The 278,547-nt window shown below is 40.7% G+C and overlaps 1 protein-coding gene across 16 annotated transcripts; it reads left to right on the top strand.

The window, feature by feature from the left end:
• Positions 1–86,785: 86,785 nt before the first annotated feature.
• LYST (lysosomal trafficking regulator) lies at positions 86,786–278,321 on the top strand. Of its 16 annotated transcripts, XM_089897455.1 has the most exons (53): positions 126,539–126,628; positions 130,428–130,626; positions 144,780–144,870; positions 146,582–148,661; positions 150,052–151,075; positions 152,836–152,997; positions 154,487–154,643; positions 156,769–156,995; positions 157,496–157,562; positions 161,351–161,460; positions 163,584–164,016; positions 167,070–167,214; positions 168,050–168,223; positions 171,668–171,828; positions 172,685–172,875; positions 175,320–175,565; positions 179,078–179,251; positions 180,537–180,686; positions 184,242–184,379; positions 185,156–185,354; positions 187,551–187,682; positions 190,133–190,760; positions 191,484–191,661; positions 193,452–193,621; positions 194,883–195,113; positions 196,762–196,928; positions 198,040–198,192; positions 203,681–203,842; positions 204,529–204,720; positions 206,425–206,600; positions 208,332–208,538; positions 214,784–214,960; positions 215,528–215,604; positions 215,746–215,934; positions 217,797–217,942; positions 218,033–218,129; positions 219,282–219,343; positions 220,797–220,852; positions 222,891–223,043; positions 227,515–227,759; positions 232,285–232,351; positions 233,731–233,887; positions 243,613–243,753; positions 246,495–246,712; positions 253,630–253,860; positions 255,862–256,051; positions 259,185–259,321; positions 263,178–263,276; positions 268,869–269,008; positions 269,284–269,381; positions 274,706–274,862; positions 275,268–275,339; positions 276,274–278,321. In XM_089897455.1, exons 2-53 carry the CDS (start codon positions 130,435–130,437, stop codon positions 276,410–276,412), a joined length of 11,565 nt encoding a protein of 3,854 aa, XP_089753581.1. In that variant the 5' UTR covers positions 126,539–126,628; positions 130,428–130,434; the 3' UTR covers positions 276,413–278,321. The 16 variants fall into 16 exon arrangements, 14 of the variants coding, with proteins under 14 accessions (XP_089753572.1, XP_089753571.1, XP_089753581.1 ...); XM_089897446.1 differs by lacking the exons at positions 130,428–130,626; positions 203,681–203,842 and adding an exon at positions 86,786–87,306 and having other exon boundaries at positions 218,030–218,129; positions 274,688–274,862; XM_089897445.1 differs by lacking the exons at positions 130,428–130,626; positions 203,681–203,842 and adding an exon at positions 102,204–102,309 and having other exon boundaries at positions 218,030–218,129; positions 274,688–274,862.
• The last annotated feature ends 226 nt before the right edge of the window (positions 278,322–278,547 follow it).

Here is a 278,547-nt window from a genome sequence, read left to right as displayed (position 1 = left end):
ACTGTTAATTAAAGAACTAAGGAAAACCAGACATCGCAAGTTAATGAATTCAGCGCTTTTCCATGTATGGAAAGATGCAAGAATCTGGGCTTCTTGAAATTTTTCATTTGATATGCACCTTAGTATTTAGGGCCAGTGTTCTGGTTTTCTCCGTCCTGAATCCCCTCAGGGTGCATGGTCCAGGGTGGCTGCAGTGACTGATGGCAGCAAAACCCTTTGTTTACTGATATGGCAGGTGACATTCTTCGAGCACAAACCCTAACTGACACGTAAGTTCATAACTCTATGATCTCCTTTTGAGTATGTTTTTAAATGTTTGTAGTTTAGTTAAAAAAAAAAAATTAAAAAGCTTTTTTATAACCACACCTCACATGTACTTGTGTCCAGTTAGGATACACGTTAGTTACAGTGTAACAAGCAGGTATGAATTATACAGATGTACAGAAAAACGTACCAAAAAGTCCTATTTATTTTGTAGCTCATTTTGACTTTCAGGTGCAGAGCCTGCAACGGCAGAAAACTTAATTTCCTCACTCTGGGGAATTCTAGTTCACTACAGTAATTGCTCAGCCACTCTGGGGTCAAACTCAGTTATATTAAGGAGCATCGTTGCCCCATCCTTCCTCAGGTTCTCCCCCAGAGCCAAATCTAAGCTCCCTGTGAAACTGAGCAGGACCCCATGGGGTCCTCTTGGGCACAGAAACCTTTTTGTCCCGTTTCTTATTTATAGGATAAAGACTTCAGCCGCCTAGACCTTCCTGAGTATCACAGGGCAGATTCAAACAGTTACTAATCAGGGAAGGGAAGGAATGCAAAAACAGAAGAGGACCAGTCAAGAAACTATAGTGTAGCCATTAAAGTAGGATCCTGGTTCCTCCTCAAGGGATATACATAATATCTTTGAGTTCTTCTGCGGGAATTAAGGCCCCCATCCAGGTGGAGGATGGTAACTTCAGACTGAGCACAAGATTCCTGGAACATTACCCTGATACCTCACGACCAACCAATCAGAACACACACCCTGCAGCCCTCACCCCAAATTTTGCCTGTAAAAACTTCACTCCCAAAACCATCGGGGAGTTCGGGGTTTTTGAGCACAAGCCATTTGTTCTCCTTGGCCCTACAATAAACCTTTCTCTGCTCCAAACTCCTGAAACCTCACAGCTCAGATGGGATTCTAACCCACTGCCTTTTAATTGAGATCGCACACCTGGTGTCAGGACTTAATGAAGCTCAGGTTCTTTATGTCTCAGCTCAGAAGGAATTCAGCAAGAGGCAAAGTGAGACGTAAGAAGTGGATTTATTTAGAGAGATACACATTCCATAGACAGAACGCGATCCATCTCAAAAGACGAGGGCGGCTCCGAAATATGGAGTGGTTTGTTTTTATGGGCTGGGTAATTTCATAGGCTAACAAGTGGGAGGATTATTCCAATTGTTTTGGGAAAGGGGCAGGGATTTCCGGGAAATTGGGCCACTGCCCACTTTTTGGCCTTTTATGGTCAGCCTCGGAACTATCATGGCGCGCGCGCGCGCGCGCGCGTGTGTGTGTGAGATTATCATATGCTAATATATTACAATGAGTGCATAATGAGGCTCGAGGTCTACCGGAAGTCGAATCTTCCACCATCTTGGGCCTAATCGTTTTTAACCAGTTTTTGTCGTGTCCTCAATGGCTATGTCATCCTTTTAAAGGTTGTGCCCTGCCCCCTTCCCTCCTGTTTCACTTCAAGGGTTCGGTTTATTTAGCCTCACTATGCATGGGGCACACGAACTTGTGTTTGGTTAACACCTGGAGCTTGTGGATGTGCTACTTTAGGATGCCTCCAGCCTTTCCCTCCGAGTGGCCCTCCGGGGGTGCTGCTGTGCTCTGAGGCTCTCTTGCCCCAGGGTCTCCCTCCGTGGGTGTCTTTGGTCCCCTGATCCTCGGGGGTCACTCTGCAGCCTCCTCATGCCGACTGCCTGGACCGCTGCGGCTCCCCGGCCCTTCTGCAGACCGGGTAAGTTGCGCTGTTCTCCCCTCTCCGAGGGAGACAAGGCAGTCGGTGGGCTGCCCTCCTCCCTCACTGCCCTTTCTCGGGGGCCACTCCCCTACTCCCGCCGGCTCGGCTCCCGGGTCAGGAGTGCCCTGACCTCCCTTCCCCCAGCCCCTGCTCTGAGTTCTTCTGGGGGCGGTGAGAGTGGGGACTCCTCTGCCCTCAGGCATGGCCTTGCCAGTCTTTTCGGTCTCACACCTTGTTCACCATCATTCCAACAACAGCCCTCCTGGGACCAATGTAGTCCCAGTGGTGTAGTCCCAGAGGGTCGGGGTGTAGAGAGAAAGGACACCCCATAGCTTGATGCTTCCAATGATTGATTTACCTGCGTGTGTGCGCGCGCGCGCACACACACACACACACACACACACACACACAGTTTAAGAGGCCAATAAAAATGGGACTTCCCTGGTGGTCCAGTGGTTAAGACTGTGCTTCCACTGCAGGGGGGCACGGGTTCATTCCCTGGTTGGGGAACTGAGGTCCCACATGCAGCACGGTGCGGCCAGAAAAAAAAAAAAAAAGAAATAATAAGGGTAAAACTGATCCAGAAAGGCTTTTCATTGGGAATAAGATGTTGGGTCTTAAAAGACAGACACACTGTGCAAATATAGTTGCTTTGATCAGCAATCTCAAAGCCAATTGAATCTCCTTCTCTATTAAGCCATTTCATTTTAATACTTATAGCAGCTAACTTTTCTTACCTGAGGAATAAATGTTGAGGGTCTGATTACTAAGCCCAAGAGGGCTTCCACTATTTCATTTATCCACTCATGGCTTTAGTTTAAAAACTACCACCACGCATTGAGTATCTGTTATGTGCACATATGGTGTTGGGCCTCAGAAAATAGAAATGTTAACATTTAGAATTTCTTTTTTTCTTTTTTTTTTTTCTGGCCGCGCCTTGTGGCATATGGAACCTTAGTTACCTGACCAGGGATCGAACTCGTGCCCCCTGCACTGGAAGCACAGAGTCTAACCACTGGACCAGCAAGGGAAGTCCCAACATTTAGAATTTCTGACACTACAGAAGGCATGAAATGAATGGTCTCGTAACAGAAGTAGGTGAGGGGCTTTCAGGCACATTCCCTCAGGAGCTGATCTCTCTCTGGCCAGGGATTGTACTGGGAAGGGGCTGCAATCAGGACCTATACCTCCTGCCTCTGGCATTTCCAGCTGTCTTACGTCTTTTGCCCTCCAGCTGCTGAGCCTGTGGGTCTGTGTTCCTCTCTGCTCCGTGGGGACCTCTGGTGTCCTTGGCGCTGATGCCCATGTGCCCCCTGCAGCCTCCCAGGCCCATTACTGCCGTCTTCCTTCTCAAAGGCCTCCGAGGAGAGGGCAGTGCACGGAGCAGACCCCGCCTCCCCATACCCCTCAGCTCCTTCCACAGTACTGCCCCAGCTACTGCGCTGAGGGTGACAGACCCTCCGGAAGCAAGCAAGGGAATTGAGGACGATAGAAAATAGTCTGAGGAGGATGCAGCCCTGCACATCTCTCAGCCTTGCTCCTTGGCCCTGGAGCCCTGTCTGCTCCCTGCTATGTGGGTCTGCACCACCTGACAGGCTGCCCTGCCCTTCCCTGTGGGGTGCCTCACTCCGGCATCCTTTCCTTTCCCTCTGGTCTGGGTTATTCAGTTCAAGGTAGTCAATAAAAGACTTTCCAGGACAAAAACACATCACATTACAATAACGTTTTATGGGGAATGGGAAGGACGTTCTAAAGGGCTTACTCACAGCTCTTTTCAGCAGCTGAGGGTAGACTGGAAATGCTCTTGTATTGGGGTTCACGGGATACATTTGTAGAGTGGTTGTAACAGTTTTATTTTTTTAAATACCAACGTGGACAATACACCTGAAGTTATATCTCTTTATAACTGAGCGAACCTATGATGAAAAATGTTCTGAATAAAAATATAAGAGGAAACATGGTTTTGCAAAATTCTTTTCTCAGATCCTGGAGCAAGCAGGTTGAGGAGGGCTGGAAGGAGGTGGAGGCAGGGCCCCAGCCCCCCTGGCGGAGCGGTCACTGCCCAGCTATGGCTCTGAGGTCCAGCACTGCCGGCTCCCTCACCTCTTGAGCCAGGATGCCTAAAGCAGAGCCCCTTACTTTGGAGAAGAACCCTTACAAGGGGCCCTTGTTAAAACAAGACGCAATTAAGAGATGGAAGGGCCAAAAAGCCTTGAAAAACAGGCTCTGAGAATGACGCCCTGGTTGCTTGAAGCACAGGCGAAGGTAGACGGGCCCAGACGACAGCGTGAGAGCTCTCCAGCCCCATTGCGTCAAGGTTTCTCCTTGGAGGCAATTCCAGAAGAGACCACTAGAGGGCAGGATACACCTCTCAATGCCTGCTGGGCATGGGGGCGGGGTGTTGAGGTTCCCAGGTCTGGCCGCTCACGTAACTTACCCCGAAAGAAGAGGGGTTCAAGCTTTCCCACCGTCCTGCTAACGAACTTTCTTAAAAGTCAGTTGCCTGACCTGCTACCAAAGGAAGTCTAAATGTTAGTGTCCCAAATGTGTTCAAGCCTCTACATTTTATTGCAAATTTCCCCCAAACAGCCCAGCATTTCCTCCCAGAGTCTTTTTTTTTTAAATTGAAGTAGACTTGATTTACAATGTTGTGCTAATTTCTGCTGTACAGCAGAGTGACTCAGTTATATACATATAGACATCCTTTTTTTCATATTCTTTTCCATTATGGTTTATCCCAGGAGATTGGATATTGTTCCTTGTGCTCTACAGTAGGACCTTGTTATCTATCCATCCTATATATAATAGTTTGCATCTACTAATCCCAAACCTCCAGTCCATCCCTCTCCCTCCCCCCCGCCTCTTGGCAACCACAAGTCTGTTCTCTATGTCTGTGAGTCTGTCATCGCTATTCAGTAAGCATTTATAGACATCTATACATGACATGAGGAACACACAGTGACGAGGAACACACAGAAGTATTCCTAAGTGTGCCTCTGTGTACACGTGAGTGTACCCTTCTCTTCAGGGACCAGGTTCCCGGTGTACCTCAGTGGAGAATGACACAGAATACAAGGCAAATTCCAGACAAAGCAGGCCCCTCGCAAACAAGACGTTGTCCTCACCCACAAGTGTGTCTCGTTGCTTAGTCAACATGGGTACCAAGTGGTGCTGAGTGATGAGTTCCAACATTCAGGCCTTTAAGAGATGAAAGAAGGGAGAGTGCTCAGCAGGGATCCTGGAGTGAGAAGATTTCCTTTACTGAATGTAATGGGAAATGGGGTCCCTCTTCATTAGAACCTTGTGAAGTAGAATTTACTGCACCCATTGGTCATCTTGGGAAACTGAGGCCCAAAGTGAAGTAAACGTGGCAAAGATCATGCACTTTGTATCAGAGCAGAGTCCTGCTCCAGATCTGGTTTGCTCTAAAGGCCATGCTTTCACATCCTTCCCACCTTTCCCTTACAAAATATTTTAAGTGGAAATTTATTTTTACTTTATTTTACTTTATTATTTTTTCATATTTAATGCATTTGCATTTAGAAAACTGGAAAATAAACATAAGGTACAAGAAAAAGAAATCACCAGAAATCTCATTATTCAGCAATCATCTCATTCATACATTGGTATCTTATCCCAGAAATGTTCTAAAAATTGTTATATATATTTTGTAAAAATTACATAAGAAAAGTGGGATCCTGCTAAATATACTTTTAGATATTTTTGTTTTCCACTTAAATGTCCACATGAACAGCACTTTTTTTTAAACCTTTTTTTAATTGAAGTATAGTTGATTTACAATGTTGTATTAGTTTCAGGTGTACCAAAGTGTCCTTATTCATTTCTCTAGGATAAATTCCAACTCACTATTATTTGAAGTTTTATGGCTTTTAATAAATACTGCCCAGCTGCCCCTCAGAAAGTTTGTACCAACTTACACCCACCAGCAGGAGTGTTTGGAAGGGCCCATTCCCTATATTTTTGCCTTTGGGTGGTTCTTTTTTTTTCCTTCTCTCTTTTTTTTTTTTAATCTTTGACAATTAGAAGATACCCACGGGGGTGTTGTTTATTAAAACCTAATTCTTTTAGTTGAGTTGAACTTTTTAAATGTATACTCCTATTTTAATTTCTTTTGTAAATTGAGTCTTCAAGTCCTTAGTTTTTAAAAATATTGGGACAATCTTACTGATTTATAAGGGCCCTATACATTTTTAAGTTAATTAGCCTTTTGTCATAGATATTGCAAATAATATATCCCAGGGATTTTTGGGTTTTGTTTTTGTGGTTTCTTTACCATATAGAAGGGTTTGATCTATAGGTAGTCAATTTTACTACCCCACATACCTCCCAAAGCAGCATGAACTACAGTTAAAGCACTGACCTAGAAATCATGAGGCCAAGCGTGTCCAGGTTCTACCCTGTAGATAATATTTTCCGAGACGGCCTCAGCACCATCTCCCATCCCACATGTTCTTAAAGAGTTGTGTTGATGTGATGTTGTGTTGATGTGATGTTGACATTCCTCCCTTTGAGAAGCAGGACCATGTTCCCTCTCTGAATTGGGGGGGCGGGGGGGTCTGTGACTACAGAGGGGCTACGGTGTGATTTCTGAGGCCAGGCCTGCAAGGTGGAACAGCTTCTATCTGGTCCTCTTGGATTCTCTCTCTAGGAACCCAGCCTCCATGATGCGAGGAAGCTCAGGCCACACAGGGTGGCCACGTGTCTGGGCTGGCAGCCCATCCTGAGGTCCCAGCCGACAGCAGGCATCAGCTACCAGACATGCAGGTAAGAAGACCCCCCCAGACGAGTGCAGCCCAAGCCACTGGCTGACAGCAATCCCACAAGCACAGCCCAGGTGACCCCAGTCCACACCTATGACCATGAGAGATAATAATAAAATGATTATTGTTTTCAGCCCAGTGTTGGGGAGAACTCGTTACAGAGCAATGGATAACTGGCATTTGCTGGGGATGACTGATAGTAAAAGCCCTGAAACCATGCACTGCCCTGGCCCTTACCCAGTTTTGTTATTTGGAAAATGTGAATTGTCACAAAGCAAGCAGGATCCCGTTCTCTGGGCAGCACATCACAGCCGCAGAACTTGAACCCTTGATTGACCCTGCCGTGCATGGCTGACACACAGAGTGGATCTTCAACACAACCTGTAAGCAACAGGCAGGCTCTCCTCTCTCGAGAAACAACTGGTTCCTTCCACTCAAAGGGAAAAACAAGAAGAGGAAGAGCGGCTGCCTGGTCTCTGCCAGTCATGGAATACATCTTAGCAAATGATCAGATTTGAAACTGCTTTGTGTCCTGGTTCACTTGGTCCTACCGGGAAATAACCTGATTTGAGTGGGAAACACCCCTGTGCCATTGAGATGCAAGTGGGATCCTTCGGGAGAGGAAAAACATAACCTGATAATGAAGTTTGAGATAAACAGCAGCGTTTAGTGCGTTTAAACATTCACTGGGGTTTCGGGTTTGGGCTTGAATAATTCATAAGTGAGGGATGGTTTGCTGGCCCTTCGGCTATAACCAGTTGGAGATGAGCTCTTTGGGGTCCTTGTTTCCAGATATGCCCCTTCCTGCGGTACATCAAGCAGATGTGCGTTCCAGGAGTGGGAGGGGTCTGGGTGAAGCCTGGGTCCGCCACGTGTTGGGACAAGTCCCTGCACCTGTCTGAAATTAGGGTATGAATATCCATCTCATAGTCACGGTGCGGCTCCCTGGGGTAGGAGGTGAGAGTGCCTGGTGTGCAACAAGAACACCGGAAGTGTTGGTTATTTCTGACCTTGGCAAAGCACTTTAAAAATTCACGTAATGCTTTCGCCTTAGCTAAACTGTGGGAAATGCAGTGTAAATACTTCTGTTTCCTGTGTGATTACACTGAGGCACAGGAAGGCTAAGTCTCTTGTTTAAGGTCTCACCATTAGTGCATTTCAGGTATGACATGCAAATGGACCTCTCTCCAGTGCCAGAACCCATGTTGTCTCCATAATCCAACCGTCTTGCCTGAAAGTTCATTCATCCTGTGCATTCCTTGAGCACCTACTTTGTGCCAGATGTTGGGGATAGAAGCAGGATTCAGAGATAAACAGGAGGATTGGGAGGGCCAGGCCTGAGCTGCGTCTTGAAGGGAAAGAGGAGTTTGCGAAGCAGATAAAGGAAGAGAGGGCATTCCAGACAACAAGAAAAGGATGTGCAAAGGTCAGGGGACTCTGAGGAATCTCAGACAGGGTTGTCAACAACGGGCCACTCTTTAAGGGGGACAGGAAAGCGTGGGACTCCTAGAACTCCATCCCTGAGGCCTTGAATGAGCATTAATTATGAACTATACCCCTGCCTACCCTGCAGGAAGGCTAAAGGGCAGGACTGGCCCATGATTTCCTCCCAGAATGACTGGTACCCACTCACGGCTCTCATCCTGCCCTCTCCTGCCCTCGGAGGGCACAGCTCTGAGACATTCTCCGCATGGAGCTAGTAGCCTCTCTTGGCTTTCTTGAGTTCCTCCCCTCCTTTCCTCGTCCCCATGCCCAGGTGTGTAGTCTGGCCCCTGCCTCAAGGGTCCAGGAGAAAAAACAACAAAAGTAAAACTGAAGTAACAGGCAGGCTCTGACATGTATCATCACCCCCATTACCATCAATGATGCCAGAGCCTTTTTGAAAACTGAAAAAAGAGACAAAGAATTCTAAGTCCTGTTTCCATAGATAATCAACTGAAATCTACATGCTAGCAAGGATTCGTGGAAAGCAAAATAAAACACATTCGTTTTCTTAAGTCATTGTAAATCTTGGACTATGAAATCATATCAGCCAATTGGAGTAGAAAGATTTAGACAGGCGTACCTCAGAGATATTGTGGGTTCAGTTCCAGACCACCCCAATAAAGCGAATATCTCACTAAAGCAATTTTTTGGTTTCCTAGTGCATATGAAGTCTTGTTTACACTATGCTGTAGTCTATCAAGTGTGCAATCATATTATGTCTAAAAAACAATGTACATACCTTAGTTAAAAAATACTTTACTGGGCTTCCCTGCACCCAACTGGTGCAGTTGTTAAGGGTCCGCCTGCCAGTGCAGGGGACACGGGTTCGATCCCTGGTCCGGGAAGATCCCACGTGCCACGGAGCATCTAAGCCCGTGGGCCACAACTACTGAAGGCTGCGGTCCTAGAGCCCATGCGCTGCAGGAAGAGAAGCCACCGCAGTGAGATGCCCACGCTCCTCAACGAAGAGTAGCCCCCGCTCACCACAGCTAGAGAAAGCCCACGCGCAGCAACAAAGACCCAATGCAGCCAAAAATAAATAAATTAAAAAAAAAAAAAACCTTTACTGCTAAAAAATGGTACTCATCATCTGAGCCTTCAGCGAGTTACAGCAACATCAAAGATCACTAATCACAGATCATAACAAATATAATAATAATGAAAAATTTTGAAATACTGTGAGAACTACCAAAGTGTGACACAGAGACTCAAAGAACAAATGCTGTCGGAAAAATGGCACCGATAGACTTGCTTGATGCAGAGTTGCCCCACACCTTCAATTTGTAAAAAAACACAACAAGACAGTATCTTTGAAGTGCAGTAAAATGAAGGACAATAAAAGAGGTGTGTCTGTGTATCATTAGATAATATCTTAAAGTAAAACCTTTCCCCTGATTTTCAAATATGTGCCACATCTGTGACAAGCTGTGGACAGAGGTGGAAATGGGTATTTCCATCTAGGATAAGTTATTCCAATTTTTAATACAAGTTATTTCATGATATTACAGAACACTTGAAGAATAGACACAAGAAAAAAGTTACCACTAACCCTGGTATTCTAAAATAATGACCATCCTTTGGTCTTCAGTGGTGATCATGGTTTATCTGTCTTTATAAAGTTGTTTTTTAAGTAAACGTTCTCTCGAGGAATCACATATGTACCAAAAACATGCAGATCACAAGGGTCCAGCTCAGTGAGTTTTTCCCAGTTGAAGACGATTGCAGTGTTCACTTTTGACAGTGAACAAGAATTGTGCGGAGGAAACAGTTTGTTAGCAGTGAAGTTACGTCTAAATCATCGGGCTTTTCCGCGTGTGATTAACCAGGGCAGCAGTGTCCACCGGACCCTCCACGAAGCCGTCACTGAGGGGCTCAAAGGACCCAACTGCACAGGAGTCTTTGGGGACGCGGCACCAGACACACTTGGTAGCATCAGATAACTACAACTTTGCTTTTAGGGTGGGCCTTAATCCAGTATGAGCAGGTGTCTTTATTAAAAAGAGAAATTTGGACCCAGCGATAGACACACATACAGGGAGAACGCCACGTGAAAGGGAGGCCAACACTGAAGTGAGGTATCTACTGAGGTGATACATCTGCAAGAAAATACCATAGATGACCACCAAGGCACCAGAAGCTAGAAGCAGATTCCCCCTCTGCCCTCAGAAGGAACCAACCCTGTCGACACCCTGACCGTGGACTTCTGGCCTCCAGAACTATGAGACCATAAATCCCATTTAGTTTGTTGCAGCAGCCCTAGGAAACTAATTACATGTGTGAGATGCGCCACCTCGATTCCTACCAGTGTGAGAGTTCCTGGGAATCAAAGGGCACGTGGGGTCCAGAAAGGCCACCAACACCAGCTGCAAATCCGCAGGGCCCCCAGCTAGGAGCCTCCACATCCCTCAGCTCTTTCAGAACTCAGTGATTCCAATTTGCAGGGTGAGAACCATTGCAGGTTTTCTGGGGAAAAAAAAAAAAGGCCCTGATGGGATTTTGATGGGGATGGAGTTGCATCTGTAGATCAATTTGGAGAGAATTGCTTAATTCTTTTTTTTTTTTTTTTTTTTGGTTCCTCCATGCAGCTTTTGGGGGACTAGTTACCTGACCAGGGACTGAACCCGGGCCCTTGGCAGTGAAAGCGTGGAGTCCCAACCACTGGACCACCAGGGAATTCCCGAGAATTGCTTAATTCTTAACAGCATTGAGGCTTCCAATCTATCAACATGGGATGTCTCTCCATGTATTTAAGAAGAGCTACAATTCTTATTTATTTATTTATTTATTTATTTTTGGCTGCGTTGGGTCTTCGTTGCTACGCGTGGACTTTCTCTAGTTGCGGCGAGCGGGGGTTCTTTTCGTTTTGGTGTGCAGGCTTCTCGTTGCGGTGGCTTGTTGCGGAGCAGGGCGCGCGGGCCCTAGGGCACATGGGCTTCAGTAGTTGTGGCTCGCGGGCTTCGTTGCTCCACGGCCTATGGGATCTTCCTGGACCAGGGCTTGAGCCCGTGTCCCCTGCATTGGCAGGTGGATTCTCAACCACTGTGCCACCAGGGAAGCCCCGAGAAGAGCTACAATTCTTGAGCAACTGTTACACTCTGACCCTTAGCCTAAATCAAGCGTAACCTGCATTTTATTGCTGTGGCACGGGAGCCCAAAGAGGTAAAGAAATCTACAAAGTTGACACAGCATGCCTGCTGGAATTTCCGGCTGGATCTGTCTAATGCTCTTTCCACTTCACTCTGTGGGCTCTTCTTGCTACTAAGGTGGCTGACAGCCCCCAGCCAGTTCTACTTTACGGCCTTTCATTGGCATAGCACTTGCCTTAAAAAACAGACAAGGGATTGATAAAAACAAAAGGTGAATCGGGTTATCGGTAGTCACACGGGAAAATGTCCAAAATGGAGAGATAAGTGAATAAGGAGGTCACAGAACACTCTGTATCTGACTGCCTGTTTCCCTGCAACTAGAGACGTGTGTTTTGCACTTAGGGAAGGTCTGAAAGGAGACGAGAAATTGATAACCATGGTCCTCTCTGGGGCGAGTGGTGTGGTGGGCTAGTGAGAATGGTTTTCACTTTTCAGCATAGACTGTGCTCTACTGTCACTGAATGTTTTACCAGAAGCATGCATTGCCTTTACGACTAAAAGAACTTCTAGTTGAGAGAAAGATGGGGAAAGGTTTCCCCCATATTGCTGATTGCAGAACCTTGCAAATGGGAAGTTCCTTGGTTCCCCTTCACAGCTGTACTAACTGTGCGGTAATTTCACCCTCCTGAGGACCGCCTTGTGGGGAGGGGGTGGGGGAGGAAGATGCGCTCACCTGAGGGAACGCACCTGTCCCTCCCTGCCCCAGGGTCCTCTGCTCGACTGACCATGAGGGTAGCCGTAGCTGCTGCCCTAAAGCTTGAGCTGTCGGTTGTCCCCCCTGGGGTGTGAAAGCCCCTTACCCATCTCCAGGGCAGCTTCACCCGCAGCTACTCAGGGCTTTGAAGCAGTTCCTGTTTGGGGACCACGTGAAAGTGACAAAGAGGAAGCTGCGGCGGTGACAGAGTGCAGGGTGGAGAGGCCTGCTGTTTGCCCTTTGGGGATGGAAAGCTCCTGGACGCGCCCGCAAAAGGCTCAGCTGGCAGGGGATGCTCCCTCATGCTGCCCTGGGCGTCCCTGGAGACAGCAGAGTAGGCGAGACCTTCACCCTGATTCTCCTTCTGCCTCTGTCATTGCCGTCCCCCAACAGCCTTCTCCACCTCCACTGCACCCACCTTTCCCTCTGTGGGGCACTTCTCATCCTGCACTGAAGTGACCTATTTCTTTGTCCACTTTCCAGACCAGCCTGTGTAGTTTTTGAAGGCGAGGGCTCTGTTTTTACTCATCTTTGCTTTCCTAATGCCTAGAATCATGCAGGGTATAAAACAGGCACACCTTACATATCAGGTGGATGGCAGATGGATGGACGGAGCTAGTGCAGTGGAATCTGACATACTCCCACCCAAAATACATGTTCCTCCAGCCCAAACTCTCTCCCACTGCCTAGATGTGGCCCCATACATCAGCCTGCTGTCCAGTGAGTGTGGGCACACACAGTGCACCCTGGAGATACTGGGTGTCTGTCCTCATTAGCCCTCCTGAACGTCTGAAAAGAGAGCAGACTCACAAGAATGAGAAGACAAGTCACAGACTGGGAGAAGGTATTTGCAAAACACGTATCTGATAAAGGACTAGTATCTGAAATACACAGAGAACTCTTAAAACTCAACAGTAAGAAAGTGAATGATCTAAACAGATACCTCACCAAAGAAGATATACAGGTGGCACACATCATGTGAAAAGATGCTCAGCAGTATATATAATTAGGGAATTATTAATTTAAAAAAAGATGAGACACCACTATATATCTGTTAGAATGGCCAAAATCCAGAACACGGACAGCACCAAATGGTGGCAAAGAGGTGGAAACAGGAACTATTACTAATCGCTGTGGGAATGCAAAAATGGAACAGATACCTTGGAAGACAGCTTGGTCATTTCTTACACAACTAAATATACTCTTACCATACGATACAGCAATCATGCTCCTTGGTATTTATCCAAAGAAGTTGAAAACTTATGTCCACCCAAAAACCTGCACATGAATATTTATAGCAGCTTTATTTATAACTGACAAAACTTGGGAACAATGAAGATGTCCTTCAGTGCATGAATGGATCAATAACTTTGGTATATCCAGACAATGGAATATTAGTACTAAAAAGATATGAGCTATCGGCCAGGAAAAGACATGAAGGAAACTTAAATGCATGTTACTAAGTAAAAGAAGCTCATCTGACAGGCTACATACTATACGACTCCAGCTATATGACATTCTGGAAAAGGAAAAAATATGGAGCAGTAGAAAGATCAGTGGTTTCAGGGTGGGGAGGGAGGGAAGGCTGACTAGGTAGAGTGCAGAGGGGTTTTAGAGCTATGAAACTATTGTGTGTGATATTGTGTTGGTGAATACCTGTCTATACACTGGACAAAACCCATAGAATGTACAGCACCAGGAGTGAACGTTAACGTAAATTATGGACTTTATTTAAGAACAGTGTGTCAATATTGGCTCAGCCATTGTAACAAGTGTACCACACTTACGAATGCAAGATGTTAATAACAGGGGAAACTGTGTGTGTGTTTGTGTGTGTGCGCGTGTGCATGTGTGTGTGAAGGGTATATGGGAGTTATGCACTTTCTACTCAGTTTTTCCTGTAAATGCAAAATAGCTAAAAAAATAAAGTCTGTTTAAAAAAAAGAGCAAGAGAGCTTCCCTGGTGGTGCAGTGGTTAAGAATCCACCTGCCAATGCAGGGGACACGGGTTCGATCCCTGGTCTGGGAAGATCCCACGTGCTGCGGAGTAACTAAGCCCGTGTGCCACAACTACTGAGTCTGCACTCTAGAGCTGGAGAGCCACAACTACTGAAGCCCGCGAACCACAACTACTGAAGCCCACGCACCTAGAGCCCGTGCTCCACAACAAGAGAAGCCACTGCAACGAGAAGCCCGCGCACCGCAACGAAGAGTAGCCCCCGCTCGCCGCAACTGGAGAAAGCCCGCACACAGCAACGAAGACCCAACGCAGCCAAAAATAAAATAAATAAATTTATATTAAAAAAAAGAGCAAGAGCAGCCCCTGCCAACTAATTACTAGACACATAGAAGCATCAGGTAACTTCTCCCTGCAACAACCATTAGCATCAGATATTTACAAGTCAAGGGTCTTCTCTGAGCCAGGGACCGCGCTGGGGGAGGGGCACAGAGGTGCTGGTAGGACAGATGGTCACGATCTCCAGTCTGGCCAGCTCAGGGTCTGCTCTGGGTCCTGTCCTTGCTCTGTGACAGGAGCCACAGGAGCTCTGGGGACTGAGCGTCCCCTTCTGAAGCGCCTGACTCCCATTAGCAAGCCAGCAGACTATTTACGGCAGTCCTGCTTCTGCACAAAGACATCTCCTTTCGCCTTCTCTGGCATTTTCCAAGGGATGCTCTCAGCGAGGGAACTCCTGGAACAGAGAACAAGTCAGCACTCTGCTCAGACATGCCGGCCCCCGACAGCTAATTACTGGAACGATTAGAGCCCTTTGACTCTGGGCAGTGGAACAGATCTGGGAAGGCAAGGGGGCAGGAGCCTCTGCCTTTTAATAGAAAACTATTTTTACGAACTTTTAAAACTGCACATACAGTCGTCCCAAAATGTTTAAAACAAAATAAAATAAAACACGAAAGCAAAGGTTTCATTTTGGGACCAGAGATTAAAGGGCTGGAATTGAAGTGGTTGCAGATGTGGGACTGTGCTGGTTTTAGGGCCCCTGGGCCAGGCAGAGGACCCTACCGGCTGTGTCAGTGTCCTGGGGCTGCCAGAGCAGAGCACACAGAATGGCTGGTTTAAACAACAGACATTTATTGTCTCGCAGTTCTGGAGTCTAGAAGTCTGAGATGGAGGGGTGTGGGCAGGGCTGGTCCTCCTGAGGGCTTTGGGGAAGAGTCCATTCCAGGCCTCCCTCTCTGGCTTGTAGACGGCCGTCTCCACGTTCACATGGCATTCGTTCTGTGTGTGTGTCCACATTCCCCCTTTTTATGAGGACACCAGTCAAACTGGATTAGGATCCACCCTAATGACCTCATTTTGACTTGATGGCCTCTATGAAGACCGTACCTTCAAATAAGGTCCCATTCTGAGGGTTAGGACTTCAGCGGACGATTTTAGGGGGACACAATTCAGCCCTTAACACCAGAGCATCCAACAGCTACGGAGGAGGTTCTTACAGTAATGAATTTCCAGTTCCCCAGTGTCCTGGGAGATGCAGAGGACACAGAGATGCTTCAGTCTCCTCAGGACAATGGCTACCAGCGCAGGTGCTCAAGGGAAGCTGGGTCAGCAGTGCCCAGAGCGGATGGGCTCAGAAAGCCCTTGGCTCTCCGCCAAGCTTGCTCTGTCTGCTGCCCCCTGGCTCTCCCTTCTCCTCTCTTACAGCTGCTGCTGTGGCTCTCACTCGGTTGCTTTCCCCATCATTGCTGTCTTATACCCTTGGGCCAGCTGTCCCCCACCCCTGCTCTGATCAGAATGGCTGGGGTCGGGAACGAAATATGGCAGCTCTGGGCACCGAGGCCATGACAGGTGGCTGGACGATCTGCTGGCGTGGCCGTGTCCCTGACAGCTCTCTGAAGCTTCTCCCGGTGGCAGCTCTGGGGAGTCCGGTAATCGGTGTGACCACTGTAAGTGAGTTGTTGGAAGTAGTTAACTGAGTTGTACGTGGGTGGGACTTGTTGGAGCATTTGAACGCACGGATTTAATTCTTTAGATGAGTGGAATAGGTGCAAATGTCCCTCTCTGGACCCACACCTGCCACCCAAGGGCATCGTAAGAGAGGCCACTTTGCCTTTGTAGGGCCAGGAGCAGGTTTCTAAGAAGACCCCTGTCCCTGCCTCTGCAGTGGGTGCTGACTATGCAAACCCGGAGGGAACGGCCTGCCCAGTCCTGCCAAGGGCCGGTTTGCGGATGCAGGGTGGAGGCTGGACCACTGCCGTGAGCGCTATTGGCCGCTGTGCTGGTAGCATGGGTGTCACTAAATGGAAAACACATGGGCCACAGGTCTAGGCAGAATCCGACTTGTGCAGTTGATCCACCGTGTTGCCGGCAGCCTCCTGGACCACATCCAATCTTCACCCAACAGAGCTAGAGAGTCAATGCAACAGGAGACCTAAAAGCAAGCCTGGGGAGACCCTTGGCAGTTGAGAACTTTCTTCTGGTGACTGGACCTAGTGAGGGAACAGCGTGTTGTTCACCGAGGGGGTTATTTTTCTTGGCAGAGACCGTGGCCCTACGTGTAAACAGGTGGGCGTGCCTGTCTGCACATGAGGCTTTCTGCCCAGAGGTAGGTCGACTTATGTTATTTTAGGACAAATAATTCTATTTAGGGAATATAAATATTTTATACCTCACCTTATTCCAAAAAGGATTTGAGACAGCTGCCCTTATCTTAAGGGAAATTGGTATTTTGTATGGTGTGAGTTCTGCTCTGGAATTCACTGAAAGGCTTTGTAACAGTTTTCATATTGGGTTCCCTTGACTCTGACCTGAAAGGGAAAATGGAAAATGAAACAAAGTAGGCTTGAACAAAGCAAACTGTCTCAGGGAGGACTCTGGGGTGTCTGAGGACTTGGGGAGGAAGAGGCTACCTTGGGCCTCGCTCACCAGCAGCCCTGTGGCTCTGCAGAGAAGGTCAGATCATTGACTTGCCCCCTTCAAAGGCCAGAAGCTGCCCTCCAGTTTAAGTCCGTATTTTAGCAGTTTTCACCTGGGTTTTACGGTCATCCCAGCTCTGAGCTTAGTCCTTTAATATTTTGATTTCCTAAGCTTTACCTGCTGCTGAGAAACTCCAGTGTTAAACTGAGGAATAATTCCTCTTTTGAAAAGCTAGAGGTTGTTGGTCGCTCATTTAGTTTTTAAAGAATTTACTTTCTCATCCAGAGTTTCAGCAGAGATGAAACTGACCTCCTGCCCTGGGGCAATGTATTACCAGCTCATTATAACAAGTCCTTAGAAAATGTAAGGGATTTAGGAATTTTAGCAGGGGTTTTATTAGTGATTAGACTCCCTTTGCCGTATTATTTTCTTCATTTACTGCTCAAAGATCCACCCAGTGCTTGTATATTATTACTGACAAGACTTCAGAGCTATTTTAAAAAATTTTTATTGAGATATAATTGACATATAACATCATATTGGTTTCAGATGTACAACATGATGATTCAGTGTTTGCATATATTGCGAAACGCTCACCACAGTAAGTCTAGTTAACATCTGTCGCCACACGCTGTTACAAATTTTGTTTCCTCTTGTGAAGAGGACTTTTGAGGTCTACTTGGCAACTTTCAAATACACAATACAGTATTATTAACTGTAGTCGCTATGCCGTATGTTACAGTCCCAGGACTTATTTATCTTATAACTGGTAGTTTGTACCTTTTGACCCCCTTCACCCCTTCACAGTAAAGGTACTGTCACAATAAAATGTGTTGTTTGCTTCACAAGGATATAAGAAGGTATCTGCCTGGCTGTGCTGAGTGGGAGGAACCCAACACCTGTGATCTTACTCGCTCTGCACGGAGCCTCAGTGGGAACCTCAGCTGGCATCAATCACCCCTAATCCAGGAACACAACACGAGCGGGAGGGTTGCTCACGAGGCTGGATCACACAGGCCACGCAGCTTCCAGGACCGGGTAAACCCATCGCAGGGGCCATTTTTCTTCTCCAGGATTGAATTCCAGTGAAGTCTTTGTCCAGGAACCGTGCTCGTCATTTATAACTGGGGCTTTATGGCAGGGTAAAAGGAACACAGACCTGGAGCCACAAGACACAAGCTGGAGCCCTGGCTTGCCCTCTTGGTGGCCGTGTCGCTCCATCTTTCCGAGCCTCAGTCTCCTCCTGACAGGCCCTGAGGGACCTGCCCATGGTGGCATGACGGCTTGCGGTGTGTCTACTTGTCACACACGAGGTTAATGCTGCAAAGGAGCTGCTCGGCTTCGTGTGCAGTGCCCTTCGGTCTGGGAGGTGCTCTCTGTAGCCCTTTCCAGGTCCTAGAAGGCAGCAGTGGCCCACCTATTCCAAGTTCCAGACCGTCCAAGAAGACTACAGTGGCTGCAGGGAAACAGACGAGCCAGGCCCATTCAGCTGAGGGCTGGGCCTCGGTTCCTGCAATTACCTGGGTTCACCAGATGATCCATCAAGACGGAGGTGCCAAGCCCAGGGGAAGAGAAGGAGTTGCGGGTAGCAGGACTTGGTCTTAACCTGGACTTAGAAGGCGTGGGGTCCCCAGCCTGGTCACGTTGCAAGGACATCTTGTGCAAGACACCCCGGGTGTAAGATTATGCAGAATGTTTCCCTGAATGAAAAGCTTCGTCCACAAACAGTAAGTGAGACCAAACCTAGCGTCACTTAGGGTGAAAGTCCAGCCCACAAAACCCCCCTCGATGCACCTCTAGATCCCGCCAGATTTGCCCTGCCCTGCCCACAAGGCAACCCGACGGCTGGGTCTGAGTCCAGACTGTCAGCAAAGTTCACAGGCGTGGGACCATCTCTGGTCTCATCAGTGACCCTTCTGTACTCAACACAAATGATCATTTTTGTAAGCAGACCTCAAGCATGATCAGCTCTCAGGCCCAACTTCCAATTTGTGATTCTTTTCATTTAGCCTCGGCTCAGTTTTTTTTTTTTTTTTTTCTAACATCTTTATTGGAGTGTAATTGCTTTACAATGGTGTGTTAGTTTCTGCTGTATAACAAAGTGAATCAGCTATACATATACATATATCCCCATATCTCCTCCCTCTTGCGTCTCCCTCCCTCCCACCGTCTCTATCCCACCCCTCTAGGTGGTCACAAAGCACTGAGCTGATCTCCCTGTGCTATGTGGCTGCTTCCCACTAGCTATCTATTTTACGTTTGGCAGTGTATATATGTCCATGCCACTCTCTCACTTTGTCCCAGCTTACCCTTCCCCCTCCCCGTGTCCTCAAGTCCATTCTCTAGTAGGTCTGAGTCTTTATTCCCATACTGCCCCTAGGTTTTTCATGACCTTTTTTTTTTTTTTTAGATTCCATTTATATGTGTTAGCATACGGTATTTGTTTTTCTCTTTCTGACTTACTTCACTTTGTATGACAGACACTAGGTCCATCCACCTCACTACAAATAGCCCAAATTCGTTTCCTTTTATGGCTGAGTAATATTCCATTGTATATATGTGCCACATCTTCTTTATCCATTCATCTGTCGATGGACACTTAGGTTGCTTCCATGTCCTGGCTATTGTAAATAGTGCTGCAGTGAACATTGTGGTACATGACTCTTTTTTTTTTTTTTTTTTTGTGGATATTAACTGTTTATTTAAATTACAAATATTTCCTCTCAAACTTTGGCTTGTATTTTTTTTATATTATTATTATTTTTTTAACATCTTTATTGGGGTATAATTGCTTTACAATGGTGTGTTAGTTTCTGCTTTATAACAAAGTGAATCAGTTATACATATACATATGTTCCCATTTGTCTTCCCTCTTGTGTCTCCCTCCCTCCCACCCTCCCTATCCCACCCCTCCAGGCCGTCACAAAGCACCGAGCTAATATTCCTGTGCCATGCGGCTGCTTCCCACTAGCTATCTACCTTACTACGTTTGCTAGTGTGTATATGTCCATGACTCTCTCTCGCCCTGTCAAAGCTCACCCTTCCCCCTCCCCATATCCTCAAGTCCGTTCTCCAGTAGGTCTGCGTCTTTATTCCTGTCTTACCCCTAGGTTCTTCATGACATTTTTTTTCCCTTAAATTCCATATATATGTGTTAGCAGACGGTATTTGTCTTTTTCTTTCTGACTTACTTCACTCTGTATGACAGACTCTAGGTCTATCCATCTCATTACAAATAGCTCAATTTCGTTTCTTTTTATGGCTGAGTAATATTCCATTGTATATATGTGCCACATCTTCTTTATCCATTCATCCGATGATGGGCGCTTAGGTTGTTTCCATCTCCGGGCTGTTGTAAATAGAGCTGCAATGAACATTTTGGTACATGACTCTTTTTGAATTTTGGTTTTCTCAGGGTATATGCCCAGTAGTGGGATTGCTGGGTCATATAGTAATTCTATTTGTAGTTTTTTAAGGAACCTCCATACTGTTCTCTATAGTGGCTGAACCAATTCACATTCCCACCAGCAGTGCAAGAGTGTTCCCTTTTCTCCACACCCTCTCCAGCATTTATTGTTTCTAGATTTTTTGATGATGGCCATTCTGACTGGTGTGAGATGATATCTCATTGTAGTTTTGATTTGCATTTCTCTAATGATTAATGATGTTGAGCATTCTTTCATGTGTTTGTTGACATTCTGTATATCTTCTTTGGAGAAATGTCTATTTAGGTCTTCTGCCCATTTTTGGATTGGGTTGTTTGTTTTTTTGTTATGGAGCTGCATGAGCTGCTTGTAAATTTTGGAGATTAATCCTTTGTCAGTTGCTTCATTTGCAAATATTTTCTCCCATTCTGAGGGTTGTCTTTTGGTCTTGTTTATGGTTTCCTTTGCTGTGCAAAAGCTTTGAAGTTTCATTAGGTCCCAGTTGTTTATTTTTGTTTTTATTTCCATTACTCTAGGAGGTGGGTCAGAAAGGATCTTGCTGAGATTTATGTCATAGAGTGTTCTGCCTATGTTTTCCTCTAAGAGTTTGATAGTGTCTGGCCTTACATTTAGGTTTTTAATCCATTTTGAATTTATTTTTGTGTATGGTGTTAGGGAGTGTTCTAATTTCATTCTTTTACATGTAGCTGTCCAGTTTTCCCAGCACCACTTGTTGAAGAGGCTGTATTTTCTCCATTCGTATATTCTTACCTCCTTTATCAAAGATGAGGTGACCATATGTGCGTAGGTTTATCTCTGGGATTTCTATCCTGTTCCATTGATCTATATTTCTGTTTTTGTGCCAGTACCATATTGTCTTGATTACTGTAGCTTTGTAGTATAGTCTGAAGTCCAGGAGTCTGATTCCTCCAGCTCCATTTTTCTTTCTCAAGATTGCTTTGGCTATTCGGGGTCTTTTGTGCTTCCATACAAATTGTGAAATTTTTTGTTCTAGTTCTGTGAAAAATGCCATTGGTAGTTTGATTGGGATTGCATTGAATCTGTAGATTGCTTTGGGTAGTAAAGTCATTTTCACAGTGTTGATTCTTCCAATCCAAGAACGTGGTATATCTCTCCATCTATTTGTATCATGTTTAATTTCTTTCATCAGTGTCTTATAATTTTCTGCATACAGGTCTTTTGTCTCCTTAGGTAGGTTTATTCCTAGGTGTTTTATTCTTTTTGTTGCAATGGTAAATGGGAGTGTTTCCTTAATTTCTCTTTCAGATTTTTTCATCATTAAGGTATAGGAATGCAAGAGATTACTGTGCATTAATTTTGTATCCTGCTACTTTACCAAATTCATTGGTTAGCTCTAGGAGTTTTCTGGTAGCATCTTTAGGATTCTCTATGTATAGTATCATGTCATCTGTAAACAGTGACAGCTTTACTTCTTCTTTTCTGATTTGGATTCCGTTTATTTCTTTTTCTTCTCTAATTGCTGTGGCTAAAAATTCCAAAACTATGTTGAATAATAGTGGTGAGAGTGGACAACCTTGTCTTGTTCCTGACCTTAGAGGAAATGCTTTTAATTTTTCACCACTGAGAACGATGTTGGCTGTGAGTTTGTCATATAGGGCCTTTATTATGTTGAGGTAAGTTCCTTCTATGCCTACTTTCTGGAGGGTTTTTATCATAAATGGGTGTTGAATTTTGTCAAAAGCTTTTTCTGCATCTATTGAGATGATCATATGGTTTTTCTCCTTCAATTTCTTTTTTTTTTTTTTTTTTTGCAGTACGTGGGCCTGTCACTGTTGTGGCCTCTCCCGTTGCGGAGCACAGGCTCTGGACGCGCAGGCTCAGCGGCCATAGCTCACGGGCCCAGCCGCTCCGTGGCATGTGGGATCTTCCCAGACCGGGGCATGAACTCGTATCCCCTGCATCGGCAGGTGGACTCTCATCCACTGTGCCACCAGGGAAGCCCTCTCCTTCAATTTCTTAACATGGTGTATCACAATGATTGTTTTGCATATACTGAAGAATCCTTGCATTCCTGGGATAAACCCCACTTGAACATGGTGTATGATCCTTTTAATGTGCTGTTGGATTCTCTTTGCTAGTGAGGATTTTTGCATCTATGTTCATCAGTGATATTGGCCTGCAGTTTTCTTTCTTTGTGACATCTTTGTCTGGTTTGGGTATCAGGGTGATGGTGGCCTCATAGAATGAGTTTAGGAGTGTTTCTCCCTCTGCTATATTTGGAAGAGTTTGAGAAGGATAGGTGTTAGCTCTTCTCTAAATGTTTGATAGAATTCTCCTGTGAAGCCATCTGGTGCTAGGCTTTTGTTTGTTGGAAGATTTTTAATCACAGTCTCAATTTCAGTACTTGTGACTGGTTTGTTTATAGCTTCTATTTCTTCCTGGTTCAGTCTCAGAAGGTTGTGATTTTCTAAGAATTTGTCCATTTCTTCCAGGTTGTCCATTTTATTGACATAGAGTTGCTTGTAGTAATCTCTCATGATCCTTTGTATTTCTGCACTCTCAGTTGTTACTTCTCCTTTTTCATTTCTAATTCTGTTGGTTTTGAGTCTTCTCCCTTTTTTTCTTGATGAGTCTGGCTAATGGTTTATCAATTTTGTTTATCTTCTCAAAGAACCAGCTTTTAGTCTTACTGATATTTGCTATAATTTCCTTCATTTGTTTTTCATTTAGTTTCTGATCTGATCTTTATGATTTCTTTCCTTTGGCTAACTTTGGGGGTTTTTTTCTTCTTCTTTCCCTAATTGCTTTAGGTGTAAGTTTAGGTTGTTTACTTGAGATGTTTCTTGTTTCTTGAAGTAGGATTGTCTTGCTATAAACTTCCCTATTAGAACTGCTTTTGCTACATCCCATAGGTTTTGGGTCATCGTGTTTTCATTGTCATTTGTTTCTACATATTTTTTGATTTCCTCTTTGATTTCTTCAGTAATCTCTTGGTTATTTAGTAGTGTATTGTCTAGCCTCCATGTGTTTGTATTTTTTACAGATTTTTCCGTGTAATTGATATCTAGTATCATAGCATTGTGGTCGGAAAAGATACTTGATATGATTTCAATTTTCTGAAATTTACCAAGGCTTGATTTGTGACCCAAGATATGATCTATCCTGGAGAGTGTTCCATGAGCACTTGAGAAGAAAGTGTATTCTGTTGTTTTTGGATGGAATGTCCTATAAATATCAATTAAGTCCATCTTGTTTAATGTATCATTTAAAGCTTGTGTTTCCTTATTTATTTTCATTTTGGATGATCTGTCCATTGGTGAAAGTGGTGTGTTAAAGTCCCCATCTATGATTGTGTTACTGTCGATTTCCCCTTTTATGGCTGTTAGCATTTGCCTTATGTATTGAAGTGCTCCTATGTTGGGTGCATAAATATTTACAATTGTTATATCTTCTTCTTGGATCGATCCCTTGATCATTACGTAGTGTCCTTCTTTGTCTCTTGTAATAGTCTTTATTTTAAAGTCTATTTTGTGTGATACGAGAATTGCTACTCCAGCTTTCTTTTGATTTCCATATGCATGGAATATCTTTTTCCATCCCCTCACTTTCAGTCTGTATGTGTCCCTAGGTCTGAAGTGGGTCTCTTGTGGACAGTATATATACAGATCTTGTTTTTGTATCCATTCAGCGAGTCGGTGTCTTTTGGTGGGAGCATTTAATCCATTTACATTTAAGATAATTATCAATGTGTATGTTCCTATTACCGTTTTCTTAATTGTTTGGGATTTGTTATTGTAGGTCTTTTCCTTCTCTTGTCCTGCCTACAGAAGTTCTTTTAACAATTTGTTGTAAAGCTGGCTTGGTGGTGCTGAATTCTCTTAGCTTTTGCTTGTCTGTAAAGGTTTTAAGTTCTCCGTCAAATCTGAATGAGATCCTTGCTGGGTAGAGTAATCTTGGTTGTAGGTTTTTCCTTTTCATCACTTTAAATATGTCCTGCCACTCTCTTCTGGCTTGCAGAGTTTCTGCTGAAAGATCAGCTGTTCATCTTATGGGGATTCCCTTGTATGTTATTTGTTGTTTTTCCCTTGCTGCTTTTAATATTTTTTCTTTGTATTTAATTTTTAATAGTTTGATTAATATGTGTCTTGGCATGTTTCTCCTTGGATTTATCCTATATGGGACTCTCTGTGCTTCCTGGACTTGACTGACTCTTTCCTTTCCCATATTAAGGAAGTTTTCAACTTTAATCTCTTCAAATGTTTTCTCAGTCCCTTTCTTTTTCTCTTCTTCTTCTGGGAATCCTATAATTCTAATGTTGGTGTGTTTAATATTGTCCCAGAGGTCTCTGAGACTGTCCTCAATTCTTTACATTCTTTTTTCTTTATTATGCTCTGCAGTAATTTCTACTATTTTATCTTCCAGGTCACTTATCCATTCTTTTGCCTCAGTTATTCTGCTATTGATCCCTTCTAGAAAATTCTGTTTCATATATTGTGCTGTTCATCATTGTTTGTTTGATCTTTAGTTCTTCTAGGTCCTTGTTAAACGTTTCTTGTATTTTCTCCATTTTATTTCCAAGATTTTGGATCATTTTTATTATCATTATTCTGAATTTTTTTTTCAGGTAGACAGCCTATTTCCTCTTCATTTGTTTGGTCTGGTGGGTTTTTACCTGCTCCGTCATCTGCTGTGTGTTTCTCTGTCTTCTCATTTTGCTTATCTTACTGTGTTTGGGGTCTCCTTTTCGCAGGCTGCAGGTTCGTAGTTCCTGCTGTTTTTGGTGTCTGCCCCTAGTGGCCACGGTTGGTTCAGTGGGTTGTGTAGCCTTCCTGGTGGAGGGGACTAGTGCCTGTGTTCTGGTGCATGAGGCTGGATCTTGTCTTCTGTGGGGCAGGACTGCATCCGGTGCTGTGTTTTGGGGTGTCTCTGACCTTATTATGATTTTAGGCAGCCTCTCTGCTAATGGGTGGTGTTGTGTTCCTGTCTTGCTAGTTGTTTGGCCTAGGGTGTCCAGCACTGTAGCTTGCTGGTCATTGAGTGGAGCTGGGTCTTAGCGTTCAGATGGAGATCTCTGGGAGAGCTTTTGCCATTTGACATTACATGGAGCTGGGAGGTCTCTGGTGAACCAGTGTCCTGAAGTTGGCTCTCCCACCTAAGAGGCACAGCACTGACATCCGGCTGGAGCACCAAGACCCTGCCAGCCACACGGCTGAGAAGAAAAGGGAGAAAAAAAGAAAGAAGAAAGAAAAAATAATAAAAAGAAATGAAGTTATAAAAAAGTTTAAAATTATTAAAAATAAAAATATTAAAAAGTAATTTAAAAAAAGAGAAAGAAAAAAGGGAGCAACAAGACCAAAAAATTAATCCACCAATGATAACAAGAGCTAAAAACTATATTAAAAAAAAAAAAAGGGCAGACAGAACTCTAGGAAAAATGGTAAAAGCAATGCTATACAGACAAAATCACACAAATAAGCATACATATACACACTCACAAAAAGAAAAAGGAAAAAAATATATATATATCTATATATTAAAAAAAAGGAAGAGAGCAACCAAATCAGTAAACAAATCTACCAGTGATAATAAGCTCTAAATATTAAACTAAGATAAACATAAAACCAGAAACAAATTAGATGCAGAAAGCAAACCTCAAGTCTACAGTTGCTCCCAGAGCCCACCACCTCAGTTTTGGGATGATTCATTGTGTATTCACGTGTTCCAGAGATGCAGGCACATCAAGTTGATTGTGGAGATTTAATCCGCTGCTCCTGAGGCTGCTGGGAGAGATTTCCCTTTCTCTTCTTTGTTCGCACAGCTCCCGGGGCTCAGCTTTGGATTTGGATCCGCCTCTGCGCGTAGGTCGCCAGAGGGCGTCTGTTCTTCGCTCAGACAGGACGGGTTAAAGGAGCAGCTGATTCGGGGGCTCTGGCTCACTCAGCCCTGGTGGGGGGGAGGGTTGCAGATGCGGGGCGGGCCTGCGGCGGCAGAGGCCAGCAAGACGTTGCACCAGCCTGAGGCGCGCCGTGTGTTCTCCAGGGGAAGTTGTCCCTGGATCCCGGGACCCTGGCAGAGGCGGGCTGCACAGTCTCCCGGGAGGGGAGGTGTGGATAGTGATCTGTGCTCACACACAGGCTTCTTGGTGGCTGTAGCAGCAGCCTTAGTGTTTCATGTCCATCTCTTGTGTCTGCACTGATAGCCGCGGCTCGCACCCGTCTCTAGCGCTCATTTAGGTGGTACTCTTGAATCCCCTCTCCTCGCGCATCCCGAAACAATGGTCTCTTGCCTCTTCGGCAGCTCCAGACTTTCCCGGACTCCCTCCCGGCTAGCTGGGGTGCACTAGCCCCCTTCAGGCTGTGTACACGCCGCCAACCCCGGTCCTCTCCCTGGGATCCAACCTCCGAAGGCAGAGCCTCAGCTCCCAGCCCCGCCCACGCCAGCGGGTGAGCAAAGCCTCTCGGGCTGGTGAGTGCCGGTCGGCACGGATCCTCTGTGCGGGAATCTCTCCGCTTTGCCCTCCGCATCCCTGTTAATGTGCTCTCCTCCGCGGCTCCGAAGCTTCCCCCCTCCGCCACCCGCAGTCTCTGCCCGCGAAGGGGCTTCCTAGTGTGTGGAAACCTTTCCTCCTTCACGGCTCCCTCCCACTGGTGCAGGTCCCGTCCCTATTCTTTTGTCTCTGTTTATTCTTTTTTCTTTTGCCCTACCCAGGTACATGGGGAGTTTCTTGCCTTTTGGGAGGTCTGAGGTCTTCTGCCAGCGTCCAGTAGGTGTTCTGTAGGAGTTGTTCCACATGTAGATGTATTTCTGATGTATCTGTGGGGAGGAAGGTGATCTCCGTGTCTTACTCCTCTGCCATCTTGAAGGTCTCCCCCTTGCTTTGTTTTAATATTTATTTATTTGGTTGAGCTGGGTCTTAGTTGCAGCAGGTGGGCTCCTTAGTTGTGGCTTGAAGACTCCTTAGTTGTGGCATGTGAACTCTTAGTTGCAGCATGCATGTGGGATCTCGTCCCCTGACAAGTGATCATGCCCAGGCCCCCTGCGTTGGGAGCACAGAGTCTTAACCGCGGCTCCCCCAGGGAAGCCTCTGGGTTTTGCTTTTACTGGCCTCAGCTGTGCAGCAGTCCGTTCCCACCCACTCTGTCCCTCTGTGCTTTCTTCCTGCTCCGCACCAGCCTCCCCTGCCCGGCTGCCCTGTCCTGCTTCCTGACTCTCTGCTCCCCTTGGCGTCTCCAGCAGCCCCGGAGCGTGAGGACATGTGTGTGCGTGTACACGCGTGTATACAAAGCTGCACTGATGTAAACTCTGGTAGATAGAACAAGAATCCATTCATTCAGTCAACAAATATTGACTCGGCTCTTCCTATATGTAAAAACTAAGCATAGAGCAGTGCAGACAGACAAGACGTCTGTCCTCCTCGTGGGGCGCAGCCTGGCCATGCACTGCTCAGGCGACCAGGGTGATGGTGTTAGGGGACCAGGCAGGGCGGCCTCGGGGCGGCCAGGCTTCCCTGCTCACACCAGTCCCGTGGGGGGCCCTGCTTCTGTTCAGTGCCCACGTGCCCCAGGCCTCACCTATGGAAACACTAGGGAAACCTTGTTTCTCCCACAGGCTTTTGCACTGTGTGAGCATCAAGGCCTTGGGAGTCTCAACATTGCCTGCAGGAGGTTTTTCTGTTGGGGGAAGTTGTGCGGGGAGAGGCTGTGTTTTCTCAGGCCATCACAGGTCTTGAACTTAGGCCTGGCCTCTTTCCTTCAGGAGCCAAGCTGATTCCAACAATGGTGCCAACCCGTGGAACGGTTGTGATGCCCTGCCAGCCACTGCCTTGGAAAGAGAAGGAAGGCAGGGCTCAGTGTTGGACAGGGGATGGGAGGTGGGGGAGAGCCCCAAGGTACCGTAACAGGTAGAGCGGTGAGGGAGGCTGGCAACGTTGGTTAAGGTGGGAAGAGCAGGTCATAGGTCATAGGACCCCCAGAAAGTGAGTGACCTCCACTGAGAACTGACAGCAGGCCAGGTACTTGTCACTGTGGTAGCCCAGGTGGAGTAGTGGGGACCACACAGTGAGGGAGCCCTGGTGCAACTCCTCCTCTGGCTCACCTCCAGCTGTGTGTCCCTTGGTTAGTTACTTAACCTCTCTGGCCCTCATTTCACTCATCTCGAAAATATGTTTAATGACATCTATTTTAGAGGGTTGTTGTAGAGTTAATGTTTGCACAGGGCTGGGCACACTGAAGGCGTTTCATAAATACTACCCATCATAATGACCACACTTAATGCTTAGTCTGGGAGGTTTATTCCCTAGCAGGAATTTTAAAGATCGCCCAGTTCAGTGGTTCTCAAACCTTAGCTTGCACCAGAACTGCCCAAAGGACGTGTTAAAACTCAGACTTCTGGGCTCCACCCACCCGAAGGCTCTGATGAGTAGGTCCAGGTGGGGCCTGAGAGTGTGCGTTCCTAGCAAGTTCCCAGTGGTCCTGATGTTGCTGGTCTGGGGGCCACGCTTTGAGAACTGCTGTGCTAGCGTAAACGCTGATTTTGGAGATGAGAATCCTGAGGTTCCGAATGTTTGCTCCTTGCCTGTGCTCATCGGAGTCTAGGCCTCCCAGCTCCTGGTGCAGGCCAAGGCCAGGACAGGAGAGCACATTGCCAGGCACCAGGGAGGGTCAGTATGCAGGAAGTCAGAGTCCAGGCAAAGGGCCCGGGATGAGAGGAGTGAGCTTGATGGAGAGCAAAGCCCACTATTCGAGGAAGGGAACCGGCCTTGGTGTGGGCCTGAGCCATGCAGTCTGAGTCTCTGGCCTCAGGCAGCGTGTGTGAGTGTGTGAAGGGAGCGGAGTTGTGTAGATGGTGTGGGGTTGGGAGGTGAGGATTTGTGAGTGTGTCTGTGCAGATGGTGGGTAAGTGTGCGGGTCTGTGTGAGCCTGTGTACACGTGTGTGAGTGATTTTTGTATGAGAGTGTGTGTGTGTGTGTGTGTGAATTTGTGGGAAGGGTGTGGTAGTCTGCTCAGGCTGCCATAACACAGCACCACAGACTGAACAGCTTAAACAGCCAACATCTGTTGTCTCACAGATTTGGAGGCTGGAAGTTCGAGATCAAGGTGTCGACAGGGTTGGCTTCTCCTGAGGCCTCTCTCCTTGGCTTGTAGACGGCCGTCTTCCCGCTGTGTCCACATGGTTTCCCTCTGTCTGTCTGTGTAATGACACCAGTCATACTGGATTAGGGCCCAGCCTAATGACCTCATTTTACCTAAATCATCTCTTTAAAGGTCCTGTCTGCAAATACAGTCACATTCTGAGGTTTTGGGGGTGAGGACTTCAACACATGAGTATCGGGGGACTCAGCTTAGCCCACAACAGTGTGTGTGTGTGTGTGTGTGTGTGTGTGTGTGTGTGTCCACATGCATACAGAAAGCCCACAGTTCTGGAGGACACCCTGCTCAGCCACCCTCCCTGTAAGAGTGCTGGTGAATGAGAAGTGTGACTTTCTTTCCTGCCTCATCCTAGGTTCATGAGTTTATGGGGAGGCCAAAGTGCCCCCCACCCCATCACAGGGGAGCATGGTTCTTTAGGTCTCAGGATTGGAGATGAATTCCTCCTCAGTTGGTGTAGCATTTCGCCTCCACCCAAGCAATCCCTTCCTCTGAGCCCCGTGCAGCGGCAGCTTGGCCTTCCCGAGCCTACCCTCCCAGACATTCCCTGCAGCAGAAGTTTGGGAACGGTGGTTTCCCACCCGGGACGAGGGCCCCTCTGGCTCAACCCCACTCCCTGGAGCTCCCCTCACACAGTGTCATCTTTTGTCTCCCTGAGGCTAGAGTCCCTGTTTTCTTTAAAGCTAGAAAAGACATTTTGGAGACTCCCTGTAGTTGGTCAACCTCGTTGTTTCAGAGGGAGAGGACTGTGGGCTTGAAGGGGGATGAGGCAAGAGTTCATTTCAGGCCTTACAGAAGGCATGTTTTCCACTTGGGATGGATTGTTACCTAATAGGCTGTCCTTTATAGAAACAGAACAGAGGCCTGCTGACACAATCTCAACTGTGGGTTTTCTCGGGGCAGCTGGACAATTCTGTTTCTGCAGCTCACACAAAAGAAGGGGCCTGGGTGCACCTGGACTCCTAGTTGGGAGCTGGATAAGTCCTGAATAACAAGCCACTGATCCAGGGTCTCGAGGGAGCAGTGGGGCTGCAGGCAGTCAACCCCCGCCCACACACCTGGCACTGAGCGCAGGGCCCAGCCGGGGGCCCGCTCTGCAGTCGGCACTTGTGTTTGTTGACTAAATGACTGATTGAAGGAATAAAAATAAGATTCAAAGGGAGGGAATTCCCTGGCGGTCCAGTGGTTAGGACTCTGCGCTTTCACTGCGGAGGGCCTGGGTTCCATCCCTGGTGAGGGAACTGAGATCCCACAAGCTGGAAAAAAAAAAAAAAGATTTAAAGGGAAAAAGTGGGTTTGAGGTAGGAAAGAGAAGGCTGGAAGTGATGAGAGATGTTCTCACTAGCTTCCTTCTGGAAGAGTCACGCCAGGGTGACACTGCCTCTGAGAAAAGCGTTTACTCAAGATACGTGCCAGTCTGCCTCAAATGACTTATTAAGCACCCATCGTGTGCAGAGCAGTGGGAAGCAAATCAAAGACATCTTCTCAGGAATTTTGACTTTGCTTACCTATTGGGTTGGCCACAAAAGTTCATTCGGGTTTTTCTGTAAGATGTTATGGAAAAATCCAAACGAACTTTTTGGGCCAACCCAATATTATATTTAAAAAAACGATAACTGCAATGATAGACATGTATCAGTCAGAGGTCTCCAGAGAAAAAGAATTGATAGGCTGTGTATAGATATATGGAAAGAGATTTTCCTCCAGCTTTATTGAGATATAAGTGACATATGACATCGTTTAAGTTGTACAACTTGTTGATTTGAGGAAGAGATTTATTATGAGGGATTGGCTCCTGGGATTATGGATGCTGCGAAGTCCCACAGTCTGCCATCTGCAAGGCCCGGAAAGGCTGGTGGTGTGGTTCAGTCCAAATCGGAGGGCCTGAGAACCAGGGAGGGTCAATGGTGTGAGCCTCAGCCTGAGTCTGAAGGCCTGATGTCCAAGGGCAGAAGCTGATGTCCCAGCTCAAGGGGAGAGAGAGAGAGAGAGAGAGAGAATTCACCCTTCCTGTGCCTTCTTGTTCTATCAAGGTTGGTCCTCAATGGATTGGATGATGCCCTCCCACGAGGGTGAGAAAGATCTTTACTCAGTCTACTGACTTAAATGTTAATCTCCTTCAAAACACCCTCACAGACTCACCCAGGGTAATGTTTCACCAGTTCATCCCTTGGCCCTGTCACGACGATGCCTAAAACTAACCATCACAAGACATAAGGGAGAAGACTGGAAGGGAAAGTGAAAAATAAGAGTAATTGACTGGGGCTTCCCTGGTGACGCAGTAGTTAAGAATCCGCCTGCCAATGCAGGGGACACGGGTTCGAGCCCTGGTCCGGGAATATCCCAGATGCCACGGAGCAACTAAGCCCCGTGCACCACAACTACTGAGCCTGCGCTCTAGAGCCTGCAAGCCACAACTACTGAGCCCACGTGCCACAACTACTGAAGCCCGCGTGCCTAGAGCCCATGCTCCACAACAAGAGAAGCCACCGCAGTGAGAAGCCCGCCCACTGCAACAAAGATCCAACGCAGCCAAAAGTAAATAAGTAAAAATAAACTTAAAAAAGAATTTAAAAGAGTGATTGTATTGAGGTCATGGGATTATGGCTAAATTTATTTTTTCTTTCTGATTTACTGTGTTATGTTTGGGCTTTTAGCATCAAAATATCTTCTTAAAGTATGTTAGACCTCCACTGTTGTGATCACTGAAGTTAGCTTGGGGCCGGAGATACCCCTCCTGGACCCCTAATCCCAGCCTTAGAGAGTGGAGGTGTCAGTAACAGAGGGGGTGGCCCCAGCAAGGCAAACCCGAGCCTTTTGTGGTACCACATCTGTCCATGGTGTATTCTACTCATTTAACCCCAATAACCTGAAAATCTGCCTTCGTTTCTTTACCCCTCTCTCATACTCCTCCACTTATTCATTCATTCACCAGACATTTATTAAGCAGTTTTCTGTGAACCGTGATCCACATCAGGCCCTGGGCAGAACAGAATGAGAATCAGCCCTGGGTTCCCAGCTCTGCCTTGTAGAGGTAGATATTTAAACAAATGGGGACAGGGACTTCCCTTGTGGTCCAGTGGTTAAGACTCTGTGCTTCCACTGCAGGGGGCATGGGTTCGATCTCTGGTAAGGGAACTAAGATCCTGCATGCCGCACAGCGAGGCCAAAAAAGGAAAAGCAAAAAACAAACAAACAAAAAACAAATGGGGACAGAATAGGCCCAACGATGTGCTATTGGAGCTCAGGGCCAGGAACCTGAGCATCAAGCAAGGGAGGCTTCCTGGAGGAGGTGATGCATTTGAGGTGAGTTTCAAAGAAAAGTTAGAAGATAATCAAAGACTAGCTACAAAATAAGGTACTATGCCAGAAAGGCATGGAGGATTCAGAGAGTTGTGCAGGGTGTTGCATGTGGTTTACAGGAAGGGGCTGTAAGGACATCAGCCTGGGGCCAAGGGTACAAGAGGGAAGAGGCCATAAAGTAGGTGTGGTCAGACTATGAAGGGGCTGGTCTGCCCTGCAAAGGAGTGTGGCCTTATCCTACAGACAGTGGGTTCCTTGGGTCTTAAAGCAGAGTGAGGACATGGTAGCATTGGCTTTTTTTTTTTTTTTTTTTTTTTGTTGCGGTACGCGGGCCTCTCACTGTTGTGGCCTCTCCCGTTGCGGAGCACAGGCTCCGGACGCGCAGGCTCAGCGGCCATGGCTCACGGGCCCAGCCGCTCCGCGGCACGTGGGATCTTCCCGGACCGAGGCACGAACCTGTGTCCACAGCATCGGCAGGCGGACTCTCAACCACTGCGCCACCAGGGAAGCCCAGCATTGGCTTTTTAGCAAGAGAATTCTGGGGCCCATTAGAAGGGGCCAGAGCAGCAGTGAGAGGACCAGGAGCAGGTGGGGTGATAAAAGTCTGATCTAAGGACCCAGCCGTGGCCGTCGACGGGATGCTGCCTTACTGTGACTCGCAGATCAGTGGGTGGGAGGGTAGAGGACGGAGAAGCCGATGGGTCCAGGCAGCTCTGAGCAACGTCTCTCCTCATCTTCCCTCTGTCTGCCGGCACCGAGTTCTGGGTGCGCATCAACCCCCTGGCTCCTGCCTCTTTGCCTTCTCTCTCGGTATTTCCTAGTGTGAACAAATCCCAGTGCCAGGATACTCCCTTATATCCTCATGACCCCTCCATTTCTGCAGCTGACACTGTCCTCACGGGGTCCCCAGGGCTGCGCTCCTCCAAGGCTCAGCGCCAGGCTCACCTCCCCCAGGGAGCCTCCCCACTGGGCTTCCTCTAAGAGCGCTCTCCCTCTTCTGATTCCCACGGCGGTGATTTCCGCGCTCCACCATCCTGGATTTGCACTGATATTTACATGTTTTGAACATCTGTCACATCTCTGCAAATACAGAGTAAGCTCCTTGTGGAAAAGATGATATGACTTAAACCCTTTTCTGTGCCTCGCAGAAGTCGGCACAGTGCTGCCTGTGCAGTAGGAATTGATAGAGGATTGATCAGTGGATCCCCTGTCAATCTGCCCGTCAGGAGACTTATCCACAGCCCCTGTCACTGGTCTGTCCTTGGTGTTACTGGGTGGTGTGCAGTAGGGAGAAAGGGCCCTGGACGTGAAGTCAGAAGCCTTGGCCATTTCCTGTAACTCACAACCTTAGGCCAGCCACTTAACCGCCCTGGACTTTCATTTCCTCATCCGTGAAATGGCAAAGACTAATCCATGGTTGTTAATTACCTTTTATCGACATTGGAACCCCTTTGGAATGTGGACCTGTTAACCTGCGACAGAGAGAAGTGACCCTGCTATGAACCAAACTCTCATCTTTCTCCTCTTCCCCCTCCCCCATTCTCCTCCCCTCCCTTCCCTTCCATCCATAGTAGGCTTAGAAAAAATTTTGATTTTCTTTTTTTTCTTTCTTCTTTTTTATTGAGGTAAAGTTGATTTACAATGTTGTGTTAATTTCTGCTGTACAGCAAAGTGATTCAGTTATACGTATATATTCTTTTTCATATTCTTTTCCATTATGGTTTATCACAGGGTATTGAATATAGTTCCCTGTGCTCTACAGTAGGACCTTGTTCTTTATCCATTCTATATATAATAGTTTGTATCTGCTAACCCCAAACTCCCAATCCAGCCCCCCCTACCCCGACTTAGAAAAAAATCTGAAAACCCCCCAGACTGGGTGGTTCCTTCCAAGACTCAAACACGTCCATGGCTATAGGATGGCAAAGATGACCGGTGTGATGTCCCCAGCCTGTGTACTGCTCATGTCTACACATGCTAGGCGGGGTCTAGGTGACGGCTTTGGTCAAACCCATGCTCACTAATTATAGAGAAGCAGTTACTGCAAAATTTCCCGAGGAAACAAAAGCCATGGTTTGGTTTTCACTTAGATTGAGCAACTTCCTTCCAGGGCACTCAGCCCCCTCAACAAAACATTCTCTTTCAACACAGGCAGGTCAATAACACACAAGGGTTGTTATTGTACGTTTCATATAAATATATAATCGCACCTCCGGAAGGTGGGCCTGCGGTTACTCACTCTGGTCGGGATGTTTATATGAGTTTGTCCACCTTAATGATCTTAAGAACTTGGGCTGGGTTGAGGTCACAGTTAATGGGCAGTGTGGAGGCAAAGGACAGCAAGGATATAATGTGAGATTTAAACTAAAGAGAATTACATCAAGTCCCAGAGGACATTTAACATTTCACTGGCAGCCACCTAAAAATAATTTAAACCTTCTTTTAAACCGTGGACTGGGAGTTTGGGGTTAGTAGATACAAACTATTACATATAGAATGAATAAACAACAGGGTCCTACTGTGTAGCACAGGGAACTATATTCAATTTCCTGGGATAAACCATAATGGAAAAGAACATAAAAAAGAATACATCTGTGTAACTGAGTCACTTTGCTGTATAGCAGAAATTAACACAACATTGTAAATCAACTATACTTCAATAAAAAAACAGAGAGAGAGAGAAATATTTAAACCTGCATTCATGTGCTTTGAAACTTTCATTACCTGAAGCCTCCCTTCCAAAATTTTGTCGTCTCTGCAGGATATATGAGCCCCTTTGCTCCCCTCAGCCAGGCCCATCCAGCTTGGCCCCTGTGCTGCACCAGCAGGCTGGGTGGGAAACTCACCACCTTCAGCCTAGCCAGGCTCCAAGGGGAAACAGGAACCAGTTCCAGTTAGCTAAGTCGGTTGCCTCCAAAAGGCCCAAATTCCTGAGTCCATTTCCTTTGACCTGTTCCTCGTCATGTTTGGACTAGTTTTGGTTGATGGGCCACAAGAAACTGTTTTCAGATTTTCCAACTCTTTCCTCTGTCAAGGTGTGGATATCTTGATCTAATTTCCCCAGCCGCGAGCTATTGGTCATCACTTTCGCCAAGCTTTGACTTTCAGATTGCTGATTCACTTTTGGGTTGTTAATATTCTCTCTCTATAAATAACCTCCAACTTAAGCTTTTTCTATCCCTCAAGGAACAACTGTGGTCAAAGATAGCCCTTTGAGCCTATCGGCCTTGAAACAGCAGAGTTCCTGTTCTCACCTCTGGGGTGGTTGTCACAGGGACCTGTGGGAACTGTATCATTCCCAACAGAAGAGCTTCTCAGGGTAGCGGGTGGTTAGCGTGTCAGGCAGAGCACCGTGCTGTTATATCTGTGCCTATGGGGATTCAGACCAGGAGAACCCTGGATGATGTGACGGTGTGACGGTGTGATGGTGTGTGTGTGTGTGTGTGTGTGTGTGGAGAGAGAGAGACAGACAGACAGACAGGCAGAGTCAAGCACTCTTACCTCTCACCCAGTGGCTTCTGTCAGTACAGACAGGACCCGAAAGTGAATGAGCCGTCTATTTTGCTTGTTGGATAATTGTCTCCCTTTGGGATTCCATGTCGGTGATGGTTCTGGCTGTGGATATTTACTGTGAAATCCAGGAAAGGACCTAGAAATGGAAGGAGGTTAGAAGCACTCCAGAATGTTCTGTAGTGGTTTCTGGTCTTCCTAGGGAATGTGCATCGCGCTCTGTGTGGGTTTTGCACTTAATGACTTCCCTGCCCCAAACCTGCTTTCTCTTCTGTAGTCATTCATTTCTGTTTAATCGCTCTCAGCCACCTACACAGTTAGTGGATTTTAAGAGCAACCACCTTATGGGTTCTACAAGATACTGTTTTTTTTCCCTCTATTATTAGCTTTTTTATTCTTTATTATTGTTACTTTTTTATTTTTTAGCACTGATAGGAAGAGCAAAAGACAAAAACATAAGCCAATTTCACCCTTAAAGTTTTGGTGTATTTTTCTTTTTTTTTTAAGTTACTACAAAATAATGGCTGTATTTCCCTATGCTGTACAATATACCCTTGTTGCTTATCTATTTTATACATAGTAGTTTATATCCCTTAATCCCCTACCTCTATCTTGCCCCTCCCCACTTCCCTCTCCCCGCTGGTAACCACTAGTTTGTTTTCTCCATCTGTAAGTCTGATTTTGTTATAATTATTCATTTGTTTTATTTTTTAGTTTCCATATATGTGGTAACATAGAGTATTTGTCTTTCTCTGTCTGACTTAAGCATAATACCCTCTAGTTTCATCCATCTTGTTGCAAATGGCACAGATCCACTGATGGTTAATATTTTGCCACATTTGCTTTATCTTTTTGTTTCTCTCTATCTATACATGCTATCATTATTGTTATTGTTCCTAAATTATCTGAGAGTTAAATCGTATTCGTTTGCCCTTTGCCTCTGAGAACAAGGACATTCTCTTATATAACCACAATACAATCGTCGCAGTCAGGAAATTTATCGTTAATACAATATAGGATCTAATGTACACGCCATATTCAAATTTCACCAACTGACCCAGTAATGGCCTTTAGAGAAATTGCTCTTCCCTGTTCCAGAATCCAGCGATGCTTGCGGTGGCCGGGTCACCTTACAGCCCCTCAGCCTGGCTCTGTCTCTCCTGTCGTTTCCTGCAGAGTTTGTAGAGTGCCCCTCATTTGGGCCTGTCTCATTTGTTCCTCGTGCTTAGGTTCAGATGATGTGTTTTGGCAGAAATGCTTCATAACCATATCTCAGTGCATCACACCAAGAGGCACATGATGTTAGCCTTAATCTGTGGGGAGATACTATGAAACTATAAATACCCTGTTCCTCTCAAACTTGCACCCAGGAACGGAGGGGTAGGGTTATCTCAGCTGAATGCACCCGATGTCCGAAAAGAATGGGGAAGGGAGATTTTGTTGCCAAGTACAAAGACGTGAATGCACTTTGCCCTCCTCCTTGCACGCCGGAGCCAGGGCTCTCTGGGCGGGGCTAGGCCTTTCTGGGCAGGGCTAGGACCCTCTGGGAGGTCTGTGCTTCACCCTCTGACACTTCAGGGGAACAGCAGGGGCAATCCTGCTGGCAGGAGGAGGTGGGCAAGCACGAGGCAGGGATACGTGACGTTTAGGCAAAGGGCTTAACCTTGCTAAAGCTCGGTTTCCCCTTCTGTGAAATGGAAATGTTAACAGTAATCACTTCAGAAGGTGGTGGTGAGGATTCCATGAGACAATGCACGGAAAGCCCTCATGGCAAGGCCTGGACCACCAGGCATTCTGGGAAGTTCTTAGTTACCAGCCTCCTTCTCTTTTGCTACCCTAAAATGATTGCCAAACTAGCTTAGTTTCAGAACATCTCTCTGTGTGTTTGGAACACAGCTGATATAAGACGGGCTGGGTTCCAGTAATTTCTGCCAAATGATGCCTGCAGTTTTCACTTTCTAAACATTTTCCCAGTCAGCTCCCAGGATCAGGGGCTGGAGGTCACTCTTGTACCAACTCCAGCTGGGCGTGTTCCTGTGCAAGAACCAGAGGAAAGCCAGCCCTGCCCTGTTGATCTCCTCTTTGCAAAGCTATTGAATTGCTCATGTTTATTTTTCAAAGCACTGCGTTCAGCACTGCTTCCTCCTTCTAGAAGTTGGGGATGGAATCACATAAGTGCTTGGGTCAACGCACCGGGGAGAGGGCGTGCGGGTGCCAGTGTGCATGTGAGTGCGTGTCATCTTGTTCTAGGTGGCAGCTGAGTTCTCGCCTCCACTTTTCATTTTACGGCTCCTGCACACGATGCTCAGCCCAGACCGAGTAGGTTGGCCGATGTTCGTGCCTGATGCTGGCAGGAATTGTGAGCGCTGTTTTGAATCCTGTCCTTATCAGATGGCACCGGGTTGCAGTGTGGCCATAGTTACAGGTCAACCTAGAGTTTCACCGGGACAAAGGGTGGGGCTGCTCTTTGTGGCTGAGATTACAGAGCTGTGCAAACTGTTCCACCCTCAGTGTGGTGGGGAACAGAGGACAGAGGGGGACCCTGGGACTGTGGGGTGGCAGCCTGCTGTGCTTCTCTCCTCAAAAGCACAAGTCAGCAAGTACAACACTCGGGGTTGACCCCTCAGAGGTCTGCAGGAGATGCTAGATTTGAACTCCTTGTGGTCAGGGACTGTGCCTAATTCATCCTGTTCTCCCAGAAGCTGGCACAGGACTTGTTTCAGATTAGCTGTTCAGTAAGTGTTGGCAAAATCGAAACAAGGGTGGAAGGAATATGATTGAAGCTTAAAACAAAAAGTAGCTCTCACATCTTTTTGTAGTGCAGCCGGCTGAAATGAATACCAGCTCTTATGCACATAACAGGATCTCATTGCCACCTTGTTGGCTTCTGATCTTTTTTTTTCACTTTAGAAATGCAAACCGCAGGGTCCCCCTGGATGTTATTCACACCAACATTCTTGTCACCTTAGCGGTATATTCCTGTTTGCATCCGGGTAGCATTTCTGCACCTGCAAAATGCCTCTGACGATTCATTCTCTGCTTCACTGTCCCAGGCAAGGCCCTGGGGCGTCTCAGTCTCCGCTGCAGGTGCCAGGTGGGAACAGGGTGGGAGGGGAGGAGGTGCTGTTAACCAGGGAGGAGACACCTGCGGGGCCAGCCTGTCTTTAACCTGCTGAGTCAACCCCCCTGACGCTTCCAGAAACAAGAAACAAAGTTTCCTTCTGCGCGCTGGCATTTTGCATCTGGTCTTCCCCATCATTCCAAGGCGTGTGGTTCTTCCAAGGAGCTGCTGACAAGCTGCAATCCATTTTAGGCAGACACGAGTCTCAGGAACCCATTGTGCTGAGCTGGTGCCCTCAGCGAACTTTTTTTTTTTTTTTTTTTAATAAAGCGTTGCGGTGAGCGGGCTTCTCGTTGGGTGGCTTCTCTTGTTGCAGAGCACAGGCTCTAGGCGCTCCGGCTTCAGTAGCTGTGGCGCGTGGGTTCAGTAGTTGTGGCTCGCGGGCTCTAGAGCACAGGCTCAGTAGTTGTGGCGCATGGGCTTTGTTGCTCCGCGGCATGTGGGATCTTCCCGGACCGGGGCTCGAACCTGTGTCCCCTGCGTTGGCAGGTGGATTCTTAACCACTGTGCCACCAGGGACGTCCCATACACAGAAAATTTCCCTCGAAGATTCCTTCAGCCTTCTTAGCCTGTTTGGAGCCAAAGAAGTTCTCTGTCTCTGGATAACCTTCATCTATCAGAGAAAGTTGGTCTTCTTGTAGTCATTGTCTTATGTACAACAGTAACAGAGTTGATATTCTTCTTTTTCTCCTTCAGCAAATCAATCTCGGTTCTGAAAAGATCTGGTTGAAAAGCCAGTATTCCAATTCAGATCAGGAAGGTCAACCTGATCAGAAAAAGGACAGGTTTTCACTTTATTACCAGTCAAGTTCTGCTTTAAGAAGAGTACCGCGACGGCTGTCCCCATTGCTAGGCATCGGAAGAGGAGATTTAGAATCGTAAAACGTAGTGGTCTCTTGACAAACGAAGGCCGTTTTCTGGTTTCCCATGTCTTGGGTTACGATCAGTTAAGAAGCGGTAGAAAGAACTGAAATGCCACCTGCTCTGCTGTTACCATCTGTGTTTCCTTAGCAAAATCCAGAACCTCTTGGCACTTTTGCAGTGGCAAACGGCCCAGCTGAACGGTTCAGGCCCTAGCTCCATGCCAGGGTACCTGGGTCCAAATCCTGACCCTGTGTTTTCTTTTTGAGCGACTCTGGGCAAATTACTTAATATACCTTGACCTCAATGATCTCAGTTGTAAAATGAGTATAATACTTGTACTTATATGTAGAGTTGTTCTGAGGATGAAATGATTTAATTTATATACAGCTCATAGAATAATGCCAGGGACCATGGCAATCACTCAGGAAAAAAAAGGGCGGGGATAGTAGCTAATATTATTTACAAAGTGGGGCTAATAATGCCCACTTTCTAGGAGAGTTGTGGGGAAGATTCAAAGAGCTAATATTTAAATATTGGGCACCAACTAGGTCCTCAGCTATGCTTCCATCCCTCCTCCTCCTAAGGCTGCTATACCTGGGATGTTGACTATCACACATGTACAGAAGCTTTGAAAGGGAAGAAAGCAGGAAGCAGATAATGTGGGTGAGGGTGTGGGAATTCCCTGGCAGTCCAGTGGTTAGGACTTGGTGCTTTCATTGCCATGGCCCCAGGTTCAATCCCCGGTCGGGGAACTAAGATCCTGAAATCTGCACAGTGCACCAAAAAAACAAAAAAAGAAAAGAAAAAAAAAAGTGCATGCAGCAACATGGATGGACCTAGAGATTATCATACTAAGTGAAGTAAGCCAGACAGAGAAAGACAAATACCATGATATGACTTATACGTGGAATCTAATATATGGCACAAATGAATCTATCTATGAAAAAAAAAAACAGACTCACAGACATAGAGAAAAGACTTGTGGGAGGGGAAGAGGGAGAGGGATGGATTGGGAGTTTGGGATTAGCAGATGCAAACTATTATCTGTAGGATGGATAAACAGCAAGGTCCTACTGTATAGCACAGGGAACTATATGCAATATCCTGTGATAAACCATAATGGAAAAGAATATAAAAAACTGTATATATGTGTATAACTGGATCACTTTGTACAGCAGAAATTAACACAACATTGTAAGTCAACTTGACTTCAAAAAAAAAAAAGAAATGCAGGTGAGGGTGTGTTGGAGCACAGGGCAGGTGAGGCTGTTGATACCACAGTGGCCCCATCCTCCCGAGCATCCGCTATGCCTCTGGCCTTGCAGCCCCATGGAGCAGGCCCTTCTAGGGTGCTGAACTGGATTCCCCCTTTTGATGAACATTTCTCTGCAGGGTGGCTTTTTTAAGAAGGGGTCCCCCAGTCTGGCCCTGAGGTGGGTCCCCTCCGGGTTGGCCCACCTTCATCTAGAAGTACTGTCCACCTTCCAGAGCAAGGGCCGGCAAATGGCTCAAAGGGTCATGTAGAAAATATTTTTGGCTTTACAGGCCATATGGTCTCTGTCGCCATTACTGAAATCTGCCATTACGGCTCGAAAGCACCATGTACAGTACCTAAAGGAATGGTGGGGGGTTGGCCTGTGTTCCAGTAAAGGTTTATTTAGGGGCACTGAAATGTGTATTTCATTTCATGCTCATGTGTCATGAAACAGTACTCTTCTCTTGCTTTTTTTCTCAACCACTGGAAAATGTGAAAACCATTCTTAACTCCCAGGCAACACCAAAACAGGCAATGGGACTTGATTCAGCCCAGGGGCCACGGGTTTGCCAACCCCTACAGATCCCTTTGCCAGTCTAGGGGATTTCCTTTTGATAATGTCTCGTCATTGTTTTCGATATTTTATTCTAATTTGATGTCAGATGTAATGCCAGCCTGATAGGCTCACCACGATGTATGCGGCCGTTCTTTCTCCTTGAGTAGATGTGATTTTGCTCATAACATTTGTGTATCTATGAACTACGGTACAGACTCATGTGATAATGGACTTGGGCAGCTTTGAGCTTTTGATTCTTTTTTCATTTCTGAATTTTCATTTCTGAATCAGTGTCTGATGGATGTGCATTGATTACTTTTTTATTATGAGAAAATACACACAAGATAAAAAAGACCACTGTAACCGTTTGAAGGTGTGCAATTCAGCGGCATTAAGTACATTCACAGTGTTGTGCAACTGTCAGCATTCTCTTGTTCCAGCACTTACCGCCCCATCATTAATTTATTCTTCCATCCCTTTGGAGGTCATCTGTTACAGGCTCTTAGAGAACAGGGCCCCATTTTGCAAGCAACAGTCACCACTTTACAAACATGGAAACAACACTGCCTTCTTCATTGAGTTCAGAGTCGAAGAGTGAAATGAAAACAGCTAGACTGATTTTCAGGAAAAACAATTATTAAGTTTAATGTGTCTTCATATTTTTTTCTGTCTTGATTTTCTCTTATTCTAGCATCATTTTAAACATGCAGTTATGCATACCATGACTTTGTAGGCTTTGCTTTTTAAGACTATCTAGAAAAAGAATTATTTTCTCCTAAAATAGCTGTAACTTCAGTCCCTCTTTCTTGGTAAAGAGTGGCACCTGTAAACTGTGGCCACAAGGACCAAACCAAATGGTGTCCAGTTGGTGTGAAGTAAAATAAATGTGTGTGCAGTTTCCTCAGTCTTTCTCTTTTCACATCGACATCTTTGACAAATTGTTAAAGTAAAAATAATAAATGGCCTGAAATACTGCTGCTATATCTGTGAAAACCATTAATACTGCTATCTGTAGAGTAACCCTCTGTTTTTTTTTTATTTTTGGCTGCGTTGGGTCTTCGTTGCTGCACGCAGGCTTTCTCTAGTTGCAGTGAGCGGGGGCTGCTCTTCGTTGCAGTGCGTGGGCTTCTCATTGCGGTGGCTCCTCTTGCTGCGGAGCACAGGCTCTAGGTGCGCAGGCTTGAGAGGTTGCGGCACGCGGGCTCAGTAGTTGTGGCTCGCGGGCTCTAGAGCGCAGGCTCAGTAGTTGTGGCACACGGGCTTAGTTGCTCCGTGGTATGTGGGATCTTCCCGGACCAGGGCTCGAACCCGTGTCCCCTGCATTGGCAGGCGGATTCTTAACCACTACGCCACCAGGGAAGTCCCAACCCTCTGTTTAATACAAGGAAACCCCTGGAAGATCCCTTTCATGCTCTTCAGCTTTCTGTTTCAGTATCTGATTTGTCTAAACCGTGCATCATCAGACCTATGCAGAAAATGGACTGTGAAGACACCCGGTCCTTATTCTGGAGTCAAAATACCACCAGAGCATAAATAAAACTAAGTTATAACTCTGTCGGTGCAGGGCTTCGAGACAGCTTGGCCTCGAAAATCTTTTGAGGTGGTTTTTCACCAGTTGGTGGTCTTCCACCTAACCTCCGAGATCCTGGCTCTTTGCATGAGAAAGAAACATGCTTTACGAACCCCATGGCTTGGCAAATCCAGGCGGCAGGGAGTAAGCTTGAGACCTGCACTTAGGTGATTTCAACCCCAGCTGCTGGCAGACATGGGAGAAATCAGTTTTCCCCATATAAGTGAGAATTTTCTCAGAACTGGGTTTATAGCATCTTTAATATATTATTTTTCCCTGAAATACATATTACTGACTGAAGCTGTTTCATAGCCATACCTCTTGTCACTGTTTCATATATGAAATATAAATATATGTTTACATGTATATATTTATAAATATATATACATGCATCTACATGTGTACAGACATATACCCATATATACATGTATACATATGCATAAACACATACATGCAGATATATATATATATATACACATATGTGTGTATATACACATATATACACACATGGCTACACACATATGGCTAAAAGACTGACTTCTAAGTGTGACCTCTAAGTTATATCTGCGGGCTGCTAACCTCAACATTTCAGATCTTTTTTCCTCCAGGAGGAGAAGGGATAATAGTTTGCTTAGATTCCCGAGTGTGATTGAACATTGAATGTACTTTCCCCCATGATCTGTGCTCAGGCAGGAGTGTTACAACATCAGAGCGTGAATCCAATTACCTCATTGTCACTTTTGCTCTTCCCACCTGTCAGCATCACTGTGCGTGACAGAAAGGAAATAGACCCTTCAAAAGAGATGAGAGGCCTTTGATCTCTGGCACCAAGAATTTATTGAAAACATTAGGAAAGTCATGACTGCGGTGAGCTGAACCCAACCTGCCCAGGGCTATTTGAACCGTTGCTACTGTACTTGTTCTCCTGTTTCAATTACAGCCGAGTTGTAGTCTTTGACTGGGACAGGCTGCAGAAAATGACATGGGGAGGAGCCTGCAATTGGATTGTTAGACATGGGCCTTGAGGGACCTTGGCTTTGCCTTTTTGGCTGACTTGTCTGGACCACATGACACCATCTACAGACTCCCAGGGTGTTTTTACCCGGTAGGATGAGACTGTTAGCATTGGAATGGCTTTAGTGGGCATTCTCTGGGCTGCTTTGTCCAGCACAGGCATTGCCACTGCAGGCTCAGCTGCAACACGCACAGCCAGGGGCTCGTTGCCTTCCTTCCACACCTAACCCGCGCCCAGGGCCAGTTTCATGGGTGAGCGGCCTGTACAGTTGCACAGGACCCGCACTCAGAAGGGCCCTGCACTTGGTTTAATGCTCTGCTCTTGCTGTCTTGAAATTCTTGGTTTTTCAGCAAGGAGACCCTGCATTTTCTTTTTTTTAATGGTTTAAAATTTTATTTATTTATTTATGGCTGTGTTGGGTCTTCGTTTCTGTGCGTGGGCTTTCTCTAGTTGTGGTGAGCGGGGGCCACTCTTCATCGCGGTGCGTGGGCCTCTCACTGTCGCAGCCTCTCTTGTTGCGGAGCACAGGCTCCAGACGCGCGGGCTCAGTAGTTGTGGCTCATGGGCCCAGTTGCTCCGCGGCATGTGGGATCTTCCCGGACCAGGGCTCGAACCCGTGTCCCCTGCATCAGCAGGCGGATCCTTAACCACTGTGCCGCCAGGGAAGCCCAACCCTGCATTTTCATTTCACACTGGGCCTCACAAGCTATGTAGCCATCCTGCCAGGACACGTAAGCTTCTTTTACCCACCAATCACACACAGCACGTGTGCAGCCGGCGATTACCTGGGACCTTCTGCCTTGAATCTTGCTCTGCTCCAGGCTCAGGTCGGCTTCCACCTCTGGGCTTTCCCACCTGGTTCCAGTGCTGCTTTGACCTGACCCGCCTTGAACCCTAGGACTTGAAGTCTGAACCTTGCTTCCGTCGTCTGACATTTCAAGGTTAAATGCTCCAGAGGTTACAGGCTCTGTTCACATCTTGGTTTTTCTCACTTGGATGACTTAGAGTAGATTCACTGCCCAGCCCAGCTCTGCTCCCCAGACTCCTAACCTAGGCAGGCCCCAGCCAGAAGGGATCAGTCAGCTGGTTCTATTTATAAAGAGTTATTTTGGAGTATATTTTCGTTCGATATCCTTTATATTGAGCCCCAAATCTACTTTCCTGTAACTCCTATACGTTACTTGGTAAATGCGATAGACTGCTAGTGATCGAGTTAGCAAGTCAGTTAACGCCCAAACAAGCTTATTTAGTTTTCTTTCTTTTTTGGCCACGCCGTGCAGCATGTGGGATCTTAGTTCCCCGACTTGGGATCGCGCCCCCTGCAGTGGAAGCTCGGAGTCTTAACCCCTGGACCAGCAGGGAAGTCCCAGAACAAGCTTCTTTAAATTAAGTGTGTCTGTTGTATCTGACAATATTAAACACTCCTTCCCCTTGATTAAAACTTCAGAATGTTTCTTCCAGTCCCTGTTAACACATCCCTATACAACCAGCCCAGCCTCAGACTCCGACTTCTAGGTCAACACTCTCCACCGCACCATCCCCAATCACCCAGTCTCCCCATTTACCTGCCTCAGGTCTCCCCGGCCCCCATTCAGATGCGCCTCCGCAGGGCTCCTTATCAGACCCTCTTCTCTGACCCCGTGACTCCCCTCAAGTAGCCACCAGGCCTGGCATGTCATTTCATGGTGACAAAAGTCTTCCTAAACATCTTTCACTGGTTTCTGCTTTTGTAGCCCTCACACTGCTAGCATCCCCAGGCCCTGAATTTTCCCTGGCTCTGGTACAGCAATGTTTATTTTAACTCATGCTCTGGGTGTGGATCCTGCAGTTACAGCCCAGCCCTTTCCCACCTCCCCACCCACCCCGGCAGAGCCCTCATCATCTCCCCAGACCTGCTCATGGTAACTCTCAGATTCCTTTGTAGCACGGCCCTTCGAATGCACAAGGTATGTATGCATGTGTATGTATATATATATACACGTGTTTGTGCACGTGTGCGTGTTTGGGTACACACACAAGGATCATTTCACTCCTACCGAGAGCGTTCATTTCCTCATGAGGAGCTAGCCTTGGACATCACCACGCACTTGACATTTGTGTTCCCATGTCAACTTTAGCTCAGTACTGTACAGGTTAGATGACAGCATCTCCAAATGCCTCGTCTCATATCTGAACCCAAACCCTTGGCTGGCCCCGTTTTACACAGCAGTGTTCACTAACCCAGTGGTGCCCACAGCTGGCAGCCCACTGGGATCGTGTGGAGAGCATTTGTTTCGTGTATATTCTGTGGTAGTACCTCTGAATCGGAGGCTCTGGGAGAGGGAGCCTGGAATCTGTATAGTTCCCCAGGCTGAACCAAGTTTGGGAACCACTGCCCTACTCGCAGGCCACCCTCTCCCAGACATAAACCTCATAAGTGGACCTTAAGTGGGCATCTGGTCCATTAGGGTAGGAAGGTATGATGTTCTCAGTTTTATAGCTGGAATAACCAAGGCCCTGGAGACTATGTGGCTTGTCCAAAGACAGAACGGAGCTAGAACACTGTGTGTTTGCCTCCTAGAGGCCTCTCTTTCCACTGTCCATGGGACCGCTCACCCATGTGTGTATGGTGAGATCCATGAGCCCTCAACGTGTGCTTGCTGCGCGGCATTCTAGATCATAGCCCTGGAACTGACACAGGCCACATCTGGACTCCACCTGCTGGAAGTTGCCTCTAAAACCCCTGCCTCCCATCCCCACATGCCTACCCTGTGCTCCCGTGGGCTTTGCACAGAGCTGTCATAGAACTGCCGGGTGTTTTTGCTCACGTCTGTCCCCGCTACACTCCGGCCTCCTTGAGTTGGTCATGCACACTCTAGTCAGATGTGGAGAGACCCAGGTTTGCCTCTCTTTGGAGTATTAGTTTGCTGGGGCTGCCATACAAAAGACCATAGCCGGGGCTTCCCTGGTGGCACAGTGGTTAAGAATCCGCCTGCCAATGCAGGGGACACGGGTTCGAGCCCTGGTCCGGGAAGATCCCACATGCCGTGGAGCAACTAAGCCCGTGCGCCACAACTACTGAGCCCGCGAGCCACAACTGCTGAGCCTACGTGCCGCAACTACTGAAGCCCGCGCGCCTAGAGCTCGAGCTCCGCAACAAGAGAAGCCACCGCAATGAGAAGCCCGCGCACCGCAAGGAAGAGTAGCCCCTGCTTGCCGCAACTAGAGAAAGCCCGTGCGCAGCAACCAAGACCCAACGCAGCCAAAATAAATAAATAAAATAAAATAAAATTACAAAAAAAAAAAAACAATTAAAAAAAAAGATCACAGCCTGGGTGGCTTAAAACAATAGAAACATATTGTCTCACCATTCTGAGGGTAGAAGTCCAAGATCAAGCTGTTGTGAGGGTTAGCTCCTTCTCGGCTGTGAGCAACAGTCTGTCCCAGGCTGTGCCTTAGCTTCCGGTGGCTTGCTGGCAATCTTTGGCATTCTTTGGCTTGTAGACACATCACCCTGATGTCTGCCTTCACCTTCGTGTGGTGTTCTCCCTGTGTGGGTATCTGTGTCTAAGTTTCCCCACTTTATAAGACCCTAATGACCTCATTTTAACTTGACTACTTCTGTAAAGACCCTGTCTCCAAATAAGATCACCTTCTGAGCTACTGGGTGTTAGGACACCCACATAACCTTTGAGGGTGGGGAGGCACAGTTGAACCAGTAACTGGTTTCGTGACTTTAAGCAAGTAACTGAGACCTGTAGAATCTCAGTTTCTTCATCTGTGAAACCAGCATTTAAAAACCTACTACGCAGGATTTTTCTCAGTAATTATTATCAGATTTAGATGAGGGACTTAAAGTTTTGTTTTCAAAGCAAGGTACGGAGCAGTGAGGTTAGTTGTTATAATCTGGGTTAAAAGAGGTGGGGTAACCCTCCATCCATTCTGTGTGTGTGTGTGAGTGTGCACGCGTGTACACGTGTGTGTGTGCCCGTGCGCGCATGCTGTAGACTGACTAAACTGTCAGACCATCCATTCTGTGTGTGTGTGTGTGTGTGTCTGAGTGTCCACACGTGTGCACGCGTGTGTGTGCCCGTGCGCGCATGCCGTAGACTGACTAAACGTCAGACCATCAGAGCCTAAGGCAGACTCGAACAGAAACCACACGTCAAATATAATAACTTTCAATTTTCACTCAGACGCAAGGCGATATCAACACGAAAATCACAAACTAGGCACTTTTGGTGCTGCTAAATCGGCCTTATCGTTTTATTTACAGTTGGTGACGTGTTCCCCAAACTTCCTGATCAGAACCATTAAAAGCACAGATCTCCTTCTGAGAGAGCCAGGTCCAGTTGGTCTGGGCGGGACTGAGGGATCTGCATTTTCCAACCTCCTCATCTTGCGTCGTGGGACAAGCCCGGGAACCCTGGCAAAGTGAACCGGGGCTGCTCTCACTGTGGAGGGCCTGACTTCTCATCCCCTGCCGCTGACTGGCCGGGTGTAAGTCCATGAACCTGGGGGGTGTTGGGGGACAGGGCTCAGTCTCCTCAACTCCAGCCTTGTGCCTGACTTTGAGTTGAGATCTCACAGTCCTTGCCAGCTCTAAAACGCCGTCCCTTGTCTTGTCAGTTCAGACTTGTCTGCATTATCATATGCTCCTTGAATACCTCCGGCATCTTTTCCCATGTGTCTTCCCGCCAGCTGGCGAGGTGAGTGTTCCCTGCTCAGTGGGCGTCCAGCTAAGCTGACCTGCTGATGGGCCAGAATAAAACGTGGAGAAGAGCAGCTGACCGGGGAGCCGGCGCGCGAGAGAACAACTTGTGCGCAGTCTTTTCCCTCTAAAGCATCTTGTTCTGCCTTTCAGGGAAAGCTGTGGACCAGCTGGGTGAATTTGTTTCAGGCTTACCTTTCCACACTCGGTGAGTCATTGCAAAAGGTGGTTGGTTATTTAAATGTCCTTAGCGGACTCAGTGTTTTACGATGAGCAAATTGTTTTAATTTTGTTTTGTTTCATCAGATGAAAGAGTTACCCTCCTGTTCTGCTCGTGGGAATGCAAACGGGTGCAGCCGCTTTGGAAAACAGTTTTGCAGTTTCTTAAAATGTTAAGCATGGCGTTATATGACCCCGCAATTCTACTCCTAGGTGTACACCCCAGAGAAAGGAAAGCATGTCTACACGGACACTTGTGCACGAATGTTTATAGCAGCATTATTCATAATAGGGAAAAGGTGGAAACCACCCAAATGCCCATCAATAGACGACTAGATAAACAAGTTGTGACATATCCACACAATGGAATGTTATTCAGTCACAGAAAGGAATGAAGTACTGTTATATTGGACAACTTGGATGAACCTGGAACATAGAAAATTAAGTGAAAGATACCAGACAAAAAAGGGTCCCATATTGTATGCTTCCTTTTATATGAAATGTCCAGAAAGCAGGTTAGTGGTTTCTGCCAGGGCCTGGGGGAAGGGGAAACAGGAGTGACCCCTCACTGCCTGTGGGGCGCTCTGGGGTGATGAAAAGGGTTTGAAACCAGAGAAGAATGATGGTCACACAGCAGTGAATGCACGAAATGCCCCTGAGTCATACCCTTTAAAATGGTTCGTTGCGTGTTATGTGAATTTCACATCCGTAAAAATAGAGGAGAGGGTAGAGGAGCATGTCGGGGAGCGAAGGAAAGCAGAATGGGAAAGAGAGGGAGGGAGGTGATATGATTACGCCTGATGTGAATTTTCTCAGTTTAAAGGAAAATGTGACCCTGTGTCACTGAAATAGAACAGAGTATTACTCTGATTACAGCGACCGCAGATCTCCTCTGAGGGCTGGAAGCGTCATCATTTCCTCTCTCTAAGAGCAGCCTCTGGTACTGTGAGTCACAAGATGCGGTGGTCAGTGTGAAGTCTTCCCCAGCGCAGAGGACTCTGCTCAGACTCTGAGCCAAACAAGGTTCTTCCAGCCCTGGGGTCTGGTCTCCCACCTCGGGGCTCAGTGGGCACGTGGGAGACCCAGGGGAGTGTGAGCCCTTCTGGGCTGCAGGGTCACAAGCCCACATGTAGGGACTCCTTCTTGTCAGCTCTTAACTGGGTGAATCCTACTTTTCCTAGTGCTTGGCAGGGTAAAGACTTGGATTAAAAAACAAACAACAAACCCCAATGGGGATTCAAGGTGGATGACAGAGAAGATGTGCTGGTGGTCAGTGTAGAGGTCACACTTGGAAGGGTTTCAGCACAAGTCCTTTGCTGCCCCCATGTCAGGTCCCTTTCAGATGAGCCTGGGTGAAGTTCTCAGGCAGGGTTGACAGTGTAACAAAACCCATTCAGTATGAGAATGGAGTTCTGCACAATTCATTAGCTCAGCCGTCAGACCCACGCAGGCTATCGGAATGACTGACCTTGGCTGCTGGCCTAGACTGCCGCCTCCGGGACCCTCCTGCTGGGGACTGGTGTCCACTGGTGGGCTTCAGCCACCGCCCCCAACATCACCCATAACCAATGGCTGCTTCCCAAACCTCGGACTACACCTGTGTCCCGCTCATGGGCACTCAGTTCTGACTCTGACCATTCCCGGATTCAGGGTCTGGGCTGACAGCTGTGCAGCATCCCAGCTGAGAAGTCATTTGAAAAGAGCCCGTTGTATTATATGTGGAATCTAAATTACAACGCAAATGAACGTATCTACGAAACAGAAACAGAGTTACAGACACAGAGGATGGATTTGTGGTTGCCAAGGGGGCGGAGGGGTGGGGGAGGGAAGGATTGGGAGTTTGGGATGAGCAGAGGCAAACTATTGTATATGGGATGGATAAAGAACAAGGTCCAGCTGTAGGGCACAGGGAACTATATTCAATACCCTGTGATAAACCACAATGGGAAAGAGTATATATGCGTGTAACTGAGTCACTGTGCTGTACAGCAGAGATGAACACAACCGTGAAAATCAACTACACTTGCGTAACACTGAAAAAAGAAAAGGGGCCACCATGACTCCCAGCCTAGGCCTTGCCACAGTCAGGGTGAGGGTCCTGGGTGCGTCCCAGGCTTCTCAAAGGACACACTCTCGGGAGGCTGAGCCTGGACAGACCCAGAGCTCCACTGTCTCCAGGACAGCCAGTCAGCTCCCTCCAGCAGTTCAGGCAGTGCTTTGTGGTTCCAGATCAATGCTCAGAATGTAATAGGGAAGAACCTTCTGTATTCTGTTACAAGTTAATCGTTAAAGGAATGTTGCCTATAAGCTTGAATTATACATAGTGACCCATCTCTGGGAGCCCTAACCCTAACCCTAACCCTAACCCTGCTCCCCAGATAATGAGCATTAAGCTAAGATACCTTTGGTTAGCTCACAGGAAATATCCTGACCAGGCCCACCTGTGAATGACTGCAGGGAGGAAGAAGTTAACACCTCCCCTCAGGAGGCTGATGGGAACACGCAGATGTTTGACTTTACTCCCTCCCTTTTTAATATAAAAGAAGCCTGAATTCTAACCCAGGCAAGACGGTTCTTTGGGACACGAGTCCACCGGCTTCCTGGCCTCCTGGCTTTCCAAATCAAGTTGCTATTCCTTACCCCAACACCTCACCTCTCGATATATTGGCCTGCCGTCGTGCGGTGAGCAGTACGAGCTTGGGCTCGGTAACAAGGTGGTGACCTTCTCAGCTTCACAGCCCCCTGGTAGGTCCCTGCTGGAGTCCCCTACTCAGTGGGAGAAGACGAGGTGGTCCTTGAAGGGACGATCTCCCTTTAGAAGTCCTCACTGCCCTGAGCCTGTTCTGATGTAAAACGCACGATTCCCTTAGATTCCTGTTACGATGGCTAGTTTCTTCTTTCTTTTTCTTTTTTAAATTAATCGATTTATTTTTATTTATTTTTGGCAGTGTTTGGTCTTTGTTGCTGCGTGCGGGCTTTCTCTAGTTGCGGCGAGCAGGGCTACTCTTCATTGTGGTGTGTGGGCTTCTCATTGTGGTGGCTTCTCTCGTTGCGGAGCACGGGCTCTAGGTGTGGGGTAGTTGTGGCACACAGGCTCAGTAGTTGTGGTGCACAGGCTTAGTTGCTCTGCAGCATGTGGGATCTTCCCAGACCAGGGCTTGAACCCGTGTCCCCTGCATTGGCAGGCAGATTCTTAACCACTACACCACCAGGGAAGTCCACTAGTTTTTTCTTATTTGAGTATTTTGGCAAAGAACTTCATTGTTCTCAGGGCTAAGACTTTCAGTAATGCACCCAGTCTTTTAATCAGATCATTAAAATTAAATGAAAAATTTAGTTTTTATTTGAAAAATTTAAATTTCATTGAAAATTAAGTGAAAACTGAAGAAGAGTATTTACAACAATGCAGCACAGTTGTGAGACTGGAGTTCTGAACTGCTCCCCCCTCCTCCCATCCCCCCAAACATAATCCTACCTGAATACCACCCTCCAGTGATGGAATCTGTGCCAGGTCATGTCTCCAGGGCCGGAGCTTACGGCCGCCCCATCACATGGTGTGGCAACTCATGCTTCTTAATCAGAGCATCAGGTGATTTAGTCGGTGCAGTCGTGCTTTTATTTTTACAGAGCTTTTCCCCAGCCAGGCCTGCTCTGAGCTCAAGGGCCTTTCCTTCGCTGCACTTCAATAACTCGACTAATTTCCTGTGCCGGGGGCCCTTTCTCCAAGATTTCTTCTCACATGAGCCACCCCGTTACAGCCCAAACCGACTTCAGAGTGTGCTGTGAAAAAAGAGCCCTGGAATCAGAGACTGAATGAAGCGTGGGCTTGAATTCTGCCTTTGCCCTCGGTAGCTGTGCGACTTTGAACAAGTTAGTTAACTTCTCTGGGCTTCCACTTCTACATCTGTGAAACAGGACACAGAGAAAGGAGCTCAGGCCCCAGAGTGGGACAGAGATGCATTTAAACCCCAGCTCTGGGGCTTGCCCAGTTCACATCCCTGGCAGTCCCCTGACCTCCCAAAGCCTCCAATGTCACCCGCTGTGAAGGGGAGAGACTCCACCTGCCTCTGGGAGTTCTTTGGGAAATTAAAAGAGAAAATGCATGTGCCATGCCTGGCATGTGGTTAGGTGCTGAAGAAATGTTTTCATTGACTATAAAATAAAGATAAAACACACCATATATCTACCTCCATGGACTTTTGAAAGGATCAGATTCACAATATATATGAAAATATGCCATAAACTGTAAAGAATGTAAAATGTCATTATCATTATTGGAATCTATTTTTTCCCTTAGGCCTGTCAAAGCTTGGAAAGGTTGGGAAAAACAGTACCATAAACATCTGAATATCCTTTCCCTAGATTCACCAATTATTAACATTTGCTCCCTCCCTCTATATATCAATATCTATCTCAACCTCTATTTATTGACTTACCACCTATTTATAATTTGTTGAACCATTTGAAAGTAAGTTGCAGACATCATACTTGACACCCAAGTACTTTAGCATTTATCTCCTAAGAATAATGTAATTCTCTTTATATAAGTACTATTATTACCAAGAACTTTACCATATATACAATAATATTATCTAATATACATTCTACCCTTAAATTTCCCCAATTATTCCCACAGTTTTCTTTATAGCTATTTTTTTTTGTTCCAGTACAGGATCCTAATTTCATTTGGTTGTTATGTCCGTTTAGCCATCTTTAGTCTAGAGCTGTGCCTTTCAATACAGAACCCCCCAGTCCTATGTGGTTCTTGAGCCCTTGAAATATGGCTGGTCCAAATTGAGTGTACTCAAGACTTAACGGACACACACAAAATGTAAATTATCTCATCAGTAATTCTGTATATTGATTGCATATTGAAATGATAATACACTGAATGTATTGGGCTAAAAATACATTATTAAAATTAGTTTTACCTATTTGTCTATTAAAAAAGTTTAAATTGCATGTATAGCTCACATTATAGTTCTGTTGGACAGCACTGTTCTAGAATATTCTCGCGGCTTTTTTTTCTCTCGTGACATGGACATTTTTTGAAGAGTCCAAGCCAATTGTCTTGTAGAAGGCCCTACAATCTGAATTTGTTTCCTTTTGGCTAGATCTGGTTTAATCTTTCTGACAAGGATACGACCTAGGTGGTATCGGTACTTTACAAGGCATCACATCAGGAGGTTCCCAGCGTCTCGTTGGGATTGCAAAGTCTGATCACTTGGTTAAGGTGGCATTTGCCAGATATAAAGTATATAGTCCTCCGACTCCCTTGTAATCAGTAAATAACCTTAGGGGTGATCCTTTGAGATCACGTGCATATCCTGCTCCTGCAATCTTTTATCCAATGGTTTTAGCGTCTAGTGATGATCTTTGTTTCTATCAATTATTATACATCAAAGGTTGCAAAAAGCACAGGTGTCTTAACTTTTTAACTCAGTGGCTCGACTAATTTCCTATTTGTGTCATTTATGCACAGTTTCCTGTTAGTGTGAACAATTCACTAACTTATAAATCTCACCGATTGCTGGTTGCATAGCTTTTCCTTGCATAGAATCCAGACCTAGGATACAACATATTTTATATAATCTTTATAAACGGTTATTTAGGTCTGTTTTTTTGCTATTAAAAATGTTGATTCCATGAACATCCTTTTAAACTGTCCATGCAAACATTTCCTTCTTTGAGATATATTCCTAGAAGTGGTATTGCCGAGTATGTTTAGTGAAATTTTTGATACATGTAGTCAGATTGCCCTCCAGAAATACTGCACAGTTCACACTTCAGTGAATCATCCGGGATGCTTTCAGCTGCAAAGGAACAACAATCCCAATACAAGTTGGCTTAAAGAATAAAGACATTTATTTTCTCACACGAACCAGAACTCCAGATGAAAGGTACAATACACTCTATTTTTACTCGACTTCAGTTTTTCGAAAGACACTGGTTGGGACCCAACAAACAAACTTCATGTTTATAGCTTGAAAAATAGTGGCTTAAAATGCTTGGATTCCATTCTGGACCTGGAGACAGGAGGCTACCTGAACAAATTCTGACTTAGGAAAGGAGGAGTAGAAGTCCATCATCTTTATCTACAAGCGGTAGCAAAGCACACCTTTCCCCAGGCCCTCCCCACCCTAGACATCACTCAGCTTCCTAGTCTTTGCCAATCTAATAAGTGAATAAACTGTTTCTCTTTTTAAATTTCTCCTGTATAACAGTGAGATTTCATGGGCGAGCAGTATCGCATAGCATAGGATCTTGTGAGAGACCTATCTGGGTTCATAATCTGGAAGCACCACTTATCAGCTGTGTGACCTTGAGCAAGTTATTTAACCTCTCTGTGCCTCTGGCTCCTCAGCTCTAAAATGGAGATGATAATACCTACCTTATAGGTTTGTAATGAGAATGAAAAGAGATAATTTGTGTAAGTGCTTCGCACAGTAAGTGCATTTCAGAAAGCAACTGCTTTGTCATGTGTAGACTTCTGTTGCTCTATTGGGATGGAGCAGAATCTGGGCTTGAACCCACCTCACCAGGGAAAAGAAGTCAACTGGCACATGATCTGTGGCAGCTCGACTGCGTCCTGGTTTTTGACCCCACATAGCTCATGGTACAGATCAAAGGGAAGGACTGCTCGTGGGGCAAAGCCCTGGGAGCCCCCGAGAAAGAAGATGACCAGGACTCTGTCTTCTAGGGCTTCACTAAGGAAAAAATGGCAAACGAACATGAAAATACAAGTGCCCTCAGTATAGACATGTTTCACATGCAGTACACGCAGCTCCTTGTCCTTGCTTTGCCCCCGTTCATAGGTTCACAGCAGCCACTTCACCAAGTCTGGTGCCTTCCTTCAGGGTCTTTTTTTAAAATTGAAGTATAGTTGATTTACAACGTTGTGTTAATTTCTGCTGTACAGCAAAGTGATTCAGTTATACATGTACACATTCTTTTTTAATATTCTCTTCCACTATGGTTTATCATAGGATATTGAATATAGTTCTTTGTGCTATACAGTAGGACCTTGTTGTTTGTCTAATCTATACATAAAAGCTTACACCTGCTAACCCCAATCCATCCCTCACCCCCTCTCCCTTGGCAACCACAAGTCTGTCCTCTATGACCGTGAGTCTGTTTCTGTTTCAGAGATAAGTTCATTTGTGTCCTATTTTAGATTCCACATATAGGTGATGTCATATGGTATTTGTCTTTCTCTTTCTAACTTCACTTAGTATGATAATCTCTAGTTGCACCCATGTTGCTGCAAATGACATTATTTCATTCTTTTTATGGCTGAGTAGTATTCCATTGTATATATGTACCACACCTTCATCCATTCATCTGTCAATGGACATTCAGGTTGTTTCCATGTCTTGGCTGTTGTGAATAGTGCTGCTATGAGTATAGGGGTGCAAGTATTTTTTGAATTATATTTTTGTCTGGATATATGCCCAGGAATGGGATTGCTGGATCATATGGCAAATCTATTTTTAGTTTTTTGAGGAACCTCCATGCTGTTCTCCATAGTGGCTGCACCAACTTACATTCCCACCAACAGCGTAGGAGGGTTCCCTTTTCTCCACACCCTCTCCAGCATTTGTTATTTGTAGACTTTTTAATGATGGCCGTTCTGACCAGTGAGAGGTGGTACCTCATTGTAGTTTTGATTTGCATTTCTCTAATAATTAGTGATGTTGAGCATCTTTTCATGTGCCTACTTGACCATCTCTATTTCTTCTTTGGAGAAATGTCTATTTAGGTCTTCTGCCCATTTTTTGATTAGGTTGTTTGTTTTTGTTGTTGTTGTTGAGTTGTATGAGTTCTTTGTATCTTTTGGAAATTAAGCCCTTGTTGGTCACATCGTTTGCAAATATTTTCTCCCATTCTGTAGGTTGTCTTTTCGTTTTGTTTATGGTTTCCTTTGCTGTGCAAAAGCTTTTAAGTTTGATTAGGTCCCATTTGTTTATTTTTGGTTTTATTTCTATTGCCTTGGAAGATCCTTCAGGGTCTTCTATTTGGTCTGAGATCCTTGAGCCTTGGTCCATGTCCTTCCATCTTGGACAGGTGCCAGCACCTTGCCTGACACATGTGATCACTCAATCAATGGTAGATGATTGGCTAAATAAATACAATTCACAACCATGTGCCGAAGACGCCCAAGTAATTGGAATGTAGTTTTTCCTTTGATTTCAGTTTTCCCTCTGGGATCCATAGTGGTTTATGTACAAAATCTCATGGTCAGTGTCTCTTTAGTGGGGGAAGGGAGCCTAAGTATTTAAGGAGAACAGGAAGTGTCAAAAGGATTAAAAGAAAGAAAAAGAAGTGTTAAGTGTTCTTGCGGAAGAACTGATACCATAGAAGGAAAGTCTGTGAGAGGATGATGAGCAAACTGTAAAGGGGCCTGTGAAATCTTCCAGGTTTCAGTGCAGACATAAGCCAGGGCTGCTTTGTTTTCTCAAGGTCTAAGAGCCTTGACACAGTTGTCATGTGAATTCATGCAGGTAGATTTCAATTGAGATTAATAAGGAAAATGTGACTTGCCCCTAATTGAAAAGTGGACAGATGACAAGAGCAGGTAAATCTCAGAAGAAACACAAATTCCCCCAGAAGAAGTAAAATATTAGGTTGACATTAATCACCCAGTGTCACTTTCTGAAACGCATTTTCTGTGCTAAGCACCGTCCATGAATTATCTCCTTTAATCCTCACAATAAATCTGTAATGTAGATATCTTTAATCCCCCTTTTCGATATCCCCATTTAGATATTTTTATCCCCATTTTAGCAAGAGGCTCCTTAACAGAGAGGTTAAGAAACTTAAAGTCACATGGTAGATAAATGGTTCCAGATGACGCACCCAGGCAGGCATCTCACCGAGCCTGCACTGTACAGTATTGCTTGTATGTGAAATCCCACTGTTATACAGATGGAACAAAAATGCAGTGGCTTTCTGTAATGTAAGTACACTCTACAGCATTAACTCACATTCTACAGGTGTTCCCCAGTTTGGTGACACCAGTTATTGTAGGATAATGGTGATGCTGAAATTTTCAATGACCTTGAAAAATACATGGGGTTTGGGGAGCCACTTCTTCAACCTTCATTGTGGGAAATAATCAAATATAAGTCATCTCCACTCTGTGACTAATTCCCTTTTCCAGGGCTGTCCCATTACGCTACAGTAACCCCTGTGACGACTAATCCATCAAGACTAAGCCATCATTTTACTAAGGATATATGCTTCATAGGACTAAATTCTATTAAGCCAGTCTTTGAGTCTGGACCTGGAGGGGAGATTATATCTCTGTCTTTAGAAACTGAGCTCAAAGGGCCAGGATCTATTAACATAATGGGACCCAAGTCCCCTCCTTCTAGGAAGCCTGACCCCGCCAGCTCATTCTCTTCTCTTCCCTGGTGAATCTGCTTCAGGCTCCTTGTGGGGCACCTACCATGACCTAGTCTCCCTGAGAGTGGGGCGTTGGTCTGGGCCAGGTCTATAAGCCCCCTCAGTGCCTATCCAGGCAACATGCCTCCACCTTGGGTTATTTTATAGTTACTCGGGGCCACAGAAGACAGACAGTGCTAAATCAAGGCAGTAAACCAGAAAAAAGCCAGGACCCATCATTCAGTGCACCAGTGTCTTTATTTTTATGCCAAACGTGGCTGGAGTCCTTTCTGACTCTGACATCCTAATAAATATTTATCTAGACAACAGCACATAAATCAGTTGATGACTTCCCATGTTACTTATAAACTGCAAGGGTCAGAGGTAAAGAACCAAGGACAATTAAGCGTCTTAAGATTGAAGTTCCAGATATTGAAATAGAATTACAGGCAGACCTCATTTAATTGCACTCTGCTTTACTGTGCTCTGCAGATACTGCGTTTTTTACAAATTGAAGGTTTGGGGCAACCCTGCATCGAGCAAGTCTATCGGTGCCATTTTTCCAACAGCGTTTGCTCACTTTGTGTTTCTGTGTCACATTTTGGTAATCCTCACAATATTTCAAACTGTTTGTTTCATTGATATTCTATTTGTTATGGTGATCTGTGATCAGTAATCTTTGATGGTACTGCTACGACTCACTAAAGTCTCAGCTGATGGTTAGCATTTTTTAGCAATAAAGGTTTTAGTTTTTTGTGGTTTTTTTTTGGCCACGCCTTGCGACGTGTGGAATCTTAGTTCCCCAGCCAGGGATCGAACTCATGTCCTGTGCAGTGGAGGCGGGGAGTCTTAACCAGACCACCGGGGAAGTCCCAGCAATAAAGTTTATTTATTTATTTATTTATTGCGGTACGCGGGCCTCTCACTGCTTTGGCCTCTCCCGTTGCGGAGCACAGGCTCCGGACACGCAGGCCCAGCGGCCATGGCTCACGGGCCCAGCTGCTCCGCGGCATGTGGGGATCTTCCCAGACCGTGGCACGAACCCGTGTCCCCTGCATCCGCAGGCAGACTCTCAACCACTGCGCCACCAGGGAAGCCCAATAAACTATTTTTAAATTAAGGTATGTACATTGTTTTTTTAGACATAATGCTATTGCACACTTAACAGACTATAGCATAGTGTAAACATAACTTTTATATGCACTGGGAAACCAAAACATTTGTGTGACTTGCTTTATTGGAGTGGGCTGGAACTAAACCCACAATATCTCCGAGGTGTGTCTATTACTGAAATTTTCTGAGTTCTAATGATTGGTGTATTTAGACTCTCCTCAGCTAAAATCCTTGCCTTTTTCTCAGTTTCTGATAATAAAGAAAATCTGATGAGCCCATTACCCTGCTTAAAACTTGTCAGTGGCTGCCGTTTTTTCCCCCCAGGATAAAAGCCAACCCTTTTATCATGGTAAAGAAAGTTCTTCCTAATCCATCCCTTGCTTACCTGTTAATCTTCTCTCTCAACACCTCTGACTTCTGCCCCTGGCTAAGCCTCAGCCCTCAGGCACCAACACACCAAGGTTTCTCTGTCTCTTGGTGGGCCCATGAAACCCCCTCATCTTGAAACATCCCCTGGCGTCCTTACCCCTCCATCCTCACCTGGCTGAGTGAGTCTTTGTGCATCTGTCTCCACTAAGGTGTCCTTTCCTCCCAGAAGCTTTCCTCCCTCCCCACCAACCCCCGCAGGTGTGGGAGCTGCTCCTGTATATTCCCATGGAAGTGCTCAGAGTCTTCCATGCTGTGTTACGACTGTCTGTGGATTTCTCTGGCTCCCGCTCCAACTGTAAATTTTTGAGAGCAAAGCCCTTCACTGCTGTATTCCCAACACCCAGCCATTGTGTCTGGCACTCAGTAGATGCTTGATAAATATCTGTGATTGAATGTTATTCATGCCCATAGGATTTTTGATATTTGTCACTATGTAAACTGCAGTTATCCATTCTCTTTGTATATATACTCTCTGGCACTTAAAACAACCGAGTGACTCCTCTTTCCCCCACCGCAGCTGACACCTACTCCAGCATCCCGAGGGCGGCCCTCTTCCCACTCCTCACACACTCTCAGCCAAGTCTCAGCCCTACTGTGTAGGAACTTGAATGTTACCCTGAGGGACTGGCTTTCATTCAACAGAAGGGTGAATCAGTAGAAGTGTGTTTAAGATCAGGGGAGCGTGAAATTACCGCTCTGGGCCAAGATGAAGATGGATGCATTGGCAGCACAAAAACATGAGACTAAGGGAGGTTGGTTGGGGAACGCGGACACTAATCTATGTAAATTGGGTTACTGGGGGTAGGAATGGAGAGGAAGAGGCAGATTTGAACTGAGATGTAGGATTTGGCAATTCATCAGATACAGAGACAAAAAAGAGAAAGGCTCAAAGTTGACTTCAAACTCGTGGGTCTAGAAAATGGGGAGGCAGGGACTTCCCTGGCGGTCCAGTGGTTACGACTCCGCGCTTCCACTGCAGGGGGCGCGGGTTCGATCCCTGGTCAGGGGACTGAGATCCCGCATGCTGTGTGGTGCAGCCAAAAAAAAAAAAAAAAAATTTCAAAGAAAGAATACAAAATGGAAAGGCAGGTGACACCACTCAAAGAAACAGGAACCACTGGAGGGCTTGTGTGAAGTGTTTCATTTTTTCAGGGAGGAGAGGTGTGCATTGGATCTGCTAACAAAGTATGCAAGTTAAAAAGCTTAATTATTCAAATAAGAATTACAGATAGCATGTGTTAAGTGACTGCTAGGTGTCAATCACTTTACAGCATTCACTTCTTTCATGCTTGCTACAACATCAGGAAGTCCCTTCTATGATTCTTTCCATTGTACAGATAAGGAGACTGAGGCTTGTCACCGGTCCACATTCACACAGCTTTTCTGGGCGGCAGAGACGGGATCCAGCCTGAGCTCTGTGACGCCAGCACCTTCAGTATGGTGGGAACTGGGGCATGAGGGAGGCTCCGAGCTCTCTGTCAGTTTCAGGACCATCTGCTTTAGCATGCTAATCGAATGCTGATTGGATGAGGTTATCAAGGGAGATAACATGCAGGGGAAGGAGTTGAGAACCAAGGTTGGAAATGGAAGACTAAGATGACCAGCCAAGGGAAGAAGAGAAGACAGAGGTGGAGATAAAGGAGGAGCAGCAGAGAAGGGGAATGAATGGAGTAAAGCATCTTCGAAGAAGGTAGAAACATGTTTTGGAAGAGAGTGACGGTCGCATCAGTGTTGTATAGAGACGTCAAGAAGGAAAAATATTTTAAGGCCATGGGATTGTTTACTATTTGTTGATTGGTTGGGTTCATAGTCTGTGTGTTTGCCTAAGTCTTCCCAGGCATCTCCAGGCAGAAAGCAGGGAAATGACAAGGAAGCAATTTGGGCGGCATCAGCGGCATTCATGGGATTGTACCAGGACCTGTACAGAAAGGTCAAGGCAAATTTGTACTGTGGGTTCCATGCATCAAAGATACAAAGCTGTGACATGCCAAGTATTAAGGTTGCTTGAAACCCACAGGGTATCTCTCCAGCAGAGCTAAAGCCTCAGAATCGCTCTGCGTTAACAAATTGGCATTTAGTTTGAACACACAATCTGAGACAGCCTTGACTCTCATGTACTGGGGCCCCTAAGATCATTTGCCAAAGATCCAGATCTTATTTCAAGCTCTCCTTTCAGGCTCCAGCACCAGATAACATGGGAATATGGCCATTTCCAGAATTAGCTAGAGCTACTGTTCATTTACAACCATTCACATAATACTTTATGTGCAGTGACAGAATTTACAAACCAAGATCATTCTCTTCAACTTTGCCGGTTGCTAATTAATCTTTCAGCTCGACCTGCGCAGTTTCTGAAACTCAGGGAATTTCAGACGATCTCTGCTAACACTGGCCTCTTTGGAAGAGGAGAGGTTTCTTTCCTTTTCCTTGGTTAAATAATAAATGAACTGGCATCCAAGCTGCTAAAACTGAACTCGCATTGGGGGCTTACTGGCTTCAAAGTGTACGTGCTGGGGAGGAGGGATAGGACATCCTGCCTTTAGAAATTGTAGGACGTTAAAACCAAAACACATCGGGACTTCCCTGTGGTCCAGTGGTTAAGACTCCATGCTTCCATTGCTGGGGCACGGGTTCCATCCCTGGTTGGGGAGCTAAGATCCCGCATGGAAAACAACAACAACAACTAAAGCAGCACCAAAAACCATTTCACTCAAGCCCTTATTGTTCAGATGAGGGAAATGAAGCCCAGAAATGTGAAGGGGTTTGCTCAAGTCCCCACGCTGATGACAGCTTTAGGACTAGAGACCCTAAGTCTCTTAGTGTTAATCTAGTTCTCTTTCTACTATGCTATTGAAAAAACAATGCACTGATCCACGCATGTCCTCTGCCTAACATCCTAGCACGTTAGCATCTAATACCACACACTATCTTCATAAGAACACTTGTGCCTTAGGCAAGAGAGAATGGAAGGAGCCTGGCAGACAAGCTCTTCAAAACATACCGAGCAGATACCCAAGAAGTTTCTTAAGAGGTAACATAAGCTTTAGGGAAAGCCCACCCAGGCTTTGGAATATTCACTCCTGGTTTTAATCCGGGGTTCATCCTATCTAATTTGTGACGTTGCACCAGTTATGACTTAAAATCTATATTAGTTTTCTTTTTTGTTGTTAATATTTATTTATTTCTTTGGTTGCACTGGGTCTTTAGTGGTGGCTCGCAGGTTCCTTAGTTGTGACACGCGAACTCAGTTGCGGCATGCATGTGGAATCTAGCTCCCTGACCAGGGATTGAACCTGGGCCACCTGCACTGGGAACGTGGAGTCTTAACCACTGCACCACCAGGGAAGTCCGTATATTAGTTTTCTATTGCTGCTGTGACAAATTACTACAAACCTAATGGCTTAAAACCACACCAATGTATTCTATTACAGTTGTAGAACAAGTCCAAAATGTGTCTTACTGATTAAAACCAAGTGTCAGCAGGGCAGTGTCCTTTAGGAGGCTCTCAGGGAGAATCTGTTTCCTTACTTGTTTCAGCTTCTAGAGGCCACCCGTATCCCTTGGCTTGTGGCCCCTTCCTCTCATCACTCCAACTTCTTGCTTCTATCATTACATCTCCCACTACTGACTTTGACCTTCTTGCTTCCCTGTTATAAGGGGTTAGATGTGCTTACATCGGGCCTACCAGACAACCCAAAATAATCTCCCCATCTCAAAATTTTTAACTTAATCACATCAGCAAAGTCTTTTTTGCCATATAAGGTAACATATTCATAGGTTCTGGGGATTAGAATGTGGGCATCTTTGGGAGCCAGTATTCTGTCTTCCACAAACTCTGAGGCTCAGAGGTAACTCTGGAGATGATAATTTTCATCACGTAGTGCTTAGACATCACTTCCCACAAGAAGACTTTGTCGGCACCCCAAAACTGGGTTAGGGTTTCCTCCTATTTGCTCCCATAGACATCTGGGCTCACCTTTTTGCCCTTATTATACTGTATTGTAATTTCTTTTCTTATAAATACAGATATATTTATTTTATTTTTTATAGTAGGTCTTTGTTGGTTATTTTATTTTATTATTTTTAAAAATTTATTTATTTTTTTTTATTTTTGGCTGTGTTGGGTCTTTGTTGCTGTGCACGGTTTTCTCTAGTTGCGATGAGCGGGGGCTACTCTTCATTGCGCTGCGTGGGCTTCTCATTGCGGTGGCTTCTCTTGTTGCAAAGTGTGGGCTCTGGGCGCACAGGCTTCAATAGTTGTGGCTCGCAGGCTCAATAGTTGTGGCTCGCGGGCTCTAGAGCGCAGGCTCAGTAGTTGTGGTGCACAGGCTTTGTTGCTCCGCGGCATGTGGGATCTTCCTAGGCCAGGGATTGAACCCGTGTCCCCTGCATTGACAGGCAGATTCTCAACCCCTGCGCCACCAGGGAAGCCCTGGTTATCTATTTTAAATACAGCAATGTGTGCATGTCAATCCCAAACTCCCTAACTATCCCCCTCCAACCCTTCCCCCCTGGTAACCATAAATTTATTCTCTAAGCCTGTGAGTCTGTTTCTGTTTTGTAAATAAGTTCATTTGTATCATTTTTAGATGCTGCATATAAGTGGTGTCATATAATATTTGTCTTTCTCTGACTTACTTCACTTAGTATGATAATCTCCATGTTGCAGCAAATGGCATTATTTCATTGTTTTTGATGGCTGAATAATATTCCATTGTATATATGTACCACATCTTCTTTATCCATTCATCTGTTGATGGACATTTAGGTTGCTTCCATGTCTTAGCTATTGTAAACAGTGTTGCAATGAACACAGGGGTGCATGTATCCTTTCGAACCATGTTTTTCTCTGGATATATGCCCAGGATTGGGATTGCTGGGTCATATGGTAGTTCTATTTTTAGTTTTTTAAGGAACCTCCATACTGTTCTCCATAGTGGCTGTACCAATTTACATTCTCATCAACAGTGTAGGAGGGTTCCCTTTTCTCCACACCCTCTCCGGCATTTATTGTTTGTAGATTTTTGATGATGGCCATTCTGACTGGTGGGAGGTGACATCTCATTGTATTATACTGTATTGTAACTTCTTGATCATGAGTATATTTTCTACACTAGACTATACAACTCTGGAGAGCAGGGACTGTGCCCAGTTTATTTTTGTATCTCTGGTCCCCAACAGTGTCCAGCACATTCAGTTGCTCAATAAATATATATTTGTCATAAGGATTAAGTGGAGACCGTACAAAATGCCCAGTGGTACCTGCCTCAAATAGGTGTTCAGTAGATGAAGGATGCTTTTTCTAACACCCATTATGCCCAAGAAAGTGGGAAAATTTCTATGGGTGATAAGTCAAATGTCTCCATCCCTAATGGGAAAATGCAAGATTGCATGACTTCTAGGTTAGGGACAAAGACCCTTTGGGCCAATTAGAGTCAATGTCATGGTTCACCTTTTCTATTTTTATTATAATGTTGTTTTGCCCAGAACCCAACACACATTTGCTGAAGAAATAGTGCTGGCTGACTTTCAGAGGCCAAGTGGGACAGGAACAGGTGAGAAGAAAGAAACCCACCACCTGTATATCTTTTTTTTTTTTTTTTTGCGGTGTGCGGGCCTCTCACTGTTGTGGCCTCTCCCGTTGCGGAGCACAGGCTCCAGATGTGCAGGCTCAGCGGCCATGGCTCACGGGCCCAGCCGCTCCGCAGCATGTGGAATCTTCCCAGACTGGGGCACGAACCCGTGTCCCCTGCATCGGCAGGCGGACTCCCAACCACTGCGCCACCAGGGAAGCCCCCACCACCTGTATATCTTTACCACAACGGGGCACAGCAGAAATGCAACCTGGTCTGTCTTTACCTTTTCAAGAGCTATGAACTTTGGCATCTGTTTCTTCTCATCTCAGTGGCCAGAATTGCTTTTCTCTACTCATGTTCATACTTGGTACAGTGGAGGGATGAAAAGATGGCAGCTGGCCCAGTAGTTCTGGGCAGCCTCATGGCGCTGGAGCCACTATATCCTTGGAGTTGCCATCTGGCCTCATGCAAGTCATTCCTCTTTCAATTCTGTATCTATAAAATGCATGACTCACCTCTCAGATGCCAAGAAACTCAAAGACTCTGTGTTCCTGTCATTAAAGGGTAATATTTAAATTTTAAAAAGCTGCTGTAGACATACCTATCAGACTATTATTAGATGAAAGCTCACGTCAAGGCCAAAGCAAGCTTTGATTTTATTTCAAAGCCTGGAGCAGGAGATCTAGTGCCGGAACTTGAAAGGTGCCTGCTGTTTAAAGTGGGCCTGCCCACCCTACAACTCGGATTCAGATTCAAACATGTCCTGCTATTGGGACGCTGATTCCCGATACACAGGTACACAGAGTAGGACTTGAACCAGCAACCTTGCCTTTCTAGCCAAGCAGTAACATGTACTGATCTCACCCACAGCCAGAGCCTGGTGGGTATGCCTGTCATGTTTGCTGACAAAACTAGGCCACGTGGTCTGCAGAACACATTTTTAATGATATGTGAATGTACTTCCACGGAAAGTATAACAAAGGAACAAATATTAAACCAAACTTAGTTTTGCATTCAGCAAGACACTCTTTGAGAAGAATGAATTGTATAATCAGCCACCATGAGCTTCTTGAAGACCGCTGAATTTTATTTCTTTTTAAATCCCTACCTTTAAAATATCTTTAAAATAATTTGTGCTGAAATAAATGTTAACTGGTTAATTAAGTATTCAAAATTAAGCACTAAATCCAACACTAGTTCTGTTGTCTGTTGCAAGGATCAGAGGGGACCAGAGACAGTTTTTGCCACCCATGGGAGGCAAGAGAGCAAACAGATTAAACAGACATATAGCAGAGGGACATTGCATAAGGGAAAACAAATTTGCCTTTACATGGAACTTATGCACTTTGGTATATTGACCATTCATTCATTTACTCTCTCATTTTTATCATTCCACAAATATTTTCTAAGTATTTTCCACGAGACAACAAGGGAGCAGGCCACGTTAGCCTGAGTTACGCTCAGCGTTCTTGCGTCTTCTTGGCCTTATTACACAATAAATGGGCGATTATATGGACAATGCGGTGTGGTAAGTGCTTCTTTAGGGAAGCAAAGGATACCAGAGAGCTAAGGAGGATGCCAGCCCAGTCTGGGGGTACCAGGGGGGTCAGTCTCAACCCCCAAAGAGCACTTCCTTCAGTCACATTATTTTCAAATGGGAGGAGCAGAGAAGGGAAGGTACAGCAGAATATTCTAGAAAAAGAACTTGTCCCATACTTCAGGAACCATAATAGTCAGCAGGCTGGGACTACTGGCATTTGATGAATGCCTTGGATTCAGAGATTTCGAATTGTGTTTAACAAAAGCAATAATCTTAACATAAGTGACCTTTCACTCTGGATAAACCACTCTGCTATCATCAGCACCACCCCCAGCCTCTGTCCTGAAGAATCAAATTCCTCTTCAGGACCCTCTTTACTTCTGTGGATTTCTGCAACTGTGGCCAACCAACCCCCCAATTGCTCAAGTTCTCCTGAACCTTCCCCTCCAAAGCAAGTGGGGTTCTCAGCTGGAGGCTAGCTTCAAGCTCATCCCTCCAGGCAGCCCTGGAAATCCCAATTACACCATGAAGTCAATCCTCCTTAAGAACCCCAAGCTTTTGTGCCTCAGTATACACAGCCTGGTGAGGGTGGGTCATGGCCTCACAGGAGCCACGATTCCTGTTTGCTAGAGGCCCATTCCCAGGAGAAAGGGGCTGGGAGTTGTCATCAGCCAACACTCATAGAAGCTGGGGCACAGAGGCCCCTGTCGGTAAAAGGGATCGGGGTAGGGGGCGGGGGGGGCGGTCCTTACATCTACAGGATGAACACTGCTCACCGATGAGTTGAGTCCTCACTGCTGTGTCAGGAAAGGCCATTTCCCAGAATGCAAGGGAGCTCAACCGAGGGAGATGTGGATGCCACAAAACGTGTTTGTTGCTGTTATGTCTGCACATCACCCAAAGCCTCTGCCTCCCTCCCTGCCCTTCACACCTGGCTTGTTCTGCGCCGCCCTTTGTATCCTGCACTTCAGCCAGACTGCACGTCTTTCTGTTCCTTGAGCACACACCGAGCTCATTCTCTATTCGTTTGCTTTTCTTTTTCCATCTGGAATATTCCTGCGCTTTGACATGATGGTGCCATTTTCTAAGGTGAGGATGGAGCGAAATGGTCTGAAGGGGGAGGGCAGCGCAAGGGAGGATGTGGAAATCAAGAGTTCTTTCTGAGGAACCTATCAGGTTTCTAAGTAGAGTTGTAAAGATAGACTCTTGGATATGTGATTCTGGAGTCGTGGTTCTTAAAACCAGCCTGGGGCTTCTCTGGTGGCGCAGTGGTTGAGAGTCCGCCTGCCGATGCAGGGGACATGGGTTCGTGCCCCGGTCCGGGAAGATCCCGCAGAGCGGCTGGGCCCGTGAGCCGTGGCCACTGAGCCTGCGCGTCCAGAGTCTGTGCTCCGCAACAGGAGAGGCCACAACAGTGAGAGGCCCGCGTACCACAAAAAAAAAAAAACCCAAAAAACCCAGCCTGTATCAGATTACCCTGCAGGGCTCGTTAAAGCAGACTGCTGGACCCCGCCCCCAGAGTTTCTGATTCAATAGATCTGGGGTAAGACCTGAAAATCTGCACTTTTTATTTATTTATTTATTTTTATTTGTTTGGCTGTGTTGGGTCTTAGGTGAGGCACAGGGGATCTTCAGGTATGCATGGACTTCCCTCTAGTTGTGAGCCCATGTAGTGCATGGGCTCAGTAGTTGCGGCACACAGGCTTAGTTGCTCCACGGCATGTGGGATTTTAGTTCCCTGACCAGGGATCGAACCCATGTCCCCTGCATTGGAAGGTGGATTCTTAATCACTGGACCACCAGGGAAGTCCCCAGATCTGCATTTTTCACAAGTTCCCAGGTGACATTGATGCCCCTGGTTGGGGAGCACACTTTGAGAAGAACTGGTGTAGAGTTCTAGGCCAGGGTTGGACCTAGAATTGGGAAGCTTTGGCATAGAGACGACATTTAAGCCATGGGATGATGCAAGATCATCTGAGATGGAGCAAAGTCCCAAGACTGATGTTATGGATTAAATTGTATCCCCCCCCCCCCGCAAAAAAAATTTCATATGCTGAAGTCCTAACCCCTAGTACCTCAGAATGTGATCTTATTTGGAAATAGGATGGTTGCAGATTTAATTAGTTAAGATGAGGTCACATTCGAGTAGGGTGGGCCCTTAATCCAGTATGATTGGTGCCCTATCAAAAGGAGAAATTTGGACACAGAGACACGCACACAGGGAGAATGTCATGTGGAGGCGAAGGCAGAGATCTACAAGGCATGGAACACCAGAGATTGCAGTAAACCTCCAGAAGCCAGGAGAAGGGTCTGGAACAGATCCTCACTCACAGCCCTCGGAAGGAAGCAACCCTGCCAACACCTTTTTTGGCAGGAAGTATAGTTGGTTTACAGTGTTATGTTAATTTCTGCTGTACAGCAAAGTGACTCAGTTATACATATACTTTTTTTTCATATTCTTTTCCATTATGGTTTATCACAGGATATTGAATATAGTTCCCTGTGCTCTACAGCAGGACCTTGTTGTTTATCCATCCTATATATAAGAGTTTGCATCTACTAACCCCAGACTCCTAATCCTTCCCTCTCCCACCCTCCTCCCCCTTTGCCTGCCCACACCTTGATCTTGGACTTGTTGCCTCCAGCACTGTGAGACAATACATTTCTGTGGTTTAAGCCACCCAGTCGATGGTGATTTGGTACAGCATCCCTAGCACACTAATACAATGGGGATCCACCAAAATTATGCAGAGATCTGGTGGGTGAGGAGAAGCCAGCAAAGAAGTGGCCGGTGGAAATCCCAGGAGAACGTAATATCCCAGAAGCCAAGGAAAGACCGTGTTTAAGCAGGAGCATGGTCTTGGTGACAAATGCTGTTGAGAAGTCAAGTCAAAAGAGGACAGGGAGGGCTTCCCTGGTGGCGCAGTGGTTGAGAGTCTGCCTGCCGATGCAGGGGACACAGGTTCGTGCCCCGGTCCGGGAAGATCCCACATGCCTCGGAGCGGCTGGGCCCGTGAGCCATGGCCGCTGAGCCTGCGCGTCCGGAGCCTGTGCTCTGCAACGGGAGAGGCCACAACAGTGAGAGGCCCGCGTACCGCAAAAAAACAAACAAACAAAAAAAAGAGGACAGGGAAACGACTCTGATAGGGCTGCAATTTTATAAGGCAGTGTGTTGTCTCTGACGACCTTGAGAGAACAGTCTTAGCGGAAGGGGAGGGGCCAGAGCCAACTGCAGTAGCTTGAAGAGAGGAAGAGAGAAAAGGATGTGGACAGGTTTCCTGGGCGGGGCAGCAAAGCCATGGGGCCATAGCTGGAGGAAAAGTGTAGGTTTTTTGGTATAAAGATAGGACCCTGGAAATAATAGACTGATAGACATAAGGAGAAACTTATGATGCTGGAGGGAAGGGATGATTGAGGGAGGAAAGTCCTTGAGAAAACTAGAGGCTTCTCAGAAGGGGTAGGGTCTTCATTCAGGGTAACAAGGAGAAAGGCTGAGAGGGGCGGGGAGAGAGGCTGATGTGAAATTCAGTTTCGTTTCTTGTGCTCTCAGTAATTGCACAGAATTTCAGCAAAGGAGATGTCAAAACAAAAAAAACCCTTATGACTAAATGATTAAATGTGGAGTCCACACTGGAAAAAATGTGTGTGTTGGTGGGGGAGAGGGGAGGTGGAAGCATAGCAGGGGAAGTATGCGAATTGTGTAGGTTGCAGTTGTGAAATAGCCATTCAAAGGAAGAGATATAAATAGCAACATTTGCCAAACTAGCCTGGACGGTAGAACTGGAATTTTGAGGCTCGGCACAGAAGCGAGGACTCCCTGGGCTGGGCTTCTTGATGACTCTGGGAGCTGTCCCGCTGCGGGGTCTTTGACTGGCTCGGCGGATGGGAAAGGTCAAGGGCTATGATACATTTGGAACATAGGATCTGTGGTAGTTCAAAATCTGTCATTAATTTGAAGGAGATAAATAGATACCCTTTACCTCTTATCTTCCCACCTACCCAGGGTTGAGGCCCTGCCTCTGGAGGAAGGGATTCTGGGAGTTCTGTAGCAGCATGATGTCACCTCCTAGTAGCTATTGACCTTTGGCCAGTTACATCACCACCATCACCATCACCATCACCATCATCATCTATTGGATGCTTGCTATGTGCCAGGCACTGAGCTGAGTGCTTCAAATATATTATCTTATTTAATCCTTATGTAGATCTATGAAGTATAGACAATTAGCATTCACATTTTACTCTCGAAAGGAATCTGAGTCTCAGGGTGATTAAGTTGTAGGAACTGCGATAGAGGTAAAGGTGGAAGCTAGTCTGTCGCCAGAGGCTGCATTTGCTTCTTAACCTCTCTGAGCCTCAGTTTCCTCATCATAATAAAACGGTTCTAAAAACGCCTCCCACACAGGAGTGTTCCATGGATTACGTGACATCATGCATAAAGTAAACGGTCAAACAATTTAGCTATTATTAGTAGATTTGGGCTATTATCACAACACTGTTTACTTTCTTACATTTTAATAAAGGACTATAGAGAAAGAATGTGGGTTTGTATGAGCGCTTATGTGTGTGTGTCAGAGAGACAAAGAGAACAATAAGCATCAGAAAGTCATAAATTTGAGCTGGAGAATTTTGAGTGTTGATAGAAGAGAGTTTGTGTGGGCTGCTTTCCCTTAGTGCCTTAAACCCTATGATATACAAGTTCCTCAAGATGGTTTTAATTTTCGGGGCTGGGGCTAGGGTGAGGTGAATGAGGCACTAGGCTCCGGTGTAGCTTTTAAAGGGACACAAACAATTCAGTCATCAAGATACATTTTACGTGTGTGTGTATGTGTATATACACATACATATATATTTTTAACACCTCTGAATGCTCTAGTTCTATAAAAGCATGTGTTTCTCCTACAACGTTCTAAGATGGATTTTGGTATTTTAGCTTTTTACTGATAGGTGAAATGGATGATTTCTCCTTTTTTGCCTTACTTTGCAACTTATTTGGAAATAGTATCTAAGTTCTATGGCTCTCCATTTCTGCCCAAAGAGTAGTTAGAAAGAGTAGTTTTTGAGATATACTTAACATATAGCATTATATTAGTTTCAGGTGTACCATACAATGATTTAATATTTGTATGTATTGTAAAATGATCACCTCATTAAGTCGAGTCAACATCCATCACCACACAAAGTTACAATTTTTTTTCTTGCGATAAGAAGATCTTTTAGCAACTTTCAAGTTTACAATACAGTATTATTATTATTTTTTTTAACTTTTAAAAAAAATTTATTTATTTTGGCTGCATTGGGTTTTCATTACTGGGCATGGGCTTTCCCTGGTTGCGGTGAACTGGGGCTACTCTTTGTTGTGGTGCGCGGGCTTCTCATTGCGGTGGCTTCTCTTGTTGCGGAGCACGGACTCTAGGCACATGGGCTTCAGTAGTTGTGGCATGCAGGCTCAGTAGTTGTGACGCATGGGCTTAGTTGCTCCGTGGCATGTGGGATCTTCCCGGACCAGGGCTCGAATCTGTGTTCCCTACATTGGCAGGCAGATTCTTAACCACTGCACCACCAGGGAAGTCCCTAGTATTATTAACTATAGTCACTATGCCGTACATTACATCCCCAGGACTTATTTATTTTATAACTGGTGGTTTGCACTTTTTGACTCCCTTCACCCATTTCGCCTACCCCCATGCTCCACCTCTGTTTTTTGGGTTTTGGTTTTAGGTTTTTTTGTTTTTACGGTTTTTTGTTTGTTTGTTTGTTTTAAGATTCCTCATATAAGTGAGATCGTATGGTATTTGTCTTTCTCTGTCTGACTTTTTTCACTCAACATAATACCCTTAAGGTCCATCCATGTTGCTGCAAATGGCAGAATTTCCTTCTTTTTTTATAGCTAACATTCCATTGTATATGTATACTACATTTTCTTTATCCGTTCATCCATCAATGAACACTTAGATTGCTTCCATGTCTTGGCTGTTGAAAATAATGCTGTAATGAACATAGGGATGCATAGATCTTTTCAATTTAGTACTTTTGTTTCCTTCAGATAAATGCCCGGAAGTGAAATTGCTGGATCATATGTTCTATTTTTAATTTTTTGAGGAACCTCCAAATTGTTTTCCATAGTGGCTGCATCAATTTACATTCCCACCAACAGTGCATAAGCGTTCCCTTTTCTCCACATCCTTGCCAAAACCTGTTATTTCTTGCCTTTTTGATAATAGCCATCTTAACAGGTACGTGATATCTCATTGTGTTTTTTTTTTATTGAAGTATAGTTGATTTACAATGTTGTGTTAGTTTCTGCTGTACAGCAAAGTGATTCTGTTTTACATATATACACATATTCTTTTCCATTATGGTTTATTACAGGGCATTGACTGTAGTCCCCTGTGCTATACAGTAGGACCTTGTTGTTTATCTATTTTATATATAGTAGTTTTTATCTGCTAATCTCAACTCCTAATTTATCCCTCCCCCATCCCTTTTCCCCTTTGGTAACCACAACTTTGTTTTCTGTGTCTGTGAGTCTCTTTCTGTTTCTTCTTTGGAAAAATTTCTATTCTACACATTTTTAATTGGACTGTTTGGTTTTCTGCTCTTAAGTTGTGTGAGTTCTTTGTATATTTTGGATATTAATCCTTTATCAGATATCTGACTTGCACGTATTTTCTCGCATTCAGTAGGTTGCCTTTTCATTTTGTTGATGGTTTCCTTTGCTGTTTAGAAGTTTGATGTAGTCCCCCTTGTTTATTTTTGCTTTTGTTGCTTTTGCTTTTCGTGTTAAAACCAAAAAAATCTTTGCCAAAACTGCAGTCAGTTACCACCCCTGTTTTCTTCCAGGAGTTTTATGGTTTTAGGGCTTATGTTCAGTCTTCAATTCATTTTGAGTTGATTTTGGGGTATGGTTAATTTTATTCTTTTGCATGTGGCTGTCCAGTTTTCCCATCACCATTTATTGAAGAGACTGTCCTTTCCCCATTGTATATTATTGGCCATATTTTGTGGGTTTTTTTCTGAGCTCTCTATTCCGTTTCACTGACCTATGTGTCCAATTTTATGCCAACATCATACTGTTTTGATTACTATAGCTTTGTAATATAGTTTGAAATCAGGATATGTGATGCCTCCAGCTTTGTTCTTCTTTCTCAAGATTGCTTTGGCTAGTCATGGTCTTTTGTGGTTCTATACACATTTTAGGATTGTTTGTTCTATTTCTGTGAAAAATGTCATTGGAATTTTGATAAGGATTGCATTGAAGCTGTAGATTACTTGAGTAGTATGGACACTTTAATAATATTAATTCTTCCAATTCATGAGCATGGAATATCTTTCCATTTATTCGTGTCATCATCAATTTCTTTCATCAGTATCTTATAGTTTTCAGTGTACAGGTCTTTCACCTTCTTGATTACATTTAGTCCTAGATATTTTATCCTTTTGATGCAATTGTAAATGAGATTGTTTTCTTAATTTTTCTTTCTGATAGTTGTTGTTAGTGTATAGAAATACAGCTGAGTTTTGTATATTGATTTTGTATCCTGCAAGTTCACTGAGTTTGCTTGTTAGTTCCAACAGTTTTTTGGTGGAGCCTTTAGGAATTTTTAATATATAATATGTCATCTGCAAAAAGAGACATTTTTACTTCTTCCTTTCTGATTTGGATGCCTTTTATTTCTTTTTCTTGCTTAATTTTTCTGGCTAGGATTTCCAATACTATGTTGAATAAAAGGGGCAAGAGTGGGCATCCTTGTCTTGTTTCTGGTCTTACAGGAAAAGCTTTCAGATAGATAATACTTTATTGCAGTATTTAAAAAAAAATCCAATTGGCAAACTATGGCCTGTGGGCAGCCACCTGTTGTTGTAAATAAAGTCTTACTTCTAATTTAAAACAGAACTCTTATTAACACTCTCATACCAGCAAGCATATAAAAGAGTTCTAGAATATTTCCAGAGCTTCACTGACACACTGATAAAGGTTCATGTTCCTAGTTTTGTGTGTTTTTTCTTTGAATGCTTTATAACAGATCATCATTATCCAGCTTTGGATATAACGTCAGAAAATATAACATTACCAAAAATTTACAGAAAAAGCTCTCTATAAAATGACTAGCTGATAAAGTCAGTCTTGGATTATTCCCCAAAACTACATAATGACACTACATAATAAAGTTCTTTTATACACAAAGTGTTTCACAATATACTATTCAACCTTAGAAAGCACGAAGGGAGTATGGGGAAGGCCCATTCAGCCGTGGAGTAGCTATAACACGTTTTATCCACATGATTTGTGTCTCTCCTAATACGCGCATTCCCAAACAAAGGATATTTATAGGAATTGTGTGTGCCTCAGAATGATGGCACCCTGCCATACTCAGCAACGTTTTTTCAGTTTTGAACCCTAGTACTTAAGAGAAAAATGAAAATTAATTCACGATAAGGCTAATTGGACTCTAGACCTCATTAAAAATTTCTTTCTCCCTTCAGTCATTCTTTAGGGCCCAGAAATGTTAACAAGCAACACTACAGCTGCCTTTTTTGTCTCTAAGAGAAAGACAGAAAATGAAAGAAAGAGCTTTGCACCTGATTTATGAAGGGTGAGCAGCTCTCCTCCGAGAGAGAGAATTGTCTCCACATAACAGTGGCTACACCTGCTTATCAACAGTCTGAGCTGTGGCAGATTGCTCACCTGTGCATCAGTCCCATCATCCCCCCAAAATGGGGAGAACACCTCTTGCGGCTTTTGTACCGAGTAAAGAAATCAACGCAAGCAAAGCACTTAGAATATACGTAGCGCATAGTAAGTGCTCAATAAATGACAGCTATTATTAGCAATTAGCGATTGGTTACCCAAGTCTAGGGGAAATTGGAAGGCAATGGGAACAAGATTAACAAGCATGGAAGAACAGATAACTAGAGAAGATGCTAACTACATCTATCTTTCTCTCATTCCAGCTGAGGACAAATGTTGGGGTTTCCCTGGGTACCATCCTTGGGCCACTGCTTGTTGCATTTCACATGCTCTCCGGAGAGTAATGACTCCCAAACCTTGAGTTCCAGCCCTCCTTTCTGGGCCTGTTTCTCCCAGGTTCCTACAAGCACCTCAGATTCAACACATCCCAAACCTGATGGATCACCTCACTCTCTCCGGCTCACCAAACCTGCTTCCCCAGTGTGCCCTTGGTTGGTGCAATCCCATCATCATCTCTGCATCCCCCAGGCTCTTGACTCTTTCTCAGCAACCTTCAGCCAACCTGCCCCACACTTCATCAGTAACCGAGTCCTACCAGCTTGACTTCTTAAAGGTTCTGGAAACTGTTTCTGACTCTCTCTCTGTGACCTCTGCCCCAGGTCAGAGCCTCATCAAATTCACCGGGTCTCCTGCCTCAAAATGCATCCTCTCAAATCCACCACCTCCCGCCCCACCACCCACCCCTCATTAAAACTTTCAGGGACCTCTTCCTACTTAAACATCCAAGCTTCTAACCATGACTCCAGTGCCTCCTGATCAGGCCCCAGCTCATTGCTCTGACTTATTTCTCTGACTGCACTTGATTTTCTAGCAATGCTAAAGGGCTGACTGTTTTCCTGTCCACAGAATGTTGCTTTTCTGTTCCATATCTGGGCTCATGCGGTTCCCTGTGCTTGTAATGCCTTCCTCCCCTTTATCTGGCTCAGATCCGATGACATGTCCTCCAGGAAGAAGGATCTTTCTCTCTCTCAAATTGGATTAGATCTCCTTTCCCTGTGAGACTCTTTGTCTTTTATATAGCAAATCATTGCACCTGCTACAGAATATTATAATTATGTGCTTCCGTTGCTAGACTGGGAGTTCCTTGAAGTTAGTAAATGCTGTATCTCATGCATCTTTGTATCCTGAGTGCTTAATATACTGCCTGGCACTTCATAAGTAAATGCTGAGTGAATTAATATTTATTGAACCCCCGTCCCAGTACCCCCTGGGATGGAGTGCCATTTGAAGAAACGATTAGTGTAATGAATGGTTCCCTGAGGTGAGGGGAGGGATTTCAAACACTGAACAAACAATACAAAAGAGCAGATATTTCATTTCAGAGCTGCAGAAGGTGAAATAGAAAACAGGAACTCAGGGACGGGGGGATGAGAGGGATCAGAAATGGCCTGGGGGAGGCTCAGATCAGAAAGAGAGCTGCCCAGAGGGACAGGTCACAGAGATTTGACAGCACAGATTTGCATAGCACAGCGCTATGGGTTTATAAGCCACCAAACCAGAGGAAAAGTGAAACGGCTATTCGCTCATTGAACTAGTGTTTATTGAGCATCTATTAAGGAGGCAGGCAGTGGGGATACAGCAGTGAACCAAACAGGCCTTGTCTCTGTTGTCATTGAGCTTACCAGGCGGTGGGGAGACAGAAAATCCCCAAGCAAAGAAATATGTAATTACATATAGTGATAAGAACTGTGAAGGCACAGAACAGGATGCTCTGTGAGAAAACGGCAGGTGGGGCGGGGAAGGTCTCTCTAAGGACGTGGTTTTTAAGCTGAAGACAAGGACAGGAGGAGCAGTCCAGGAGACGGGCCTGGGGACTGAGCAAGGAACCAAAAGAGGCCGGTGCAGCCGCGGAGAGCTGGGCAAGGGAAAGCGAGGCCTGTCAGCATCCAGCATCTGCTGGGGAGGCGGGCAGAGGCAGGGCAAGTGGAGTCAGGTCAGTCAGGTTAAGGAGTTTAGATTTTGTTCTATGTACAGTGGCCAAGGAAGTGTTTTAAGAAAGGGTGTGATGGAGTGGTGGGACGCGATTTACGTGCACAGGGGAACACCCAGGATGCTGGGAGGAAACAAGAGAGGAAAGGAGTTTCAGAGTCGGAGGTGGTCGTGACTAGTGTTGAGCTATCGAGCTCTTCTTTTTAGGAAATGTCATTTATCTCATTTAAAAAAAATCTTTGGCCATGCCTCACAGCATGTGGGGTCTTAGTTCCCCAACCAGGGATGGAACCCACGCCCCCTGCAGTGGAAGCATGGAGTCTGAACCCCTGGACTGCCAGGGAAGTCCCCCAATTATCTCATTTTATAGCTGAAGAAACTGAGGTTCTGAGCTGGAAGGAGGACCCAAGTCTGTTCCATCCCGGAGTTGGAACTTCAACCCCTGTTGCCTCTCCTGTGACCCTTGGGCTCAGTTACATGAAATTTCCAGAATGGCAAAGATTAAAAAGAATGATAGGGCTTCCCTGGTGGCGCAGTGGTTGAGAGTCCGCCTGCCAATGCAGGGGACACAGGTTCGAGGCTTGGTCTGGGAAGATCCCACATGCTGCAGAGCAACTGGGCCCGTGAACCACACCACTGAGCCTGCGCGTCTGGAGCCTGTGCTCCGCAACAAGAGAGGCCACGATAGTGAGAGGCCCGCGCACCGCGATGAAGAGTGGCCCCCGCTCGCCGCAACTAGAGAACGCCCTCGCACAGAAACAAAGACCCAACACAGCTAAAAATAAATTAATTAATTAAAAAAAAAAAGAGGAATGATAATAATATCCATTTTTGCAAGGCAACAGGGGGAAGGTGAATTTTCAACCCCTGTAGGTGGGAATGTAAATCAGTGCAGTCTTTCTAGAAGAAAACCCAGTGCCTTAAAGGTGTGTGCCCTAGAGTCACCAATTCCATTTTCAGGATCTTAAAACGATAAACCAAATACTGAGCAGAGATGTCTGAGCAAGTCTTATTTATCAGTGTTTGTAATAACATAATAGGGCATTGATAAAATAGACTCCAATGCTATGCAGTTAATAACATGCAGTATTACTGCATGGACTCTACAGTATATTGCCTGGTGATAAAACTGGGTTACCAAAAGATGTAGAATGTGATTGCATTTTCACAAAGTATATATTTACATAGAGAGAAAACATTCTGGAAGGATCTACATCCAAATATTTAGAGTAGCTATTGTCAGGGAGGAAAAAATTCCCTTCTAGCCCTTAGGTTCTGTGGCTGGTTGAACAATAAAAATGACCTAAGGCAGATTAATGGGAGAAAACCAAATTTAATTGTGTACGTACCATACAGGAGCCCTACAAAGACAGTGAGACCTGGGGCAAGTTGGGCGGTTGAGGCGCTTATACCATCCAGAGCTAAGGAACTACAATGGGATAAGGGCTTCAAAGGGGAGGAGGGCCGTTCACAGGACAATAGGAAGAGCAGAGGTCTGGCCATTAGATGTTCGCCCTGCCGTACAGTAGGTCTTTCAGATATAAAGCTACCTCTGGTACAAGCTGTCTTTCTGGGCCAGGCCCTGATCTAAATTATTTTAGGTAGTCAAGAGGGGGGTAAAAGTTTTCCTCAAGTCTGCTGTGTCTTGATTGCCTTCTGCTCAAAATAATCCATGTGCCAAAGTGGCACATTTTGGGCAGGCTTGTTCGGAACGCCTTCACTGTCTCTGGAAGATGGCGAAATCTGGAGATTCTTATCGTTGTTGCTGTTGTTTTTTATCCACGGTATCTAGTTTTTCTAAATAAAAAATTTTCAGTTTTTGTTGAAGAAGGACACACGTACAGAAAAAGGCACACATCCTATGCTCAGAAGGGATGAGTGAGCGCAAACTGACCACACCCGTGTCAACAACACACAGATCAAGAGAGAATGGTCCCAGCCCCCAGAAGCCCCTCTGTATTGAGTCTGGCTTCCTCCACTTCACATTATGTTTCGTGCAGTTCTTCCATGTGGTGGCAACTGAATTGCAGTACATTAATTGCTTAAAATCTTATCATGTTAATACTTGTCTTTTCTAAATATGACACCCTAGAATGATAACCATCAGCTTTTTTGTCTCTGTATAGAGTGCTTTGCATGGACACTAGCTCTAAGCATTATTGTTTTTCTCACTGGTGCCTTAATAGACAAGGGAACTGGGAGCAGAGGGTCATTTCCCTCCCTCCGGTTCACGCACAAAGCAAGAAGTAGCACAGCCAGAACAGGCTCGTACCTAAATACATGCCCTTTTTGCCCCACCTCATGGGATTAAGAGCAAAGGTAGCAGTGGAGTAAATGAAAGGAATAGCTTTCTCACCATCAGGCTCATTTAGACGTTGAGACAATTACGTGGGAAAGTTGTTTAAACTCCTTTTCTGAAAGTCATTCAGAATGGAATACACAGACCCTTCCAGTTCAGAAGCTGAAGGTCCCATCAATATTCAACCAATTTCAACATTCATCATCTCTGGAGAGAATTTCTTTTGCTAATAATCTGTGAGAGCAACACTTCTCATTTCACATTATTAATCACAGTGCCCTCATCATTACGTTGTGTATGTAATCTCTGTATACTTGCCATGTGGATTTTGTGTTTGCCTATGTCCACTTCGCTCTCCAGCTTTATGAACAACATTGATTACAGCCTCTTAGCGATCATATACAGGCGGTTCACTTCTCATGTACGGTGAAACATCTGGTGTCAGCAGGACTGGGGTAGAACTCAGGCATTCCGGCTCACAGGTCTTAGGACCACACGTCAGTGCCTGAAGTGAGAAAATCCATTTCTACTTGGAAACATAAACAATGATGGTCCTGATTGTTAAGAAACCTGTGAACGTGTTTTGTTTTTTTTTCTATAACGTAGAACTTCGTGACTTAGCTTTATGTATCTTACCATCACATTTCACTCTAAAATCCACAATGATCCTTCTTTAAAATCTTGTGATTCTAGGTGTCTGTAGTGTGAAACGAATTTCACAATCCAGTACGCTTTGTAGACTTTTTAAAAAGAAATTAGGTGAATTAGTAGAGAAAACAAAGACCTATCACCTCAGATATTTACTTCAGTGCTGACACAAGTAGCCTTGTCTTACTGGTTAGGGTTGTCAGCCCTTAAAAGCTGAAGTGAGGTTAAACAAGCACCTTAGCCTGAATTCCCCTTCTCCTTCTTCCCCATTCCTACTCCCCCTAGATATTCTCTTTTTTGTGTTAATTGTAGAAAAAGCACAGACAAGTAATTCATGTCTGCTGTCCTTCTGCCTCAGGATCTAGCACTAGATGGCCCGAGTGTGAGAGAACGAGTGTGGGAGAACGTAGGAGGCACCACTCCTCCCACTTTCCCGGGTTACCTTTCAGGAATCCAAAAACTGTATGGTCTGTTTTTCCTGACGAAAGAACAGTATCTGCAGGTCAAAGGATAACTGATAAGTCTATTTATTTCCCCAGAGACTTTGGCCAGACACTTCCCCTTTCTTAACTCTCCTGGTCAGCCTCGCACAGCCTTGACCAGTCCTACTTGGCAGGCCGTCTATGGCTCCTCTGAGAGGGCCTCTGTGAATCTCTAGCTTCACAGTTCCTTTTTTATAAACAACATGAAGGGGGAATCTTTTTTTTTTTTTGCTTTTATTTTTGATAATTAAAAAGAATTTTTTTATTGGAGTCTAGTTGATTTACAATGTTGCATTAGTTTCAGGTGTACAGCAAAGTGAATCAGTTATACATATATCCACTTTTCTTTCTTATTTTTTTCTTTTAAGATTCTTTTCCCATATAGGCCATTACAGAGTATTGAGTAGAGTTCCCTGTGCTATACAGCAGGTTATCATTTGGTTATCATTTATCCACACCCCCCTTACCCCCTAGTAACCATAAGTTTGTTTTCTACATCTGTGGCTCTACTTCTGTTTTGTAAATACGTTCACTTGTACCCCTCCTTTTTTTAGATTCCACGTATAAGCGATATCATATGATATTTGCCTTTCTGTGTCTGACTTACTTCACTCAGTATGACAATCTATAGGTCCATCCATGTTGCTGCAGATGGCATTATTTTGTTCTTTTTTATTGCTTAGCAATATTCTGGGGGAATCTTTATTTATTTATTATAATTTATTTATTTTATTTATTTATTTTTGGCTGCGTTGGGTCTTTGTTGCTGCATGCGGGCTTTCTCTAGTTGCGGTGAGTGGAGGCTACTCTTTGTTGCGGTGTGCGGGCTTCTCATTGCGGTGGCTTCTCTTGTTGCGGAGCATGGGCTCTAGGTGTGTGGGCTCCAGTAGTTGTGGCACGTGAGCTCAGTAGTTGTGGCTCGCGGGCTCTAGAGCGCAGGCTCAGTAGTTGTGGCACATGGGCTTAGTTGCTCCGCGGCATGTGGGACCTTCCCGGACCAGGGCTTGAACCCGTGTCCCCTGCATTGGCAGGTGGATTCTTAACCACTGTGCCACGAGGGAAGCCCCCCCCCTTTTTTTTTTAATTAATGGAATCTTTAAATAAACAGACGAATGAGGTCTCAGAGCTATTGCCCTTCTAATGACCTTTAGACATAAGGGAAATACCTTGGCCTCAGAAGCAAGGAAAGGGGCCCTCAGAGCCCTGTCCCTCCCCCGTCCCAGTGCAGGACCCTGTGTGTGTGGGCAGCTGGAGGGGGAGAGTTGTCCAGGTGCACAGTTTGAGTGCTGAGGAAATAGCCTTCCGGGCTTTCAGTGGGAGTTCTCCCATTTAGAACACGCCACGTGGCATGACTCTTGTCTCTCCTATAGAAAAGGGCTGAGCCTCGGGGCTCTTGTCTACTGGCCTGGGTTGTAATAGAGACTGGCAACTCTCAGAGGTCCTCATGTGTCCTCCTGTGTCCTAAAACTCAGAGAAATTTGGTTAGGGAAAGGTTGAGGGGAAGGGAATGCGGGGGGGCAGTGGCAGTGGCCTACAGGTGGCTTCCTTGATGAGGTCTGTGGTGGGACCAAGGCTGTGGGCTGGGCAGCTGGTCAGGATGGAAGTGAGTTGATGAAGGGGAGGGGCTCAGAGCAGTGCTACTGCTTGAAGGAGGGGCAGGGTCTCTAGGAGGAACCTCCTTCCTGACCTCTCACCAAAGTCCAAAGGAGTTAAGAAATCTTGTTTAAGAAGTGGCACATATATACAATGGGATACTACTCAGCCATGAAAAAGAACAAAATAATGCCATCTGCAGCAACGTGGATGGACCTAGAGATGATCATACTAAGTGAAGTAAGTCAGACAAAGACAAATGCCATATGATATCTCTTATATGTGGAATCTAAAATAGAACATAAATGGACTTATCTTTGAACAGAAACAGACTCACAGACATAGAAAAGAGACTTGTGGTTGCCAAAAAGGGAGTGGGTTGGAGGAGGGATGAACTAGGATTTGGGGATTAGCAGATGTAAGCTATTATATATAGAAGTGATAAACAATAAGGTCCTACTATACAGCGCAGGGAACTATATTCAATATCTTATGATAAACCATAATGGAAAAGAATATTTTCAAAAATAATGTATATGTGTGTGTGTATATATATATATATATATATATATATACATATAAATCACTTTGCTGTACAGCAGAAATTGACAAACATTGTAAATCAACTACACTTCAGAGAAAAAAAAATAAGCAAATACATTCATCTGAAAAAAAAAATCGAAAAGAAAGCAATCTTTAAAAATTGCTGCTCTTGGCCAACAGTTCCATATACTTGCAGTTAGTTCTGTTAGGCTTTTTTTTTTAACTTTTTATTTTATATTGGAGTATATTTGATTAACAATGTTGTGACAGTTTCAGGTGTACAGCAAACTGATTCAGTTATACATATACATGAATCTATTCTTTTACAAATTCTTTTCCCATTTAGGTTGTTACATAATACTGAGCAGAGTTCCCTGTGCTATACAGTAGGTTCTTGTTGATTATCCATTTAATGTATAGCAGTGTGTACATGTCGATCCCAAACTCCCTGATGCGGTACATATATGCAATGGAGTATTACTCAGCCATTAAAAAGAATGAAATAATGCCAGTGGCAGCAACATGGATGGATCTAGAGATTGTCATACTGAGTGAAGTAAGACAGAGAAAGAGAAATATTGTATGATATTGCTTATATGTGGAATCTAAAAAAAAATGATACAAATGAACTTATTGACAAAACAGAAACAGATTCACAAACTTAGAGAACGAACTTATGGTTACCAGGGGGTAAGGATGATGGGAAGGGATAGTTGTTAGGCTTTTTGAATGATAAGCACTGCATTCTGGATAATGATTACCTCTGGGGAGGAGCCATAAGAGAAAGGTATCTATGATGTTTCATATCCATAATATTGTTGTTATTATTTTTAATAAATGTTTTATTTTGGAATAATTTTGGATCTATAGAAAAATTGCAAAGAGAGTGCAGAGAGTTCCCATATACCCTACACCAGGCTTCCCCTAATGTTTACATCTTCATAACCATTATAACATGGATCAAAACTAAGAAATTAACATTGGTACAACTAAGTATTAGACTTTATTCAGATTTTACCAGTTTTTCCACTTTTTTTTTTTTTTGCGGTACGCGGGCTTCTCACCGTTGTGGCCTCTCCCGTTGCGGAGCACAGGCTCCAGACGCGCAGGCTCAGCGGCCATGGCTCACAGGCCCAGCTGCTCCGCAGCATGTGGGATCTTCCCGGACTGGGGCACGAACCCATGTCCCCTGCATCAGCAGACAGACTCTCAACCACTGCGCCACCAGGGAAGCCCTAAGCATCCACTTTAATAGCCAGTGTTCTAGGTGCCACCATGATGTTATAATATGAATTTGTTTAGCTGTAATCTGTGTCCAGAATATAACATAATTAGCATCAATTTCTAGGTACAGTAACAACACTGAAAGTTTGGAGTAAATACATATAATACATAATAGTAACAACAAACATTTATTGTACACCTTTATAGTCTGTATATACTTATATGTATTATGTATCTCACACACACCACACACACACACACAGAGAGCAGCCTAGTAAGTAGTTAAGAGCATGGAAGTGGAAGTTAAACTAACTAGTGCTACCATATAAAAGCAGTGTGACAAACTTATGGTTACCAGAGGGGAAAGGGTAGGGGGAGGGATAAATTAGGAGTTTGGGATTAGAATATACAAACTACTGTATATAAAATAGATAAACAACAAGTTCCTACTGTATAGCCCAGGGAACTATATGCAATATTTTGTAATAAACCATAATGGAAAAGTATCTGAAAAAGAATATATGTGTGTGTGTGTGTGTATATGTATATATATATATATATATATATATATATATATATATATAACTGAATCACTTTGCTGTATACCTGAAATGAACACAACATTGTAAATCAACTATACTTCAATAAATTTTTAAAAATAAAGTAAATATTAAAGCAAATAATTGACAGGACTAAAGCAACTACTTGAGAACAAAAAATAAATAAATCAGTGTGACATTGGGCAAGTCTCAGATTTCTTATCCGTAAAATGGGAACAAAAATACTTATTTGGCAGAATTGTCGTGAGAATTAAATACAATAATGTTTGTAAGGTGCTAACCTAGGGCCTGGCTTAAATGCTGAATAAAAGGTAACAATTTATTGTTTTATATATATATATATGCACATGAATTTGTTAATAAAAATATTAGTCCATAAATCCATAACAGGCATGAGATTAAAAAGATGAGAGTATTTTTAAATCAAAATTTTAAAAAAGAGGGCTTCCCTGGTGGCGCAGTGGTTGTTGAGAGTCCACCTGCCAATGCAGGGGACACGGGTTCGTGCCCCGGTCCAGGAGGATCCCACATGCCGCGGAGCAGCTGGGCCCGTGAGCCATGGCCGCTGAGCCTGCGCGTCCGGAGCCTGTGCTCCGCAACGGGAGAGGCCACAACAGTGAGAGGCCTGCGTACCGCCAAAAAAAAAAAAAAAAAAAATTAAAGAAAAGAATAATAGCAGAAAGAAAGGGAAAGGGGCAGATGTCTGCACAAAAGAAGGGCCAAAAAAATCTACACTGCAAGTTTGGTGAAAGTTTGCAACCAGATGGTGAGTGGCAGCTGCCAGGCTCAGGACTCACATTCTGGCGTTTAGTTTGGTTCTAGGTCCTCCAAGGACTGCAGAATTCTCAGAACAAGAGTAATGACGATCCTCACGGGGACAAACAGACCCTCACCCTCTGCAGGAGAATCAGGGCGCTATGACTCACCACAGCCATCACAAAATCACTAATTGGAAATCCTTGCTGCAGCTATACTGCAAAGGAATCAGACTCGATGTGCCAACTTCCCCATGTGATCCAAGCATGGCCATCTGCCAGAGAGCCAGAGGGAGAGAGGGCCACTCGCCTTGCCGGCAACGCAGAGATTGCCTAGCCCCATCGCCAAATGAAATAGCAGCAGAGGGCTCATAAGAAGTCCTTTCCAATGACGATCTGGCTTTGAAAAGAGCAGCTGTAGTGCCAGAGTGTTTGGTGCATTGCCTCTTTTGGCCGAGTATCCATTCTTCCATGGGGAAGTGGTGTTGGGAGGTTCTTGTGGTGCATGAAGCTATTCCTCTGCCATCTGCTCCCAGTGACATCAGGGAGTGCAGCAGGATTTGCCTTTGCCACTTAATGGGGTTTCCGTTTGTTTGACTCAACTGGGCACGTTCTTATAATGCTAGGAGAGTGATTCTATCCTAAGTCAGCTGAACAGAAGCCAGAAGTGAACTAACTGCAAACGAGAGACCCGGCTCGCTTAACAGCATGGAAGAAACCAGTTTCACTGCAGCAACACAGAGTAGGTGGTTGCTAATGAGCCTGCAGTGAAGATGCCTACACAGTGACGACCAAAGGGAAGAGTTCCTTGCTCACCTGAAAAAGACAATCACTGTACAGGTAGGTTAAAGTGTTTCTGAAACCTCCCAGTGCCTGCCAAGCAAGTGCGCAGATTTGGTGGGCAGGCTGGGTACAGGCTGAGAGCTTTAGAACCACCGAGGAAGGTGATTTAATAGCTGAATTCCTGGCAGCCTTGGTGCTTTCTGGAGCTGGTTCCTACAGACTGCTTGCCCGGAGATACTGCGCAGAAAGGAAGGAGAATGCAGTGAGCCAGTGACCCTTATTCGAGAGAGTCCAGTTCTGATTCTTGGATGTCAGTAAACTGAGGTTGACTGTCTTGGGCATGGCGTAGGTACAAGGACTCACACAGTAAGTGGGTGCAGGTGGACTTCTGTGAGATGTTATTAGACGAGGTACATCAAACCCAACATATCCAAAGTGCATTTTCTTTCTTTCTCTCTCTCTCTTTCTCACTCTCACCCCCGCTGCTAGATCTCTAACCCTTCAGCCTCTACCATATTCCTGATCTGGGCTAAGGATAGCTCAAGTCCCTCTATCTCAGAGGCTAGAGACTGGTCTAGGCGGAGGAGGGAGACAGCACAGAACTAAGGACTGGAGTGGGGAATTATGAAGGGATAAATAACAAATTCTGTGGCTGGAGTTGGAGGGGAAGGGAAAGACTGCGGGTGAGATTGGAGGGAAAGCTAGCAAGAGTCAGAATGCCTGCCAGATGGAGAGGCGGCTGAGGACAGTGTGGGAAGTCAGGGGTTTAGGGATTGGGAGGGAAGAGTAAGCCCAAGTAGGGTCAAGGTTGGGAGGGGTATTGAGCGCTTGTTCTGAGACAGGAGACCTGGAGAACTTGTGGGTGGGTCAGCTGGGCTGGCGATGTGGATGAAAATGAAAAGACGGAAGTGGATGAAAAGACACCTCCGTGCACTGGGAAGCCAAGTGGCCTGGGCTGTCCTCCACTCCACAAGCTTCCTCACTGCCCACCTCCTGCTGGTTTCCACATCCTGCTAAACAGCCCCCTCCATTCCACGTCCTCTCAGCTCGGCCCTCATTGTCTCTTGGCTTTTGCCAGACTCTCTCCACCAGTGTCCCTGCCTCTAGTCTTTCCCCTCCAACCCATTCTTCACACAACTGCCAAGCAGTATCTTTCCAAAATGCAAGCTTGATCATGTCCCCAAGCTTAAAGGACTCCAGTCTTCCCATTGCCTACAGAATAAAGCTCCAAATTCTTGCGTGGCATGCAGGGGGCCTCAAGATTTCCCCCACCTCGCCACTGCAGCTTCATCTCTTGTAACTTACCCACAAGTATGCAGTCACCTTCAAGTGTCCAGTCACCTGGATAAGTTGCTATTCCTTGAATACAACCTTGTAATTTGCCTTCCAACTTCCTGTAGTTATTCCCTCAGCCTAGAGGAACTTCTCCTTCTCTCCTGCCTACCAACCCTCTTTTCATCTTTCAGGATGAAACCACCTCCTCTGAGAAGTCTTCCGTATATTCCTCCCTCCAGATTAGGGTTAATTGTTCTGTCTCATCTGTGTATGTGTGTGTGTGTGTGTGTGTGTGTGTGTGTGTGTATTAAACTATGTAAAACAGAACATTTATCATTTTAACCATTTTAAGTGTACAGTTCTGTGGCGTTAAGTACATTCACACCATTGTGCAAACTTCATCACCATCCATCACCAGAACTTTTTCATCATCCCCAAGTAATACTCTGTCCCCATTAAACACTCACTCCCCATTATTTCCTCCCCCTAGGCCCTGACAACCATCATTCTACTTTCTGTCTCTATGAATTTAATTATTCTAAGTGCCTCATATATGTGGAATCATATATTCTCCTTTATGACTGGCTTGTTTCACTTAGCATAATATCCTCAAGGTTCATCCATGTTGTAGCAAATAACAGAACTTCTTTCCTTTTTAAAGCTGAATTCTATTCCATTGTATGCATAGACCACGTTTTGTTTATCCATTCATCCATGTATGGATACTTGGGTTGCTTCTACCTTTTGATTGTTGTGAATGACGCTGCTATGAACATCAGAGTTACAAGTATCTGTTCGAGTCTCTGCTTTCAGTTCTTTAGGGTATATACCCAGGAGCGGAATTGCTGGATCATATGGTAATTCTAACTCCCCTTCTTTTCCCTCCCTTGAAAGTAATTGTGCATGGTAAGTGTGCATCTTCAGTATCATAATATAAATACCCTTGAAGTAATGCTTAATAATTAAAGCACAGCAAAGACCCTGGAAAGAATATTTTAACTCTTCCCTGCAGTAAAAGTGTGTTTTTCACATAGAGAAGTTAACAACCAGTTGAAACGTGACAATGCTGTTATCACTTGAACTCTAAAATTAGACTCTGGCCAAATGCTTTTAAGAAAATCCTTTCAAGAAATCCAGTTAGTAAGTTTTGTAGTTATTACTCTGTCATGACCTGCTTAGGAATTTGGAATCAGGAAACCTGAGTTCCAGCCCCACCCTGCCGGTTACTAACAGTTAAGTTACCTAATTCCTCTAGGCTCTAATTTTACCATCAGTAAAATAACAAATGCCCCTGTACATTCATGAGAGAAGAGCTATCCAAATGAAAGCATTCTGGTAACCTCAAAAAAAAAAAAAAAAAAGGATCATCTGAATTATCACACAGTGACTGGCATCCCGTGCAACACTGGGGCCTATTTAGCCAACCTGAATGAGAGTACATTGAACTCATGTCCTTCCTCAAAGGAAGCTAAATGGAATTCTTTAAAGGATAAAGTGCAGCCATACTTTTTTTTTGAGGTTTGAATAGAACTTTTAATTTTTATTTTATATTGGGGTATAGTTGATTTACAATTTTCATTAATTTCAGGTGTACAGCAAAGTGTTTCAGTTATCCATATATCCATTCTTTTTCAGATTCTTTTTCCATATAGGTTATTACAGAATATTGAGTAAAGTTCCCTGTGCTATACAGTAGGTCCTTGTTGATTATCTGTTTTATATATAGTAGTGTATAGCTGTTAATCCCAAACTCCCAATTTATCCCTCCCCCTCCCACATTTCCCCTTCGGTAACTATAAGTTTGTTTTCTAAGTTTGTGAGTCTGTTTCTGTTTTGTGAATAAGTTCATTTGTATCCTTTTTTTAGATTCCACATATAATGGTATCATATGATATTTGTCTCTCTCTGTCTGACTTGCTTCACTTAGTATGATAATCTCTAGGTCTATCCATGTTGCTGCAAATGGCATTATTTCATTCTTTTTCGTGGCTAAGTAATATTCCATTGTATATATGTACCACATCTTCTTTATCCATTCATCTGTTGATGGACATTTATGTTGTTTCCATGTCTTGGCTATTGTAAATTGTGCTACAATGAACACTGGGGTGCATTATCTTTTTGAATTTTGGTTTTCTCCGGGTATATGCCCAGGATTGGGATTGAAAGTGCAGCCATACTTCATCATTCCCATTTGGATAAGAAAAATCTTTGAGTAAGAAGTGGAATTCCAGGGACATTTGAAGAGTGATAGGAAAACTGCTGGAGGGATTTTAATACTGGGCAGTTAAGGAGACAGCTTTCCATAAATAAGAAATAGGCACAGAGAAAGAAAGCCCTGAGCCAAGATTACTAAAAAGTACTCTCGGTAAAAATAGATGGTAATAGTCCTATACACTATGCGTGTATTTCATCCAGGCAGTCTTTACGTTTTTATGAAAACTTGTAGATAGAAGAAAAAACTCGAACCTGCTTCACGTGGTTATTTCTGGCCTATAGTACATATTACATGTGGTAAAGACTGCTGAGAGTCACTGTGAAGATGTTGGTGCCAAACCATGAAACTTTTCCTGAGTCATAGATCGGCATAGCTTTCTTACCTTAGAAGAAATGACCAGTGAACTTACTTTTAGATCTTACAGCCTACATCCTTCTCTTCTGTGTTTTCAGAATGTCTGTGTTATTGATTCTTTAGAAGGGAAGGCAGGATAAGGCAAGACTACTGATCTTTTTTTCACACAGACTGGTAAATTACCATTGAATGGGATATATTCTTCCTCTTGCATTTCTCCTTCTTCACTCCCTGAAATTGAAGAAGTGGCCAGTAAATAGAATACAGGTTTGGAACAATTACAGAATTCAAGTGATGTAATCAATCACTTGTGTATACAAGACAGAAGGCACAGTGCTATATATGTAATAGCAGTGAAATCAAAGAAAAAATGAGACAGCAGTTACTCCTCTGAAGATTGAGATCCATTTTCAGGGCTATCAGTTGACAGGTGTATATTTCTCTATTTTATGGAGAAGAGAAAGAACCTTAGTATGGAATAAAGATGACATTTCTAATTAGAGGGGAAAAGATGAGTGTAATGCATGGTGATCAGACAAGAGACTATTTGGAGGAAAATCTTTCTCCCTGTTCTCTTTCCCTTTAAATGGTGTCTTTCACACTAATTCTCAGGCATCTGGTTAGGGAGCCCAGAAACAGAGGTGGCACTTGGGATGATGACATTTTCCACCAAATGCTCCTGCTTGTAAACCGGTCTTCCAGTGGCCAAGGATTTATCTTATCTTCAAAGACATCTATTATAGGTCTGACTTGAATTTATCCTATTTCAGGAAACTCCCATATACCTGCAAGTGCATTCGCCCTGGGGATGAATGTTCTAAAACCAGGTCTTTTTATTAAGAATCAGCCACAGGGTCCAGTGGTCCCTGGTGGTCCAGTGGTTAAGACTCTGCGCTCCCAGTGCAGGGGGCCCGGGTTTGATCCCTGAGCATCAGCCACGGTGGTAGGTAGGATACTTACCTGAGAGCTGCCTTCAACGTGTGAGGAGCTGGCTTCGCTAAATTGCCTGAGTTGGGTGTGGTGGTGGAGAGCGAGCATAGGGTCAAAAGCCAGGTTTCCAACAATTAGCAGAGGCACAGCTGCCAGCAAACACAGTGTTGTCTGCATCCCGTCAGGAAACTCTCGCTCTCTATTAGACCTAATTATCAGTCAGCAGCTGACCTCCAGAAATGGTGCTCTAGGTTGGGCAGGACAAAAGTCAGGAGAGGTTATCCTGAGGGGCGAGTGGTCCTGTGACAGTGCTTTATAGTACATTTCCTGGCCATTTATTCCTTTGATTTGGTGACCCCACATTCTTGGTTGATGCTTTTAAGGTCTGGAGAAGAAACTCGTGCAGTCTAAAATCATTCCTTTTCTTTCAGGTGGCTGGTATCTGATTCTTAGGGATGTTGGGTGGGGGAGGGAGAGTGGGATAGACTAGGGGAGTATACTCCAGAAATCACATCGAATTCAGGAGAATCTGAGTCAAATGGCAACTTGTACCCCGGCCACAAAGACCACCCAGAGAGCCAGAGCCACTTGCTACAAAGCAGCTCTCCCCTTGCCCAGGGAGGCACTGCATTTTGGCAAGACTGTCTTGTGGCCGGGAGTCTTTATGCAGCTCAAGGCTTGAGCTCACTTGCTCCTGGGTGTGACTGCTTGGTGTGACTGCCTTGGGGCTTTGCTGACTAAACTACTCCACCACAGTGACCCATGTGAAGTGACATGATCTTTTAAAAAATATGGATGAAAATCCAGAAGACTATGTTATTAAATAGACCCAGATGTTTTTAAATACCTTGCTTATTTAAGGTCCTTTACAGTTCACAAAGGTGCTTAAAAATGTCTTACTTGTATTCCTCAGATTTTTAGAATTTTTTTCCCCTGCGCCACGTGGCTTGCGGGATGTTAGTTCCCCAACCAGTGATCAAACCTCGGCCCTCAGCAGTGAAAGTGCCAAGTCCTGACCCCCGGACCACCAGGGAAGTCCCCACCCTGTCTTCTTCATTTTCTATTTCAGTGATTGATTTTCCAACATAACGTCTGCATTTTTCCCAATATTACTGTGTGTTTCAGATTACTTTTTTTTTTGTTTTTTTTTGGTACGCGGGCCTCTCACTGTTGTGGCCTCTCCCGTTGCGGAGCACAGGCTCTGGACGTGCAGGCTCAGCGGCCATGGCTCATGGGCCCAGCCGCTCCGTGGCATGTGGGATCTTCCCGGACCGGGGCACGAACCCAGGTCCCCTGCATCGGCAGGCGGACTCTCAACCACTGCGCCACCAGGGAAGCCCTCAGATTACTTTTTACAGGTTGGATATTGTTACACTTCCAAACAGAGTCTATATTTTATTTTCAATAAGATAGCATGCCTCGGCTGCATCTCTACTACTAGGTGATACAACTGTCTCAGAACTTGACTCACGGAGTAGCTGCTTGAAAAAGGCAAAAGCTGACCACAAGCCAGCTGTTTACAAAGTGAATTCTGTGTTCCCGTGGAGTCCTTCATTTCCTGCATTGCTCTAATGTCAGCACAAGCTGGGCAGGGAGAAGGGTTTTTGCTTCAAGCCAAGGCTCTGGGCAAACAGCTAAGGAAATGAGTGCCCTCCCGCCGCTGTGGCTGGCGCACTGCGGGCCCCTCCCCATGGCACAGTAGAGCTGTTCTCTTTTCTCTGGTGTGACTGCTTGCTTGCATGGATCTTAAAGGCAGAGCTGCCTGGGACCAGGGATTCTACAGACATTTTAGTGAAAACAGGCCTTTCAGTTTTTCATCTCAGATCCCTTTGAAATATCTTTGAAAGCTCAGGACTTAGAAATATCTCAGATGCTGGTGAGGATCAAATTTGGATACCAGACACCATACTGTACATACATTCATCCCTTCCCTTCTGCGGCCCAAGTTTTATTATTAGATGAGCTTGTGTACCAGAGAAACTTAGAACGAGAGCTTCCCCAGAATACTTTTCGCTCGCTCACGTAGGCTATTCCTGGACAGCCCCACCGAGACCCCTACGACTCCCACCACATAGCTTAGGCTGAAAAAGATGGGGTCACACTACATTAATATTCAGTTCTGATTCCAAATATATGACAGGCCTATGCCTCTCAAATTAGTTTACATTGTGAACTGGGGAAAGGATTATGTAATTTTTACAAGTCTGATTTCTCTTTGCATAAAATAGCGCTTTATTTTTTTTAAATTTATTTTACTGAAGTATAGGTGATTTACACTGTTCATTTCTGCTGCACAGCAAAATGACTCAGTAATATATATATATATTCTTTTTCATATTCCTTTCCATTACGGTTTCTTACAGAATATTGAATATAGTTCCCTGGTCTATACAGTAAGACCTATCCATTCTATATATCATAGTTTGCATCTGCTAACCCCAAACTCCCAATCCATCCCTCCCCTCCCCTCCCCTCCTTCCCCCTTGGCAACCACAAGTCTATTCTCTATGTCTGTGATACTGTTTCTGTTTTATAGATAAGTTCATTTGTGTCATATTTCAGATTCCACATATCATATGGTATTCATCTTTCTCTGCCTGAGTTACTTCACTTAGTATGATCATCTCTAGGTCCATCCATGCTGCTGCAAATGGCATTATTTCATCCTTTTTTATGGCTCAGTAATATTCCATTGTATATATATACCACATCTTCTTTATCCATTCATAAAATAGCACTTTACTATCAGGATGCCACATCAGAATGCACATAGATATGAAATATTCTGATATTCCAGCCACAAAAGTCAGGATTTAAATAAAATCTCCCAAAGTGTAAAAGATATATAACCTCTAACAACTACTGACCATGAGACCACAGGTCATGGAGAATTCTTTCAGCTCCTGTATTCTTCCTCCTCATTTATTAAAAAAAAATATTGAGCAGCTACTGTCTCAGGCACTTGGGAATACAGAATGCTAAAATGCAGTCCTCACAACTTATTGAACTCAAAGTATATTTGAGAAGACAAACAAATTACGAAAATAACGATAGGTACTGGGCGTTAAGGAACATGGGGAAGACTACTGTATTCGATTGTGTTCTGGCTTGTCTGTCACACTCACTTGGGATATTCTTTCCCTATTAGCTGATAAAAGAGATAATGCATACTTTTTTTGTTGTTGTTTTGCGTTACACGGGCCAATCACTGTTGTGGCCTCTCCCGTTGCGGAGCACAGGCTCCGGACGCGGAGGCTCAGCGGCCATGGCTCACGGGACCAGCCGCTCCGCGGCATGTGGGATCTTCGCTGACCGGGGCACGAATCTGTGTCCCGTGCATCGGCAGGCGGACTCTCAACCACTGCGCCACCAGGGAAGCCCTCCATTATGGTTTATCTCAGGGTATTGAATATGGTTCCCTGTGCTGTACAGTAGCACCTTGTTGTTTATGCAGTCTATATGTAATAGTTTGCATCTGCTAACCCCAAACTCCCACTCCATTTCCTGCCCCGCTCAGCAGCCACAAGTCTGTTCTCTACATCTGCTCTCTCACCAGTTTTTACACATGCTCTTCCCCCTCCTAAAAGAGTGCTTCTTAAACTTTAATGTGCATAGAAATCACCTAAGTATCTCGTTGAAATGCCAGGTGTGACTCAGTGAGTCTGGGGCTCGGCCTGAGATTCTGCATTTCTCACATGCTGGTGCTGCTGGTCTGAGGAGGAGCATATGGGCTGAGAACTCCCTGCCGGCCCAGCCTGGTTTCTGGACACATGGATTTTATAGACTGCTGCCAAAAAGTAAAAATAAAGAGCAAAACAATAAACTCTTTCAGGGACCAATCAGCTCGCCAACTTTTTATTCCCATTTAATTGGTCAAGAAAGGCCATTAAACATATGCATGGCTCTGCTTGCCATATCATAAAGAAAGGTGATTTAAATTCCCAAAAAAGTAGGAAGGGCATAGTTTCGGAATACTAGAGGACAATCTTTTGAATTGAATAAACTCAGCTTTGCGGAAAAACTCACCACATTGATCTCATTTAAAAAATTTTGTCCTAGATTGGGGGCACTAAAAGCAGTTAGGAAAAATTGGCCTGCCTGAAGCCTACTGAGGCTTTTAAGTCTGAAGTCTAGAGTCAGCTTTTCCAAGATGTCTTTTCTGATCCCAGAGGTGGGGTTGGACGTCCCTCCACAGTGCCTCAGGGATCCCTGTGCGTGACACTGTCATAACCTTCATCACCATCCACTGTAATTGCTTGTTTACTTGTCTGGAGCTCCCAATAGTCCTAGAATGTCTTTTTTAAAAAATAAAAGTTAATTTACAATATTGTGTTAGTTTCAAGTGTACAGCAAAGTGATTCATATACATATATTTGTATATTCTTTTTCAGATCCTTTTCCATTATAGGTTATTACAAGATATTGAGTATAGTTCCCCATGCTATACAGTAGGTTCTTGTTGTTTACCTGTTTTATATACAGTAGTGTGTATCTGTTAATCCCAAACTCCTAATTTATCTCCCCCCTCACCCTCCTGCTACCCCTTTGGTAACCACAAGTTTGTTTTCTATGTCTGTGAGTCCATTTCTGTTTTGTAAATAAGTATCATTTTTTTAGATTCCACATATAATTGATATTATATATTTGTCTTTCTCTGATTTACTTCACTGAATATGGTAATCTCTAGGTCCGTCTATGTTGCTGCAGATGGCATTATTTCATTCTTTTTTACGGCTATTATTCCATTGTATGTATATATACCACATCTTCTTTATCCATTTATCTGTCGATAGACATTTAGGTTGCTTCCATTTCTTGGCTATTGTAAATAGTGCTGCTATGAACATTGGGGTGCATGTATCTTTTCACATTATAGTTTTCACTGGATATATGTCCAGGAGTGGGATTGCTGGATCATATGGTAACTCTATTTTTAGTTTTTTAAGGAACCTCCATACTGTTCTCCATAATAGAATGTCTTTTATCTACCTCTATATCCCAAAGCCTCAAACATTGCAAGTACACAGAAGAGAGTCAGTAATTGAATGAAGGCCTGAAATAAGGCATCAGTGTTACAATCTCACTAGTGGATTCCGTTTGTGGTGTTAGGTAGAATCAGAGACATTTTCTGAAGTGGTCCAAACTAGTGGCATGTATGAAATTATAGAGAAAATGTACATTAAGAATATTCTTATGTAGCACAGGTTTCTTTGAGTAGGCAGTGAAACACACACACACACACACACACACACACATATATATGTATAAAATCTTTACCTGTTCCTTACTTTGAACCTGACTGACCCTTTCCAACTCTTGCTTTGAACTGGTCAGGTAATATTCTGTTCTGTGAACTTGCTGATACCGTGAACTGTTTCTTTGTTTTTCTGGTCTTCTGAATGAGTTACCATGAGATTTAGAGTGTTCTTATGAATTTTTAATCTGCTCTGATCCCCTGGGCTCTTGGCTTTTAAACAGGAATGGATAGCAAACATGCATTTCTTATGATAACATTTCTTAATTTCCTTCCACTTCTTAGCCTGTCTGTTGTATAGGATAGACTTAGTGTTCTCTTCCAAAATAAACAGCTCACGCAGCTCATAGCTCAAAGTTAATCAGAAACTTGTTTACCACAGGAATATATTGGGAATTAAGACAGACAAATATCAACAATAAAAATAATAAATGGCAAGCGAGAATGTAGGACACTAAGACACACTCAGTATGAACTTTCCACAGCAAAGAAGGGAATATCTGGGTTGTTTTAACGCTTTTAGCTGGTTGAAAAGATCTTCCCACAAATTTTTTTTTTGCTGTTTACCAGTCTTTTAATGCAATGTCATAAGAGTTTTAAAGTAAAGTATACGTATTTTGGGGGATTTAAAATGTTATCAGTGATTTAGTAGAGAAAAGTACGTAAAAGAATCTTATTAAAACCTACTCTCGGGCTTCCCTGGTGGCGCAGTGGTTGAGAGTCCGCCTGCTGATGCAGGGGACAAGGGTTCGTGACCCGGTCCGGGAGGATCCCACATGCCTCGGGGCGGCTGGGCCCCGTGAGCTGAGCCTGCGCGTCCGGAGCCTGTGCTCCGCAATGGGAGAGGCCACAGCAGTGAGAGGCCCGTGTACAGTAAAAACAAAAAACAAACAAACAAAAAAAACCTACTTTGATAAGCTTTACAAAAAAGAGTGGATGTTACTTGTAACCTAGTGGAGACATTAATTATGAATTGACTTCTTCAATAAAGTTTCAAGGTATCTATTAAAAAGCATGTTTTTTAAAGATCCATATACATCCTAATAAAGTAAAGCACTCCCAAACTAAATTTATACAACTATAATTTTTTTTTTTTTTTTTTTGCGGTACACGGGCCTCTCACTGTTGTGGCCTCTCCCGTTGCGGAGCACAGGCTCCAGACGTGCAGGCCCAGTGGCCATGGCTCACGGGCCCAGCCGCTCCATGGCATGTGGGATCTTCCCGGACCAGGGCACGAACCCATGTCCCCTGCATCGGCAGGCGGACTCTCAACCACTGCGCCACCAGGGAAGCCCTACAACTATAATTTTTTAATGTAGCAATTACTTGGTCTGTAGGCAAAGGTGGACCATCTGTATAATTTTGACCATGTTACTGTTCCTGAAATGACAGCCCTGCATCCCCTCTACCACTTCTTTACAAATCCATTTCTATGCCAGTGCAGTGCAGTAGGCATTAGAGTTGTCAAACTTCATCTCAAAGTATGAATAACTTATTCTTTGGATATTTACTTGAATTTGAACAAAATCTTCTTAATTAAACTATTCATTCAAAAAATATTTACTGAGTGCTTACTATGTGTCAGGTACTGTTCTGGCACATGGGATACATCATAAACAGAGCAAGTGTTGCTGCCTTCATGGAGCTTATAGTCTAAATGCAGGAGACAATAAAAATAAACATAATAAATGGCTAAAATATGAATGTTTGAAGCTGATAGGTTCAATGAGAAAGATGATGTTTAGGATCACACAGTGTAGACTTCGGCACCAGACCCCAAGCTGACAGAAAACCCGTATGTTCTTTAATAAAATTATTTTGGCGGGTATGCTAGACTGCTAGGGTTGCCATAACAAAATACTACAGCCTAGGTGGCTTAAACAACAGAAATTTATTTTCTCATTGTTCTTGTGGCTGGGAGTCCCAGATCAAGGTACCAGTGGGGCTGGTTTCTGGTGAGACCTTTCTTCCTGGTTTGCAGACAGCCACAGTCTCACTGTGTCCTCACATGGTCTTTCCTCTGTGCATGTGTGGAAAGCTCTGGTGACTCTTCCCCTTCTCATAAAGACACTAGTCCTACTGGATGAGACCCCCCCCATGACCTCTTTTAACCTTAATTAAAAGGCTGATTACCTCCTTTAAGGCTCTGTCTCCAGAGTCATGTATGGGTTAGCGCTTCAACATATGAATGTGGTCAAGGGAGTGGGAATCAATTGCACTCGTAACAGATGGCATTTGTGACATGAGGGAGACTTAAGTATGGGGCCTAGGGCAGAGTCCCATCTTGTTCAGGTTTAAGGGCAGTGTTGAGGTAAACTTCATTGAGAAGATGAACTTTGAGCAAAGACAGGAAGGAGGTAAAGGGGTTCTCTATGTGGCTATCTGGAGAAAATGCATTGCAAGCAAAGGCAACAGCCAGTGCAAAGGCCTTAGGACAGGAATGTATCTGGAATGTTTGGTAAACGGTAAAGACGCCAGTGTGCCTGCGGGATGGCAGAGTAGGAAGAGATGAAATTGTGAGGAGCTGGACGGTGCAGAGTTCTGCAACCCATTGTAAGGACTTTGGTTTTACCTGAGTGAAAGGGGGAGCCATTGCAGGGTTTTGAGCAGAGGTGTGACATGGTCTGATTTACATATGCATGTAGTCACGAAATAACATTTTAACATATTTTGGTGAATTCAGTGTGAAGTGATGCACATATACATTAACCGCACCTTTTAAAACCTTGATTTTAGAATCTCCTTTTAGATTCTAATTTTAGAGTCAAATTATCTGGAGAATTGCCCACTTACAAAGTTTTCCAGTATGCAATAAATACATAAGTAGGGCTTCCTTCTAGATCTCTTATGACTTTTCTTTATTCTTTCTTCTATTGCATGCACTTGATTACACATTATTTTGTGTGTTCATTTGAAATATTTTAAACTAAGTTTTATCTAATATGTATACTTAATATCTACATTCTAGGATACTCTTGCACAGAGCCAATACTATGGTAGCTTGGTTAAAATACTTTGTAACTCAGATATGAAGAGAAAAGAATAGTCACAAAAGACATTACTCTGTGCCTTTTACAAAAAAATAGTACTTTGAGGGCCGGTTGTGTACCATTGTCGTATAAAGTTTGTTTCGTTCTCTTTGACTTTAACGAAATCATGACCATCTATTATTTTCCATTCAAGAGAAACAGAAACCGGCTTGTTACTTAACACTTCTATGGCTTTATTTTTTCCATTAAAGAAAAAAAGGAGGTGTTTTTGAGATTAGTGTGTGACAGTTGATGTATAAACAAGAGTAGGTTTGGTTATAGGTAAAACTGTGAAATATGTCAAGTTTGGCTTCCTCTGAGTTCGGGGAAATTCCCCAAAGCATCTTGGGCACTTAGCACACAGTAACCAGCACATAGTAGGTGCCCATTACATATTTGTTAAGTGAATAACATCTCTTTCACTAACTTGCTGGGGACTTCGTGTGTTGCCCATCCCTGGAGTATTCCAGTTTTACAAGATTGCTGTAGGAAGTGTGCGACCTCTGCACAAACGTATGAATTGCTAATAGTTGCACTTCAGATGTCAGTGGGGAGATATTTTAAAGTACAGGATCTTCCCCGAGAGCCCCTTCAAACCACATCACTGGGCACCTATTTACTTGGTTTGTCGTTGGGGCAGATGGACGTTGCATTTGGTATACAGCCTTAGGATATAATATCCTGAATTATTTCTATTTCTTGATTCCTATGCAAAAATTACTGGAGTTGTTGATTCTAAAGCAGCTGCTGTCAATTAGTAAACCATTGCTTATACAGCTGACCCTTGAACAACAGGTATGAACAGCACGGGTCCACTTACAAACAAAATTTTTTCACTAAATCTGTTTTACAGTACTACACCATCTGAGGTTGGTTGAATCCATTAGGTGGAAGGCAAAGCCATATACAGGATTTTTAACTAGCAGGGGGTCAGTGCCCCTAACAACTTCCCTCTTGTTCAATGGTCAGCTGTACTTTGTATTAGGTAGGACTTGAACCCCCGACCCTCAGACCTCAAAGCCCAAGCGCTTTCCCAATACCTTTGAGATTCCACCGCAAGGCCAGCCTCAGTGACTGGGTGGTGACGAGGGGTGTCCGCTAAAATGCCAAACTGCCGGCATCAGAAGTCTGTCAGCCCTGTGCTGGACCTGACAGTCAAAGATGCAGCTAAAACATCCTTATAGGTAACCTAGGGTTCCCGCCCTCTGGAGGCACTGCTGTTATAAGACACTGCTGTTGCTGCTGTTATAAGACACTGCACTGCTGTTGACAGCCCACGCTGCCTACAACTGTGTTTTAAAAGGGCTAAGTTGAAACATACACCTTTGCGCTGAATTAATTCTAGGGTAGCTTCGTAAACCTCTTTCCGGTTTTGTAAGAAGCCTACAGTAACCTTTGTAAACTGTTTTTTTTCCAGCCCCAAAGGAAGGGCAGGGTTCCTCGCGGGTAACCCTTTCTCCCTCTCGCGACCCCTTCCCGTATTTCTTCTACCCCCATCCTCCGGAGCCACACAAGCGGAACGGGATGACAGTCGGTGTTGAACAGAGAGAGAGGACGCTGCGCATGTGTTTGGTGCTTTTCAAATTGCGCAGGCTCACCCTAGGGGGCGACGCAGCCGCCTCGCGAGCCCCTTGGAGAGTGAGAACCAGGAGAGCCTCCCCCGCGCGGGGAGGAACCCCGCGGCCCCAGCCCAGTGGCTCGGCCCGCCCTCCTCCCTTCTTCATTGGCTCCTGTGCTCTACGTGTCACGCCTGCGACGCTGGCGCTGCCCTACCGGCGAGGGGCGGGGCTCGGGACGCATCCGGCGGGCAAGTGCGCAGGCGCAGGAGAGCGGGTCTGGGGCCGGACGGGGGGAGGGAGGCGGTGGTGTTCCCGGTTTCCTGGGTTACCTGAGGGGGCGGGGGTGGGGAGTTTGCGGCTGCGTTGGCAGGGACAGCGGCTACGACTCGGGGTTTTCCCGGTGAGGCGGAGCGTGCGGCGGCGACGGCGGCCAGAGAGCAGGTAAAGGCGGTCCCCTCTGCGATGCCGGCAGAGGGCTAGGGGTCCCGGACCCAATAGGTGGCCTGGACGGAAGGCGGTTGGCGCGGGGGGCGGGTAGCAGTCAGCCCGGGATGGGGGTCGCGGCGGCCGGGCTGAGGGCGAGGGGTACTCGGCCCGACGCGCCGGCCCGGGGTTTCTATCCGGCTCCGGGACGTCTCCCTGCCGTGCCCGGGCCGCCTCTGACAGCAGGTGAGCCGCGGGCAGGAGCACTGCCCGGCCTCTCCGGACCTTTGCGGTGGGCGCGCGCCCACCAGCCACTAACTTTATTTCCTGGCGCTTGGAGGGCGGAGGTCAAGCAGGCTGGCGGCGATTTGCTGCGATCTTGATTGTATTTATTATCCTGTGCCGCGGCACAACCTGCACCCCGGCCGGGCCCACACTGGCAGGTTGACGGCTGGAGTTGACAGTTTCCGCGCCACCACCCTGCGGGTCGCTCTTTACGATCTTGCCCGGCGGTTGCTCGCCCACCTGTCATCTCCGCCGTGCGCCTTGGTCCGCTGCTTTTCTCCTGCCTGTAACACCCCTTGCCCGGGCGAGAGACTCTCCAGAGGATCCTCTGAGACATCTGCCGTCTGTCCCGGGCATCATTGGAGCCTTGGCTGAGATGCCCGTTGGCCTCTGGTGGGATTAAACTGTACGGGAAGTAACCCAGGGAGACCCCGGCACCACAAGGTGGAGGCCAACGGGTTGCTTAGTGGCGGAGTGGGTAAGCTCAGAGGCTTTAAAAAACGCTTCCTAGCTCTGAGTCTTACCAGGTTAAACAAAACAAAACATTCCCTATATGCTCAGCAGACCATACACACCCAGTGACAGCACTTGGTAGTTGATGAGGTAGCTTCAAGCAGATAGAACATTTTAAGGGAGTTGAATCTCGTGTTGAATACATCGGTGTTGAATTCAGTGTTTCCTCGAATACTGAATTCAGCCTGCACTTTCCTTAGGGTTTGCTGAGCAGACTGATAGGACAAACTAAATTGGGCTTGTCTTCCTGGTGATCCTTGGCTATTCTCCTCTGTTACTTTAAACTTCCATACCCAGGAACCTTATGCTAATAAAGATGTTGACTCTGAGCTTTCATTTTATAAATGTAGTTAATTAATACGGGGGATCTGTTTTAAAGAGCTTTGCAAGTAGCCAGCAACTTTTCTTTTCTGATAGCTCTTTGTTGTCATCCATATTACTGCAAAGATTGGAGAATTTGGAAAAGGGGGGGAGCATAAGGAGATAATGAGTTACTATATTATTTAATTTACATGAAAACAATTTGTAAACTATAAAATTGTATATGAATATAGTAAATATTTTTTGAGCACCTACGGTGTACAAGACAGTTTCCTAAACAGATAAATATCCCCTCCTACACGGAGCTTACATTAGTGGGGATCGCAGATGATAAACAAAATATGTGCTATGTCAGATGGTGTTAAGGACTATGGAGAAAAAGCAGGGAAGACGGAGAGACTTGCAGTTTTATTTTATCAACGTATATTTTGATAGTTGATTTACAATGTTGTATTAATTTCTGCTATACAGCAAAGTGATTCAGTTATTTATATATATATATACACACACACATTCTTTTTTTAAAATATTCTTTTCCATTGTGGTTTATCATAGGATACTGAATATATTTCTCTGTGCTCTACAGTAGGACCTTGTTGTTTATCCATTCCATATAATAGCTTACATCTGCTAATCCCAAACTCCCACTCCATGCCCTCCGCCTTGGCAACCACAAATCTGTCCTCTCTGAGACTTGCAGTTTTTTTTTTTTTTTTTTTTGCGGTACGCGGGCCTCTCACTGCTGTGGCCTCTCCCGCTGCGGAGCACAGGCTCCGGACGCACAGGCTCAGCGGCCATGGCTCACGGGCCCAGCCGCTCCACGGCATGTGGGATCCTCCCGGACCGGGGCACAAGCCTGTGTCCCCTGCATCAGCAGGCGGACTCTCAACCACTGCGCCACCAGGGAAGCCCCCGTGACTTGCAGTTTTAACTAGAGGTAGCCAGGTAAAACTTCCTAGGGAAGATGACATTTGAGCCCAAGATCAAAGGGAAGTGAGAGGGTAATCCATGCACCTCTCTGAGGGAAGAGTGTTCAAGCAGAAAGAAAGGCACTTGCAAAAAGCTTAGAGGCAGGAGTGGACTGGGTACATTTGAGGACAGCAGAGAGGCTGATTTGGCTGTGGTGGGGTGAGCAAAGTAAGAGTCGCAGAAATGAAGGAGAGCGGTAAGTGGGAATGGGGAATCAGATTGTGTAAGGACTTGGGCTTCCACTCTGAGTGAGAAGGGGGCTCACACTTCTGAATAGAGAAGGGATATAATCAGACTTGCCTTTTAAAAGGGTCACTCTGGTGGCTGGATGGAGAATAGATTTTGTCTGGGGTAGGGTGAGGGGTTGGGCAGAAGCAGGGATATCAATTCCAGGACGCTTGCCGCAATCCAGGCCAGAGAGGATGTACCTGGGACCAGAGAGGAATTGGTGGAGTGGTTGATTTCTAGACAAATTGAGGGTAGGGTCAACAGGAGACTTAAAGGACACCAAAATTTTTGTCCTGAGCAAGTAGAAAGATGGAGTAGACATATACCGAGATGAGGTTTATGAGAGGAGCAGTTTGGTGGGGAGAAGGTTAGGAGTTGGTTAGAAAATAATGAAATTAGACTCCAAGTGGAGATTAGTAGTAGACACTAGTGACTTTGTATTTAAGACACTTTTTATGTTATCCTGACTATAACAAGGGGTTTAATATTTTCAACTATGAACTCCCAACTTTTTCTCACGCTCATTTTCTTTTTAGCCATTTGGACCAGCCTAATCATTTTTTTCACCAAATGTAGCTTTGCTTTTATTTGCTTGCACTTAGAGCATCTGTGTGTTAGTTTCATTTGCAGAGAAAGCCATATAATCCAGAATTTCAGAGTGTTGTATCTAACTTGAACACTTTCATCTGATTAATCTTTTTCTCAATTATATTTAGATGCCTGGCTTAAGTTCAAGAACTTTTTTTTAAGCCTCAGAAATCTTGTTATCAAATGTGGCTTCACTTGGCCATTTGCAAAATTACAATGGTAATGACCTATATTTTTAATAGTTTACTAATAGTCAGTAATATACAGGGATTATCCTAATTCTTCTGTTTCATTAAAGATGGCTTGAAAGACATGGGCCATCACATGTTAAATGGAGATCTTTTTCATCAAATTATGCAGTATTTGGAGCAATAGAATTTGACCTGTAAAACTTGTATGAAAAATATATCATGCTCTTAGAATTTAAGGCTGCCCCTTACATTTTAAGAAACCAGGTAATATGCTAATATTTTTAAATGGAGTTGTAACCTAAATGTGTCATGAAAGTATATAAAAATCTGTTAGATAAATAGCTATAAACCGATCTTAGAGTTGATAGGGATGCTATATTCTCTTTGATACTACTTTCTTCTGCTGTTGCTTCTCAGCAGTGTTTGTCCTGTGCCTCTTAATTCTCCTGACGTTGTTTTACAGTAATTGAGATATTTGGAAATTTTGAATGCTCTCCAAATCTATCTTCTGGGAAGAGGAAAACAAAAACAAAGAAAAATCTTATCCAATAATATGAAAGAGTAATGCTTAAAGTGTAACCATTTTAATTAGCCAAGAAAGGAATCAAACAATTTTCCAAAGGTCTAGTCATTATTCCATTCAAATGCAATTCTTTGACGTTGAAACTCAAGATAGACCAGGAAATAAGAGAACTTCTAGCCATTTGAGAAGAGTGGAAGAAATAGATGAATGATAAGGTGGAGTACTACACATACTTCTACAGCTACTGCCACTTGTCTTTAAAAAGTAAAGAGAATAGAAGATTTTTGCCAGAAACCTGAAGAATTGCATATTTTAAATTAAAAAATGTGTGGGGAGGTGAAGCCCAGAAGCTATACATTAAACATCTTGACACTGACTGATTCCTAGAAAAATTGTAGACCAGATTGCCAAACAGATGCTTTGTGATTAGAAAAAAAAGAACTGATTACTAAGATGCAGAGTTGGTTTTTAAAGAACACGTCATATTATACTAACCTCATGCTCACTTTGCCAAAGATATAATAATATTAAATAATCTTTGTAAGCACCTCACATCTTACAGAGTGCATTCCCATTTATCATCTCATTTAACCCTCACGTCATCCCCCCTGTGAAGTACTGTTAGGTGAGGAGGGCCTCAACAGTAAGAGTCCTGGGGAGACACAAAAGGGACAGATATGGGAGATTTTAGAAAGGACTTGCTTAGATATAGGGGAAAGTTGAGGGAGGAATCAAAGTGGGCTTTAAGGATTCTAGATTGTCTGAGGGAATGGTGATGCTGGTAATTGATCTTAATTCTAAAAATACAAATGGGGCTTCCCTGGTGGTGCAGTGGTTAAGAATCTGCCTGCCAATGCAGGGGACTCGGGTTTGAGCCCTGGTCCGAGAAGGTCCCACGTGCCACGGAGAAACTAAGCCCGTGCACCACAACTACTGAGCCTGTGTGCCACAACTACTGAAGCCCGCATGCCTAGAGCCCATGCTCCGCAATAAGAGAAGCCACCGCAGTGATAAGCCCGTGCACCACAACGAAGAGTAGCCCCCGCTCGCCGCGACTGGAGAAAGTCCGTGCGCAGCAACAAAGACCCAACGCAGCCAAAAATAAATAAATCAATACATAAATTCATAAAAATAAATAAAAAAAGAAGTGGAGGAGTAGATGGGGAGATGTGAAATTCATCAGTTCACATCAGTTTGGTGGAAGTAGCTGTTTTCTTTCTTGGAACTGATTCTGGAGTGAGTCACATATAATTAAAAATTTTAACATATGTAGGTCTGGAGCTCAGGAGAGAAGTCTGAACCAAATTAAAAAAGTCTTCATTCAGTAAATACATTCTTTCAAATACTTTGGTAAAGAAGGGAGGACAGTGGATAGAAGCTTGAGTGGGGAGGTGTGGTCAGGGAAGGTTTGTTTTTCTTTAAAAATGGAAGAGATAAGGATACTTTAGTGGACTGAAGGAAGGGGGCCATTGAAGAGGTGAGAAAATTGAAGTCACAAGAGAAGGAAGGTAATTAGACATAATCTCAGAGGAAGTGGAAGGATCGGCAACAGGAGCACAGGTGAAAGGGTTAATATCCCGAAGAAAAGCCGTGACGCATATTCCTTTAAAAAAAGGAAAAGGAAATAGGGAGTAGATACGGATACAGATTTATAGATAAGTAGCCAGGATAGCATCAGTTGTCTCTGTGAAGCAAGGTTATCTGCTGAGATTGAGAAGGAAGAGCGTGGATCGGTGTAATTTTGAGGGGAAAAGAAAACTTACCGTTGTGATTGGAAAACGGCCTTGGCCAGGGACCAGTGACCTAATTGCTGATACTGTTTAACACCGCTGCAGTCACAAATGTAGGAAGAAGCTGTGAGTGCTGAAGCAGTTTTCTCCAGCAGCTCCGCATAACACAGCAGAAGGCAAATAGGCTGAACCTGGAAGGGGATTGGAAGGGAAGGTATGATGGAGGACTTGGGCCGGGGTGCTGTGAAGTCAGGGGACTGCGGGTGGTAGTGAGGTGGTCAGTTGAAGGGCTGAACCTTAGGTATCCTGCTTGATTAAGGAAGAAAGCGAAGCCAAGACAGGGCTGATGAATGTGGAGAATGAAGAGGATGAAGAATCCCAGTGAGCAAGCTGTAGGATTAATGGAAGTGAAGGAGAACTAGAGACAGAAAAATGTGATGTGAGAGTCCTAAATTTAAGATTCTGGAGTTGGAGCAATTGCAGGTGATGATAAGGGCCAAAGTATGACCGATGGTGGTGAGCAGCTAAGATCAATAGTGCTAATTACAACAATAGTAATATTAATAAAAGCTACTGTTTATTGAGTACTCTATACTAGTCACTGTACTGAATGCTTCACGTAGGTTATCGTACTTACTTTTCACAACCATCCTGTGAGGTACGTATTAGGAGCTTCATTTTACAAATGAGGAAACTGGGGCTCAGTGAGGTTAAGTAATTTTCCCCAAGGCACACAGGAAGTACCTGAGTCTTTCTAGCCCCATAGCCCTTATGCCCCGCTATTGAAATCATGCCGGCCTTCTGCAAAGTAGGGGTCACTGAAGGAAAGGAAGTCAGAATGCTCTAAATCCTAGTGTGTTGACATTAATTTTTCTTATGGATAGTGAAGCCCCCAGAATAACAGATCTTGTGTGCAGAGGAAGATAGGAGTTGTATGACAAAATTCTCAGTAAATGGAGATGCATGACTCAAAGGTCAGTTGTGTTAACTTTAAATATGGTTATAATATAACATTAAAGGTGGATGAAATGGGATAATAATAATGTGCAAATCACCTTGGGAAGCCAGGATAGTATTGACTTGTCCTCTGGCCTGGGATCTGGGTGTGTATAGGGGTTTATTAAGAGGAGGAGATGAAGTGACCTTCCTGTGTGAAGGTAGAGGATATAGGGAAGTTTCATAGCAACAGAACTAGGGATCCTAATGGTAAGGGAGTAAAGAATTCAGGGGTAGGGGGAGGACTCATCTAGCTGTGCATGAAAAATCAGAAAGGATGGTGGCAGGTAGGGTGATTATATAATGTATTGACCAAACAGGTGTTATTTCGAAAATGAAAAGAATGTCATTAATAATTACTCTGGGACAAGAAGCATAAACTAGGACTGTCCTGGGCAAATAGAGATGTTTAATCATATCAGTCATGGGTAACCAGAGGACCTGTCACCCTGGAAGGGGGTTGTGGATGTTGAGAAGGAATGAATTGAGCCTTAAATTTGAGGGATGTGAATGGAGCTTACTAGCCTAAGATTATTCTCTAGCCCCATAATACTGCTCCAAAATGCTCTGGGCATGCCTTGTTCTCTAAGGGTCTGAAGGAAGTTATGAATTCATCTCTAGATGAAAATTTGGAGGCCATTAATATATAGATGGTACCTGAAACCTTAGAAGTGGATGATATTGTCACAGAACACAAAGGGAAGTGAGGCAGAGGGGAAAATGCAGAGGCTCACCTACATGAAGGAGCTGGCAAAGAAGCATCCAGCCAAGGAGACAGAAGGAGTTGTCGGAGGGGCAGGAGGAAAACTAAAAGAGATTTGGCATCTTCCAAGTCGAGAGAAGAGAGATTTAAGAAGTGAGTGATTGGGACTTCCCTGGTGGTCCAGTGGTTAAGACTCCGTGCTCCCAATGCAGGGGGCCTGGGTTTGATCCCTGGTCAGGGAACTAGATCCTGCACGCATGCCGCAACTAAGAAGACCGCGTGCCACAATTAAGACCCACCACAGCCTAGATAAATAAATATTAAAGAAGAAAAGAAGTGAATGATTAATAGTCTCATATGCTTCATGTTCTTCAGAGAGGTCAAATGAGATAAGGACTGGAACATATCTGTTGGATTGGTCTTGACTTGAGTAGTTCCGGTAGAGCAGTGTGGGCAAAAGCCAGACTGCAGTGCACAGAGGGGTGGAGGGGAAGGGAGAAGACTACTTCCAGTGCAGATTACCCTGAGTAATCTTGAAAGAGGAAGGTGTCAACATGATTTTTTTCTTTTTTAAATGTAGGCAGTGAAGAAGCCAAAGGAGATGAGGGGTTAAAAACTGAGAAGGAGATGGAAGTCCAAGCTGTGCCTCCTAATATTGTCTAGTCAGTAATTTTGTAGTAATCAAAAGAGTGAAAGTAAGAGGAAGAAACATTTTAGATCAAGAAAGACAAACTTCATAATGACTATAATTTGTCAGAAGCTGGACTGGGTGGGGAGTGTTTATTGAAGGGATCAAAGTCCTCATTTGGGTGAAATATTGGAAAGTGACATCTGGGTTGTGGACTAAGTCTAGGATTCTGTTTTTTCCGCTACTTTTTTTTAAGACTTTTATTTTTATTTAATATTTATTTATTTATTTGGCTGTGCCGGGTCTTAGTTGCGGCATGAGGGATCTTTAGTTGCGGCACACAGGATCTTTAGTTGTAGCATGCAGGATCTTTAGTTGTGGCATGCAGGATCTTTAGTTGCGGCATGTGGGATCCAGTTCCCTGACCAGGGATCGAACCCGGACCCCCTGCATTGGCAGCGTGGAGTCTTGACCACTGGACCACCAGGGAAGTCCCTTTTCCTCTACTTTTAAGCCTGTTTTTTTTGGAATGGTTTAACCATGTTCCACCCCCAAGATTGTTGTTGGGATGGGTTTGCTATTTTCTAGGGATTTGTCCTTATACTCCTTCTTTTTAAAAGTTAACTGTGTCTTTGTACATTTGCAATATTTTCTGGTTAAATATACTTAAGTTTTCTGTTGTGGTAGCATTTGATTCTTGGCTGAATTCACTGCTCTTGGTAATTTCTGTTTAGCAAAAGTGAATTCCAATCTATATGCTTGTTTTATATTATGAACTTTTAAAGAGCAATAATAGTATATTAATTTTTTCCTTTCTCTTCCCTCTTTAAAATTGCTCTGATCAAAATGTGATTTGCTGCAGTGAAATTCTTATTAAGTTTTGTAGTTCACTTGTCTTGGTTCCTTAGATGGAAGAGTAATAGTCGTAATTGCATAGATATTATTTCAACAGTATAATTATTATACAAAGTTTAGATGAGTATAAAATTAAAACAATGGTGAGAATGATTTCCTCCTTTATTATAACTATGTGCTTTATTCAAAAGGCCAACAAAACATGTTTATCAGTTCATAAAGTGCATTCATCGTTATTGCTTCTGAGTATTCATTCATTGAAGTACAAAATTCAGTGTATCCTCACCAATGGTAAAAGGAGATTTTACTGCTGTGAATTGTAGGACAGCTGTATATTCATCAGCTCACTCTTACACTGCTTTTTGATATTTGCTTATCTGAACCTTTAATGCACTATGATTTTATTTTAGTCTATTAAAGATTAAAATCCTTTGCCATTTTCTGGACTTCCTCTTAATGATGCTTCCAAAGACAGTAATGCTGATAACTGTTCTTGCTTTTCTGTTAGCTTTATTTAAATATTTTGGAGAATATTTCTAAAGTCATACGTTCCACACTACTGAAATATATTTATTTTTTTCTACACCTTATTTTTTTAAAATAAAATCTCAGTGGTTTTGACAAAACCTGATTATGCACAGTTTAAGGAAACATTTAGAATGTGTAATTTTAATCCTAAATTAATCTTGATGTTTACTGTTACTGTATGACTATTACTATATTGCTATTTTCTGACTGTTGTACTGTCACAAAAGTCCATAGCCTAAAAAATGTTTAGAGATCATCTACTTTGTTTTTGTTTAAATATGTATAAGAAGAATGGGGATCAGAAAGGTTAAGCACTTTGCCTGAGATGCTAAAGAGTTTGAGGCAAAACAGAAAACCAAAAGTCTCTTGACTTTTAGTCTAGTATTCTTTCTCCTATACCACCAACTTCTTGAACATTTTAATGCATTTTGAGAAAGTAATCCCATAACCAAAAGATGCCTTATACAACATGGAAAACAGAAGGGTTTGGCTTCTAGTGTGTAGTTTATTTATAACTTTAACCATTTTCTTTGCACGTGTCTACATATAGATCACAGTGATAGAAACTAGATTGTAATGATACCAATGTGGTCGAAAAAAATATTAAGTGCAGGTTGAATTTGAAATGCATTCACTCAGGAAGTGTTTAGTACATATTCCTGTTTTATTTCTGTTCTCCATCACTCCCAACCCCTGTGCCTTTCTTTCCTGCTGTCTGTCTATCTTCATGAATGGTTAGAGAACAATAGATGAAACAACTGGATCTCAGTTTGGTCTCGCTGTTATTTTTCTTGATGTGAAATGTTTTGTAACAGTAAACACATTTGTCTATAATTGCCTCAACTAAATCTTTTTCTTTAGAAGGGAAGCGAATTTTCATTGTGTCTGTAAGAATTACAGAGGAATGAGGAAACTAGTACTATGTACGTTTGCAAGGGGTCTTTAAAGCTTGTAAATATCTATGTTCAGTATTTCTAAAACTTATTTTGCAGACTCTTTTACCATATGCAAAGTATATATTAAAAACTGTTGATCATTATGATGTTGCTCTATAAATTATTTTTTATTTTTTCATTTCACATTTAGGATAAGGTTCCAAGATGTTTTTTAGTGTTTCTTTGGGAGGTATGGAAAACCATCATGTCTGCTACTGATTTGAAAGAATTTTGAAACTGTAAACTCTGAATTATACTCTTTAACATAGGAAGAATAAACATCCAAGATTTTATTGCTGAAGTTTTTTGTTTTTAATTTCAAAAAATTTTGGTAAGGTTTTTAGGCGTTTCTGTAGCACTTTCCTTAATACATCAAATTCTTGCTGTGGAATGGAGAAAGACTTTTGTAAATGTGCCTGTTTATTTCTTCATGCTTTAGCTGTGGGAATATTTCCTAAAGGAATTTGAATAACAAAATGCTTCCTATCAAAGTTAGTATTAAATGAATTTGTTTTTATTTATTGAGCTCTTCCCATTTGTGACAGTGTGTCAGGCACAAATGATTTTTTTTAAACAAATAAGACCTGATTTCCCTTCTTAAGGAAAGTATAATCTAGCTTTGAAAGAAACAATATAATTCTGTAATACAATATGGTGAGTCCTAGGATTAAGGCATGTAGAAAAGTAATTGGGAATTAATGGGAATTTCTGTAGCAGCAGCAACATGATTTAAAAAAAAACAACAGCAACAACAGTGAAATGGTGTTGAGAAAGTGTGTACCCTTAGGAGGAGTTATGGGGTAGTGCAGTGTGTTTTGGGATGTGTTGAGAGATTAAAAAGGTTAGATGGGGGAGGGAATCCCATAGCATGATGATAAGGAGTCGGGATCTTATTCCCTAGGAATTGGAGTGTCATTTATGATTTTTAAGGAATGTGGCTGACATTTTTAGCAGTTGTAGAATTTGAAGTGAATGGAAAATAGACCAGACAGGGTGACCAAATAAGAGGTTGCTGGTATGGCAAGTGAGAGAGATGAGGACCGGAGAATGCTTAAGCGTAAGTTTAGAGGGGAAGGACCAGACTCAAGATGATGACCATAAGAGCTACTAATTATTGATCTTCTGACAGTCTGCCGGGCCCAGCGCTGTCTCATTTAGTTTTAATATTCACAACAACTTGAGGTGCCCTTAGGAACTCAGTTTTATAGATAAGAAACTGAGACTTAGAGGAAGTCAAGTACCCAGGGTCATAGAGATAGCAAGTAACAGATGCAGAGGTGAGCCAGCAAGCTGTCAAGAGGAAGAATTGACTAGGCCCCGGATGAAGTGCTATTCTGTTTTTGTTTTGGTTTTTTTCTTTTTCCCAAAGTGACTGGGTAGAGGCCATTAACTGAAATAGGAATGAGGAAGGAAGAGCTGGTTTGATGGAGGGTAGGAGTCACTGTTTTGGAGAATAGACGTTTGTAGACAGAGTGCAGAGAGATGGCCTGGGTCTGAATCCTGCCTCTGACACTTGAAGCTCTGTGACCTTGAGCAGTTACCTCACCTCATGTGCTTCGGTTTCCAACACGTGACAAGTAGGGATATATCAATATTTGTACTTACGAGATTGTTATGAGGACTAAACCAGCCACTGTAGGAGAGTGCTTACAGAAGTGCCTGCTGTGTAGTAGTTAATCTTGGCAGGTGTTAGGTGTATCATCATCATCATCATTCTGTGAAAATCTAGAGATCTATTATGAAGATGGATGAACTATTCAGTATAAAACTTCTAGCACAATTCCTTCCAGTAGGGATGCAAAGCCAGGGGAGATGCTTTACTGGGATGGGCCTTCAGAGTTCCTTTTAGTGCAGCCGTGCTATAACCACAATGTCTGAGAATTTCCATTCTTTTATGGTGCTCAGGATCAAACACAGGTTCTTCTGAGTTATCTGGTTGCCCAATTTGTTTGGTTTAGAGAAAATGAACTGCTTGTTGAAGGGCTTAAGTTCGATACGTTTTGGTGTGACTTCCTCAGAATTTCTTTTAAAATTCTGCCTTGCTACACTGTGCCTGGGTTTCCTTTATTTCCTGGCCAGCTTTGTCATACAGGGAGCCAGGATGACCTCTCCTCTCTGGGCCAATCACAGGTTTCAAAGCAGCTGTGAAAGGAAAGCAAGAACGAAGACTTCACCCGTTTGGGGAAGGGGAGGGAAACAGGCAGTGGTGTTTGTTAGCTTCCTGAAATGTGAAAAAAATAGTATGTACACTTTTCTGGAGCCATTGCTTTCTTAGATTTTGACCCTTCCCCCGCCAGCTCATTTTATTGAGTTTTACTTGAACAGCCTACACAATTCTACATAATTTGGAAATATTTCATTCAACACATTTTTGTACCTTGACTTAGCCTAAATGCATAATACAGAATAAAAGTAGGAACAGTATAAACATTTTCTTCCACATTTACTAGTTAAGGATTATCATGGTCCTATATATATATTTTTAAGCTTCTCGAAACATTTTTAAATTTTCTGCTTTTCCCACCAAGACCTAAGTTGGACAAACAGGTGTAAAATTCTGAACCATCAGGGCATGAAGCGTGACCTCATGTGATCCAAGTCCTTTCCGCTCTCCTTTCCACGTGTTTTCAAGTTGTGTCCCAGGCGGTGCATTGCTTTCTTCCATGACATATCAGCCATAGGCGGCAAGAGCGCTTGGAGGTGTAGGGACAGTGGGGAAGGCACGTGTGCCAGGAGCAGCGAGCTCCCACACCAGCCGAGAGCACTTCAGAAACAGCCTCAGCAGGTGGGTGCACAGAGAAGGAAGGTCATGGCTGTTCCAGCTTCTTTGCACTCGGCTGGCAGGCCTGGGCTGCTTTCTAAGGTGAGAAAGACCTAGGGGCTCCCAAGGAAAATGAGCAGTTAAGAATCATTCACAACCAGGCAGTGATTTCAAGTGAGATTAAAAGTTCTCCAATTATCATTTTCTGTTGGAGAATGGAGGAGCAAAATCAAGAAGAGGGTTGAATCACCTTTCATTCTTCCATTTTCGTCATTCATTTGATGGCTCTTGGCTTTGATACAGCAGAAATAAAAGCAAAAAGGCTTCAAACCAACCTATCACCTGGGGCCAGGCTACTGCATACAAAACCTCTCCCAAGGACTGAGATAAAAGAACTTTGTCCCCCAAGCCCTGAAGAAGTCCTGTTTTGGTTAGGGAAATTTGTTGAAAGCTACAGCCAGCTGAGAAGCCATTGGCAACAGAGACAGAAAGCAGTGCACGTATACTTATTTCATTCAGTTGTAAACTGACAAGGTAAAGAGAATAAAAATCCTACTGTTTATGTAATAGAACCCTATTAAGTGGTTTTAGGAAGGGACTAGAACTTACGTAGCAATCTACTTTCCAGAGATTCCTGGGCGTTCATCATTCGTGCATTCATTTCTGGCAGAGTCCGGTTGGACACAACCTTTCTCCCCATCCCGCCCTAGACCCTTTGGAATTGACTGCATCAAACGTTCTGCACTGCGAAGTCCCTTTAGAGTTTATAATGAAAAGCCAAACCTAAAGAGAAAAGAATCCTTACACCTTCTCCCCAAGCATCAGTGTGAAGAAAACTCAGTCAGCTTAGAATATACCAAATAACATACCAAAGAAAGGAGTATGACCCAGCAAACCAAAATGACCAGTCCCCTGCCCCCCTCCCATGGTGCACCCCATCACACTGTAGTTATTTTCTTATCCTCGGTGGCTTGCTTGATGGCCGCCTATGGTCCTATATTTTTAATATGGAACACCTAGGTCAGAGCCAACTTTTACCTCTCTTATGTTGCAATCCTGGTTAGAGCTGAAGGTGTTACTTCTTGTTAAAATGTAAATACTTCTTTCTAGGAGGAGCAGAATTTTCCTTTTTTTCAGGTCACTTCTTGATGTAAATGAGAAATGGGGAAACATATGGAAAAAGATAACATGAACCTGTAGAAGACTAGGGTGGCAGGATACATTGCCTGGAGGACAGACAGACAGGCAGGGTTACTGCCTACTTACAGTTGCACTTAGTGCCAGACCTAATCACTAAAATGCTCTGACAGGCAGCATTCTAAAAGACATAGTTGGGCTGTGAGAAGTCTCTCAAAAATTTCATGCAGTATTAGGAAGACCATTGGACAGGATCTGAAGACCCAGGTGTGAAGCCCTGTGACTTTTGGGAAATCTCTTAACCTCCATCTGCCTTAGGGTTCTTATCTATAAAATTCTGAGGAGGTACTAAGATCATTTAACTCTCTGTGTGTTGATTCTCTAATAGATTTTCATTCTCAAGTAATTCATAAAATGTAAGCTCCATGGCAGTTTTCCTTTACTGGTAGTCAGCTTGTTACTTACTTCAGTGTTAGTTGAAAAAACGTTAAGGATGGTAGTTACTTCTTATAAATGGTTGTGTTCCAAAGGTTCATGTCTAAGATAGTTATTCAGACTGTAAATGATTTGCCCTTAGAGACAACGTTGTATGAGGGATTTGTATCCATAAGGCTGTTTAATCTACAGTGTACCTGGAAGTGGCGTTGTGAGAGAACCCCGGGAAGAAGGTTTGGGGAGGTGCTGCGATTACCTCAGCAAGCTTAACTGGCCTACTGTTTGCCTCACATGCTGCTACCCTACTTTGGGATCCCTTGCCCCAGACCGTCAGAGAGCCACCTCAGATGGCTTGGCGGTGCAGGAACACCTTCTCCCCTTGCCTGACAGGGTACTGGGCGGGGGTGGGGTGGGGTGGGGGTGCGGCCAGCTGTGTTGCCAGCAGTCCAAATTGGAACTGTCAATTCAGTTCCCCAGGGGGTCTGGGGGAGTTACTCAGACTCTGTAGGGTCTGGCGGAGTTCAAAGCCTTAATCACGTTTTTTTCATGATACCACATTAGTATCTAAGGAGCTGGAGACCACAGTCCAAACTTCATAAGGATGTGTGTGACATCCTGACTTCCAGTCAGATATTCTTTAAAGCAGAATTCAGAAAATCAAGTTCAGTGTTTGTCAAGAAGGGCCTGAGCTCTAAACAACTGCTGTAGTCTAAAACAACTGTTATAATTCCTGTTGACGTTATTGATTAAATGGAAGTTGAACATCCTCCTCAAGTATGGTGAATTAGCAGTAATTACAGGATTGTGCGAGAAAGATTTATCTTATTGCTAAAGTGGTTTTTAACAGATCTCTGATTCAGCTATTTAATTTAGAGCTTTGTTAAAGTGTCACATCCTTTCCTAACTCTCATTTTATTTTAGTTATTTTTTTTGATGTGGACCATTTTGAAAGTCTTTATTGAATTGGTTACAATATTGCTTCTGTTTTATGTTTTGTTTCGTTTTTTTGGCCCCGAGGCATGTGGGATCTTAGCTCCCCAACCAGGGATCGAACCCGCACCCCCTGCATTGGAAGGCGAAGTCTTAACCACTGGACCGCCAGGGAAGTCCCCCCAACTCTCATTTTAAATTTCAAGAATTTTATAAAAAATAAGCCCACAAAATATATTTTAATTTTTCATATTCAATGACTATCAAATTTTACTTCAATTTTCTCAAGACAATATTTATCTACTATAACATAGATTAAGATGCTTATATTAATAAAAATATACATAATAAAATGGATAAGCAACAAGGATATATTGTACAGCACAGGAAAATATAGCCATTATTTTGTAATAACTTTAGATGGAGAATAATCTATAAAAATATTAAATCACTATGCTATACACCTGAAACTAATATAATGTTGTAAATCAACTATACTTCAATTGAAAAAAAAGAAAACAAGCTACTTGCAAGAAGAAAAAAAATTTTGGTATGTAAATAGTATCCTAATAAACTTTCTGTCTTAAGTCTGTAGTTGGGAATCATTCTGATGGTTATTACTTAACATATGTAGTATGACCAAAAATTTACAGGGTAAAGCCTAGATTAACAGACATTTGCTTGCTTAAATGTTGTATAATTTAATTCAACCGATATGCCTTAACTAGCTTATTCCTTAAAGAGAATTCTGTTAATCTGAACAAGCTCAGTTCATAGTATCTTCTCCTCTTTCCCACACAAGTTTCCTGTATTTCAAACATATGGCTCTGTGTTGTGGTTACAAAAGTGTGTAGAGAGAGATTTTTAAATCTTGTTTCCTGGTGTACAGATTGCAAACTAGTGGACTTGAGTAAAGGTTCTGGGTAACATTTAGAGATAGCATTTGGTGTTAAGGAAACTTCTTTGCCCACTGTCTAATTTTTAATTGACCTGACAGAAGAAAGGCTGTGTCTTCTAAACTTGGGTTATTTTAGTTCTAGTTAATTAGCTCCAAAAATATCGTATAACTCCCAGGACAACTGTCATGGGATCTTGAACCTGTTGGCTTCAGTTTTTGTTTCCTATAGAATGTGGGGTTGGAGAACATGATGTCTAAAGTTTCTGCCATTGTGCAAATGTACGCTTCTAACTTATTCATGTTTATTCCTTTATTCGTGTCATTTATGAAATTGTATAAATAGTGTTATCATTTTTCTCCTCCTAAGTTTTTTTGATTTTTAGTAATGTGTTGCAAAGAATGTGTGAGATCTTTGGGAAAGTTATTAATTAGTCTCTAATCAATATATATTGAACTGTGGAGAGATGGGATTTAGCATAGCTAAGAGTCCATATGAACCAACCCTTATTTTCATGAAGGCTGCTTCAAATCGTAACAGATTCTAATTTAACAGAATTCATTGAGTACTAATTATTCTGTGCATTATTTTGTTTAAGCCTCATAATAATCCTGTAATTTGTAGTACTCTCCTCCTTTTCGGTACATAGTACATTTCTGAAAAATATTCTTTCTAATGGTAATTTCTCTAATACTGTTGTAATTAACAGATTTAGGCAAGTACATAGTATTATTTTAAAAGACAATGTACCAGGATTTTTGGCATTTGATGAAAGATTAGGAATTGAGTGCTTCAGGTGGCACTGTTTGATAAGAAAAAAATACGCTTTTTAATCAGGCTATAAGAATAAACTTCATTGTTATAATCTTTTTTTCTTGTCTTCTTCCTTTTACTTCTTGTTTTCTGTAGAAGTCACAAGGTAGGGAAAAGATAAAAAAATGCAGGTACCCTCTGCTTTTATTTTCAGTGTTTCCTTGGAAACTACATCATCATAAAGCAGAACATTAACATTTCCATGCTAACTGGTCTGTGAGGAAAGGTTGTAGTGATCTTTTCTTCCTCCAGATGGCACTCTCTGTTGGAACATGCTCAGCTAGTGCCAAGCATTTAAAATAGAACTACATACAACATATTCCAAGAATGTTTACTGATATCATATAATCTCCGAAGATCCACATAGCAACTGTATGGGATGGACATCTTATGGAAAAGGAAGCCAAACTCCACACACCTCTGTGTGACTGGCTAGTAATTGCTTGATTCCAAATCTGCCGCCTTTGTTTTCACCACTGTCACAGTGTTGACAATCTGACTATTCAGAACAGATTCAGAAACTAAAAAAAATAGAATGAGTAATCAGACTTGTAAATATTTATTGAATAAGTAATAAATATTGGTTGAATTAATGAATGGATGAATTAGTGAAAAAGTGAACTGTAGCACAATGGACTCCACGCTTCTTATCACCATGGCCACTTGTTATTTGACAGTTCTTGAGAAGGAAACTTGGTGACCTTTGGAGTACTTCTTGCCATATTGTTGAGCTTGAGATTTTTTAAAAAATTTATTTATTTACAGCTTTGTTGGGTCTTCGTTGCACGTGGGCTTTTCTCTAGTTGCGGCGAGCGGGGGCTACGCTTCGTTGCGGTGCGTGGGCTTCTCATTGCGGTGGCTTCTCTTGTTGCGGAGCACAGGCTCTAGGCGTGCAGGCTTCAGTAGTTGTGGCTCTCAGGCTCAGTAGTTGTGGCTTGCGGGCTCTAGAGCACAGGCTCAGTAGTTGTGGTGCACGGGCTTAGTTGCTCCGCGGCATGTGGGATCTTCCCAGACCAGGGATTGAACCCGTGTCCCCTGCACTGGCTGGCGGATTCTTAACCACTGCGCCACCAGGGAAGTCCTGTTGAGCTTGAGATTTTATCTTCAATGGTAAATGTAATATCATTGGTTGCACTGATTAAAACACAGAAGTGACAAGGTCTTTTCAAATGCCGAAAGGTGAAGAATGTATGTAGTAATGGCTTGGTGTAGGGGCAGGTGTAGTCGTTCTATATGTCAAGAAAATAAATGTTTGAAGATCCACAAGACTGAGGGTGAAAGCTTAATTCTGTGATCTTTTGGATAATAGGTTGTAGAAATTAATCACAGAAGCAGATCAGAGCTAAAATATCAAAGTCAGCTATCCAAATGTCTGTGGGAAGTCTCACTCAATAAAGCAAAACTTATGTTGTTGAGTATTTAATTTCCAGAAGGTAAAGGAAATAATCGGGGAGCTGATACTCTGAGCCTAATTTTGACCCACTGTGAGGGCTTAGTTAGACAGTGAACATAATGGGAATCCTGAGAGAAAAGTCATGTCATTCATTCAAATGATTGCCTTCTCTGTGCCACGTACTATTCTAGATGCTGTAGATTTAGCAGTAAATGCAACAGAAAAATTCCCTGTCATCAAGGAGCTTTCAAGAGCTTATAGTGATCTATTGTCTAGAAAACTAGCTTCATGGTTACTTGCCTACAGTAACCTTTCACTTCACCTCAGACGCTGACTTGCAGGGTCACACTCTGGATGTTGTCATCATCTGGAACTGCTTGCTTCAAAAATCTGTGAATTCCAGTATCTTCCGTAGCACATTCTCTGTTCTTCTCTCTCATAGGGATTGATTACCTGTATGTCAACATTTGCCTGGTGTCTTTCTCTTCCCTACCCAGCCTGTACACATTTTGACCATATGGATCGTTCTTTCACCTGTACCCCTGATTCCCTTCCACTTATGCTTCTGCTGCCTCCACCCACCAAAACCCTCATTTCAAGACCAGTGATACAATCTGTATTCTCTCCTGTTAGATCCAAGCAGCTGAATGCTGCTGGAGAATCTCAAATAGCTGAGGAAATTGACACCATCAGAAATTCACGTTTACAAGCGCATCAATAAATCCTTTTATTTATCCTTGGTCACCATTCTCTCCATCCTTGTTTTCCTGCTGCTCATTTTGCTTTTTGATACCAAACTTATTGTAATTCTTCCAAGGACTTGACTTGGGCCTCTCTTCCTGTCTGTAATGCCTTTCTTCTCTCCTTGTCTCCCTTTACCTGTTCTGCTTTTTCTTGAAGATTATCTCCTTCATGAAGCTTCTCTGACTCCTCAGATTGGGTTCAGTGCACCGTATCAGTATGCAGTACCCTGTGTGTTGGTTTGCCTTTGCCACCATAACGTGATCTTCCTGAGGGGCAGAGACTGGGACTGCTTTCACAGTGTGTATTCTTAGTGCCTGGCACAAAGGGGGTGTTTAGTAAATGATAGCTAAATGAATACATAATAAACAGGAAGAAGAATATGAAGCAAAGCTGGAATATAGAGAATTGGAAATGCAGAGTTCCTAAAGTTCAAAGAAAAGATAGGTAAGGTGCCATGGATACAGTTTCTAGAAGGGAAAGTGGTTGTAAGATGACCATAGACTGGTCTTTATGGAACAATTGGAAATAATATGTGAAGAAAGGTAGAGGTAAAGTGGCCAATTGAACTCAGATTTTAAAATAACCTGCAGAAGAAGGATATGAAACAAATAACAAAAACAAAATTATTTATATATAAAAGAGGAACACAAACCTCTGAAAATAATGAGCTGAGGTTTTGAAAAAGGTTAAGGCTGACCTTTTTACATTTTATATATAGAAGATGAAAACAACAGGCAAATAATAGATTCTTCCTTGAAACAAACTGACCCTATAATCAGATACAGAGAGTAAATGAAACTTCTCAACTTCTGTTTTCTTTCTGTCTTCTCTGACACGAAAAACGGTCTACACACAGACTAATAAGTGTAGAAGTAAGAAGAATAATAGAAAATTTAAGCCCAAGAGTGAGGAGGAGATTGTATCAGAATCTCTGGTTGCTCTAAATGAATTCACATCCCAGGTTCAGGTTCTGAGAAAATTTGTTAATGTCATTGCTGGACTGGTAATCTTTGAGTTATTATGGTAAATTTGAAAAATTTCAGAAGACTGTGGAGGAATAAAGTTCCAAAATTATAAAAAAGAGTGTAGATTCCATAGATTTTAGTGAGTTTGAAGTTACCTTCACAAACGATTCTAGCGATCATTTTAAAAGATTTGCAAACGTTTACAGAAGGACTAGATGGGCAGTAAAGGTTAAGGGGATTCTCTAAAACTAATTCATGCAGATCACCCAGTTTCTACTTTTGATGGGGATGTACAGGTACACATCAGGAAAGTGCTGTAGCTGTAACATACGTAGATTTCCACAAGGTGTTTGACATCATCTGTTCTATCATTCTGTTCTTGGGGACACAATGGAGAGTGGGACTATAGTATGGGTACAGTTACTGAACAGCGGAACTTGATCTTAGTTATTAACTGGCAGCCATGTGGGAAATCTTTTAGGGGCTGCAGTTTTGACCCTGTTCCACTCATCAGATTAAAACACCTCCCACTTCTGACTCTCAGCTGGTAAACTTGTGGTTTATTTCACTGAGAAGATAGAAGCCTCCAAATCTTGGTCCTCCCACTGCCAGATACACGAGTCTTCCTGCATCTGTACTCATGAACTCTGTCATGCTTCTTACTCCGTCGGATGAACTGTCACTGTTGCTTCCACTTGCACATTGGATCCTCTTCATTTTGCCTCCTCATTGGCCCTGGTATTATCTCCTCTCATTCTAGTTTTTCATCTATTTTCCTTTCTCTGTTGGAGAAACATGCTGTACAAACATGCTATGATATCTCAGCTTACAAACATGCTGTTATATCTTTTTTTCTTAAAAAAAAAAAAAAGAAATAGCCAACAACAACTCCCCTATCTAATGTCCCTTTCAAGCTACCACCCATTTCCTTGCTACCCTTTTGGGCAGAGCTTCTCTAAGGAGTTTTCTAGACCCCTTGCCTCCATTTCTTCACCACTCTTTGTGACTCCACTGAGGCCACTCTTGGACACGGTTGTCTGTAACTTCAGTGTTGCTAAATCCAGCGGTCAGTTCCCAGTTTCCATCTTACTCAACCTCTCAGCGATATTTGACACAGTTGATCAATCTTTCCTGTTTCAAGTTTTCCTCCCCTGGTTTCTGGGAAGGACCACTCCTGATTTTTTTTTCCCGCCTCACATGTTATTTCTTCCTGGTCTCCTATGCTGGAATCTCCCTGAGTCAGTGGTGTTAACCCCAGGGCTCAGTCCTAGAACCTCTTCTCTGCCCCACTTACACTCATTCTCTGGGTCCCCACTGTTCAATACCATAGCCACTAGGCACAGTCCCCATCATTGCAGGAAGTTCTGCCAGACAGCACTGCTCTGGGTTGTTTCATCCATCTGGTCTCATTAAACTGCATCTATATGCTGATAACTCCCAAACTGACTCACCAGTCCCATCCTCCCACTTTGGTATATCCAGCTGCCTGCTTGATATCTTTTACTTGCTTCCTGAGAGACCCATCAAACTTGACATAGCTAAAGGCGAACTTTATTTTCCCTCCCAACTAGTCTTACTTGTCCGTGAACTGCGCTATTCTGTCTCTTTTTTTTGGGGGGGGGGGTGGGCAAGGAAAGGAGGGTGGGCAGGAAGGAGGCTTCCATTCATCACGAGAGTTCCAGAGGAACACTTCTGTTTCTTCTTTCTACATCTGACTTCAGTCCCTGAGAAGTAGGAGCGAGAGGCTTTTCTCACTTTTGTGGTAATGTTTAACTTCTCTCTTTCTTCTCTTCACTCAGTATCCAGTGCATCAAACATACACTAATCTCAGAGCCCTGGAATACTCTTTCCCCGGATACTCACACGGGCTGTTTTCTTACTTCATTCAGGGTTTTGCTCGGATATCACATCTTCAGGCATTCCTCGCCAGCCCTATCTGAAGTAGCATTCCTGTCGCTCTGTACCCTTATTCTGTTTTACTTTGTTTTCATAGCACTTAGTACTACTACGTGACATTAGAATGGGTTTATTTTTTCTGTCTCTACCCCACTAGAATCCATGACGGTAGGGATTTTATTTTTGCTCTATAGTCAGTGTCAAAAATAGTAGCTGGCGTATAATGAATGCTCAATAAACATTTGTTTAATTAAATGGCATATTGATGAAATTTCTGATGACATAAAACTAGGGGTTATAGCTAATACATTGTCAGGTTTTGTTTTGTTTTGGGCATTTATATTTTACACTGTACCTGTCACTGAATTAGAGAAAGTGAAACCTGCTATTTTTCTGGGAAGGTCATTTATATGATTAGAGGCATTTTGTTATTATGCTTTTCATTTATGGTAAATTTTAAGAATATAAAAATTCTAGTAATATTGTTGGGAGCAAGTCTTACTTATTATGTCACCATAACAATAGTTGTATTAGAAGGTGAAAATTGTAATGATGATGAATTTAAAATTTGGCATGATAGTTATAAAGTGCAAAAAGTAATAAGACACAGTTCCTGGCCTTAAGGAACTCATGACCTAGGAGGTAAGACAGTCATATAGATAAGTAGCTACAGGGTGTCCATGTAGTTTGGAAACAGGGGCAAAAGTATATAATGTCCTAAGCACATCTTCAATTTATTTTTTAAAAAACCCTGTATTTTCAGACTTTATGGACACCCAGCATAATATAGGGTGATAAAAGCTAGAATACAGCTGTGAATAAAGAGTGATGGCAGAGTGAAGGAGGGCACAGCTGACTGTGCTGGCGGATAGGATTATGATCTTGGATGGAGTGAGACTCCATGGATATCCAAGCTGGGCTGTGTAAAATATGGAGCTAAAGAAGCCATGTCAGTTTAAGAACATTAGAAAAATCCCTCAGCTTGGCCTAGAAATGTCCCTCGGTAAGAGAGAGAAACAGATGGATCCGGTTGTCTGTCAGCCTTCACTTCTAATGGCCAGGCTGAGTGAGCTGGAATTGTTTTAGGATCGTGAGATAAATCGCTCCACCTTGTAGTAGTCCAAGCTAGAGGGTGCCGGTAGTCAGCTCAATTCATACAAGACCTCATGCTCATGATTTTTTTTTTTTTTTACATCTTTATTGGAGTGTAATTGCTTTACAATGGTGTGTTAGTTTCTGCTCCATGATTTGATTGATAATTTCCCCGCCCAAATTCTAGAGTTAAAACTACAGGGATGATGCAGTAGGAGCAGGTCTGGAAGGTGTTTTGAGACTCCATTCCAGGGCTGTTTCGTTTGGTCGAGCAGTTGATGCACTGGTGCTTGGCCAGTGGAGTGCGCGAGTAGGACTGAAATCTAGCCTGTGCTTTGATAGCTGTGTGCCATGGGCTGCATCAGCCTAGGAGGAGGTGCTTTTTCCCTAATTCACACAAAGTCCTATGTAGTGTAACAGCAGCTCTGTCCTATTTCCTGCCTACTCTATTGTCAAGGGCCTAGAATAGTGTGGTACGAGAACTGTTTGTCAAGCTGAAAGGAATTCAAGACAGTTCTCTAGATTTGAGCATTTTAAAGCAATTAAAGGTCGTTTTGATTTTATAAACTTGTGGTTCAAAATAAACCTTTCTGTTTGCCTTATAACTGTAATAAGGAAGTTTTTTCTCATGCCTCTGCCTGGTAAAAGCTGTAGAGAAGGAGAAAACTACAGAGAAGCACCTTCTTGCTACCCCAGAAGTAGGAATTTATCCTTTGGTATTATAGAAATAGCCTTCATTGTGTTATACACAAAAGATTAATTCATTTTTAAAAATTCAAGAAGGAAAGGAAATTTGGTGGTGGTTTATTCATTGTTTGGCTGTAGTATTTTCTGATTTCTCATATATCCTCAACCTAGATTTCATTGTTAAGAAGACTGATGTTGCCTGATTCTCCTTCCTTTATAGGGATTTACCTGGAGGTTATAAGTTGGGGGTTGGGAGAAGAGCCGTGGGGAGCTACAGTCAGGTTACCTTTTTCAGATCAAATATGTTCCAAGACTCCATCTCTCAAGACACGATTCTTGAAGCTACAGGCATTTTTTAGTGTGTTCTTGAGATTCAAAAAAATCGTTGTCTGTTTCATACATCAGATGTGAAGACTGGCCTCTTGTTTTTATGTCAGAACTTCAGTTGTTAAAAATATTTGTTTTACTATTGCTGTTAATATCTTTCTCCTTTTTTTTTTGGTAGGTGAAGCTTTGTTCTAAGATTATTTGTTTCGTCTAGTTCATGAACTCAAATCATAAAGACCCTAAATGTTACAGAAGTGTTGAAAGATTGGTAAGTATTTAATGTAACATATATTAGCAGTCAAAATCCTTGGTTCAGTCCAAGACTTTGAAACTATATAGTTATGTGACATTAAATTTTTAAACCCCAAAGTGAAAACAGCTAAACTTTCTAGATATGTAAATTGTGGTTTATTCATACCATGGCATATTGCACAGTGGTTTAAAGGAATGAACTTAATGTCGAGGGGGAAAAGCAAAGTTATGAGAGGATGCATATAATATACTATTTTTTATCAATTTTTATTGGAGTATTGTTGCTTCACAATGTTGTGTTAGTTTCTGCTGTGCAGCAAAGTGAATCAGTTATACATACACATATATCCACTCTTCTTGAGATTCCCTTCCTATCTAGGTCACCACAGAGCACTGAGTAGACTTCCCTGTGCTTTACAGTAGATTCTCCTTAGTTATCTATTTTATATATAGTAGAGTATATGTATCAATCTCAATCTCCCAATTCATCCCACCCACCTATAATATACTGTTTATATAAAGTGTTAAAAATAACTAAAACAGTACTGAATATTTTATGGCTGTAACATTGTCAAAATTATAAAAATATGTATGGAAATGATAAACAGCAACTAGAGAGGTGGAAGAGGTGTGGCTTTCCTGTACTATAAGGTTTGATTTCTTTACACACATACACACACACACAGACACACCCACACATGGGAACTGAACTGAACATAGCATAATGTTAATACTTGCTAGATCTGAGGTCTGAGCATTGGCTATAACCTCACGTTATACGTTCTTTGCACTTTTCTGGGTATTTTAAATATTCCAAAAAAATCTTTAAAAATTACCATGCAATCATCTTTTCAGTTGACATTCAGAACGGCTGAAAGGCAATAGGTAAATTCAGCATTCCTATTAGATGCATAGGAAGAAATAAGTATTTCTTAATGTGCAAAGCAAAAGTGTCCCCATCACCCCTACCAGTGTTGTTCTGCTAGTACTCATGCAATTGAAAGAGTAGAAAGTGTGTGAATATTGGATAGAAAAATTCAGAATTTTTGTTATTTGTAGATGACAGGGTTTTATATCTGGAAATTCTGAGAAAATCAATAAGAGAGTTCAGTGAGAAGTTTGGACATATGAGTAAAGTTTGGATATCTCAAAATAAATCTACTTCCTATAGGCCTCCTATATACCAGTTTTCTATCCGAGTAAGAATGTATCAATATAATGGAAAATAAAATCCCATTCAGAATAATGGCAAAACCCATAAAACACCTTGGAATAAACCTAACAGAAACGTGTGAAGCCTATTATATGAAGTAACAGCAATTTCTACTTCAAGGAAATAATAGGATAAATGTGCAAATATTGTAAGGATGTTTATTGCAGCTTTGTTTATGATAATAAGAAACTAGAAGTAACCTAAATGTCTAACAGTGACAGATTGGCTACATAGTGATAGTACATCTAATAATGAAATATATGAACTGTATGTAATATATACATGCAGTGGAATGTATTAAAAAGAGTAAGCATGCAGCTATTAAACAGAGGAAAAGAGAGCTCATGGGAAAAGATTTCTGAAATATCTAAATGAAACAAGCAGGTATAGATCATCTATGTGTAATACCCTCTATATGTAACTGTGTGTATATTTTATACACGTTTTTAAATCAGGAAAAATGTTTCTGCATATATTATAATACTTTTTACTGACATGGCATCTTGTGCTTTTGGGAAGTGGGATTGAAATTATTTCCTCATTAATTGTCTAAAAATTCACATTAATTTTCATTATCTTAATTTCTTGAAGATGGGCCCTAATTATTACCGCAGTTTCTTAGTTTTTCACATTTTTATTGTTCGTAAAGTTGCACTGTGCCTTGCAAATGATGGTGTCTTAGAAACACTGTCAGTGGGCCGCAGTTGTGGAAGAGTTGTTCTTGTGTGCCCATGAGGTGACCTGGGTCATAGCTGTTCACATTGTCAGCGCTTCAGTTGAGTAACATGAATTGTTGTACTATATCTGATGAGTTTTCAATGTTTCCTGGTTATTTTCTGAAATTTTCTACCGACCTCATCTGGTGAGGTTAAGAAAGCCACCAGCATCAAAACTTACAGGAGGATGTCAGCCTCTTTGGAAGAAAATCCCCGGAACAATAGGGTAGCACTCTTAAGAAATGTTGCATGGTGGATGGTCCTGGTGGTCCAGAAGGTGATATTGTATGGAAAATTCTAAGTGATAAGAAAGCATTGTATTATAGTTTAATTGGCAGTGTTCTTTCTTTTGTAGTAGTACACTAAATAATTATGTATCTTAAAATCAATGACAGATTAAGTGAAATAAATTAATAAAGTTGGATAAATACAGACTGAATATAAATCAGGTTACTTGATTTATTGAACAATTTTACTTTACAAAAGCTTATAAAGAAGTAATATTATACATAATAGCGGCTATTGCTGCATTTTGGGATAATGAGCGATGTACCTTTTTTTATACTTTTATTTTCCTAATGTTCAATATTTAAAATAATGGTACTTGTTATATTATAGAGGGGATTGTTATTGTAACAATACCTAGAATTCTGATGGGAATCCAGGAATTAAACCATCAGGCTCTTGAATGAATAGGAACCAAAGTAGTATTAGGAATTTCTTCGGTCTCTCCCTTTCATGTTTCTCTTTCTGCATCCTCTTGGTTAATTTTCACTCAGTTGGCCTCAGCTACCTCATAGTGACCACCACAGGGTCATCTCTCTGTGACTTTCCAGCACAACTATGCCCCTAATTCAAATTCCTATGAGAGAGAAAGAAAACTTGATTGGCCAAGGCCTCTTTGCAGGCTGCACCATACGAGTCACATCTTGCAGCCATCGTATTTGTTGGCTGATCCTGAATCAGGTGTGTGTCAGCTGATTTGGGCCCAGAGATTGGCAGTCCTCTTGGCAGTAGACATAGTCACATGGCCCACTGCCTTCTCAGCAGGGACGATGGAAGGTCTTCCCCCAAAGGGTGAAGGAAGACTGCAATACACATTTCATTTAATTTAAGCTGTCAGGTTACAAGTTTCTCAGGGTAACTGGGTGTCTCAAAATTACTTTTAATCCTAAAATTAAACTATTTTGAAATTCTTTGGGGATTTTGTTCTTCATGCTTTTTCCTCTTCTGAAGATTTATACATGTTTTTCTTTACATTTGTGTTTTGCCTCTCTTTTGTCTGTTTTACTATACTGTTTTCCTTAATCCTGAAATGTCACACTGCCCTTTATTTGATTCAGATGTGTAGCAAGAAATGAAGTGCCATAACTTCAGCTGCTAGAATTCTTGTATTTTTATTCACCTGGTGGTAAATCTTTTCCCCACCCACCCCTCATGTGTTTGAGGACGTGGGTCAGTGATTGTGGCTTCTATCAAGTGAAAAACAGTTTATATTTTTAAAAGATCCATTTATCTTTCAAAACATGTACAGCAAGAATATTTTATAAGTTATGCGTTTACTTTTATTCTGCAGTGAGGCGTTTAAGAGAGGAAGTCAGCATCTACCTTAACTGCCACCACTCCCTAGTGTCTTCTCTCCCCGCGCTTTCACGTACCCGTGCATGGTTCTACTCAGCCATTTCACGCCCAGGACTAATTTCTGCTATGTAGGAATATTTAAGGAGCCCCTGACTAGGTCTATGTCTGAAAAGATTATAAGGTTAGATACCAATGCCCAGTAATTTAAAGTTAGTCTTCAGTTAAAAACAAACAGCAACAAAAACACATAGTTTTAAACATAATTTTTAGTTTTTCTAATCTCTTTTCTATTACTTATTTTATAGCTCGGTCATGAGCACTGACAGTAACTCATTGGCACGTGAATTTCTGACCGATGTCAACCGGCTTTGCAATGCGGTGGTCCAGAGAGTGGGGGCCAGGGAGGAAGAAGAGGAGGAGACACACATGGCAACCCTTGGCCAATACCTCGTCCACGGCCGAGGATTTCTGTTACTTACCAAGCTAAATTCTATTATTGATCAGGTAACATTTTCATATCAAATCATTTTTTTCATCACTAAATTTTAGTTAATTATAGATACGTAATTTCTGGGTTACATAATTTCTGAGAGTCTCTTTGAGATAAAGTTCTATCACATCACTCAGACAAGGAAAAGTAGCCGCATTTGTGAACATATTATTTATTTGGATACTTTTCAAAATGTCTAAAATACCTTACAGTTATATATAGCCTTTCTTCTAAAATGGTTTCATATACACTATGCTTTTTATCCTAATTCCAGTGTGAGATAACTATGATTATTAGTAGAGATAAGATCACGATTCAGAAACATCATGCATTTGCACTTTCAGTAAGTATCAGGTATGTTTTTGAAAAGCTTAGTGTAAATGATATCTAGGGAACTTGCTAATTCTGGGGTGAAAAAAGTAGAGAATCCTTTGTGTAAGCTAATAATTACTAAGTCTTTCATCTTGTACACATCTAGTTTTTCATACACTACTGTGTTTGCTTAAACTATGTTAAGACCATATGGTATTTTGCTGTTTCCTTGTTATAGAATTAACAGAATTTTAAAGCTAGTTGGGACTATGGAGATGTTTTCATCTAACCTCCTTTGGTAGGTGAAAGACTGAGATCTGGAAACATTAAGTAGCTCATACAAGGTTAACTTGAAGCCCAGATGTGATTTATATCTATTTCATTTTAGTAGAAAACAAATACTTATTTTATGAAGGAAAAGTCCACCATCTACTAATTAATGCAGTTAGATAATAATATTTCAATCAACTTGAATTTAAAGGATAATAAGGGCTCTGTAGCACCAATATGATGGACAGCTTTAAACACTTTAAATGTTACTGGCTTTAGATGTAAACTTAACCATTGTAAAATAAAATTTCTTTGCCATGAAAGCATTTTGCTAATAAATACATATATTGGGTAAACATAGATACTAAAATTAAACAGTATCTGTTTTCACTGTAAGCTAAGGAACCTAACAAATATAAATCAGGACGTATTTGTTCACTGTGGTGTCTACCTGTCATGGAATTTTCCAGAATATTTGCAGGTTTATGTATTTTTAAATTTTATTTATTTTTATTGAGGTAGCATTGATTTATAACATTATATAGGTTTATATAATTTTATTCTTTTTTCTGAATGTGGTTTATCAAATGTGACTAAATATAATTTAATTTTTATATATTTGTATGACTCTTTTTGTGTGTGTGTGTGTGTGTGTGTGTGTGTGTGTGTGGTACGCGGGCCTCTCACTGTTGTGGCCTCCTCCGTTGCGGAGCACAGGCTCCGGACGCGCAGGCTCAGCAGCCATGGCTCACGGGCCCAGCCGCTCCACGGCATGTGGGATCTTCCCGGACCGGGGCACGAACCTGTGCCCCCTGCATCAGCAGGCGGACCCTCAACCACTGCGCCACCAGGGAAGCCCTGTATGACTTTTCCATAAATAAATTTTAAAATCAGAAAAAATTATTTGTTAGACCACATATAGTGATGTGAAATTCAAAATTTTGATGACTTACTGTGCATATCATGCTCTGTTCATCTTCTTACCCCACATTAGGACAACTCAGTGCTTTCTCTCTTTTTTTCTTAACATACTATATAAGTAGCATCAGAAATATCAGTTACCCAGGAATAAATCTGATAAATTATGTACAAATTTCTCTATAAAATTCTATAAAAAATTGTTGAGAGAAACTAAAGAAGACCCAAATAAGGGCAGAACTACATAATTTTCATGTATTGGGAAAAATTAATATTGTAAATATATCTGTTTTCTCCAACTTGATCTATAGATTCCAATGCAATCCCAATCAGAATCTCAATGGCTTTTTTTAAATGACAGCTTTATTGAGCTATAGTTCACATATCATAGAATTCACCTATTTCATATGTACAATTTGGTGGTTTTTAATGTAGTCACACATATGTGCAACTGTCACCACAGTCAATTTTAGGACATTTTCATCCTCTCAAATAGAAACCGGTGCCTTTTAGCCATCACTCCCCTATCCCTCCCATCCCCCTTGGCCCTAAGCAAACATTAATCTACTTTCTGTCTTTCTCTTTTAAGTTGTGAAATATCTTTTAATGTACTATTAAATGATTGAACGTGTTCACGTCATAATTGCAGCAACACTTTTTCCTATGGTAATATTTTTTAATGCCCTCTTTCCCCCAGTCACTCACTTTTTGGAATATCTGTAGCAATGGTAGTAGGGACAGTAGAAGTAGAAGTAGAGTGAAAATAGCCATTTTAAAAATGAGACTTCTCGGGCTTCCCTGGTGGCGCAGTGGTTGAGAGTCCGCCTGCCGGTGCAGGGGACACGGGTTCGTGCCCCGGTCCGGAAAGATCCCGCTTGCTGTGGGGTGGCTGGGCCCGTGAGCCATGGCCGCGGAGCCTGCGTGTCCGGAGCCTATGCTCTGCAACTGGAGAGGCCACAACATTGAGAGGCCCGCGTACCGCAAAAAAAAAAAAAAAAAAAAGAGACTTCTCAAGATTTAATTGTTTAAACCAGAAAATGGAGAATGATCTTTTGGCTCTTTAAGGGGAATTTAATTGCATAAGATTTAATCATTTAAAATGGAATCAAAACACTAGATGCTGTACAGGAGGAACTTTAGCTTTTTGTTTTTTAATTGGGGTATAGTTGTTTTACAATGTTGTGTTAGTTTCTGCTGTACAGCAAAGTGAAGTAGAGTTCCCTGTGCTATAGAGCAGGTTCTCATTAGTTATCTATTTTATATATACTAGTATATATATGTCAGTCCCAATCTCCCAGTTCATCCCACCCCCACTTCCCCCCTTGGTGTCCATACGTTTGTTCTCTTACGTCTGTGTCTATTTCTGCCTTGCAAACTGGTTCATCTGTACCATTTTTCTAGATTCCGCATGGAACTTTAACTTTTGTATCTGTGCTTCTCATGAGTTGGAACACTTCTTGGATACTCTAGAGAAGAGGCAGTTTAAGCCCTTGTCCTTCTATGCAATACTTTTGCTTTATTAACAGATATTTAATATACAGAATTAAGCAGACTTTTTACTGATATATAATTTACATATAGTAAATGCACAGATGTTAAGTGTATTGTTGGATAAGTTTTGACAAATATATACACCTCTGTAACCACCACCCAGGTCAATGGTTAGAACATTTCCACCACCCTAGAAAGTTTTGTCATACTCCTTTTCAGTCAGCCACTCTCCTTCCCCCACTGCAAGATAGCCACTGTTCTGACTTTTAACATCTAAGTGTAGTGTTGCTTGTTCTAGTACTTCACGTAAATGTAATCATGCAGTATGTACTCTTGTATCTCGGAGATTCATCCATGTTGATTGAATCAGTAGTTCACTACTTTTTGTTTCTGGTTAGTATTTTGTTGTATGGATATACCATAATTTCTTTAACTATTCACCTGTTGTTTAACCTTTTGGGTTGTTTACATTTGGCTATTTTGAATAAAACTGCTGTGAATATTTTTATAGATGTCTTTGTGTGAATATATTTTCATGTCTCCTGGGTAAATATCTAGGCATATGATTTCTGGGCAAAGGGTAGTTATTTAACTTTATAAGAAATTGCCAAACTGTTTTTCCAAGTGGTTGTACCACTTTTCATTCTCACCAGCAGTGTATGAGAATTCCAGTTGTTTTACATTCTCTCTAATATTTGACACTGCCAGTCTTTTTAGTATCAGCCATTCTAAGTGAATATGAAGTAGTATCTCACTGCAGTTTTAATTTGCATTTCTCTGGCAACTAATGATGTTGAGCATTTTTTATGTGCTTATTGGCCATCTGTATATCTTCTTTTGTGAACGTCTGTTCAAGTTTTGTGCCCATTTTTAAAGTCAGGTTATTTGTTTGTTATCCAGTTGCTGTAATTCTTTAAGTATTCTGGATAAAAATCTTTGTTAAATTGCAAATACTTTCTTTGTGGCTTGCCTTTTCATTTCTTTCTGCATGCAAGATCTTAGTTCCCTGACTAGGAATGGAACCCACGCTCCCTGCAGTGGAAGCACGGTCTTAACCACTGGAGTGCCAGGGAAGTCCCACCTTTTCATTTCTTAACAATGTCTTTCGAAAAGTAAAATTTTTTTCCTGTGTGAATAGTGCTTTTTGTATCTTGTCTAAGAAATCTTGGTCTTGCAAGTCCAAAGCTGCAAAGATATTCTCTGATGTTTTTCCCCCCTAGGGGCTTTTTTGTTATTATTTTTACTTTTAGGTCTGTGATCCATTTTGAATTAATATTGTGTATGGTGTGAGGTAGGAGTTACGGTTCATTTCTGCCCCTTTCTCCTTTATAGTTACCCAGTTGTTCCAGCAACATTTCTTCTTAAAAGTCTGTTCTTTCCCCCACTGAAAAACCTTGCCACCTTGGTTAAAAATCAGTTGACCATATATTTATGGTTTATTTCTAGACTCTCTTTTCTACTCCTTACCTGTCATCTATTCTTTCACTAATACCATACTGTCTTGATTACTATAGCTTTTATAGTAAGTCTAGAAATTACATGGTATAAGTTCTCCAATTTGTACTTCTTTTTCAAGAATGTTTGAAGAACATTCTAGATCCTTTGTATTTCCATATACATTTTAGAATCAACTTATTATTTCTACAGAGTGCCTGCTATGATTTCACTTGTGATGTTCTTGAATCCAGAAATCAATTAGGAGAGAATTGACATCTTATATCTTAACAATCCTGAGTTTCTTAATCCATGAGCATGGTATAAATCTCTGTTTGAGTCTTCTCAAATTTCTCTGCAGTATTTTGCAGTTTTAGTGTAGCGGTCTTATATTTTTGGGGGTAAGTTTATTCTAAATAGTTTATTCTTTTTTATGACATTATAAGTGGCATTTAAAATTTTTATTTTTCTGTTTATTGCTCATAGAAATACAGTTGATTTTTATACATTGACCTTGTGTCTTATGCTTTTGCTAAATTTATCCATCTTAAAGTTTTTCTGTGGTTTCCTTAGGATTTTCTGTGTAAACGATCATGTCATCTGTAAATAATGATAATTTCACTTCTTTTTTTTAAAGGATAATTTCACATCCTGCCTTGTGTCGACCTTAGGGAAAAAGGTTCAGTATCTCACCATTAAATCTGATGTCAAGTCTAGATTTTTCCTAGATGCCTTTTATCACAATGAGGAAGTTCTCTTTTATTTCCAGCTTGTTGAGAGTTTCTATCCTGAATGGATGTTGGATTTTGTCAAATGCCTTTTCTGTGTCTATTCAGACTATCATATTATCTTCCTATTAATGTAGGTGAATTACATTGATGGTTTCTAAATGTTGAAGCAACTTTGCATTCCTGGGATAAACCCCATTTGGTCATAATTTATTATATACAGACATGTTAATCTACTTATTCTTAGGGAAAAAATGCTCTGCCTAAGTAGCAAAAACGTAACCTTTTTAATGGTTAAAGTTAGAGTGGACCTATACTGAGACCTTTACAAGTTTTTTGAAAACTTGTAAACTTGAAAACTGCCCAGCCTAAAAAATAACAATTATCCTTGATTTTTTTTTAACATCTTTATTGGAGTATAGTTGCTTTACAATGGTGTGTTAGTTTCTGCTTTATAACAAAGTGAATCAGTTATGCATATACATATGTTCCCATATCTCTTCCCTCTTGCGTCTCCCTCCCTCCCACACTCCCTATCCCACCCCTCTAGGCGGTCACAAAGCACCGAGCTGATCTCCCTGTGCTATGCAGCTGCTTCCCACTAGCTATCTATTTTACGTTTGGTAGTGTATATATGTCCATGCCACTCTCACTTTGTCCCAGCTTACCCTTCCCCCTCCGCATATCCTCAAGTCCATTCTCTTATGGACTTATCCTTGATTTTTTAATCTTGGTACCAATATCAATTAGATGGGTGGCTTTAGTGACTTAATTGCTCCAAATCTCAGTATCCTCATCAGTAACATAAATACATCTAGTTGGATGACTTAAAAGATCTCTTCCAAAGTAAAAATGATTTGTTTCCATGTAATATTAGATAATAATGGTTTCTAATTTTTTCTGTACCCTAATTATGAACATATATATAGCTTAATTCTAATGTAATCGGTAGAAAATTACATGACTTATTACCAATACAATATACCAAAAAAGAGCTAATATACACAACCATGTGTTATAAATATACTTTAAAAATTTCCAGTATGTATAATTTCCATACCTATTCACATTCTGTGGATGTTCTGTAAAGTTGTTACTTATTTTGCTGAGTAAAGTATGAAGTTTTACTGAAAGAGGCTGTACATTTATGGACAAAATGTAATTTAAAAAATAGCTATTTTATGTGTAAGAGAGTACTTTATTCTTCTTACATTCCTGTAGCATTGTCACTTTAATATATAGCACTACATAAATGGCCTATCATAATAATACATAAAGTAAGTATAATTGGAAAATAATCAGACTTTTAAAACTGTGTCTACACAGTTCATTCACTGGTTCATTCAGCAGACCATTATGTACCTGCTATGTGCTAGCATCTCTGCTAGATGCAGAAATACAAGAGCAGAGACTGTCTTTACCAGGAGCTCATAGCTTTTGAAGGGACGGACAGATACATATTTTTTTAATGGTGACAAAACAGTGTGAAAGTATTTGGGGAGTGTAAAGGAGAGAGTCCTCAGGAAATGCTTCTTAGAGAAATTGACATGTTTAAATAGGGATTGGCAGTGTAAAGGGGGAGGAGGCATTAGACCAAGGGAACTGCAAATGCAAACACACTGAGGGTTGGAGAAAGATCAGCTAGTAGGGTTAGAGCAAAGGCTGCATGTGGGGGGTTGGCTAGTCGGGAGACTGGAAGGCATAGACCATGTGATGGCAAGCCTTGTCTACCATAGTAAGGAGTCTTAATTTTATTCTGAAAATATTGGGGAGGTTTTTAAGTAAGAGAATAGGCAATGAAAAGTATTCTTCAGATTGGACGAGTCAGTCATTGATAATATTATTAGCAAGAATTGCTTCTGTTGGAGAATAATGCAAACGTTAAATTTAGTAAAGGTAATAATAAATAAACTTTAACTTACTACATCTAGTTCCACAGATTCTGTTTACACACATGCCAGGATTTATCTGTGTGTGGTTGGTCTGGCAGGGGTGAGGGGGAGTGTAGGGGATGCTGGCATTCCTACTTCTTGGAGGAGTGGGAGTATGATTGCAGTGGAAATGTTAGCCACTGGACAGCAGTAGATAATCCACTGCATTATCTCCCTTTGCACCCAGGCTACTAGATAGGAGCAATGAGTACATCAGTTGATTGCTGTGTAACAAACCACATTCCAAAAACTTAGTGGCATAAAACAATGACTTATTTGCTCATGATTCTGGGGCAGTTCAGACAGGCTCAGCTGGGATCACAGGCTCTGCTCCTGTGGTGTCGGCGGGGCTTACATCCGAATGTGCGGTTGGTTGGCAGAAGACTGAGGGCTGTCGGATGGGACCGTTGGCCAGGCTGCCTCGTCAGTTCTCACCCACGCGGCCTCTCGTCTTTCAGGAGGCTAGTCTCAGCTTCTTTCCATAGGTGGAAGCATTCTAAGAGGGTGAGGGGGAAGCTGCAGGAAGTCACATAATCTCACTTCTGCCACATTCTGTTGGTCAAAGCAAGTCACAAGGCCGGCGCAGGTTTAAGAGATGGGAACATAGAGTCCAGCACTTGATGGGAGGAAATGACTTGTGGCCACGTTTTATCTACGTAGTCTCCCCTCTGGCCATGATTATTAGCGTCCCTCCCACACCCCCTCCCTACCAGAACTCTCAAAGTAACGCTCCACAGTGGCATAGGCCTGAAGTCCCTGAGCTCACGATGTGCGTCACTCCGGGTGCCCTCGGGGCTTCCAAGTGCAGTGCTTTGGTTGCAGCTCTTCTTGATTGAGAGGCTTGTGAATAAAAAGACAAGTAATCTGCCCCCTGCACACCCTGCACACCATGATGAGATAGGAACAAGTTAACCACACTACATACTTGTATTCAACTAGCAGGTGACAGGAGGCACATAGCAGCCATTAATCCACTGAAATGCAGCCAGGCATGTGTTATCACACACCTTGCCCTGGAAGCAGGAAATATGTTTCTGTTCCTTCGGAGGGGTTCCCTAGTCTCTGGTTCTCCAGGGCTCTTGGCTCCACCCTCTGAGATGTCCTCTCTTTTCCAGAATACATAGCCCATAATTTCAGCTTTCTCATTCTGCCTCCTGCCTGTAAAAAAGTGGGCACCCAGAAGTCTCATCATTTTAATCTGTCTCTGCCCCTTTTAGTCCAAGCTGTTAGTAATTTTTAGTAATACAACTCCTTTAAAAATATTGTGAGTTTCTTCTGAACCTTAGTGGAGTTCAGTCCATGCCCCCAAAGCCACGTCTATAATTGTTTTTGATACAGACCTCTCTCTACCTTGGGCATGTAAGGCTTGTGTGGGACAACGCACTCAAGATTCTTAGTAGTACTTTTGTCTAGCTAACAGGCTCTACTAGGTACCACCTTAAGTTTTCCTGGAGGCTTAACTAAGAGTATTGCAGCCATTTAATAACCTTTTTTTTTTTTTTTTTTTTTTGCGGTACGCGGGCCTCTCACTGCTGTGGCCTCTCCCATTGCGGAGCACAGGCTCCGGACGCGCAGGCTCAGCGGCCATGGCTCATGGGCCCAGCCACTCCGCGGCATGTGGGATCCTCCCGGACCGGGGCACGAACTCGTGTCCCCTGCATCGGCAGGCGGACTCTCTACCACTGCGCCACCAGGGAAGCCCTAATAACCATTTTTGATGGGAGAGAAGGAGGAGAGGGAATGGGGGCTGGTTGGGCGAACTATGGCCTACAGGCCAAATCCTGCTGTCAGTGATCTGTTTGTGAGCAGCACACAAGCTAAGAAGAGTTTTGGTGTTTTTAAAGAGTTGTTAAAAGAAAAAGAATATGCAACACAGACCATATATGACTCACAAAGCCTAAAATATTTACATTCTGGCCCTTTACAAACTCCTGGTCTAATGCAAGAAAAACTATTAGCATGATGTTTGACATCAGTGGGAGAAACAGTACATACAATTATCCTGAGACATCAGAATAACATTTGACAGAGTTCATCTCTTCTTGACAAAAACTCTAAAAATAAATTAATAGAGGGTTTCATATACAAAGAGTAGAAAAACCAAAAAAAATTTATTTTATTGAAGTATAGTTGATTTACAATGTTGTGTTAACTTCTGCTGTACAGCAAAGTGATTCAGTTATACATATATCATTCCTTTTCATATTCTTTTCCATTATGATTTATCATATGATATTGAATATAGTTCCCTGGGCTATACAGTAGGACCTTGTTGTTCATCCATTCTATGCATAATAGTTTGCATCTGCTAACCCCAAACTCCCAATCTATCCCTTCCCCACCCCCTCTCCCCCTTGGCAACCACAAGTCTGTTCTCTATGTCTGTGACTCTGTTTCTGTTTCATAGATAAGTTCATTTATGTCCTATTTTAGATTCCATATGTAAGTGATATCCTGTGGTATTTGTCTTTCCCTTTCTGACTTACTTCACTTAGTATGATCATCTCTAGGTCCATCCATGTTGCTGCAAATGACATTATTTCATTCTTTTTGGCTGAGTAGTATTCCATTGTATATATATGTACGACATCTTCTTTATCCATTCATCTGTCCATAAGCATTTAGGTTGTTTCCATGTCTTGGATGTTGTGAATAGTGCTGCTATGAACATAGGGGTGCATGTATCTTTTTGAATTATAGTTTTATCTGGATATATGCCCAGGAATAGGATTGCTGGATCATATGGCAAATCTATTTTTAGTTTCTTGACAAGCCTCCATACTGTTTTCCATAGTGGATGCACCAATTTACATTCCCACCAACAGTGCAAGAGGGTTCCCTTTTCTCCACACCCTCTCCAGCATTTGTTGTTTGTGGATTTTCTGATGATGGCCATTCTGACTGGTGTGAGGTGATACCTCATTGTAGTTTTGATTTGCATTTCTCTAATGATTAGTGATGTTGAGCATCTTTCATGTGCCTGTGGGACATCTGTATGTCTTCTTTGGAGAAATGTCTGTTTAGGTCTTCTGCCCATTTTTCGATTGGGTTGTTTTTTTGTTGTTGAGTTGTATGAGCTGTTTGTATAGAAAAGCCAAAATTATTTTTAATAAGAAGCTTTGTAATAGAACCAATATAAGAATAACTCTTTATTACTAGTCTGTTTGACATCATGTTTTAAAAACATTCGATAGTGAAGTGGAGTATGAAAGTAATGACAGCTTAATGTGAGAAAGATGGAGAAATAAAAATTTTTTAAATGATGTGTACAGAAAAATCCAAAAGGTCATCTGAAAACTGTTCAGCAAAATTATGGAATATAAGTCAAATATATTGTTTCCTTTAATTAAAGCTGTATAGCTAGGAAATTTTAAAAAGATTCTGTTTACAGTACTATTGAAGAAATGTTCACATATGTGTGTATAGGTATACGTATTTTAGAAATAATTATAAAATTCTGATCTAAGAAATAAAGGACTGAAATAAATAGCACTTGGGACTTCCCTCATGGTCCAGTGGTTAAGACTCTGTGCTTCCTCTGCAGGGGGTGCAGGTTCAGTCCCCGGTTGGGGAACTGAGATCCTGCATGCTGTGCAGCACGGCCAAAATGAATGAATGAATGAATAAATAAATAACACATATTTCTGCTGTGTCTGGAACATTAAATTTAATTAGCATGCCAAAATTTAAAGTAATACCATTAATACCAATTAAAATAACTTCATTCCGTGTTCCTTAGCATGTCATCCTGAGGTCCTTGATCTGGTGCCCACCTGCCTGTGTAGCTTCCTAAACACCTCTGGTTTGGGATCTCAACCTTCCCCCCCAGTAAACTTGCCCTTTCTCTCCCATCCTGCCACCACTACTTCTGGATGGTTAGGATGGGCACTTAATATAAAATCCAGTCAAAACAATAGAATTGTGAAAGGGATGGTGCCTGGCACCTGGTAGGTACTTACAATATGCTTCTTACTACCTGCATGAGAGTGATTTCACTGTTTATTATTGGTATGGGGAATTAAAAAATGTATGACACAGTCATTTTCCCTGCACAGGGGGAAACATAAAAGTGTAAGTATTAAATGAGGAGTAGTATGATTTCTGTAGATTGGACAGTCTAGGAATAGCCAAGGAATGGATCTGTTTGTGTCATGTACTGCCTAATTTGGCATATTGAGCCCTGAGCTAAGTGGGAAGGAGCGAGAGAAGTTCCAGGTGGCGTGTTGCAGAGGCCAGGGGCAGGAATGCCAGCTCACACAGCAGTGGTGATTTGCCAGTGTACTGTGGGGAAACAAGGGCTGAATTATAAGGACAGCGTGTCTATAGCACTTCTTCACACACCCTTGAGGTTTCGCCAAGCTCTGTTAGAAAGTTATTAGTTCATCTGCTAAAGATAAAGACTCAGCTTAGGAGGACTCTGCAGGAATGACCTGCCTGAAATTGGTTTACATTTTTTTTTAAAGACTATGTATCTTTTGCTGGCATCTTAAAAAATGTTGAGATACATACAGAGTACAAGCTATACGTGTGAATGTTATATAGACAGCTTTAGTCTTATTAATTCTGAAGTAAAGCACATAAAAATGGGGGCCCTTTGATATAATTTTTACTTCACATCCAGAATTCAAAGTCATTCATGCAGGTAATGTTTATGGATATCTGACTACGTACAAGGCATCGAGTGGCAGAAAAGGGAGGTGATTGCTAAGGACTAGAGCCTGAGCCCCGCAGTTCATGCTCTGAGAGAGGCCTGGGAAGTATGTTTGGAAAAGTTTCCCATCATATTTAGAGATAAATCCAAACTCCTTCACATGACCCCCAAGGCCACATTGGATCTGGCACTGTCCACCTCGCTGAATTTCCAGGCTTATCTCCTAGCGCCCTCCCCCATGCTATGCTTCAGCCACACTGGACTGCCTGCTATTCTATGGAAAAGTCAAATCCATTCCCAACCCTTTATATACTTCCTATGAGCCCTTTGCTTCCCTGTCTTTGCATGGATTCTTCCTTCTCATCAGTTAAGTAGCTGCTCATCCTGACTAGCCAGTTTAAATGTTCCCCTTTCCATCACTCTGTCATCCCTCTCCTGTTTAATTTTCTCCATTGCACAGCATTCTGTCTGAAATTTTCTTATCTGTGCCCATTATTTTCTGTCTCCCTTGCTAGAGTGTCAGCTTTGTAAGGATGTGAGTATCATCTTCCTTGTTCACCACTACATCCAAAGCGTCTGGCACATAGTAGGGGCTCAATAAGTATTTGTTGAATGAGTGAAAGAGGAAAACGGACATTCAGACATTAACCGTTCAGCAAGTTGTTTGCTGTACTAAATTAGAGGCATGTAACCCAACTTGACCTAGTGGGGATTAGAGAAGTCTCCCCATAGAGGAATTAAGACCTGAGGAATGAGCTGGCATTTGGCAGATGGGAGGATGGTGAGAGAGTTGCAAGAGCAGTGTATGTGAGGAAGACGTTTGCAAAGACCAGTGGTGTTCAGGAAACCCTTAATAGCTGGACATGTGAGGAAGGGTCAGATGTGGTGATGGGAGCTACAACTGGACAAGTCAGTAGGAATCGTGTCATGAAAGGTCTTCCAAGCCTGAGAAGGAGTTTAAATTTTACTTTTGCAGAATTTTGAGGCTTTTCATAACCAGGACACTAGAAAGTGATAGTCTGAATCTATGTCTCTGCTTTCTCATTCCCTTCGACTCTTCAGCCTATCGTAATATGACCTGCACCCTCATCACTCCATTAAAACTGTGCTTGTTAAGGTCACCAGTGACCCTCTACTTGCTAAATACTTTCCTGCCATCATCTTACACAATTAAAGAACAGCAGCTCTTGACCTGGTTGACCTTTCTTTCCTGAACTGCTCTCTTCCCTTGATATTTCTTGTTCTGCTTCTCTTTGGGGGAAGCTACTTCTCAGTCTCCTTTGCAGGGCTGCTCTTCAGGTCCACCATCCACAGTTCTTTCAATGTTGTTCTCCAGAGCTCCATTCTGGGTAGAATTCTCTTGTCCCCCTGATACTCTCCCTAGGAAATCTCACCCATGTCCTTAACCTCTGCCCTGATGACTCCCACAGGTAGTCAACTGCAAGTCATTTCAGTTCTCCCTTACAGTTTCTCAAGTATGTCTCCTCCTTTTCAATTTTACTATCCGAGGGCTTCAGATCATTATTATCTCTCATCTGTATTATTTCCCTGTCTCTGACACTGATCAATCCCTTCCCCTCCCTGCCAATTCCATCCTCTATATAGTAGCAAATCTGATTGTATCACCCTGAACCCCTCCCCACTGATTGATGTGGGGAATTTAAACTTGTTTTGTCATTAATTCCTTGACCACCCATGTCCCAACGTTTCCAGGTCTAGCACCTCCACACCTCTAACTGATAATGATTGCTCCTTTTTCTTAACTCCTAAACTGAATGCCTGTACCACACCTGGGTATGTACACATACTACATGCCTTCTGTTCTTTAACTGTTTTGCGTATATGTATTCTGTGGACCAAATGAGGGGACCTTCTGCAGGGCTTGGACCATATCCTCCAGGAAGGGTAAGACAGTAAATGCTGTGGACCTAGTGTGCAATCAATAAATATTTATTGGATGACCTTCACTAATACGTCTTTCTCTCTTTAGATATATTATTTTATTAATAATGTCAGTTTCTCTTTTTAAAATTGTGTTCTCTGAGTTTTAAATTTAACTGCATGAAGACTTTCTTTTCTAGTAACTTATGTTATTGGTTTGCTAATTAATAGGGCTTAACTTTTCATTTGCACCTAGCAAATTTTTTTTTCATAGGTAAGGAATTCTTACAATGTGCATGGTGGTAATAACAGCTAGTTTTGGAAAAATCAGCAAGAATGTGCTGAATACCGTCAAATACTCTTACATTCTTCTGTCATTGGCAGGGTTTATAAGTTGCAAAGTATTGCAGCTTTAATTGGATTTAAAATAGGTTAACTTGATTCTTCCTTCTCAAGAAAAAGGATTTTTTGGTTCAATTTAAGACAGAATATTAGGAATTAATGTGTTTCATGACCTTAGAACATGAAGGATTCTTTTATTTCTAATACAGGCATTGACATGTAGAGAAGAACTCCTTACCCTTCTTCTGTCACTCCTTCCACTGGTATGGAAGATACCTGTTCAACTAGAAAAGGCAACAGGTATGTTTCTTTTCTTTATCATATCACCTGTGTTATCACAATTCCACTGGGGAAAAAAGTTCCATTGAAAAGTTACTTCTGCTGTAACGGTTGATATGGCTCAAAATCAGAACGGTATATATTAGTATGATACTTAATATGAAAAATTCTTTAGGCAAATAATTTTTATTTCTTCTAATAATACAGAAACCATGGTCCTTCTTAGGGGATTCCTTGAATGTAATGATGATTAGAAAATAGATGAAGAAAAGCAGAACACTTAGCAAAAGGAGTAAATACGGATATGTAGCCTAACATTTGAGAAATGGAGAGTGAAAAGTTTGAAGAAAGAAATTAAAGATTCTTTGCTTATTTTAAAGGCTGCTTTCCATTACCAGTACTCCGTCAATGACTTTTGCAGTTTAGTTTTTCTAGTGTTGCTTTTAAAGGATAAATTTAAAGTAATATTTTGTTTCAGAACTTGGTAGAATTATTACACTTAAGGTCACTACATACTTTTAATTTCTGATTCAGAAAAAATAAAAATATGTGTATATATATCATATTAAGTATATGAAACTTAGTTTAAATGTTTCAGTGGAGGGATTAACAGTTTTCCCCCTTGACCACTTCTGGAATATGCGAATTGTGAGATGCTTAAGGATATCTCAGGTTGAAAAAAAAAAAGAAAAATCTCCTGAATTGTATTTTAATGCCATATGTGCATTTTTGATGTATTTCTGATATGGAGCTCTCTTTTAGGGAGTTACCTAAGTTCTTGTAATACTGTTATCCTACATATTTGTTGATTCACTGATTCTGCTCTTGTTTTCTTCTTAATTTATAGAATTCACAAATTGTTAATCACTTAAGAAATCTAATTTGTGTCCTTTTGGGGAAGTTGTCTTCATTGCCTGCATCTTTTGCATACATGGAATTTGTCAGACTTCTTTTAATCTCCCTTAATTAAAGCACAAGTCTTTTATTTACAGATTTTTTAATTTATTCATTCTGAATTGTAACTGTATCTTTGTATAGATCTTATTACGTGTTATTGCAAAGGGAAAGACCAATTTCATTATCTTTTTAATTAGTATGGAAAATTTATTCATTTCCCTAAGAGATAGGTATTGAGTGGTGACCACACGGCAGCCCTAGGTTCTAGGCACTGAGGATGAAACAGGAATGCCTGTACCTGTGCCTAGTTCAGTGCGTAGCACATGCCATAGATATTGTGAATGAATAACTCTTTTAACCTCAGTCTTGGAGAACATTTGGTATCTACTGTATGATTTAAAAATAATTTTAGAAAATCTTAAAGTTTCTAAGTTATATCAGGGCTATAAACTAAATACTGTTCTGAGAATATAATACACCCCTGTGTCTTAATTAATGGCATTATCGGAGGAGATTTGTAAAATGGTAGGAATAGTAGCGCTAAATACCGGTACTACTTTCCTAACACTGTTCTCCTTGTTGTTTTCAGAATCAATTTGTATCCTTTGAACCAGTGCCACCTGGTACTTAACATGAGCGGGATAAGGAAGTGAAGTGATAAGGGGAGGAAGGGGAGTAGAGACATAACAAAAGGCTAAAGGAAATCAGCCCCATAATAAAAATATACTGAGGATAAACTCCTAAAGTGAATGATAAGTAAGAGGGTAATCACCTATGCAAACTGAGTTTTAAAACATATTAAGGTATTCTAAATTTTCTTTCTTCATATTGTTAGATTTTAATCTACCATTCTCAGCTGATATAATCCTGACCAAAGAAAAGAACTCAAGTTCTCAAAGATCTACTCAGGAAAAATTATATTTAGAAGGAAGTGCCCCAGCCGGTCAGGTTTCTGCAAAAGTAAATGTTTTTCAACAAAGCAGACGACAGCGTAAAACTACCCATCGCTATTCTGTAAGAGATGCAAGAAAGACACAGCTCTCCACCTCAGATTCAGAAGTCAATTCAGATGACAAAAGTATAGTCATGACTAAGCATAGAAGGTCCCATCTGCTGCAGCATTTTGTAACACAGTCTCCTAAAGAAGACCACCTTACAGCTAAGCTTGACCACTTATCAACCAAAGAACAGACCCCTCCTGATACCATGGCTTTGGAAAACTCCAGAGAGAAGATTCCAAGACAGGAGTCAAACACTGACATTTTAAGTGAGCCAGCGGCCTTGTCTATCATAAGTCACATGAACAATTCTCCATTTGACTTATGTCATGTTCTGTTATCTTTATTAGAGAAAGTTTGTAAGTTTGACATTACCTTGAATCATAATTCTGCTCTAGCTGCCAGTGTAGTGCCCACGCTGACTGAGTTCCTAGCGGGTTTTGGGGACTGCTGTAATCTCAGCGACAATTTGGAGAATCGGATGGTTTCTGCAGGTTGGACTGAAGAACCGGTGGCTTTGATTCAACGGATGCTTTTTCGAACAGTGTTGCATCTTATGTCAGTAGATATTAGTATGGCAGAGATGATGCCGGAAAGTCTTAGAAAAAATTTAACGGAATTGCTTAGAGCAGCTTTAAAAATTAGAACTTGCCTAGAAAAGCAGCCTGACCCTTTTGCACCAAGGCAAAAGAAAACACTACAAGAGGTTCAGGAAGATTTTGTGTTTTCCAAGTATCGCCATAGAGCGCTTCTTTTACCTGAGCTCCTAGAGGGAGTTTTACAGATCCTGATCTGTTGTCTTCAAAGTGCAGCTTCAAATCCTTTCTTCTTCAGTCAAGCCATGGATCTGGTTCAAGAATTCATTCAGCATCATGGATTTCATTTACTTGAAACAGCAGTTCTTCAAATGGAGTGGCTGGTTGTAAGAGATGGGGTTCCTCCTGAGGCCTCAGAACATTTGAAAGCCCTCATCAATAGTGTGATGAAAATAATGAGCACTGTCAAAAAAGTGAAATCAGAGCAACTTCATCATTCAATGTGTACAAGAAAAAGGCACAGACGGTGTGAATATTCCCACCTCATGCATCACCACAGAGATCTCTCAGGTCTGCTGGTTTCGGCTTTTAAAAACCAAGTTTCCAAAAACCCGTTTGAAGAGACGGCAGATGGAGACGTGTATTACCCCGAGCGGTGCTGTTGCATTGCAGTGTGTGCTCACCAGTGTTTACGCTTACTGCAGCAGGCTTCCTTGAGCAGCACGTGCGTCCAGATTCTCTTGGGTGTTCAGAACATCGGCATATGCTGTTGCATGGATCCCAAATCTGTGATCATCCCTTTGCTCTATGCTTTTAAATCACCAGCCCTGAAAAACTGTCGGCAGCATATATTAAATATTCTTAACAAACTTATTTTGGATCAGTTAGGAGGAGCCGAGATACCACAAAAAACTAAGAAAGCAGCTTGCAATATTTGTACCGTTGACTCAGATCAACTAGCCAAATTAGAAGAGACCCTGCAGGGAAACGTATGCGATGCTGAACCTTCCTCAGGTTTATCCAGTCCTTCTTACAGATTTCAAGGGATCCTGCCCAGCAGTGGATCTGAAGACCTCTTGTGGAAATGGGATGCCTTAGAGGCTTATCAGAGTTTTGTTTTTGAAGAAGACAGATTATGTAGTGTGCAGATTGCAAGTCACATTTCCAGTTTAATCCAGAAAGGCAATATAGTTGTTCAGTGGAAATTGTATAACTACATATTTAATCCTGTGCTCCAAAGAGGAGTTGAATTAGCACATCATTGTCAACAGCTCGACATTACTTCAGCTCAGACTCATGTATGTAGCCATCATGACCAGTGTTTGCCCCAGGAAGTGGTTCAGATTTATTTAAAAACTCTGCCTACCCTGCTTAAATCAAGGTTCGTGTGTGTGTGTGCACGTGTGTGTAGATATTTTTTTCTCATTGTGTGCTTTTGAATATCTTTATTATTTATTTTTTCCTAGGATTTAATTTTTAGTTTAACAACTACCAGAAAATTCCCATCCCATGTCAGATTTTTTTTTTAACATTTATGTATTTGTTCATTTGTTTGTTTTTACTGGGGTGGTCATAGAGAAGAGGATAGAGCCATTGATTTTAATTTCTCTGAAAAAGAAAAAGTAAAGTTTTAAATATATTTCTGAGAAAAAAATGGACACAACACAAGTATCCAACAGCAGGGGCAAGGTTAAATTAATTATTTTATATTTTGTTGATGTACTATTATTAGCCATTAAAAAATAATGTTTAAAAGGATCATGTTGGGACATGAAAAAACACTTATAATATTTTATCAATAAAATAAAATAAAAATATCATCCACTTATTTACAACTAGGTAAAATATGCATATACATAAAATGATAATTATTTATGGAGGTAGTGAAATTAAGGGAATTATTAGTTTTTAAATACCATATCTACATTTATTGCCTAAGCAATATATGTGGAAAATACCATTAAGCAAAAAGAAGAAAATTAAAATTATTTAGAATCCCATCAATGAGTTTTGCAGATTTTGTGATTATCAACTCTGATACTTAAAAAATAGTTTTATAAATAAAGCTTGCCTCTGATGGGTAGTTTGGCCTTTCAAATTAATGCATACACCATTTAAAAAACGTAATAAAATACAACCCATCTGTGATCATTCATTATCTTTACAATCATTTTTTTAAAAATTCCTGACATTCTGACATTGTTTAAATAGAACTGACTTTGCTTTGAAAGTTTTTAACTCCTTGGCATATTTGTGGCCAGTGATCCAGATCCGTGAGTCTTACCTGAGACAGAGCTGAAAAACTTCAGATCTGCAGTTTGCTTCTTTCCCTGTGTGACATACAGATTTAAAACAAACAAAAGTCCTGGGTGATCCATCAGGCAGACAAACAGATGGACACACAAATGCCTCCGGGCTTCCGGAGTGTCCATCTCAAATGTGATGGTGGCTGTGGCACTGAGAATCGATAGAGAAATTTGCCATTTGGAGAAAAATATGCTTTGTTTAACTTAACTTGAGATGTATTGCTTCGTTTAACTTGAGATGCGTTGTAATCTGTTCTTTTCAAATGCTGCTGGAGTGTTTGAAGAAGGATGTAAAAGTAACTAGAAAGCCACTTGAGATCCTGGTCATATCTGAGGACTTCAGCCAGATAATTGATGAGTTGAAATAGGTAGTGTTTAGCAATGACATATTTAAATAGTATATGTACCTACTTATAAATGATGTTGCTATATGTAAAAGCTCTTGTATTTTTTTTTCTCTCACAGGGTAATAAGAGATTTGTTTTTAAGTTGTAATGGAGTGAACCAAATAATTGAATTAAATTACTTAGATGGTATTCGAAATCACTCGCTAAAAGCATTTGAAACTCTGATAATCAGCCTAGGGCAACAACAGAAAGATTCTTCAATTCCAGGTATTGATGGGACAGACCTTGAACAGAAGGAGCTGTCATCTTTAAATGTCAGTACTTTGTACAACCAGCAAGCTTATTCAGATTCTCAGAGTCTTAGCAAATTTTATGCCCGCCTCAAAGATGCTTATCCAAAGAAACGGAAGTCTGTCACCCAGGATGTTTATATCAACACGATAAACCTCTTCCTCTGTGTGGCGTTCTTGTGCGTAAGTAAAGAAGCAGAATCTGATAGAGAGTCAGCCAATGATTCAGAAGATACTTCTGGCTATGACAGTACAGCGAGTGAGCCTTTGCAACACATGCTGCCATGTTTGTCTCTCGAGAGCCTCGTCCTGCCCTCTCCCAAACACATGCACCAAGCAGCAGACATTTGGTCAATGTGTCATTGGATCTACATGTTGAGTCCAGTTTTCCAGAAACAGTTTTATAGGCTTGGTGGTTTCCGAGTATGCCATAAATTAATATTTATGATAATACAGGAACTATTCAGAAGTCCTGAAGAGGAGCACGGGAGAAAGGAGGGAGATATAAATGTAGAGGAAAACCAGGATTTACACAGACCTTCTCAATCTGAGGTCACTGTGAAGGAAGATTTATTATCTTTGACTGTGAAAAGTGACCCCACACCTTCAGAACTGGGTAGTCTGAAAAAGAGTGCTGACAGTTCAGGTAAATTGGAGTCACAGCCTATTTCTTCCATGAATGTGGAACATATTCCAGCCGCGGAAGCTGCTCCCGAGGAAGCAAAAGTATTTACGAATCGAGAAAGCGAGACCTCACTTCAGGGCATACGACTTTTGGAAGCCCTTTTGGCTATTTGTCTTCATGGCACCAGAGCTAGTCAGCAGAAGATGGAATTGGAGTTACCTAATCAGGTAGTAACTTGTCCTTCCTCTAGCTATTGTGTTTTACATATACATATATTTGTTTGTTTGTTTGTTTAAAGTTCTAATGTAATACTATTGTCATTTTGTTTTTCCAAAGATTCTAAGTTTTGGGGTGCTCCTGCATGCTTAGAACAGTACCAGGTACTGTGGCGGACACAGAGGAGTACATGAGCCTGTTCTTGCCCTCAAGAAGCTTACGTTTTAGTTTGGAATTCAGAACCCACATGTGACAAATTTACCAACTCTGAAAGGCATTAGTTACTTACTGAATGTCAGATGAGTAATAATGAGTATTGTATTTCAAAGTTCAGACTTTTCAGCCTTGGTGTGATTCTGTTTGGGGCCCTGCCCAGATCCCCTACCAAGCTGATCCCCCCGTCCACCGTCTGCTGCAGATGTTGGCTGCTGAGGACTCACACCTGCACGCATCTCCCAAGAAGTGCCCTTGGCCGACCTGGGGAGGGTGCTCAGAGCCGGTGATTGATGGGAATGGCTCTGGGGGTGTGTGTGTGTGCCAGTTTCTGTGGTGCAGCTGAGGCTCCAGAGCTTCCCATGGAATTAGGCTGGGGCTACACAGTTATTCTGGAACCGCATCTTTGCCTGGTTTCTTCCCCCAACATATTCTGCCTCCCTCACACCTTTGCAAATTTCTCCTGAGAGCATGTCTCAGAGAAAAAGGAGTCCTCAGTTTCGGGCCTTGCTTCTAAGGACACTTCGAATATGGCAGATCCCTTCTTTCCTTACTAACTCACCCCTAACCGTTCTGTCAGCCAGCAGGCTCTCCTGACTGCAGTCCCAGCCTCCATAATGCCTCCTGTCTAAAACATCTTGATGCCTCCACGTTGCTCACAATTAAAATAGACACTCCTTAGTATAGCACGCAGAGCCCATCACAGTCTTGCTTTCACTTCCTTGTTTAGCCTCATTTCCCGCTGTCCTTCACCATGCTGCAATCAGCCATACTGAGCTGACAGCTTCTGGAGATGCCATTCTTTGTCATCACTTCTGTACTTTTGTACCTGTTCTTCTGTCTGGCGTATTCTCTCTCTCTGCTTCTATGCCTGCTGTCTCCAACTTGTTCTTCATTGTTCATCTAATACAGTCCTTCCTCTGGACACTTCGACAGGTCTCTCAGGCACATCCCCTCTTTTCTGTACTCAGAGAACTTTATTTATAGCTCTCGTATGGTCACCATCATATCTTGTCTGTATGTATCTGTGTCTCACATTGGACGGAGATAATTCCTTAGGGAAGAAGTCAGTTTCCTATCCATCCTTATGGCCTCATCCCCTAGTAGAGGAACGTAGGCAAGCAGTGAGAGTTCCCCTCAAGGACAGATGGGAAGGAGTAAAGAAGGGAGGAAGAGAAAAGGATTAGAACATAAGTGCTTCTTAGAGTCTTAAGGAATCTCCAAGAAGGAATTTGTAAAATCTAGAGATGGTTAATCAAACCCCTGAAGTTTTAACTAAACATTTTTTGCATGATACAATTTATGGTACATTGAAATTCAAAACCAAATAAGATGAGTAAAGCATTTGATAAATTAAAATGTTGTTATTAATTGTAACAGTAGGATGTTTGTATAAGCGCTAGGTATTTATAGTCATTTTAATTTCATATCAACTGCAAATAAATGGACTAGCGTTTACTTAAGTAACTATTAATTTATCATTTGTTTTGTCACTGTTTAATTTTTTCTTAGAGCATGTTAATATTCTTAGTCTCTCTCTCTTTTTTTTTTACCTTAGAACTTGTCTGTGGAAAATATACTGCTTGAAATGAGGAGCCATCTTTCCAAGTCAAAGGTGATTGAAACAGAATTAGCAAAGCCTTTATTTGATGCCCTGCTTCGAGTTGCACTGGGGAATCATTCAGCAGATTTTGAACACGATGATGCTATGACTGAGAAGGTATGAATAACTGACAGTTGTGTTGTTTGGGTGTGACTGGCAGAGGCAGAAGCGTGTGGGATGGGAGTAAGACACCAACGAATGTGGTTAGGACATATGGGCCAGGATTTGGTCATGTGAGTTCGATGGGCCGTGTCGCCGTCATGTGGGGTGGATTGTATTTAGTCAGTGCCGTATCTCATAAAAAACAGAGCAGTATGACATGCTTTTCTTCATCTAATCTGGAGATTTTCTGAGAATTACTTCTAGTTAGGTGGAAAGGTATTATTTGATAAGTCTTACGTATAAACTGATAGTTTATTAAATAACAATTCAGGGATGGCAGTGACTCAGCTGTCTTATTTGATCCTATATTGGTGCAGCTAATATTTCCAGAACTCTCTTCTCACTTTAATTTTAAATCACTCAGCATTAAAAATGACTAGTACTTGCATAGAAAATAGCAGTCGTAGTTTTTTAGTTGTTCTGTTAACATTGTTTTCTAAAAGAACTATTTTAATTTTTTTTCCTGAAACTCGGATACATATTTAGTTAATTTCCCTCTCCTTTTATGTTTCTTTACCTTTAGTTAATTGTCACCTCTCCTTTATCCTTATGTAACTTCTTTTTAAATTCCTTGGTCTGGACATACATTGGCATTTTATAATCTTCTGCCATAATATTTTATGTTACTGTTTGTCATAAGTTAAAAACTTACTGAAATAACTACTAATGCCTTCATCATATTACTGAATCAGTTGGTTAACTGGAAGATGTGAAAATACCTACCTAAAATGTCAAAATACCTAGGTGGGTTAAAATACCTACCTACTTATTAAAAAAAAAGTTTACTCTACCTTTTATTACTGTTGCAATGATAAAATACTCTGAGCTTCTTCAAGTGTGTTTTCTAAAATGAAGATATTAGTAGCATTTTTATAAGAGAAAGAAAATTTCATGCCACAAGATATTGCACAGGGAGTTAATGCTGGAACTCTTGATATCTGAGATGCTTGTATATAGACAACTGCATTCTGAAATCTTAAAATTAATTTCCTTGAAAATTTTTCATCTCTTCTCTGGTTATCTAATTTATGAAACACTTTATTTATAAAAATCCTATGAAAAAATCTTTTCCATGAACAAATATGTAAAAATAATACATATTTATTCACATTAAGTTGTAAGAAGTACAACTTAATTCTACCTCATTGTGGGTTTTAGTCATTTCTTACCATATAACTAGAATGAAATTTCTTAGACTTATTTTTCAGTAAAACTGAAATGACCTATAGCTTAATCTTTTAGGACAGCTATTTTCTGAGGTGTTAATCAAGAAAATTATTCTGTGCGAATTTCATAATGTGTAATGGTTAATATTGATTCCTAAGATTTTTTTTCTTAAAATACCGAAGCTGTCCTTAAAATGACTTTTGAGTAGTAAATACCTTATTTATGAAAAATGAACAAACATTACAGCTTTTGCCTTTTAATTACACTGATCTTATAGAGTCATCAGTCTGAAGAAGAATTGTCATCCCAACCTGGTGATTTTTCAGAAGAAGCTGAGGATTCTCAGTGTTGCAGTATTAAACTTTTGGTTGAAGAAGAAGGTTATGAAGCAGATACTGAAAGCAATCCTGAGGATAGTGAAACCTGGGATGATGGTAAAATATCACTGAAGGACTTGTGATTGGATTTGAAGTCAGATTATTAATTAGCAAACGGTTCATAATAATATCACTTTAGAATTTTGTATTGCCTTACATTGTATTGCCTTACATTTAAAAAGTGCATTGCATCATCATTTCATTTGATCTTGACAACAAATTCTGACATTCTTGTAAGCAGTTTAAAACAATGAGATATACTTTGTTATCACAAACATTGACCGAGTGCCTAAGAATACAGGGTAGAGGAAGTCCCTGCTTTCATATATATTCTAGTGGAAAAGACAAACAATAAGTATCAGAAATAAGCAGTATGAAGAAATAAAACAGGGTGATGTGATAGTGACTGGGGTCGGAGAAGGCCTCTCTGAAGATGTGTTTACGTTGAGGCCTAAATACAAAAGATCTATGCAGCCAACATTGACAGGAAGAGCATTGCAGGCAGTTTGTTATAAAGCTTAAATAATATAAGGGATGCAGACATCTCTTTGTGGCCTCCAGTGATGCTGCAGCATAGATTTCTTCTTAGTTCACCACAGCCCAGCTTGTTTAGGATGGAACGACATTGCATATGGTCCTTTGTTTCCAGGCCTAAAACTTGGGTAGAATGGAAAATATGGAGATTTCTGGGAAGGCTCAGTCTTTTCATCTGCTGATCTTGTGACTCTGCCAGTACTGTTAGTCTTCACTAAGTTTGCAGTGGTTTATCTTCCTCAAAGTCTATTTTCTCTTTCCCACTGAGTGAATGGGAATAATCACTGATGTCCTACTGAAAGGGCTTGATGGGCCCATAGCAGGTATTTTTTGTTTCTTTGTTTTTTTACCATAAAGAGAGTGAAAAGAACAAAGGAACAGCCACGAATTGAAAGCCACACACATATATATTCATGTAGCTTACTTGATTCATTAAACAAACTACTTTAATATGTTTTATCCAGTTTTATTGAGAAATAATTGACACACATCACTGTATAAGTTTAAGGTGGTTGGATTGACATATACTGTGAAATGATTACCACAGTAGGTTTAGTTAGCATTCGTCATCTCATATAGATACAATAAAAAGAAAAGAAATAAATATTTCTCCTTGTGATGAGAACTCTTAGAATCTACTCTCTTAACTTTGCTATATATCATACAGCAATGGTGACTATAGTCATCATGTTGTACATTATATCCCTAGTACTTATTTATCTTATAACTGGAAGTTTGTACCTTTTAACCACCTTCTTCCACTTCTCCCTCCCCGCCCCCACCTCCTGAGCAGGTGCTTTTGAAAAAATATTGGTTTAATAGTGTTAGTTTTTTGTTTTGTTTTGTTTGTTTGGCTGCACCGTGTGGCATGCGCGATCTTAGTTCCCTGACCAGGGATCTAACCTGCGCTCCCTGCAATGGAAGCACGACGTCTTAACCGCTGGACTGCCAGGGAAGTCCCAACAGTGTTAGTTTTATCAGAGTACAGACATGATTTTATAATGATAGATTTCCTCCTTTTTGTAAGTTTGCTAAATCTTAATTTAAAGAATTTTGGTCTAGGTAGAAATTTATACATTTCTTACCTATATGAACTCTTTAAAAGAGTACAGCAGTTTCTTTAAAGAGCATAATAGTTAAAATTTCCAAAATGTAATATTTGTTGAAAGTACTTGAAATTGAAATTCATTGAAAGTCTGTTTCTCACTTATGAAGAAGACACAGTATGAAATTCATCCAACCAATAGCCAGACCTACTGTTTTCACAGAGATATGGGCAAACAAATGAACTACCCTGTGATTTAGGTATTTTGGCATCAGAAAGTTCGGGATAGCATTTTGTTCCAGTTGTGTCAAAGGAGTGTGTTAAACCTGTGTCACAGGTCTGTAAAAATTACAGTTGATAATATTCGTGGTTCTAGTGAAGATCAAAATTACTTTTAAGGCTACTCATTTATCTTCAAAATATCCATATGATTTGATTTTTCAGGATACTTATTGTAATCAAAAGTCAAGCAGTAGGAAAAGGTTTTGTGAGCCTCTTATAAATAGCACTTGTGCCACTAGATCTCCTAAATGATGAACGAGATTTCAAATCTTTTGTCAATGTTTAGGGAATAAAAATAATCTTTTCTTTTCCCCTTTTTAGGGGTAGACTTAAAGCCTGAAGTAGAAAGTTTCAGTGCATCAAGCAGTCCAAATGACTTACTTGAAAACCTCACTCAAGGGGAAATAATTTATCCTGAGATTTGTACGCTGGAATTAAATTTGCTTTCTGCTGGTAAAGCCAAACTTGACGTGCTTTCCCACGTATTTGAGAGTTTTTTGAAAATCATCAGGCAGAAAGAAAAGAATATTTTTCTACTCATGCAACAGGTAAAAGATGTATTTAGTTAAATGTGGTCAATATTTACCACATGCATGCCCCAATTACTCATCTCTTTGTTTATATATAACCCAACTTGTCTGGAAATTGAGATGATTACTTACCTTTTATAATACCTTAATGTATGTTTTTAGTACAAGTGATATTCTAAAAATCTTCTATTTCCATAGTCCTCCAAAGTAGCATAAAAATTAATGTTGTCATTGGCTAACTAATAAGAATCCTAGTATGTTTCTGAGAGTGGATAATATTTGAAAAATTGCATTTAATTTTAATATATGGTCATTGTTTTGAAAACTCAGAAAACAAAACAGCATAAAAAACAAAATGAAAATTATGTATAATCCTACACATAGCATTCTCTCCACTTATTTTAAAATACCTAGAAATGTGTATACAGTAGACTATCAAGTAATTTATTATGATATTACAGTTGCTTCATGCTTTCATGAGGTAAGACATTTAATTTCTTTTGTTTTTTAATCTTCAGGGAACTGTGAAAAATCTTTTAGGAGGGTTCTTGAGTATTTTAACACAGACTGATTCTGATTTTCAAGGTGCGTTGAAACTGTTTTAAACAATAGCTTTGAAATAATTTTGTTGCTATGTGAAATGAAGAGTTGACAATAATGGCTTCCATTGGCATAGTGCTGTGTGGCTTCAAAAGTAGCTTTATATGCATCATCTCTTTTGTTTCTCAGAACCATCCAATGCGGTAGACATAGTATAAGTATCTTGAGTTTATAGAGAGGAAAATCTAAATTCCAAGGGACCAAATTAGTTGTTCAGGGTCATATACATAGAAGTGGCATTGCGAGGACTGTAGCCCAGTCTAAACACTGTATTGCTGCTTTTCTTTTTTTTTTTAAAGATGATGTTGGGGGTAGACGTTTTTATTAATTTTATTTATTTATTTTTGCTGTATTGGGTCTTCGTTTCTGTGCGAGGGCTTTCTTTAGTTGTGGCAAGCGGGGGCCACTCTTCATCGCGGTGCGCGGGCCTCTCACTATCGCGGCCTCTCTTGTTGCGGAGCACAGGCTCCAGACGCGCAGGCTCAGTAGTTGTGGCTCCCGGGCCTAGTTGCTCCGCAGCATGTGGGATCTTCCCAGACCAGGGCTTGAACCCGTGTCCCCTGCATTGGCAGGCAGATACTCAACCACTGTGCCACCAGGGAAGCCCTGTATTGCTGCTTTTATCAGGTATTGCTTGAGTGCCCACTCTCTACTCTGTACTTTCACAGACATTTGACAAATTCATAATGAATACGTAATATGATTATATTATATACACTAGATAGAAACCTAGATTTTAGTTGGAGAAACCTAAATTGTAATTGGAGAATTAAGGCTGACATACAGAAAATGTTAATTTGGGTTTGTCGCATATTTTCTCATGATCAAATTCAAGTTATGCATTTTGGGCATGCATATCTCACAAGTGATGCTATGCCTTTTCACAGTGCATCATATCTAGGGGTTCATGATATCTGTATCTTATTACTGGTGATGTTGACTGATCACTTGGTTAAGGTGGTGTTTTGCCAGGTGTTTCCATTGTTAGTATTTTCTCTTTATAATTAGTAAGTTTCTTATGGGGAGATAACGCTATGTAAATATCCTTTTTTTCATCATACTTTAACCCACTTATTTTAGCATCCATTGATGATTCTTGACTGAAACAGTTAATATGGTGGTTTGCCAAATAGTAATTTTCTGTTTCCATCATTCCATCTTCATTTATTAATTGGGATTACACGGTAAGGAAAAGCCTTCCCTTCTTCCCCATCTACTTAGTGTATGGGTATATTTTTATTTATTGTGTTGGGCACTTAGTGGACTTTTTTGATCTGAAGACTTATTTCCAGCTTAGCTCTGAGAAATTCTATTCCATTATCTTTTCTAACAGCTTTACTGAGATATAACTTGTATACATGAGATATATTTGTGATATAATTGAGATATATTAATATACTATACCATTCACCCATTTGAAGTATACAGTTTAGTGTTTTTTAGTAGGTTCAGAGTTGTCCACGTTAAAACATTTTCATCGCCCCAAGAGAAACCCCATACCCTGTAGCAGTCACTCCCTTTCCCCTTCACCCTCCCCCACGCACGTGCCCCAGCCCCTGGCAGTCACTAATCTATTTCCTGTCTTACAGATTTACCTATTCTAGATATTTCATGTAAATGGCATATGTGTTTTTTTGTGACTGGTTTCTTTCGCTTAGCATAATATTTTCATCCATGTTGTAGCATACATCAGTACTTCAGGTTTTTAAAAATCATTTTTAAATTTTATTTTGATTTAATGTAGATTGCTTTTTAATTTTTTTATTAATAAGCTTTATTTTTTACAACAGCTTTACCTTTACAGAGAGATTGAGCAGATGGTACAGAGAGTACCCAGACTAACCTTAGTATATTTGCTATAATTGATGAACCTATATTGTTATATCATTATTAACTAATGTCCATAGTTTATTCAGATTGCCTTAGTGTGTACCTAATGTTCTTCTGTTTAAAGATCTTAGCCAGGATTCACATTGCATTTAGTTGTCATACCTCCTTAGGTTCCCTCTTGGCTGTGACAATTTCTTAGACTTTCCCTGTTTAATGACCTGGAGAGTTTTGAGGAGGACTGATCATGCTGTAAAATGTCTCCCTGCTGAATTTGTCTGATGTTTTCCTCACTGTGGTATCTCACTGTGGTTTTGATTTGCATTTCCATAATGATTAGTGACGTTGATCATCTTTTCATGTACTTGTTAGCCATCTGTATATCTTCTTTGGAGACATGTCTATTCAAATCCTTCACCCTTTTTCAAAATCAGGGTGTTTCTTTTTTTGTTGTTGAGTATTAGGAGTTCTCTGTGTACTCTGTATACTCTTCAGTTCCTATTTTTCCCCTTGGTTAGGCAACTCGGCCAGTCTGCAGACTTTTACAGTTATACCTGGTAGCCCTGATGCTAACATCCCACCATACATCTCAGCTTTTTCTTGGCAGCAGCCATTCAGTTTCTTTTGAGAAGAGTTTACAGGTTTCGGGCATAAAGGTAAAAGGTGACTTATCTGTGCTGTTTACTCGGAATCAAGGAGAGAGGTGGATGTCACAGACAGACCTTTTATTAATCCCTGTGCTTGCAACCCTGTTCTTACTTCCTCCTCAGATTTGGGACAGATCGGCTCTTCATTCCTCTGAGCCCCTTTGTAATTCAAAGAGATTCTGGGCTGCAGCTTTCTCTTTTATCTGTCTCTCCTTCCATCTTCAAGAAATATTTTTAAATCTCTCACTTGACCTGCTCCCAATGCCCACTGCCTCCCCACTTTTTTCCTGTTATGGGTTTCTTCCTTTTTGTTATTCTGAACTTTCAGTTCAGCGACTTTTCGGTGGTAGACAAAGGCATATGTATATGTATGTGTATATCTCTATTCCCCCATTTTGAACTGGAGCCTGTTAGTTTTGAACTGGAAAAAAAAATCTAAGCACATACAGTTTACATCGATCATGTTATTTTCCTACTCTAAAACCTTTAACTGATTGATGTTACTTACAGGATAAAGTCCATGCTATTTTATAGTCTTGTTGCAAGTTTATTTCTAGATATGTCTGCCATTATGCTACTGTATCAGTTCACTGCTTCTACAAAACATGTTGCTGAAACATAACTTCTGTTCTCAGGTTTTATATCAGAATTATTTTGTCATGTCCAAAAGGGAGATAATATTTATTTTGTAGGACTTTTTTTTGGTTAGGATCGGCTGAGATAATGCATGCAAGTATATACTTCAATCGCTGTAATATACGCTACGAATATTTATTTTACTCTAGACAGTTATATGAATTTGTGTATTACCAATTATATTTCATAGTAAGCCCCATGATAGAATAAAGTGTTCAAACTAATCATTTGTCATATTTTAGTGTTTTTGTAATTTTTAATACTTCCACTTTTACTTATGTCATCTAATTTTCTATTTAGAAAGTTATAGTCATAAATTAAACATTTTCAACATGAGAAGGTAGCAGACTATTTTATGGTACCTAACAGCTTATTTAAGAAATACTGTATTAATTTATGCTTCTTTAAATAATACCTTTATTTTACTTTGAGCTAACCAGTCTTTAAGAAAAGTGGTTTTGTTGTTGCTTGTCAGTTGGTTAGTTGGTTTGCATTTAATTGTATTGTTATTTCTTCAGCAGATTTTTGGATTATTAGAGTATTTATAATCCATTCAAGATGTGACAATAGTGTTTGATCTCTTTCAGTGAAATTGCTTATTCCGTTCTTTTAATTATTGTATATCGGCTTTAATTTTCCCCCTTCTCTCTTTCTTTAATTTAGCATGCCAGAGAGTACTGGTGGATCTTTTGGTATCTTTGATGAGTTCAAGAACATGTTCGGAAGAGCTAACCCTTCTTTTGAGAATATTTCTGGAGAAATCTCCTTGTACAGTAAATATGCTATAATTTGCCATTTTTTCACTGATAACTAATAGAATTTTTTTTTATTATTTAGAAATCACTAAGCTCCCTCTTTTGATGTGGTAATTATTATATAGTCAGCTCCATGTTATTGTGTGTGAACTTCTCGATTATTTTGTTATTTACACAGTTTTAACCATTTTGCTTCAATTTTGGCTAGCTAGACGTATCATTGGGATTGTATTCCCTTTACCCCATTCCACCCCAAGTATTTCTGCTTAAGAAATGCTAAATAATTTTAATTACTAAAGATAATTATAAGCAATTATAACCATTTTGAGAGTTACCCTTTTCTTTAAGAAAATTGTTACTCACTCCATTTATCTTCTATCACTTGTCCATTGGTGCAGCTTAGTGATTTTTAGACCGTTCTTTGCTGAGAAACCCATTTTTATAATGAAACCTTGACTAGAAGCATAAGCAAATAAAACAGAAAACTTTGGAGATACTTTCTTTGAAGCAACGTTGAAGGATGTTCCTGAGCCCTGCCCATTTCACCACCCCACTTGAGCTTTGTAGACCCCGAGGGAGCTCTGTGGAACACAAGGTCAAAAACCACTAGTGTAATGGAGAACAGTATGGAGGTTCCTTAAAAAACTTAAAAATAGAACTACCATACGACCCAGCAATCCCACTGCTGGGCATATACCCTGAGGAAACCATAATTCAAAAAGAGTCATGTACCACAATGTTCATTGCAGCACTATTTACAATAGCCAGGACATGGAAGCAACCTAAGTGTCCATCGACAGGTGAATGGATAAAGAAGATGTGGCACATATATACAATGGAATATTACTCAGCCATAAAAAGAAATGAAATTGAGTTATTTGTAGTGAGGTGGATGGACCTAGAGTCTGTCATACAGAGTGAAGTAAGTCAGAAAGAGAACAAATACCGTATGCTAACACATACATATGGAATCTAAAAAAAAAAAGGTTCTGAAGCACCTAGGGGCAGGACAGGAATAAGGACGCAGATGTAGAGAATGGACTTGAGGACATGGGGAGAGGGAAAGGTAAGCTGGGACGAAGTGAGAGAGTGGCACGGACATATATACACTACCAAATGTAAAACCAATAGCTAATGGGAAGTAGCTGCATAGCACAGGGAGATCAGCTCGGTGCTTTGTGACCGCCTAGAGGGGTGGGTTAGGGAGGGTGGGAGGGAGGGAGACGCAAGAGGGAAGAGATATGGGGACATATGTATAACTGATTCACTTTGTTATACAGCAGCAACTAACACAACAGTGTAAAGCAATTATACTCCAATAAACATGTTAAAAAAAAAAACCACTCGTGTAGACAATTGAGAACTGACTGTATATTTACGGAATGTTTCTATTCTATTTTTCTGAGTTCATTTATCATTGTAATAATCAACATTAGATGTTATTTTATGCATGGGTAGGGCATTGTACTGGGTTAATGTTTTCTATTTTTTTACTTGTCTCCTTAGTCGTTGCTTTTCCCTTTAATTAAATACTTGTCTCCTGTCATCCCTTCTGTACATTCTCTGTTTGAGTTTAACCAAAAACTTGTAATTATAAATAAACCTAAAAACCTTATTTTAGTTTACCAAACAGAGATGAAAGAAATTTTATTTGATTAGGGAAAAGACATGTAAAATAAGGTGGAAAGTAACGGAGCACTCAACTTTGTGAAGTTAGTCATGCTGTAAATGCCATTCAGAAATCTGAAGCATTTGTAAGGTCTCTGATTCTACCCCTCATTTAAAAATAATTGATAGAAGCAACTATAGTGTACTTGGAAATAAACGTCCTTCTTTGCTAGAAATGATTCCTGATATAATTATTGTATTTAATTGCTAGTACTTAAAACCAACTCATAACTTTTTAGGTTTTAACCACAAGAGATTATATATTTTAGGACTGAAACCTCTGTTTCATATTTTATCTTAACTACACACAAAAAATGAATATTTTAATGATATAGTAGCTAGGAAGGTATTTAAGTAGGAATGCTGATATGCATATGTATATATTTGTATTTTCATTTATAACCTGACTTTCAAGATTATTATGTACCTTGTAACATGATTGTAAAGTTTTGTGTGGTTTTCTTCTCCTCTAGGAAATTCTTCTTCTGGGTATTCTGAAAATTGTTGAAAGTGACATTACTATGAGTCCTTCACAGTATCTCACCTTCCCTTTGCTGCATACTCCAAATTTAAGCAATGGTGTTTCATCTTTTTCACAAAAGTGTCCTGCGATTCTAAACAGTAAGGCCATGGGGTTATTAAGAAGAGCACGGGTTTCGCGGAGCAAGAAGGAGGGTGACAGTGACAGTTTTCCCCAGCAGCTGCTTTCCTCTTGGCATGTAGCCCCCATCCACTTGCCATTGCTAGGACAAAACTGCTGGCCACACCTGTCGGAAGGTTTCAGCGTTTCACTGTGGTTTAATGTGGAGCGCATTCACGAAGCTGAGAGTACCACAGAAAAAGGAAAGAAGACAAAGAAAAGAAACAAATCATTAATTTTACTGGATAGTAATTTTGGTGGAACAGGTATGACAACAGCGTTATCGGTTGCACTAAGATTTTTCCAGCGGCGGTTTTATAGTAGTTAAGCTCTGAGAATACAGCAATGCTCTGACTTACTCTCAACATGCTCTTCACATGGAATGCCTCAGCAGGGCAGGCTCTGACTTACCGAAGCCTGAGTTGTCAGATAGCCCTGAAAACTCCATTTTCTTCTGTTCTTTTGCCTAGTGTGTATGGGGCGGGGGAGGCAGGTGGGCCACATCTGCACCTGCTGCGGGGCTCACCAGCCCCCTTTCTTGCCTCTTTCCTGGTCCCGTCACTGGGTTAGGGTGGCTCCTGGTGTTTGAAAAGGAAAGGATAAAACCCTGTAGTCACTTTTCCATCCGTCTGCTAACGGTTTCCCACCTCCTGTTAGTCCGCCTCCATTTCATCTCCTTTCTCTCTCGTAGTTCAAGCTCTCTTTCTTATGCTGAATCTTACCTCAGTGCCTCTCTCCTCGCTCCCATCACAGAATGTTTAAACGCATCAGCCAACCTCCAGAGTGAGAATAAATTTCATTCCAGTTCTTTCTATAACTGCTCGAATCGCGATTATGCTACTAGGAAACTGCTAGGTAGAAAGAAGCTGTTCGTTAGAAAGCAGTTTATGGTAGTGGTAAGTAAAGCAGGTAGGCTAATTCTTAGGGTCCATGAATGAATGAAATGACTGAATGAGACAGGTTTAGGGGGTTATGATTATAGGGAGGGGCTGGCCTCAATAGCTGCTCATTCCACAGGGTTTACACATGCCAGCAGAGCCTCTGCTTCGGAACACTAGGCCTTCACCAGTATCTGGTTTCCAGGGAGGTCTTCTACCGCTGACCTGTAGATGGAATGGAAAACCTTAACGACACCGTCGAGATTGAAGGGTGGGAAATGTCACCTGATATCCACAGTTGGAGCTCTGAATCTACTTTTCCACGGACGTTATTTCCAAGTTATTAGCAGAACGCACTTAGGTACTTTTATGGGTTAGCCTAGGAAGCTGAACTTTTAAGAAATCTTAGCAGATAATTTAATGTTTTAGGTAGTTATAGTGTTTTCTTTTGTGAATTGAATTTTGCCACCTACGAATTGATAGCTCTGAACGATATACATGTGATGTTATTGATGATGGTGCTGTCTAATGTACATGGAGAGCTTTCTGGATTGTGTCACTTTGCTCTGCTCTTGCTATATACATTTTTAATCTTCACAACATTTCAGTAAGGTGAGTGCTCTTACTGTCCGTATTTGTAGATGAAGTTAAGCAGCATGACCAATTTATGTGTGTGGTAAGTGCTGGAAATGGATTTAAACCCACCTATATTTAATTCCAGAGCTTAAATATCACCACTACACTATAAACTGCAGATCTCTTTCTTACATATTAAGTGGGAGCAATCACAATGTAAACGGTCTCTTATAAAATGAATAAATATACACAATGACCTGAGAAAACTAAGTAGTGGGAACATTTTTTAAATTTCTTATTGTAAAGATGTATTAGAAAACGTGTGTTTTAGAAAGATAATCTTGCATGAACATTTAAAATTAACATTTAAAGATAGTATACCTACAAAAAAATTGAAGGAAGGTGAAGAAAATATTACAGTGATAACACATCCTTTGCCACTAAACCACTGTGTGCCGTTGAGCAAGTTATTTAACCTCTCAGCACCTCAGTTCTGTCACCCTCAAAATGGGGATAATAATGTTTACCTCACAAGATTGTCATGAGCACTAAATTAAGAAATATTTATAATACAACTACTCTGAATTCCTGAATACACACTGGTTTCTCTTCTGGTCTCTTAATTGTACAAGTTCAGATTTGATATGGAAACATTTTTTTTGATATCACTTCAGATATGAGTTCTCTATATATCTTATATCTTGGGCAATAGTCCTCAAGATAATCAATGAATTTAACTGTTCTTTTTTAAGACTATTATCATTGCTAGGGGGAGTATTCTTAAAAATTGGTGGAGGTTTGTTGTTGTTGTTGTTTTTTAATAAGATTTTTTTTTTGATATGGACCATTTTTTTAAAGTCCTTATTGAATTTGTTACAATGTTGCTTCTGTTTTATGTTTTGGTTTTTTGGCTATGAGGTACGTGGGATCTTAGCTCCCCAACCAGGGATCAAACCCGCACCCCCTGCACTGGAAGGCAAAGTCTTAACCACTGGACTGCCAGGGAAGTCCCTGGCGGTGGTTATACCCGTAGAAAATTGACAACCAATATATGTGCAATCTGATAACTGGCAGTGTTTATCTTCTCTAAAAGTCTGAGCCTTTGGGCATGCATTTTATATTTTGGTACATCTTAATGTAGCTTTACATGAAGTCATGAATCATGGCAATAGGTCGCATGGCTGAGGCCTGAGCTCATCATACCTACTCAGGCAGTGCTAGGTTTTAAGTGGTGAGAAAGAGAAGTCAGGATCATAACCAGATGGCTCAAAGCCTATAGCATTTACCTCCGCTTGCCTTGGAGAGAGATGTTAGAGTTTCAGAATCACTCAGTAATTACGTTCAGAGATCACGCATCAGGGAGTCTAAACAAGGACTATATTCAAACACCACAATTTTTCTAAAAGGAATTTTAATATAAATTTTTTTAAAGAAAGCATGCTATTATTATTATAGAGATTTTTGGTGGTGCAAGGCATGTGACAATGGTGTGTGCTCCCTGGGCTGGGGCCCCGATGTCACCGTGGTCAAGTCCAGTCGATAAAAGAATCATGGCACAGTGACATCACAGTGATCTCTTGATTCCTGCAATTAGCCCTCGGTTATCATGTATTTTAAAACATTTAACAACTTCTGTTGCGCTCAATTACTGTTTTCACTCTTCATGCTTTATTTTGGAGTTAATATCTAAACTTTGGAAATGTTGTTTGGAAATAAATGTTGTTTATTTACCTGGAATGTTCAGACATTCCAGGTAAATAATTTACTACAAATGAACAACCATGCTTTGTAATCTTTTAGATTCACTTTTCCACTCATTTTTTATCAGTTGCTTAACTGATCATTCTAACATCTTTTTCTCATAGAGCACAACAGACCGGAAGGTGCAGAGTACGTGAGTCCTGGTGAAAGGCTCATAGAGGAAGGCTGTATTCATATGATCTCATTGGGATCCAAAGCGCTGATGATCCAAGTGTGGGCTGATCCCCACAGTGGCACTTTTATCTTTCGGTAATGATTATCCTCAGCCCATCATGAATAGCTCATGTATTTAAATAATTTATGTAAGAGACATTAATGTGAAATCTGCTAATAAAGATCATTACAGCAAAATAGAAAATTCTTTAAAAAAAGAAGATACATTCTAACAGTTATTAATATAGCCTTTGTAACAATATATTATTATTCTATCTAAAAATCTATAATTAAACTCTGAAGTACATTATGTTAATTCTCAGTTGTATCTTAGACCAAATACTTACTGAAGTCTTATCTATGAAAGTATTCCATCAGATTGCAGTGATCTTACGTTGTTATCAGACAGCAGTTTTTCATGCAGATTATATATTTAAGAACCACTATCTAATAAGCTTAGGTTCTCCTTGCTGGCTTGTCCTTTTTTTCCTACCGCCTTTGTTAACTAGTATAGATACAAGTCTTTTATTTGTATTGAGTGAGTATGACTAGTATGATACTATCTTTATAAAACTTTAAATGAAACATGTTGCTTAGGGATCTATGCTCTGTAAATGTAATAAAGGTTACTTGGTACATTATATAAATTTTTTTTTGCAAATTGAATTCTGAAGATTATTGCCCAAATTGTTAACCCTAACTAGCAAATGAGCCAAATCTATTTTAGTTCATGAATTGAGGTAATAGTATAATAAAATAACTAAGCAGATTACGGTATAAAACAAAGACCTACTGACTTTTCAAGTTAGTTTAATAATAGAACTGATTTTTAATTTCACTTAAATATCTAGAATTGTAGTTGATATACATGTTAAAAACTGAGATCAGAAATTTCATGTTTTTAGCCTTTACCTTTTTTCTTTTTGTGCAGTGTGTGCATGGATTCAAATGACGATACGAAAGCTGTTTTACTAGCACAGGTTGAATCACAGGAGAATATTTTCCTTCCAAGCAAATGGCAACATTTAGTACTCACCTACTTGCAGCAGCCCCAAGGGAAAAAGAATATCCATGGGAAGATCTCCATATGGGTCTCTGGACAGAGGTATGAAACATTTTTAGTAAATACTTATTAATGTCAGTTACAATTTTAATTATTCTGTTACAGCTTCTGAAACAGATTACAGAAAACTATAGGTAAAATTTTACTATATATTAACATAAGAGTCTGTCAAGTTAGATATTTTTTCCTATTTATCACTTTCACACAAAATTAATTCCCCTTAGAAATAATTGTTGAAGATTAATATTTGGATTTGGGGAGCATGCAGAAATCTGAACATTTAGGCATTCATGTAGAACGTATATTACATCAAGCAACTGAACCTATAATTTAGTCCATCAAGCCCATATATTATAAAATGAATCCATAAGGAATTATTTAAATGAAGTGGCTAATAAAACCAATACCTAAATTAAATCAGAGTTTCAAAAGAAATTAGAATGACTAGAGAAAAATATAAGCCAATGTATCAGGTGATAGATTAAGATAGGGTCCTAGAAATAAGCCAGGTGATAGATTTGGTTATAGTACTATATGACTTTTACAAACCAGGAGAATTGTGAGTCAAATTAATAAGAAATGTTTTGTAGAATATCTTAATGTAAAATGTAACACTAAGAGAACTATAAGGTATCTTGGAAATTGTAAGCATTGGGAAGTATTTTATTGAATGAAATAGCATGAAAGGGGGGTACAGATTTGGAAACTAGTGTAACATGGGAAAGGACCAAGCTGGCTGGAAGGAACAGTCTAAGTTGAATAATAAGCAAGAAAAATGAGTGGGCATGGTGATACTATGTGACAGCAGCTTTGGATCCAGGATGAGGAGTCTAGATTTAATTGAATGGTCTAAAATATTGCAAACCTGTTATGTCACAGACCTTTTGCCAGGTGCATTATATACATGATCTTCCAATTCTCTCAAAAGTCCCTCAAAGTAGATTAGGTCATAGAGATAACATATACCCTTAGCACAAATTAACCTATTTTTTCATTCATTTGTTCATCCAGTACTTACTGAGGAATTATTATGTGCTGAGCACATGCTATATCAGGCTCGGGGGCTTGCTGAACAAGACAGACACGTTCCCTGCCTTTTGGGGCTCGCAGTCCCGTGAGGAAGCAGACCGCAAGCATACACGATTAAATCAGTGTACAAATCATGACAAGTACTGTGGGGATAACAAATGTGTCCTGAGACAGAAAATACCAGGTTTGCTACTTAAGGGAGGTACATCAGGGAAGACCTATCTAGGAACAGTTGATTTAAGCTGAGACCTGAAGGAGATGGAGTTTTCCATGAGCAGGAGGGAGGAAGAGTGAGTGGGCCAGGCAGAGGAAAGGGCCTGTGGGAACTATGGGAAGGCTGTGTACCGGTCAGCGCTGCAGTGGCTGCAGGAGTTGATTGCTTACAGCCGTCCAGCCTCAGGAAGGCAGGGCAAGGGGCTTGTGAACGGCTCTAGGGTAGCCAGTCCACAGTGTCTGCCACAGGAAACAGTTTATTCATTTTTTAAAAATACATGAAAATATGTCATTGAAGCTCAATTTCCATAGTCCAAATAAAATATTTTCTGAGAAGTTCTGTCTTCGCAACTGCCTAAGCCTGAATGGCAGCGGTAGCCAATCACTGTTTGTTTCCAGAGCCTTGAGTTAGATCGGTTGGGATTGGGGATGGGGCTGGGAGAGTCTCCTGGACTCTCTCCTCCTCCTTTCTTGAGCTCTCAGCACACACCAGGCAGTGTAGTAAGCATTTGACATGGATGACCTCAATTAGTCCTCCCAACAGCATGATGAAAGAGGTGTATTTTACATGTGAGGCAGCTGAGACCCAGGGTAGGACAAGGTAACTGACCCAAAGCCCTACCAGCAGTGAGGAGGGCGGCTGAAATGCAAACTGGACTCTGAGTCTGGATAGAGCCTGCTTTAAAACCCTGTGCTTTACTAACCTGACAGCGTTTTGGTGAATCAGGCCAGCTGACAGATATAGGAATCATAAACTAATCATTAGACATGTTCAGAGTGAGAGTCTAGATGTTCTCTGTGGCCAGTTCTGAAGTTATGAGTATAGTCACTTGATTCACGTAGCACTAATTTTTACACACCCACTTATTTCTTCATTACTTTGAGGGAATTTTCTCCCCTTTGGTACAAGTTAATGATTTTATCTATTAATAGAGCAATGAGCAAGTGACCAAGGATGAATATATTATTCTGTTGATTTAAATTCGGCACTATTTTTATCACTCTCTGAACTAATAGAATAATTTCTACAAATAATATATTTCAAGATGTAATGACACTGAAAAAACCTATTAATATTTTCTATTAATTTTTATTTGACGAACAGCACACAAATATGGTAGGAATATATGGCACATAGTAGATAGTATGAATTATTTTAGTGTTTGTTGAACTCATCCCGCATTGATCTTACAGTAGGTTTTCTTTGCCCATAAAAACTGTATTGTCATAATGCCACTAGGGGGCAGTACTGTTTCAGTCACAGCCATTTAGTTGGTTCAAGAAAGATGCCTGTACAGTAATAGAAGTTATCTCACTATAATATGTCAATTATACCTCAGTAAAAAAAAGTTAGCTCACATCTTTCCTTTGTTAAAAATACTCCTATTAAAATAGTTAAATTTATATGTTAAGTATGAAGCAGAAAGCCTTAGGGGAAAGTTTTTAAATAAATACATACCAAAATAGAATATCTCATTATTAGCTTATTCTAAGTCCTTTGTCTTATTCACAAACTTTGTCTTTATAAGCTACCTTCATTATCTTAATATGGAGGTTAAAACATTTCTAGGGGTAGAGCTTGGCACTCTGCCATTTCAACTAGAGGATGAAGTTCTCCCATGATGTGTGTCTCTCTAGGAGAAACCGCTAGTTTACCTCTTCCTACTCTGCCTTTTGTAAGGATTCCTGTAACCTTTATATGAAGGAAAGCAAGAGACTAATCAAAAGCTCGGTGATGATTTAGCACTGAAAAAACAGAAAATGCCAAAAAGCATTGGCGTTTTAGTGCCTTGTCAGAGCAAAACCTGAAGAAGTGATATTCTTTTTCTGATTAGTTTTTGAAGCCCTCATAGAGGACGTGAGATTTTTAGGAATTGTTTACTGAGATGGGAGACTTTCTGGTAAAATCAGGGGGGAAGTGGTAGATTTATACCTTAAACCAGGAAGGTGAATATGCAGAAGTCAAGTGGCAAAGAAAGCTTGCAGCAAATGTCTGGTCATGCTTCCCACGGCCTGGTGTAGGACCATCAGCATCTCTGTTCTGCTGCCCTCCTCTGGGGGCTTGTGGACCAGCAGCACCTTGGACCAAGGCACGAGAGAATCAGCCCTCCTCTCTGTCCCATCACCAACTATCTGATACTGAACCAAGAAACGTGTTCAAGAATTTCCCGTTTTTAAACATTCATACTTTAAAAATCCCTAGTACTCACTGAAGTAATTGATTTAACTTTGTTTTTAACGTAGGAAGCCTGATGTTACTTTGGATTTTATGCTTCCAAGAAAAACAAGTTTGTCATCTGACAGCAATAAAACATTTTGCATGATTGGCCATTGTTTATCATCCCAAGAAGAATTTCTGCAATTGGCTGGCAAATGGGACCTGGGAAATTTACTTCTTTTCAATGGTATATTTTTCCCTTTCAAAGCATTTCCAAATTTTTCTTTCAGTTAACAAATGTTAAACTAAGTTACTTATCCTGGATAAAGTATTAATCCCTATTCCTTCACTTGTACTTAGTAGGTACTGTATTTCCTAGATTCCAAGATGTACTTTTAAAATATTTTAACATTTTTATAATCTAGGTGCTTCTTATAATTGATACATACATTTAATGTAGAGGTGTACATCCTACCCCCATACCCTCCCCAAAAGAGATGCTTATATTAAATCAACTTTATAATCCTGGAAAATGCACTCTTATGACAGGTACACTTAGACTGGTTGTCTCTTTTATTTATAATTTTAATATATTATATTAAAAAATACCACATTTTAGGGGAAAAAGAAATATGTGATTTAAAAAAATATATCACCAAACCTGGCACGTAATAGCATTCAGACAGTGTTTATTGAATAGATGGATGGATGGATGAAGGAATAAAGATCCACATGTTATTTTTAAAAGGAATTTACTGAGGTATAGTTTCCATTTACAAAAAAGAAAAAAAAAAGAGGCAAAACAAAACCAAACCTGCTTTTAGCCTAAAGAGCAACTAGACATTTCATGACTTCATTGTACCAAGAGCTTTCAGTTAACTTTATATATGTATCTATATTAACTCATCTTACATCCAGCAGATAATCTTGCTGTAAATTATTTGCTCATTACACCAATTTGGAAATTGAGGCTTTATCAATTTTGTAAGATACAGTGAACAACTATAAGAATCTAGCAAAAAAACCCTCTTGGTTTCTTGTTTTTTACGAAAAACTTTGATTGGAGTATTTTAAGTAAATAACTTTATTTTTTTGCTATTCAGGAGCTAAGATTGGCTCACAAGAGGCATTTTATTTATATGCTTGTGGACCCAATCATACATCCATAATGCCATGTAAATATGGCAAGCCTGTGAATGACTACTCCAAATATATTAATAAAGACATTTTGCAATGTGAACAAATCAGAGAACTTTTTATGACCAACAAAGATGTGGACATTGGTCTTCTAATTGTAAGTTTCCATTTTATAAGTTTTAACTTTATAGTAACTGTTATGTATGTTTATTGAATGTGTTATTAGCTGGGAATTAGATTTTCTTTACTTAGAAATGTTCTTCTTTTTAATTGAAATACTTTGACCGCCTCAGAATTCATTTTCATGTTTCAAATTTTCGTCTGCTTTTCCTTGGAACTATATTTCTATACTAAGTATCAGTTTAGTTTAGATTATACCTATTAATCATTTGAGAAAAATGTTTATGATATAATGAAAATATAACACGTGTTAGCCTTAAAAAATTGCTTATTACCTTTCTCTCCCATACTTACAAATAAATACTAACTTTTATTTATATTAATTACACATATTCAGATTTTAGAATATTTCTTTCTTTAATATCAATAACAACTAGGAATTTTGCTTTCAAATTATTGCTCACTCTGCTTATATGAGACTCTTGATTGCATTTTATGCATTATTCTAATATTTTGTTATACTAATATATAGATTAGGAGCTTGTGATAGATATTTTTCATTATAGCAGCTAGGAAACTGACCCTTCATGGTCTTAGAAGATCTACTAAAAGCTGGTAGAGTTTTTTAGCCATGATACTATGTTCCTCCTTCTCTTGCTTTCTTATGAGAGGTACAATTATAAGTCAGAGATATTTCTTACTTGGAGACTACTACCTTGGGATATATTTTGTTGTTATTATTGTTGTTAATGAGGTGTATATTTTACAATCAAAATATATTATATTTTAAAGCTGTAACATTTGACTACAGTGAAGGAGAAGTTCTAGTTCAGATATTTTGTAAAACATATGTAAGTCTTAAGTGGTGTTAAATATATATCTGTGGTAAAATAAATATAGAGTAGATACCTGTGTAATTTAACTGAAGATCTGGTATTAGGCACACAATCTTTCTCTCCCTAAGGAGTATTTTAAAATGGGGGTTGGGGGCATTTTGGCTGTCCACTGTTATTGAGTGGGGGCCAGGGATTTTAAGTATTCTACAGCGCATGGGCGGTGTCATACAACTAAGAATTAATCCCACCCCAAATGTGCCACCGTTGACCAAACATGCTTCAGAGAAATGATTCTCCAACCAGAATCACCCAGAGGGCTTGTTAAAACGTAGATTGCTGGGCCAGAGCTTCGGCTTCAGTAGATCTGAAGTGTGGTCCAAGAGTTTGCATTTTTAACAAATTCCCAGGTCATGCTGATGCTCCTGGTTGGGGACCACACATTGAGCATCTCCGCTTTAGGAAGACGAAGGAGCTCATACAACAAATGTCTGTTCAAAACATAATTTTATTTTGTCCGAAAAGAATATAGGTTGTAAGTCATAAAATGCAACAGGAATTATCACAGATAAAAATTATACAGGTTTTATGTGAAAAGTCTTTTTTAGAAAGCAGATTTTTAAAGCCTGACTTCATTATTTTGGGGTTATGAGGTATGAGTTAGCAGTCAGGCAGAGATGGTGCCCTCCTGGCAAGGCATTGGTGTCAGGTGGGACATGTTTCAGGTAACTGGGCATTTTATCAGGTTTCTAATGAAAACTGCTGCAGATATACAATTTTGTTTCACCCAGCATAATCATATACAGTAGACTGTGTAGTCAGTTTAGTTGGTATGCATATATGCTAGGTGATGCCTGATGAAACTATACTTAAATCACCACGAGTTGAAAATGATCGAAGCCCAAGGCCCCACCGCCCGCCCTGGCTTCTGTGAGAAGATCTTGAATCTACCTGATTTCCCTAAGCTTGAGCTCCTGCAGCTGCCTCCACGGAGAGCGCCTCAGAGTATATTTTGCATTTAAAATTTACCATCATTTTAAAAGTAGTTAATAGAATATTTGACAGACAGCCAGAACCTGATCAAAACTACCCTCTGCATGGGAGAAATATTGAAAGTTCCATTCAATTTCAGTTAGGTACGCTGATAGTCTGGAATTTTATTCCAGTAGAAAGAATGATCTAGTTTAGAGTCATGTTTAAATGAGTAGGCAGCCCATGAGCAAATTCAAGACCAAGATACATTTGAATACATTGACCCAGAGTCTCCAACTCATAGGGTTGTAAAGATTGGTTCATATTTATAAATGCATAGAACACTGCCCGGCGCGCAATGAGTGTGGTATGGGCTTGTTGTTATCAGTGACAATAGGTATAATTTCATGTTTATTCTCAAAAGATCAAAGCTGGAACTTTTCTCAGCCTTGATGTGGTTTACACATATTGATCTCTGCGAAATGAAACTGATCTTTTCCTTTGGGGGGACCTGTGTTGCTTCTCATGTCCATCTTTGTTTAGTGTAGTGTCTCTCTTTTTTAAAACAAAGAAAAAGATTTCTTGGTTGTCTTTTCACTTTGAAATATTCATTTGCTAGTTAATAACTTGCTTTTTAAACTTTGTTTAGTTGCTGAAGGAAGTATTTGTGTTTCAGGAAAATCTTGCAGTTGTGTATACCGCTTGCTGTCCTGCTCAGTACACCGTCTATGAGCCAGTTATTAGACTTAAAGGTCAAATGAAAACACAACTCTCTCAAAGACCCTTCAGCTCAAAAGAAGTTCACAGCACCTTATTAGAACCTTATCATCTAAAGAATCTCCGGCCCACTGAATGTAAAACCCTTCAAGGCATTCTGCACGAAATTGGTGGAACTGGTATATTTGTCTTTCTCTTTGCTAGGGTAAGAATCACTGCTTATAATTTCATTTAAGGAGAAACTACCTCTTTATTATTGATACATTTTAGGATTTCTTTTCGAATACAAATAAAGCTATATATCAACTATATTAAACTTTTAAGATTAAAAAAGCACATATTGTTTAGAATGTCATCAAACTTTCTGCCACAGGTAATTTTTGATTAAAATTTCTTTTTAATTTATGAAGATTTTAGAAGTTTCCTATTATCCAGAAATGCAATTAGAACAATTAAGTGTTAAATGTACAAGATTTAAAATTGCCAATGAGAAAAAAGAAAAGCATATCATAGTAAAAATATAGAAGAAATGTATTCCTTAAAATAATGTTTGTGAAACTTGTTTTTCCCTTGAAGCTTCCAGATGCATGGGGAAAAAAAGGTCAAATAAGTACAAAAATAATTTGTTCGGGTTTGAAGTTTATTTAAAGCGAAGGAGAAATACAAAAATTTTGACTCATGCCATAGGTACTGTTTTAGAGAAACATGTTTAATTATCTGTTCTATTTAGTCATCTGAGGGCCAGCACCATATCTTTCCTGGTGCAGAGTAGGCAGTCAATAGTGTATGTGACTGTTTCGGGGATTGGTAGAATCCAGATGGGGGTACAAATGGTCTCTCTTCAGTACAAGTCATTTCTACTTCCTTGTGGTGCATATCCTTGTTTAATTAAAGCTGCCCTGATCTTTTTTCATCCTCAAAATTTTCTCCTTAAGTATAACTTCTGCAACATTATACTGTCTCCCTAACCAGCCTTCTTTCTTTTAACCTTTTGATTAATTTTGCGATAAGAGACATATCAGTGTTTGTTGTTATTGTTCTTTTTTTTTTTTGCGGTACGCGGGCCTCTCACTGCTGTGGCCTCTCCCATTGCGGAGCACAGGCTCCGGACGCGCAGGCTCAGCGGCCATGGCTCACAGGCCCAGCCGCTCTGCGTGCATGTGGGATCTTCCCAGACCGGGGCACGAACCCGTGTCCCCTGCATCGGCAGGCAGACTCTCAACCACTGTGCCACCAGGGAAGCCCATTTGTTACTGTTCTTATAAATATTTGATAAGCATTTGATCCGCCATACTCTAAGCTGTCTTTCCTCCTTTTGCTTTCTCAAACTTTTTTTTTGCATCTAGTACCTAGTGTTTTAAAATTAAAAGCTTTTCATTTAACTTACCAGCATTTTGTGATCTACTTTTATAGCTTTGTATAATTTCAAAACGGTTTTTCCTCTTTCATCAAGTTATTGAATATAATTTTGTTATGTTTACTGTTACACAGTGACTAGATCCTAGAGGAAATGGTTAATTTTTTATCTTGCATACATATAGGATCTTGCCAATAAGACTTTTAAAGTATGTTTTTACACTTAAAACTTAGAAACTTTGTTTAGTATCCATCCTTTCCTACAAAAATAAAATTCAGTCTCCTTAAAATCCTTACACGTGGGACTTCCCTGGTGGCGCAGTGGTTAAGAATCCGCCTGCCAGTTCAGGGGACAGGGGTTCGATCCTTGGTCCGGGAAGATCTCACATGCCGCAGAGCAACTAAGCCCGTGCACCACAACTACGGAGCCTGCGCTCTAGAGCCCGCGAGCCACAACTACTGAAGCTCAAGTGCCTAGAGCCCGTGCTCCGCAACGAGACAAGCCACCGCAATGGGAAGCCCATGCACCGCAACAAAGAGTAGCCCCTGCTCGCTGCAACTAGAGAAAGCCCGTGCACAGCAACGAAGACCCAACACAGCCAAAAATAAATTAAAAAAAAATCCTTACACGTATAGCCTGCCTGTTTTTTTTTTAACATCTTTAGTGGAGTATAATTGCTTTACAGTGGTGTGTTATAGCCTGCCTTTTGAGCCTAATGTCCACCATCCAACCAAATAGGCAATCTGCATTCTCCTAGATGCACCGTGAACTTCCAGTCTTCGTCTCTCTCCTGACTGTGGCCCACCCTGGCCACCCATTTATCCCTGCTTCCCAGGGTTTTGCTCTCTCTCCAGGCCATCTTCTCCATGTAGGCTTCCCTGTGCTGAGCAGAGTGGAGTCAGAAGTAGTTTTTATGCTCTCGTGCATTCACAGTGTCTCACTCTTCTTTGCCTTTTATCATCGTAATAAGGTGTGTGTTTCTTCCATATAGTAGTTTCCAGAAAGCACTGGGGGAATCGAAGTACAAGTCACAATCCGTAGTTTCTATACGTACGTCTTATCATTTGACCCCCATTGGAGGCAGGCAGCACGCCTATTACTTCTTCATCTCCCACAGCACAGAACACAGATCCTGTTTGTTGAGTGACTAATCATCAAAAATTTGAGGCATTTTGCTGACATTTCAGATCACTAATAAAATGCTACTGAATTCTAAGGTTATCAGTGTTATTTTAGTCAATTTATAGAATATTTAAGAGACAAATGAACACGGAATTTATGGGGGTTTTTTTGTACTGTGTATTCATTATTTTTTTTAACATCTTTATTGGAGTATAATTGCTTTACAATGTTGTGTTAGTTTCTGCTTTATAACAAAGAGAATCAGTTATACATATACATATGTTCCCATATCTCTTCCTTCTTGCGTCTGCCTCCCTCCCACCCTCCCTACCCCACCCCTCTACGTGGTCACAAAGCACCGAGCTCATCTCCCTGTGCTATGCAGCTGCTTCCCACTAGCTATCTATTTTACATTTGGTGGTGTTTATAATGTCCATGCCATTCTCTTACTTCGTCCCAGCTTATCCTTCCCCCTCCTTGTGTCCTTAAGTCCATTCTCTACGTCTGTGTCTTTATTCCTTTCCTGCCTCTAGGTTCTTCTGAACGATTTTTTTTTTTTTTTTAGGTTCCATGTATATGTGGTAGCATACAGTATCTGTTTTTCTGTTTCTGACTTACTTCACTCTGTATGACAGACTCTGGGTCCATCCACCTCACTACAAATAACTCAAATTTCGTTTCTTTTTATGGCTGAGTAATATTCCACTGTATATATGTGCCACATCTTCTTTATCCATTCATCTGTCGACGGACACTTAGGTTGCTTCCATGTCCTGGCTATTGTAAATAGAGCTGCAATGAACATGGTGGTACATGACTCTTTTTGAATTATGGTTCTCTCAGGGTATTTGCCCGGTAGTGGGATTGCTGGGTCGTATGGTACTTCTATCTTTAGTTTTTTAAGGAACCTCCATACTGTTCCCCATAGTGCCTGTATCAGTTTATCAATTTACATTCCCACCAACAGTGCAAGAGCGTTCCCTTTTCTCCACATCCTCTCCAGCATTTATTGTTTGTAGATTTTTTGATGATGGCCAGTCTGACTGGTGTGAGGTGAGAATTTATGGTTTTTAGTTTTGTTTCTTTACAATTCTTAAGTAATTACAAACAGTGTCAGCAATAAAAAAATAAGCTTTCAAATGAAACTAATGGGTTGACGTTACATAATGGAAGATAACCACACATGTTAAATTTTTAATCTCAACAAATTAGAAAAAATATATCTACTTTTTTTTTAGGTTGTGGAACTCAGTATCTGTGAAGAAACTCAAGCATTAGCACTGAGAATTATACTCTCATTAATTAAATACAACCAACAGAGAATGCATGAATTAGAAAATTGTAATGGACTTTCCATGATTCATCAGGTGTTGATCAAACAAAAATGCATTGTGGGCTTTCACATTTTGAAGGTAGGTTCTCATAAAACTTATTCTTTGGGGCTTCCCTGGTGGTGCAGTGGTTGAGAATCTGCCTGCTAATGCAGGGGACACGGGTTCGAGCCCTGGTCTGGGAGGATCCCGCATGCCATGGAGCAACTAGGCCCGTGAGCCACAACTACTGAGCCTGCGCGTCTGGAGCCTGTGCTCTGCAACAAGAGAGGCCGCGATAGTGAGAGGCCTGTGCACCACGATGAAGAGTGGCCCCCGCTTGCCACAACTAGACAAAGCCCTTGCACAGAAACGAAGACCCAACACAGCAAAAATAAATAAATTAATTAATAAACTACTACCCACAACGTCTTCTAAAAAAAAAAAGAAATGAAAGTGGCTCTTGACACTATAAAAAACAACAACAACTTATTCTCAGAGTTTCATATGCAGTGATACCTCTTCATTAAAGTCTTCCAATAATAGAGTTTTGTGTTTCAGTTATTCCTGAAGAAAATGAAGGAAACTCAGTAGTATATATTTAATCAAAGTAAGGCTCTTCTGGGTTTTTCATCATTTAAATAATTACATTTTAATTGCCTTTAAAACATTTTAGAAGAGTAAAAGAAAAAAATTAAGATTTTTAGATCTTGATTAGCCAGCGATGTCTCCTTGGCCGGCCCCTCATTCTGTAGACTAGTGAAAGTGAAACCCACAGAGAGACCGCTGTTTGCTTAAGCTCCCACAGTTATGGAAGACAACCTAGTTCTCCAGACACCTAGTGCTGTGCCATTCCCATTAGGCAATGCTGCTATAGAGTTAGCATCTTAAAGCCTTATTAGCTTTTATTGTGATCCAGCTGTCATCATATATTTAAGTACCTTTCTAACTAAAAGCACCTGGTAACATTGTGAAAGTATTTCTCTCTGAGGGTACTAGTACTAAGGCAAAAGACCATGCCTCTTCCCATGCCCCCAAACCCCAACTCTTGAAACTGTCAAGATCCATACGTTTGTGGCATGAATGCTTCTTGGAAAAAATTTAAAACCCAACAGATTCATTGAATTTAAAAAATAGGATGTGGTTTCTTTTACCCCATATTTGAAACTGAATAGTCATTTATAAATATTTGAAATGTGGGGGTTTTCTCATTACTTGAATTGTTTTACAAAACAATTTAAAGATACTTGGTGAAATGTTGAGTTATTCACTAGTTTTCCTTTGAATTTAATGTTATGACTGCTAAGATTGAAAGCTTAATATTTCTGTTGAATTTTTGGATTAACTGATTGTTGATGCATCTTGTATTAATGTTATTTTTCCATAGACCCTTCTTGAAGGTTGCTGTGGTGAAGATATTATTCATATCAATGAGAATGGAGAATTTAAGTTGGATGCCGAGTCTAATGCTATAATCCAGGATGTTAAACTGCTAGAGGAGCTATTGCTAGACTGGAGGATATGGAATAAAGCAGAGGCATGTACTATTTTTGTGGTAAAAAAACACTTGTGAATTTACCCTCAACAATTTTTACGTGTACAGTACAGTATTAACTGTATACACTTTGTTGTATGGCACTTCTCTAGAACTTTTTCATCTCATTTGACTGAAACTCTACCCATTGGACAACAACTCCCCATTTCCCCTGCCCCCAGTCCCTGGCAACCACCATCTTACATTCTGTTTCTATGAGTCTGATTACATTAGATACTTAATACAAGTGGAATCATTCAGTGTTTGTCTTTTTGTGATTGGCTTATTTGACTTTGCATTATGTCCTCAAGGTTCATCTGTGTTGTAGCATATGACAAGATTTTTTTCTTTTTTAAGACGGAATAATATCCCATTGTATGTGTATTCCACATTTTCTTTATCTGTTCATCTGTCATGCACACTTAGCTTGCTTCCACATGTTGGCCATTGTGAATTATGTTGCAGTGAACGTGGTGTGCAGAGGTCTCTCTGAGATCCTGTTTTCAGGATTGTTGAATCATATGGTAGTTCTATTTTTAACTTTTTGAGGAACCTCCATACTATTTTCCGTAAGAGAAGCACCATTTTACAATCCTACCAACAACGTGCAAGTGATCCAATTTTTTTACATTCTCACCAAACAATTGTTATTTTTTGATAGTGCCTGTTCTATAGGGTATGAGGTAATAGCTTGTTGTGGTTTTGATTTGCATTTATTTTCCTGATGATTAGTGATAATGAGCATCTTTTCATATACTTATTGGCCCTTTGTATACCTTCTTTGAAGAGATGTCCATTCAAGTCCTTTGAGCATTTTTTAACTGGGTTATTTGATTTTTTGTTAATGAGTTATAGGAGTTCTTTATATATTCTGCATATTAATCCTTATTTATGGTTTGCAAGTATTTTCTCCCATTCTGTAGGTTGCCTTTTCACTCTGTTGATTGTTTCCTTTGGTGCACAAAAAGGCATTTACTTTTAAATATTCATCCAATCATTCTTTTGGAGAACAGAACAAATTTACCACTTCAACATAATGTTAATTGTAGATGGAAATCTGGAGATTAATTTCTGTGCAAGGTTTTAGACAGCCATGGATAATGCTGATCTGGAGGGTCAGGATCAGAGCTTGCGCTGCTGGTAGTAGCTAGAGCAGTACTTGGCTGGAGAACATTTGAGTCAATTGGAGACTTGCATTTACCATAAACTCTGAAAGGGGCCCTGCTAAGAGTGTGGAGAGTAGAGTCAAGGAGAGGGAAATAGACACACTTCTGAGTAAGGGAGCCACGTTACCCAGAAGTCATAGAGCTGTATCAGTATACAGGACAAGTCTATGAAGCCTTGGCTTCATGATAGGCATAAGCTAAGGAACATGCTTTGATCTTAGGTCTAGGCAAAGCATCTCAACAGCTGGATGGATCAGGTAGTCTTCACAAGGACCCAGCCAGGGAATGAATATAGGGCTGTTTCCTTTCTGCCCTAGTTATAAGCATAGTCTTCATGGTATGGCTCATAGAGCCTCCTTAGTTCTAGTGTAGACTGTAGATTGTCCAGAGTTATTTAGCGTGTAACAACAGTATCATCAGACGTAATTAGAGACCAGTTCAAAGTGTGTACCTTTAGAATTTTTAAAAATTTGGTTACTTCCAAATTTGGCAACAGCCCCCCCAGATTTACTCACTATCAATAATGAGTTAGGAAGCTGAAGGAAACACTTCTAATCTGTCATTAACAAAAACAAGTTTTGATCAAACGTGCTAGAGGAAAGACAGAATTATTTTTCTGTTCTTCCTATATAAAATTATATTACAAAATTATTGTTATATGAAGAAGCAATCAAAGAATATGCTCCTGCAAAACACAGGGGGAAAGTATTACAGAGCTGCGTCAGGCAGCTAACTATTGCTTTTTCTGGATTTTATGGTATTGTCAGTTTTTAAAACTTTCTATTTTGTTGTGATTTCTCATTCTGAATAAATACTCACTTTCAGAATTTAAAAAATCCATATATATATATATATATGTATATACACACACACACATATATATGTATAAAAATACACTTAATGTTTCAGGGAGAGAAAGCAAATGAACATAGTGATAGTAAATACAAACAAGTTGGATCAAAGGCAGTATAAATATAAACATGTAATAAAGAAATAGCTCAATTGTAGATTGGAAGATCAAATCTTAACTAAAAATTGGACAGCTATTTTAGTATTTCAAAAGAGGATGCTAATTTGAGCATTAAAACACAGTGTGATTAAAAAACAAAACATTTTCTGTTGAATTCAAAAGCGATATACACAAATACTTCTATGGGTTTGAAATAAGATTTTCTTTCCTAATTTTTTTTTTAGCTGAGTTGTTTTGTTTTTGTTGCTGGTTGTCTGTTTGCTTTGGCACTGCTCTATTTTAGTACTATTTTTCAGGCCTGAATCAAGTTTTCATACTTGGCCTGCCTCGTCTTCCAGTTTTCATATGTCTTTTTCTCTCAGGGCACCTTGGCCCTGTCTTATAAAGAGAGAGGCCTTCGTTAGAATAGTATGATTAAGTCTGTCAATTCCTTGGCCTTTCCATTATTCATTTCCATCGATAATGGCAGAAAAACAGCAAGACCTGCAACCCAAGGCAGTTAATTTTGCTTTTTGTTAATGACTTTGTTGAAAGGTTATTTGGGCTAATAAAATGAGGTGAAGATTATCTTTCAGTAGTAGTTATCTATGTAAGATTCCTTTTCCTCTATTACTGTGGATAATTTAAGATTGGTTCAGTATGGGAGAAGCATTTTAAAGCACCTCAAAAGGATGCTAACTACTGTTTGAAACTGCACACTTAGTAATTGTGCAGATAATTCTATTATTTGGACTTAAAAGTAAATTAATCCAAAATGCAGAATTTCTACATTGTCTAACTTTTTTCAATTTAGTACATCTTGTTCTAAAATTATTTGATTAAATGCTGCACACAGAAATTAGCATTGAAATCTGTACATTTTTAATAATGCTCTTTGAAACTAAATTATTTGTAAATAGTTAATATTGATAATGTGTTTCATGTGTTTCTTTTTCTTTTTATAAATTTATTTATTTTTGGCTGTGTTGGGTCTTCGTTGCTGCGCGTGGGCTTTCTCTAGTTGTGGCGAGCGGGGGCTACTCTTCCTTGCGGTGTGCGTCCTTCTCATTGCGGTGGCTTCTCTTGTTGCGGAGCACGGGCTCTAGGCACGCGGGCCTCAGTAGTTGTGGCACGCAGGCTCAGTAGTTGTGGCTCATGGGCTCTAGAGCACAGGCTCAGTCGTTGTGGCGCACAGGCTTAGTTGCTCCGTGGCATGTGGGATCTTCCCGGACCAGGGATCGAACCAATGTCCCCTGCGTTGGCAGGTGAATTCTCAACCACTGTGCCACCAGGGAAGCCCTAAGATTTACTTTTTCAGACAAATTTAATCTTTGACCCTGAATGTATACACAGTGTTAAACTGATGTATTGCATGTCTTCTAAAAAGCATGCAGCATGTTTTTCAGTAACTCTGTGCTAATGGGTATGTGTTTCTCTTCTCAGCAAGGTGTTTGGGAAACTCTGCTGGCAGCCCTAGAAGTCCTCCTCAGAGCGGATCACCAGCAGCAGATGTTTAATATTAAGCAGTTACTGAAAGCTCGAGTGGTGCATCACTTTCTACTGACTTGCCAGGTTTTGCAGGTACTTTTCATGTAACTTTACTTCTGGAGATATTTTCTGCGATGATTTCTGTTTAATAACGCAACGCTATGGACTCAGATTTTTGAGGGACTTTCAGTGAGGTTATTTTCTGTCTGCCCTACTCTCCAGGATCCCTTCTTTCAGCTGATAGTATCAGAGTTTTTTAACCCCAGCCTCTTGTAGCTTGACCTTTCCTAACTCAGTTACGAAAGAGCAACTGCTAAATTCCAGAAATATTTCTTTATGTTGGGGTAAAATAATAATTTTGTAGTCTCTCGGACATCAACAGTAGTGATATTTTAACTTGTTGCATGTTTCTTAAATAACAAGTACCAGTATGTGTTGGATGCACTACTCTGACATGTTTTCTGTGTGGTTTAAGTTAGCCATATAACCACTTCGGGCCTCCGTATTCTAGAAATGACGGATAAAACCTCTCAGAGCTGTTGTGAGAAATAACTTTGTAGTTATCAGTTTTGTCTATCAAAAAATTTCCCTTCTGAACCCATAGTAGTAGTAGCAGAAGTAGTAGTAGTAGTAGTGATAAGAGTACTAATAGTAGCTAACATTTATATGGGGACATTGGTTTTAATGAATTTTAATAACAGGGTTGCTTGAATTGAGAAATAGCAACTCAATTGTATGGTAAATATGGTCAGTCTGGAGTAGTAAACCAACACAGTTCTATCTTAAACAGAATTATCTTGCTTCAGTGAGAAATGTTAGTTAAGTTGACAGTTCTCTTTAAATCTAAAGAGAGTGTTTATTTTTTTCAGGAACACAAAGAGGGTCAGCTTACATCCATGCCCCGAGAGGTTTGTCGGTCATTTGTGAAAATCATAGCAGAAGTCCTTGGGTCTCCTCCGGATCTGGAATTATTGGCAGCTGTCTTCAGTTTCCTTTTAGCAGCTCACCCTCCTACCAATACTTACGTTTGCCATAACCCTGCAGGCTTCTACTTTTCTTTGCACATAGGTAGGTATGATCATTTTTGTTAGGTCTTGGCTGTTTCCAGTTTTGTTTCTTCCTTCCCGCTTGATTTGTGTTTGTTTAATATATATTGAATGGCCTCTGTGCTGGAAATTAATCACACACTGGGATTGGGACAGGGGCAGAGGGCCATAAAATGAACCAGACATAGTCTCTGCCTTCAGAGGGCTTACATGCCAAGAGGCAAGGGGAGATATATATGCTGAAATAATTATAATAAGAAACAATATCTGGTAAGTACGTAAGAGATGCAAAAGAAGAACTAATTAGATTTCAGAAGAGTTAGGGTTTCATTGGACAGGTATGGAGAGAGATTTAATAGATTAATATCTGCCATGGGCATTGCAGAATTTAAGTAAAATTTAATGGGTAGATTGGAGAATTAGCATTCCAGGTGAAGAGAATGACTTAAAGGGAGGAAAAATAGAAAGAGAAAATAAAGAATAATGAATTTTACCTAATATAAGGGATTTATAAAGGAGTAGTGAGAAATAATACCATAAATATAGTTTGGGACCATCATTTATTCCACCCCACCCAAGCTCATATTAAATGAGTCCTTGAATGTAAGATCAGAGAATTTGAACTTGTATTCTAGTTGGGGGTAATTGAAGGATTTTGTTTTGTTGTGTTTGTTTTGAGCCAAGGAATACGATGTAAGTAAATTATTACAGTAAAATTCAGTATAGAGAAACCACCTGCGTAGAAGTGAGTTGAAGCTCTGGGGACAGATGAGACCACTGAAGAAAAGTGTGGAGAGAGAGAGAAGGAAAAGGAAGCTAAGGCTGGAACTGTTGGTGATATTACTATTCAGAGGGTGGAACAAGAAATCTCAGCGTAAAAGAAAGATAGAAGAATCAGAGTTTTAAAAGAACTAGGAAAAGGTGATGTGGTAAGAAAGCAAGCAAGAGTATATCTGTGAGAAAGCTAGATAGTAAATTTAGAGAGGGAAACTGGTTGTCCAACAGCCATTTTAAACAGTATAATAAGTGAATAAAATGATTCCGCCGCAGTAAAAATCCAAGTGAAATTATACAGCATGACTCTGTGTTAGGTTCAGCTAACATTTAGTGAATAAAGCAATGCCAAGATTCTGGTAGCGCTGGGTTGTTGCAACGGTGAGTAAAATGTGGTTGCCTCCCTTAAGGAGTTTACAGTCTAGTAGAGGGGAGAGAGACATAAACAGGTAAGTATACCATGTGGAAAGCACAGCGATGTCAGTATTTCATTTTGGGTAGCATAGAGCACGGCGAGGGGATATTTCCTGGAGGTGGTGACGCCTGCTCTGAGTCTTAAAGGCTGAGTAGGAGTTGAAGGGAGAGGAGATTCTTGTAGCGGTAAGGAGGCAGCAGAAAGCCACTGGAAGGTTTTAAGCAGAGATTGGCATTTCATAGAGAGAAGGCTGGTAGCTATGAGGATTTGAGGGTGACCAGAGGTCCGTCACGGATACCATTTAGAAGTCCGAGGTAATAATCCAGGTGAGGGGGATTAGAGCCTGCCTTATAGCGCTATGCTAGGGATGAGAAGAGTTCCAGAAACAGAAATAAAGTCAATGGAACCTGGAGACTGACTTGACATGGGTAAAGGAAAGGTTGTGGTCAAGGGTGGCTCCTGGATCCTGCATGGGAAATAGGTACTTCTACCAGAGGAACCAGAGAACAACACAGGAGGGAATTTAGGGCAGAAGCATGACTCAGATTTAGATTTGTTGCATTTGCGGTGCATTTAAAAAATCAAGCAGTTGAATTTAGAAGTATGAAGCTCAAAAAGGAAGATTAAACTGGAGGTATCAACTTTGGAGTCATATTGGGGCTGTGTAAAAATAGAGAAGACACAGCCTTTCCCTCAAGGAATGAATTGATGAACAGTCTCCTTGGAGAGATCATATTAGCGTATAAAAAGTGAACAGTTAGCAGCTAAACTATAGGAATAACTATAAGTACAGTTAGAATTCAAAGAAAATAGAAGTTAATGTGGCTAATAATAGTCAACAAAAGAATCTAGAGTAAGAAGTTGTAGAGTGTCCTCACGTATCAAATGTGCATTATTATAAAGGATGCCGTTTTTTCTTTTTGCTTTGAACATCTTTTTGTAAACATTTGTATTTAACGATTTGCTTTTAAAGTTATATTTTTGTTTTATCCTTCTTTCAAATTGTCTGAAAACTTTTTTTGATCCTAGATGGCAAGATCTTTCAGGAGAAAGTACAGTCAATCATGTACCTGAGGCATTCTAGCAGTGGAGGAAAGTCTGTTACTAGCCCTGGATTTATGGTAATAAGCCCATGTGGTTTTACTGCTTCACCACCTGAAGGTAAACAGACAAAGGAAAACAATGCTGAAAGTATAACCCTTCTGTATTTAGTTCTGAATATTAATAGATAAATAAATTGTACATGTTTTAGCAGCATAATACAACCTGATATTCAGGATAAATAAATGGAAGGCTAAACTTAAAAATGATAGAATATGTTCAGGGAATCCATTTCACTACTTTCTGATATCCGTAACTCACGCTCAGTATAACAGGTGCCTCTCAGGAGAACTTAGGGAGTGGATGAGGCTCATGCCCTCTTGCTCTGGAATTCTCTCTCCCCTTCTGTCATAGTCATTTGTCTTTCATTAAGCTTCTGATTTATTTCCCCATTTTCTTCAAAAGCTATGTTAGGCTTACTGTCTCCTTTCCACCTGAACTCATTCTAGACAACTTCACTTGCCATGTGAGTGGCCATCCGTACTCTAGCCTTGACCCTGGGGACCGTCCCCTCTACTTTATCTACCAGTCTGCTTGCACCTGTCTTAGACGCCATCAAAGAGCGCTTCCCACCCGTAAACCTCCCGTCTCCCACTCTCTATGACAACTTCCTATCCTTCTGGTTTCTTTATCACCCTCCCAAGTTCCCTCTGCCTGTTTTCCCCTTCCAGCCTAGATCCCATCAGCCAATAATTTTACTTCTTCATTTTCCTTGTCTTGGCCTTTTAGCACGCTTGACCTGAAAAAGTCGAACCTTTCCTCAATCTAACCATCCTCACGCTGCTTAGAATTCCTGCCATTAAAAGGGTCTGTGGCATAGTTGGCCTTTTAATGCTGCCCTATAATTTTTCTGTATATTCAGAATCAGTTGCCTCTTCTTTCTCCATAGCAAGTATATTCAAGTCTTTAAGCTAACAGTACTTCTCTCTCTTCCTAGCTTGTTCTTAACAGAGAACCTCATCTCTATTTTTATAAAGAAAAAATAGGTACATGTCTCCTGGTTGTGAACTGACTGTATGTCTTTTCCTTTCCTGACTGCCATCCTCTCCCAGACTGAGACATTCCTTCTCCCAGACTGTTAGTCCCACCTACTCTTGTCTCCAGCTCCAATACAAATCATTAAATAGGCTGGTAAGATAGAGACATGGATAGATAGGACACAGTATCTGGGTATTAACCTCCAGTTTTCCTTCTCTCCCAAAGTGTTTCAGTTATTCTCTAGCACGTTTTATGGCCTTTTATTATAATATTTTAAGGCTATGTTTTAATTAGTTTTATTTGGAATTTCATAGGAAGTGTCATTTTTTAAATCATTGTGCATCACTCTGACACATTTTCTAGTACAATCATGCCCCCATTTTTTCCAGGTCGTTTGAACAGTCTCTTTTGGCAACCTTATTCCTCCAGCCAAAACCCAGAAATAACTAGGAAAAACTTCTGAGCTATGGAGCTGTTTTATTGCCACAAAGCCTGAGCTCTGAGCAGTTCATTCAGTGCTTGTTTACTTTATATCAGTGCTTCTCAAGTTTTAGCTTGCTGAAAAATCACCTGGAGAGCTGGTGAAAACGTAGATCCCTGGGCCCCTGCCTCACACGTTCTGATTCGGTAGATCTGGGGTGGAGCCTGAGAATGTGCATTTCAAACAGTCACACAGTGGTGCTTGATCCCCATGCTCCTGGCCCACAGACCATACCTTGAGTAGCATCCACTTATATCCCATGCACTAAGGATGAGAGTGATTTTTCTGGTCTCCTCCTACACAGAATATAAGAAGCAGAAAATTCGAGAGCTATGGCAAGAAGAGAAAAAACTGTTTCTTCTCAGTAATAGCAGCAAAAAGTGACTACAGAAAGGGAGGAGTGAGAGAACAGTCTAGGGACATTGAGCCTAGTAATAACAACACCAAGTACAACTATCACTAACGTTTATTGAGCACCTATTATATGGCAGGCACTATGCTAGGTGCATCATGGATATGATCTCAATCCTTAAAGCAGCCTTGCAAAGTAGATGTTCTGAACCCTCATTTTACATTTGCAGAAGTGAACACTCATCTCATTAAATGATCTACCTAAGCCACCTAACTAGCTGAACTATCGCTTGAATCCTGTTATATCTCGTTGCAAAGCCCACACTCTTTCCACTGTATCAAAGTGCATCCTAGTGACTGCTAGCCTGAGGTACATTGAGTTTCACTTAATTCACTTAATTTCACTTCAGTAGCACCATTAATCCTAATAACTTTGAATCACTCAGGCAATATTGTATTTTGTTAAGGAGACAGGTAAAGATATGTATTTTGGGAAAATTTTAATAAAAAGTAGTTAAAAGAAAAATAGTTTTAACCTTAAGAATTTTTAAGCATTAGTTACTATGATCGTTAGCCTGTATGGATTCTTCAGTATCACTAGATAAATGGGTTATTGCTCTGGTTGGGACCGATAGTGTAGAAAAGAAGTGGGCCCGCTCATAAGATTTTTCAGTACTGTTTTTGTGTCTACTCTCACCAGGAAACAATTCCTCCAGTACTGTTCCACAGCAGATGACTGCCAGCATGTTACGTTCTAGAAGCCTACCAGCATTTCCTACTTCTTCACCTCAAATACAACCACGAAAATTGACTGGAAGTTTGGGTTGTAGTATTGACAAGTTACAAAGCGTTGTAGGTAATGATGTTGCTTCCCAACCAGAGAAATGGAGCCCTCGGGGGAGTTCCGAGATGCTGAAGAAAGGCAAAGAAGATGCTTTTGTCAGTAGCTGTGAGTCTGCAAAAACGGTTTGTGAAATGGAAGCTGTCCTTTCAGCCCATGCCTCTGTCAGTGGTGTCCCAAAAGGAACATCGGGACTTCCAGTGGTCAAAGTAGACCAGAAGGAGGTGGGAACAGAACCCAGATCAGACGATGACAGTCTTGGGGATGAGTTCTGCCCACGCCGACCTGATTACCTGAAGGGGCTGGCCTCGTTCCAGCGAAGCCACAGCACTATTGCAAGCCTTGGGCTAGCTTTTCCCTCACAGAATGGCTCTGCAGCTGTCGGCCGGTGGCCAAGTCTTGTTGACAGGAACACCGAAGACTGGGAAAACTTTGCCTTTTCTCTCCGTTATGAGCCAAACCACAACCGAACTACAAGTGCTCACAGGTACTCACATGTTTTTGTATGCCAAACCCCTCCCCGCTTTTTTTTTTTTACTGTTCTTTGAAGAAGTTGTGTACTTGTAGAAATGTCTTTATTATGGGATCTCTTATAATATAACATATATATTAATAACAAATAAAGGTACCTTTCTCCTTATTTTAATACTAGGTGATATTGAATTCCATATTTAACCAAAGGATAAACCATAAATTGTTCCTGAAGAAAAAATTATCTTATGGTTTATTTAATTCCATATGGTTATTAGAGAAAAGCTCTTCAGTTTAGGGAAATTATACGATTTATTATCATTCCCAAAAGCATCTCAATTAGCACCATCAGTGAAACTTTCCACAGGATGATGGAAACGTTCACCTGTGCTGTCCACTGCAGGAGACACATAACACACTTGAAATGTGGCCAGTGCGGCTGAGCAACTGGATTTTTAGTTTAATTTTAAATAGTTTAAATAGCACAAATGGCTATTGGAAATCACAGATGTAGAATAGACTAGTGTTTAATAGATGATATACCTAAAGAATACCGGTGATAAAAAGTGATGGCAAATTTGTTAATCACAGTTAAATCAGGAAACATTTTTTAAACCTTATGCACTTTTGTTTCACATGTGAAAATTATTAGTACTCATCACAGTTCTTAAGGTAATCATGAGGCACTACTTTCCTCCCTGATCTTGTTTTGGTAAGACTTTCTGGGTCTCTGTTTTAGTGTAACTGAAGACTGTTTGGTACCTGTGTGCTGTGGGTTGTATGAACTCTTAAGCGGAGTTCTTCTCATCCTGCCTGATGTTATGCTGGAAGATGTGATGGACAGGCTCATTCAAGCAGATACGCTGTTGGTCCTCGTTAACCACCCATCACCTGCTGTACAACAAGGAGTTATTAAAGTAAGGGCAAATGCTAAATACGTTGTTTTCATTTGGAACGATAGACATATGCATAATTTAAAATTTGAATGTACATATTCAAATAGACCTGAAGCTTTCTTTTATTCTTAGGCATAATGAGCTGATGTGGTTTGTTACTTCTTACCTCTATTTTTCTCTGTCTTATCATCCAACTTTAAGCCCTCCTCCATATATTGATTCATATCAGTATGTTTTTTTAAGTCTACTACTTACAAGGAACACACAGGTCATTGGAAGTCTCTCCTGCAGTGTAGTATCGTTAAATCTTAGACACTTACTTCAGGTTTCAGCTCAGATGTCACCTTCTCAAAGAGGCCTTTCCTGTTCACCTTTCAAACCAGCTTCTGTCTAACCCTGCTCCTCACTTGTTCTATAATAGCATCCTAGGTGTGTCTTGTAAGTACCTTTTTAATTTGTTTGTGTATTTGGTTTTTTTTAACCTCCCATACTGAAATATAAGTCCTGTGAGGGTAGGCATCTTGTGTCTAATATATAAAAGGTCCTAAGTACATCGTTGAAAGAATAAATATTTGATATGAATGGTTCCCATTAGGAGACAACCCAATATTGAAATGGTCTTTAAAGATTCTCATTTTCTTAGTTTGATGTGGGATATTGTTAAATCAGTTGCAACCCACTATTTACTTAGCTTCCATTTCATGTGTAAAACACTGGGCTAGCTGCTATGTGGGATATAAAGGGGAATAAGCCTCCGCATTTAGGAGTTTATAGGCCAGTGGGGAAGAGAGACATATACCCAACTAAGTAAAATGTCAGGACTTGTGTGATGAGTGCTTCAGTGGTAGTATTAATGAAGAAGAATGGGAGCACAGGAAAAGCAAATAATTCTGATGCGGGAACCAAGGAAGGATTCATGCAAAAGGTGTAGTTTGTATTATGCTGTAAACTTAGAAAGCTTTTTAAGTAGGGCGGTAAAGAGGTGTGTGTTTTGGGAAGAATAGTCTGTCACCACTGTGAGGGAGTCATCGCAAGGGAGAGAGAGGTGGAAGTGTTGTGTTCGCAGGATATCACAGTGGTCCAGGGGAGAGATGATGAGTCCCTGATCTGGGGAAGTGGAAAGTCAAAGGACAGACAGATTTGAGAGACATTCACTGGAATGGAGGTGAGAGACCTTCATAATTACATGTGGGAAATCAGGACAAGAAAAGCCAAAAGTGAGATTAGCCTTAAAGTCTCATAGGATGGTGCTACTGTGCTCTAAGATCAGAACAATGGAAGAAGTGAGTTTGGAAGGAAAAATAATTACTTAGATTGTACACATGTTGCATTTAAGATTCTGGGAAAGGATGGAAGTTTAGGCGTATGCTCAAGGTAAATAAAATGTTAAGAAGTCTAGAAAAATAGAGGTCTGGGATATATATATATATATACATATATATTTTTTTTTTTCAGAGAAAGCTTCATACAGTGCTGACTCATTTTTCTTTTTTCAGAATTAGAATTAGGCACAAATATTCTACTTATACTCAGCTAAGGCTGCCAATCTGCTAGGTGTCCATGCTCAGCTAAAAAGCTAGTTTCCCATCACAAAAGTATTAAGATCTCCAAGACAGGGTCATCATTAGCATTCCGTAATAATCAGAGACAAAGTTCATTTTCGTTTTGCTATGGAGGTGGCATTTTTTTGAGCTTTCTCTGTTCTATACAGATGAAATTAAACAATAACTTACAACTACAAATATAATACACTGTCTGACTTGTATACATTATATAAAATTTTAATATATTGTCTAAATTATTTTCCTCAGCTATTAGATGCGTATTTTAATAGAGCATCTAAGGAACAAAAGGATAAATTTCTGAAGAATCGTGGCTTTTCCTTGCTAGCCAACCAGTTGTATCTTCATCGGGGAACTCAGGAATTATTAGAATGCTTCATTGAAATGTTCTTTGGCCGACATGCAGGCCTTGATGAAGAGTAAGTGGGTTCTTCCCTCCACCAGAATTGGGGATCTTTTGTCTTAAATGTAAAATTTGTTAAACTGACTCTTAACAAAATCGCTTGGTCACTCTTAGAAAAAATCTGCTAAAAGTCATTTTCCAGGTGAATCAATTTATTATTTTCCATATTATATTCTTTCTAATATAATTTCTCCCTTTGTATTTCATTCATTAGCTAGGAACTAGTAAGTAAGAAAGAAAGAAAGAAATGCTGCATCAGATGAAAGAAAGTGATAGTTAAGATTTGGTATCCAGTGTTAACCTGAGGTTAACTGAGAAGAAGGTGGCTTCTGTGGTCCCAGCAGCAGATTATAGGAGGGCTCCATAGACAAGCTCCTCACTCCCTCTGAGACCCGGCTTATCTGGGTGAAGAATAAATCCCCCACCTGGAATTCCAGCACACTGATTACTGAGCTTTGTCCCTGGTATAATGCTGAAGGATTAGCAAATCAGTACAAAAATTAAAGAATATTTTTCTCCCAAGTCAAAAGTTTGACAGAAAAGTTAAGCTGTTATTTCTATGTATGATAAAGTAGAGAGAAATGTGTGTCTTTGTATTATTATTAAGTGTCTCCTACTTATTTGTAAGTAGACCAATTCAGACCTTGAAGGATTTACTTATTAGTTGCAGCAATGACAATAGTACTTTGCATTTGCATACAGCTTTTGGCTCTTTCAAAGCAATTCTGCATCATCTCATTTGATTCTCACAAAGTCTAGAGAAGAAAGTAGCAAATACCACCACACATATTTGATAGATAAAGAAAATGAGGTATAAAACATGTAAATAATTTCCCTCCATCCCAGAGACAAAAGAGTATTGGAACAAGAACTCGAGATCCATTCCTTTCACTAGACTTCTTTTTACTAGTTCCCTGAAATACTGTGTAAAATAGTAGTCTTTTTTTTTTCCTGCACACTTGTTATATAGATCCCTAGAGCAGGGGATCTTTGGACAACTTAGTGGTTCATGGACAAATTAAAGTGAGTCAATTAAAACCATGAAATTGTATAAATGTTTCCCTTGAATATTTGCCTTGGAACAGACTTCTAGCAACACCTTTTATCTTTTTATTGGAGGGATTTATGATCTAAAAACAGTTAAGAATCCTTGCTTCCCTAATTTATGCTTTATAGCTTCAAAATCAAGTCAACAAAACGGCCCATATTGCAATCATTTTTCCTTATTTCATGGTTAATTGCTTCTAATGTGCTCTTAACTGTATTCTTTATTATAGATTTGATCTGGAAGATGTGAAAAACATGGGACTCTTTCAGAAGTGGTCTGTCATTCCTATTCTGGGACTAATAGAGACCTCCTTATATGACAACGTGCTCTTGCATAACGCTCTCTTACTTCTTCTCCAAATATTAAATTCTTGTTCTAAGGTAGCAGATATGTTGTTGGATAATGGTCTTCTCTACGTGTTATGTAATACAGTAGCAGCTCTGAATGGACTAGAAAAGAAGTAAGTTTTAAATCATTATTTAAAACTACATCTGATAAGAACTTTGGAAAGGGAAAAACTTTACTAGCAGGTTACATTAAAGCATTTGATATTTCATAATACTTTCAAAGAATTTCTTTCCTCCAAAACTGATTAAATTAAATTAAATTAAATTTGGAGGGCATATTTTCCATCATTTTCAAAAAGTTTGGTTTAAAAAAAATAAGCTATTTATATGACGTACTTTTAGGTAGTTAGAACCTGAAGACAAGGTGAATAAATTTAACTGTCCTCAAATATATTTACCAAGCTTCCACTATAGTCTTATAGAAATTATTATCCCCATCAGGAATAGGAAATTGAGGATTAGAGAGATGTAGTAACTTGTTGCAGATCACACAGCTAGTAAACAGAGAACTTGAGGCTGAATCTTCTCACTTCAGAAGCCTGTGCTTTACAGTCACCATGCTCTCCCACTTTTAGCATGCTGTACCGCTGTCTACTACCATAAATGAATTTCTAGTAGCAAAAAGTACATTGGCAAATGGCTGCCCACCCAATTGATTAACAGCTTTAAAAAATACATTAGGCCGTTATATTTTTATTTGGATTTTGTGCCTTCAGTGTCTGCATTTATGATGTACAGTATAACATTTTTATTAGCATAATGTTAAGATACACTTCTCTAGAAGCATCATCTTACTGCACGTTAAAACATTAACTATTAACTATAGTTTTGCAGAGAAGGCAGAGCATATCCTCGGTGACTCTCTAGGCAGGGAGGCTCCTGGGTGCTAGAGAGGACAACTTGTGGTCAGCTCAGTGCAGGTTTTATTGGGCACCTGTTTTATTGAGGATCTGTGTGCTGGGCATATGAGAAATACAAAGCATTGTATTCCTCAAAACATTTAGTCTTGATTATAATACAGTGCATGAAATTGGTGGAACGTGGGAAGAGTACCAGCAGGCTCCTGCTAAGAGCAGTTTGTTGCTGTTGTTGTTTTAAAGAAACTGTACTTACAGAATGTCCTTATATGCTACTCTATTGATTGCCGCCCCCCCCCCCCGCCGAATTTACCATTTCTAACTCTTGCTTGATTTTGAAAAAGTAAGTGGAGAGGCTTAATATCACACATTGAGGTAGATTATCAAGGTTAAAAATTGAGGGACAGAAGATACTAATTCATATTTATTAGGTAGTTGTAAGTGATTAATATATACGTTCAAATCTGTATCTCTTTTAATCCTTAAAATAAACATACATTTTGTAAGTGAGATTCAGAGAGGTCAGTTAATTTATTCAAATTCACCACTTCTGTGAAGGCTTCTCAGAATATCCCTCTTCATACCCATAGAATCTTCACCTTTAGTGTGTTGGGAACCTGCCAGTGCATTCCCACAGTATCTTGTGTTAGTCTCTGTTGTTACATTTACCACCACTTACTGGTTATAGTTATCTGTTCACTTGTCTGGTCCTTTGCAAGCTGAATTTTCACAGGAGTAAAAGCGTGTCTTCTTATTTCTGTTCCTAGCATGTAGTTTATGTAACCTGCCATAGAGTAAGCATGGATAAATATCGAATGAATGCATGAAAGAATGAATGAATACTGGCAGAACAGGAATTCAGACCAGTTCTTTTTGCCTTAAATTATTTGTTCTTTTTCTTTAGCGTTCCTTTGAATGAATACAGATTGCTTGCTTGTGATCTGCAGCAACTTTTTATAGCAGTTACAATTCATGCTTGCAGTTCCTCAGGCTCACAGTATTTTAGAGTTATTGAAGATCTTATTGTACTGCTTGGATATCTTCAAAACAGCAAAAGCAAGAGGACCCAAAGTAAGATCTAATTTTCATGGATTTGTGGGGGGCAGTTGTATAATAGCCAAAAATGTTAGTAGAGCCTAATCTCTTTCTCTGGCTTCTCTAGAGAGAGTGGGATAGAGGAGAGAAACTGTTTTACTGAAGGTTCATCCTTAACTTTGTTTACTGGCTTTAAAAAAAAGCCTTTTTAAGTGGCAAAAATTTAAAAGTGATGCCCTGATGTAATTAGTAGCTGCCAACACATCACTAAAAGAAGCTGCTAGGACTTCCCTGGTGGTGCAGTGGTTAAGACTCCACGCTCCCAATGCAGGGGACCTGGGTTCGATCCCTGGTCGGGGAATAGATCCCACATTCATGCCGCAACTAAGAGTTTGCATGCCGCAACTAAGAGTTCACGTGCCGCAACTAAGACCTGGTGCAACCAAATAAATAAATAAATATTGAAAAACAAAACAAAACAAAACAAAAACTGCTGATTTTTCTTTCCAAGTAGAATGAAAAGTCTTATGCTGAATAGTAACATAAAACATTAGTTTTCTTTAGTGGCAAATATTATAGTGAATAGGAGGCAGAAAAATGTGAGAATTTCTGGTTAAACGTTTGCCTTATATAATAAAAAGGCTGTTCTTTAAAACAATTATATAAAACGAAATAAATTTGTGAGCTAGTATTTTTCTATTGAATTTTTTATAGTAATCATTTGGAAATTTGCTTTAAAATTGCTTTTAAAGATGGTTAAGAAATGTTTACAACCATTGAGAACCCACATTGATCAAAAATTTTAAATTTATCTCTAATAAAACATTATTGGCAGTTTTTTTTTTTTTCTTTTGTGGTATGCGGGCCTCTCACTGTTGTGGCCTCTCCCATTGCGGAGCACAGGCTCCGGACTTGCAGGCTCAGCGGCCATGGCTCACGGGCCCAGCCGCTCCGCAGCATGTGGGATCCTCCCGGACCGGGGCACGAACCCGTGTCCCCTGCATCGGCAGGCGGACTGTCAACCACTGCGCCGCCAGGGAAGCCCTATTGGCGGTTTTGATATTGCATAAATGTAAGAATCAATTCAATTTTTAAAAAAATTAACAACCACATAGCTTGAAAACATTCTAGTATCTTCTGTTTTTAGATATGGCTGTTGCACTACAGTATAGAGTTCTCCAGGCTGCTATGGAATTTATAAGGACCACCGCAAATCATGACTCTGAAAAGCTTACAGATTCATCTCAGTCGCCTTCTGCTCCCCATCATGCAATATTTCAAAAGCGAAAGAGCATTGCTGGTGAGTGCTGAAATAATGTTTTAATAATTATAAATGGAAGGTAGCTTGACTCTCCTGTATTCTGATGGCACTCACATTTGAAAACATTTCTTTGTTTCAAAAGCTAAACTATAAAGTTTGAGAAGGTTTTCCTCCCAGAGGAGGAAAACTGCTACTTTCCTACTGCTTTCTTTTCAGTGCTGTTCTCATTCAGTTATCTCTTGAGCACCTGCCTTGTGCCAAGCACTGTGTTAAATGTTGACGATACAGTGATGAAAAAACTAAAAAGACACAGATTCTTCCCTTCTACTATAAAGTAGTAGAGAAATGTAGAAGGTAGGAATAGAGACCGTAACAGGGCAGCCTGATTTACATCCAGAGTTAGGGAAGCCTCTGAGGAAGTGGGATTTCAATATAAGGGGTGAGAAAGGAGTTAGCAGGAGCCAGAGGAAGAGTATTACAGGCAGAATGAACAGCTGACGTGCAGGTCCTGGGGCAGGAAAAAGCTAAGGTTGTTCAGAGAACTGAAAGAAAGCCATGTAGCTGAAGTATAGCCCTTGATGAGCTAGTGCTGCCAGATGAGGCTATACAGGACGGCATGAACCAGATCACGTGTCATCATATGGGCCATGTTAAGGAGTTTATTAGATTTTATCCTAATGGGAAGTTGTCAGAGGTTTTTAAGTAGCTGGCATGACATAACCAGATTTTCATTTTGTAAAGACCATTCTGGTTTCTGTGCAGAGAGGATTAGAGGAAACTAGGAAAGGTAGTGGGAAGTGCAAGGAGGAGGCTATTGCAATAGTCAGGGCAGGAGATGATGGTGGCTCGGATATGGTTATGTTATGCACGTGCTGTAAATGAGGACATGCCATCAAATTCTTATTTTTAATATTGTTAGACTTATTGTTTCCACAAAATCTGCTCTGACCTATATACACATTAATTCAGAAAGATAGCGTAAACACCCCACACACATACACATTGGCTCTATATATGCGCGCACACACACACACACACACACACATATACGTCTGTATATACTGGACATAGGTACATGTGCGCACGCACACACACACACACATATATGTCTGTATATACTGGACATGGGTGCATGCATGCGCACACACACACACACACATATATACGTCTGTATATACTGGACATAGGTACATGCGTGCACACACACACACATATATACGTCTGTATATACTGACATAGGTACATGCGCACACACACACACACACCTATACGTCTGTATATACTGGACATAGGTACATGCGTGCGCGCACACACACACAGACAGACAGACACACACATATATATACGGCTGTATATAGTGGACATAGGTACAAGTGCACGCACACACACACACATATATATACGTCTGTATATACTGGTCATAGGTACATGCGCGTGCACGCACACACACACACACACATATATATATATACGTCTGTATATAGTGGATATAGGTACAAGTGCACACACACACACATATGTATGTCTGTATATAGTGGACATAGGTACATGTGCTCACACACACACATATACGTCTGTATATACTGGACATAGGTACATGTGCACACACACACATATATACGTCTGTATATACTGGACGTAGGTACATGCACACACACACACACATATATATATATATACGTCTATATATACTGGACATAGGTACATGCGCACATACACACACACACACACACACACACACACACACACACATTTCTCCAAACAGAGGACTTGGTAAATTGTTTGAAGTTTAATCACCCGTACAGTCTTGAGGGCTTTTAAATCTAAATCTTTCTTCTACCTGAGTTAAACTGCTTCATTGTGGTTGGTGCTATGCCGAAGTTTAAAACCATGTGAAACACTCATCTGTAGAGAAAAGCTGTCAAATATACATTGTTTCCCAGGAGTATGTTTACATTATGCTAAATGAAAGTTTATGTAAATAAAACTTGTAAAACATCCACGTAACTAAACTTATCTCCCTATACATCCTTCCTTAATTTATTTATTATTTTTTTAACATGTTTATTGGAGTATAATTGCTTTACAATGGTGTGTTAGTTTATGCTTTATAACAAAGTGAATCAGCTATACATATACATATGTCCCCATATCTCTTCCCTCTTGTGTCTCCCTCCGTCCCACCCTCCCTACCCCACCCCTCTAGGTGGTCACAAAGCACCGAGCTGATCTCCCTGTGCTATGCGGCTGCTTCCCACTAGCTATCTATTTTACATTTGGTAGTGTATATATGTCAATGCTACTCACTCGCTTTGTCCCAGCTTATCCTTCCCCCTCCCTGTGTCCTCAAGTCCATTCTCTATGTCTGCATCTTTATTCCTGTCCTGCCCCTAGGTTCTTCAGAGCCAGCTTTTTTGTTTTTTTTTTTAGATTCCATGTATATGTGGTAGCATACTGTATCTGTTTTTCTCTTTCTGACTTAACTTCACTCTGTATGACAGACTCTAGGTCTATCCACCTCACTACAAATAACTCAATCTCATTTCTTTTTATGGCTGAGTAATATTCCATTGTAAATATGTGCCACATCTTCTTTATCCTTCCTTGATGTAATATCTGAATATAATCTGTCCTCATGAGCTTCCCTCCCAGTTGTGCCTCTTTTGTCCCAGGTGGAGTTCCACCTTTTACCAAGTCTGGCAGTAGTGCTCAACTGCCTGCATGCCAAAAGGTGACTTTTGGACCATTTTCCCTTTGCAGGATTTCTTAGGTAGTCAGAGACTGCTTAGATGGAATTCACCCTCTTTGACAGAGGAAAGTATACCTTTACTACCTGCACAAATGCCTGCTATTTCTTCCTTCTTGACGTTTCTCTGTCTCATATCTGTTTCTTCCCTTTTCTACCTAGTTCCCTGGTTTAGTTTATGATCAGCTTGTCCCTGGGCTAACACAGCGGCCCTTTTGCTATTTTCTGTTTGGCCTGTGATTTCTCTAACAGTCTGTCATCTCTCTCTTTTGTGTACTAGCGCTTTTATCACCCTAAGCCTAAGAGCCCCGCAGAGCTCCACGTTTGTATTATTTATTTTTTCTTTGTGTGAGTCATTTTAAAGTGGATAATAGACTTTTAGTCCTTTCTCTAAACCATTCTCCTTTTTGTTCCTGACTCCTCTAGCCTCTTCTACTGGGGCTTATATTTTTCACACTATCTAAGTAAATGCAGTTACCGTAAGGCCACATGAGGCTTATAGAATCCTAAAAATTTTGAACTTGATAAAAGACCTTGAAAGTCATCCAGTCCAGCTTCCTCATGTTGCAGATCCACCGAGGCCTAGACTTAGAGACTGCTGGAGCGAGGCCCCTGCACCCATCTCTTTGTGTCCTACCCAACGCCCACTCCTTCTAGGTCTGTTGTATCTTTATGTCTCTCTCAGGTCTCTCCCAAGAATTCTTCCTGTTTTAAATACTACCTTATTTAAATTCTGTCATTGTGAATCCAGTTTATAAAACTCCACTTTATATGTGTTAAACTGTTGCTTTGTATTTCCTTCCATGTTGTTTTACACATGTATTTGGCAAAGGTTGTGTTTTGTTTGTTGAGTATTAGTCAAAAATTATTGTCAAAAGTGTGTTGGCCTTGTACACTGTCGGTGCAAAACATACACAGTGCTGAAGCTCCTCCGCTTCTGAGCAGTGTGGTTATTAAAAACTCACCTAAGTCCATTTGTTCATGATACTAAAGTGACTGAGAGGGATTTATATTTCCATCATTTAGATCATCAACTGTTCCTTCAAAGGTTTCATACAGGCTGTTCTCATTAGTGACAGATGTTTGGAGGGATGTTTTTTTCCTGGATAGACTTGTTCAGCGTTTACTGAAAACTGCTGAGACGGCTGGCGTCTCCAACCCCACAGCCGCCACCCCCTGCACCTCCCGCAGGCCTTGTAGGGACAGCTCCTCTTGTGGCCACGCACCACAGTTTTTGATGGCAGACAGGTTCACTCAGGCTGTGAATCCCAGGATATCCATGGCCTGGGACCAGCGTTTCTTCAGCAGCACTTTCGCCACATCTAGATTGTGAGTTCTCATACTCTTGGAGGCGTTAGGTAATATTTTATTGCCAGCTTAATCTTCTTACAGCCTGACTCGTGTACCATTCTGCTCAACAGCTCCGATGGTTCCCTACCACCCAGTGAACAAAGCGCCAATTCCTTAGTGTCTGTGTCTTTTTTTTTTATATACATAGATATGTATAAGAGAGAGAGAGAGAATTCTGCTTGAATAGTATCATCACTATTTAGTATCACTCAACCTTCTGTTTGTAAACTGATTTATATTTCAATATAGTATACTTTTCCATACAATATAAATATTCTTATATTTAATGAATGCCTAATAATCTGTTAGATTTGCCATGATCTTCTTCCCAACCTTCTTCCCTAACCATTATCAATAAACAAAGGTATTTTTTTTACTTGTTTGTTTTTGCTATTATAACAGGATAGCAATGTACATTCTTACATATATATTTTTTCCCTTGTCTGCTTATCAATATAAAAACTTTACACATCACCTTAATACACAAAGGAAGAAGTAAGTGTTAGGGTATTATTTAAAGAGCTACACATACATTTAAACTGTATGTGTGTGTGTGTATATATATATATGTATATCGTGTTATTGATATAATTCACCTACCAATGAATTTCCTTTATATTTCAACCATTAATAACAATACCAACTATTAACTTTTAATTCTTTGTATGAGACAGGCATTGTGTTTCACGTACATTATTTTATTTAATCCACAGAACAAACCTCTTTATCCATTCATTCAGCCATCAGATATTTATTGAGCATCAGCCATGTATCAGTTATGATTTCATCTGGTCTCATGGAACTTATGTTTTACTGGAGAAAATGGTCAATAAGCCTGTAAACAAATATACTTAGTGTAGTGTCAGATAGTGACAAGTATCTGCCTGTGAGATAGGCTCTATTTTACTTTCTAATCCACATCTTCCATATTAGGAACCTGAGGCTTAGAAAGCAGAGTATGTGAGGCCACACCAGCTCAATGCAGCTTCACAGCCTGACTGCTGGGATACCCTCCCCCTTTTTCAAGTACATAGAACTGAAGAAGACTTAACATGCCCTTATTTGGTGTATTGCTGCATCTCTGAATTGTGATTGTCAGCTGCTTATACAGCATGAAAGCTGTCAGAGATGTAGACGTTTGGAAGAATCTGCTTAAGCTAAGGACATCATCTGATAATATTATTCTTGAATGTATCCCAGATATGAATTTTTCTTCTTTTTATTTGCTTCATTTTTGTCTCAAAGGTGACTCCACCTACCAAAATGTATTAACTGATAAAAAATACTGATTACCTAAAATACTGGACAATCTAAAATGCTATTAAAATATTTACATATTTTGCAGGACGAGTCATTAAAACCTATTGTAAGTAATGTGTATAGAGGCTATTTGTGGACTTTGATATATATGCTTTCATAATTTAAAAAAAGGTTCAATTCCAACGAAGGATTTCATTATTCCTCACCTACCAAGACGTCATTTTTGTTCCTGTGGTCAACTTCCGATGCCCTTCTCCTTCAGTCCATTAAATCAAGACTCAGTCCCCTCCTTTTCTCCTGGATCCGCTCCCTGTGTGGTGCCTTTCAGAGCAGGTGCAGTAACGATGCAGGAACCCCATTCCTGCCTCTTTAACCTGAGGAAACATTTCTCGGGAAATGCTTTTGAGGATTGAATCCCACGTGATGCATATGTTCCAAATCACCTTAGTATCTGGGCTCTTTCTTCACTTTATTTGGCTGATTTCTACTATGTCACTATATACACTTTTCAAAACTAATTTATAAAATTCAGCAATGTTAATTACCCAGAAATAGTAATGTTCATGCTAAAATGTGATGTGCTTTAAAAATCTGTTGATTATTTTGGAATACAAGGAAGTGAAACAGTATTTGAAAATATTTTGTCAAAGCATTCTGAACTGTATGTGTGTATATATATATATATATATATATATATATATATATACACGCACACACACACCCTTCTAACAGTTTGAGTTTTTCAGAGGACTAAAATTTTGCCAAATGATATCCACCCTACTAAGCCAAGTCACAAGCTTCAACATCCTTGTTTAGGACTTTGACATCAGAGGTACTGTTGCACTTCTTCAAAGAGGGAAAACATACGTTCTCTTAATCACTCTCTTTCCTTTGTATAAATTACCTTTGAATTAAATAAGGTTCTTTTCATGGTCTGATAATCAAAAAGTTACAGCAGAAATAGCTTCTTTGGTCCTTGTTAACTCTGGCATTTGACGTTTTCATTCATATACTTGAAGGTCCTCGAAAATTTCCCCTTGCTCAAACTGACTCTCTTCTGATGAAAATGCGTTCAGTAGCAAGTGATGAACTTCATATGATGATGCAACGGAGAATGAGCCAGGAGAATCCTGCCCAGGCAACCGAAACAGAGCTTGCACAGAGACTGCAGCGGCTCACCATTTTAGCAGTTAACAGGATTATTTATCAAGGTAGGACTAGAGAATAAATATGTTCTTACTCAGATATTGAACTAAAAGGAAAATAATTTAAGAGAGAACTGACTAGGTTTCAAATTTTTTAACAGCATTATACTTTCATTGTTAGCATCCACACTAGTAAAAGAATCTCTCATTTGGAACTAATAGCCTTGAATAAAATTCCACTTTTTAATATGTTAAATGCTGGCCTAGACTGACCATTGAAGTTTAAAATAGTACAGCACCTCCAATATATTTTTTTAAACTTTTCTTTGAGATAATCATAGGTTCACATGCAGTTATTAGGAAATATTACAGAGACCCTGTGTACCCTTTACCCAGTTTCCCCTGATGGATCTTGCAAAACTATAGTCCAGTATCAGTACCAGGATATTGACATCGATACAGTCAAGAAAAAGAACATTTCCATCACCACGAGAATCTATATGTTGCCTTTTAGCACCACACCCATCTTTCTACCACCCCCATCCCTTCCTCAGTCCCTGGCAACTATCAATCTGTTCTCCATTTCTATATTCTCATCATTTCAAGCATGCTAAATAAATGGAATCACACAGTACGCAGCCTTGTGTAGGACTGGCTTTTTTCACTCAGCATAATTCTCTGTAGAGTCATCCTAGTTGTTGCATGTATCAATAGTTTGTTCCCTTTTTGGTTTTGGTGAGGAGTAGTCCATAGCATAGATGTCACAGTTTAGTCATTTACCTGTAGAAAATTGATCTGGGTGTTTTTCAGTTTGGGGTTATTACAAATAAAGCTAGCTGCTATAAACATTTACGTAAAAGTTTTTGTGTGAACGTGGGGCTTTCCTTTTCTGGGATAAAAGTCCAAGAGTGCAGTTTCTAGGTTGTACGGTCGATGTGTGTTTTGTTCTTGTTAAGAAACTGCCAGACTTTTCTGGAGTGGCAGTATAACTTTATATCCCTACCAGCAATGTGTGAGTGGTCCAGTTCTCTTCACGTCTTTACCAGCATCAGGAGTTTCACTGTTTTTAATTTCAGCCATTCTGATAGGTAATATAGGGGGATAGCCTTGTGGTTTTAATGTGCGTTTCTACAGGGGCTAAATGATTTATATATTTATGTATAAACTTTAATACCTATAGAAACCACTGAAAAGCTATGCAAAGAAATATACTCAAAAACACTGTAGATAAGTCAAAATTCTAAAAAACGTTCAAGTGACACGCGAGGTTTTTGTTTTTTTTTTTTAACTTTTCTAATTTATGTTTGGGGCAACCAGCCTCCAGGGTAAACTGTGAAATTGAACCATTTTTATCACATGCATGGCATTTGATGGGATAGCATGTCCAGTGAAACAGGTCTGCACATCTGTCTAATGTAAATATCACATAGTCTTTATGTTTAATTTGTACAAAAACCTTTATGACTTTTATAATTTTTCAGTTTAATTCATCTTCATTAGTAAAATAAATCTTTAATTTAGAACTGCGTGACTTATGTATGTTTAAATTTCTACATTGTTTTAGGTGAATTCATTTTCTCTAGTATTTTGTATTTTCTACATCTAATGCACCTACTACACATTTATATTGTGACAACAGAATCAGAAATTACATAGAATATTTTTGCCAGCATCATTATCATTTGTTATGGCTAGTGATTTGACTAATTCAAATTTGACTAACTTTTTGACTTGATTTGACTAATTTTTTATTCGTCTTTTAATTCAAAGAGTTTAATCCAGACATTATTGACATTTTGAGTACTCCAGAAAATGCACCTCAAAGCAAGACCTCAGTTTCCCAGGCTGAAATTTCTGAAGAAAGTATTTATCATGAACAGCCTGCTTTCAATCCATTTCAGAAAGAAATGTTCACATATCTGGTAGAAGGCTTCAAAGTATCTACTGTAAGTAAATTAATTACATGGGAAATGTTCATTCAGAGAAAAGGATCAGGGGTTTTATGTGTCTGTATTATATGTTTTCAAAATCATATTCCTACACTTTCACAGCATTTTCTGAAACTCAGACAACTTGAATGTTAATAACAGAGTAAAATGTATTGCTAATTTACCCTTTCGAAAAGGACTCACTTCATGCAGCATTGTCTTTAAGTCTGTAACCCAACAACCATTTTCTAATGTTGTAATTTTGTAAATAAGATCAGCATCAGAAAAGAGTAGGAATTTGATGATTACTATGAGGTTTAAACTAATAACCTGTTTTTAACGGACTTTATTTATAGCTACCTACTCTAGAATTATTATTATTATGAATAATTATGAAGTGTAGATGTTGCCTTAAGCATATCCAACACCTTCAAAGTGACACAGAGAATACTGACAAGCGTCAGGCTCCATTTATCATCAGCTCACTTAGGGTTCTGTGGGCCACTTACAATTGACCATAGGGAACAAATTGGTCAGTACACTCCGTAGATACCAAAGACTAATCTAATTCTAGCAGAACTCATAAATCACGATTCTGCCAATCTCTTAAATCTAAACTAGATTTTGTTGTCTGCCGGTTCCACTTAGAACTGAATCATTCACACAGAGCCCTTAGGACTAGGAGTAATTGGAGAGCCATTTCCCAAACTCAGAATAAACTCTAAAATGTACCGATTCCAGTTTGCAGGATGCAGGATGCAGGATATTTGATCAGGATTGGGTTAGCCTTAGTGGGACCACAATCGAAACAACTTATTTGGTTATTTGTTAGGGGATATTGATGGTCAATTTACATGCAGTTCTTAATTTGTGACAGTTATACTCAATGTTTTAGTACTAATTCAAGTCTTTATTATGAATCCTTTCTCTTTTATATTGCAAAATCAATGTAGGCTTATCTACCACTATTCTTTGATGGTTCTTTTATTTTTCCTTTTAAAATTTCCAAGCCCTAGGTAATTTTTTTAAGCGGCTTAGGACTTTAACTTCTTTGTCTCTCCTTTTTAAAATTGTGGTAAAATATACATAACATAAATTTTGCTATTTAAGTGTACATATCAGTGACCTTAAATCCATTCACACTGTTGTGCATCCATTACCACTATCCATCCCCAGAACTTTTTCCATTATCCCAAACTGAAACTCTGTACCCATGAAATAGTAACTCCCCATTAGCCCCTCCCCCAGCCCCGATAAACCACTACTCTGCTTTGTCTCTATGACTTTGACTTTCTAGATACGTTGACTTTGACTTTCTAGATACCTCATATAAGTTATCATACAATATTTAATATAATATTTGTCTTTTTTTGTATGTGGCTTATTTCATGATTCATTTTAGTAAAATGTTTTTAAGTTCATTCATACTGAAGCATGTATCAGAACTTCCTTTTTAAGGCTGAACAGTATTCCATTCTGTGTATATACCACATTTTGTTTATCCATTCATCCATCAGTGGGTATTTGGATTGTTTCTACCTTTTGGCTATTTTGAACAATGCTGCTGTAAACATTGGTGTACATCCATCTCTTTTAAACCCCATTTGTATGGATGTATATGTCTTTCTAATTTCAACTGTTTAAAAAATTCTGGAGTAAAACATGTTCTGTGATTTTTAGGACTGTGTTGAGGTTAGGATATTATTGCTTAAGAAGTTTGATCCTAATTCATTTCTGTTTTAATTTAAGAGTTCAAGTAAAGCCAGTGGTTCCAGACAGCAGTGGGCTAAAATCTTATGGTCTTGTAAGGAAACATTCCGAATGCAGCTTGGGAGACTGCTCGTGCATATTTTGTCACCAGCCCACCCTTCACAAGAGAGAAAGCAAATTTTTGAAATAGTTCGTGAACCAAATCATCAGGAAATACTACGAGACTGTCTTAGCCCATCCCTGCAAGTAAGTACCCCCGTACTTCATAAGTAAAAACTATTGGTCAAATATAAAACTGTACAAAACAAGATCTGAAATTAAACTGTATTTTCATGCCAAACACCATAAATTAGTTTTCTTACCAAATAAATATTTTCTGAGGTCTTTCTTCAGATGCTCTTTACCAGAGTCAATTTGACCTCTCTGTTTATTCCCCATTTCCTTTTCCAGGGTTTAAGAAGTTCTGTGTCTGAGTTCTTATAAGACCCTTTGTAGTTTGTTACTAAATCTTGAAGTGTTTTCTTTAAGAGCTGTTTGGAGACTTTTTTAAGCATTATATTATCCATGAAACATCTATAGTGAATAGCTCGAACAACAGTACATATAACATATTTCAAAAATATAGTAAGTTAAAACAAAATATATTTGTTGATCATCTGGAATGATAAACTCAAAATACTTAAAGAATTTTAAAGTCTATAAATTCTATCACTTAACTAGTAATAGATGGAGAATTTAAATGGTACAGCCATTCTAGACAGCTGTTCAGCAGTTTCTTATAAAATTAAGCATACCCTTAACCTGTGACCCTAAAATTCCATTTTTAGGTATTTACCTAAGAGAAATTAAAACATATGTCCATAAAAAGACTAGTAGAAGAATATCCATGGCAGCCTTTTTACTAATAGCCAAAAACCGGAAATAACCCAAGTGTCTGTCAGTGGGAGAATGTGTAACTAAGTTGTGATATATTTATACAATAGACTACTATACAAGCAATAAAAAGGAACAGACTACTGATACACCCACCAGTGTGGTTGAAGCTCAAAATCATTGTGTCGGTGAAAGGGACAGCCAAGCACAAAGGAGTAGACATTCTGTGATTCTATTCATATGAAGCCCAAGAACAGGCAAAATTAAGATATGGTCATAGAATCAAGCAGTAGTTGTCTCTGTAAGGAGAGGGGCAGTGAGAAGGGGAGTTGATTGGAAAGGGGCACAAGGAAAGTGCCTGGGGTGATAAAAATGTGCTGTATCTTAGTTTGGGTAGTGGTTACATGGGCGTACACAGTTGTCAGAACTCGTAGAAATGAACATTTAATGTCTATATGCTTTATTGAATGTAAATTATACCCCTATAAATAAAGTATTAGATGATATTTAAGAAAGGACAGGTATCCCTTTTATATCCCTGGGAAACTCAGATTTATCATACTAAGAACCAAAAGGTTAGAGATTTGAAGTGATACTTTTAGGTGCTCTTTCCGGTATTGAGACTCTCTCAGGTGCACTAAGGGCATTGTCTTCCCTTCCCAAGGCAGAAGCGTGCCTAGCCCATAGTTTCCTTCTGTGGAGAATTCAAAGAGATGTTCTTTCATTGTTTTATACTTAGCAAAGCTGCCGTTGCTCTGAATCCAGCCCTGATGTTCCCAGTCCTCTCCTACCAGCCTCCCATCTCTACTGCTCCATTTCTGTTGGTGGTATCCTGACTGCTTTCGGCTTGAAACGTTGGAACTACAGTTGACTTTCTTCTCTCTTGAATCCATTTTATTACCAAGGCCAGTTATTTGTCTAGTCCTGCCTTTCTCGATAGTCTGCCCACCCATCCTAGTTTACACTTTCACCCCTTATGCTTGAATCACTAGAATAACCTCCTCTCCACCTCAAGACCAAAGAACTCTATCTGATAGTTTTTTTAAGGTTTATTATGGCAACATTCAAACATACCTAAAAGTTGGGAGAAATCAGAAAAAGAACCCCACATGACATTACGCAGCTTTAATTTTTCTTTGTAGTATTTTGAAACAAATGTCAGATATCAAATCATTTTACCTGTAAATACTTCAGTATGTATCTCAGACTGATAGGACTTTGTTTTAACTTATCACTCCCTGTGATTGTAACAATAATTCCTTATCATCATCTAATACCCAGTGTTTAAATTTTCCCAATTTTCTTATATTTTTTTAAATAGTTCTCTTGATTCTGGACCCAAACAAGGCCCTTACACTGCGTTTGTTTGATGTGTGCTACATCTTTTTAATTCTGGCAGTTATCCTCCCCAACCTTTTTTTTTTTTTTAATGTCGTGTATTTGTTCGTGACACTGGGTCATTTGTTCTGTAGAATTTCCCACATTCTGGATTTGGCTGATTGCATCCTGTGGCTCTAGATCTAGAGGCTTGACTAGATTCCAGTTCTTGATTTCATATTTGCCTTTGTGCTTGGTTTTTTAAAAGAATACTTCAGGAGTGCTTTGCGTGTTCCATTACATCATGGCAGGAGACAGAGAATGTCTGGTTGCTCTGCTCTTTGAGATGGTAGCAGCCTGATTCATCCGTTGTGAAGTTCATCCTCAATCTTATTTATTTATTCATTTATTCATTCATTCATTCATTGGCTGTGTTGGGTCTTCGTTTCTGTGCGAGGGCTTTCTCTAGTTGCGGCAAGCGGGGGCCACTCTTCATCGCGGTGCGCGGGCCTCTCACTGTCGCGGCCTCTCTTGTTGCGGGGCACAGGCTCCAGACGCGCAGGCTCAGTAGTTGTGGCTCACGGGCCTAGCTGCTCCGCGGGGCATGTGGGATCTTCCCAGACCAGGACTCGAACCCGTGTCCCCTGCATTGGCAGGCAGATTCTCAACCACTGCGCCACCAGGGAAGCGCCACCAGGGAAGCCCCCATCCTCAGTCTTTAACCTAATAGTTTTAGCAGCCATACAGCTGCCAGGATCCATTTTTTGATTAGGAGCTGCAAAATAGTGATTTCTCTACATTTCTCATTCCACCAGCATCTATTAGCTCTGATTCTTCTATTGGGAAGAATATTCCCTTATCAGCTCTTTGGCTACCCTGAAATATAGTCTGTGTAGGAAAGGCAAAGTAAATGCTTGCTTCTTTCCTCTGTTTGTTTTTAGAATAATAAGTTGGTGCCCTGGCAACCTTTAATTTTTGTATTTGTTTTTATTTTTGAGGTCTTGTCATGAACTCAGGTACTTTTTAATAAATGTACTAAGTAGTTTCACACCTGTTCAGATTAACACCTCTGTAGATTCAAGTTGTTTTATCCTTTTAACATGGCCTTTTTAATTTTTAACAAGTTAATATGATTAACTTCCTTCCATTCTGGAGCAGAAGAATGTCCCAGGCTCATCTTGTACATTTCCTTCCCTGGGCCTGGAGCCAAACTCTTCCCCCAAGAAGCCCCTATTTCCTTGTAATGAGATAATAGTATTTAGAGACTCTAAAGCTAGGGACTAGGTACGTTTATTTCTATTGGGTTGTCATTTCTTCTCAGCCTTTTTAGTGAACAAAGCTAAGAATTGTGTATTTTTTTAGGAAGAAAAATAAATCATGAATTCATGATTTTCTTGGATTTTATGTTTATATTTCTTTTTATTAATGTTGATAAGCTTAATTCCTGATGACATTACCATAATTAGTTATTTGTTTTATCTATCTATAAAACATTTGCAAAATAAGATGACAACATTATCACTTATAACAAATCTACTGAATGCAGTTTAAGATTTCTTGGTGGTTCTTCTGTCCTTAGGATACCATTATGGGTGTACCACGAAAATAGTGTATCGTAAAAGCATTTAAAATAATTTTCTCTATTTGGTTATGCCACCAACTTGGAATCAAGTAACTAGTTAGGTTCTTTTTTTTTCCTTCAATTTGCTTTCTGTTTTTAGAGATTCCACTGAATATTTATTTGTTCAATTTTGTTTTTAATTACATAAAATGTCTGCCTGGTTCCAAAATCAAAATTGTGAAACATAGCACATTCAAAGAGGTTCTAGCTTTTATCTCTATATCCTTCCCTCGTTCTTTCCCTTTCCCTGTAGGTAACCATCCTTACCTACAGGTTTTTAAATTTCTTTTGGACATATAAGCAAATCTGTGACACACACACACACACACACACACACGTATGTATTATCTCCCTCACTTCTTAATACAAAGAAAGATAGTGAACCATACGCATCCTTCTCACTCTACTTTCTTCAACTAACAGTGTATCCTAGCGATCGTTCTGCAGCAGTATGGAGAGCTCTTCTCCTTTTTACAGCTTCCTACAAGCTGTGTTCCGTTTGTAATCTGCCTGATTTTTTTTTTTTTTTAAATTCTGCGTGGTTTTTAAAGCCCCACGCTTCTCTTCTACTGTTACAACTTGAGTCTGGTTAATTCTCTACTCTGTGGCTCCTCCTTTTTTCAACATAGTCCCATCTTTTCTCTTATAACCGCTTCACATCCCTGTAGTCCTACTGACAAGCTGCTTTATTCATGGTGTCCACTCAGCACACCACTCTGTCTCTCCTCCCCTTTGTCTGTCTATATGCCCGTCCTGTCCATTTAGGCACGTACCCACATCACGTGGTACCACCTTCAAAGCCTTCCTTCCTTTCTTTAGTCCACTCAGAACTCTTCCTTCTTGAAACTTCATTGAAACTTTTATTTTTACACATTTTAACATTTTATTATTTTCTTAGGATTTGTGTTTAATAGATTCGATTCCTTAAATCAGTTTTCTGAGAGCTGAAAACAAGACTCCGCGTGTGTGTGTCTCCAATAACACCTTTTCTAGTCCCAGGAACTGCAGCCAATAAATGATTGATCAGATTATGTTAAAATGAGCTATTAGAAACAACTTCAGTGTCTAGAAAAATCATGTGTTTCTTTGGATATTCAGAATGAATAAAAACATTTCTGCTAGTTTTTCAAGATGATTTTTAAATGTCACTGAATACTAAACTGAAATTTTTTAGAGTTCTATCAAGAACATTGCCTTTCAGACACACATATGAAAGTATTCTAGTCATTTACCATTTCTCTTTATTTGCCAACTCTTCAGGCCTTTTACTTGCAGAGCATCTGTTCATTTTTCTCTTTTGGTCAGGTAGCAGCTGTCTCCTGACTAATTTAAAATGTTGCATTAAAATGAGCTTTGCTATTTTCATCATTGCATATGTTCATCTTATGCTTTTGCGAAATGACATGATGTGATTCAGCGTGTTAATTTAAATATCACCCAAAATGTAATAGTTTCCAAATCCATTTGTTGACTATTCACAGTTTAAAATATCATAAAGCCAAATGCAGTGATATTTGTATCAATGTAAATTTTTTAAAAAGTAAAATTATGCATGTTTCACTTGTTGGCAAAATTAATGTCTAAATATACATAGTGTACACATAACCATCAGGTGTAATATCTGTGGCATGAAAGGGCCACTTAAAAAATCATGAATCAAAGTTTGGTTTAGGTTTACACTTGGAAGGACCATTGTCATTACCTTAAGTAACACTCTAATTTTCTTTTTAGGGTCTGTTCATAGAAGATTGGCCTAAACCAACCCTTCTCTAGACATGCACAGAACTGAGTGATGACGTATTATTGGTTTAGAGTTTTTCACCTTTTGTTCTCCCTAGGGAATAGTGAATGCTTACAAACAGATCCAAAGATACATTTTTGTTCTGGAATTTTCTCCAATGTTTATTCTCCCAGGCAGAAATTAAAGGAGAAAGAATAATCATGCATAATCCTCTTACCTTAAGGTTTAAAGGAAAGTTTTCCTTCCAGTTCAGTTCTATGAGAAGAACTAAGAATTATCTTTCTTTATCCCAGGCTTATTTTCTGTATTCCTTTAGCAAATCCTCTCCAAAATTCTTTCCCCAAAAGGTTGTGTGCTTGCTTTTTTCCTTCTTTCCTTCTTTTCCTTCCTTCCTCTTTTCTTCCTCCCTCCCTCCCTCTCCTTCCTTCCTTCCTTCCTTCTTTCCTTCTTTTCTTCCTTTCTTTTCCTCTCTTTCTCTTTTTCTTTACCTTTTACAATGAAAATTTTCAAACATACTAAGAAAAATGGAGACTAGTGAATACTGTATGAATACCATATGACCATCACATAGAGCTAACAATTGTTAATAATTTTTATCATATTAACATCATTTCTTTTTTCTGAAGTATTTTAAAGTAAATTATAGTAATCGTGACATTTTTCAAAAGACATTTTTTATGTAACCGTAACAACATTGTTATACCTAACAAAATTAGCATGTACCGTAATGTCATCGTATACCCAACACATAATCGTTTGACAATTTCTTCAGTTGTTTCCAAATTGTCTTTTTTAGCTGATTTATTTAAACCAGATCCAACCAGATAAATCTAGCAATGTAATTTAATTTACTGTTAAATAATTTAAATGTAAGAAATAAAAATTCTTTATGACTTTAAAAAAATTTTAATTAAAAAAATTGTTACTTTTTTTTTAAAGCATGGAGCCAAGTTAGTTTTGTATTTGTCAGAGTTGATACATAATCACGAAGATGAATTGACTGAAGAAGAACTAGACACAGCAGAGCTGCTTATGAATGCTTTAAAGTTATGTGGTCATAAGTGCATCCCCCCCAGTGCATCGACAAAATCAGACCTTATTAAAGTGATTAAAGAGGTGAGTCAGTGAAAGCATAAGAAACAATTTTCTTAGGATATCTGATTGAATGTAACTGAAGAATGAAAGGTGTTTTTTTTGTTATAGAGTACCATTGATAATGAATTTGATTTTTTTTTTTTTACTTTATATTGCTTTTTTACTATGAGAGAACATATAGGCCTGTTTTAAGGAGCATTTTATTCTCTGTGGTCTTGCTTATCCATTGTCACTAGCTTTCAGGGAAGGAAAGATTTTAATAGTGACAAGTGAGTTGAATCATCAACCTTAAGTTCTGGGTTCTTTAATGAAAATGCAAAATAAGGAAGCAAGCAACTATGCACACCCATCGGGTTTGGCAACCCTAGTTAACCATTCCACCCTAATTTCTGTGACCCAAATTGTGTGGAAACAAAGGGGAGTTATAGCATTATTTAAGTGGTTAATGTATTTTAATATTTTGGTCTCGTGGGGACAATATTTTTTCTTTTGTTAACTTTGTTTTAAATTTAGTTTGTTGAGCTCTGTGCCAGTGTTAAATGGTAAATAATAAGTTTTATATAATATATTATTATCCAAATCTTTTAGGAACAAAAGAAATATGAAACTGAAGAACATGTGAATAAAGCCAACTGGCAGAAAACAGTTAATAATAATCAGCAAAGGTAGGATTTTATGTGTTCTAAAAGCTGTGTCTTTTAGGAACCCATTAGATTTCACATATACTTTTAGTTTTAAAGTATCATGTTTTGATATACATTTAATGTTCCACATATACTTAACTTATGGGCATCTTGTTTGTTTAGTCTCTTTCAGCGTCTTGATTCAAAATCAAAGGATATATCTAAAATAGCTGCGGATATCACCCAGGCAGTGTCTCTTTCCCAAGGAATTGAGAGAAAAAAGGTGATCCAGCACATCAGAGGAATGTATAAAGTGGATCTGAGTGCCAGCAGACACTGGCAGGAGCTTATTCAACAACTGACGCATGATAGGTAGGCGTGAATTTTTATATATTGATGTTATTTTCACTCCAGAGTAAAGATTCGTAACATTATCGCATTAGTTTAAATATTTTTTGTTTACTCATTTGTGATTTATTTCATCTTGAAGAATAATCCTATGAGAATATTTTTTTTTAATTTTTAGGGAGAGAAAAAATAATGAGAGGGAGAGGCATTAGCTCTTCCAGAGAGAAAAATCTATATATTGGCTTTCATTTTAAAATATGATCTTTGCAAAAGAATAGAGAAATCACTGAAACAGGATAGTTGGGAAATAGACCTTTTTCTAGTTAAGATTTTAATAACACAGTTAAAAAGATGCATCACAAATAAGGAAAAGAGGGAAATTAAAGTATTATTCTCTGAATTTGATTAAAGTAAATGATTGGTATTATGACTTTGAGGCACTAAACATTATACACTAATCATTATGCACTAAAGCAAATTCCAGGTGAACAAATGAACGAAACTCAAAAAGTTTACAAAGTAGAAGAAAATAGGATATTTATCAATGGTGATGGACAGATAACTTTCTTAAGATCAAACACAATTGAAGAAAGTACAAAGAAGAAATTAATGGCTTTGACCTTTCATATTTTCCAGTGTATTTAACAAGCATAACCACAACAAAACATCAAAGTTTATTTTCAGCAAGTATTTCACAGTTAACATTTTTATGGTTTTAAAAATGCATAAAGATTTGAAAATAAAATATCAAGATCCCAAAAGTTTGAATAAGCAAAAGACATGAATATACTCTTCACATAAGACAAATAGAATTAATAAACAGATGGGAAAATATTGACTATTGCTAGAAGCTGATTTAAAACCTTTAGATACCGTATTTTACCTTTTATGGTACAAAAAAAAATTATTTTTAGGTGCTAATCTCCACAGCAGGAAGAAATGTATCTTAGCCCTTGGTCAGAGGTTTGGTGGCATTGTACACTTTGACATGTGTCAGGAACCCTACAAACGTTTTATTTCTAGTTCCAGTTACCCTGTTTTAGTGATTCTGTCCTAAGGAAAATATTCAAAACATGGAAAAGCAATAAGCATAAAGGTTTTCATCTCTGCATTATTTATGTTAGTGAATGAATTGGAAACAACTTAAATATATAATAATAGTAATAGAGTTAAATACGTTATTATGCATCTACTCAATATAACGTTAGCCACTTAAAATGGTAATAATAAAGACTATACTGTGTTCAGTGAAAGAAGGCGGGATATAGAACGGTGTATACATAATCATTTTAACTGCAATTTTAAAAACTGAAAGAAAGTAATCACTACCAGTATTTTGGTATGTTTGGTGTAGTGGGATTAAGGGTAATTTTTTTTCTCTTATCTATTTCTAAAAATGTATTTAATATGGTTCTGTTTCCTTTCCTTTAAAATATTAATTTACTTTAAAACATTTTAAGAAATGTGATTACTACAAAAGTGAACTCATTTTATTTGTTTTATTAGATAATAGGCAAAATGGGAAATGAAAATTAATTTGGAAAATTGATTTTTTTCTTTAGTTAACCATACTAAGTCTAATATATGGCTAAAGCATACATAGTAGTCATGCTATATCTTTTTAAAAATTTAATAGATACAAGAAATTGGTAGCAGAGCTTGCCTTGAGGCAGGGTCAGTGGGACTCCGGAGCAGAGGATACTTTTTTTTTTTAATGTTATTCTTTTGTACAATGTGTATGCATATCCTAGTCTAATTATATAACTGGTTGGGATTTTTCAATTGAATAGATACATTTTGATTTATTTATTCAAGTTCTATAATGATTTTTTTTAAACTACAAATACTTCAGGTTGCCACTTAAAATCTTTTCTTTTCACTTGCAGAGCAGTCTGGTATGACCCCATCTACTATCCAACTTCATGGCAGTTGGATCCAACAGAAGGGCCAAATCGAGAGAGAAGGCGCTTACAGAGATGTTACTTAACTATTCCAAATAAGTATCTCCTTAGGGATAGACAAAAATCAGAAGGTGATAGTGGCTTCTTGACTCAACATGTAAATATAGCAGATTAACTATGGGCATTACACAAAGATAATAATGTCCTTTTTTCCTCAGCAGATGTGGTCAAACCACCACTCTCTTACCTATTTGAAGACAAAACTCATTCTTCTTTCTCTTCTACTGTAAAGGACAAAGCTGCAAGTGAGTCTATAAGGTAAATTTGAATCCATAAGACATTTTCTCTTTTGTTGAAGGTGTTAAAGACTTTAATAGTCTATTGTTGCGCTTATGTAATATTTATTTTGGATAATGCCGTGGTTTTGGGAAAGATCCCAAACATAGCTCAAAGGGAAGACAAAGCTGAATGGCCAGAATCCAAAAAGAACAGACATTTTTGTTAGGGAGGATTCATTGGACTTCAGTCATCATGCTCTGGCCCTTGGTTGCATACATATATTTTTGTAGTTGATTTTTCCAACAACTCTGTGAAATAGATAGCGCTGCTGGTGGCATCTCAAGAGGCAATCTAGTGTATTGATTAAAGGTTCAAATCCTAGTTCCTCCTCTTACTAGCCATCTGATCTTAGCCTCTCTCTGTCTCAGTTTCCTCATCTGTTACATGAGGAAGATAAGTCATAGCACTATTCAGTGGGTCAGTATGGTAACTATTGATAGTATTATCATTATTGTTGTGGTCGAGGTTGTTATGATGCCCATCGTGTAGATAAAAAACTGCGAGACTCAAAAAAGATAAGTGACTTGACTAAAGAATAGAGGAGGGCTCCCCTGGTGGCGCAGTGGTTGAGAGTCCGCCTGCCGATGCAGGGGACGCGGGTTCGTGTCCCGGTCCGGGAGGTATCCCACATGCCGCGGAGCGGCTGGGCCCGTGAGCCATGGCCGCTGAGCCTGCGCGTCCGGAGCCTGTGCTCCGCAACGGGAGGGGCCACAACAGTGAGAGGCCCGCGTACCGCAAAAAAAAAAGAATAGAGGAACTTTTCTGACTCTGAATCCCCCCTTTTTCCTAGAATGCTAAGCTTCTTTTCTGTGTTTGAAGTATCAGAGCCATGAACCAATGTTTGCTTATTTACTGGAAAATATAAAATATTGAAATCTCTTTTAAATAACGGAATCCCTGTATTCTGCATAAGAGTGTTGGGATTATTCACCTTTTCTAAAAGTTTCTGCTCTTTTCTCCTCTATTATAATGTCAATAAATGAGATCTTTTCATGTGGATTTTAACAAGGTGTTTTATGCTTTTGAAACTCTAGTCTGCATTGCTGAAATCTTCTATGATAAAATAAAGCTTTTACTCTCTGAAATTGGTCAAAACATTTAATCATAGTAATTTTAAATATGTTTTGACAGAGTGAATCGAAGATGTATCAGCGTCGCACCATCTAGAGAGACAGCTGGTGAATTGTTGTTAGGTAAGTCACATTTTGCAGATTTTTACACATATTCACCCTGCCTATTTTATTCTTAGATAATCTGAAGCATTGTTTTGACACACTACCATTAGATGAGATGAACTTTCTATAACAAATAACCTCTTTCTTTAGGTTATTTTGCCTTAACATTGTATATAATGTATATGACTCATGAATGTGAAAAATGACAGTCTTATTCTCTGAAAAGCACATGAACAGCATTTTAATTTTTATAAAATTGACTTTCTTCATGAGTATACATTTTTATATTTAATCATTCCTTTTATTATATATCAATTTTTATTTTTAAAGTAAAGAATTATTGGTATACTTATAAGCCTACTGTTTTAACAGATACCCCTATGCATATGAAATATATCCACCTTGAGATTGTTCATAATTTATATTCTCTATTGTACTTCTGAGAGAAAGGCCAAGACTGTCGATCCATGGATAGTTACATTTGGTGAGAAACTTTGTCCTCAAGACATGAAGGAATAAGGTTTTATCACTCTAGTCTCTATTCCCTTAAAGAACCAATTTGTACGCTGTGGGCCAGTTGTTCTCAAAGCGTGGTCCCCGAATCAGGAGTGTCAGCATCACATAGGAACTTCTAAGAAATACGCATTCTCAGGCCCCAGCCCAGACCTGCTGAATGTGAAACTCTGTGGGTGGGGCCCAGCGATCTGCATTTTTATGAACCCTGCAGAGATTCTGATGCACCCTCAAATTTGAGAGTCGCTGCAGTTGGCTAAAGCTATAGCCCCGAAGGCCTGACAGGCAGAGTTTCGAGCTTGCCAGGGCTGAGCGCCATGGTCACAAGGATGGAGTTGGTGCCTTTCTCCGAGCCAGCCGTGCCAGTGCTCAAGGTGACCAGCACCCACTGCAGAGCCCCAGGGAAGTTTCTACTGTTTGGATACATGACGTAGGGACATGCATTAACAACAGCCTATCAAGCAGGAAAAATTGGGGAAGTATCTTGTAAGGCCTTCTCTGCCCTATTGAGTGTTTAAGTCAGCAAAATAATTAAGCGTTCCTCTTTTGCTAGAAAATTTAGTTGATAACTTGACTTCAGTTAATGTATGACAAAATAAAGCAAAGTAATATGCTAGTAACCTAAGAAGAATACTGGTAATAATTAATAGCCTAAACCTTTTAGCATGAAGTGGCAGACACTGTTAATAAACATTTTACATATATTCTAATTTAATTCCCACAGTAACCCTGTGAAATAGAGTCCTCCCTCTTCTTTTTATAATGAGGCTAAAGTACAAAGAGGTTAAGCAACTTGCCGAAGATCTCATGGATGCTCTTCAAAAATATTTATTGAGTATTAGCTCGTTCTGGGTTCTGGGATTCAAATTCAGTCCAACTGACTCCAGAGGCATGCCTTTAACCATATAAGGTAATAGTGCGTATACATTTTTAAACTCATACCGATTATTTTCTGCAGGTAAATGTGGAATGTATTTTGTGGAAGATAACGCTTCTGACACAGTTGAAAGTTCCGTGAGTAGAGGCTTAAGTTTGCATTTGTATGAATCTAGACAAATTCCCAAAATGTCTAAATTTAATACAACCAGAGAGCTTGTAGAAAGAACTGTTAGAGTTCATTAATTGTCGCACTCTGTGTAAATTTGTCTGAATTCCAATTTTTTTTTTAAAGATAATTTTAAAAAGAAGACCATGCCATCCCCTCTGGCTCATGGTCTGATTCGCAGAGCCTTGAGTATTATGAGTCATATTCTAAAGTGCTCCTGTTATTTCTGTGTATGTCCACTCGATTTCTCACTACTGTCCTCAGTAGCAACAAATTCCCTGCCACTCCCAGTTTACTATCATGTACATTTGCCCTCAAAAAGAAAGAAAAATATTGTCTAATTGAATAACTTAAGTAATCCTGATGTTCACGTAGCTTAGTAGTCATGATTTTTATTCTTCTGGAAATACTGATATCAATCAAAAAATAACAAAAAAGACTCAATTCACATTTTTGTACAGAAAAGCATTTTATCCATTTGAATTCATTTACATGCCATTAAAATATTGTTTTGAGAGCCCTGTAACAGGAGAAGTAAGGCTCTTTGTTTCAGAACTTCTAAAGCTACAAACTGCTAAGGATGTAAGTAAATAAGATTATGTATGGTTTAATGGTGAATACATATTTGATTCAAAGAAATTAATGAGTGAAAACATAAAATTTGGTTGTAAAGCAAATCATGTTAAAAAATAATTAATTTAATATAGCCCCCGAAAATTGAGTAGGCATTATTTCATCATTCATATAGGAATTACTACAGTATTTATCCCAGCTAGTAAAAATATAGTTATGTTATTTTTCAAGATGTATCTTTTCAGCAACCAAAGAATTTAATAGTTGATACATGAACCAGCTTTTTTTCTGGATCCAAAAGGTTACATATTCCACCTTTAAAACTCGAAAAAGACCCTTGCTTTTTAATAGATTGAAGGCTTCTTCTTTTCTCTGTCCTTTTGTAGCATTTTTTTCTTACTTCCTGTATGACATTTGCTATCTTGCCTTTTAAAAGTGGGTGCAAATATCTCGTCCCCCCTTTTTATCATACATAGATTTATTTTATGCAGAGCACTTAGCAGAGCACCTTGCCTGTAGATGCTTAATTAATGTTTATTAACTTGAATTCACGTTGAATGTCGAAGCTAAACAGGGAGGATTTTGGTTTTAAGAATGAGAATATTATGTGTTCATTAAAATATTTTATTTTCTTTGTAATATGTTTCCTGTCTCTACTTCTAGAAATGGGTTGGGACCCAGTACAGTAGTAAAGCACACATAGAGCAGGCCAAAGTGTCACTTCCTCCTTACAGCTGTTTTTCAAATTTCTCTTTATTTTTGACTCCTGGAGATTTCATTTCCCTTACTTTCTTGCAAGCTCAACTATACATGTAAAAGAATATTTGCTTAGTAAAAGAAATCGGTCTGAAAAGTCTACATACTGTATGATTCCAACCATATGACATTCTGGAAAAAGGAAAACAGTGGAGACAATAAAAAGATCAGTGGCTGCCAGATGGAACAGAAGGGAATTTTAGGGCAGTGAGACTAGTCTGTATGACACTGTAATGGTGGATACATGTCATTAAACATTTGTCAAAACCCATTGAACTATACAACACCAAGATTAAACTACGGACTTTAGTTAAGAATAACCTATTCAATAGTGGCTTATCAGTTTTGGCACATGCACCACGTGAGAACAAGGTGTTCACAGTAGGGAAACTGAGTGCGGGGAAGCGTGGAGCGCCATGCTATCTGCTCAATTCTATAAACCTAAAACTGCTCTAAAAAATACAGCCTACTAAAAAAGTTTAAACGAAGTCTATTTAAATTCTTTTCCTTAGATTTTTTAATCCAGTATTTTGAAGGGTTCAGTAGTGGGAGGATTTTCAGAGAATCTTGTCTGCCATTTTGCCACAAAAGGAAGACTTTCTATTGCATTTTGATAGTTTTTAACAATCTAAAATTATGTAGAGCAAATTACTTTCATGTTATTTCCTTTGTCTTTAGAGCCTTCAGGGAGAATTGGAACCAGCATCATTTTCCTGGACATATGAAGAAATTAAAGAAGTTCACAAGCGTTGGTGGCAATTGAGAGATAATGCAGTAGAAATCTTTTTAACAAATGGCAGAACACTCCTGTTGGCATTTGATAACACCAAGGTAAATTTGCCTTTATTAATACATATACTTTTTCAAAGTGATCATGGATCACTGTAACTACACTCATACTGATTAAATGAAGTTTTAACTTATTTAAACTTTGTTTCTGAAATCAAATAAAAATTGCCTTATTTCTTAGTACTGATTAAATACTTAGTTATATTAGGATTACTTTTGTCCTCCAAAACTGTATTAAATTCTCATTCCCCAGAGTGACAGTATCTGTAAAAAGCAAATGAACGAATGTATAACCAACCTGAAAGTAGTTTAACCTTGATAGTAGATTCCATTTTTGACAAACCCTTTTTTGACCGCCACATCCTTTCAGCTACTATGTGTCTGCTAGCCTTTATAGAAAACCTCTTGGAAGAAACTGTGAATAATTGCTGCTTCCAATTCCTCCCCTCCGGTTCTCTTTGGAAACGCTCCAGTCAGATCTTCATCTCACCACTCCTCCTGTAACTTCTCTGGTTAGCATCACCAGTGACCTCCGTGTTGCCAAACCCTATGGTCATATTTCTTAGTCTTCATCTTACTTGACTCCTCAGCAGCCTTTGACACAGCTGATTATTCTCTCTTTCTTTAAAGAAAGGAAAAAAAAAAAAAACCTTCCTCACTGGGCTTCTGAGTTATCACTTTCTTAGTTCTCCTTTTAGCTCACCAGCCGTTCCTCCTCAGTCTTGTTTGCAGATGCTTCCTCTGGGCATCTCGGCGCTCACTCTTCGTTTTATTTTTTATTTTTTAAATTTTTTGGCCGCAGTGCACGGTTCTCAGGATCTTAGTTCCCGGACCAGGGATTGAACATCCAGGAACTGAACCCAGGCCATGGCAGTGAAAGCGCCGAGTCCTACACTGGAACGCTAGGGAATTCCCAGGGCTCACCCTCCAGACCTCTTCTCTTCTCATCCTATCTTGTGACTTTAAATACTATCTGTGTTATAATGACTTACAGATTTATATCACCACCCAAACCTCTTTCCTGGATGCCCACTCAAATATTTAAGTTTCTACTTGGCATCTCCACTTGGAAGTCTAATTGGCATCTCAAATTTCACACGGACAAAACTGAACTTCTAATCTCCCCCGCAAAATCTCTTTGCAGTTTTCCCCATCTCAGTAAATGGTGACTCCAGTGTTTCTGATTGGCCAGGTCAAAAACCTGGGGATTATCCTCGACTCCTCTTATTCTTTCATCTACTACATCTACTCTATCAGTAAGTTCTGTTGGCTCACCCCTCAGAATACATCCAGAATCTGACTGCCTCCACTGCTACCATCCTGGTGCAAGCCACTGTCATCTCTTGCATACATCATTACACTAGCCTCCTAACTGGCCTCCCTGCTTCCATACTCCCTCTTCTTTCAGACTGTTCTCAACACAGCAGCTGAAGTGTGTCAGGTCGTGCCATTCCTCTGCTCAAAACCCTCCGACCACTTTCTGTGTCACTCTATTAAAGGCAAAGACCTTACAGTGTTGAATAATCTGGCACTTCCTTATCTCTCTGACCTTATCTTCTACCATTCTATCCTTCACTCTCTCTAATCCATCTGTGGAGACCTTGTTTACCTTGACTATAGCAGACACACTGATGCCTCAGGGCCTTGGCACTTACTGCTCCCTAGAATGCTGCCTGGAATGCTTTTCCTCTTAGGACTACTTTACTGACTCCCTTACTTTTTTCAGGTTCCCTGGTCAAATGTCTTCTTATCAGAGAGACTTCCCTGATTACTCTAAATAAAACAGCAACCCCTGCCTCACTGCTACCCCCAAGCATCCCTTATCTCCTTTGCTTTGCTCTATTTTTTTCACAGCACTTAAAAGCATCCAACAGTGTCTCCCCAGTAGACTGTAAGGACTTTGATTTGTTAAGTGCTTCAGCTTTAGCACCTTAAACATGCTGGTATATAGGTGCTCAATAAATATTTGTTGAATGAATAAATGTTTCCTTTTTCTTGCCGAATTTAGTATGCAAACTGTCATAAATTCTTTTCCACCAACCTTAGCTTCAGCAGTAGGCAACCTTCAGATTTATTTTTTTTTAATTTTTATTGGAGTATAGTTGCTTTACAATGTTGTGTTAGTTTCTGCTGTACAGCAAAGTGAATCAGCTATATGTATACCTATACCCACTCTTTTTTGGATTTCCTTCCACTTAGGTCACCACAGAGCACTGAGTAGGGTTCCCTGTGCTATACTGTAGGTTCTCATTTGTTATCTTTTTTTTCTTTTTCTTTTGCGGTACGCGGGCCTCTCACTGTTGTGGCCTCTCCTGTCGCGGAGCACAGGCTCTGGACGCACAGGCTCAGCGGCCATGGCTCACGGGCCCAGCCGCTCCACAGCATGTGGGATCTTCCCAGACCAGGGCACGAACCTGCGTCCCCTGCATCGGCAGGCAGACTCTCAACCACTGCGCCACCAGGGAAGCCCTAGTTATCTATTTTATACATAGTATCAATTGTGTTTATATGTCAATCCCAATCTCCCAATTCATCCCACCCCGACCCTTCCCCCTCGGTATCCGTATGTTTGTTCTCTACGTCTGTGTCTCTATTTCTGCTTTGTAAATAAGATCTTCTATACCAGTGTTTTCAGATTCCACATATACGCATTAATATATGATATTTGGGGCTTCACTGGTGGCGCAGTGGTTGAGAGTCCGCCTGCCGATGCAGGGGACACGGGTTCGTGCCCTGGTCTGGGAAGATCCCACATGTCGCGGAGCGGCTGGGCCCGTGAGCCATGGCCACTGAGCCTGCGCGTCCGGAGCCTGTGCTCCACAGCGGGAGAGGCCACAACAGTGAGAGGCCCGCGTACCGCAAAAAAAAAAAAAAAAAAAAAAAAAAAAAAAAATATATACATATATATATATATGTATATGATATTTGTTTTTCTCTTTCTGACTTATTTCACCCTGTATGACAGTCTCTAGGTCCATCCACGTCTCTACAAATGACCCAATTTTGTTCCTTTTTTATGGCTGAATAATATTCTATTGTATGTATGTATCACGTCTTCTTTATCCATTCTTCTCTTGATGGACATGTAGGTTGCTTTCATGTCCTGGCTATTGTAAATAGTGCTGCAGTGAACATTGGGGTGCATATGTCTTTTTGAATTATGGTTTTCTCTGGGTATATGTCCAGTAGTGGGATTGCTGGGTCACATGGTAGTTCTATTTTTAGTTTTTTAGGGAACCTCCATATTGTAACCTTCAGATTTAGAATATAAGTTTAGTTTTTGTTTTTGCCTTGAACCGATTCTTTTTTTTTAATTATCATAAAAATACATAACATAAAAGTTGCCATCTTAACCATTTTCAAGCGTACAGTTCAGTTGTATTAAGTATATTCACATTGTTGTGAAACAGACCTTCAGGTTTAGGTTCTTAAACACCCTGTAATCTTGCCTATTCCATAACCAAGATCATTCTTCTCATTCACTTTTAGTCTCATCTTTGATTATCCACATCTGTGGCTCACCTTCCTATGCGTAAAGCATATACATATTTAAGAGGGGTAATTCAAATTTGTTTTTAGCAAAGTCCTGGCTCGTCTGTTTTTTTCCATTTATTATCAATTATCATTTAATTGCTTTAGAAGAAATCAGAATACCTTTTTTCTGTGACAGAACTTTTGTGCCTCTCTTAAAAAAGAGTTTATATACTAGTTTTCAATCAGTAGTGAAAATCAAGTATTCTGTTTTACATAGGATAGTTTATTTCATTCTCAGGAAATAAATATTATTACCCTTATATTACAGGTATGATAACTGTAACACAAAGAGTTTAAGCAAGAAAAAAGACCCGTTCTGTCTGTCAGAAAACTATGCTCTTTCTACTGCATCATGTTGCATTTACTTAGGTGAAGACTCTTAATTTTCCTTTATTGATTTTTTTTCTTAGGGTCTGTATATAAGTGACTTTTCTATACAGACTTCTTAGTTTCTTACTGATTTCTCCAGCTGCAAAACATAGTGGTTAAGAGCCACAAGTGAATGAATATAAAAAAAAAAGAAATAGACTCATAGATATGGAGAACAAACTAGTGGTACCAGTGGGGAGAGAGAAGGAGGAGGGGCAAGATAAGGGGAGAGGATTAAGAGGTACAAACTATTATGTACAAAATAAATAAGTTACACGGGTATATGGTACAGCACAAGGAATGAAACCAACATTTTATAACAACTTTAAATGGAGTATAATTTATAAAAAAATTGAATCACTATGTTGTACACCTAAAACTAATATAATATTGTAAATCAACTACACTTCAATAAATAAATAAATAGCCCAACCTTTAGAGGAAGATGTGGATTTGAATCTCAGTTCCCCACCAGTCAATGTTATTGAGCAAAAAGTATTTTCTTGGAGGACTCGAGATTAGTAACATGCCTATAATATCATGGATTCTTTGGAGGAAAATGTCAAGCCTAAAAATAAAATCTGGGTTTTTTTCTCTCCTTCCCTCATAGGTTCGTGATGATGTGTACCACAATATACTAACAAATAACCTCCCTAATCTTCTGGAATATGGCAATATCACCGCTCTGACAAATTTATGGTATACTGGACAAATTACTAATTTTGAATATTTGACTCACTTAAACAAACATGCCGGCCGATCCTTTAATGATCTCATGCAGTATCCAGTGTTCCCGTTTATCCTAGCTGACTACGTTAGTGAGACCCTTGACCTCAGCGATCCATCAGTGTACAGGTAACTAAAGGCATCATCACCTTTTGGCTTTGTCAATATGATGTATTTATTTTACTGAAGTTCTTATTGTGAGAATTTTCAAACATGCACAAAAATAGAATGAATGTATAATGAGCCCCATATGACCATGACCCCAGCTCAACAATTACCAAGATTTTTGCCAAACTTATGTCATCTTTTTTTTTTCTTCTTAAGATGAGCCACACAAATCTTTTATGTCATTCATATGATCTTTAGTACACATCTCTTAAGAAAAAAGTGGGACATTTTCTTTCATAGCCTCAGTGCTGTTATCATATCTAAGAAAATCAACAGTAATTTCATGGTATCATCTAATATCCAGTCCGTTTTTAAATGTCCCCTGAGTATATCAGAGGTGTCTTTCTATAGTTGATTTGTTTGAGTCAGGCCCACTGTCACCTTTGGTTGCTTTGTGTCTAAAGACATAACATCTAGAACAGCCCTATTTTTGTGTATGTATTTTTCTCTTTCTTTCTTCCTAACATTGACTTGTTTTTAAAACAAAAATAAGTCATTTATCTTGTAGGATGTCCCCCATTCCACATTAGCATTTAGGTTTTTCCTCTAGCCTCTGTACTTCCTAGAGACTGCAAATTACTTCTAAAGGCTTGCTTAGATTCAGATTCAACATTTTTTGGCAAGAATCCTCTAGAGGAGGTGGTGTGGACTTTATATTGCCCCATATCAGGAGGCCTGTGATATCCCAACTCTAAGGATGCTCAGGCTGGTCCGTGGGTTCAGCCTCCCGTTGAACTTGTTTCTTTCATTGATGATTATTGTTCAAGTCTACTATTTCACTAGGGGTTACAGAATGGTGATTTCCTATTCTCTCATTTCTTCTGCATTTATTAGTAGAAAACATACAAGATGAGCCCAGGCTATTCTGTTGTGTCAGAGAGCAAGGAAATTACTATAGGCTTGTCAGAAGGACTCGGGAGCCATATTTGCACACACATGTTCATTGCAGCTTTATTCGCAGTGGCCAGGAGGTGGAGGCAGCCCAGGTGTCTGTCTGTGGATCAGTGGATGGGGAAAATGAGGTGCATACATACAGAGGAATATTATTCAACCTTAAGAAGGAGGGAAGTCCTGTCACATGATGAGCCCTGGGGACGTTGTGCTAAATGGAATGAGCCAGCCACAGAAGACAAACACTGTGTGATTCCTCTTCATGAGTTGTCTAGGGCAGTCAACTCAGAGAGACAGAGAGTGGAATGATGGGTGTGGGGGACAGGAGAAGAGGGGGGTGGATATAGGGGCTTGTTGCTCAGCAGGTGTAGAGTTTCAGCTTTACAAAATGAAAAAGTTTTAGAGACCTATTGCACAACGGTGTTGATATTGTTAACACCACTGAACTAGGTACTTGAGGATGGTTAGGATGGTAAGTTTTGTGATGTGCGTTTTTTTACCACAGTTACAAAAAAATAAAACACTTAGGAGCCAACTTGAAGTGGCTCTCACTGCCAAAGATAGGACAATCTGGGCATCAGAAACAATAATGACTACAGTTGCTTGAACACATTTGAATTTAAAAAATACTTAAGTTAACAATGACACTTTTTAAAGGCCCCCAAAACAAAGCAAAACTAAACTCACTGGTCACTGTTTGGGTAGGGCACCAATTCCTTGCTTTTGAAATTTGACAACTAAGGAAAAGAATTAAGCTTTTATCCTGCCTTTCCTGAATGAGTTGCCTTTTAGAGTAACCAAATAGCCCTAGTTGATGAGGGAATATTCTGTTTCTTTAGTTTTAAATAACATTCTCTGGCTAGGATCAAAAAGTCAAGAAATAACAACTGTTGGCAAGGATACAGAGAAAAGAGACCCTGTGCACTGTTGGTGGGAATGTAAATTGGTGCAGCCACTGTGGAGAACAATATGGAGGTTCCTTAAAAAACTAAAAATAGATCTGTCATATGATCCAGCCATTCTACTTCTGGGTATTTATCAAGAGGAAATGAAAGCACTAACTTGAAAAGATATCTGCACCCCCATGTTCACTGCAGCATTATTTATAGTAGCCAAGATACGGAAACAACCTAAGTGTCCATCTGTGGATGAATGGATAAATAAAATGTCACACACACACAATGGAATACTATTTATCCATAAAAGAGAATGAAATCTTGTGACAGCATGGATGGACCTTGAGGGCACTATGCTAAGTGAAACAAGTCAGTCAAAGACAAATAGCATACAAATAAGTATGATCTCACTTGTATGTGGAATCTAAAAATAAAAACAAAACAAAAACAGAACAAACAGAAAACCTCACTGATACAGAGAACAGATTGGTGGTTGCCAGAAGCATTGGGGGGTGGTGGTGGGATTGTGGCAAAATGGGTGAAGGGAGTCAAAAGGTACAGGCTGCCAGTTATGAAATGAGCCCTGGGATGCAACGCACAGCACGATGACCTTAGCTAATAACACTGTATTACATGTTTGAAAGTTGCTGAGAGAGTAAATCTTAAAAGTTCTCAGCACAACAAAAAAAAATCCTGTAACTACGTGTGGTGATGGCTGCTACCTAGACTTAACTGTGGTGATCATTTTGTAATATCGAATATACAAATATCAAATCATTATGTTGGACACCTGAAACTAATATAGTGTTATATGTCCATTACACTTCAATTAAAAACTTATCTATGTAGTTTAAAGAAAAATTGGCTGCCAATATACTACTTAGTGTATTAGAATATTTTAATTATACCTGCTAAATAGTAGGCCTAGTTCAGACAGCTTTCAAGAAATCAGATTCAATTTAATTTTTGTCAATTTAAAAAAGAGCAAATGGCACATTATTTATCTTCTAGACATTTTTATACACTGCTAATGTACATTAAAATTTTTACACTACTGAGGACTTCCCTGGTAGTGCAGTGGTTAAGAATCCACCTGCCAATGCAGGGGACATGGGTTCGAGCCCTGGTCCGGGAAGATCCCACATGCTGTGGAGCAGCTAAGCCCGTGCGCCACAACTACTGAGCCTGCTCTCTAGAGCCCGCGAGGCACAACTACTGAAGCCCGCACGCCTAGAGCCCATGCTCCGCAACAAGAGAAGCCACCGCAATAAGAAGCCAGCACGCTGGAGCAAAGAGTAGCCCCAGCTCAACGCAACTAGATAAAGCCCGTGTGCACACAGCAACAGACCCAACGCAGCCAAAAATAAATAAATAAATTTATATTTTAAAAAAAAGAATGATATTGTAGAAATGTATATTATGGGGGAGGGGGAGATTTTTATTTTAAAAGTAATTATACATACACAAATAAGGAGAGAGCATCTGGAAAGGTATGTACCCTTCCAGATATATTGTGAATAATAGTATTGTGGTTGATTTTTGGTTTATTCTATTCACTCATCAGTAACTTCTGATTTTCCAAACACAACAGTATTACCTGTGTTCAAAAAAACTACTTACACTGTTTAGAAAAAAATTGCATGCATGGCAGGATCTTGAACATGATTTCTCCTATATTGAGGTGAATTTGTATCTATGCTATAAAACTGTCTTTACTTTTTAACAAAGTTTTTAGGATTATCAAAGTCTCAAAACTGAAATGAATGTGTTTGCTATCACTAATTTTAATATCCCTAGGAAATAATTTTCCCAAAACATAGATATATCAACCTCTGGCTAAGCAGACCTGGTTTGACTTAACTGAAACTTGGGCAAATCTTGATGTTGAACTAGTTGTGGTGCCAGATGTTGAAACTCCAGGTGGTCCCATCCCGGTGCCCGACCAGATGGTACCTCAGCCAGAGCAGCCTCTGCCCTTCCTCGTTGCATCTTGTTCTCTTGCTCTTTCATGGGCCTCACACAGATGCTGCTTGACTCTGTAGCTTGTGAAAGTGGAGACTGATCCTAGAGTTCTCTTCCCTCCCTGATACAGTGTGAACACCAGCACAGACATGCATACGCATGCACGTGTTTGCTACACTGTGCACATGGTGTCAGTCACTATCCCCGAATTAGATAACAAAATGTTTATGTCAGCACTCGCACTCCAGATCTCAGGGTGGTCATTTTAAGCATGTGTTGTTTCTTCAGTTTTCACTAACTTAGTAATTACATAACATCTCCTCATGATCATATCTCCTGTCCAAACTGCCCCTCACTCTTCCTTGCTGAGCTGGGTGTAGAATCTGGAAATGGGGGCAGGAACTTCCAGGGCTTGGTGGGAATCAGCTGCCATGGGCAGCATCAGTTATGATTTGGAGGAAGTAGAGGAACCAGAGAAGGGAGGGAGAACAGCAGCTCTTCTTGTGTAGGTTACTCGTTAAGTCAGGAATTCCTAATAATGGTATGCATCTGTTTAGAAAAATTCTATGTTCATAGGTTATGAAATCATAATTGTGACTTAATTGCAAAGCAACATGTGTAAGCACTAAACCAAGGGCTGAGTATTTTGTTGACCACTTATTTGTAAACATCTAAGGCAGCTTAAACCTGACAGTATCAGCATACTTCGATGTTTTCCATCATCTCTTCCTTTTTAGAAATCTCTCCAAGCCCATAGCCGTGCAGTACAAAGAAAAAGAAGATCGTTACGTGGACACATACAAGGTAGGTTTAGTTTTTCCTCATGTATTTTGATAAGTAAAAACTGGATTTTTGTTTTACAGACTGTTTTACCTAATTTTAAACATATAGTATTGATTTTTCTGTTTCCCACTTCCTTGTGCTTTGATTGACAGACAACTGGAAATCACTGTGTGGTTTTAAATATTATTCTCTGTCTTAATTCTCTGAAAACATTTTGCCCAGAAAAAGAAATGCACTTACTGTTACATAAATTGGAAGCTCATAATCCATTGTAATGTTCAAATATATAAATAATTATATTCCTTATAAAAATCACAAAGATTTCCAGGGACCTACTATTTGCATCCCCTAGTGTTATATATAATAATATCAATATATTTATAATGTACCATAATCCCTTATTATTCATCTCAGCAAATTGTGCACAGGTTTATTAACAAAAAATACTGGATTGTAAAGTTTAAAAATAGAAATTAATTACCCATTTCTGTGAAATTAATATTAATGGAATCCTGCTGGAGATTTTTAAAAACCCATTAGTCATATGTTACATTCTTCACAACAGTGTCAAGATAGGAGCAGCTGAAGCAGTTTTCTCATATTCACCATGTTATCTTATGTCAAAGTTCCAGAAAGGTCCATCCAAGCATCTTACAACTGTCACTGCTTGATTCTTCTGCAGCTAAAAATGCAGCAGTGCTATGGGAATCAAAGAGAAGTGACTCCAGAAAATTCACTGTCACCTGACTTTGTTATTAGAGACAGACAGAAGCTACAGGAGATGAGAATAGTGACAGATATTAAAAATTTGGTTGAGCTTCTTACTTTATGATGGGAAGACAGGAGTAGTTGAAAAGTCACCACCATCTTCGTTATTTCTGTGTAACTCCACTGCAAAACAGCTATAAAATGTTATATTAAAGAATTCCAATAATATGATACAGGTTTTACATTTCTATTGCAGTTCCTCTGATAGAAAAGCATTTCTCTAAAGAATGTAGCATTACAGCTTGAAACCCTCTTAAGACGAAGACATCTCTAGTGAGAGAGGCAGCTCTTATTTATTGAGCCCTTGATCAGTTGAGATACATTAGATATATATTATCTAAACTGATATTATTATCAGTTTAGATTTATGTATTAGTTGGGAGCCAGAGGGCTGGGAGGTGGGGTACAGAACAGGTGGGTTCTCTATGAGCAAATGAGAGGGTAAACGTGCACACAGTGTGTGGTCAGGCCTTAGTGGGGCACCAGACCCCCGGACACTCAGGAGGGCTATGGGCAAGCCATGGAGAATGGCGTCTAACGGGCAGCAGAGAGGATGGGAAAGAAGACAAGTGAGGCGGCTCCAGCTCTGCCTGGAGCTCACTGTCACGAGTTCTGGTCCCTGTGTCCTTCAGTACCTGGAGGAGGAGTACCGCAAAGGAGCCCGGGAAGACGACCCGATGCCCCCGGTGCAGCCCTACCACTACGGTTCCCACTACTCCAACAGCGGCACCGTGCTCCACTTCCTGGTCAGGATGCCTCCTTTCACAAAGATGTTTTTAGCCTATCAAGGTAAGGGTTGTTTCATAACTACCTCAAAGGTCAGATTGGTCATCGGGGATAAAACACTTGTCTGACGTCCTGAGAACGTACTGAAACTAATCAAACCATAGGAAAAAGAATTCTATATATTCCCGCAACAAAATTCTCTTCAAGAAACCAGCAGTGGTACTAGGAGGATGTGGAATTCGCGTCTCCGCACAACTAGGGCACCTACCAGGCCCCAGTGGGGGACTGCGGACACCTAAGGGGACGGGAGGAACCCCCAGTGACCGGGTAGGACGCGGGGCATGGGGGGAGTGAAGTGGGAGAAGTGGAGGCGGGACGGGACTGGCGCCCCTGAGGGGAAGGGATCCCAGGCCAGAAGGGGGAAATTGGGGAACCATTGGGAGGGCAGAGGATCAAAAGGGAGCGTGGCCAGGTTTCCCCTGCCCACTTGGGCCCCCAGGAACTTGCTGAGATCCCCGGACCTGATCCTCTGCCCACTGAGGCCCCCTCCAGGCGCGCGGGTCCTGAGGGAGTGGGAGGTGGGGAAGGGGGAGCAAAAGTAAAGCCCAGACCTCCGGGACCGGCACCCCTGAAGGGTGGCTGGGGGAGAGAAGGAGTTCCTACACCCAGGAGGACCCACCCACGGTTAGGGGTCCAGTGGCGACGGGGGAGACCCTGGGGGAGATGGTGGGGGAGGGGCACAAAGGAACGAAGGGGAACGGGGCCAGCGCTTTCCCTGTCCACTTAGGCACCAGGGAACGTGTTGGGCTCCACCACCTAATCCTCTGCCCTCGGAGCCTCCCTCCTGCCGTGCAGAGCCCAAGCCCCACCCCATCCCCCCACCCGGGGCCCCACCTCTACACGCAGAAGCCCCCTCTGAGACCCCCTCCAACGAGCTGGGCCTAAACCCCACCCACACACCCTCAGGCAGGGCCCTGCCTCCAAACTCCGAAACTGTACACTCCAGAGACCCTCCTTTCGAGGTGCTACCTCTCCCCTTCCATGCAGGTCCTAAGCAAAGGCCCCACCCCACGCCGAAACGTCACCCCCCCACCCGCCTAGGTCCCGGTCCACACTAAACCCCGCCCCTGCCTAAGTTCCATCCCCCACCTAAACCCCGCCCCTATAGCCAAGGCTTTTTTTTTTTTCTTTTTTCCTCTTTTAGATTGGAGTTCTGTTCTGTTGATTCATTGTTGTTGACTCTTGTATTTTTCCTAATAAATCTTATAGTTTTCTAATTTTATTTTATTCTTTATACTTTGTTATCATTCTCTTTTTTTAGCTTATTCCCCCTGCTTTTTTTTTCTTTTTTCTGTTGTGTTTTTATTTTGCCTTGTTGCAGTTGTTTCAATTATAGTTTTATTTTTCCTAATATATGTTTTTATCTTTCTAATTTTATTTTGTTTTTTATTCTTTGATATTGTACTGCTTCTTTCTTTCTTTCTTTCTTTTTTTTTTTACCGCGCCACAAAGCTTGGGGGATCTTGTTTCCCAGGCCAGAGGTCAGGCCCGAGCTCCTGTGGTGGGAGCTCCGAGTCCAAACTGCTGGACTAACAGACCCCAGGGAATATTAATCACAGTGAGACCTCCCAGAGATCCTCATCTCATCACCAAGACCCAGCTCTATCCAACGGCCTGCAAACTCCAGTGCCGGACATCTCAGGCCAAACAACCAGTAAGACAGGAATACAGCACCATCCATCAAAAAAAAGAAAAAGAAACAACAAAAAAATATGTTACAAAGGAGCAAGGTAAAAAGCTACAAGACCAAATAAATGAAGACAAAATAGGCAACCTACCTGAAAAAGAATTCAGAATAATGATAGTAAAGATGATCCAAAATCTCAGAAACAGAATAGAGAAAATACAAGAAACATTTAACAAGGATTTAGAAGAACTAAAGGGCAAACAAACAGTGATGAACAACACAATTACTAAAATTAAAAATAACTCTACAAGGAATCAATAGCAGAATAACTGAGGCAGAAGAACGGATAAGTGAGCTGGAAGATACAATGGTGGAAATAACTGCCAGGGAGCAGAATAAAGAAAAAAGAATGAAAAGAACTGAGGACAGTCTCAGAGACCTCTGGGACAACATTCAGCACACCAACATTCGAACTCTAGGGGTCCCAGAAGAAGAGAAAAAGGAAGGGCCTGAGAAAATACTTGAAGAGATTATAGTCAAAAACTTCCCTAACAAGGGAAAGGAAATAGTCAAGTCCAGGAAGCACAGAGAGTACCATACAGGATAAACCCAAGGAGAAACACACCAAGACATGTATTAATCAAACTATCAAAAATTAAATACAAAGAAAAAATACTAAAAGGAGCAAGGGAAAAGCAACAAATAACATACAAACAAGGGAATCCCCATAATGTTAACAGCTGATCTTTCAGCAGAAACTGCAAGCCAGAAGGGAGTGGCAGGACATATTTAAAGTGACGAAAGGGAAAACCTACAACCAAGATTACTCTACCCAGCAAGGATCTCATTCAGAGTTAATGGAGAAATTAAAACCTTTACAGACAGTAAAAGTTAAGAGAATTCAGCACCACCAAACCAGCTTTACAACAAATGCTAAAGGGACTTATCTAGGCAGGAAACACAAGAGAAGGAAAAGACCTACAAAAACAAACCCAAAACAATTAAGAAAATGGAGCATACATATCAATAACTACCTTAAATGTAAATGGATTAAAGCTCCAACCAAAAGACATAGACTAGCTGAATGGATACAGAAACAACACCTATATATATGCTGTCTACAAGAGACCCATTTCAGACCTAGGGAGACATACATACTGAAAGTGAGGGGATGGAAAAAGATATTCCATGCAAATGGAAATCAAAACAAAGCTGGAGCAGCAAGTCTCATATCAGACAAAATAGACTTTAAAATAAAGACTATTACAAGAGACAAAGAAGGACACTACATAATGAACAAGGGATTAATCCAAGAAGAAGATATAACAATTGTAACTATTTATACACCCAACATAGGAGCACCTCGATACATAAGGCAAATGCTAACAGCCATAAAAGGGGAAATCGACAGTAACACAGTCATAGTAGGGGACTCTAACACCCCACTTTCACCAATGGACAGATCATCCAAAATGAAAACAAATGAGGAAACACAAGCTTTAAATGATACATTAAACAAGATGGACTTAATTGATATTTATAGGACATTCCATCCAAAAACAACAGAATACACTTTCTTCTCAAGTGCTCATGGAACATTCTCCAGGATAGACCATATCTTGGGTCACAAATCAAGCCTTGGTAGATTTCAGAAAATTGAAATCATATCAAGTATCTCTTCCTACCACAACGCTATGAGACTAGATATCAATTACAGGAAAAAAACTGTAAAAAATACAAACACATGGAGACTAAGCAATATGCTACTAAATAACCAAGAGATCGCTGAAGAAATCAAAAAATACCTAGAAGCAAATGACAATGAAAACACGATGACCCAAAACCTCTGGGACGCAGTAAAAGCAGTTTTAAGAGGGCAGGTATAGTAATACAATACTACCTCAAGAAACAAGAAAAATCTCAAATTCACAACCTAACCTTAATCTAAAGCAATTAGAGAAAGAATAACAACAACAAAAAAAAACACCCAAAGTTATCAGAAGGAAAGAAATCAAAGATCAGATCAGAAATACATGAAAAAGAACTGAAGGAAACAGTAGCAAAGTTCAGTAAAACTAAAAGCTGGTTCTTTGAGAAGATAAACAAAATTGATAACCATTAGCCAGACTCACCAAGAAAAAAAGGGAGAAGACTCAAATAAACCAAATTAGAAATGAAAAAGGAGAAGTAACAACTGACACTGCAGAAGTACAAAGGATCATGAGAGATTACTACAAGCAACTCTATGCCAATAAAATGGACAACCTGGAAGAATTGGACAAATTCTTAGAAAAGAACAACTTTCCGAGACTGAACCAGGAAGAAATAAAGTATAAACAGACCAATCACAAGCACTAAAATTGAAACTGTGATTAAAAATCTTCCAACAAACAAAAGCCTAGGACCAGATGACTTCACAGGCGAATTCTATCAAACATTTAGAGAAAAGCTAACACCTATCCTTTTCAAACTCTTCCAAAATATAGCAGAGGGAGGAACACTCCCAAACTCATTCTACAAGGCCACCATCACCCTGATAACAAAACCAGACAAAGATGTCACAAAGAAAGAAAACTACAGGCCAATATCACTGATGAACATAGATGCAAAAATTCTCAACAGGGCCTCCCTGGTGGCACAGTGGTTGGGAATCCGCCTGCCGACGCAGGGGACACGGGTTCGTGCCCTGGTCTGGGAGGATCCCGCATGCCGCGGAGCGGCTGGGCCCGTGAGCCATGGCTGCTGGGCCTGCGCGTCCGGAGCCTGTGCTCCGCTGCAGGAGAGGCCACAGCAGTGAGAGGCCCATGTACCGCAAAAAAAAAAAAAAAAAATTCTCAACAAAATACTAGCAAACAGAATCCAACAGCACATTAAAAGGATCATACACCATGATCAAGTGGGGTTTATCCCAGGAATGCAAGGATTCTTCAGTATACGCAAATCAATCAATGTGATACACCATATTAACAAACTGAAGGATAAAAACCTATCATCATCTCAATAGATGCAGAAGAAGCTTTTGACAAAATTCAACACCCATTTATGATAAAAACTCTCCAGAAAGTAGGCATAGAGGGAACCTACCTCAACATAATAAAGACCATTTATGACAAACCCACAGCCAACATCATTCTCAATGGTGAAAGACTGAAATCATTTCCTCTAAAATCAGGAACAAGAAAAGGTTGCCCACTCTCACTGCTATTATCCAACATGGTTTTGGAAGTTTTAACCACATCAATCAGAGGAGAAAAAGAAATAAAAGGAATCCAAATCGGAAAAGAAGAGGTAAAACTGTCACTGTTTGCAGATGACATGATACTATACATAGAGAATTCTAAAGATGCTGCCAGAAAACTACTAGAGCTAATCAATGAATTTAGTAAAGTAGCAGGATACAAAATTAATGCACAGAAATGTCTTTCATTCCTATACACTAATGATGAAAAATCTGAAAGAGCAATTAAGGAAACGGTCCCATTTACCATTGCGACAAAAAGAATAAAATACCTAGGAAGAAACCTACCTAAGAAGACAATAGACCTGTATGCAGAAAACTGTAAGACACTGATGAAAGAAATTAAAGATGATATAAACAGATGCAGAGGAATTCCATGTTCTTGGATTGGAATAATCAACATTGTGAAAATGACTATACTACCCAAAGTAATCTACAGATTCAGTGCAATCCCTATCAAACTACCAATGGCATTTTTCACAGAACTAGAACAAAAAGATTGCACAATTTGTAAGGAGACACAAAAGACCCTGAATAGCCAAAGCAATCTTGAGAAAGAAAAATGGAGCTGGAGGAATTAGGCTCCCAGACTTCAGACTATACTACAAAGCTACAGTAATCAAGACAGTATGGTACTGGCACAAAAACAGAAATACAGATGAATGGAACAGGATAGAAAGCCCAGAGATAAACCCACACAGATATGGTCACCTTATCTTTGATAAAGGAGGCAAGAGTATACAGTGGAGAAAAGACAGCCTCTTCAATAAGTGGTGCTGGGAAAACTGGACAGCTACATGTAAAAGAATGAAATTAGAACACTTCCTAACACCATAAACAAAAATAAACTCAAAATGGATTAAAGACCTAAATGTAAGGCCAGACACTATCAAACTCTTAGAGGAAAGCATAGGCAGAACACTCTAGGACATAAATCACAGCAAGATCCTTTTTGACCCACCTCCTAGAGAAATGGGAAAAAAACAAAAATAAACAAACGGGACCTAATGAAAGTTAAAAGCTTTTGCACAGCAAAGAAACCATAAACAAGATGAAAAGACAACACACAGAATGGGAGAAAATATTTTCAAACGAAGCAACTGACAAAGGATTACTCTCCAAAATTTACAAGCAGCTCATGCAGCTCAATATCAAAAAAACAAACAACCCAATCCAAAAATGGGCAGAAGACCTAAATAGACATTTCTCCAAAGAAGATATACAGATTGCCAACAAACACGTGAAAGAATGCTCAACATCACTAATCATTGAGAAATGCAAATCAGAACTACAATGAGGTGTCACCTCACACCAGTCAGAATGGCCATCGTCAAAAAATCTGCAAACAATAAATGCTGGAGAGGGTGTGGAGAAAGGGGAACCCTCTTGTACTGTTAGTGGGAATGTAAATTGATACAGCCACTACGGAGAACAGTATAGAGGTTCCTTAAAAAACTTACAATAGAGCTACCATATGACTCAGCAATCCCACTACTGGGCATATACCCTGAAAAAACCATAATTCAGAAAGAGTCATGTACCACCATGTTCATCGCAGCACTATTTACAATAGCCAGGACATAGAAGCCACCTAAGCGTGCATTGACAGGTGAATGGATAAAGAAGATGTGGCACATATATACAGTGGAATATTACTCAGTCATAAAGAGAAACGAAATTGAGTTATTTGTAGTGAGGTGGATGGACCTAGAGTCTGTCATACAGATTGAAGGAAGTTCGAAAAAGAAAAACAAATACTGTATGCTAACACATATATATGGAATCTAAAAAAAAAAAAAAAAAAAGGTTCTGAAGCACCTAGGAGCAGAACAGGAGTAAAGACACAGATGTAGAGAATGGACTTGAGGACACGGGGAGGGGGAAGGGTAAGCCGGGACGAAGTGAGAGAGTAACATTGACATATATACACTACCAAATGTAAAATAGATAGCTAGTGGGAAGCGGCTGCATCGCACAGGGAGATCAGCTCGGTGCTTTGCAACCACCTAGAGGGATGGGATAGGGAGAGTGGGAGGGAGACGCAAGAGGGAGGGGATATGGGGATATATGTATATATATAGCTTCACTTTGTTATACAGCAGAAACGAACACAGCATTGTAAAGCAATTATACTCCAATAAAGTTGTTTAAAAAAAAAACAGCAGTAAGCCACATGACCTTGTTAATGTCTTACATTTTAGCTTCAAATTGAACATGTCTAAGTTTATAAAAGTGCAATTCACTATTTAAAAATTAATGTCATTCACATAGCATTAAATTTACGCTTTTTACCCTTTTAAAGTGTATGCAATTCACTTTTTTATAATGTTCAACTTAATAATTATTTGAGATCACCTAAGTTATCGTTGGCCCCTAAAGGGGAATATGTTATTGTCAGTTGTTCTGACAACTGAGTGAGTTGTAAGTGGTTATAGGAGAGCCACACTGCCACCTTCACTATAGTAACTGTCTAGTTAATCTTCTACCTTGGCATTTTCAGTGGCAGCCCTCAGGCCTGAAGATGACTTAGATAGAGATGAAGTTACTGCTTTGCGTGCAAACAGGGACACACTCACCTGTCAGTTTCCAGTGAGAACCATGGTACTAGTCCTGTAGTTGTTCCTCCTGGTGCCCAGAATCCTTTATGGAATCATCCGTTCATTTACTCAACCCTTCTTGAACTTCTGTATATATTTATACTCATATGCAACCTCTTGGAGGAATGAAATTTATAGACTGTAGACTACTTGGTCTATAAAAGGGGCTTTCTTATATTTGTCCCTCTGTCTGTACACAAAACAAACGTTCTGTATGACAGCTGTTCAAATATTTGAACATTACTGCCCTGTCCCCCTTCTCCTCTCACTCTTGCTTATTCCCAGGCTAATTATCCTTAGTTAATTTGACATCAAGTTGAGAGCTTCCTATATGCAAGGCCTTATCCCAGCTGCTGCAAGGAATACAAAAATAAATAAGACAGTTCTGTACTTAGTAAAGCATTTAAAAACTCATATTTAAGCCGTGTTTGCTCTGGTTTCCAAACCTGTCACTGCTCTGCTCATCTTTCTGGACATGTTCTGATTTGTGAATGCTCTGATTAAAAAGTGGCAGTCATAATAAAAAAGAATATTTCACATGTGGTTTGGGATGACTGCAGTGTATAACAGAACTGTTACTGCCCTCCATTTCTTTTCATGTAGCCCGAGGATATAGTAATATAAAACTCCCAATCAACTATTATGCTAGGTTTTCCTCATTGTGTATTTAAGAATGATTAAAAAAAAAAAAAAAAAAAGAAAACAGGGACAACCTAAGTCCCCATTCAGTTTCTTCTGATTAATTTAAAATGATGTGTGATGGCTTTTTAATTTATTTCTAGACTTCTCATTTAGTCCAGGGTTTCTCACCTTGGCACTGTAGTCATTTTGAGCTACATAATTCTTTGTTATGGCGACTGTCCTGTGCATTGTAGGACATTTAGCAGTATCCCTGGCCCCTACCTACTAGATGCTAGTGGCATCCCCTCCCACCCAGCCGTGAGAACCAAAAATGTCTCTAGGCGTTGCAAAGTGTCCCCTGGGGGACAAAAGTGCTAGGTTAACAACTACCAGTTGAGTTCATACATGTTCTAAATTATAGGAAATGTAGTATTACTTTTTTTTTTATTAAGAAGCTGCAGAGAATTTAAAAATCCCAACAGAAACCTCAGTGTGCTTCTCCTGTTCCACAGTTCTGTAGTCTCTACTCTAGATACTGTGATTCCATCATAGCCTCACAGAACTGCCTTTAATTTTTCTGGATTCCATTTAGATTAATAACTTTTTCTCCTGAGTGAGTTAGTAAATATTTCTTTAAGTGGCCCTCCCTACTTTCTGAGAAAAAAAGAAATATTTATAAACCTAATTTCTCCCCAGATTTTATTTAGTGCCCAGCCAATGCTGACTCAACAGAATAGATGAGAAAGTAGTAATAGAAAATGTTGCTCGGCAAAGCAGGTCAGGCTTGTGGAAGATTTAGCATATTTTTAAAAAATTGTGCCTTGCTTGATGCTGAAATTAGTCTCTAACAGTCTCCAGATAAAAAGATGTGTTCAAATTTCAGCAAGTTGAGAGGAGTTTTGGATGGTACAGCATGGTTCTGAAGAAGCATCCATGCTGCTGCTGTTTTCAAGGGCTAGTCTTTAGATATCATTTCATATTCTAGGATAGAACGTCTGATAGCTGTTGACAGAAAAGACAGGGTCAAAACTCAGTTCTTGATTATTAATAGTGTTCACCAGAAAAACTTAACAAAGGAGTAAGTATTCTTAGTTTTATTTTCATTCATAGGAAATTTTACTGAATTTTTTAGGTTAGAGTTAGAACATCTAAAAAGCAGTGCCCCCCAAAAAAAATAAAAGAAGAGAGGGAAGAAAAGAGGTAAAGAAATAATCTTGCTTCTTGATGGGGGAAAAAACTTATTTTACCTATTTGAACTTTAATTTTCCTTCCTTATTCTTTCATTCAGTAAATAAATGATTATCCAGTTCCTAGAATGTGCTCGGTATGGTTGATATCCCAGGTCTCTGCTTTTACAGAACTTTCATTCTACTTGGGCAGGCAGTAATCAATTAAACAAATAAGTGATATACATTTATCTAGTTATATGTACTATGAAAGCATAATACCGATTAAAAATAACATAATGCAGTTGCAAATTATGTAGAGAAATATTTATTTTCAAGAACACGAATAATCTCTTTTAAACTATGGACAAAGTGAACATCATTTTAATCTTTTTGAAATAGTAAAAGTGAATTAATTGTAACAAGTTTCAATGGAATCAAGTCTTTGTGTCTTAAGTGTGTTATTTGTATTTTTTCAGATCAGAGTTTTGACATCCCAGACAGAACTTTTCATTCTACAAACACAACCTGGCGTCTCTCCTCTTTTGAGTCCATGACTGATGTGAAAGAACTTATCCCAGAGTTTTTCTACCTTCCGGAATTCTTAGTTAACCGTGAAGGTATAACAGTAAACCGTTTCTAATTTAAATTTCTGAGTGTTTGTACTTACTTTATAATTTTCCAAAAATAAAAATACCTTTTGTAAGTCCTAAAATTTGAGTCCCCAAATAAGAGAAATACCTTTACTTATTAAGTATGTAATGTTATTTCCAAGTGAGCTTGAGGATGTTAAATATTTTATGGGACTAGGTATATCTGGAAAACTGTAACTTTTAACTATTAAAAGTATTTGTAAACATGTATTTTAATTCTGTTACAGAACTTGCTTTATTATTTTCTCTGATTACAAAAGTTATAATATGCTGATTTTAAAAAAAGGTCATGAATTTATAAAGAACAGTGTGAATTAACCAAAATCTCAATGATTTTATGAGGAATGACCAAGTTAGAAATAAAACACTCTAACTAGAGTTATCTAATAATGAAAAGGAATACTAGAAGGTAAAATCTGATTTTCTGTGATGCCAGTGACCGACAATCTTGGTAACCTTACCTGTTCTTTAATGTAAGATCAGTTAATCCTTTACAGGGTATCTTTGGGTTGTTTTCCTACATTACTTACTTTCATATTTTTATGTGACCTTTAGGAAATACATGAAATTGAGAATTATATCTTTAGAGAGGTTAATGTTGGACAAATGACTTCAGAATTTTTTCCTATATTAACTGGCCTCTCTGGAGTTATTTAGAGAATCATTAATAAATCCGTGCTGCTAATTACCTGGAGCAAGCTTCATAGTGTTGCCCAAGTGAGAGATGCCTCAGTGAAATATCAGCACCTGCAGCTTGGGGTACCTGCCTGGTGGCTTTCAATCAGGGACTCATTTCTCTGTCCAAAAACCACATTCCTCTGTGGTTTCTTGTATGTATGTTCCTGTTATCTATGGCTGCATAGTGAATAACCCCAATACTTAGTGACTCAAAACAACATTGAATGTATTATCCATCACAGTTTTTCCAGGTCAGAAATTCAGGAACAGCTCAGCCAAGTGGTTTTTGTGGTTTTGGCCCAGGGTCTCTTGTGCATTCAGATTGGCTGGAGCTGGAACATCCAGGGGAACAGAGCAGCACAGGGCTGGTGGGCATCTCTCTCTTCAGGTAGTGTCCATGGTTTTCCATGTGGTTTCTCCACGTGGACTAGTGTGGACTTCCTCACAGCGTGGTGGCCTCGGACACCCTACTTGGCAACTCAGGGTTCCAAAGGCAAGTGTCCCTAGAGAGATGAGCAGAAGCTGCATGGCCTTTTCCAGCCTAGCCTTGGAAGTCACACGGTGGCACTTACACTGCATTCTGTTTGTGAGGTAGTCACAAGTGCCCGCCCACATTCAAAAGGAAGGAGCATAGACTTTGCCATTTGATAGGGGAGCAGCAAGATTCTAGAAAAGCATGCACAACAGCAGGTGTTGTTACAGCCATTTTTGGAAACGATAACTTGCTGTAGCATACATCCTGCTATTTCCTATGAGCATTCCTATAGGCCTCTCATTGTACCTCCAGGCATCTGCTCTGGGTGAACAGTGTCTACCTCTGTGATGTGTCCCCAGAGCACCAAAAATTTGGGAATGATTTGAGTTCACAGAGATCCCCTGTGGCTCAACCCCTCCTAGCTCAGCCCTTAGATGCCTCGTCACCATTGATCAATCAGTAAGTCTCTGCTGCTTCCCCTGAAGCCGCCGCATAGAGTATGGAGGTGCTCAGCCAGTACATCCCAACGCTGTCACCCTGCAGCTGTCTGTTGGATGACTGCTGGGATTTTTGAGGTGACCCTCACCCCCCACCCCGTATTAATTTTATATAAGCCCTTAGTTTATATTTTATATCATATCATTTCAGAGTACTTCCAAAATTAGTGAAGATCCTTCCAGTTGTCTTCACAAGATCAAGAAGTAGGCAGACAGCAACTTAATTTTACATGGAGCATAATTAGCTTTTAAGAGGCCTTTGTAAATTTGGATTCTGCTATGGTGTTCGGATTTTCTGTCCATTAAAAAAAAAAGGTTAGCACAAAAAAATTTCTGTTCAAAGGTGACATTTCCTTTAGGACAATTTTTTAAAGAAACACTTCTGAGATTTTTGTTTACACTAGCAGACTAATGAGGCAATTAGATAATACCTTATTTACATCGCGGAAGAACCCTCTTACTCAGTGTGTTAGTATAATTTTGTTGTCCACAGGAATGCTTAGTGGAAATGAAATCAGAACAGACCTATAGATTTACCATAAAATTAATAGACTAAGACAGTTCGTTCTAGGAATGTGTATACTTTGTATTCGTTGAGTTTTTCAACTACAGAATGCTAATACTTACTACATATAAGTAGTCTTGAATTTATTATATGTTAACACCAATCATTCAGAAATGCTTACACAAAAGCCTTCACTTTATTTTAATCAGGTTTACAATTGAGATATTTTCTCACTTGATGCATTTGAAGATTTGATAACTGGAATATTGGAATTAGTGGGCAATGATGTTCTGCTTGTTTTTCAATATGATATAAAGCGGTGGAAGGGTAAAGTTGAAAGATCTCAGATTCAGTTAGGATAGATAGCGTTAATCCATGTAGCTCTGTGAGGGGTAAGTCAGCGGGTGAGCAATGGTGTTACTATCCTCTCGCTGCTCCTTCTCTAGTTTATAGCACACAATAGCTGTTTCTGTGAACTCTTACGATCTGCTCAGTGGGCCAAAGGAAGCATGCTCTGGGGGAGATAAACATTGATATTACTCTTCTCTTTTAGGTTTCGATTTTGGTGTACGCCAGAATGGTGAACGGGTTAATCACGTCAACCTCCCGCCTTGGGCACGTAACGATCCTCGTCTTTTTATCCTCATCCATAGACAGGCTCTAGAGTCTGACTACGTGTCCCAGAACATCTGTCAGTGGATCGACTTGGTATTCGGGTATAAGCAAAAAGGGAAGGCCTCTGTCCAAGCCATCAATGTTTTTCATCCTGCTGTAAGTGACTCTTTTAAAACTCTGCATTTATATAAGGTAGAAGGTTAGACTGTTTCTTTACAATACCCAAGTTATCAAAGAGAATTGACAAAGACAACTTGCCCAAGATTTTTCAGGTTTTATATTTGGCCTCTTTAAGAATAACTAAGATACTATCTGTCAGGGGTTCCCCAAGACCATCCCCAGGTTGGATGAGGACTTAACAACTCAGCGTATAGTTGTAATTACAGCTAAGGTTTATTACAGTGAAGGGTACAAAGCAAAATCAGCAAAAGGAAAAGATGCACCGGGCAAAGCTGGAGGAAACCAGGCACAAGCTTCCAAGAGACTTCTCCCAGTGAATCACAAGGAACTCACTCACTTCCTCCAGAAACAAATTGTGACAGCACGTGTGATGTTGTCTACCAGGGAAGCTCATGAGGGATGCAGTGTCAGCGTTTTTATTGAGGACTGGTCATGTAGGCACCCTCTCTCTCACAAGTCCTGAAATTCCAGGCGTCCAGAAGGAGACCGGTATTCAGTATACACCACACTGTTTGTACAGTTTGGGTGCAGTAAGCCACTCTTATCAGGTAGAGAAGGTGGGAACTCTCTTGAAATCCATGTTCCCAGACACCAGCCAAGGACCACATTTGCAGGCATGCCATCCTAAGGAGAGCCCTTCAGGCCTGCCGCATAACTCTTTTCTGCATACTGTCCTGTGTATCAATACATGTTCTATTTTTAAATGGCCTCATTTTTCCTTATTGCACAAGCAATATTTGTGCCTTGTTAGAAAAATGTATAAGATACAGACTGCAAAAGGAAGAAATTTTAAAATCAACTTTGATATCATCATCCAAAGATAAATATCAAACCACCTTCTAGACTTTTATCTATACATATGTATCACTCCGTTTATATAATACTAATACTATTTATTCCAAAGTATGGCTATCCAATAATTTATTTAACCAGTCCCCTATTGTTGGATATTTAGTTAGTATGCATTTGCTATTAAAATTAATATTCCTCAGATTATTTCTTTACGTACCTCTTCACTTCTTCAAGATAAATTCCTAGAAGCAGAATTGTTACACCTCAACATATGTTTTTTAATGTTGTTAGATAGTCTACCTTTTTTTAAAAAAAATCTATCTATTCAGGAAACACTTATTTTGCTAGGCTCTAGGGATACGAAGGTGAATAAGATTCACATAGGGAGGGAACATACATGAATGGCCAGTAAGCAAATGATAAAGGTGCTGGCATCTTTAGTCATCAGGGAAATGCAAATTAAAGCCACGATGAGTTACCACTTTATATCCTTGAGAATGACTGAAAGTAAAAAGACTAACAATTCCAGATATTGGGTAGGTGAAATACTACCCAACAGTGAAGAGGAATGGATTTCAGATGTCTGTGACAGCATGGATGAATCTCCAAAGCATTTTACACTGAATGAAAGAAGCCTTACATAAGAGTACACTCTGTATGAATCCACTCCGTTTACATGAAATTCAAGAACAAGGAACATTAATCTCTTAGTGGTAGAAATCATGGGGAATTTATCTTAAAGATGGTTCTTTATTTCTTTAAGATAATTTCCAACCTAATTGCCTCTGGGGAGTAGAGTAGTGACTGCCACAGGTGCACCAGGGAACTTTCTGGGGTGATGGAAATGCTCTATACCTTAATTTGCATGATGGTTGCATGGGATGGTACTATAAAAATCTGTATTGTTTCATTGTAAGTAAAATATATCTCTATAAAAATGTATATAAGATTTTTATAAGTTTTAAAGACTGAGGTGTAATTTTTGAACTTTGTTCATATTTGATGCAAAATGTAACTTTAAAAGCAATTAAGAATTTGGACATTAGCCTCAATATACTCTGTGCCTATAATCCTGGCACAAATTTTCGATTGCTCTCATATAAAATTCACATTAAAAGTATCTGTATGCTGAAATATACCATTTAATTCTCATCTTACTAGATTTTTTTCATTAATTCTTTGAGACTTTAGAGCTTTAAAAAGCATAGAGTTTATTCCATTGTTCTAGAAAATTTAAATACAATTTATTTATTTATTTTGCTGCGCCACGCGGCATGTGGGATCTTAGTTCCCTGACCAGGGATCTAACCCGTGTGCCCTGCAGTAGAAGCGTGGAGTCTTAACCACTGGACCACCAGGGAAGTCCTGTTCTAGAAATTTAATAAAACTCAATTCATGGGACAAAACCAAGTGTCACAATTAAGCACACAGTCTCTAAATCCACAATTGAGTTCAAATCCTCACTCTGTGACTCTACCACTTACTGTGTGACCTGCAGTGTGACCTTAACTTCTCTGTACCTTAATGTACAAATTTGTAAAATGTGAACAATAATACCAGCCTCATAAATAAGAAAATGCATACAGGGTAATGTCTGCCATCCAGTTAAGTGCAAATAAATGTTAACTTTGTAAAAAGGAATGTAAGGGCTTCCCTGGCGGCGCAGTGGTTAAGAATCCGCCTGCCATTGTAGGGGACACGGGTTCGAGCCCTGGTCCGGGAAGATCCCACATGCCGTGGAGCAGCCAAGCCCATGTACCACAACTACTGAGCCCGCGAGCCACAACTACTGAGCTCGCGTGGCACAACTGCTGAAGCCCGTGCGTCTAGAGCCCGTGCTCCGCAATAAGAGAAGCCACCGCAATGAGAAGGACGTGCACAGCAACAAAGAGTAGCCCCCGCTCGCCACAACTAGAGAAAGCCCGCGCACAGCAACGAAGACCCAACGCAGCCAAAAATAAATTAATTCATTCATTAATTTTAAAAAAATAGAAAAAATATTTTAAGAGGAATGTAAAAATGCCTTTTGATCTTAATTCGTCATTCACCAATATATGGGGTTCACTAGAAACTGATACCACAGAATGTAAAGATACTAATTTAAAGTAAATTTTAAGAGTCCTGGATATCGGATTATTCCATTCTTCATTTGAATTTTCAGGTATATTAAATCAAGCAACCATTAGGAATGAGCCTGCTTAGATAAGCGTTTATAACAACAGGTATTTGAGCCCTTGTGGTCGTGCGAGGGTGGTGGCGAGGGGAGTGGATGTTGAAGATTAACTTCTGAAGAATCTTTGAAACTTTTTTTTGGTATTTATAGAGATGTTCTATGCAGATATAAAACTGAAATTTGCTGACTGATTCAATGCTAAAAGCTAAATTACACAAGCGAGATGCACAAGCATTACAGATCTATACCCAGCTACTGACTGCTAGCTTTAAAAATAATAAAGTAAGTACACATCACCCTCCATCTGACTCTAACACTAAGAAGAAAAGTGTAACAACACCCTTCACGTTAAAAAGCTTGCAATTTTCACTGCTGCTCTTTCAGATCCACTTACAGTTTTCATTAGAACCTAAATAATAGTCTCTTAAGCTACCTACTAACATTCTATCGCAATTTCATTTTTATATACCTTTTCCTATGTATCACTTTGGACAAGTGACTTTTTCAATAATTTAGTATTACACATGAAGTCTTTATATATATATATATATATATATATATATATATATATGTATGAACACTAGGTGGGAAAGAAAAGGACAGTGACAGATCCTGAATTTTTACTCCTTTTCTAGACTGATTATTGCCCTAACCCCCTTTCTCTCTAGCTTCATGTCCTAAGAAAGGTGACAGCATGGAGGACACCAGTCGCGTGCAACATTAAGTGTGCCAGCCTCTCTGCAGTGTTTTGGTTGAAGATGGAATACCCTGACTTTGTTCCTCATCCAGTCTTCTACCCCTTGCCGGGGAGGTGAAGCTGTCCCGCTTCCTCCGTTGACAGCTTTGCCTGGTTGGCTGAGGAAGGCTGGAAGGATAATACATCACATTACAGCCTTCTCACTGCCAGGTTCTAGTCAGGTTCAGCAATGTATGTGGAAACCTGCACAGCAAACACAGAGAGAGGGAATCAGAATTCAATTAATCCTCTCCAAGGATAAATAAAGCATGGATGAGTTGCTTTTGAGCTTACAGGATGGAAAGCACAAAGACTTTGCTTAGGTTTCAGTGATGCTGGTGTTTAAAATCCTGATTCTTCAGCCCAGACAGGAGAAGAGATACAGACGTACAAAAATCTAGGTTCCTTACTAATGTCTCTGTTTGTAAGAAAATATATCTCAATAGTTGATATTCTTAGACATCTTCAAGATGGGGTAGCGACACAAAGTCATCCTGTGACACCAGCCATTGTGTTTTGAGAGGAATCAGACTCTTTCTTTGAGCATATTCCCGTCAAAGAACAAAAGGGCATTTGGATATCACGTAATTTCAGGCAGACACAGATGGTTTTGAACTTCTAGCTCTCATTTTTAGGAATTGAGAAATTGAGGTGGGGCAGGTTCCCCTAGTTTTCTTCAGTCTTCGTGTTGCCATATAGCTGCATTCTCTTGTCTCTTTTGATTTTGTTGACCACTTGAAATGATTTTGACCAATTCCCTGACTCTAGTTTTCTGACCAATATCTGACAGGCAGCCACAGAAAAAATAGAGCCACCTACTAACCTGCTTGCAGAAGCTATTTTGGGTCAACTGAATTTTGAAACCTGATTATTTTTCATCAGCTCTCACTGAAAGACAAGACCAAAGAAAAACCTCATTTAGTTTTTCTTTTTTTTTTTTAATTTGAGGTATAATTGACATACATTATATTAGTTTCCAGTATACAGCATACTGATTTCGATCATTTGCAAAATGATCACCGCAGTAAGTCTAGTTAACATCCGCCCCATACGTAGTTACAAAAATTTTTTTTCTTGGGATGAAGACTTTTAAGATTTATTTTCTTAGGAACTTTCAGATCTGCAGTACAATGTTATTAACTGCAGTCACCATGCTGTACGTTACATCCCAGGACTTACTTGCTTTATAGCTGGAAGTTTGTACCTTTGGCTCCCTTCACCCGTTTGCCCACACCCCACCTGTGGCAACCACCAATCTTATGAGCTTGGTCTTTTGTTTGTTTAGATTCCACATATAAATGAGATCATACTTATTTGTATGGTATTTGTCTCTCTGTCTGACTTGTTTCACTTAGCGTCATACCTTCAAGGTCCACCCGTGCTGTGACAAGATTTCATTCTTTCTTATGGCTGAGTAATAATTCCATTGCATGTATTTACCACATTGTCTCCATCCATTCCATTGGTGCATGCTTAGGGTGCTTCCATGTCCGGGCTATTATAAATAAGGCTGTAATGAACATAGGGGTGCATGTATCTTTTCAAATTAGTGTTTTCAAAATACCCAGAAGTGGAAATGCTGGATCATATGGTAGCTCTGTTTTTAGTTTTCTGAGGCACCTGCATACTGTTCTCCACAGTGGCTGCACCAATTTACATTCCCACCAACAGTGCAGAGGGGCTTCCTTTTCTCTACATCCTCGCCAACGGTTGTTATCTCTTGTCTTTTTGATACTAGCCATTCTTACAGGTGTGAGATGATATTTCTCTGTGGTTTTATTTGCATTTTCCTGATGATTAGTGATGCTGAGCATCTTTTCATATACCTGTTGGCCGTCTGTATGTCTTTTTTGGAAGAATGTCTATTCAGGTCCTCTGCCCGCCCCCCGCCATTTTCTTTTTAATTTCTTCCTTTATTTATTTATAATATTCCTTTGCAGAAAAGTTCCGTAATTTTTCCCATTTTTTTTTAACATCTTTACTGTAGTATAATTGCTTTACACTGTTGTGTTAGTTGCTGCTGTGTAACAAAGTGAATCAGCTGTACGTATACATATATCCCCATATCCCCTCCCTCTTGCGTCTCCCTCCCACCCTCCCTATCCCACCCCTCTAGGTGGTCACAAAGCAACGAGCTGGTCTCCCTGTGCTATGCAGCCGCTTCCCACTAGCTGTCTGTTTTACATTTGGTAGTGTATATGTGTCAGTGCTACTCTCTCACTTCGTCCCAGCTTACCTTTCCCCCTCCCCGTGTCCTCAAGTCCATTCTCTACATCTGCGTCTTTATTCCTGTCCTGCCCCTAGGTGCTTCAGAACCTTTATTTTTTTTTAGATTCCATATGTATGTGTTAGCATACGGTATTTGTTCTCTTTCTGACTTACCTCACTCTGTATGACAGTCTCTTGGTCCATCCACCTCACTACAAATAACTCAATTTTGTTTCTTTTTATGGCTGAGTAATATTCCACTGTATATATGTGCCACATCTTCTTTATCCATTCGTCTGTCGATGGACACTTAGGTTGCTTCCATGTCCTGGCTATTGTAAATAGTGCTGCAATGAACATTGTGGTACATGACTCTTTTTGAATTATTGTTTTCTCAGGGTATATGCCCAGGAGTGGGGTTGCTGGGTCGTATGGTAGCTCTATTTTAGTTTTTAAGGAGCCTGCATACTGTTCTCCATAGTGGCTGTTTCAATTTACATTCCCACCGACAGTGCAGCCCCTTTTTAATTAGATGGGTTTGTTTGCTACTGAGTTGTGTAAGTTCTTTATAGATTTTGGATACTAACCCTTTATCAGATATATGATTTGCAAGCAATTTCTCTCATTCAGTAGGTTGTCTTTTCATTTTGTTGATGGATTCCTTTGCTGTGCAGATAAATGAAGTCTCATATGATATTCTCTTAAATTAAAATTAATTTTATAAACATACCTAATTAGCACCAATCAAGGTGCATTATTTTCATTCATCCATTCAGAAGCATTGATCATTCCTATTCTGATCTCAATTCCTATTCTGATTATTAATGATTGTTAACCTGTTCAAAAACATTTTAAAATCCTTTTCATTTGAAACAGAGAAGAGTAAACCATTGCCTAGAGAATAAAACAAGTTGTTGTTTTCCCCTTCAGTGTTATCGCCAAGTCTTGCTTTTTACATACCTCTCGTTTTCTTTTATTCTTCAGACATATTTTGGAATGGATGTCTCTGCCGTTGAAGATCCAGTTCAGAGACGAGCACTGGAAACCATGATAAAAACCTACGGCCAGACCCCTCGTCAGCTGTTCCAGTCGGCCCATGCGAGCAGACCTGGCTCCAAGCTCAACATCGAAGGGGAGCTTCCTGCTGCCGTGGGGTTGTTAGTGCAGTTTGCTTTCCGGGAAACCAGAGAACAGGTCAAGGAAATTCCCTATCCGGTATGTCATTTGGATTTCAATAGAATTCAGCAAAAACTGGCTCAACTCCTGAGCCGTCAGGTCCCCTCCCAGGCTCTAGGGGCAGGAAAGTGAGTACGGTCCCGGCCTGAAGGTGAGTGCCAGCCAGTGAACACGGATGCCTGCACTACGTTCTGTGTGTAGGAAATGCTGCGTTAGTGCTATGAAGAGAGTACTTTGGGAGCTCAGGTCGGATTGTAACCTCCCTGAGGGTCATTACTGGGGAGAGGAGCCTCACCAGGCAGTGACATAACAGGCATTGCAAATGAGAGGAAAGGAACCATCCAGGACTCGGGAAGAGTCTGAGCATGGCTGTGCCAGTGCAGACATGCCTAGCGTGGTCCTTCCTGGTTATTATCTTCCAGCAGAGGTGCTGACCAGAAGTGTAAATGTTTGGGTTTACAATGAAGGGGGAAATCGTACATGTTTTTTTGGCCCCTCCAGGTTGTAATGATAAGAAGTATTGCCTCTTAAAATGGGAAGTAGGGGGCTTCCCTGGTGGCGCAGTGGTTGAGAGTCCGCCTGCCGATGCAGGGGACACGGGTTCGTGTCCCAGTGCAGGAGGATCCCACATGCCGCGGAGCGGCTGGGCCCGTGAGCCATGGCCGCTGAGCCTGCGCGTCCGGAGCCTGTGCTCCGCAGTGGGAGAGGCCACAACAGTGAGAGGCCCACGTACCGCAAAAAGAAAAAAAAAAATGGGAAGTAGGTATAATTTTTACTCTGAAATAGAAAAATAAAGCAAGCAAGCCTTAAGAGTAAAATGGATTCTAATCCTCAACTAAATTCTTCATTATAAAAGCAGCAAAGATGGGAGATTGTGAATTGTGAAGTGTTAACAAAGGTTTGCAGAAGGAAATCGCAGAAAATGAAAAGGCAAGGGAAAGAGGTTGTGAAGGTCTTGGAGATAAAGTAAAGCACGGATGTCGAACTGCAGTCGTCTGGGAGCCACTTTAAGAGAACATGGTTTTTACAGATCTTGCTTTGATAGTCGTTTCTTATAATAATGCTTCTTAAATACACTAAAGGTAGAACACTAAATGTAAGTTATTTATGCTCAGAGCTCATATATATCAAATTTGCATGTTAAATACAAACAAAACTTATACAACTAGTAAAAATGAAATTTAAATTTTAAAACATCAATATGAGAGACAATGTTGCTTTGCTGAACCCAGGCCACCAGTGTTGTGTTTCATAGTTGAAAGCTGTATTTTTTGTTTTGTGTTTACTTGTCAATGAAACTCATATGCTTTTGAAGCCTTACAAATCATTTTAGTCATTGTCATTACCAGGGTCATTATTTTTAACTAGAATCTATTATTTTAACATGTCAAAATAACAGTACGTCCCTGAAAAGTAATAAACGCCATTTAATTTGCCACTATACTTATTGCTCGTTAACTAGTTGAAGTTGGCGAGTATGAAGGACCTGAGCAGTATGTCTGTTTGCAGTGGGAACGTGTACAGACCTGCCTCCTTCCCACCCCAGGACCTTTGCACTGGCTGTTCCCTCCGCCTGGTGTGCCCTGTCCCCAGATAGAACCCCAGTTTGCTCTCTCGTTTCACTCAGGTGTCTGCTCAGACATTATGTCCGCAGACAGTCTTACCCGACCCCCGCGTCTAAACGGGCAGCTCTGTCACTCTTGGTCCTCTTCCCCTTCTTTGACTTTCTTCATAGCACTTGCACCAGCTGACATCTGTGTATGTATTTGTTTAGTTGTTGTCTGCCCTGCTTCCCGGCTATCAGACAGCTCCACGGGCGCTGGGACTTCATGTGTCTTGTTCATCACTGTGTCTAGCAACCAAGAACACATATTTCCATATGCTAAGCACGGGGGAAGTAAAAAATTATAAAATAATTCTTGCCCACAAAGGGCTTATAATCAGGCTGCTTTCCCTTACTCTGTTTGGAGTTTAAATTAGAAGTGATTCTATATTTACTACCTTTTTTTAAATTGTACTGTTTACTTTCCTTGGTTGTAGAGTCCTTTGTCATGGATAAAAGGCTTGAAGTGGGGGGAGTATGTCGGTTCCCCAAGTGCCCCAGTACCTGTGGTCTGCTTCAGCCAGCCACACGGAGAAAGATTTGGTTCTCTCCAGGCGCTGCCCACTAAAGCAATCTGCGGTTTGTCCCAAAATTTCTGTCTTCTGATGACGTACAGCAAAGAACAAGGTAAAATCAAACATGAAAATTGTCCTAGGCATATCTTTCATGAGATCTGAATGTTTCCCCTCATCTGTGCTGCTATTTTGTTTTATTTCTAAGTTTTCTGAGTCCTTGGCAAAAAACTAAACTCAAATTTGTGTTCATTTAATGCAACGTAGGAATTAAAACATAGTACGTGAAAAAAATGGGAACTAAATGCAATGTCATTTGAAATGAGAGGAGGTGTTGAAGGAGACAAGAATAAATGTCTCACAAGGTGAAAACATTAACAGTTTTATATAAATGTACACTTTGAGACCCTTGAATTCCAGAATAGACAGACTTATCTGACCAGCAAATCTAGGACCTCAGAAGAGACAGGCATGAGATTAAAACAAAACAAGAAAGTCATGATAGCCTTGAAAATAGGTTTTAAAAATATGTATGTCTGGAAAGCAATGTTTTTCTCACCTTTCTGTGCACTGACTCACTGAAAGCAACACATGGAAAAGTGCTGTCAGTAGAGGCCCTCTTCATATTTCTAAATGTCACCTACACTGTGGCAAACTAGTGACATTTTCCGCTCAAGTAATCCCTCCGTCCTCCCAAATTAACCGTTTTACTTAATGCGAAAGAACTCTTCCTACGTCCTAGGCATGGGCTTTAAACACTAAAATGAATGACTGAGGGCACCCATCTGTTCGTATCAGGTGTGTGCAGATTTGCCCGGAAGCCCGCGTGTGGACCAGACACGTCTTAGCATTCCGCGCTGTTAGTGTTTAACCTTGCGTTCTGTGCACTGTGCTCCTCGGTCCACATGGCCTCCCACCCGACGGAGCACCACAGTGCAGGGATGCCAGGACCCATGCCAAACATCGGCCACCTAAAGGAATTCAGTGTGCTGGCTGGGCCACAGTTCTTTTAGACTCACTCTTCATTCTGTCATGAAATGAATGATTGATTGCCTTTATAGTTGTCAGTAATAAAAGAGGCTGCGCACCATTTTATCTAAGTTTAGTGAGCTAGGAGGAGAAGGTAAAATCTGTTTGATCATCGCTGGAATATCAGTACTTTATTCTCACTAGTACGTTGCAATTAGCTATGAGGTATGTCACGAGTAATTTACTACTAATAATACTTAAAGTACCAAAATGCGTGAATAATTTATCTTTAAAAAATTAATTAGGGTGGATTGAAGTTTATCTCTTTAGAGCAGAGAGAAAGGGCTGGTATTATCACGCTAATGATGGGACTTAAATATGTCCAGTATAATTGCTAACCTGTCTTATTTGTGCCACTTCAGTCACAAGCCCTTAGTGGCCCTTAATAGCTGTGTTCATTCAGATTACACTTTATTTCCTCATAGGATGTATTTGGGATTTATCAGAATCTAGGTGTGTCCAGGGAAGTGGTATCGTACAAGTTACAGCCGTGGCCTCGGGCGGCACGATGCCTGAATTTGCGTTCCAGTTCTGCTGCCTAATACCTGTGTGATCTTGAGAAAATGACTTACACTTTTGGAATCCTGGCTTTTAAGCTATAAAGTGGGAGTAATGAAAGGACTTATCTCACAGGGTAATTCACTGTAAGGATTAAATGAAATAATATAAGGAACGACTAACACAGCGCGGGACTCATTCTAAGTGCTTAATAAATAAATGCTCATTGGACAGTTAGCACCCTGGGGCCAGGGCCCGTGTGAGTGTTCACTGCTGTACCCAGCGCGGAACTGTCCACGGGGCCATTTCGGAGAGGCCTGGACTGACTGGGAGTGCACCTGGCAGATGGAAGGCCATGTGTGTTAAGCACTGCTGTGTCAAATAACTGTGTCATTTTGCTTAGTTATATATGCATAATACAACATAGCAACCAAACCGCCATGGTTTTCATGATCTTTAGCCCAGTATAGGCCAATTACTTGAGAACTGACAATGCCTCAAAATTGCCTGAGGTACTTTTTTTCAAAATATATTGATACTTGGTTGGGTCCCATTGAAGACATACCGCTTCAGAATCTCTGGGGCTTGAGTCTAAGCCTGTGCATGCTACAAAAGCCATTTTCTTGCAAACTCCTGTTTAAGATCCACTGTTCAAATAGATAAAGCAGAAGTTTATTTTTCTTTTTTAAAAAATATGGTGCCTCTTGTGTTGCTGGAATGAGAAACCAGGAACAGTTACTGAGTTCCTACTACATGCCAGTCTTTATGGTGGAATTTGCAAGGTCCCAAGGCTCATGAAGTGTGGTTCCTTTCCATAGCAGCTTATATAGAGAGGAGTTTATATTTAACAAGGATATCCCGATTTCTTTATTGCAAAAGTGATGTCCACATTTGGGATTATACTCAACAAAACAAAAAGAAATCTGTGAATTACATTTTCAGTGTGCTGTTGATTCATTCAACAAATATTTATTTGTTTTATTGCTTTATATGCTGGGTATTATGCTAGGTACTCACATTCTCTCTCCTTAAGGAACTCAAAGCTTCTAAAGTTTCCAGGGCAGCACCAGCTATAGCATTTATGCTGCATTTGCCCTAGTCAATGTGCCAACAAGGCATAGATCATGAGAAACGCTGATGTCAGGAGGTCCAGATCTTTATCCCAAAAGGACATAATACTGTGTACGGGTCCAATGAGAAAAGAAAAGAACCTTGTTAAACGAAGGTCTCCCGTGCAGTCCTTGCAGTTGAAAGGATTAAATTATCCCTTCTCAGGATTGCTTCTGCTCTAGCAATGGTCCCTTTCTGGTATTATTAATAGTTGTCCATATTGATTTTTCAACAGGGTATCTACGTTTTTAAAAACATTTTCTAGTTCATATTTATTGTTAAAAGTAAGGTGTCACAGAACATGAATAGAGGAAGCTTGATTATCACTGTCTTTTATAAAGATTTCTTAACAGAAATTTTAGTACTAAGTCATATAAATCCCAACCAAAACACCACAGGTGAAAAAGAATACAGTTCCACCCTTAGAATCCCATTAACCTTAAAGGAATAAAACTAACACAATTGGGTCCATCTTACGGATATAAAGATGCTTTTGCACTGGAATGACCGTGTTCTGCTGCGTGAACTTGAACCTTTAACCTGCCATTGTGGCCGGCTGTCCAGTAATAACTGAGCAGTGGCAACTGATGCTTTTATTTCTCCTCCTTGAGGTGTGAGAAGCATGAACAGTACTGACATTCAGTGGTCCGCCATCCTGAGCTGGGGATATGCTGATAACATTCTAAGGTTGAAGAGTAAACAGAGCGAGCCTCCAATAAACTTTATACAAGGTTCACAGCAGTATCAGGTAAACATTTTCATGAAGTACTTTATAATAATAGTTAAATATAATGCTTTAAAAAGGAGTCAGACTGATGGCTGCTAGTCTTTAATATCCTGCAGTCAGTCCAGGAGCTGGTGATGCTGGATGTATGCCTTGTTTACAGTGCTGACAGACTCCCTAACTGCCGCTGTCTATGTCCCCAGAGTTTGTCCTCTACCCAGTCTCTTGTTGAGCCAGCGTCAGCTCATGGCTCAGTATTGGAACAAAATCAGCATTGCTTTCTTCTCAGCGTCCACTTACCTTTAGTTACTGTGTCATTTTCTTCCTTCCTTCCCTCCTTCGTCCCTTCCTTCCTTCCTTCCTTCCTTCCTTCCTTCCTTCCTTCCTTTCTTTCTTTCTTTCTTTCCTTTCCTCCTTCCTTCCTTCCTCCCATCCTCCCTTCCTTCCTTCCTCCCATCCTCCCTTCCTCCCTTCCTTACTTTCTCTTTCTCTCTTTCTTTCTCTCTCTCTTTCTCTCTCTACAGCTGTGTTGGGTCTTCATTGCTGTGTGCGGGCTTTCTCTAGTTCCGGCGAGCGGGGGCTACTCTTTGTTGTGGTGTGCGGGCTTCTCATCACGGTGGCTTCTTGTTGCAGAGCACAGGCTCTAGGCACGCGGGTTTCAGTAGTTGTGGCACAAGGGCTCAATAGTTTGGCTCACGGGCTCTAGAGCACAGCCTCAGTAGTTGTGACGCACGGGCTTAGCTGCTCCGCGGCATGTGGGATCTTCCTGGACCAGGGCTCAAACCTGTGTCCCCTGCGTTGGCAGGCAGATTCTTAATCACGGCGCCACCAGGGAAGTCCCTTTACTATGTCATTTTCAATAACCAGAGTGCCATGTTCTATACCTGGCTTTTTCTAAATGAACCGGGTATTTAGGCATCACAACATGGTAGAAAGAGCCTTGGAGCTAACTGTAGCTCTGTGATCTGTGTTAGTGTCCAGCTCTGTTATCTACTATGTAGCCTTTGGCAAGGAATTTAACCTCACCCAACTTGAGTTTCTTTCTTCTTCTCTAAAACTGGGCTAGTCATACTCCCACCACTCTCTCATAAAGCTGTTGTAAAAATGTCTCCAATGTTTCTGAAAGTGCTTTGTAAACTATAAAACACCATGTACACACATACACACACACACACACACACACACACACACACACACACTACTGCCATAACTTTTTCCGGTACTAAATTGTATGTTAAACCTTCTTTCTTTGACTGTCTTTCCATAGGAAGTTCTTTTACTGTTTTCTGACTTCGTTACCTGCATAGCACCTGGTGCCTATTTATATAGTCCTAACATTCGTCACCATTCCCTGAGCACTTTAAAGATGGAGTCATCTACTTTTGGGGAATTTTTGGCAGTGAAAGAAAGGAGAGCAATGGCTTGTTTGCTTAACCTTCAATATGCCTGGAAAAAAAGGTCACTGCCTTTTGTCATCTGGCTTACCAGTAAACTAACAAAAGTAAGAATAAAGGACAGTGAAAAACAACCTTATTATAAATTTTAATAAGAATTTAAGCACTGAAAAATTATTTCTATCATGTAAAGTTGGGCACAGAAACATCATTAAAGATGAAAAAATACTCTCATTAAGTCCTTTTAGCAAAACAGGATGATCCAGATTTCTAGCAAACACGGTGTGATGAAGTACTTCCGGTCAAGTGCCCAACTAACTAGATAAGAATACCATATTTCATTTTGTTCTTAGAAATATGTTGTTCACTCATTGGTTGTTTAGTATGAGAAAATTTGTCCAGGGTATTATCATATGAAGGCTCACACTCTGAGATTTCACTTATCTGATCAATTTCATCATCATCATTACAGATTAGAGTCCTGCTGTCTCTTAGCCTTTATCTTCTGATTGATCTCATAATTGTGAAACATGTTCCTGTCAATTTTCTTCTCTTTTCTATTATTGCTGGAAAATGAAAAATTCTCAATTTCCAACTGTGTTCGATGACAGCTGAAAGTAGACTACAGAAATGGTGTCTTTGGTCTTCTTTTATACTTCTCAAAAGATGACAACATTCTTTTGACAATGCAATAAGAAAACCAAAAGATGACAATTTAGGGACTTCCCTGGTGGGGCAGTGGTTAAGAATCCACCTGCCAGTGCAGGGGACATGGGTTCAAGCCCTGGTCCGGGAAGATCCTACATGCTGCGGAGCAACTAAGCCCGTGCGTCCCAACTACTGAGCCTGCGCTCTAGAGCCCGCGAGCCACAACTGCTGAGCCTGCGTGCCACAACTACTGAAGCCCATGTGCCTAGAGCCCGTGCTCCTCAATGAGAGAAGCCACCGCAATGAGAAGCCCACGCACCGTAACGAAGAGTAGCCCCCGCTCGCCACAGCTAGAGAAAGCCCGTGTGCAGCAACAAAGACCCAATGCAGCCAAAAATAAATAAATGAATAAATAAGTAAATAAATTTATTTTTTTTTAAAGGTGACAATTTATTTCACATTTTACATTATCCTTCCAGGAGATCCATCATTCTTCCATTTTCTTATTTTGTTTGTTTTGTTTTAGCATAGTTGGGAATAATTGAAGAGTAGAGATGAAATAATTCCTAGGATGATGAAATAGCAAAGTGTTTCAAAATAGAGAAAAAAATGAGATTATTGAAATCCTAGAAATGTAACTTAGGTTTATAAAAGAGTTCAGTCGACCCATATGGTAATTGCAAGACAGAATGAGTTTTATTCTTCATATAAGAAATGGGTACATTTTCTTTTTGCTCTTTGGAAGACCTCTAAGAAAGAATAAAAATTATGAAATATCAATCTTTACAAATAGAACTATTCAAGAAAGAAACCCAAAGGATAAGATTAGATCCAGTGGACTCTGAAGATATATTGAGAGTTAAGAAGAGTCCGGCTCCAAGCAAGTCATTTTTCAAGGTAGCAGACACTTGAACACGTTTGCAGGGCCAGGGGAAGAAGCCAGCAAATGACAGCTTGAAATTCTGACAGTTGTTTGAGAAACACCAGGGTGGTTTGGGGCTGGTGTTAAAAACAGAGGGGCTTCTCTAAATCAGGAGGCGACGCCGACACATTTTGAGGCCCAAAGGAGGGAAAGGGATGAGGTCTGTGGCTGATGATCGCCGTCTTCTTAGTGAAGTGAAGTGAAGTGTGTGGGTATTGCTGACCAGCCGACCGACCGGGAGAGGTGGGACTGGAGAGCAGGCAGAGCGGCTGGGGACAGCTGCTGGGGGTGTGGTGCTGGGGGTCCACTAGTGCCAGAGGAAGACTGTCAGGCCGAGCAAAGAGGTGAGCCCATCTTGAATAGTGTCGCCATGGTTGGGACTCAAAGGTTTATAATCCCTAAGGAGTAATCCCAGATTTTTTTCTCCACGTTTATCTTTCTTTCTTCTCCTATCTAGCAATCTTTAGAACTGTTAGAAGCAATACCTCTATTTATATATATACTCTGTTTCCCTACCAAAGACAGAAAAAGGAAAAAAGAAAGAAATGAAAGTAAAAATCAGGTACATGCATCTCTCTCTCTCTGACACACACACACACACACACACACACTCTCTCTCTCTCTCTCTCTCTCTCTCTCTCTCAACCTTGGATCTAGTCAATCCTGGATCATTTTGTTTAAATTTCTGAGGAACAAATGGCCCTGTGCGTATTTGTGTGTGTGTGTGTGTGTGTGTGTGTGTGTGTACACAGAAAAATGTAAAATCATAGACAATGCATTGTAATATTCTAATCATTTCAAGTAAAATGTTTACCTTAAATTTTGTGATCATATATTTTTAAAATAATTGTCAGAAAAGTAGAAGCATTTCTCATGCTTTTTAAACATGATAATCTTTGATTTGTCCTTTCTCTAGGTGACTAGTTGTGCTTGGGTACCGGACAGTTGCCAACTGTTTACTGGGAGCAAATGTGGTGTCATCACAGCCTACACAAACAGATTCATGAGCGGCACGGTAGGTCCTGGGCGCGTTTTGTGGGATTTTCATGTCAGTGAGGGGAAGAAACCCTTTATAAAGTATACATTTGATATAAGATTAAATTTTTTGTACATTAATCTTTTGTACTTTAGTCTCTTCACATAAGCTCTTAAAATGTAAAAGGTCACATGTCTAACTCTTTAATTTTAGGTTTATTAAGATCACAAAAATTTTGAAAATAACTGTAAAGGTCAGAGACAGACAGTATTTTGAGTTATGACCTGTTTTGAGTTTAGGCTTTTTCATGGCATTTTGATGCTTGCTTGCTTTCATTCTCGGTATCAACCTGAGTGCTTACAAGTACCCCACGATATTCTATAAAAGTTGGAAGTACAGAACTCCTAATGTTCAACATTCCTGTGCCCTCTGTGTGAATTAAATGACAGAAAAATCCAAGTAGCCAGTCTTGATTTCTACCACTTACTGGAAGAAATTTTTTCATTCACTGAATCCTTTGGATTTGAGAGTTAAATTATTAAAACACTCTAGTGAAGAAAACATTATGCAATACTTCTTTTAATCTACTGTCATTCCTTTTTTTTGTTTTTTTGCAGTAACAGTACTTGCTTTTTTAAGAGATTAAACCTACAGTATTTTAGTAGTTAATTAAAGAACCAATTCCCAAGAGGCATTTCCACTGTAGGTCTGTCATTCCTTTCTTGAATCAGCTGTCTGTGGTGCTGTTGAGGATTAGTGGCAAGTTTAGGGTGATAACTCAGTGATTATCATTCTAGTCTAAAATGTGCTCTGTGCTTTATTTTAATTACAATTTTCTGCATTATTTTATAAAACGTGTTTTACTGGGTGAAACCTGTATTTCTAGCATAGGGTGATTCTCAGTTCCTTACTTTTCTGTCCAAGTTTATTCCCTTTTAAGCCCTTGTTAAGGTTCTTTGCCACGATCCTTGGGGTATAAATGTGACCATAATATTGTTTCTGTCTCTTAGTCTAAGGAGTCATTAAAATGTTTGAAGCAGGAGTGATATGATCCAGTCAGCATTTTAAGGCCATCACTGTAACGCCTACAAGGAGAATCGCTTAAAAGGGGTGTGGGGCTGGAGGGGAGGGTACCAGTTCAGAGACGCTGTAGTGATACAGGCTGGCCGTGGTGAGGGCTCCGAGTCAGGAGGTTGGCATGTACAGGTTATTGCAGGACAGTGAGGTTGTGCTCTAAGAAAGATTCACACACAGCTTAGAAGAGCCACAAGTGGGACCAACCAGATGTCAGGGAGCCTGAAAAGTTACACATGAGCTAGATCTTAAAGGACCATTTTACTAAGTGGAGAAAAGAGGAAAGAGTATTGTAGCAAAGTAAACCAACACATGGAAACAAAGGCATGGTAGTTTGGGGGATGGCAGATACTTTTATGTGTAGTTTAGAGTAGAACATGCTGGGAGGAGTGCCAAATCCAGGGCAGGAACAGTAGAGTGAGGTGAGGGTCTTATACACAGGCCACAATAAGAAGAATGCTAGGGGGTCTGAGCAGAGAGGCGCCTTCACTTTTGGATTGTCTTCTGTTTTCTCCTTTTTACTCCCCAAGGCCTAAAGCGGATGTTAATTTTATAATGTCTCTAATATTTACCACTGCCATTGCCTTTCACCTTCTGAGCTCACCCTGTTTCCTTTTTTCTACAAATATATTCTAATCTCTGCTGCTAGAGCAGTTGTCTGCTTGTACACTCAGATCATTTGCACCATCATAGACACCTATTTAAAAACTAGCTTCATCTTTTGTTTTTTATTTCCTCTTGCTTTCCCCAACACTATGAACAGCCTTGCTCTTAGTTTTCCTTACTTCCATTCTTCCTATAATTTAAAATTTTAATTGTAAGCTAGCACAGTATACAGTATTGGTTAAAAAAAAAAAAGATTAAGCTGTACTCGGTATAGGAGTAATTTTGCACAACATAGCTTTGAAATAGATCAAAGATGTAGCTATTATCATTTGAATACAGCAAGACACATGCTTCTTTTAGTTTGAAGTTATTGTGAAGTCTTAGGTTGCTTACCTTTCCTCAGTTCTGTACTTGCCTGAAAGTGGATTTTTTCAATTTATTTGTAAGGGTTTTCTTTTTCTCCTAAGTATTAATAGTATTAGGTAATCAAGTCATGAGATGAACAGTTACTATTTAAACCATGTCCAAAATTGTATCTTAGCTGTGTGGTTTTATCATTGTTTGATCTGAGAGAAGGTTACTTGGGTTTTTGTAGATGTTGTTGTTGCTTTTTATTGGGGACCGTCTCATCATTTTGGGGTCCCTGAAGCTGCAGTTGTGACCCTATGCCTGTGAGGTTGGCAGGAAACACCTCATGTTTACTAGCTTCTGTTCTCCCAACCCGCTGAATGCCATGGTTCTAAAAGTATCTATGCTCTCGTTTCTGTTGGCCTTGACACATACAAAAGACCACCTCCCAAGCACCATGTAGGATATGACCAAAATAATTGTTGTCTGAAAATATTTTCAAGGGAATCTTATGAAATACTTTCCTGAGCTAGTGAAGCATATATAACTTTGAGCATTGTGAGTTTCTGTTGACTATCCCAAGATAGTCTGCTAAAATGCATTCTACATGTGTAATGACGAATAACGTTGCTTGGTTATAGGGAATGGTTATCTATAAGCCATTTATATACAGTATTAGAGAAGAATGTCTTCTAAAAGTGATAACTGATTTTAAAATAGTTGGTCTTGAGTCATTTTTTCACTAATTAAATAGTGTGGCCACATCATCTTCATATAAGTGAACACTTGTATTTCTATTCTCTAAATTGATGGTGGTAGGAGAATATATATGCAGTGTATCAAGGTAGTATTACACCCTTCAAGAACATTTTATGAAGAAGTAGGCCAGCACAAGATTCCTGGTCTACCCATGGAAATTATTTTCTGGTCCATCAGGGAATCATCTAGTAACACTAACTCTTGGAATCGTTTTAAAGTGAAAAATCTATAAAATTTCACTAACCACTATAGGGTACCTATCTTGTGTTTACCCCATAAATATTATTCATGATCATGAAGTAAAAAAAAAAAATGCACACACACACACACACACACACACATATATATTTATTTATTTATTATTATTTTTTAATAAGCAAGGAGGGAGCTTTAGCCTTGAGGGCATTTGTCAATCCTAGAATATTGACACTGTCCTTGGACAGCTTCTTGTGAGAGGAATAGAAAAGAACAACAAGGGACAGAGCAAGCTGGGGAGTCCCAAGGAGGCCCTTGTCCAAAAGGCTGGTCCCTAAGAGTAAGGATGAGTCAGATAGGACCAACTCTTGTCTGGAATTACAGCCTGGATTGGAATTCCCTGAGTTGTCCAGGATCCTCAAGACTTGACTTTGGGTAAGGCGTCCCTAGCCTGGCATGGAGATCCAGGTCATCCAGCAGAAGAAACAAGGAGGCACTTGCATTCTATTCCACAGATAGAGGAATTCCTACAAATAATCTTCTTAATGTAGTAACAAATACACAAAACCAAGCACACAGATTTACAGATAAGAAAATGAATATGTGAAAAAGTTAAACTTAGTTACAATAAGAGAAATTCAAGTTAAAGCAACCTTGATTGCCATTTAAAACTCGGGAAATTTTCACAGATTTAGAATGGGAATTGAGTCACAAACTGAAGTGCTGCAGAGTTCAAGCAGAGAAGGAAGGAGCTCAGGCCTTTGGGGGCAAGGAATTCTTTGGTCCCAGGGACCCTGAAGAATGGTCTGCAAGGGCGCTGGCACACCCCTGTGGCCCTGCAGGCTCCTGGCCCTGCGGGGAAGGTCACGGAGGAGAACCAGAAGGGGCCCAGAACCAGGACTCGTGCCCTTGTTCAGAGCCACCTGGTTGCTGTGGTTGTGTGCAGTTGAAGGCCACGTGCCCTAGCTAAACAGAAGCCACTGCCACACAGCTCAAGCCAGTGGTTCCAAGGGGAGCTGTAAGCCTGGTATCGCCGGGTCATTTGAGTCTTTAAGAATAAAATAGGTATTTTTACGTGAAAAATAAAGCACTTAAAATAGATGAGCTGCAGCTAATAACTCAACACATATGTTTCAAAAGCAGTGGTGATCAAAAAGGCAAGATGCAGCAGATACCTAAAGAATAATTAATACCATATTATTATATATAATACCATATATATAAAGTTTAGCAACATGAAAAACAATACAATTGTTATAGTAACATATAGTAGAACATAAATTCAACATACATGGGAAACAAATACAAAATTCAGGATAATAGTAACTTCTGACAAGAGAGAGGAAATAGGATGTAAAACAGTACACAGACTATGTAATGTTTAATGTTTTCTTTATTTAAAAAATAAGCTGATCTTATAAAATATTAGGATTAGTTTAACTGAGTGGTCAGTATACAGCTTTTTATTATACTTTCTTTCTACTTTTCTATATTCTTTGTATTGAAATACTTTATGACAATAAACTGCTACCCTAATGAAAACAAAGGTTAGACCCTGTGTGGACATCTGGCATCTGTGAGCCATGTGGAACTTGGAACATCAGTTTTCAATGTTTGATTTAGAAAATCAGTCCACAACTATTGATGAGTAATACATCGCCATTGGTGGCATCATGAATTGGTACAAAGCCTTTGAAGAGTACACTCAAGAACTGTAAAATTATTAATATTCACTGATCCACTAGTAGAATCCTGGAAATTCTAAAGAAATGATTTAGAGGAGGAACAAAACTTATATACATGAAGGATTTAATTATGACATCTATAATTTTGAAAAAATTTGAAACAATTTTAAATGTCTATCATAAAGGATGTTCAAGGGGGCTTCCCTGGTGGTGCAGTAGTTAAGAATCCGCCTGCCAAAGAAGGGGACACGGGTTCGAGCCCTGGCGCGGGAAGATCCCACATGCCGCAGAGCAACTAACTCTGTGTGCCACAACTACTGAGCCTGTGCTCTAGAGCCCACGAGCCACAACTGCTGAGCCCGTGTGCCACAACTACTGGAGCCCGCGCACCTTGAGCCCCTGCTCTGCAACGAGAAGCCACTGCGATGAGAAGCCCGCGCACCGCAAGGAAGAGTAGCCCCTGCCCACTGCAACTAGAGAAAGCCTGTGTGAGGGAACAAAGACCCAACACAGCCAAAAATAAATTAATTAATTAATTTTTTAAAAAAGGGATGCTCAAGTAAATTATAGTATACTAACTGTATAGAATATTATAACACTTAAAAATCATTTTGAAGACACTGTCAAAAATGGAAAATGCTTATGGGAGAATGTATAAAATACAAAATAGGGAATTATTTGTATGGCAATAATCACAGCTATAAAATACATATGTAATTGGCTAAAGACTGGAAAAGAATAGACAAAAATGAAAAGCTTATTTGTTGATGAAATTATGGTCAATTTAAAATTTGTTAATGTTTAATTAGTTTTACTCTTTAGAAAAAGTTGAACTAGATTGAAAAATGAGATGTTTGAGAAGAATATTTGAATCACTTGGGTTGTTTTTATTTTTGAGATACGACACTAGGATACCTTTCGTCATGGTTTTTGTCTCATACTTTACTTATTTTTTAAATTTTAGCCTTCAGAGATAGAAATGGAGTCTCAGATACATCTCTATGGGCACACAGAAGAGATAACCAGCTTATTTGTCTGCAAACCGTACAGTATAATGATAAGTGTGAGCAGAGATGGAACCTGCATCATATGGGATTTAAACAGGTACAGAAATCTAACTCTAAAATAGCTATTTTTAATGTTTTAGTTCTTACTGTGAGAAATAGATGCACTAAAATAATATCTTTATATCATAATAGCTTTAAGCATGAAGTACAGACTTTACCTTTGTAATCTTATTGAATTAAAAAATCAGCTAGGAATATAGTCAGGAATGCCTTATAAATAGATACATATACACTGAGGAAAAGAATTATACAAATAAGAGAATATAATTATATGTAATGATCATATGCAAATTCATGTCTTTGGTCTTTCAGGTTGTGCTACGTACAAAGTCTGGCAGGACACAAAAGCCCTGTCACAGCCGTCTCTGCCAGTGAGACTACAGGTGACATTGCCACCGTGTGTGACTCAGGTGAGCTGGCCCCAAACCAAAGCACAGGGTGGTTGCACTCACAGTGCATTCAGCCAGCTGGTTACATCATAGGTTAAACTGTTGCATTACATCTCTCAGGTCCCTGCCAGATCTGTATACTTAGGTGATAGCATGTATGTGTGTTAAGACTCCACACTCACAATGCAGGGGTCATGGGCTTGATCCCTAGTCAGGGAACTAAGATCCGGCATGCCACACAGCGAGGCCAAAAAACAAACCAGTAAGGTTGAAGATTGAGTTCATCAATTTAGGCATCTACTTATGCAAAAGTTAGTATTGTCATAATTTAACTTTTTCTGATATATGTAAGATTGCATTTGAGCACATGTAAGTTAAGCAAATTACTGTTACATAATTATCTGAATTTTCTTTGGTTTTATTTTTCCATCCTTTTTTGCTTCTGCTTTTTTTTTTTTTTTTTTTTTTTTTTGCGGTACGCGGGCCTCTCACTGTTGTGGCCTCTCCCGTTGTGGAGCACAGGCTCCGGACGCGCAGGCTCAGTGGCCATGGCTCACGGGCCCAGCCGCTCCACAGCATGTGGGATCTTCCCGGCCCGGGGCACGAACCCGTGTCTCCTGCATCAGCAGGCGGACTCTCAACCACTGCGCCACCATGGAAGCCCTGCTTCTGCTTTTTAACTACTGACTTTGCTACCTCCCTCCCGACTAAATGAAAAGCATCAGCGGATGATCAACTTCCTACATGTGTCTTGTAGTTCCTGTGAGAGAGTAGTATAAAATAATAATGGAAGTATAATTTGCCCAAAATCTACATGACAATGATATATCTCCTAATCAAAGGTCTGGCTTTTAGTTTTTGTTTTTTCATGTATACATATTAAAAAACTTGATGCATCCAGAGGGAAAGAACTGTTGAAAAGCTCATAACTTTTCTGTTTGCATTTCCATTCATTGAAAGGATCCTTTGAAAAACTGTTTCTTTTTGTCCACTCAGTACAGATATCTTCCACACATCTACAGTGGGTGGTCTTTTATCCTTTGCTTGCATTTTTCATATTGTTTGTTTTTTCCTGACACCAAATGTGTGGTCTTTCCAGACACTAAACAATTCTCTAATTCTATGACACCAACTGGGTGTCCAACAGTGCAATTCAATTCTGACATTAACTAGTTGAAGTTAGCAAATTTGGGAGTCCCAAGACCCCCCACCAGGTTTGATAATTCTCTCGAATGACCCACAAAACTCAGTAAAACACTGTACTTACTACTGTGGTTCATCACAAAGGATAGAAGTGAACAGCCAGAAGAAAAGGTAGGTAGGGTGAGGTTACAGGGTCTGTCCCTGTGGAGTCAGACTGCACCACCCTCCTGGCATGTCAGTGTGCTCATCAACTTGGAAACTCTCCTCCCCCTGTTGTTTAGGAGTTTTTCTAAGGTTCCATTCTGTAGGCAGTAGACTCTATCATTGGCCATTAGGAACTGAGCTCAACCTCCCGCCCCCTCCCTTCCCTGGAAGTGGGAGGTGCTGTAAGTTTTAACTCAGGGTTGGCTTTTCGGGTGACCAGTTCCCATCCTGAAGCTGTCTGGGCCTCCCCCCAGGAGTTATCTCATTAGCATAAAAAAGACAGTAAATTAACAAGGATTTAGGAGCTCTAGGCCAGGGACCTGGGACAAAGTCCGAATATTTATTTTTGTACTATACCACAGTAAAACTCTTGTTTTTGCAAAACACTCATTCATGCTTGTATTCAAGAAAAGTAACATCTTCAGTCATGCTTCAAGATTTCAGTGTGAAGTATTTGCCAGTCTTCACCCCTAGTCATAAAATAGTGTCATGAAAACATTTTTATTTCCTAATCAGCCTGACTAAGGGGAAAGATCTTAAACAGTTGACTTTGGTAACATAAGTGTGGGCAGATGATTGATGACTTTGCTAATTGTTCCTCCTTGATTTATACCTTAGTGGCTTTCAGTATGTCACATCAAGAGGGAATTTGGGGGAATCATATAATGATTATTTATATAGAGTTCTCTACTTTCTTGTTTTGGCAACATTTGGAAGTTAGGACTGATCCCGAGGGAACCAAATTTTGTAAAGTTAATTACTTTCCTGCTGCCAGTAGTGATTTATTATATCTGTGACATTACATTAGCTAGTCACATGGGAACAAGAAACCAAATTACTTTTGCTTACAATTACCAGCTCACTAGTAGGGTGTTCAGGTGCCCCTAGGTAGTGTGCACAGTATAATAGAGTAATGGCTAGAACGTTCTTTCCACTTTGAACAAAAAGGCCTTCTACACTTGTTTGAGGCCTCTCAATGCATATAGAAGAGGACTCATAAAGAGCAACTGGTATAGACAGCATAATAAAAATAATGGTTTTTTATTATTTATTTATTTATTTTTAAATAATGATTTTTTTTTTAAAAGAGAGGACAAATTCATGTTAAGTGATCCAGACTATATTTCATTCTCCTATTCTTATAGTCCAGGAAGGGAAGAAAGTTACCAGATTTAGCCTACGAAAAGTCTTGACACTTTAGTGATAACCATCCAAGTAACTTTTAAATCAAAATTTAAGAGAAATAAATACATATGCATGTGTATGTATATGTATATGTAATATATAATGTGTATATGTGAGTATATATACACATATGTAATCTCAAAATTTTCTGTATTGGGGCTGAAGATACACTGGCAAACTCATTCCTCCTGATCCTAATTTCCCAGGGCTTATTATGGGATGTGGTTGTTATAGTGATAAGACGTAAAATTTATTAAACTATGTAAATATTATAGTAGATGATTTCTGTATTTTTTTAAATCATTCTGCCACTATATCAAAATATATGCATTTCAACTAGGGCTCATAGCCTTTTCCTGTGTTGCCAGTGGTACTCTGAAGTTAATATAATATTCTAAGATTCAGAGTAGGGGGTAGTTCTCCAATTTCTTTTAATTTTGATGAAGATGTATAGGAAGAATAAAGATTTTTTTCAGGAATACCCAACTTTCTGACTTTTAGTTGATATGTTAAATTATACATGAAAGCAATCCAGTATTGGGTAAGGGCCTCGATTTTTTTTTAATATATATTTATAATCTTAGGCAGATGAGTGGTTACTTGGTTTTGTGGTAGACCAAGTTTCTGGGCAATCTGCTAGGGTAATTCTTTGCCTGTTAAGTTCCATACCATACTTCAGAGTTGAGGACCACATTTAGATTTTTTATTTTGAAGAACTAAGCCATGCAATAGCTGTGTCTTACAATTACCAACCCCTACATCAATATTGTTTATGGATATGTATCCAATGACTTCAGTAAGCCTTCTGACCGTACTAGTACACATCCGGTTACTTTATATATTTTTTAAAATCTTTATTAGATATTAAATTCAAAAGAAAGAGTGAAATCTCTACTTACGTAAAAGATGAGTTTATCATCTACAATTGTATTTCTTTAGCATATTGAGTCTCCTATATCTTTTTTTTAAAATTTATTTATTTTTGGCTGCGTTGGATCTTTGTTGCTGCACATGCGCTTTCTCTACTTGCGGCGAGCAGGGGCTACTCTTCATTGCAGCGCGCGGGCTTCTCATTACGGTGGTTTCTCTTGTCGCAGCACGTGGGCTCTAGGTGCGCGGACTTCAGTAGTTGCGGCACGCGGGATCAGTAGTTGTGGCTCACGGGCTCTAGAGCGCAGGCTCAGTAGTTGTGGCGCACGGGCTTAGCTGCTCGGCGGCATGTGGGGTCTTCCCGGACCAGGGATCGAACCCCTGTCCCCTGCATTGGCAGGCGGATTCTTAACCACTGTGCCACCAGGGAAGTCCCAGAGTCTCCTATATCTTGATGCTTTATTTGGGTAATCTCTCCTAATCAATATTCTACAATGGGAAGTAGACCACTGGGCATTTTTTAATCTTTGTGTGTGTATGTGTGTGTGTGTATGTGTGTGGTAAAATATATTTAACATAAAAACTGCCATTTAAACCATTTTAAAGAATACAATTCAGTGGCATTATTACGTTCACGGTGTTGTGCAACCATCACCACTGCCCGCTTCAAAAACTTTTTCATCACCCTGAACAGAAACTCTGTAACCATAACTCCCACACTCCTCCCTCCCCAGCAGAGCCTGGTAACCTCTATTCGACTTTCTCCCTCTGTGAATTTGCCTATTCTAGATATTTTATATAAGTGGAATCATACAGTATTTGTCCTTTTGTGTCTGGGTTATTTCACTTAGCGTACCACTTTCAAGGTTTATCCGTGTTGGTGCCTGTATCAGAGCTTCATTCCTTTTTGTGGCTAGACAACATTCCATCGTATAGATATACCACATTTTTGTTTATCCATTCATCTCTTGATAAACATTTGGGTTGTTCCCACCTTTTGGCTATTGTGAATGATACTGCAACACACTAGGCCTTTTGGTTGGTGACACACTAGGCCTTTTGGTTGGAAGGTCTTCTGCATACCTTTAGGTAAAGAAGTATTTCCAATATTTATTTCTTTGCTATAAAATCTTTTCATTTCCTTAATAAAGAGAGAAACACATTGTCTGCTTTTCTGTTAGTTCTAATGGAGAGATAAAATTAAGTGTAGTAACACATTATGTCGTCCAAACTTTATCATGCCTCTTAACCTCTGTCTTATCAGTATGAGAATATTTCTCCAAAGAAGGCTGGACACATCACCACGAGGCCCCAAACCACAGCCCGAGTTTATAGAAGATATTAAAGCAATTAGTGCCTCCTCCACCCCCTGGAAAACTACAAAAAGTTTGGTTACTCATGGTCTTTGAAAGGAAAAAAAATTCGTTTAATAAGACATGGATTTGTAAGAGTCAATCTTAGACATTCTGAAGAATTAGCTTTCATTTTTTTTAAGAATTAGTTTTTAACTCAGCTTTTACTGTAACTTTTGTTTCTTCAGAAGTCCCGGAAGTCACTTCTTATAGATTGTTTCACAGAATATTTTCTTCTCTTTTTGGAGATTGTTTAGCTTTCTAGGTACTTTCAAATTCAGGTTTGGCAGTTTGTATGCTGAAATATCATGACTACAGAAAGATTCATGGTTAATTTACATTGTTGCTCTACCTTGTAGCTTAATTTGTTTTCATTTTTTTCACTGGTCACCATCTCTAGATAAATATGCCAACTCTGTGTGACTTACAGTGCAGTAGTTCCATTTATATAATCTTCAGTCGTGAGTTGCCTGTAAACTTCATCACTAAAACAAACAAGCTAGGCCCTCAGGGATGCCCCTCTGGGGCCCAGTGTAGGGGGCTCTGTGACACCCACAGCCTGGTGACCTGCAGGTGACTGTGGCATTTTAGCTGGCGGGGGCAGTGACCTCAGACTCTGGACAGTGAACGGGGACCTCGTTGGACATGTCCACTGCAGAGAGATCATTTGTTCCATGGCTTTCTCTAACCAGCCTGAGGGAATATCTATCAACGTGATTGCTGGGGGATTAGAAAATGGAATTGTAAGGTAAGAGGAGTTTTTTCTTTCTTTGTGTACTTTTGTCTATAAGGGCACAGCAGTTTCAAAAATTGGTTTTTACTATCTAAACATAATAATATTTAGAGATTTAAAATCACCTTCGGATATCGGTTCTTCAGTTCTTCGTTTTATTTATAAATAGTAAAGATAGCTTTAGTACATTTTTGAAATTTTATATTGTTTGTCAACTATGAAAGAGTAACAATATGAAAATACACAGTTAGGTTTCCTTTCTCCCCACCCACCTGGGCAAACTGCCCAGAAGTAACTACTGTTGATCGGTTTATTGTGCTTCCTTCCAGATGACTTTTAACAAGTAAACACATAGGTTCAATTTTTAGGGAAGGAAACTTTAGTTTGCATAATTAGATGATGACTTTTTTCTTCCTCTAGGTTATGGAGTACTTGGGACCTAAAGCCTGTGCGGGAAATTACATTTCCTAAATCAAATAAGCCTATTGTAAGGTAAAACCTCCCTCACCTCTTCTTTCCTTCATAACATACTCTGTGACTGTTTTGTTGGAGAGACAGTAAAGCACACAGAGGTAAAGAAGTGCGTAATGAAAGTCATTATAAACAGCCGGCCATTTATGGAAGCCCAGGATGCCCGGGGCCCGGTGGCAAGAGGAGGCCAAATGCCTGTCTTCATGGAGCTCGAAATCTGGGTCAGGAGCTCACAGCCCCACAGGCAGGCGTGCTGGGCTCGCGCCAGGGAAGCCTCCTGAACTGCAGAAGTGATGGATTTTTTCCCTTTCCTTATGGAAAATCGCATAATGGTGATTGATGGCTACAGGCGTGTGCTTGACAGGACTGCTAAACAACCAGTTACCCTTTGCTCTGTTAACAAATTTGACTTTAAAAACTCAATTGGAAGGAAGGGATTCAAATTCTACTTTATTAAAATAATTTTTAATCCACTAAATGTAAAGTTTAATGAACCTACATTAATTATGTATTAATGTTACATTTTTTACCCTTTCCCCTTTCAGGGAAATAAAATACCTCCATAAAATAATCACCATTTATTTCTATAGAGAGAAAGTGTAGTACTGCTGTATTTTTCGAAGTTTCCTATACCCAAGTATTTGTAGTTTAAGTAATCAGGCTAAACAAGAAGGGAAAAGAAAATATGCAAAGAAGGAACAGAACGTACCGATCCTTTTGGTCCTGGTTTTAGTCTGTATCACTTGGTTAGAAGGAGCTTCACAAACATGCCAGCAGAGCAAGTAAACTACATTAGAATTACAGTCAAAACCAATGAGTTGTAGGCCGTCATTTTGTTTGTCTCTGTGCTCCAGTAAACATATCTTAACCCCCTTACACTGATTTCCATGTGATCACCAATATGCTGATACACTTTTCAGAGACACAATATACAAATGGGTTTTTTTTTTCACAGCCTTACATTTTCCTGCGATGGCCACCATTTGTACACAGCAAACAGTGATGGGACCGTGATCGCCTGGTGTCGGAAGGACCAGCAGCGCCTGAAACAGCCAATGTTCTATTCCTTCCTCAGCAGCTATGCAGCGGGATGAGTGAGAACCTCGCATTCTGCAAGGCACTTTAACTCCAAGCTAGATTTGCCGACTTCACCAGTTACAGGAGGTCAAACCCGAAGAACTGGATGACCAAACAAACCGTCCAAGTAATGATAAAGTCTATTCATCTGCACAGAATTCTGCAGCCTCACGAGGTCCTGAGAGGAAAGTATTGTTTAGTGATAACCTGGAGGGTGTGTCAGTATGCACTAACCAACAAGGTTTAATTAAGTCTGGTACAGTAAATTAAAATCATATTCTTAAAGGTTTTTTTCCATAGAGGATTCTAAAGAAAAGATGAGCGTCTCTCTATTTCTGTTTTCTATTACTTTCTATTTTCTATTATTCCAAAAAAGCCAGTAGGATTTAAATTGGCCAGCTGTTTGTATAAAATGCTCTAAAGATTATATTTTAAAAGTTTTCTGCCAAGATAACACACCCGCCCCACTCCCCCCAAAAAAGGAAAGATAAGGAGAAAGAATTCAGGACTTGATCATTGCTTTCTTTGAGAAGTATGTAATTCAGTAGGTGCCTCTGCACCAAAGATTTTTTTGAATATCTGAATATTTGAATCTCAGTGTTAGGCAGTTTTTGCCTGTTGCCTTCTTAGCTCAAAGTAGAACCAGAATTTTTTGACAGTCACAAACAACAACACAGGTATCTTTGATTTTCAGACACATTCTGTTTCTTCATAAAAATCCTTCTTAAAATCCATAACACTAGATATGGAATATCCTTAGTTGAGTCACTAAGATTTAAACACAGTGATAATTCTTTTAATATCTGCCATTTACAGAGCATTAAATACTTAACAATTTGCAATAGAAAGCCTCCATTTCAGAAGAAGTTTGCACAGATATTAATAATGCAGTCCAGTTAAGGCATTTAATCTAATATGCAGGAGGAGTTTTCTTCCCCAAAACAGAATTACAAAAGAAAAGGACACAGCTTACTTCGTTTTAAACAGGAGGCAGAATAATTCTTTTAGGAAGCAGTTTCCACTGTTTCTACTAACCTATACCACTTGAGAATTCTAGGAACAATAGAAAAATCTGTGTACTCCACAGCAAACTTACACGTGATAAAGGCAGAATTCCTAAAACTCCTGGAATAGTCTATCATGATATTATGGCTCTATTTTTACTGGGGGTGCTGCTTTATTGGCTTTGGAAACACTGTAAAATAAGCTGTTACCATGAGATACAAAGATGTATTCCTGCCTAAGAATTACTTGCGTGTTTGTTATGGAAATTTAATTCATATGGTGTTTACAGAACTACTTTTGTAACTTCCAAACTTTCTAAAACATTCTGCTTAAAAACTGTATAAAATGCAGTTGCAAAGTCTCTGCTGTCAAGGTAAATACAAGAGGAAGCAAGTGGCTACGTATGCTCGTAACCTTCAGTTGCATACATAGGTAAGAGCACCTCACGGCTGCGCTGAGATCATGGTTTGCACAGACCACCTATTAATTCTGAGGTCCAGATAGGTGCAGAGATGAGACTATTCCTATTCACGTTGAAGTGATTTGCTTTGTTTAAAAAAAAAAAAAATCGCAGCTATTGTCTAACTTTCATTTTTCTACTGAGAACTTTACATTAGTCCCTTATTAGAATAAGGTTGCTACTCAGTCTTTTTTTTTTTTTTTAAGGCTGAATTTCATCATTTATCTAAAGAGAAAATATGCAAAATGACTGGTCTTGTTAAGAGTGCAATATTATATTTTTATGTAAAAATAAAAATGAAATTGGGGGGATTATTTATTCAGCATGAAACTTAATATGTATATGTTTGAAGCCCTTCATAATATGCATGTTGTAGCAAATATTTCTGTAAACTATCACAAGCTGTGTTACCTTTGTACACACTGCCACTTCACAGTGGGGATAAATTTCATAAAAATAGACTTGAGGGCCTATTCTCATTGCAGTTTAAATATTATGACCAGATCTCAAATTGGTGGCTGTTTTTGGTAAGCCATATAGTTTCTCTCTTTAGCTCCCCTATAAATTTATGTCACTAGAAAAGGATAACTTTCATTTCTTAATTGTGGTCTTTGTGAGAACTTGTATATTTCAATCTTTACTGCCTTTAAATGGAGTTTGGACAGAAGTCCTAAGGTCAAACCACTC

This window comes from Delphinapterus leucas, chromosome 16, assembly GCF_059928025.1.
Source record: "Delphinapterus leucas isolate spDelLeu-1000000601 "Yukka" chromosome 16, BTC_Dleu_Yukka2, whole genome shotgun sequence".
Lineage (NCBI taxonomy): Eukaryota > Metazoa > Chordata > Mammalia > Artiodactyla > Monodontidae > Delphinapterus > Delphinapterus leucas.
This window is presented reverse-complemented; position numbering and strand designations above follow the sequence as displayed.

Bases quoted from the DNA above. Each gene is read 5' to 3' on its own strand.
- LYST (XM_089897455.1), top strand. From the start codon at position 130,435: ATGAGCACTGACAGTAACTCATTGGCACGTGAATTTCTGACCGATGTC. The intron at 214,961-215,527 runs GTGAGTCAGTGA...CAAATCTTTTAG, and splicing joins TTATTAAAGTGATTAAAGAG to GAACAAAAGAAATATGAAAC. The intron at 259,322-263,177 runs GTAAACATTTTC...TCCTTTCTCTAG, and splicing joins AAGGTTCACAGCAGTATCAG to GTGACTAGTTGTGCTTGGGT.